The 288,358-nt window shown below is 46.3% G+C and overlaps 4 protein-coding genes and 2 long non-coding RNA genes across 12 annotated transcripts; 4 read left to right on the top strand and 2 right to left on the bottom strand.

Moving 5' to 3' along the window:
- The first annotated feature begins 53,800 nt into the window (after positions 1–53,800).
- LOC125536435 (pentatricopeptide repeat-containing protein At1g25360-like) lies at positions 53,801–57,446 on the top strand. The gene has a single exon (XM_048699662.1). The coding sequence runs from the start codon at positions 53,863–53,865 to the stop codon at positions 56,275–56,277; it is 2,415 nt and encodes an 804-aa protein (XP_048555619.1). The 5' UTR covers positions 53,801–53,862; the 3' UTR covers positions 56,278–57,446.
- A 213-nt stretch (positions 57,447–57,659) lies between these two features.
- On the bottom strand, positions 57,660–62,431 carry LOC125536436 (interferon-related developmental regulator 2-like). Of its 2 annotated transcripts, none has more exons than XM_048699663.1 (13): positions 62,012–62,431; positions 61,731–61,908; positions 61,001–61,081; positions 60,674–60,756; positions 60,465–60,580; positions 60,237–60,347; positions 60,028–60,140; positions 59,640–59,946; positions 59,479–59,562; positions 59,348–59,398; positions 59,194–59,265; positions 58,280–58,384; positions 57,660–57,909 (listed from the first exon to the last, which is right to left on the bottom strand). In XM_048699663.1, the coding sequence occupies exons 1-13, from the start codon at positions 62,019–62,021 to the stop codon at positions 57,877–57,879; spliced, it is 1,344 nt and encodes a 447-aa protein (XP_048555620.1). In that variant the 5' UTR covers positions 62,022–62,431; the 3' UTR covers positions 57,660–57,876. The 2 variants fall into 2 exon arrangements, with proteins under 2 accessions (XP_048555620.1, XP_048555621.1); XM_048699664.1 differs by having other exon boundaries at positions 58,280–58,348; positions 62,012–62,430.
- A 28,921-nt stretch (positions 62,432–91,352) lies between these two features.
- On the top strand, positions 91,353–94,709 carry LOC125536434 (transmembrane protein 45A-like). 3 transcript variants are annotated; one of them, XM_048699661.1, is made up of 4 exons: positions 91,353–91,523; positions 91,652–92,119; positions 92,822–93,096; positions 94,374–94,709. In XM_048699661.1, the coding sequence occupies exons 2-4, from the start codon at positions 91,767–91,769 to the stop codon at positions 94,619–94,621; spliced, it is 876 nt and encodes a 291-aa protein (XP_048555618.1). In that variant the 5' UTR covers positions 91,353–91,523; positions 91,652–91,766; the 3' UTR covers positions 94,622–94,709. The 3 variants fall into 3 exon arrangements, with proteins under 3 accessions (XP_048555618.1, XP_048555616.1, XP_048555615.1); XM_048699659.1 differs by having other exon boundaries at positions 91,353–91,567; XM_048699658.1 differs by having other exon boundaries at positions 91,353–92,119.
- Positions 94,710–95,016: 307 nt separating this feature from the next.
- On the top strand, positions 95,017–218,335 carry LOC125535468. Its single transcript, XM_048698522.1, has 6 exons — positions 95,017–95,257; positions 215,503–215,640; positions 215,741–215,772; positions 215,825–215,972; positions 216,079–216,269; positions 217,775–218,335. Exons 1-6 carry the CDS (start codon positions 95,017–95,019, stop codon positions 218,333–218,335), a joined length of 1,311 nt encoding a protein of 436 aa, XP_048554479.1.
- Positions 218,336–239,963: 21,628 nt separating this feature from the next.
- LOC125536433 lies at positions 239,964–243,907 on the top strand. 4 transcript variants are annotated; one of them, XR_007295041.1, is made up of 5 exons: positions 239,964–240,342; positions 240,565–240,831; positions 241,272–241,533; positions 242,124–242,397; positions 243,226–243,907. It is a non-coding gene; the product is annotated as an uncharacterized LOC125536433 (long non-coding RNA). The 4 variants fall into 4 exon arrangements; XR_007295040.1 differs by having other exon boundaries at positions 242,124–243,907; XR_007295043.1 differs by having other exon boundaries at positions 239,965–240,342; positions 241,406–241,533; positions 242,124–243,907.
- A 41,427-nt stretch (positions 243,908–285,334) lies between these two features.
- LOC125541294 lies at positions 285,335–285,722 on the bottom strand. The gene is made up of 3 exons (XR_007297485.1): positions 285,670–285,722; positions 285,518–285,590; positions 285,335–285,418 (listed from the first exon to the last, which is right to left on the bottom strand). It is a non-coding gene; the product is annotated as an uncharacterized LOC125541294 (long non-coding RNA).
- Positions 285,723–288,358: the final 2,636 nt, after the last annotated feature.

The raw sequence follows: 288,358 nt of genomic DNA, 5'->3' as shown, positions 1-288,358 counted from the left end.
AATCCACCGAATGTCGTAGTCTTCAAATGTTATTGGTTTCAGCCGAAGGAGACTAGAAGGACTCATGAACATGTAGGGCTAGTTGAAATCAACCAAAGCACTCATTTAGATGTTCCTGATGTCTATATTATGGCTCAACAGGCGACCCAAGTATTCTATCTACCGTGGGCCTGCCAAACTAATCCAAATCTGAAAGGTTGGGATGTCGTTTATGAAGTGCCGCCATGTGCTAGACTTTCTGCCCCAAAGGAAGAGGATTATGAACCTCACATTAACCCAGACACATATGAAGGAGAATTCTTCCAAGAGACACGTCTTTCCAAAAAGCGTTTCAAGAACCGCTATACTTCACCCCAAAACATTGAAGTAGACAGCGACAATGAATCCGACATCACCCCAGAGGAGGAGCAAGAAGAGCCGGAACAAGAAGAGGTTACTGCTACGGATGACCTGTCAATGCTTGACCGATTACGTCAAGGTGGCCTTGCACATGTTGATGCCAATGAACCCTATGAGCCCGTCATTGATTATAGTGATGATGATGATTATGCATTTATTGATGATACTGATCGACATTATTAGTAGTGTCAGGTATTACATTTTTTTTATGTTGTACTTGATGATGATACACTTAAGTGATACACATATTATTATTCATGTCGGTCTTTTTTATGTTGTACTAGTTTCATTTACTGTTTGTCATGGCAGGTGTTGAAAGATGGTGGGCGCTGGTCGGGAGCGTGGTCTGAGGTCTTCCATTCCAGACGCACCTCTCCGCCGAGCGTTGCTGGACAGTATGGCCACACCGCCGGGCCCTTCTTCGTCGACCACGGTGCCCAGCAGGGGACGAGCTCGAGGTAGGAAGAGAGGAGGTGGGGCACGTGGTCGTGGGAGAGGAGGTAGGGCTACGGCGCCTTCCTCGCCGCCACCCCCGGCTGTTTCACCCGAGCACGTGACTGCTAGGGTGGACTCGTCCGAGGAGGAGGCTACACGGACTCCGGTCCACGAGCCTCCGGTCCACGGGTCTTAGGCCCACGAGCCTCGGGTCAACTGGCCTTCGGCCCACGAGAGTTCGGCCCACGTGACCCCGGAGGAGCACACGTCCGGATGGGGTACCTGGCCGGATCAGCCCGAGGAGCCGAGTGGCCATGCTGATGATGGTGGGGAGCCGACTGATCTTGAGGAGGAGGGGGGCACCGTCTACCAGCGTGGTGCTACACGGCTCCCGTCTGTGCCGGTGACCCGCGAGCAGAGGTGGTTGATTTTCCCTGATGGGGAGAGGTACGTAAGTGCATTTAATATTTTTTTACCTTGTGCATTCACATTTTTTCAAATAACTAATGCGTTGGCCTTGTCATGCTGCAGGGGTTGGGACCACCATCATAGTGTCCGCCGGCCCAACTCCGTCCTTGGAGTTCTTTGCCGGCAAAACTTCCCGGGGTTTGTCACGTTGCCTGGTGAGGGTTGGCTTCCAGAGCTTGGATTGAGCTGGGAGCACTACGTGGCTGCCCCGGCCCCGCCGGATGAGATTATCGACGGTGTCGTGTGCGACACGAGGGCAGACATGGTGATCAGAAAGTTTTGGGTAATTTCTCCTTTACACATTTAAAAATCTTCAACTAGCTAGTTATTAATTATACTAATCAATATTGTCTCATTTGATTGCAGACATTGTACAGGTGTGAGGAGGGATACGAGGAGGACGCGGCACATGTTATCGAGAACGTCTGCAAGCGCCTACTCCAGAACTTACGGCACGAGGCTCGGGTGCAGGCTGTTCGAGACTACTACGCCTTGCATGGTATCAAGAAGACCAAGCCGGCGTGCCGCGATAAGTTCCTGAGTAAGGAGCAGTACATGAAGGTAATTCTTAAGGCCTTCTCTACTTAAGTTCCTTCATTTAGTAATTCGTAGCCGTAGCGCTCAAGTTTCTATTTGCTAACTTAGGCACCTCCGAGATGGTGTGCGGATCGGATGGATTGTTGGGAGGTGTTGGTCGATGAGTGGTGCTCTCCACAATGGCTAGCCCTCCACAACGAGGCCAAGGACAAACGTGCCCAAATGGAAGGTGTGCCACACCATCAAGGCAGCTCCAACTTATATCAGTTCGGGCGCAACTGGGTATGTGGTTTGCTTCATGATTCATGCAATTCATTCATCATGCTAGCTTGAGCCCTTTAATTACTAATTTTCATTGTTTCTCTCTTTCAGGCACGCTACAATAAGGCGGATAAGGTGCCAGAGGTGTACGACCTGTATGCCATGGCCCACACTGCCTCTTTCAAGAAAGTCAAGGCTTTCTCTCAGTCTGACCTCGATGATGCAAACAACTTCACCAACATCTCCTCCCACAACAAGCTCGTGAGATATAGAGATGAGGGGAAGGCGAGGAAAGGGGAGGACTTTAACCCGAGCCAGGGTCCCATTGATCCAGAGCTGTTGATGATATCTGGTGGCGGGAGGTCCCATGGCTCCATAGCCATTGGAGATGGACTTATCCGTTGTCCTAGCACTCTCCCGGAGATCAAGGCGCGCCAGTCGAGCTCCGCTCCTGAGATAAGGCCTCGTGAACGGCCAGTGCAACTCGCCATCAAGGTTAGTGATACGTACTCAGTTATCTTTCTCCATTACATTCTGTGCGCTTCCATCAATGATTACAAATGGTCATGTGAGTGGTGTTGCAGCTGCTATACAGAGTGAGAGAGATAGAACGGAGAAACTTCTGGCGGAGGCGGCGGAGAGGCAGCCGGAGTTGGAGGAGAGGACGACAAAGATGATGAAGGAGGAGAGGGCACAGAATGACATGCAGGCAAGGGCCATGTACGAGCTCCTTGTGGTAAGTTTCTTCTGCAGATTAGCCAAAACATTCATGTAGTGTTTGTCTCATTACTAACTAGTATGACTGAGTCGTCAAAACCAAATGTGCAGTCTGTGTGCGAGAAGACAGGTCAGACCGCTCCGCCGATGCCAGTGATTGCTCCTGGGACCACAGTGAGTTTTATTGAATGGACATTACTTGCCAGTCTTAACATTTGAGTGTCATCATGCTAACAAGACATTGGAAATGATCTTTGGTGCAGCGTAACTCCAGACAAGCATCGCACGATCCTTCTCCAGCTACCGACACGAGCCACCCCGCTCCTACACCTCCTACATCTTGGTAAGTTTATCTAGTGTTTTGCTTAACACATGCATAAAGACCTAGACTTAGCTTTATTTCCTCCAATGCTTACCATAATGACCTAGACTTAGCTTCTTCACCTCCAAAATGACTTAATAAGCTTACTGACCTCCAAAACCATCCATTTTACCTAAGTTAGCTCTAAAACGATCTGTACTTAGCTTACTTATGTCAAAAATTGCATAATTAGCTTAGTTAGCTTATAGACGATCCATTTTACCTAAGTTAGCTCTAAAATGACCCATTTTACCTAGGTTAGCTTATAAATGATCCAGTTCATCCAAGTTAGCTCAAAAATGACCCATTTTACCTAGATTAGCTCCTAAATGATCCATTTTACGTACGTTAGCTTTAAAATGACCCATTTCACCTAGGTTAACTCCAAAATGACCAATCTTACCTAGGTTATCTCATAAACGATCCATTTCAACTAATTTAGCTCATAAACGATCCATTTCACCTAGGTTACCTAAAAAACGATCCATTTCACCTAAATTAGCTCTTAAATGATCCATTTCACCTAAGTTAGCTCAAAAAGATCCATTTCAACTAAATTAGCTCATAAATGATCCATTTCACCTAAGTTAGCTCAAAAACGATCCATTTCAACTAAGTTAGCTCATAAATGATCCATTTCACCTAAGTTAGCTAAAAAACGATCCATTTCAACTTAGTTACCTAAAAAATGATCCATTTCACCTTAGCTAGCTCATAAACGACCCATTTCAACTAAGTTAGCTCATAAATGATCCATTTCACCTTAGCTAGCTCATAAACGACCCATTTAAACTTAGTTAGCTCATATATGATCCATTTCACGTAAGTTAGCTCATAAATGACATACTCTTCTTGTTCTAGTCTTCTTCTTGTTCTACTCTTCTTGTTCTAGTCTTCTTCTTGTTCTACTCTTCTTGTTCTAACTTTCTTATTTTTCATTTTGCAGAGTTCATTCACTTGACGAAAGCTTGCATAGATGGAGTGCTCCTTATCCCTTTCTCTGTTTCTTTTTGTATCGTTGAACTATGCATGTATCGTTGGATGAAACTATTGTAATATATATGGTTGGATGCCTCTATGTTGAACTTGTTATGTATGATGGAACTATGATGAAGTTATGTGTTGGATGCATGTAATATATATGGTTGGATATCTTATATGTTTGCTCTGTAATGGCCTTTTGAAATATATCTATATATGTCATCTATATTTGTGATGAAAATTGTTGGATTTAATAAAAAACAGATAAAAGAGCCAATATGCAGGCTCTTTGCCGTCTGCCACCGACGGCAACGAGCTCTTTGCCGTCTGCCGCGGACGGCAAAGAAGACACGTGGCATCCAGCTGTGCTTCCTGGGAGCTGACCCATTTGGCCAGTTTGCCTACAGTGGCAGACGACAAAGACTTTGCCATCAGTGGCAGACGGCAAAGAACATGCCATGTAGTGACGTGTAGATGACATCACACGGCGGACGGCAAAGACACTAGAAAGTTTGCCGTCAGCGGCGGACGACAAAGGCCTGCCGTTAGCCACTTAACGGACTGATAGCGCAATTATTGCCGTCCGCCTTCTTTTCCGTCTGCCGAGCTCTCTTTGCCGTCTGCGGCGGACGACAAAGACTTTGCCATCAGTAGCAGACGGCAAAGTAGCTGTTTACCGAAGCGTACATTGCCGGAGCCTTTTGCCGTCCGCCGTTCATGCCTTTGCCGTCCGCCGTGGCGGACGGCAAAGTAGCTGATTCCTGTAGTGTAACAAGCACACAAACATAGCAAAAACATAATCAGTTTCAGACAGAGAAAAACTGGGACATGCTGAAACATAACTCACGAAGGCATGTTTACGAGCTCGATGCACTCACCACGGTGCAAGTCATGGCAAGACAAGCATACACCCATAAAGAAGGCACAAAATACAAGCTAGACATGGCAAGAACAATGGCATAGCATGCACGGATCAACTACAATAACATCGGCAAAATCGCAAACAAGTTGACGATCTGCCCAGATTCGCAACGAAGCAAAAGTAGAGCTCGATTGACTCAAGCTACGGTGCTCCATAATTGCAAACAAAGCCATGGATGGATAGAGCACTACAAGATTAACAAAACTCCCTTACTGATCATCCTCAAAAGAGGCACGGATCACTAGGAAACAACAAGAACATATGGCATCATGAGATAAACAATCCCAGGACTTGGTGAAATCACTAAGTCCCTGAAAACAGAATTAGCAAGTGCACCACTTTGCAAGCTTGCACAAGTCACCACACACATCCTAAAAATACATGGGTTGCACCTCTGGATAGATGACAAAACCCTTAACAAAACATATGAAGAACTCACGGGCATAGCATGCACACTTTAATCATGGCAAAAATGACAAAAGTGCTAAACGGAGTAACAGATCTGACAATTAACTCAAGTAGCCCTCTCCTAACAGCATTTCGGGCATCAGGATGAACTCTAATGAAAATGATGCAATGGGATGAAATGATGTACTCTCTGATGTGAACATTTTTATATGCTATATGCATGAATCGGAGCTACGGATGCAAAGTTACGGGGCCTCGAACAGAGCAACTTGGATCAGGAATTCTGGGACTTAGACGAAATTTATACCCTGTGCAGAAAGTCAATGGGACGAGGATATCCCGGGACGGAGGGATCCGGGCGGCGCGGGGCTGCGTTTGGATGAGATCCCGGTGGATCTCGTCCCGATCCACCGGACCTCACCGGAGAGGACGACGGCGGCCGGAGGGAGGTCGCCGGCGAGCTCGGCGGGCGTCGGATCCGGCGGGGCTCGGGCCTCCCGCGGCCGGATCTCGCGTGGCGGCGGAGGGCGCGGCGAGGGAGGCGGTTGGCGGCGCCGGAGCGAGGCGGGCGGCAGGAGGCGGCGCGGGGAGCGTGGCGGGGTTGCCAGCGAGGTGGCGGCCGCCGGCGAGGTGGCTCGAGGCGGCGGGAGGAAGGAGACGGCGGCGCGTGCGGGCGAGCGCCTCGGCCCGGGAGGGAGCGGTGGAGGGCCCGACCTGGGCCTCCGCGGGCTGGCGGCGGGGACGGCAGGCGCAGCCAACGGGGCAGGGACACGTGGCGGCGGCTGGCGGTGGCGGACACGTCCGGCCCGAATCGGACGTGTCTGTCGGCAGGAGGTGCAGTTTTAGGGTTTCGGGGAGGAAGAAGATCCGAAAACGGAGGGGTCTATTTATAGGCATAGAGGGAGCTAGGAGAGTCCAAATGAGGTGCGGTTTTCGGCCACGCGATCATGATCGAACGCTCTAGGACATGGAGCAGAGTTAGGTGGGTTTTGGGCCAAATTGGAGGGGTGTTGGGCTGCAACACACATGAGGCCTTTTTGGTCCCTCGGTTAACCGTTGGAGTATCAAACGAAGTACAAATGGTACAAAACTTGACAGGCGGTCTACCGGTAGTAAACCAAGGCCGCTTGGCAAGTCCCGGTCCAATCCGGAAATGTTTAATCCCCACACACGAAAGAAAGCTAGAAATGGCCACCGGAGGAGAACGAAGCACCGGAATGCAAAACGGACAACGGGGAAAATGCTCGAATGCATGAGATGAACACGTATGCAAATGCAATGCACATGATGACATGATATGAGATGCATGACAATGAAAACAACACACAGAGACAAGGACCCGAACCCGAGGAAATAAATATAACTTAATGCCGGAAACGACAAGAGTTGGAGTACAAATAGGGAAAGTTACATCCGGGGTGTTACAGCTCCTACTGGATTGATACCTTGGTTCTCAAAAACTGAGGGAAATACTTACGCTACTATGATGCATCATCCCTTCCTGTTCGGGGAAAACCAACGCAAGCTCAAGACGTAGCAGCCACTAGTGAAACCTATGGCCCCCGGGTCTCTTTCTCATCATATCAATCTCCAGCACTTTATTATTGCTTTGGTTTTATTTTGCTTTTACTTTATTTACTTTGCATCTCTATACCAAAAATACCAAAAATATTATTTATCATCTCTATCAGATCTCACTTTCGTAAGTGACCATGAAGGGATTGACAACTCCTAAGCGCGTTGGTTGCGTTGAGCTATTGTTTTTGTGTAGGTACGAGGGACTCGAGCGTAGCCCCCTACTGGATTGATACCTTGGTTCTCAAAAACTAAGGGAAATACTTACGCTACTTTGCTGCATCATCCCTTCCTCTTCGGGGAAATCCAACGCAGTGCTCAAGAGGTAGCACCTAGGGTGCCCCGTGCCCCCGTATATAAAGGAGCAAGGGGGAGGCCGGCCGGCCCTCATGGGGCGCGCCCGCAAGTAGGATTCCGACTAGGAATAGGAATCCTATTCCTAGTAGGTTTTCAACAAGGGAAGAGAGGGGGAAGGAAGGAGAGGGAGAGAGGGAGAAGGAAAGGGAGGGGGGCGCTGTCGTGGATCTAAGACTGACGGTAGAATGGGGGGGTAAGTATGAGGAGGCAAGATCCTAGCTATGGAGGAGTTGTACGCATGAGTTTACGAGTTCAGGCCCTTCTCAGAGGAAGTAACAGCCCTACGTCTCGGTGCCCTGAGGCGGTCGACTGGATTATATGTGTGTGTGTGAGTTTACAAAAAGATGTGAACCCTTGTCCCAGAGGAGGGGGGTGGCTTATATAGAGTGCGCCAGGACCCCAGCCCCCTCCGTTACACAGGGTTCAATGCTCATAAAGGAAAGGCGTTACTGGTAACGTCTATAGTAAAGTGTCATAAATGCTCATAATGCTATGGTTTAAGTCCTGACCGTTGCAGAGTGGAGGGTTCCTCATCTTCTGGTGGTCGAGTGTCTTCAAGGTGGTCGAGTGAGCGCATCTCCACGGTCGAGTGGATGATGGTTTCTCTTCGAATGCTTCTGATTCTTTGTAGAGATGTCCTTGGGGAGAGTATGTTGGACTGGTCCATGACCCTACCCTAGGTACATAGCTTCATCATTAGCCCCCGAATGGATCAGGGTTTGAGTGAGGAAGGGGTTGAGAACACTTCCGACCCACTCTTTGTGCTATGAATATGGCTTGTCCTGGAACAATGAGTTGAGGTGACGACGTCGACTCCTTTCTCAATCGCCTTGGTCCATTCTTTGTTGTTGTCGAGTGAAATTTCATGGTAAAATTCCGAATGATGATGTAGAGGTTGTTTGTCTTCAGTCTGACAGGTTATTCTGCTCTTCGCGGATCTCGCGGGATTCGAATTTTGGGAAGTGCGCCAGACGGGGGGAACCGAAGTTATCGGGACGGATTAGGCAAGTCTCCTCAATCCCCGCGCCACCTTTTTCGCCACGTACTGCGCGCGCGACTGTTGCGGGATTTGTTTAGATCGCTTGGGTCCACCAGTCAGCCACTCGGTGAAAGGCCTTATAAAAGGTCCCGGGCCAGGCCTCTGCTCCGCGTGCTCCCATTCTCTCTTCTCTTTCCCCCGATCTCTCCACCACTCTCGCTTTTGCTTCGTCGCCGGACCTCTATTCGAGCTCGAACCGTCACCATGGGGAAGGAGAAGACGGCGGCGCTGGAACGCACGAAGAAAGCGACCGGAAGGCGAAGGGCAAGCGGACCAGCCGGGGCGGATCCTCGTCGAGGTCCGGCCTGCCGGCGGGTTGGATCCAGGGCGACTGGATTCGCTCGGCGATCACGCAGGGCGACCTCGACGACCTGGTGGAGGGGGGATTGATCCCTCACAAGTCGGCTCGGCTCCCGGGGGACGAAACCGAGCCGCAGCCTAGAGAGGGTGAGTGTGTCCTCCTCGCAACCCACATAGATCGCGGATTCTCACTGCCTCCCCACCCTTTCTTCTGGGGTTTTTTGAACTTCTTTGGGGCTCAGCTCCACCATTTCACTCCGAACACCATAGTCTATCTGACTGCTTTCGTGTCCATGTGCGAAAACTTCTTGGACTGTCGACCGCACTGGGGGCTTTTCAAACACATCTTCACTTGCCGTTCCCAGTCGGTCAAAAAGGCCAAGTCGAGTGACGAGAGGACGCGGGTGATCCAGATGTGCGGTGGTCTGGGGATCCAGATGAGGAGCAAGAGTACTTTCCCGGCCATGATCCTTCCTGACTCGGTCCGGGGCTGGCAGTCGACTTGGTTCTAGTGCAAGGATCAGCCAACCCCTGGCCAGTCGACTGGACTTCCTCCTTTCTCCTTGGCTCGAGTGGAGAAGCCTGCTCCCCTGAAGGTAGTTCCAGAAGAGAAGGCGCAGGTCAAGGTGCTGGTTGAACGGGTCATCTAGCTTGTCCGCGACGGAGTGACCGGGATGGATCTGCTGGAGGTCTTTCTCGGTCAACGCATCCAACCTCTTCAGGCGCGCGATCATCCGATGTGGATGTACTCTGGGCTCGAGGATACCACTCGGATCCACCCGGAGGAGGTCAACGAGGATATCTTGGAGAACTGGTTGAGGGGAATCACTGGCAACAAAGACAACCCTCGGGGGTCCAGGAGGGTGATTCCATTCGACAACTCGCACCAGCCGGAGCAGGTATATTTCTGTTTTATCAAGTATCTTTCCGATTCACCATGTGATGTCCCGTTTGTGGTCGACTGAATTTCCTTTGATTGTTATCCTTTCAGGCCCTCATTGAAATGTACTTGATGCCCAACGGAGTGCAGGACCGAGGCGCTGAGGAAGAAGGGAGCGGGGGCGAGAGCGGCGAGGAGCATTCGGAAGCCAAGGAGGACGAGGAGAACGAGGAATCGACTGATGAGGAAGAAGTCGACTCGCCTCCTCGCAGGGAGAGGAGGTCCAAGCACACTCATGACCCGGCAAGCGCTTCGGACTTGGTGGCTGCCCCAATCGGGCAGTCCTCGAAGCGCCCCAGGACGTCTTCCCCGACGCCGACTGAGAAGGCTCCAAAGCAATCTAAGGTCGCGCCGCCCCCAGCGCCGAAAGTGCCGAAAGCCATCTCCTCCAAACTGCCAAAAGCTTTGCCCAGGATCAAAGTGACCATTCCTACTATCTCCGGGTAACCATCTGACTTGTCCTTCATGTGGATTCGATTAACTGGGTGTAACCGATTGAATGCGGGCCTTTGCAGTGCTGCTACGTCAGGGACCTCTTCATACCAGTACCGGGAGGAGGAAATGAAGGATGCGGTAACCTCTAACCCAGGTATGAACTCTTGTGATTTCGATTCTTGATCCTTTTAGGGTCGAGTGGTTCACTTGGGGTCGAATGTTTTGTCTTGCAGCTCCACCCAACATCATTGATCTTCTGCAAGACGACGAAGATGTGGCTCCTAAGCCTAGGAAGAGCAAGAAGGTAACAGCTGGCAGGGTGGCTCGGTAAGAACCAACTGCAACGCCTCCCGTCCGTCAAGCTGAAGACGTGGGCAGGGCCACTGTGACGTTCGCTGCACCCTTGCCGAGTGGGCATCCCACGCGGTCGACCGCGCCTGTGGTTCCTTCAACTATCCAACTCCACACCATGGAGCTTCAAGCAACCGCACCTAGGTCATCTGCACACTTTTTCACCAGCTACCCCATCCCAGACAACCAGTCGGAAGCGGCTACGGAAGCCATCCGACAGGCTGATATGATGATGGAGCGGGTGAAGATAGTGCACGAGAGCAGTCAGGCTGCCTACGACGCTAGTGCCTCCCTTCGGGCCAATGTCTAGGTGAGTAGACTTTCTGACTGTTTTTGTTCTCGAAAAATCTTCTTCTGCACAATCTCCTGTTGTTCGCGTTGAATTAGAGCACCTACTGGGTGTCACTGTCGTTTTTGGTAGTTTCGCTCTTCCACTCGGTCTAGGCGAGTGGGACCAGAACTGGTGGGGGCACGCTAAGTGCACCCACTGGGTGTAGTCCCCGAGACCGCGGTCGACTGCTAGCAGTTGACTGTGATCTGAGTTCTTCTTTCTTGACGGCGCAATTGTTCAATTGTTCTTTTTTTTGCACTCGACTCCGGCGGGCCGGTCAAGTCGGATCAGAACCGGTGGGGGCACGCCAAGTGCACCCACTAGGTGTAGTCCCCGAGACTGCGGTCGACTGCTGGCAGTCGACTGGGGTCTGAACAGCTTGTTGCCCACTTCTTTAGGTTTTATTCACTCGGAAATGAACTGCCTTCAAACCTATCGATTGATCTGTCTCTTGCCTCCTGCAGAAGTCTTGTACTCTTATCTCCAAGTTTGTCGAACTCGAAGAGAAGAAGAGGCAACTCAACTTAGACTTGGAATTGGCTCAGCAAAATCTGAAAAAAGCTCAAGACGAGGCCGCTGGTATGGAAGGTAACTGATTGCCGACTGAATTTCAATATATCTCTTTGATCTCTTCTTTGATTCGATTACTTCTTTTGCAGAGAAAATGAAGTTGGCTCTGGACAAGAAGGACTTGGACCTCGCCGCCGCGCAAAAGGCAGCCCAAGACAAAACCGCCCTCGCAGACAAGAAGCTTGCTTCAATCGGAACGCTTGAAGGAGAGGTGAATAAACTGAAATCTTGTCTTAATGAAGCTAACTGCGAAGTGACCAGCCTGAAGAAGGACAAGGTCGTCCTGAACGAAAAGTTGGAGTCTGCGATCCGCAAGAGGAATGACACAGAAGCTTATCTAAGGACCCTCGCCAAGAAGCTTTATCTCGCGCTGGAAGGTATTTCTTTTAATCCGACTGTGTTGATGCTTGCAATCGGATTTTGCTCGTTTGATGAATTGACTTTTGGCTGCAGAACTCTGCCAAGACTTCGACAAAGAAACTGGAAGGGTCGAGATGGGTCTGGACCCTATCGCTTCCCCAGTCTGCGACGAAACTGCGATGAACGTGCTCCGACTGGAGTCCCGTATCACCAGCGCCACAAGCTACCTCGCACGCCTGAAGGAGGTTGTCTCTCGAATCGACTCGACGCTTTGGCCAGGGGCGACGCTTCAGAATGATCTGGAATCTCTGATGACTCGACTGAACGAGATCCCTGACCGAGTGCAAGAATGGAAGAAATCCTCCGCCCGGTGTGGTGCTGATATGGCGCTGTCCCTGGTGCGAGTCCATTGCAAGGAGGCTCGTGAAGACAAGCTGGCTGTGATCAAAGTCGCTAACACCAAAAAGCACGACTTCCAGTCCTTCATGGAGACTTTCATTGCTGCCGCCACTCAGATCGCTGATGGGATCGATCTGGACTCATTCGTGGAGCCTGCTAGCCCTCCTCTGGCTGAGTGAACAATCTTATGAAACTTGGATACACTTTAAATTTGCCTCGGAATGCCGAGTGGTTTCTATAACCGTTAAACTCCTTCGGGCTTGGTGCCCGAGTACTTTCGATTTGCTGCTTGGAACTTTTTTAGGATTTATCTGAATTTGGTTTATCTCCGAATGTGCTTGTGTTTGCCTTCGGATGGACTTTGCTTGCTGCACCTCGTCGTCCTTGCGGATAGGGATGGAGCGAACGTTGTATTTGTGCCGCAGCTCCGAAGGAGAAGGTTGCAGTCGACCTGCACCTCATCGTCCTTGCGGATAAGGATGGAGCGGATGTTGTATTTGTGTCGCAGCTCCGAAGGAGAAGGTTGCGTCGACCTGCACCTCATCGTCCGTGCGGATAGGGATGGAGCACGTGAGTGAAGCCGCTTTTGCCGGTTCTCAGCGGTCCAACCATATCCAGTCCCCAAACAGCGAAGGGCCAGACGAGGGGGATGGTCTTCAGGGCTGATGCTGGCTTGTGAGACATATCGGAGTAAAATTGACAGCCTTCACATCTATCGACTATATCTTTCGCCATCTCATTTGCTCGTGGCCAATAGAAACCAGCTCGGTATGCTTTAGCCACGATGGCCCGAGAGGACGCATGGTGACCACAGGTCCCCGAGTGGATGTCATTGAGGATCATTCGACCTTCTTCTCGTGTTATGCACTTCTGACCGACTCCAGTCACACTTTCTCTGAACAGCTGCCCTCTTATCACAGTAAAAGCTTTGGATCGACGGACGATCTGTCGAGCTTCTTCTTCATCCTCTGGGAGCTCTTTCCTGAGGATGTACGCAATGTAGGGCACCGTCCAGTCGGGGGTAATGGCTAGAACCTCCATGATTAGGTCGACCACAGCTGGGACCTCGACTTCAGTCGGATCCGTGGCGCTCTTAGGTTGCGGAGGCTCTTCAGCTTCCTGAACTGTCGGTGTGTGAATATGCTCCAAGAACACATTGTTGTGAATGGCTTCTCTCTTGGAACCTATCTTTGCCAATTCATCAGCTGCTTGATTTTTCAATCGGGGGATGTGGTGGAATTCTAACCCCTCGAACTACTCCAGCACCAGAACCGTTCAACATCTTAGATCCGTCAAAGAACATGCTCCAGTGCTCAGAGTGAACTTGAGTCGGCAGTTGCTGTTCGATCCACTCGGCGAGGAAATCTGCTATTGCTTGGGACTTGATAGCTTTCTTTGCCTCAAACTTGATATCCAAGGGAAGGAGTTCAATCGCCCACTTTGCCACTCGGCCAGTTGCATCCCTGTTGTGCAGAATCTCTGACAATGGAGCGTCGCTGACGACTATAACAGAGTGATCTGAGAAGTAGTGTGCAACCTTCTTCGTGGTCATGTAAATTCCATAGGCAAGCTTTTGATAGTGAGGATATCTCTGCTTTGATGGGGTCAGGACTTCAGAAATATAATAAACTGGGCATTGAACTTTGTACGCTTTTCCTTCTTCTTCCCGCTCGACCGTAAGTATTGTACCGACGACTTGTCCAGTGGCTGCTATATAAAGCAAAAGAGGCTCTTTGCTGATTGGAGCAGCAAGCACCGGTTGGGTGGAAAGAAGGGCTTTTAGCTCTGCAAATGCTGTATCAGCTTCTGGAGTCCACTCGAACTTATCTGATTTCTTCATCAGTCGGTAAAGAGGCAGTGCCTTTTCACTGAGGCGAGAAATGAATCGACTTAGGGCGGCCAAGCAACCAGTAAGCTTCTGGACATCATGCACACGCACAGGGCGTTTCATTCGGAGTATAGCGCCTACTTTCTCTGGGTTAGCATCGATTCCTTGTTCGGAAACAAGAAAACCGAGTAACTTTCCGCCTGGAACTCCAAACGTGCACTTTGATGGATTGAGCTTGATATCATACCTTCGGAGGTTGGCAAAGGTTTCAGCGAGGTCGGTCAGCAGGTCGGAACCTTTACGTGACTTGACCACAATGTCATCCATGTATGCTTCCATATTCTGACTGATCTGAGTGAGCAGGCACTTCTGAATCATCCGCATAAATGTGGCTCCGGCGTTCTTCAAGCCGAATGGCATTGTGACATAACAGAAGCACCCGAACGGGGTGATAAAAGCTGTCTTTATTTCGTTGGGTCCGTACAGACGGATCTGGTGGTACCCGGAGTAGGCGTCCAAAAAGGACAAACGCTCGCACCCAGCAGTCGAATCGACTATCTGATCGATGCGAGGGAGAGGGAGGTGATCTTTCGGGCAGGCCCGATTGATATGCTTGAAATCGATGCACATGCGGAGTGAGTCATCTTTCTTTGGGACCATGACAACATTGGCTAACCACTCGGAGTGGTAAATCTCTCGGATAAACTCAGCTGCCAAAAGCCGAGCCACCTCTTCGCCGATTGCTTTTCTTTTCTGGACGGCGGACCGTCGAAGATGCTCTTTGACTGGTTTCACTTTCGGGTCGACTCGCAAACGATGCTCAGCCAGTCCCCTGGGAACACCTGGCATGTCAGAAGGCTTCCATGCAAAGATGTCCCAGTTCTCACGGAGGAACTAGATGAGCGCTTCTTCCTATTTGGAGTCGAGTGTGGTCGAAATGTGGGTCGGAGCTGCATTGGGGTCCGTCGGGTGAATGTGAACAGACTTCGTCTCGCCAAACGACTGGAATGCTGAATCCCTAGCTGGCTTCTTGGCTCGCAACAAGTCACTCGGGTCTGCATTTTTCTGGTATTCTTGCAATTCTACCACGGCCATCTGGGCATCGGCGATCTTCGAGCCCTTCTGGAAACACTCTTCCGCCTTTTTCCGATTACCAGAGATAGTGATCACTCCTCTGGGACCAAGCATCTTCAGTTTGAGGTACACGTAACAAGGTCGAGCCATGAATCATGCATAAGCTGGCCTGCCCAGAATTGCATGATACGCACTCTGAAAATCCACGACTTCAAACGTCAACTTTTCTTTGCGGTAATTTTTGGCATCACCGAAAACCACGTCGAGTGCAATCTGACCGAGGGACGCAGCCTTCTTGCCTGGGATGACCCCATGGAAACTCATATGGCTTTCACTGAGTCTGGACATCGGAATGCCCATTCCTTTCAACGTTTCTGCATACAGAATGTTCAGGCCACTGCCACCGTCCATCAAGACCTTTGTCAGTCGAGTGCCTTCGACCACCAGTTCGACCACCAGCGCTTGCCTCCCAGGGGTGGCGATGTGCACTGGATGATCAGACTGGTCGAATGTAATGGCAGTCTGCGACCATTTCAAGTAACTGGGTGTCGCCGGAGCGACCATGTTCACTTCTCTGTTGATGACTTTCAATCGACTCTTGTTTTCAACATCAGCAAAAATCATCAGAGTGGAATTCATGTGAGGATAACCATCATCATCTTCCCCTTCACTCTCAGCCTTGTCTGCCTCCTTCTCCTTTTCCTTGGGTTGTTTCTCTCGGAACTGCTGGATCAGGAGCCGACACTATCGAGTGGTATGCTTTTGGTAAATGAAATTACCTTCTTCATATTTTTTGTTGTGGGTATGGCACGGCAGATCCAACACGTCATTTCCATCTTGATCTTTTACTTTCTTGGGGTTCCACGGCCCTTTGGGCTTCCCCTTGAACTTTCCTTGAACCACAGCCAAGGCCTCACCCGGAGCAGCTGGTTCGGCCTTGCGTTTTTGTTTCCGACTGGAGTTTCCTCCTCCGGCTTCATGGGCGACTGCTTTGTGCTTGCCGCTCCGCAGTCGCTCTTCCTCTTCACCATTGGCATACTTGGTGGCAATTTCCATCATCCGAGTCAGAGTCATGTTTCCTGTCCGACCGAATTTCAGGTTCAACTCCCGGTATCTGACGCCTTCCTTGAAAGCACAAATTGCCTGATGATCAGACACATCTTCCACCGTGTGGTGCAGGGTGATCCACCTCTAGATATAATCTCTCAAAGTTTCATTCGGTTTCTGGATGCAACAACGTAATTCTGTTAAACCTGCTGGCCATTTGCAAGTACCCTCAAACGTTCTGACAAACACTCGGGCGAGATCATCCCAAGTATAGATGCTGCCAGGTGCCAACTAATTCAGCCACGCTCTAGCCGAGCCCTCCAACATTAGAGGAAGGTGTTTCATGGCCACCTCATCATTGCCGCCGCCAATCTGGATAGCCACTCGGTAGTCTTTGAGCCAGGTGTCAGGCTTGGACTCTCCGGTGAACTTACTGACTCCAGTCGCCAACCTGAAGTTGGGGGGAATCACTGCAGCTCTGATAGCTCTGCTGAAGCACTCTGGGCCAGATACATGCACCCTATTGCTGGTTTGCGGGCCTCTGTCATGGCCATCTCAGTGAGCTCTGTTTCTGTCGACCAAGCCCTGCACGAGAATAGATCTCGCATCAAAGCCTGGCTCCCTGGGGTCGACTGGAATACTTCTTCCGACGTTGTTAGGGCGCCTGTCTTCATGTGGCCGCGGCACGTATGACCCACTCCTTGGAGGAGGCGTGGGCACTCAATGGTGACCATCGCGATCGGCTCGACGATCATACTGCTCCTGGTCCCCACGTCCCTCACGCCTCGGGGGCGATCTCGGGCTATGGGCTAACTGAACTGTATCTGCGACCACGGATCTTCTATGGATCCTATCCCGCGACTGAGACACGACCGTATTCTGCTCTCCCGCTGTCCGGAGCAAGGCCCTGATCTGCGCCAGACCTCGGCCAGCTTCTGACTGGGAAGGTTGAATCGACTCTGCTATCCGGGCAGCAGCTGCTAGGTTTTGGATCGGTGTTCGGTATACCTGAGTCGGAGGTGGAAAAAGTTGGCGTCGACTGGACTCAGGAGCACGTTGACGAGCGTGATCGTCGAGTGCGCGCTGGAGGTTCTCCAACCGAGTGCGCTCAGCCAGATTGGCCAAGCGAGCCTGCTCCAAGGCCTGGGCCTCGGGTGTTTCTCCAACTATAGGAGTATGCAGGGCATTCATGTTTCGGCGACGAAGTTCTTCTCTCTGCTGCGAGGAGAGAGGCTCGGGGCGGTACTCCTCGTGAACGCGCGACGGATCGCCGTTCCCGTCACCTCCGTCTTCACGATTGAAGCCAGGAGGACCGCGTGGTCCATTGACCATCAGGACTTCCGCTGCCGAGTCATTGCTACCGCACTCGGATGCAGTCTCTACGGAGCCAGTCGACAGATCGAACAGGCCGTAGAGAGACTCGTCGGGATCGATCGCCGCGACTTGAGGGGTGGCCGACTGGCGGGCCACCGCATGCTTCACCCACCGTTGAATCCTCGACCGGATGGTGCACTTGCTCCGACGGGTCGCAGGAAGGGGGAAAGCCGTTGGAGTCGAATGGTACTGGGTCGACGGTTGCCGCAGGAGGACGCCGCGGACGCACATGTGAAAGTGCGTCGCCCCGCGAGCGGGGAGCGCGTCGACATCGAGTAGTGCCTCCTGAAGCCAAGCGGAGTCGTCGGCAACAAACACAAGAACGCCGAGATGGATCTCGCGACCCTCAACCAAACCTCCGCCTGGAACCATGATGATGGGGATCGGAAAAATTGCAACTTCTCCAATAAGTCGCTAAGACACCTGCCCCACGGTTGGCGCCAACTGTCGTGGATCTAAGACTGACAGTAGAATGGGGGGTAAGTATGAGGAGGCAAGATCCTAGCTATGGAGGAGTTGTACGCACGAGTTTACGAGTTCAGGCCCTTCTCAGAGGAAGTAACAGCCCTACGTCTCGGTGCCCTGAGGCGGTCGACTGGATTATATGTGTGTGTGAGTTTACAAAAAGATGTGAACCCTTGTCCCAGAGGAGGGGGTGGCTTATATAGAGTGCGCCAGGACCCCGGCTCCCCTCCGTTACATAGGGTTCAATGCTCATAAAGGAAAGGTGTTACTGGTAACGTCTACAGTAAAGTGTCACCTCATAATGCTATGGTTTAAGTCCTGACCGTTGCAGAGTGGAGGGTTCCTCATCTTCTGGTGGTCGAGTGTATTCAAGGTGGTCGAGTGAGCGCGTCTCCACGGTCGAGTGGATGATGGTTTCTCTTCGACTGCTTCTGATTCTTTGTAGAGATATCCTTGGGAGGGTATGTTGGACTGGTCCATGACCCTACCCTAGGTACATAGCTTCATCATGCGCCGCCCCCTCCTTGTCCAATTCGGACTCCTCAAGGGGGGGGGGTGCGGCCTGCCCTAGGGCCCTCTCCTCTCTCTCACAAGGCCCATTTTGGCCCATTAGTTTGTTGGGGAACGTAGTAATTTCAAAAATTTCCTACGCACACACAAGATCATGGTGATGCATAGCAACGAGAGGGGAGAGTGTTATCCACGTACCCTCGTAGACCGAAAGCGGAAGCGTTATCACAACGCAGTTGATGTAGTCGTACGTCTTCACGATCCGACCGATCAAGTACCGAACGTACGGCACCTCCGAGTTCAGCACACGTTCAGCCCGATGACGTCCCTCGAACTCCAATCCAGCCGAGTGTTGAGGGAGAGTTTCGTCAGCACGATGGCGTGGTGACGATGTTGATGTTCTACCGACGCAGGGCTTCGCCTAAGCACCGCTACAGTATTATCGAGGTGGACTATGGTGGAGGGGGGCACCGCACACGGCTAAGAGATCAATGATCAATTGTTGTGTCTCTGGGGTGCCCCCTGCCCCCGTATATAAAGGAGCAAGGGGGTGCGGCCGGCCATAGGAGGTGGTGTGCAGGAGGAGTCCTACTCCCACCGGGAGTAGGACTCCCCTCCTTTTTCCTAGTTGGACTAGGACTTGGGGGGAAGGAGAAGAGAGGGGAAAGGAAAGGGGGGGCGCCGCCCCCCTCCTTGTCCAATTCGGACTTGGGGGGAGGGGCGCGCGGCTGCCCCTTGGCCGTCTATCCTCTTCCTCCACTTGGGACCATAAGGCCCAATAGCCTCTGGGGGGTTCCGGTAACCCCTCCGGTACTCCGGTAAAATCACTATTTCACCCGGAACACTTCTGATATCCAAACATAGGCTTCCAATATATCAATCTTCATGTCTCGACCATTTCGAGACTCCTCGTCATGTCCGTGATCACATCCGGGACTCCGAACAACCTTCGGTACATCAAAACACAAACTGATAATAAAACTGTCATCATAACGTTAAGCGTGCGGACCCTACGGGTTCGAGAACTATGTAGACATGACCGAGACACGTCTCCGGTCAATAAACAATAGCGGAACCTGGATGCTCATATTGGCTCCTACATATTCTACGAAGATCTTTACCGGTTAGACCGCATAACAACATACGTTGTTCCCTTCGTCATCGGTATGTTACTTGCCCGAGATTCGATCGTCGGTATCTCAATACCTAGTTCAATCTCGTTACCGGCAAGTCTCTTTACTCGTTCCGTAATACATCATCCCCCAACTAACTCATTAGTTGCAATGCTTGCAAGGCTTAAGTGATGTGCATTACCGAGAGGGCCCAGAGATACCTCTCCGAAAATCAAAGTGACAAATCCTAATTTCAAAATACGCCAATTGTAAGTGCATCTAGTGCCCCTTAGTGATTTTGGTGTATTGAAGACTTATAGGTTAAGGGACTAATGCATTTGTGAGTGTACTTAGGTCTATAAGTCTATGAGGAGTTTGATATTTACAGAGAAAGTCGACCCCTAAAAATGAAGTTCTTCGACTGAAGACTTTGGATTTCTGAAGACTTTCTGAAGACTTTGAAAGTGAAGAAATTGGTGTGACCTTGAAGACTTGGTATTCATTCGAGGAACATGAAGCGTGAAGACTTTTGTTTACGTAGTTTCATTTTCTCTTTCTTGAGTCATAGGAAACACCGTACTGTTAAAGGGGGTCGAGTAAATACTAAGGAAAAATTTCCATGTGATGCTCAACTCAAAATCCTACACCTACCAATCCCTTCGAGTGAAGCCATTGGAAATCTCATACAGTCCAGTCATATTCTTCAGCGACAGAGACGAAGTTCTTCTGGTCTCTGATGAATTTGTTCTGACTAAGGAGTTAGGAATTCGCCAGTGCGGATTTTCTACACAATGAGGAACATGATAGCCCTGAGGATTTTGCTACTCAAAATTCCGACCGTTGCTGTGCTATGCGCCAGCTGTCCCAAAATATCTATCCACCTAACGGTCATATCATTCAAGGGCATTTATGTCTTATCATGTCGGGCTGCTCCCTAGGCTATAAATAGCATCCCCCTACAACCACTAGTTGGTTGGCTGCTCTGAGAGAAACTGAAACTTGTCATTTGAGAGCAACCCATCCTCTGAGGACTTTGAGCGAAAATCATCGAGTGAGGAAAAACCCAAAACCCAAACACCTACAAACCCCAAGTGATTGAGCATAACTGAAGAGATTGATCCTGCGTGGATCCGACGCTTGTTACCTTTGAAGAATGTGCTTCTTCCAGACGGTTAGGCGTCATGGTCTAGAGCATCCAAGAGGAATTGTGGATCGCCGAGTGACCAAGTTTGTGAAGGTTTGGAAGTCGCCTGAAGACTTACCATGAGTGATTGGGCGAGGTCTGTGTGACCTTAGCTCAAGGAGAATACAGTGAGGACTGGGTGTCCTGAACTGCGTGTTCAGGACTGGGTGTCCGGGACTGTGTGTCCTCGAGTTTAAATACTCATCCGCTCCAACCAGACGTACAACTGAGACAGCAGTTGGAACTGGTCTACCAAATCATTGTCTTCACCAAGCTTACTGGTTCTATTTCCTCAACTCTTTCATTTCCTCATAACTGTGTTGTGTGCCTGTTCATATTTGTGTTTGAAGACTTTGACTGAAGACTTTCTCAATTTCCTCAGTTCAATTTCTTCAGTCTGTTTGTCTTCATCCTGTGTTATCTTGTGCTTACGCTTCCGGTACTCTGTGCATGTCTTCATTTCATCATGATGACTATGCTTGTATTCTGTTATGTTTATGTTTGAGTACTTATTCCACTGCTAGTAGTTCTTCACTAAGGAATTTCCTCACCGGCAAATTCCTCGGTGAAGAATTTCATAAAAATTGCCTATTCACCCCCCTCTAGTCGATATAACGCACTTTCAATTGGTATCAGAGCAAGGTACTCCCTTATTCTGTGTGATTTTGGTTTAACCGCCTGAAGTTTTAGTTATGTCGACCGCAGGTATGATCAAGGTCTCTGCTGGGTGTCCTACCTTCGATGGGATGGACTACCCCTACTGGAAGAATAAGATGTGAATGCATCTTGAGGCAATTGATAACGATCTCTGGTATGTTGTGGAAAATGGTGTTCCCTCAGTCACACCTTCTCTGAATGCTGCTGATGTGAAGAGATTCAAGCAACTCGACTCTCAAGCGAAGAATATCATATGCGGCCATCTGAGCAAAGGACAGTATGGCAGAGTGAGTGCTTTGGAGACAGTGAAGCTTATCTGGGACAGGTTGTCCAAAGTGAATGAAGGAGTCTCAACACAGCATGACTCTCGAGTTGATGTTCTTCGCAATCTCTTCAACCGCTTCAAAAGACTCGACAATGAAACTGTTCAACAAACCTTCGATCGGCTCACTGACATCTCAAATGAGCTTCAAGCACTTGGTGCCACTAACATCACCGACCATGAGGTGGTGAAGAAATTGCTGAGATCGCTTGATTCCTCATTTGACACTCTGGCATTGATGATACAAGAACGTGTTGATTACAAGTCACTTGATCCCGCTGATATTCTCGAGAGGCTAAATACTCATGAGTTCCAACTTGCTGAGAAAAGAGATCTCTATGGTTCGAGCTATGGTAGATCACGCGCACTGAAGGCCAAGGCGGTATCTGAGTCCGAAGATGAAGACTCTGATAGCAGCCTTGGTGATCCTGAAGAACTAAGCCATGATCTGGCTCTGCTCGTGAAGAAGTTCCAAAAGTTCTCAAGACGTGGTCGCCTTGGAAGACCCTCAAGGAGCAATGATTCCTCATCCAGTGACTACAAGAGGAGGCTCTGTCACAAATGCAAGAAACCTGGACATTACATTCAAGATTGTCCTCTATGGGAAAAGGAATCAAAGAAGAAGAAATACAAAGATTACAGTTCTGATGATGCGAAGAAAAAGAAGAAATCCACAAAATCTTCATCATCAAAATCCTCAAAGTCTTCATATCACAAGAAGAGCAGCTCCAAGAAGGCTAGGGCATTCATTGGCAAGGAAATGGACTCTGAGGCTGAATCTGAAGAAAATAAGAAAGAGGAGTCATCTGAGGAGTCCGAATCCAGAGTGGCGAGCCTAGCTCTCGCTACTGCATTCGTCAGCAAGTCTATCTTCAACACTGAAGAAAATGACCTCACCAACAAGGCGATGATGACTACGCTCCCACCTATTGCTTTATGGCAAAGGGTTCCAAGGTACTCAAATATACCTCCTCTGAATCAAGTGAGAATGAATGTGATGAAAACCTTAAGCCCAACTATTCTAAACTTGCTAAGATTGCTGTAAAACAACAAAGGGCTCTTGAAAAGGTTCAAAACATGCTAGACAAAAGTGATGATATGCTGGGTGAAGAAATGGATCGCACTAAAGCCTTGACTGAAAATATTCAGAGACTTCAGACTAGGTTTGACAATCTTCAAGGAGAAGCTTTCTTATGAATTTCTTCAAAGAAAGCAAGACCTTGAGAAGCTAAGAGTGAGTTATGAAGATCTTCAGATGGAGCGCGATTCATTACTTGCTCAACAAATCAGCGCATCTCAGGAAGAATTTGTTCCTCCTTGTTTGAAATGCATTGAACGTGAATCTGCTAATTCTTCACCTGAATGTTCAAATGCTGCTAATGTTTCAAATTCTTCACATGCCTCTGCTATCACTAATTCCTCATCTGAGGACATTGCTAGTATCACTGACGATGCAGGGCTGAAGGAATTGTACATGACAGGCATGTACAAAAGCCTCAAAGGGCATCAGACTCTTTGTGATGTGCTTAAAAAGCAGATCCTCAACAGGAACCCTAGGAAAGAGGGTATTGCCTTTGAGAGGAAACTCAACGCTGATGGTACATATTGGAAGCCTGAGCAGTACCCCAAAACTACATGGGTTGCTGCAAAGGGACCTCCAGTTGACCCATCTAACCTATCTGGATATGCATGTGAATCTCCTCATTCTGATGATGAGTCATTTGACTCCAACTACAAACTGTTCAAAACTCAGAATGGTGAAGTATTTTCTAGATATGTTGGCACTAACTGCAGGAACGGTCCCCCTATGAAGAAAATCTGGGTTCCCAAAAGATGCCTTGAAAATCTTCAGGTGAATGTCATCATGACGCCACCTGTGAAGAATGGGAACCCCAGATCAAATTCTTCATATGGACCAAATTCTTCATATGGATCCAAGTCCTCATACGGACCAAACTCCTCACATGGATCAAATTCCTCAAAAGGATCAAAGTCCTCAAATGAACATCATCGTGCTAACACGTCTGTTTCGCAGGGAAGATCTAAGGATTATGGATATGTGCATTATTCTTCAAATTATTATGTCCATAAGTCCTCGAAGAATTTCTCTCCTTACTCTTATGCTTATTCTAACCCCTCTTATGTGAAACGAAATGGACTGGCTTCTATGCCATCCTTCTCGTATGGAGCTCGCAGAATGATGAACTCTTTGCCACCCCTTCAGATATGGGTGGTGAAGAAAAAGAACTAATATCTTCTGCAGGGTCAGGTCTCTAGACGTACGTAATCGTCTGAAGAATTTGCTGGAGATCTGAGCATGCCTGATAGGACGCAGGCTAATCATGAAGAAAGGAACTTTCATTTCTCACGTCCTCATATTGCCTTATCTGTTCTCTTGCTTGATGAAATTGATCTGATGAATTGATGTCATATTCTTCACTGATGAAGTATATGAGTTTGTAAGCTGCACTAATTCATCTGCAGGATGATCAACCCAAAGCCACTGAGTGGGTCCTCGATAGTGGATGTACAAATCACATGACTGGTGACAAGAATCTATTGATGGATGCTCCATTATCTCCGTCGCATCTGAAGCATATCATCTTTGCTGACAAAGGCAAAAGTCAGGTATTGGGTCTAGGTAAGGTTGCAATCACAAAGGATCGACACATGGACAAAGTCATGCTTGTTGAGTCCCTAGGATACAACCTTATGTCTCGTCTCAATGCTTTGTGATCTTGATATGGTTGTTGTCTTTGGCAAGTACCGTTGTGTTGTAGTTATGGAAGCTGACAATTCCAAAGTCTTCGAAGGCTTTAGGAGAGGAGACCTGTATATTGTTGATTTCTCTACAGGACCACAACCAGCCGTGTGTCTACTTGCAAAAGCTTCAGAAGGCTGGCTCTGGCATCGACGACTTGGTCATGCAGGCATGAGGAATTTGCACACGCTTGCGAACAAGAAGCATGTCATTGGCATCGAGAATGTCAAATTCCTCAAGGATCACCTATGCGGAGCCTGTGAAGCTGGGAAGATGACGAAGGCCAAGCATCCAGCGAAGACTATCATGACCACCACTCGCCCATTTGAATTGCTTCACATGGATCTCTTTGGTCCTAATCATTATTCTGCTATTTCAAATGAAGCATCTCAATATGGCTTTGTTATTGTTGATGATTACTCTCGTTACACATGGGTACACCTTGTTACTTACAAACATGAAGTGCAGGAAGTCTTCAAACGATTTTCCTCGAGGGCTTCAAACAACTTTGGTGTGAAGATCAAGCACATCAGAAGTGACAATGGCACTGAGTTCAAGAATTCTGGTCTCGATGACTATCTTGATGAACTTGGTATTATTCATGAGTTATCTGCTCCTTATACTCCTTAATAGAACGGCGTCGTGGAGCGCAAGAACAGGACTCTTGCTGAGATGGCTCGCACTATGCTTGATGAATACAAAACGCCTCGTCGTTTCTGGACTGAGGCAATTGATACTGAGTGCCATATCATCAACAGAGTATATCTTCACAAATTCTTCAAGAAGACTGCCTATGAACTCCTCACTGATAAGAAACCCAATGTAAGTTATTTCAAAGTCTTCGGTGCTAAATGTTGGATTAGAGATCATCATCACAACTCAAAATTTGCACCGAAAGCACATGAAGGTTTTATGCTTGGTTACGGAAAGGACTCGCACACCTACAGAGTCTTCAACAACGTTCTTCACAAGGTTGTTGAAATTGTAGATGTGCGGTTCGATGAAACTAATGGCTCACAAAGAGAGCACCTACCTACTGTGATAGATGAACCAGCACCTGAGGAAACTATCAAGTTCAAGGCTACTGAGGATGTCATTCCTACTGAAGAATCTGCTGAAGAATTCATTCCAGAACATGAAGAACGTCGAGCTAATGCACCTGAAGAAAATACTGAAGAAAATGGTGCTGAAGAAAATGTTGATCAAATTCTTCAACGACAACCAGCTCATCCTCGCATTGCAAAAGAAGTGCAAGTTGAAAAGATCATCAATGACATCAAAGCGCCAGGTCCTCTCACACGCTCAAAAGCTTCACATTTATCTAACTTTTGCGGGCACTATGCTTTTGTCTCTATTACAGAGCCCACTAAGGTAGATGAAGCATTTCTGGAGCCTGAGTGGATTCAGGCCATGCAAGAAGAATTACATCAGTTCGAGCTCAACAATGTCTAGGAACTGGTCAAACGCCCAGATCCTCGCAAGCACAATATCATTGGCACAAAGTGGATCTACCGCAACAAGCAAGATGAAAATGGCCTTGTGGTGAGGGATAAGGCACGGCTTGTAGCTCAAGGCTACACACAGGTTGAAGGAATTGATTTCGATGAAACTTTTGCACCTGTTGCTAGACTTGAGGCTATTTGCATATTACTTGCTTATGCTAACCATCATGATATCACTTTATATCAAATGGATGTGAAAAGTGCATTCCTCAATGGTAAGCTTGAGGAAGAAGTATATGTTGCTCAACCCCCAGGTTTTGAAGATCCAAAGAATCCTGACAAAGTCTTCAGACTCAACAAGGCCCTCTATGGGCCTCAAGCAGGCCCCACGGGCGTGGTATGATACCTTGAAGGAATTCCTCATGAAGAAAGGCTTCAAACCTGGTTCACTCGACCCTACTCTTTTCACTAAATCCTATGATGGTGAATTGTTTGTGTGCCAAATATATGTTGATGATATTATCTTTGGCTGTACTGACGAACGTTATAGTGATGAATTTGCCTATATGATGAGTGAAGAATATCAAATGTCTATGATGGGAGAGTTGAAATTATTCTTAGGTCTTCAAATTCGTCAACAACGAAATGGCATATTCATATCTCACGAGAAATACCTCAAGGATGTACTGAGGAAATTCGGCATGCAAGATTGCAAAGGCGTCAAAATGCCTATGCCCACAAATGGCCATCTGTGCACTGATGAAAATGGTATTAACTTCGATCATAAGATATACCGCTCCATGATTGGCTCTTTATTGTACTTATGTGCATCTAGGCCAGATATAATGCTTAGTGTTTGCATGTGTGCCCGATTTCAAGCTACACCGAAGGAATCACACCATAAGGCTGTGAAGCATATTCTTCGATATCTAGCTCACACACCAACACTTGGATTATGGTACCTCAGGGAGTCCTGGATTAGGGGGTCTCCGGACAGCCGGACTATCTCCATTGGCCAGAATGTTAGACTATGAAGATACAAGATTGAAGACTTCGTCTCGTGTCCGGATGGGACTCTACTTGGCGTGGAAGGCAAGCTAGGCAATACGTATATGGATATTTCCTCCTTTGTAACCGACCTTGTGTAACCCTAACCCTCTTCGGTGTCTATATAAACCAAATGGTTTTAGTCCGTAGGACAAGAATCACAACATACAATCATACCATAGGCTAGCTTCTAGGGTTTAGCCTCTCTGATCTCGTGGTAGATCTACTCTTGTAACACTCATATCTTCAATATTAATCAAGCAAGACATAGGGTTTTACCTCCATCAAGAGGGCCCGAACCTGGGTAAAACTTCGTGTCCCTTGCCTCCTGTTACCATCCGGCCTAGACGCACAGTTCGGGACCCCCTACCCGAGATCCGCCGGTTTTGACACCGACATTGGTGCTTTCATTGAGAGTTCCTCTGTGTCGTCGCCGTTAGGCTTGATGGCTCCTACTATCATCGATAGCAATGCTGTCCAGGGTGAGACTTTTCTCCCCGGACAGATCTTCGTATTCGGCGGCTTTGCACTGCGGGCTAATTCGCTTGGCCACCTGGAGCAGATTGAAATCTATGCCCCTGGCCATCAGGTCAGATTTGGAAGTTTGAATTACACGGCCAACATCCGTGGGGACTTGATCTTCGATGGATTTGAGCCACAGTCGGGCGCGCCGCACTGTCGCGATGGGTATGACCTAGCTCTGCCATCGGACGGTACCCCAGAGGCCGCGCCCGCATCAGCTCCGACCCCTAGCTCGGAGCCAGCTGCGCCAATCGAGGACGGGTGGCTAGACACCGCCTCAGGGGCTGCAGTCTCGACGGCGATCGAGCCAAACACCAGCATAATCCTCTACGCAGCCCGTGACTCCAAGGTTCCGGACTCTCCTCCGGACCCCGAACCATCCGCGCCCCTGCCAATCGAATCCGATTGGGCGCCGATCATGGAATTCACCGCTGCGGATATCTTTCAGCAGTCGCCCTTCGGCGACATTCTGAATTCACTAAGGTCTCTCTCTTTGTCAGGAGAGCCCTGGCCGGATTATGGCCAACAGGACTGGGATGCGGACGACGAAGAAATTCAACGCCCACCCACCACCCACTTTGTAGCCACTGTCGATGATTTAACCGACATGCTCGACTTCGAATCCGAAGACATCGACGATATGGACGACGATGTAGGAGACGAACATGAACTAGCACCTATGGGGCACTGGAAAGCCACCTCGTCGTATGACATATACATGGTGGATACACCCAATGAAGGCAACGGCGACGAGATAGCGGAGGATGACCCCTCCAAGAAGCAACCCAAGCGCCGACGTCGGCGGCGCCGCTCTAAGTCCCGCCAAAGCAAAAGTGGTGATACGGCATAGGAGATAATAACACTCCGGATAGCGCTGAAGACAACAAAAATCCCCTCCAGCAAGAGTTAGATCAGGAGGATGAAGGAGCCAGCTCTCCTGAGAGAGCGGCTGGCGGAGAGGAGGAGGATGACAATTACATGCCCCCCTCCGAAGACGAGGCAAGCCTCGGCGACGATGAATTCGCCATACCAAAGGATCCCATCGAACAAGAGCGCTTCAAGCGCAGGCTTATGGCCACGGCAAATAGCCTGAAGAAAAAGCAGCAGCAGCTTCAAGCTGATCAAGACCTGCTAGCTGACAAATGGACTGAAGTCCTCGCGACCGAGGAATATAAACTCGATCGTCCCTCCAAGAGTTACCCAAGGCGCAGGTTACTACCCCGACTGGAGGAAGAAGCGTATGATACGGCTGATCGGCCACCTCGTGGCCGCGATAGAGAGGCATTCCAGCCAAAAGATCAGCCTCCGCCCCAACGCCATCCAAATAAAAAGGCATGGGGAGATACGCCAGACCTGCGAGACATATTGGAGGACAAAGCAAAGCATTCAAGATCGATCTACGGATCACGAGGGCGCACCACTCTACGAGATGGTAAATGTCACGCCGGATACAGTAAAAGCAAATCTGGCCAGGCCGAACATAGCGGGCAGGACCCATACGAGCTGCGTCGCGATATAGCCCAATACAGAGGCGCCGCACACCCCTTATGCTTCACAGATGAAGTAATGGAACATCAATTCCCAGAAGGTTTCAAACCTGTAAACATTGAATCATACGACGGCACAACAGATCCCGCAGTATGGATTGAGGACTTCCTCCTCCATATCCACATGGCCCGCGGTGATGACTTACATGCCATCAAATACCTCCCACTAAAACTCAAAGGACCAGCGCAGCATTGGCTTAATAGCTTGCCAGCGGACTCCATTAGCTGTTGGGAAGATCTGGAAGCCGCATTCCTCGACAACTTTCAGGGCACTTATGTGCGACCACCAGACGCCGATGACTTGAGCCACATAATTCAACAGCCAGAAGAGTCGGCCAGGCAATTCTGGACTTGGTTCCTTACAAAGAAAAATCAAATCGTCGACTGTCCGGATGCGGAGGCCTTAGCGGCTTTCAAGCACAACATCCAAGACGAGTGGCTAGCCCGGCACCTTGGTCAGGAAAAGCCAAAATCTATGGCAGCCCTTACGACGCTCATGACCCGCTTTTGTGCGGGAGAAGACAGTTGGTTGGCTCGCAGTAACAACATATCAAAGAACCATGGTACCTCAGATACCAAGGACGGTAACAACAGGTCACGTCGCAACAAGCATAAGCGCCACATTAACGGCGAAAGTACTGAGGATACGGCAGTCAATGCCGAATTCAAAGGCTCTAAACCCGGTCAGCGGAAAAATCCATTCAAACAAAGTACGCCGGGTCCGTCCAGCTTGGACCGTATACTCGATCGCTCGTGTCAAATACACGGCACCCCAGACAAGCCAGCCAATCACACCAACAGGGATTGTTGGGTGTTCAAGCAGGCCGGCAAGTTAATTGCCGAAAACAAGGACAAGGGGCCGCATAGCGATGACGAGGAAGAACCCCGGCAGCCGCACACTGGAGGACAGAAGAGGTTTCCCCCGCAAGTGCGGACGGTGAACATGATATACGCAACCCACATCCCCAAGAGGGAGCGGAAGCGTGCGCTCAGGGATGTATATGCGTTGGAGCCAGTCGCCCCAAAGTTCAACCCTTGGTCCTCCTGTCCGATCACCTTCGATCGCAGGGACCACCCCACCAGTATCCGTCAGGGCGGATTCGCCGCACTGGTCCTAGACCCAATCATCAACGGATTTCACCTCACTCGAGTCCTTATGGACGGCGGCAGCAGCCTGAACCTGCTTTATCAGGACACAGTGCGCAAAATGGGTATAGACCCCTCAAGGATCAAACCCACAAAGACGACCTTTAAAGGCGTCATTCCAGCCGTAGAGGCCCACTGCACAGGCTCAATTACACTGGAAGTGGTCTTCGGATCCCCGGATAACTTTCGAAGCGAAGAGTTAATCTTCGATATAGTCCCGTTCCGCAGTGGTTATCACGCGCTGCTTGGACGAACCGCATTCGCTAGATTCAATGCGGTGCCACATTATGCATACCTCAAGCTCAAGATGCCAGGACCTCGCGGAGTTATTACAGTCAACGGAAACACAGAGCGCTCTCTCCGAACAGAGGAGCACACCGCGGCCCTTGTAGCAGAAGCGCAAAGCAGCCTCTCAAGGCAATCTACCAATTCGGCGTTTCAAAGCCCGGACACCTTCAAGCGCGCTCGGGGCAATCAGCGAACAGACCGCCTGGCGCGATCTGAGCTCGTGTAGCAATAGGGCGGCCCCCAATCCCAGCCCAACGGCGTTGTTCGTGCCGCGCGTACATAATTACGCATTAAAAATACCATGGGCACAGGTGGGGAAGGGGGCACAACTACGGCACGCCCCAAAACGCGGCCTAAACCGCACCAGGGGCTTCCCGTTTGGTTATTTTTCTTTTTCTTTCAGGACTTCAATCTCTGGAAACACTGTCCGGCAGCTCTATTGCCGAACACATGATACAGCAACCAAGGAGGCCGACAACTACGGAATTCCCAGGTGGATTACAGATTTCATATAATTCCTCAGCTCGCCCTTGGAAGGGACATAGTCCTACTCTTTTGCTTATTACACTATCTGTATCACTCTGCTTTAATGCAATTTTTTAATATACAATGCATGACATTATGACTATTATCGCATTTTTGTTATATGTATACATATCTATGTGTTCATTAATGACGCCTAGCAACCGTACACTCTGGTACGACCAACGCACCAGGGGCTTACGTACCCACAATATGGTGTGAAAAGTCTGAACACTTTCACAAGTGCGGCACCCCGAACTTATAGCATTATATGCATCAGCTCCGAATCATGTCTTTGGTCAAATGTTGGGTTTGCACGGCTCCTATGTTTTGGTACCTTACGTTCCGCTCTATCGGCTAAGGTAGCGCTAGGAGAACTACTGCGATTGTGCCCCGGTTCTGCCGGGCCGAGCACCTCAGTAGAGAAAGCTAAAACTAACTGTCATGATAAGGCGAGAGACTGGTCGCTGTTCGGCGAGGTTTTTCGTGTCCCTAAAGACTTATGCCGCTTAGGGCGAGGGGCCGGCTCCGTCTGGCTTACAGGCGTGTATCGCGCCCCGAATTTGGCCTTCCGAATACCAGGGGCTTCGCCGAAATTTAAAATTATAGAATTCTATGGCTAAGTGAGAGTGATAAAGCATTATTAGTCCGGTTGCCTTGTTCGTTGTGCTGAGCACCTCCCTCGAAGGACCCAAACATGGGAACAAGAGTGCTCAGGTTTATCCCGAACACCCCAGCACTCGTGGCATGGGGGCAGAAGCCGAGGACTAGCCATCTCTCAGATTGGATAAACAGCCAAACAGAAGGTAATATTTTAAATTCATACAAGCGTTGCATAGCGAATACGATTCAAGTTTTCATACATACAGGACAAAACGAGCAAGTCTCATTCAAATATTACATTTTGTGAACACTCATCCGCGATAAGACGGGCGCCCGGCAGAACACCCTCGTAGTACATCTCGGGGTGGCGGTGCTCCTTGCCCTCCGGCGGCCCCTCCTTGATCAGCTTCACGGCGTCTAGCTTGACCCACTGCGTTTTTACACGGGCAAAGGCCCGGCGTGCACCTTCAATGCAGACGGATCGCTTGACGACCTCCAGCCGTGGGCAGGCATCCACAAGCCACCTCACCAGGCCGAAGAAGCTGTTCAGAAGGGCATCGCCAGGCCACAACCGGACTATGAATCCCTTCATGGCTGGATCGGCCGCCTTATGTAGCTCGGCCATCTGCTTCAGTTGGTCGCTCAATGGCACCGGATGTTCGGCCTCAGCATACTGAGACCAGAACAGATTCTCCGTCGAGCTTCCGTCCCTGGCCTAGTAGAATTGTGCGGCATCGGACACACTGCGGGGGAAATCTGTGAATGCTCCTGAAGAGCTCCGGATTCGGGTAAGTAATCAGTAATTCACCTTTGCATGCTTGCTTTGCATATAGAAAGCCTTACCCGCCGCTATCTTCTTTATCGCGTCGATCTCCTGAAGGGCCTTCTGGGCCTCGACCTTGGCACTCTTCGCGCTCTCACGGGCCGCGGCAAGCTCAGACTCTCGCGTCTTCAAGTCAAGCTCCAACGCCTCGTGCTTTGTCACGAGAGCCTGGAGCTCTTGTTGCACCTCGCCCACCCGAGCCTCGTGCCTCTCTCGCTCGGTGCGCTCCTGGGCCACCTTCTCTTTGGCCTGGGACAGCGCTTGCTTCAGGGTCGCCACCTCGGTCGTGGCCCCTGGCAAACATACAATGATCCTGTCATTTAGCAATCGCGTCCTTTTTCTCATCTATAGACGGGGTATTACTTACCCTTGTTCTCCTCGAGCTGCCTCTTATCAAGGCCGACCTCTTTCTGGGACCCCTCGAGGGCCTCCTTCAGTACGGCGACCTTCGCAGTTAGTGCGGCGGACGCCAGCAGCGAAGCCTGCATATGCATATTGACATACGTATATTAGACTCCTTTGATATTATTTGATCCTCTGTTCAGCTTTTCTTTGTGAACACCAAACAAAGCATTAGGGGCTACTGTCTATGCGGTAATATTTCTACTACATTTTAAAACACTTACCTCGAAGCCTGTTAGAAGGCTAGTACAGGCTTCAGTCAATCCGCTCTTGGCGGACTGAACCTTCTGGATCACCGCACTCATGATAGTGCGGTGCTCCTCCTCGATGGAAGCGCTGCGAAGCGCTTCCAACATAGTGTCCGGCGCCTCTGGATGGACAGAGGTCACTGGCACAGGCGTCTCACCCCCCTTAGAAGGGGACCGCCTGCCCGAGCTCGGAGCTGTTGGAGGGTCCGGCGCGGTGTTCGGCTGAGGGCCGAACTCGGAGCTCTCGGGGACCCCGTCCCCTCGGCTCCCGGAATCCAGAAGGTTGCCTTGAGGCGCCTCCGGGACTGTCCCCCCTCGATCCGGTGCCTCTTGAGACAGCACCTTGGCGTCGTCGGCTGGATGAGGGGGGTGGCGGTCGGGACTGGATCGCTAACCATGTCCGACGAGCCCAGGGAGCCGTCCGAGGATACCTCGATATTGGCTCGGGGCGGCCCACACAATTGAGTTCGGCGTTAGGGAAAGCAATGCGACAAAGGAATCCTATGGGTTACTTTGGTATCCAAATACTTACGATCTCCCCTGGGGCTTGGCCCTGGGCAACCACTTGTCTTCACTTTCATCGGCGGCGGTAGAGCTGTCCGGAAGGAGCGTCCTTCCCTTCTTGGACCCTCCGGCCTCCCTAGTTGGGGCGGCCTTCCTTTTCTTGTCTCCCCCAGTCGGTGGGGGAGCCTCTTCTTCCTCTTCCTCGTCTTCGAGGGAAGAGTGCGCCGCAGACGCATCGGACGGTGAGTCCGACGACGCCTGGCGTCGGGAACTCTTTCGAGCTCCCTTGGCCTTCTAGGTCTTCTCCAGCACCTTATAATTGGCCAGAGTCAACATCTTCGCCAGAAGGGCGTCTGCAGGGCCTTCGGGTAAGGGAGCCGGACAGTCGATTTGTCCGGCCATCTTCTGCCAGTCCTATTAATGGCACGGGAGTTTAGATCCCGCATAGAATCAATCTATAGAGAAAACAAGTATCCTGTGAAAGGTAAAACAACTTACCGCACTGGCGTGGCGCTTCGCGCTGAATCCGCGATCCTCAGTAATGAGGGGAGGGACCGTGGCGCCCTTGAACAACACCCTCCAGGCATCTTCATGAGTCGTGTCGAAGAGCCTGTTCAGAGTTCGGTGCTGCGCCGGATTGAACTCCCACAAGGTAAACTCCCGTTGTTGGCACGGGAGTATCCGGCGGACGAGCATAACCTGGACTATGTTGACAAGCTTGAGCTTCTTATCCACCATGTTCTGAATACATGACTGGAGTCCGGTCAGCTCTTTTGAATTACCCCAGGACAGGCCCTTCTCTTTCCAGGAGGTGAGCCGCATGGGGATGCCAGATCAGAACTCGGGGGCCGCTACCCATGCGGGATCGCGCGGCTCGGTGATATAGAACCACCCCAATTACCACCCCTTTATGGTGTCCACGAAGGTACCCTCGAGCCATGTGATGTTGGGCATCTTGCCCACCATGGCGCCTCCGCACTCCGCCTGGCGGCCGCTCACTACCTTCAGCTTGACATTGAAGGTCTTTAGCCATAAGCCAAAGTGGGGCTTGATGCGGAGGAAGGCCTCGCACACGACGGTGAATGCCAAGATGTTGAGGACGAAGTTCGGGGCCAGATCGTGGAAATTCAGGCCGTGATAAAACATGAGCCCCCAGACGAAGGGATGGAGAGGGAATCCCAGTCCGCGGAGGAAATGGGTGAGGAATACCACCCTCTCATGGGGCTCGGGGGTGGGAATGAGTTGTCCCCCATCTGGGAGCCGGTGCGCGATATCGTCGGGCAGGTATCCGGCTCTCCTCAGTTTCTTGACGTCTCCCTCCATGACGGAGGAGACCATCCACTTGCCTCCCACTCCGAACATGGTTGGAGAAGGTTGAGATGGAAGTGAGGACTTGGGCGCTAGAACTCGAGTGTGCGGGAGCGGATGAGCAGAGGAGGAAGAAGGCGTAGATAGAAAGGTGAATCCTTATCCCTTTACATGGGCGAACAAAATTAAACGTCCCCACTTGCCTGGTAAAACTCGCTTATCCCCCAAGCGCCGCAATTGATGGCACGGTTGGGTTACCAACGCTCGTATTGATGAGAATCCCGTAATAAGGGGACACGATCTCTGCTTTAACAAGACGTGTCGAAAAACTGCCTCGCGTTATGTGCGGGGCTGGTTAAAAGAAACGGTTCGAATAATCACCGGGCCATGACGTAACGACATGTTGCCAAAACAAGCTAGCGGATTAGATCTGCGAAAACATTATTCTCTCTACGGTGAAATGTGGGACTTATTTTGCAGGGTCGGACACTATCCTCGTATTCAAATTCTTCTGTGATGTATTCGGAGAAGGAACCCGCCTTGCAATGCCGAAGACAACTGTGCGCCGGACTCATCGTCATTGAAGCCTGGTTCAGGTGCTACTGAGGGAGTCCTGGATTAGGGGGTCTCCGGATAGCCGGACTATCTCCATTGGCTGGATTGTTAGACTATGAAGATACAAGATTGAAGACTTTGTCTCGTGTCCGAATGGGACTCTACTTGGCGTGGAAGGAAAGCTAGGCAATACATATATGGATATCTCCTCCTTTGTAACCGACCTTGTGTAACCCTAATCCTCTTCGGTGTCTATATAAACCGAAGGGTTTTAGTCCGTAGGACAAGAATCACAACATACAATCATACCATAGGCTAGCTTCTAGGGTTTAGCCTCTCTGATCTCGTGGTAGATCTACTCTTGTAACATCATATCTTCAATATTAATCAAGCAGGACGTAGGGTTTTACCTCCATCAAGAGGGCCCGAACCTGGGTAAAACTTCGTGTCCCTTGCCTCCTGTTACCATCCGGCCTAGACGCACAGTTCGGGACCGCCTACCCGAGATCCACCGGTTTTGACACCGAACAGCGACCTTGCCGATTTCTGCCAAATCGCAGCAACAAACTCTTAGAACGACACGGCCATAACTTTCAATGCCGAGGACGAACCAAAATTCAGGACAATATGGGCACCAGCCGCCTTGGTCCTCAGTTCGATCGTGGACAGCATCCGACTCACCTAGGTTCTCATGGACGGTGGCAGCGGGCTAAATCTCATCTACGAGGATACACTCGGTAAAATGGAAATAGATAGGAGTCGCATCAAGCAAAGTAGCATGACCTTCCGGGGAATTATTCCCAGTTGGGAGGCGCGATGCGCAGGGAAAATCACACTCGACGTGGTGTTCGGCACACCGGAGAACTATCATACCGAAGAACTAACCTTCCAAGTGGCCCCTTTCAACAGCGTATATCACGCCCTATTGGGGCGGGATGCATTTACACGCTTCCAGGCTATACCGCACTATGGGTATATGAAGCTCAATATGCCATGGCCCAATGGCATAATCACTCTCGCTAGTGATCCAGACATAGCACTCTGAGCCGAAAACAAAACCGCATCGCTGGCCCTCGAGGCATTATCTGAAGCCCTCGTGGCCGAAGAATTAACCGCATTACGCTCCATGGTGGATAAGGACGATGTAATCTTGGACAAACGACCCAAATCCACCTCCTTCAAACCAGCAGTAGAAATAGTCAAATTCCAAGTCTAGCCAACGGACCCAAGAAGATAGCATCTATTGGGGCACAACTGGACCCAACGGTTGACACCGCGCTATGAGAATTTCTACGCGAAAATTGGGATATATTTGCCTGGCACCCTTCTGATATGCCAGGAATCCCACGCAGATTGGCCGAACACAGCCTCAACATATTGAAGGGATTTAAATCGGTCAAACAAACACTGTAGCATTTTTTCGAACCCAAACGTCAAGCGATGTGGGAGGAGCTAGCCAAGCTAATCGAGGCCGGATTCATTAGAGAAATAAAACACCCGGACTGGCGAGCAAACTTGGTGATGGTGCCAAAGAAGGATAAATCCTGGTGCCTGTGCGTCGATTTCAAAGACCTCAATAAGGTCTGCCCTAAGGATCCCTTCCCCCTCCCCCGCATCGACCAGATTATTGATGCCACTGCAGAACACGATTCATTATGCTTCCTCGACGCATATTCCGGATACCATCAAATCAAAATGAAGGAGTCCGATCAAGCCGCAACGGCATTCATTACCCCATACGGGCCACTCTGCTTCAACACCATGCCCTTTGGGCTCAAGAACGCAGGGGCCACCTACCAACGCATGATTCAAACATGCCTGGAGAAACAGATCGGCATGATAGTTGAAGCATATGTGGCCGACGTCGTCATTAAAACTAGGCATGTCGACTCACTAATAGATGATCTACGTCTTACATTCGACAACCTCCATGCATATGACATAAAGCTCAATCCGGAAAAGTGTGTTTTCGGCGTCCCTACTGGAAAGTTGCTGGGCTTCATCATTTCCAATCGAGGAATCACTACAAAAAAAAGACACATCCGTGACATTTTGGGCCGAACGAATTTTTTTCTGTCATACATATGACACTTCTATGACGATAATTGTGACAAAACCCGGTATCATCATAGATGTGGTGGGCTCCTACTTCTATGACAAAAAATCATGACAGAAAATGGGCTTTTCGTCCTGGGCGGGCCGGAGACGCAGCTGCATGACATTCATTGGGCCGTCCATGACGGAAAAAACCATGGTAGAAGCGAGGGGGAGGAAAATTTCAGGGAGTTCCCGGTTACGGTGGGAGGTCGGGGGCCAAGCGATGCGCGTTTCTCTCGTACACGTATGTGCGTGTGTGCGAGGTGTTGGCTCTAACTGAACCCAAGCGAGGCATTGGGCTCTAACTGAACCCGAGTGATTGCACTGCAGGCTACGCGTTACTGAACCCGAGCGATCGATCGATGGCTGTTAACTGAACCCGATCGAGCGATTCCTTGGCTACTGCAGCTAACTGAAGCTGATCGATGGGATGAACAGTGAGCGTTGCGGGGGCCGGGGCGGTTGGATGAATAGTGAGCGATGGCGTTGCCTCTGGATGAACAGGACCCCGTGGTGTGGTGGAGGGCTGGATGAACAGTAGACGGTGGAGGGGTGCCCATGGAGGGGTGGATGAACAGGACCCCGTGGTGTGGAGGGAAGGATGAACAGTAGACGGTGGAGGGGTGCCCGTGGAGGGGTGGTTGAACAGGACCCCGTGGTGTGGAGGGCTGGATGAACAGTAGACGATGGAGGGGTGCCCGTGGAGGGGTGGATGAACATGACCCCGTGGTGTGGAGGGCAGGATGAACAGTAGACGATGGAGGGGTGCCCGTGGAGGGGTGGTTGAACAGGACCCTGTGCTGTGGAGGGGTGGTTGAATAGTAGCCGATGGAGTAGCGCGCGGTGGAGGCTGGATGAACAGGAGCCCGTGGAGGCTGGAGGAGGTCGACGGTGGATGAACAGTAGCTCGTGGAGGCTGGAGGGGGTCGACGGTGGAGATGAATTGTATCCCGTGGAGTCATGTTTTGCGGTACGCCACACCCCTCCCCATGAACAGGACCCCCGTTTCGACCGTAGCGCTCCAACACAAGTCCGTTTCCTCCGTTTTGCGGTACGCCACACCCCTCCCGATTAACAGGACCCCCGTTTCGACTGTAGGAGGTCCATTTCCTCCATTTTGCGGTACGCCACACCCCTCCTGATCAACAGGACCCCCGTTTCGACCGTAGGAGGTCCGTTTCCTCCGTTTTGCGGTACGCCACACCCCTCCCGATCAACAGGACCCCCGTTTATGTTGGAAATATGCCCTAGAGGCAATAATAAATTAGTTATTATTATATTTCCTTGTTCATGATAATCGTTTATTATCCATGCTATAATTGTATTGATAGGAAACTCAGATACATGTGTGGATACATAGACAACACCATGTCCCTAGTAAGCCTCTAGTTGACTAGCTCGTTGATCAATAGATGGTTACGGTTTCCTGACCATGGACATTGGATGTCGTTGATAACGGGATCACATCATTAGGAGAATGATGTGATGGACAAGACCCAATCCTAAGCCTAGCACAAAGATCGTGTAGTTCGTATGCTAAAGCTTTTCTAATGTCAAGTATCATTTCCTTAGACCATGAGATTGTGCAACTCCCGGATACCGTAGGAGTGCTTTGGGTGTGCCAAACGTCACAACGTAACTGGGTGGCTATAAAGGTACATTACAGGTATCTCCGAAAGTGTCTGTTGGGTTGGCACGAATCGAGACTGGGATTTGTCACTCCGTGTAAGCGGAGAGGTATCTCTGGGCCCACTCGGTAGGACATCATCATATGCGCAATGTGACCAAAGAGTTGATCACGGGATGATGTGTTACGGAACGAGTAAAGAGACTTGCCGGTAACGAGATTGAACAAGGTATAGGGATACCGACGATTGAATCTCGGGCAAGTACAATACCGCTAGACAAAGGGAATTGTATACGGGATTGATTGAGTCCTTGACATCGTGGTTCATCCGATGAGATCATCGTGGAACATGTGGGAGCCATCATGGGTATCCAGATCCCGCTGTTGGTTATTGACCGGAGAACGTCTCAGTCATGTCTGCATGTCTCCCGAACCCGTAGGGTCTACACACTTAAGGTTCGATGACGCTAGGGTTATAAAGGAAGCTTGTATGTGGTTACCGAATGTTGTTCGGAGTCCCGGATGAGATCCCGGACGTCACGAGGAGTTCCGGAATGGTCCGGAGGTAAAGATTTATATATAGGAAGTCCTGTTTCGGCCATCGGGACAAGTTTCGGGGTCATCGGTATTGTACCGGGACCACCGGAAGGGTCCCGGGGGCCCACCGGGTGGGACCACCTACCCCGGGGGCCACATGGGCTGTAGGGGGTGCGCCTTGGCCTACATGGGCCAAGGGCACCAGCCCCAAGAGGCCCATGCGCCTGGGGAAACCCTAAAGGAAGAGTCCCGGCAGGGGAAGGCACCTCCTAGGTGCCTTGGGGGGGAGGACTCCTCCCCTGGCCGCCGCCCCCTTGGAGATTGGATCTCCTAGGGGCTGGCGCACCCCCCTTGGGATCCCTATATATAGTGGGGTAGGAGGGCCTCTCAAACATACCTTTTGCCTTTGGTGCAGCCCCTCCCTCTCTCCCAAGTTCTTCTCCTCTTCTGCGGTGCTTGGCGAAGCCCTGCAGGATTGCCACGCTCCTCCATCACCACCACGCCGTTGTGCTGCTGCTGGATGGAGTCTTCCTCAACCTCTCCCTCTCTCCTTTCTGGATCAAGGCATGGGAGACATCACCGGGCTGTACGTGTGTTGAACGCGGAGGTGATGTCCGTTCGGCACTAGGATCATCGGTGATTTGAATCACGACGAGTACGACTCCATCAACCCCGTTCACTTGAAAGCTTCCGCTTAGCAATCTACAAGGGTATGTAGATGCACTCTCCTTCCTCTCGTTGCTAGTCTCTCCATAGATAGATCTTGGTGACACGTAGGAAAATTTTGAATTTCTGCTACGTTCCCCAACAGTGGCATCATGAGCTAGGTCTATGCGTAGTTTCTATGCACGAGTAGAACACAAAGTAGTTGTGGGCATTGATTTTGTTCAATATGCTTGCCGTTACTAGTCTTATCTTGATTCGGCGGCATCGTGGGATGAAGCGGCCCGGACTGACCTTACACGTACTCTTACGTGAGACTGGTTCCACCGACTGACATGCACTAGTTGCATAAGGTGGCTAGCGGGTGTCTGTCTCTCCTACTTTAGTCGGATCGGATTCGATGAAAAGGGTCCTTATGAAGGGTAAATAGCAATTGGCATATCACGTTGTGGTCTTTGCGTAGGTAAGGAACGTTCTTGCTAGAAACCCATAGCAGCCACGTAAAACATGCAAACAACAATTAGAGGACGTCTAACTTGTTTTTGCAGGGTATGCTATGTGATGTGATATGGCCAAAAGGATGTGATGAATGATATATGTGATGTATGAGATGATCGTGTTCTTGTAATAGGAATCACGACTTGCATGTCGATGAGTATGACAACCGGCAGGAGCCATAGGAGTTGTCTTAATTTATTTATGACCTGCGTGTCAACATAAACGTCATGTAATTACTTTACTTTATTGCTAACCGTTAGCTGTAGTAGTAGAAGTAATAGATGACGTGACAACTTCAAGAAGACACGATGATGGAGATCATGGTGTCATGCCGGTGACGATGATGATCATGGAGCCCCGAAGATGGAGATCAAAAGGAGCAAAGTGATATTGGCCATATCATGTCATTATTTGATTGCATGTGATGTTTATCATGTTTATACATCTTATTTGCTTAGAACGACGGTAGTAAATAAGATGATCCCTTACAACAATTTCAAGAAGTGTTCTCCCCTAACTGTGCACCGTTGCTACAGTTCGTCGTTTCGAAGCACGCCGTGATGATCGGGTGTGATAGATCCTTACGTTCACATACAACGGGTGTAAGACAGTTTTACACAGCAAAACACTTAGGGTTAACTTGACGAGCCTAGCATGTACAGACATGGCCTCGGAACACAGAAGACCGAAAGGTCGAGCATGAGTTGTATAGAAGATATGATCAACATGAAGATGTTCACCGACGTTAACTAGTCCGTCTCACGTGATGAGCGGACACGGGCTAGTTGACTCGGATCATGTAATCACTTAGATGACTAGAGGGATGTCTATCTGAGTGGGAGTTCATAAGATGAACTTAATTATCCTGACCATAGTCAAAAAGGATTTTGCAAATTATGTCGCAGCTCGCGTTTCAGTTCTACTGTTTAGATATGTTCCTAGAGAAAAATTAGTTGAAAGTTGATAGTAGCAATTATGTGGACTAGGTCCGTAAACCGAGGATTGTCCTCGTTGCTTCGTAGAAGGCTTATGTCCTTAATGCACCGCTCAGTGTGCTGAACCTCGAACGTCGTCTGTGGATGTTGCGAACATCTGACATACACGTTTTGATGACTACGTGATAGTTCAGTTAAACGGTTTAGAGTTGAGGCACCGAAGACGTTTTTGAAACGTCGCGAAACATATGAGATGCTTCGAGGGCTGAAATTGGGATTTCAGGCTCGTGCCCACGTCAAGAGGTATAAGACCTCCGACGATTTTCTTAGCCTACAAACTAAGGAGAAAAGCTCAATTGTTGTGCTTGTGCTCAGATTGTCTGAGTACAACAATCGCTTGAATCGAGTGGGATTTGATCTTCCAGATGAAATAGTGATGGTTCTCCGAAGTCATTACCACCAAGCTGCTAGAGCTTCGTGATGAACTATAATATATCAGGGACATATATGATAATCCTTGAGATATTCGCGATGTTTGACACCGCAAAAGTAGAAATCAAGAAGGAGCATCAATTGTTGATGGTTGGTAAAACCACTAGTTTCAAGAAGGGTAAGGGCAAGAAGGGATACTTCATGAAACGGTAATTCAGCTGCTGCTCTAGTGAAGAAACCCAAGGTTGAACCCAAACCTGAGACTAAATGCTTCTGTAATAAGCGGAACAGCCACTGGAGCAGAATTACCCTAGATACTTGGTAGATTAGAAGGCTGGCAAGGTCGATAGAAGTATATTGGATATACGTTGTGTTGATATGTACTTTACTAGTACTCCTAGTAGCACCAGGGTATTAGATACCGGTTCGGTTGCTAAGTGTTAGTAACTCGAAATAAAAGCTACGGAATAAACGGAGACTAGCTAAAGGTGAGCTGACGATATGTGTTGGAAGTGTTTCCAATGTTGATATGATCAAGCATCGCACGCTCCCTCTACCATCGAGATTGGTGTTTGCGTTGAGCATAGACATGATTGGATTATGTCTATCGCAATACGGTTATTCATTTAAGGAGAATAATGGTTACTCTGTTTATTTGAATAATACCTTTAATGGTCTTACGCCTAAAATGAATGGTTTATTGAATCTCGATCGTAGTGATACACATGTTCATGCCAAAAGATAGTAATGATAGTACCACCTACTTGTGGCACTGCCACGTAAGTCATATCGGTATAAAACGCATGAAGAAGCTCCATGTTGATGGATCTTTGGGCTCACTCGTTTTTGAAAATTTTGAGACATGCGAACCATGTCTATTGGTATGTATGCAAATGGACCGTTTGAACTCACTTGATTTTGAATCACTTGAGACATGCAAATCATACCACATGGGCAAGATGACTGAAAGCCCCGGTTTCAGTAAAATGTAACTGGAAAGCAACTTGTTGGAAGTAATACATTTTGATGTGTGCAGTCCAATCAGTGCTGAGGCATGTAGTGGATATCGTTATGTTCTTACTTCACAGATGATTTGAGTAGATGTTGAGTATATTTACTTGATGAATCACGAGTCTGAATTATTGAAAGGTTCAAGTAATTTCAGGGTGAAGTTGAAAGATCGTCGTGGCAAGAGGATAAAAGATCTATGATATGATCATAGAGATGAATATCTGAGTTACAAGTTTGGCACAGAATTAAGACATTGTGGAAATTGTTTCACAACTAATACAGCCTGGAACACCATAGTGTGATGGTGTGTCCGAACATCATAACTGCACCCTATTGGATATGATGCATACCATGATGTCTCTTATCGAATTACCACGATAGTTTATGGGTTAGGCATTAGAGACAACCACATTCACTTTAAAAGGGGCACCACGTAATTCCGATGAGATGACACCGTATGAACTATGGTTTAGAGAAACCTAAGCTGTCATTTCTTAAAAGTTTGGGACTGCGACGCTTATGTGAAAAAGTTTCAGGCTGATAAGCTCGAACCTAAAGCGGATAAATGCATCTTCATAGGACACCCGAAACAGTTGGGTATACCTCCTGTCTCAGATTCGAAAGCAATAAGGGATTGTTTCTAGAATCAGGTCCTTTCTCGAGGAAAAGTTTCTCTCGAAAGAATTGAGTGGGAGGATGGTGGAGACTTGATGAGGTTATTGAACCGTTACTTCAACTAGTGTATAGCAGGGCACAAAGAGTTGTTCCTGTGGCACCTACACCAATTGAAGTGGAAGCTTATGATATTGATCATGAGACTTCAGATCAAGTCACTACCAAACATCGTAGGATGACAAGGATGCGTACTACTTCAGAGTGGTACGTAACCCTGTCTTGGAAGTCATGTTGCTGGACAACAATGAACCTACGAGCTATGGAGAAGCGATGGTGGGCCTGGATTCCGATAAATGGCTTGAGGCCATATAATCCGAGAGAGGATCCATGTATGAAAACAAAGTGTAGACTTTGGAAGAACTACTTGATGGTCGTAAGGCTGTTAGGTACATATGGATTTTAAAAGGAAGACGGACAATGATGGTATATGTCACCATTAAGAAAGCTCGACTTGTCGTTAAGTTCTTTCCGACAAGTTCAAGGAATTGACTATGATGAGACTTTTCTCACTCGTAGCGATGCTAGGAGTCTGTTGGAATTATATTAGCGATTACTGCATTATTTATGAAATCTTGCAGAAAGGATGTCAAAAAAAAACATTGTTTCCTCGACGATTTTCTTGAGGAAAGGTTGTATGTGATACAGCCGGAAGGTTTTGTCAATCCTGAAAGATGCTAATAAGTATGCAAAGATCCAGCCATCCTTCTGAGGACTGGAGTAAGCATCTCGGAGTTGGAATGTATGCTTTGATGGGATGATCAAAGATTTTGGGTGTATACAAAGTTTATGAGAAACTGGTATTTCCAAAGAAGTGAGTGGGAGCACTATAGAATTTCTGATGAATATATGTTGTTGACATATTGTTGATCAGAAATGATGTAGAATTTCTGGAAAGCATATAGGGTTATTTGGAGAGTGTTTTTCAATGGAAAGCCTGGATTAAGCTGCTTGAACATCGAGCATCAAGATCTATAAGGATAGATCAAAATGCTTAATGGTACTTTCAAATGAGCACATGCCTTGACGTGATCTTGAAGGTGTTCAAGATGGATCAGTCAAAGAAGGAGTTCTTGCCTGAGTTGTAAGGTATGAAGTTAAGACTTAAAGCTCGACCGCGGCAGAATAGAGAGAAAGGACGAAGGTCGTCCCCTATGCTTAAGACATAGGCTCTACAGTATGCTATGCTGTGTACCGCACCTGAAGTGTGCCTTGCCATGAGTCAGTCAAGTGGTACCAGAGTAATCCAAGAATGGATCACAGGACAGCGGTCAAAGTTATCCTTAGTAACTAGTGGACTAAGGAATTTTCTCGATTATGGAGGTGGTAAAAGAGTTCGTCGTAGAGGGTTACGCCGATGCAAACTTTGACACTAATCCAGATTATTCTGAGTAGTAAACTGGATTCGTATAGTAGAACAGTTATTTGGAATAAGCTCCAAATAGAACGTGGTAGCTACATCTAGGAGATGACATAGAGATCTGTAAAGCACACACGGATCTGAAAGGTTCAGACCCGTTGACTAAAACCTCTCTCACAAGCAACATGATCAAACCCAGAACTCATTGAGTCTTAATCACATGATGATGTGAACTAGTTTAGTGACACTAGTAAACTCTTTGGATGTTTGTCACATGGCGATGTGACCTGTGAGTGTTAATCACATGGCGATGTGAACTAGATTATTGACTCTAGTGCAAGTGGGAGACTGTTGGAAATATGCCCTAGAGGCAATAATAAATTAGTTATTATTATATTTCCTTGTTCATGATAATCGTTTATTATCCATGCTATAATTGTATTGATAGGAAACTCAGATACATGTGTGGATACATAGACAACACCATGTCCCTAGTAAGCCTCTAGTTGACTAGCTCGTTGATCAATAGATGGTTTACGGTTTCCTGACCATGGACATTGGATGTCGTTGATAACGGGATCACATCATTAGGAGAATGATGTGATGGACAAGACCCAATCCTAAGCCTAGCACAAAGATCGTGTAGTTCGTATGCTAAAGCTTTTCTAATGTCAAGTATCATTTCCTTAGACCATGAGATTGTGCAACTCCCGGATACCGTAGGAGTGCTTTGGGTGTGCCAAACGTCACAACGTAACTGGGTGGCTATAAAGGTACATTACAGGTATCTCCGAAAGTGTCTGTTGGGTTGGCACGAATCGAGACTAGGATTTGTCACTCCGTGTAAGCAGAGAGGTATCTCTGGGCCCACTCGGTAGGACATCATCATATGTGCAATGTGACCAAAGAGTTGATCACGGGATGATGTGTTACAGAACGAGTAAAGAGACTTGCCGGTAACGAGATTGAACAAGGTATACGGATACCGACGATAATATCTATCCACCTAACGGTCATATCATTGAAGGGCATTTATGTCTTATCATGTCGGACTGCTCCCTAGGCTATAAATAGCCGCCCCCTACAACCACTAGCTGGTTGGCTACTCCGAGAGAAACTGACACTTGTCATTTGAGAGCAACCCATCCCCTGAGGACTTTGAGTGAAAATCATCGAGTGAGGAAAAACCCAAAACCCAAACACCTACAAACCCCAAGTGATTGAGCATCACTGAAGAGATTGATCATGCGTGGATCCGACGCATGTTACCTTTGAAGACTGTGCTTCTTCCAAACGGTTAGGCGTCATGGTCTAGAGTATCCAAGAGGAATTGTGGATCGCCGAGTGACAAGTTTGTGAAGGTTTGGAAGTCGCTGAAGACTTACCACGAGTGATTGGGCGAGGTCTGTGTGACCTTAGTCTCAAGGAGAATACGGTGAGGACTTGTCCTGAGCTGCGTGTTCAGGACTGGGTGTCCGGGACTGTGTGTCCTCGAGTTTAAATACTCAGCCGCTCCAACCAGACGTACAACTGAGACAGCAGTTGGAACTGGTCTACCAAATCATTGTCTTCACCAAGCTTACTGGTTCTATTTCCTCAACTCTTTCATTTCCTCATAACTGTGTTGTGTGCTTGTTCATATCTGTGTTTGAAGACTTTGACTGAAGACTTTCTCAATTTCCTCAGTTCAATTTCTTCAGTCTGTTTGTCTTCATCCTGTGTTATCCTGTGCTTACGCTTCTGTACTCTGTGCCTGTCTTCATTTCATCATGATGACTATGCTTGTATTCTGTTATGTTTACTTTTGAGTACTTATTCCGCTGCTAGTAGTTCTTCGCTAAGGAATTTCCTCACCGGCAAATTCCTCAGTGAAGAATTTCATAAAAATCGCCTATTCACCCTCTAGTCGATATAACGCACTTTCATAACAAGTACATCGGAGACACCTGTAGAGCACCTTTATAATCACCAGTTACGTTGTGACGTTTGGTAGCACAAAGTGTTCCTCCGGTATTCGGGAGTTGCATAATCTCATAGTCATAGGAACATGTATAAGTCATGAAGAAAGCAATAGCAATACTAAACGATCGGTGCTAAGCTAACGGAATGGGTCATGTCAATCACATCATTCTCCTAATGATGTGATCCCGTTAATCAAATGACAACTCATGTCTATGGTTAGGAAACATAACCATCTTTGATCAACGAGCTAGTCAAGTAGAGGCATACTAGTGACACTCTGTTTGTTTATGTATTCACACATGTATTATGTTTCCGGTTAATACAATTCTAGCATGAATAATAAACATTTATCATGATATAAGGAAATAAATAATAACTTTATTATTGCCTCTAGGGCATATTTCCTTTCCTTACAACGACATATGGACCATCGTTCCAATATATCAATCTTTATGTCTCGACCATTTCGAGACTCCTCGTCATGTCCGTGATCACATCCGGGACTCGAACCTTCGGTCAAAACACATAACTCATAAATACGATCGTCATCGAACGTTAAGCGTGCGGACCCTACGGGTTCGAGAACTATGTAGACATGACCGAGACTCATTCCGTCAATAACCAATAGCGGAACCTAGATGCTCATATTGGTTCCTACATATTCTACGAAGATCTTTATCGGTCAAACCGCATAACAACATACGTTGTTCCCTTTGTCATCGGTATGTTACTTGCCCGAGATTCGATCGTCGGTATCTCAATACCTAGTTCAATCTCGTTACCGGCAAGTCTCTTTACTCGTTCGTAATGCAACATCCCGTAACTAACTCATTAGTCACATTGCTTGCAAGGCTTATAGTGATGTGCATTACCGAGAGGGCCCAGAGATACCTCTTCAATACACGGAGTGACAAATCCTAATCTCGATCTATGCCAACTCAACAAACACCATCGGAGACACCTGTAGAGCATCTTTATAGTCACCCAGTTACGTTGTGATGTTTGATAGCACACTAAGTGTTCCTCCGGTATTCGGGAGTTGCATAATCTCATAGTCATAGGAACATGTATAAGTTATGGAGAAAGCAATAAATAAACTAAATTCATAGTGCTAAGCTAACAGATGGGTCAGTAATGTTGAATATGCCCTAGAGGCAATAATAAATTATTATTATTATATTTCCTTGTTCATGATAATCGTTTATTATTCATGCTAGAATTGTATTGATAGGAAACTCAGATACATGTGTGGATACATAGACAACACCATGTCCCTAGTAAGCCTCTAGTTGACTAGCTCGTTGATCAATAGATGGTTACGGTTTCCTGACCATGGACATTGGATGTCGTTGATAACGGGATCACATCATTAGGAGAATGATGTGATGGACAAGACCCAATCCTAAGCCTAGCACAAGATCGTGTAGTTCGTATGCTAAAGCTTTTCTAATGTCAAGTATAATTTCCTTAGACCATGAGATTGTGCAACTCCCGGATACCGTAGGAGTGCTTTGGGTGTGCCAAACGTCACAACGTAACTGGGTGGCTATAAAGGTACACTACAGGTATCTCCGAAAGTGTCTGTTGGGTTGGCACGAATCGAGACTGGGATTTGTCACTCCGTGTAAACGGAGAGGTATCTCTGGGCCCACTCGGTAGGACATCATCATCATGCGCAATGTGACCAAGGAGTTGATCACGGGATGATGTGTTACGGAACGAGTAAAGAGACTTGCCGGTAACGAGATTGAACAAGGTATAGGGATACCGACGATTGAATCTCGGGCAAGTAATACCGCTAGACAAAGGGAATTGTATACGGGATTGATTAAGTCCTTGACATCGTGGTTCATCCGATGAGATCATCGTGGAACATGTGGGAGCCAACATGGGTATCCAGATCCCGCTGTTGGTTATTGACCGGAGAACGTCTCAGTCATGTCTGCATGTCTCCCGAACCCGTAGGGTCTACACACTTAAGGTTCGATGACGCTAGGGTTATAAAGGAAGTTGTATGTGGTTACCGAATGTTGTTCGGAGTCCCGGATGAGATCCCGGACGTCACGAGGAGTTCGAATGGTCCGGAGGTAAAGATTTATATATAGGAAGTCCTGTTTCGGCCATCGGGACAAGTTTCGGGGTCATCGGTATTGTACCGGGACCACCGGAAGGGTCCCGGGGGCCCACCGGGTGGGGCCACCTACCCCGGGGGGCCACATGGGCTGTAGGGGGTGCGCCTTGGCCTACATGGGCCAAGGGCACCAGCCCCAAGAGGCCCATGCGCCTGGGGAAACCCTAAAGGAAGAGTCCCGGCAGGGGAAGGCACCTCCTAGGTGCCTTGGGGGGGAGGACTCCTCCCCTGGCCGCCGCCCCCTTGGAGATTGGATCTCCTAGGGGCTGGCGCACCCCCCTTGGGATCCCTATATATAGTGGGGTAGGAGGGCCTCTCAAACATACATTTTGCCTTTGGTGCAGCCCCTCCCTCTCTCCCAAGTTCTTCTCCTCTTCTGCGGTGCTTGGCGAAGCCCTGCAGGATTGCCACGCTCCTCCATCACCACCACGCCGTTGTGCTGCTACTGGATGGAGTCTTCCTCAACCTCTCCCTCTCTCCTTGCTGGATCAAGGCATGGGAGACGTCACCGGGCTGTACGTGTGTTGAACGCGGAGGTGCTGTCCGTTCGGCACTAGGATCATTGGTGATTTGAATCACGACGAGTACGACTCCATCAACCCCGTTCACTTGAACGCTTCCGCTTAGCAATCTACAAGGGTATGTACATGCACTCTCCTTCCCCTCGTTGCTAGTCTCTCGATAGATAGATCTTGGTGACACGTAGGAAAATTTTGAATTTCTGCTACGTTCCCCAACAATAACATCATTCTCTAATGATGTGATCCCGTTCATCAAATGACAACTCATGTCTATGGTTAGGAAACTTAACCATCTTTGATTAACGAGCTAGTCAAGTAGAGGCATACTAGTGACACTCTGTTTGTCTATGTATTCACACATGTACTAAGTTTCCTGTTAATACAATTCTAGCATGAATAATAAACATTTATCATGATATAAGGAAATATAAATAACAACTTTATTATTGCCTCAAGGGCATATTTCCTTCAGTCTCCCACTTGCACTAGAGTCAATAATCTAGATTACATAGTAATGATTCCAACACTCATGGAGTCTTGGTGCTGATCATGTTTTGCTCGTGAGAGAGGCTTAGTCAACGGGTCTGCCAAGGCAATTGCACCAGTATTGTCACAACAGATTTTCATTGGACCTGATGCACTAGATATGACACCTACATCGGATATGAACTCCTTCATCCAGACTCCTTCATTTGCTACTTCCGAAGCAGCTATGTATTTCACTTCGCACGTAGATACCGCCACGACGCTCTGCTTGGAACTGCACCAACTGACAGCTCCACCATTCAATAAAAATACGTATCCGGTTTGTGACTTGGAGTCATCCGGATCAGTGTCAAAGCTTGCATCGACGTAACCGTTTACGACGAGCTCTTTGTCACCTCCATAAACGAGAAACATATCCTTAGTACTTTTCGGGTATTTCAGGATGTTCTTGACCGTTGTCTAGTGATCCATTCCTGGATTACTTTGGTACCTACCTGCTAAACTAATAGCAAGACACACCTCAGGTCTGGTACACAGCATTGCATACATGATATAACCTATGGCTGAAGCATAGGGAATGACTTTCATTTTCTCTCTATCTTCTACAGTGGTCGGGCATTGAGTCTGACTCAACTTCACGCCTTGTAACACAGGCAAGAACCCTTTCTTTGCTTGATCCATTTTGAATTTCTTCAAAACTTTATCAAGGTTTGTGCTTTGTGAAAGTCCAATTAAGCGTCTTGATTTATCTCTATAGATGCTGATGCCCAATATATAAGCAGCTTCACCGAGGTCTTTCATTGGAAAAATCTTATTCAAGTATCCTTTTATGCTATTCAGAAATTCGGTATCATTTCCGATTAACAATATGTCATCCACATATAATATCAGAAATGCTACAGAGCTCCCACTCACTTTCTTGTAAATACAGGCTTCTCCAAAAGTCTGTATAAAACCATATGCTTTGATCACACTATCAAAGCATATATTCCAACTCCGAGATGCTTGCACCAGTCCATAAATGGATCGCTGGAGCTTACACACTTTGTTAGCACTTTTTGTATCGACAAAACCTTCTGGTTGCATTATATACAACTCTTATTTAAGATATCCATCAAGGAATGCAGTTTTGACATCAATTTGCCAAATTTCATACTCATAAAATGCGGCAATTGCTAACATGATTCGGACGGACTTAAGCATCGCTACGGGCGAGAAGGTCCCATCGTAGTCAACTCCTTGAACTTGTCGAAAACCTTTCGCAACAAGTCGAGCTTTGTAGACAGTAAAATTACCGTCACCGCCAGTCTTCTTCTTGAAGATCCATTTATGGCACTAAAGATGTTGGTATATTCATCATGCATAGAAATCTAAAAAAGGTGTCCAAGCAGATTGCAATTCAGATGTCCTTTGAAGCAAAGATAAAGGAAATCTCCCTATTTTTTTTATTTGTTCTATTTCTTTTAAGAAAATTGGTGAGTAGTGGCCCCAAGTAAAATTTCATATTCTTATATTTTTCTCTACTTTTCCATGAACCAAAGAGGCCTAGTACCACAAGACCTCTGATAGGAGAAGGAGAATGTGTCGTTGCCACACAAAAGAAGAGATGGATTTGTCAAGTGAAACTTCTAGATTTCAAACAATTGTTGGTTCTAGCACGACATCTTCTCTCTATGATTCACACGATTCTCAAAGCATAAGAACATGTAAAACATAGGATTGCAGTGGCATGTCATCTTTAATTCTATAGGATTTGAAGGGTGTTTGTTGCTCATAATGTTGGAATTTTTTTCAAAGAGGTTGGATTCCATTGAATTTTTTCTACTAAATATAGTACAAATGGATCCATAGGAATATATTTTATGGTTGCAATCCTACAAATCAAACAACTTTCAGAGCAAAAATTCCTAAGGACTACAATCCTCAGAATATCATGGATTTTATTCCCTTAATTAATTAAACATCGCCTCAAATCTGAAATCTAAATCCAACTTGTGTTGCATTGAGTAAAAATAAAAATAAATGAAATAACAAAAGTAATATGTCACAAAAGAAGCCCCCTGCTTGTTTTGTATGAATATCTAATAAACACGCAATACCATTCGCAATAGTAAACACAGGACATATAGCATAGACTTTTTTGCAGGAAAAACTTCAATCTATTCATCAAATATCATGGCAGCATAAAGAACACGGAAATAACAAAAGATACATCCATCTCCGTAGATCACTTAACGACGACTACAAGCACAAGAGCAAGCCAAAAGTGCTCATCCATCATCACCCCTTGCTTACACGAGCGAAGCAAACCCTGCTGTAGTAAATACTTGGGAAGTCATCGTGCTAAGGCCACAAAGAACCAGCGCACCACGTCGATGAAAAGAAGCGTAGATCAGAAGGATCCAATCCATAGACACACGAGCGCAGACGAACGAAGACTGGATCCACGCGAGTCCACCGAAGACAAACACCAATCAAATGCTGCGACGACGCGAGACACAACGCCGGTACATGGGTTAGGTGACGAGAACCTTATTCCATATTTAGGGAGCCACCTTCACCTTGTCTTTTTGAGCATGACACAAACCATAAGCAGACTCTGAAAACACCTAAAAACGATGCATGAGCACTCCCATTGGCAAGGACTAGGATCCACCGCGCTTACATGGCTCTAAGGCCCCAAGAGACGAGGCAGATAGGAAGCATCACCAGCCGGAGGAGAAAAGTCCTAGGCACGAAGTCACTCGTGGGTGGGAGAAAAGTGTTTCATTGGACGTGACGCATTGCAGAGACTGAACACGTGAAACTAGAAGACATGTTTTGTCCGTTTGTATTGGTTTTCGTCCCGTTTTTCGTAAATTAGCTGGGCAATTCTCTTCTTCTTAATTAATCAATTAATCGATGAGGCAAACTTTTTGCCTCCGTTTTGAAAAAAAATAGTTTCCTTTCTAAAACTTCTTGCTGGCAACCCGAATTGATTTTACCCAAAGTACATTCATTTAAACCATAACATGGCATCTTCGAATTGTCTTCATAGTGGAACTTAACATATCCCTACAAAATGGGACATGGAAAACCAAACTACAATGATGTAGTGAAAACTTAACGCCAACTTAGTTTGCTGCCAAATTTTTGTCAAGCTAGAGTAATTTTGCTTCCACTCAGTTGTTTCGTCGTCGTATTTTTCAGCGCTCGTTTATTTGCTCAAATTTGGTCTACACAAATTTTGGGCATTCCCAAGTTTCTGTTTGCAAAAATGGGTACCTCTCTTATACCACAATGGACATTTTATTTTTAGGAAACCACATGAACAAATTTTATTTTATTTTGAGGCAGAACCACCACAACGAACATTCTTCAGAGTTCAGAACGCCTAAACCCCAAACAAGATTCTCCAAAAAAAAAAAACAAGACCCCGTGGGCCGTGGCACATCGCCATTCGAACCATGGGCTGCTGCGCGCGCCCCAAAACCGCCTAACAACGCCGACGAGCGATGCCGCCGCCGCCGCCGCTGCACGCCGTCGCCTCCCTCCCCTACCAATGCTCCGTCCTCCTCCGCCAGCTTGCCGCGCGCCACTCCCCTGTCCCGGCCTCCCCCCGCTCCTTCCTCCGCGCCCTGCGCCGCCTCCACGCGCGCCTCCTCACCGCCGCGCTCCTCCACGACCCGTCCCACCCCCACCTCACGCTCCGCCTCCTCCACCTCTACACCCTCTCGCCCGACCTCGCCGCCCCGGCGATCCTCTTCCGCTCGGACCCCGGCCCCATCGCCGCCACGTCCCTCGTCTCCGCCTACGCCGTCGCCGGCCGCCTCCCCGATGCCGCCTCCTTCTTCGACTCCGTCCCGCTCCCCCGCCGGGACACCGTGCTCCACAACGCCATGATATCCGCGTTCGCCCGCGCCTCCCTCGCCGCGCCCGCGCTCTCCGTGTTCCGCTCCCTGCTTTGCTCTGACTCCCTTCGCCCCGATGACTACTCCTTCACCGCGCTCCTCAGCGCCGTCGGCCACATGCACAACCTCGCGGCGTCGCACTGCACGCAGCTGCACGGAGCCGTCCTCAAACTGGGCGCCGGGGCTGTCTTGTCGGTGTCCAACGCGCTCATTGCGCTGTACATGAAATGTGATGCACCTGAGGTGTCCCGGGACGCACGGAAGGTGCTTGACGAAATGCCGGTTAAGGATGAGCTCTCGTGGACTACTATAGTCGTGGGCTATGTCAGGAAAGGCGATGTCCATGCTGCTAGATCAGCCTTTGAAGAGGTTGATGCAGAGTTTGATGTCGTGTGGAATGCGATGATTTCTGGGTATGTGCAATCGGGAATGTGTGCAGAGGCGTTTGAGCTGTTCAGGAGGATGGTGTCGAAAAGGATACCACCTGACGAATTCACATTTACTAGCGTCCTGAGTGCATGTGCAAATGCTGGTTTCTTTCTTCATGGGAAGTCTGTCCATGGGCAGTTCATTCGGTTGCAGCCAAATTTTGTTCCTGAGGCAGCTTTACCTGTTAACAATGCGCTGGTGACCTTATACTCCAAGTCCGGGAAGATTTCTGTTGCTGCAAGGATATTTGACAGTATGACTTTGAAGGATGTCGTTTCTTGGAACACCATTTTGTCAGGGTATATCGAGAGCGGTTGCTTGGACAATGCAGCTAGGGTATTTAAGGAGATGCCATATAAAAGTGAGTTATCATGGATGGTGATGGTATCGGGGTATGTTCACGGAGGTCTCTCAGAAGATGCTCTGAAGCTGTTTAACCAGATGAGGTCTGAGGATGTCAAGCCATGTGATTACACCTATGCTGGTGCAGTAGCTGCATGTGGTGAACTTGGAGCGTTGAAGCATGGAAAGCAGCTCCACGCACATATTGTGCAGTGTGGTTTCGAGGCAAGCAATTCTGCGGGAAATGCACTACTAACCATGTATGGTAAATGTGGTGCTGTGAAAGATGCTCGTCTTGTGTTCCTTGTGATGCCCAATGTTGACTCTGTCTCATGGAATGCCATGATTGCAGCCCTTGGGCAGCATGGACACGGTAGAGAGGCACTTGACCTCTTTGACCAGATGGTTGCTAAAGGCATATATCCTGATCGGATTTCATTCCTCACAATTTTAACAGCCTGCAATCATGCTGGCTTAGTAGACGAAGGATTTCAATATTTTGAGTCCATGAAAAGGGACTTTGGCATTAGCCCTGGAGAAGATCACTATGCCCGGCTGATAGATTTGCTTGGCCGGGCTGGAAGAATCGGAGAAGCAATGGATTTGATCAAGACGATGCCTTTTGAGCCTACCCCTGCCATTTGGGAGGCAATTCTCTCTGGCTGTCGGATTAATGGAGATACGGAACTTGGTGCTTATGCGGCGGATCAGCTCTTTGAGATGATACCGCAGCATGATGGCACATACATACTACTGTCCAACACATATTCAGCTGCTGGACGCTGGGTTGATGCTGCACGAGTAAGGAAGCTAATGCGTGATCGTGGGGTGAAGAAGGAACCCGGATGCAGCTGGATAGAAGTTGGAAACAAGGTTCACGTGTTTGTTGTTGGTGACACGAAACATCCGGAAGCGCATGAAGTCTACAAGTTCCTTGAAATGGTTGGTGCTAAGATGAGAAAGCTGGGATATGTTCCTGATACAAAGTTTGTCCTGCAAGATATGGCACCCCATCAAAAGGAATACGTATTATTTGCGCACAGTGAGAAACTGGCAGTTAGTTTTGGACTTCTAAACTTGCCTCTTGGAGCTACAGTTACAGTTCTTAAAAACTTGAGAATATGCGGCGATTGTCATACTGCGATGATGTTCATGTCACTGGCAGTTGGACGGGAGATTGTCGTTAGGGATGTTAAGCGGTTTCATCATTTCAAGGATGGAGAATGTTCATGTGGTAATTATTGGTGAATGTACGTTTGCTTGCTGTCATGGCAGTGGACCTTCCAACAGATGCCCCTTAAGTCAAGGATTCAAAAGCCAATTACATAAACTGTATAGGATCATGTCTGGTACCGGTTACTGACAATAGCCAGTTATCTCACGGGGTCCCAGTGGACAATTTTTGAATGAGAGAAGTCCACTTTACAACCCTGAACTCTTCGGTTCGTCTAAGATTCAACCCCCGGCTCTCTTTTTGAATCCGCATCCAAACTTGGCTGGTTTTCAGTCAGTTACTAGCAGTTGAAACAGTTAGTGAATTACCATTCATCAGATCCAAAAATTGCACCTCGATTTTCAGAGGAATATTGGACTGATCTTTTGTTTACTGTCCTACCCGACCAGTAACCACGAACCGCCGGTTTCGTATGCCTCCCTCCAGTCCGTATCTCAGCTTTACATTACCAGCTATGTTGGTTGTAAATAAACAAGTGATACCATTCTAATCCAGGGGCACGGACCAATTCAGATTTGCTGGCCGAAGAATTCCCCTTATCGTGAGAGATCTGTTAACTATACAGTCTATGTTTTATCTGTGCCTCGTAAACAAGTGACAGATGGGTGTGCTAATTCTGCCACAGATATTGGGGTCACAGTGCTGCCGATGTGATTTTCTTTGGTATCCCATGGCCTATTTGGACCAATCCAGTTTGTTCAGGCACAGTAGCTTTCTTCTCTTTGGTTAAGTTCAGGTGCCGTGGCACGTTCCATTCATAGTGCCTAAATGAGACAATGGATAAGGAGATGAATTATGAACCAACAGGGGAGACAGACAACAACAAGTAGGCAAGGAACTGGTGGCGCGTTACAGCAGATGAATCGTGAATGGGTTTCCCAGTCATTTTCACAATGCTGGCATGAGGCTGGAAAGATACTGCGTTGAGCTCCCCGGACAATGGAAGGTACAACTGATTGTGTATACTTCATCAGCGGCGAATACATAATTTAGTGCCTGATCTGGCATCTGTTTTATTTCTATTCGCCTTTCCTTAGAAACTACCGGTGCCCTTTTGACGTACTCCTACCAGCACGCAGATAAATAGAGAAGCCACGCTGTACCTTTGCTCGTTCTGTATAGATCGATGCCCTCCTTTGGATGGTAAACTTCGAAACCCAAGGAATATATGCCGTTTTAAGCACGTCTGGTCATGTGGCCCTGGTTAAGCTCATCCTGAGATGTAGCGCTCTCTCAAAAAATATGGATGTCCCGCGATGGCTTTCCAGATCGAATACACCGGACGCTCAGGCCGCAAATGGCAAAGTGGGCGCCATGGTTTAGTTTTTTAACACGCTTTGGGTGTCTTTTTTAACACAACAGGACACTCGTTGAACTAAACTAGAGGAGAACTTAGTTCACAAGTAAACGCACATGGGACATTATAATAACAGCAGTAATCATTTCGGCCAAGTATTTCTCAAGTACAGCAAGCCATCATAATCATAATTAGACGACAGTCAAGGAGAGCAAACTCTAGGACATTCTGCATGTAGTTGTTCACACAGATATAAATAAATTCCAGCTCAAAAGGAGTACAATGACGGTCCGATGAGGTTTTGTTTCCTTTCTTGTTACTCGTCAAACATGCCAGCGTTCTTCCTCTCCTGAAATGAACAAGAAATATCCAAGATTAGTCAATGCACTGGGAGAAATGATGTGGGGACGGGTAGCAATGCACCCATAATAACAAGGATAATGACAGCAAACAATTTGTCAAGAAAATGCCCAGAGCTATACATATGATTTTCGAGTTCCAAACATACACATGATTATCAAGTCCCAAACATACATATTTAAGATTTGACAGCCAACGTTTATAAGTTTCACTTAGCGATGTGAAAAGCATCATTTATCTGTCAACTTGAGGATTTGTAGACTGGAGGGATAAATGATCAAGGAATGGCCCCCCACTGAGTTATAGTCCTTAAGCACCAGAAGAAACAAAATACGAAGTAAAGGAAACAAGTTATCCACCTGTGCTAAACGACGATCCTTGTTCAGCTTCAGAGCTCTTCCTTTCTCTTCTCCAGATCTAAAGATCTTCTGCAGGTGTTTTTGCAATTTCTCAAGTTCAGGAATCTATCAGTTGACAAGAGATACAAAAATAAAGAAACTGTGTCCATTTACAACCAAGCAAAAAGCATTAGACGGTTCTGAAAAGGAGTCTTTAGTTTGAAAACACATGCTCGAAAAACGCATTAGGCCCTATATATATGGATAGATGGAGTAAGAAGAGAACACGGAAGAACAGAGATTGCTTTTACTCATTCTGGGGAGTGAGGATCATGAGATGATTGAAACCATAAAAGCATATGTGCATTCCTAAGCAAGTGAAGCTTAACTGTAAGCCTTTCTTCTATCTGAGCACCAGACACCCCTTAGCGTTGGTGCTAGGTAATTTCTCCCACTTCCAGCATCAGCGACCACAGGGAAGCAGATGCGCTAAAGCAGGCTCTAGTGGTACAGCTTGAATCATAACTATGAGCAAAGCCTCTAACGGTACAGCTTGAATCATAACGATGAGCAATCTCTTTCTTGTCCTCAGCAGAGCAAGTTTGACACAAGATATTCAAGGATAATAGTTCCTGTCTCATTCATACTCTAACTAGGAATCCACAAGCATATATATATACCCCAAGACACATCGACCATCAATCATACCTTAACTGTTTAATCTAGCCTAATCCCTTGCTAAGCGTGTTTTGTGTCTTTGCTGTTGGCATTTTATGGAATCAATCATATAACAGGTCAGAAGTCTAAGACTGCTGGGGTAGGCATAATTCATTCACATTTCGTAAATAACTCCATAGACCAAATCAATTATCTTTATTAAAGCTCTTCAAAGCAACCATCATTGCAAATTAAGGGCTTCAATGTCTCAGTTTTACCTTGTCATTCGATGACAGCGTTTCAGCCTTGTCAGCCTTGATGTTGAAGATATCTTGAAGAAGTCCATTGTCCTGTATAGAAAACAAATCTAGCATTTGCCACATGCACAAGTAAATTAGCACAGTGGAAAACAGACCACTCCAAAAAAGTTACCTGCACATGCTTCAGGAAGCCTCTCCCAAGGAATCGTTTGAAGAAGTTTAACTGATGATCAAGGGGAAATTAGCCAAGACATGTGAAAATGCAGAGCAATTCAGGAACCACTGAAAGAAAGAAGCAAGCACCTGAATCAATTCAGACCATGATGCAACCCTTAAAACATCACGTTTTCCAGCAATCTTCATTGATTCTTCAGGGCACTTGCCATACTGGAAACAGTTTGCTATTAAGAATTTGGAAGAGAGACCAAAACTGAAAATTAAGTAAGAATGGAAATGAAACAGACCTTGACAAAATCCAAAATCCGTTGAAACAGATCTCTTTGGTCAGAAAGATTTTTCTTGTCTGCACCTTTGCCCCCTGCCTCTGCAGAGAGATTTGAGGCAAGACCGGCTATCTTGGCTTTCAATGCTTGCATGTCCAGGAAAAGTTTGCCCTTAGAGCTACCAGGTACTCCAGTGTCATCATCAGCATCTTCAGAAGGGGAGATATCAAGTAGATTTAACTCAAAGCACAAAGCTAATGCTTCACCAGCAGCCATCCGAACAGCACGATCCTCTGCTCCTAGAAGAGTAGAGAGAAACGCAATTGGCCTGGCAAATAGTAAAACATAAAATAAGTAAATAATGAAATGGATGATATAATTTAGAGGGGAGAGAGATAGAGTTACTGACTCCTTCCAGCTATCAGTGTTTATCCGCCATGAACCAATAGTTGTTAGCAGAAAAGTCCATGCAGATAGAGCAGCTGCTAACACAGGTGGCCTTGGTTTCCGGACAGTACCGACCTGCAGGTAAGTCGGGAGTCACAAAAATATCAAATAGAGTTCTTTGTAGAACCAGTTCACAAAATATGATAATAAATCAACGGCACCTATACATACATTTGAACCTGATTTTGGATGAATCACATCCCACATGGCTTTCAAAGATACCTCTGTTTCAGCCAGATCAGTTGCACCAACAAATGTGACGACGGCCAAGCAGTCAAGAGCCTACAACATGTCAACATAGATCACATCACTATTCCGGAAAAAGAAAACATAGGTCACATCACTGAAAATGTAAATGAAATCTGGAAGCTTAGAAGAACAGAAAAACTTTTCACTTACAGAGATCATCTTTGAAGCATCCGACCAGGTTTGAAGGACCTTAGAAAGCTGTGGATGTGATTCTACCATTGTTTCATGTGAGCTACTGCCAGCACCAAGTGTAATAGACAGTAGCCCTGCAAATCAAGAACACAACAGCCAAAAACGGTGTAAGCAAACTCCAAAGAGGTGGAACTGGGGAAAAGAACATTAATGGATAGGAGAGGAACCAATGGCGCGAGATGCCAGGCAAGCCTCCTTGGTAGATCCCTTCTTGATCGAAGTATTGAATAGACTCAGTAGAGTGGCATATCTTCAGAAGAGAAAATAAATTTGGTAACAGTATTAAACAGTGGATTCGGACAAAAATACATCTGTAGTTAAGAGTGAGCCATGATGTAAAAGGACAGGGGTTAGCGATAAAATTTTGAGCTTGAGATGTGAAGTGTTTTGTGCATATGAAATACGCAAATGTCTAGTATGTCTACTAACAGTTCAAGTAACTACCGACTTCACATGCAATAATAAAGATTGGTCAGTAGAATGTACTAACTTACTTGTTCTCAACAAGACCACCAAGCATAAAACTTTCGAAAGCATCAACCAACGAAGCCAACGCTGCCTCTCTTGTAGACCCCCTGCTCAAATATAAATAATACTATATTGAGTGCACTAAACAAAACCAACATGACTACTTCTACATTTTACATGATGGGGCTGATGCAACGGGTGGAATGTCCGGTTAATCAAAACATGAAGTTAAATTTGCCGACTATGAAAGGCATACTCGCTAGTTATTACTTATCAGAAGTCAAATTTCACAAATGAGCTACCTATGAAAGGCTTCCTGAGTAGAACTTGACATAACTTCATAATATAACAACAATCGATGACCCAGCAAGTAATAAAAACATGAGCTACAGGATAATGCAGTTTTTTCAATCAATCATCATGGCCTAAATTCAATCAGATATAGACTGAACCAAACACTGGAGGCCCAGTCCAAGCTACTAAGTTCTTGTAAAACTCAACAGGTAAAGGAGAGGGTCTAGTCCAACATGAAGCCGTGTAGCATTATATATCAAATGTCAGGTTAACAACATCATCCTAATCTATCCACAGAATCAACATTTGCCAGCCGACTAGGACCAGCTGCCAAACCATCATTCCTCTCTATTGTGATGCTACCACACTACACCAGTAACGACCTATCTATTTGCATAGCACACGTTGGGCATAGACTGCTGCAGGTGATAGCACAAATAAAGAAATGCTATAGAGCTCAACCTCTTCTCGTAGAGAGCGTCGATGTACTTGTCGAGAACAAACTCGTGCGAGTTGACGTTCTCGGTGGCGTACGAGATGGAGAGATCTGAGAGCGCGGTGGACGACGAGCCCACGCTGTCGGCGTCGCTGCTGTCCAGAAGGTCGTCCCCTCCGGCGCCGCGGGCCTTGCTCTTCTTGCCTGAGGAAGACGCGCCACCCCAAAACCAATCAGAATCAGAACCCCACAGCCGAATCAGCTGGAAAGAGAGGAGCAACAAGCAGCCGGCGAAACAAAGACTTACTCCTCCCCATGGCGAGGCCGCGCGGCAGCAAGAAACCGGAATCAAGAAACGGACGGCGTCCTAGGAAGAATCGCAGCAAGAAACCACCGGCACCGCGCAAGAACCCGCGCAGCGACAGTCGGTCAGGAGTCAGGACGCGGCGCACGCGAGGGCCCAATCAGGAGCGGGCGCGGGCGGGGGCAGCGGCGGCGGCGGAATCGAGATGCGCGGCGCGCGGCTGAGGACAGGGGCAGGAGAAGCAGAAGCAGAAGCAGGGGTTGTTCTTGAGGGTCTCGGAGTCGGATTGGCCGTGGAGACGCGGAGCTGCCATGTAGTAGCGAGGAGGGCGCGGGGTCGGGGAGGAGCTGGCCGGGCCGTGGTCTCCGATTCTCTCTTGGGCTCGGCGGGGGAGGGCGGGGGGTGGCGGCTTCGGGCGTGCGGGGTGGGGAACGGGGCAAATATAAACGAGCGGTGGAGGGGGGAAGAGGGAGGGAGGCGGGGTCCGAGTTGGGAACTAGGGCACGGTACGAGTGCCGTCGATCGGTCGATGGCTTCTTTTCCTCGGCTCCGTTTGCCTTTTCTGATGAGAAACTCGAACGTGATGAACTCAGACGGATCATCATCATTTTTTTCAAACTCATACAATACACCGCCTTGCGTTTCACAAGGAGTCAAGGACGTGCGTTTCACCTCATGGAGCGAAACATGGCATGCATAGCTTGTGGGCAACAAGAAGGGTATACTGCAAAGCAAAATTCACCGGAAAAAGCGTTGGTGTGAAGTTACAAAACTTTGATACTGATTCGCAACACAAGCCACCCTGCCGTGTTACCACGACCTAAATCAAGTGGGAGAGCGTGTTTAAATAGACGCCCAAAAATAGAGCGTTGAATCACGCCCCTTCTGTGTTAATAATGATGGAGTGACTCACTGGCTAGGCGTGATGTTTGGCCGTCAAACTTACGCCGGATCGGCCACGAACCCTTGCACGTCCCTGCATGGCATCTTTTTCCTTGTGATGAGAATTTTCAGGGGTGCGATAAGCAAGATGCCGCTGGTCCGGAATTGCTCGCCGGATATTCTCTCCCCGACTCCCCCGTACGGTTCAGCAGACCCAGGCGCTGCTGTGTGGCGAGCGAGCGCGCGGGCAACGGGCCTCGGGCGCCCACGTCGACGGCCTCAGAGTCTCAAACCGTGTCGACACCATACCGCTCGGCTCGATTGCGCGCGGCGCCGTGGCAAGCGGCAAGTGGCGCCGAGCCCCCACCGCGGCGCGTCGGCTATCCTATCCGAGGACATGTGTTTGCGGTGACACGCGGGTTGCTCTGAGGTATAGGCCGCTCGCTGCGCCGTGCCGACCTGCCTTTCGCTGGCACCTGGCAGGAAAGCCCGCAGGACCGCTCAAGGTGGGATCCCGCCACGTTTATTAGCAGCCGACGCGCTCCACAGCAAGAGTGTCCGAGCCTGGTGTCGGAGCCGGACGATGCTTCCCTTTGGCCCACACGTCCATATGTCAGTGACTCAAAGACAGGTGCTTTTAAGGTACCGAAGCTGCGTTCGTCGGAGCCACGGATTCCACCGCTGACGAAGGGCGGCTCCATGCTTAGGCTCTTTTTTTTTGCGGGGGAGCTCCATGCTTAGGCTTCTTCCAATACATAAAAGCAACTCCAACGATCCGCGTTTTGTTCATTTTAAACGCGTTTGGTTGCTCGCATTAGGTCCAGCCAGGTTCGGGCGGAATGATTTTGTGTTGTTTGGTTATCTGGGTCGCGTTCAAATTTCGGTCCGGACGAAACTTAAAGCAATGCTCAGCCGGCCCTGCCAGCGAGCGATGCATGGGAGGGAAACGTCGCGCCGTGCAGCTGCAGGCAGGGAGATGGCGGGAGCGATGGCGCATCTCCGAAAATGTGGCGGGACGAATTCGAGTCACCGTCCGCCGATTCGGTATCCAGGGCGACCACCGCGGCAAAACTCCCGCCACCATTTCCCCCATCTCGAGCTTTCTCTCCGGCGTGAATCCACTTCGACGACGAGGTAAGCGGCGTAACTACTCCAGTGACCGGTTGACTGCGACGGCGGATCGACTCCTCACCTCCTCCGCGGCTCTTCCGATGGCGTCTCTAAGTTCAATCACCATCTCCTCTCTACTAGTTCTAACTAGATTTGTCGATGTGATAGGGTTAGATCTTCCAATCTGTTTGACTATGATGTTGTAGTAGCTACTTGTGATGGATTTGGAGCATGCTAGGGGTTGTTTCCATGTGAGCCAGCATTGGTAGCTAGTGGTCATGGATGGATGGATAGTATGCTTAGATGTGTGGTATGCTACTGTGCAAATGTTGAACAACATGTGTCCGTGATTACTGCTTTGTTATGCTGTGTTGAACTGTGGTATGCTATGATGGATTTGGTAGTGCTATCTTCAACTAGATCATCCATGTGTGCATGTGTTACTGCTAGTTCGATATGTCCATGTTGTACTGCTAGCTCCTACTGTCTATGTAGTGTGTTGTGTTGTTGATGACGCTTACGTTTGTAGGACATGACCACGCAAGAGTTTAGTCAGGCCCTCATGCTGCCCGAGAGCCAGTTCCCGCTGTCATACGTCGAGGACTACCACACTCCTATGGACCAGATGCCTTCTGATTCAGACGTTTTCGAAGTGCCGCCTACGGTCCCTCCATTTGCGTTGGCTCAGCCCAATGTTGTTACTCAAAAGGCAACCACAAAGGAGAAGAAGGATAGTAGGGGAACAGTATGAAATGGCAGTCATTACTCTCCACTTTTGTGCTTAACAAGATGTGTGAGTCATAGCTAGTGGGGTGAGGACTAACAAGGGTTTGGAGGTGCATTTGAACCTTGTTGCAAAGCATATGTTCGACTTCTGTGGACAGAAGGTCACCTCGATCCAGGGTGTACAACCACATAAGGAAGTGGAGAGCGAGGTGGATCACCGCGTCCAAGTTCAGAGACCTCGGCGATGCTTCATGGGATGAGAACACCCGCTCGATCCTTTTGGAGCCAGAGCACTACCAAGGCCACATCACGATTAGCTCACAAACCATGTCATTCTAACAAACCAGCAGTTTAAGCCTATGAACCATTGCCATATTTAACTAACCTCTCTGCCTTGTTTCTTCTTAGGCTCACCCCAAGGATGCAGAGTTTCTCAACACACATATCAAGAACTACCACCATATATAGCGGATCTTCTTCATCGAGCTGGCAACCGGCAAGCATGCCATGGGCTCTGGTCAGCCACTGGGCTCGTCGATGGCCGAGTATCCAGACACCTAGGAGTCAGACACCATCAACGTTGATGCTCCTAAGAAGGATGGTGAGCACGTTCTTGTGCTTGATAGGAAGAGGAAGCTAGGAGGCTTCATGGAGGAGGAGCTGAGCGTCTTCAGTGACATAACTGAGACAATGAAGGAGGTGGCCACCGCCATCAAGGAGAGCGAGAGTGCGGACGCCCACCCTGAGCCCTACGACGTCGTCATGGAGCAGATTGGCTTCATCCCAGAGGCTCTCATGATGGCTCTCAGCTACCTGCTGGATAACAAAGCCCAGAGTGTTGTATTTGTTGCCATGGGAGCTACCCACAGGGTGCTCTGGTTGAGGACTTGGCTGGGCAAGCACTACTACGATGGCGTGCATGGAAGCACTTGCTTCTGCTGGTGGCGATGGCGTGCATGACCCCCGACGACGATGGCGACAAGGACGACGATGGCGACAAGGACGACGATGACAACGTATATTTTGTGTAGTTAGGGCTTGAAAACAATCTTATAGTCTGTATATTTTGGTGAGGTGGTATATACTAACCCCTCACGGTGATCCTCGCGGTGGTAGGATTACACCCTCTTTTGGATGTAGTGGTAGGATGACACCAAATTAGTGATAGGTTGAACTTGCTATGATCATGCATGTTTACTAATGCTCTTCTGCTCCATTGCTTGCTCCTAGAGTTCATCATTGCTTGATGTTTGTGTGTTTCAATGCTTGTTGCTTCAACTTGTTGCTCACTTGCACTGCTAGGGCAAGTGGTATGTGATGCTCGAAGGTAGGGTTCCAGGGATTTATAGTTCATGGGAAGCTTGCAACAAACAAGTTTCAGGGTACAGCGACAGCAGCCGCAGAGGGTTTAAGACTAGGCAGGCGGCAGAAGATGCTTACTCCAAGTATGTGCGAGAGCATTCATGCAGCAAGGTTGAGGTTGGCAAGGTGGATCGTCCGTAGGGCTGAAGAACTTCATCATCTTCGTCCAGTGCATTGTCATAGCAATGTTTGTGGCGTTGGTGTGCTCGGTGTGATCGTGTGTAAGGTGTAGTAGTATTCATAAGCTCACCAAGTAGGATACAAGGTGAGCACAACTCTATGCTTGTATGTAACCAAAGAACATGCACTCATCTTACCACATATCATGCGAGCAACCAAACACGGTGCGCAGAGGCGTCACTACCATGCAGGGAGAGGATATGCAGGCAACCAATCAACATGTAGATGCTGATTTTTTGCCTGCATATGCTCAACTAGGCCCAACTAGGACAAGTATGCAAATGGGTAGGAAACAATGCGAGCAACCAAACGCATCATTTTTGTCCGTTTGGGTCGGTCGCCCGCCCGCTCATCGTCCATCCTCTTTTTCATTTAGGTCGGCAGTGCGCCCAATGCACACACCTATTTTAGCCTTCGCGCCCAACTTGTTGTGGTTTTTCAAACATAATTCAAACAAAATACAAACATTTTACATAGTTTCACAAGCAAATAAATATAGCATGTTCACAAACCAAATAAATCTATCATAGTTTACAGGCCAAATAAAAATTAAACTGTCTCAAATACAATTTAAAAAATATATCTATTGGTTGCCAACATGAGCTCGTATATACTCAATGCTACCTCTTTTAGCACTGCATTGGTTTTCCCCGAAGAGGAAGGGATGATGCAGCAAAGTAGTGTAAGTATTTCCCTCAATTTTTGAGAACCAAGGTATCAATCCAGTAGGAGGCTACGCGCGAGTCCCTCGCATCTGCACAAAACAAATAAATCCTCGCAACCAACGCAAATAGGGGTTGTCAATCCTTATAGGGTCACTTACGAGAGTGAGATCTGATAGATATGATAAGAATATTTTTGGTATTTTTATGATAAAGATGCAAAGTAAAATAAAGGCAAAGTAAATAACTAAGTAGTAGGAGATTGATATGATAAAGATAGACCCGAGGGCCATAGGTTTCACTAATGGCTTCTCTCGAGAGTATAAGTATTCTACGATGGGTGAACAAATTACTGTTGAGCAATTGACAGAATTGAGCATAGTTATGAGAATATCTAGGTATGATCATGTATATAGGCATCACGTCCGAGAGAAGTAGACCGACTCCTGCCTGCATCTACCACTATTACTCCACTCATCGACCGCTATCCTGCATGCATCTAGAGTATTAAATTAAAAACAGAGTAACGCCTTAAGCAAGATGACATGATGTAGAGGGATAGACTCATGCAATATGAAGAAAACCCCATCTTGTTATCCTCGATGGCAACAATACAATACGTGCCTTGCTGCCCTTACTATCACCGGGAAAGGACACCGCAAGATTGAACCCAAAGCTAAGCACTTCTCCCATTGCAAGAAAGATCAATCTAGTAGGCCAAACCAAAATGATAATTCGAAGAGACTTGCAAAGATAACCAATCATACATAAAAGAATTCAGAGAAGATTCAAATATTATTCATAGATAGACTTGATCATAAACCCACAATTCATCGGTCTCAACAAACACACTGAAAAAGAAGATTACATCGAATAGATCTCAACACGAGAGGGGGAGAACATTGTATTGAGATCCAAAAAGAGAGAAGAAGCCATCTAGCTACTAACTATGGACCCGTAGTTCTGAGGTAAACTACTCACACTTCATCGGAGGGGCTATGGTGTTGATGAAAAAGCCCTCCGTGATCGATGCCCCCTCCGGCGGAGCTCCGGAACAGGCCCCAAGATGGGATCTCGTGGATACAGAAAGTTGCGGCAGTGGAATTAGGGTTTTGGCTTTGTATCTGATCGTTTGGGGGTACGTGGGTATATATAGGAGGAAGAAGTACGTCGGTGGAGCAACACGGGGCCCACGAGGGTGGAGGGCGCGCCTGGGGGGTAGGCGCGCCCCCCTTCCTCGTGGCCTCCTGTTACGTGTCTTGACGTAGGGTCCAAGTCTCCTGAGTTGTATTCGATGAGAAAATCACGTTCCCGAAGGTTTCATTCCATTTGGACTCCGTTTGATATTCCCTTTCTTCGAAACCCTAAAACAGGCAAAAAACAGCAATTCTGGGCCGGGCCTCCGATTAATAGGTTAGTCCCCAAAATAATATAAAAGTGGATAATAAAGCCCAATAATGTCCAAAACAGTAGATAATATAGCATGGAGCAATCAAAAATTATAGATACGTTGGAGACGTATCAAGCATCCCCAAGCTTAATTCCTACTCGTCCTCGAGTAGGTAAATGATAAAAACAGAATTTGTGATGCAGAGTGCTACTTGGCATAATTTTAATGTAGTTCTTATTAATTGTGGTATGAATATTCAGATCCGAAAGATTTAAGACAAAAGTTCATATTGGCATAAAAATGATAATACTTCAAGCATACTAACAAAGTAATTATGTCTTCTCAAAATGACATGGCTAAAGAAAGTTATCCGTACAAAATCATATAGTCTGGCTATGCTCTATCTTCACCACATAAAATATTTAAATCATGCACAACCCCGATGACAAGCCAAGCAATTGTTTCATACTTTTGACATTCTCAAAACTTTTTCAATCTTCATGCAATACATGAGCGTGAGCCATGGATATAACACTATAGGTGGAATAGAATGGTGGTTGTGGAGGAGACAAAAAGGAGAAGATAGTCTCACATCAACTAGGCATATCAACAGGCTATGGAGATGCCCACCAATAGATATCAATGTGAGTGAGTAGGGATTGCCATGCAACGGATGCACTAGAGCTATAAGTATATGAAAGCTCAAAAAGAAACTAAGTGGGTGTGCATCCAACTTTCTTGCTCATGAAGACCTAGGGCAATTTGAGGAAGCCCATCATTGGAATATACAAGCCAAGTTCTATAATGGAAAATTCCCACTAGTATATGAAAGTGATAACATGAGAGACTCTCTACTATGAAGATCATGGTACTACTTTGAAGCACAAGTGTGGTAAAAGGATAGTAGTGTTGGAAATATGCCCTAGAGGCAATAATAAATTAGTTATTATCATATTTCCTTGTTCATGATAATCGTTTATTATCCATGCTAGAATTGTATTGATAGGAAACTCAGATACATGTGTGGATACATAGACAACACCATGTCCCTAGTAAGCCTCTAGTTGACTAGCTCGTTGATCAATAGATGGTTACAGTTTCCTGACCATGGACATTGGATGTCGTTGATAACGGGATCACATCATTAGGAGAATGATGTGATGGACAATACCCAATCCTAAGCCTAGCACAAAGATCGTGTAGTTCGTATGCTAAAGCTTTTCTAATGTCAAGTATCATTTCCTTAGACCATGAGATTGTGCAACTCCCGAATACCGTAGGAATGCTTTGGGTGTGCCAAACGTCACAACGTAACTGGGTGGCTATAAAGGTACACTACGGGTATCTCCGAAAGTGTCGGTTGGGTTGGCACGAATCGAGACTGGGATTTGTCACTCCGTGTGACGGAGAGGTATCTCTGGGCCCACTCGGTAGGACATCATCATATGCGCAATGTGACCAAGGAGTTGATCATGGGATGATGTGTTACGGAATGAGTAAAGAGACTTGCCGGTAACGAGATTGAACAAGGTATCGGATACCGATGATCGAATCTCGGGCAAGTACAATACCGCTAGACAAAGGGAATTGAATACGGGATTGATTGAATCCTCGACATCGTGGTTCATCCGATGAGATCATCGTGGAACATGTGGGAGCCAACATGGGTATCCAGATCCCGCTGTTGGTTATTGGCCGGAGAGGCGTCTCGGTCATGTCTGCATGGTTCCCGAACCTGTAGGGTCTACACACTTAAGGTTCGATGACGCTAGGGTTATAGGGAATAGATATACGTGGTTACCGAATGTTGTTCGGAGTCCCAGATGAGATCCCGGACATCACGAGGAGTTCCGGAATGGTCCAGAGGTAAAGATTTATATATGGGAAGTCCTGTTTTGGTCACCGGAAAAGTTTCGGGTGCTATCGGTAACGTACCGGGACCACCGGAAGGGTCCCGGGGGTCCACCAGGTGGGGCTACCTGCCCCAGATGGCTGCATGGGCCAAGTGTGAGAGGGGACCAGCCCCAGGTGGGCTGGTGCGCCCCCCACCAGGGCCCAAGGCGAAGAGAGAAGGGAAAAGGGGGAAACCCTAGGCTCAGATGGGCCTAAGGCCCACCTAGTGGTGCGCCCCCCTCTCTCCCCCCTTGGCCGCCCCCCTAGATGGGATCTAGGGCTGGCCGCCACCCCTAGGGGTGGAAACCTAGGTGGGGGCACAGCCCCTCCCTTTCCCCTATGTATAGCGGGGTTTTGGGCTGCCATACACACGAGAACATCTCCTTCTTGGCGCAGCCCTACCCCTCTCCCTCCTCGTCTCTTGCGGTGCTTGGCGAAGCCCTGCTGGAGTACCACGGTCCTCCACCACCACCACGCCGCCGTGCTGCTGCTGCATGGGGTCTTCCCCAACCTCTCCCTCTCTCCTTGCTGGATCAAGGCATGGGAGACGTCACCGGGCTGCATGTGTGTTGAACACGGAGGTGCCGTCCGTTCGGCACTAGGATCATCGGTGATTTGGATCACGGCGAGTACGACTCCATCAACCCCGTTCACTTGAACGCTTCCGCTTAGCGATCTACAAGGGTATGTAGATGCACTCTCCTTCCCTCGTTGCTAGATTACTCCATAGATTGATCTTGGTGTTGCGTAGAAAATTTTGAATTTCTGCTACGTTCCCCAACAGTGGCATCATGAGCTAGGTCTATGCGTAGTTTCTATGCACGAGTAGAACACAAAGTAGTTGTGGGCGTCGATTTTGTCAATTTACTTGCCGTTACTAGTCTTATCTTGATTCAGCGGCATTGTGGGATGAAGCAGCCCGGACCAACCTTACACGTACGCTTACGTGAGACCGGTTCCACCGACTAACATGCACTAGTTGCATAAGGTGGCTGGCGGGTGTCTATCTCTCCCACTTTAGTCAAATCGGATTCGATGAACAGGGTCCTTATGAAGGGTAAATAGAAATTGGCAATTCACGTTGTGGTTTTGGCGTAGGTAAGAAACGTTCTTGCTAGCAACCTATAGCAGCCACGTAAAAAACTTGCAACAACAATTAGAGGACGTCTAACTTGTTTTTGCAGCAAGTGTTTTGTGATGTGATGTGGCTAAAGGATGTGATGAATGATATATGTAATGTATGAGATGATCATGTTCTTGTAATAGGAATCACAACTTGCATGTCGATGAGTATGACAACCGACAGGAGCCATAGGAGTTGTCTTAATTTATTTATGACCTGCGTGTCAACATAAACGTCATGTAATTACTTTACTTTATTGCTTACCGTTAGCTATAGTAGTAGAAGTAATAGTTGGCGAGACAACTTCATGAAGACACGATGATGGAGATCATGATGATGGAGATCATGGTGTCATGCCGGTGACGATGATGATCATGGAGCCCCGAAGATGGAGATCAAAAGGAGCAAAGTGATGATGGCCATATCATGTCACTATTTGATTGCATGTGATGTTTATCATGTTTTTACATCTTATTTGCTTAGAACGACGGTAGCTTAAATAAGATGATCCCTCACTAAAATTTCAAGAAAAGTGTTCTCCCTAACTGTGCACCGTTGCGAAGGTTCGTCGTTTCGAAGCACCACGTGATGATCGGGTGTGATAGATTCTTACGTTCGAATACAACGGGTGTTGACGAGCCTAGCATGTACAGACATGGCCTCGGAACACATGCGAAACACTTAGGTTAACTTGACGAGCCTAGCATGTACAGACATGGCCTCAGAACACGAAGGACTGAAAGGTCGAACATGAGTCGTATAGAAGATGCGATCAACATGAGATGTTCACCGATGATGACTAGTCCGTCTCACGTGATGATCGGACACGGCCTAGTCGATTCGGATCATGTATCACTTAGATGACTAGAGGGATGTCTATCTGAGTGGGAGTTCATGAAATAATCAGATGAACTCAATTATCATGAACATAGTAAAAAGGACTTTGCAAATTATGTCGTAGCTCACGCTTTAGTTCTACTGTTTTTGATATGTTCCTAGAGAAAATTTAGTTGAAAGTTGATAGTAGCAATTATGCGGACTGGATCCGTAAACAGAGGATTGTCCTCATTGCTACGCAGAAGGATTATGTCCTTAATGCACCGCTCAGTGAGCTGACCCGCGAATGTCGGTTGTGGATGTTGCGAACATCTGACATACACGTTTTGATGACTACATGATAGTTCAGTGCGTAATGCTAAATGGTTTAGAATTGAGGCACCAAAGATGTTTTTGAAACATCGCAAAACATATGAGATGTTCCAAGGACTGAAATTGGGATTTCAGGCTAGTGCCCACGTCAAGAGGTATGAGACCTTTGACAAGTTTCTTAAGCCTGCAAACTAAGGAGAAAAGCTCAACCGTTGAGCATGTGCTCAGATTGTATGAGTACAACAATCGCTTGAATCGAGTGGGAGTTAATCTTCTAGATGAGATAGTGATGGTTCTCCAAAGTCACTATCACCAAGCTACTGGAGCTTCGTGATGAACTATAACATATCAGGGATAGATATGATCCTTGAGCTATTCGCGACACCGCGAAAGTAGAAATCAAAAGGGAGCATCAATTGTTGATGGTTAGTAAAACCACTAGTTTCGAGAAGGGCAAGGGAAAGAAAGGGATACTTCATGAAACAACAAATCAGTTGCTGCTCTAGTGAAGAAACCCAAAGATGAACCCAAGCCCGAGACTAAGTGCTTCTGTAATAAGGGGAAAGGTCACTGAAGCAGAACCACCCTAGATACTTGGTAGATGAGAAGGCTGACAAGGTTGACAGAAGTATGTATTGGACATATATTAAATGTGTACTTTATTAGTACTCCTAGTAGCAGCAGGGTATTAGATACCGGTTCGGTTGCTAAGTGTTAGTAACTCGAAATAAAAGGCTACAGAATAAACGGAGACTAGCCAAAGGTGAGATGACGATAGGTGTTGGAAGAGTTTCCAAGGTTGATGTGATCAAACATCGCACGCTCCGTCTACCATCGGGGTTGGTGTTAAACCTAAATAATTGTTATTTGGTGTTTGCGTTGAGCATGGACATGATTAGATTATGTTCATCGCAATGCGGTTATTCATTTAAGGAGAATAATGGTTACTCTATTTATTTGAATAATACCTTCAATGGTCTTACACCTAAGATGAATGGTTTATTGAATCCCGATCGTAGTGATACACATGTTCATGCCAAAAGATATAAGATAGTAATGATAGTAACACATACTTGTGGCACTATAATTTTAGTCACAATGGTATAAAACGCATGAAGAAGCTCCATGTTGATGGATCTTTGGACTCGCTTGATTTTGAATCGCTTGAGACATGCAAATCATACCACATGAGCAAGATGACTGAAAGGCCTCGTTTTCAGTAAGATGGAACAAGAAAGCAACTTGTTGGAAGTAATACATCTTGATGTGTGCAGTCCAATGAGTGCTGAGGCATGTAGTGGATATCGTTACATTCTTACTTCACAGATGATTTGAGCAGATGCTGAGTATATTTACTTGATGAATCACGAGTCTGAATTATTGAAAGGTTCAAGTAATTTCAGGGTGAAGTTGAAGATCGTCGTGACAAGAGGATAAAATATCTATGATATGATCATAGAGATGAATATCTGAATTACGAGTTTGGCACAGAATTAAGACATTGTGGAAATTGTTTCACAACTAATACAGCCTGGAACACCATAGTGTGATGGTGTGTCCGAACATCATAACTGCACCCTATTGGATATGATGCATACCATGATGTCTCTTATCGAATTACCACGATAGTTTATGGGTTAGGCATTAGAGACAACCACATTCACTTTAAATAGGGCACCACGTAATTCCGATGAGATGACACCGTATGAACTATGGTTTAGAGAAACCTAAGCTGTCATTTCTTAAAAGTTTGGGGCTGCGACGCTTATGTGAAAAAGTTTTAGGCTGATAAGCTCGAACCCAAAGCAGATAAATGCATCTTCATAGGACTCCCAAAACAGTTGGGTATACCTCCTGTCTCAGATCCGAAAGCAATAGGGATTGTTTCTCGAATCGGGTCCTTTCTCGAGGAAAAGTTTCTCTCGAAAGAATTGAGTGGGAGGAAGATAGAACTTGATAAGGTTGTTGAACCTTTACTTCAACCAGAGAGTAGTGCGGCACAGGAAAAATGTTTCTGTGGCACCTGCCTCAGTTGAAGAGAAAGCTAATGATGATGATCATGGAGCTTCAGATCAAGTTACTATCGAACCTCATGGGTTGACAAGGGTGTGTACAACTTCTAAGTGGTAACCCTGTCTTAAAGGTCACGTTGTTGGACAACGATGAACCTATGAGCTATGGAGAAGCGATGGTGGGCCCGGATTCCGAAAATTGGCTCGAGGCCATAAAATCCGAGAGAGGATCCATGTATGAAAACAAAGTGTAGACTTTGGAAGAACTACTTGATGGTCGTAAGGCTGTTAGGTACATGTGGATTTTAAGAAGAAGACGGACGTGGACGATAATGTCATCATCTATGAAGCTCGACTTGTGGCGAAGAGTTTTTCACAAGTTCGAGCAGTTGACTACGATGAGATTTTCTCACCTGTAGCGATGCTTAAGTCCGTCGGAATCATGTTAGCATAAGCTGCATTTATGAAATCTGGCAGATGGATGTCAAAACAAGTTTCCTTACCAGTTTCCGTAAGGAAAGGTTGTATGTGATACAATCAGAAAGGTTTTGTCGATCCTAAGGATGCTAAAAGGTATGCTAGCTCCAGCGATCCTTCCATGGACTAGAGCAAGCATCTTGGAGTCGGAATATATACTTTGATGGAGTAATCAAAGTTTATGGGTTTATACAAAGTTTGTTAGAAACTTGTATTTACAATAAAGTGAGTGGGAGCACTACAACATTTCTGATAAGTATATGTGGATGACATATTGTTGATCCAAAATGATGTAGAATTTCTGGAAAGCATATAGGGTTATTTGAAAGGTGTTTTTCAATGGAAAACCTGGATTAAGCTACTTGAACATTGAGCATCAAGATCTATAAGGATAGATAAAAAACGCTTAATGGTACTTTCAAATGAGCACATACCTTGACATGATCTTGAAGGTGTTCAAGATGGATCAACCAAAGAAGGAGTTCTTGCCTGAGTAGTAAGGTATGAAGTTAAGACTTAAAGCTCGACCACGGCAGAAGAAAGAGGAAGGACGAAGGTCGTCCCCTATGCTTTTGTCATAGGCTCTATACGGTATGCCATGCTGAGTACCGCACCTGATGTGTGCCTTGCCACATGTCTGGCAAGAGGGTACAAAGGTGATCTAGGAGTAGATCACCAGATAGCGGTCAAAATTATCCTTAGAGGAATAAGGATATGTTTCTCGGTTATGGAGGTGATAAAGAGTTCGACGTAAAGAGTTACGTCAATGCAAGCTTAACACCTATCTGGATAGCTCTGAGTAGAGATACCGGATACGTATAATGGAGCAACAATTTAGAATAGCTCCAAGTAGAACAGTTATTTGAAATGGCTCCAAATATAGCGTAGTAGCTGCATCTACAAGATGACATAGAGATTTGCGAAGTACATACGGATCTGAATGTTGTAGACCCGTTGACTAAAACCTCTCTCACAAGCATAACATGATCAAACCCAGAACTCTTTGGGTGTTAGTCACATGGGGATGTGACCTTGAGTGTTAATCACATAACGATGTGAACTGGATTATTGACTCTAGTGCAAGTGGGAGACTGTTGGAAATATGCCCTAGAGGCAATAATAAATTAGTTATTATCATATTTCCTTCTTCATGATAATCGTTTATTATCCATTCTAGAATTGTATTGATAGGAAACTCAGATACATGTGTGGATACATAGACAACACCATGTCCCTAGTAAGCCTCTAGTTCACTAGCTCGTTGATCAATAGATGGTTACGGTTTCCTGACCATGGACATTGGATGTCGTTGATAACGGGATCACATCATTAGGAGAATGATGTGATGGACAAGACCCAATCCTAAGCCTAGCACAAAGATCGTGTAGTTCGTATGCTAAAGCTTTTCTAATGTCAAGTATCATTTCCTTAGACCATGAGATTGTGCAACTCCCGGATACTGTAGGAATGCTTTGGGTGTGCCAAATGTCACAACGTAACTGGGTGGCTATAAAGGTATACTACGGGTATCTTCGAAAGTGTCTGTTGGGTTGGCACGAATCGAGACTGGGATTTGTCACTCCATGTGACGGAGAGGTATCTCTGGGCCCACTCGGTAGGACATCATCATATGCGCAATGTGACCAAGGAGTTGATCACGGGATGATGTGTTACGGAACGAGTAAAGAGACTTGCCGGTAACGAGATTGAACAAGGTATCGGATACCGACGATCGAATCTCGGGCAAGTACAATACCGCTAGACAAAGGGAATTGAATACGGGATTGATTGAATCCTCGACATCGTGGTTCATCCGATGAGATCATCGTGGAACATGTGGGAGCCAACATGGGTATCCAGATCCCGCTATTGGTTATTGGCCGGAGAGGTGTCTCGGTCATGTCTGCATGGTTCCCGAACCCGTAGGGTCTACACACTTAAGGTTCGATGACGCTAGGGTTATAGGGAATAGATATACGTGGTTACCGAATGTTGTTCGGAGTCCCGGATGAGATCCCGGACATCACGAGGAGTTCCGGAATGGTCCAGAGGTAAAGATTTATATATGGGAAGTCCTGTTTTGGTCACCAGAAAAGTTTCGGATGCTATCGGTAACGTACTGGGACCACCGGGAGGGTCCCGGGGGTCCACCAGGTGGGGCTACCTGCCCCAGAGGGCTGCGTGGGCCAAGTGTGAGAGGGGACCAGCCCCAGGTGGGCTGGTGCTGAAGGAAATATGCCCTAGAGGCAATAATAAAGTTATTATTTATTTCCTTATAATCATGATAAATGTTTATTATTCATGCTAGAATTGTATTAACCGGAAACATAATACATGTGTGAATACATAGACAAACAAAGTGTCACTAGTATGCCTCTACTTGACTAGCTCGTTAATCAAAGATGGTTATGTTTCCTAACCATGAACAATAAGTTGTTATTTGATTAACGAGGTCACATCATTAGTTGAATGATCTGATTGACATGACCCATTCCATTAGCTTAGCACCCGATCGTTTAGTATGTTGCTATTGCTTTCTTCATGACTTATACATGTTCCTATGACTATGAGATTATGCAACTCCCGTTTGCCGGAGGAACACTTTGGGTGCTACCAAACGTCACAACGTAACTGGGTGATTATAAAGGGAGCATACAGGTGTCTCCAAAGGTAGATGTTGGGTTGGCGTATATCGAGATTAGGATTTGTCACTCCGATTGTCGGAGAGGTATCTCTGGGCCCTCTCGGTAATACACATCACATAAGCCTTGCAAGCATTACAACTAATATGTTAGTTGTGAGATGATGTATTACGGAACGAGTAAAGAGACTTGCTGGTAACGAGATTGAACTAGGTATTGGATACCGACGATCGAATCTCGGGCAAGTAACATACCGATGACAAAGGGAACAACGTATGTTGTTATGCGGTCTGACCGATAAAGATCTTCGTAGAATATGTAGGAGCCAATATGGGCATCCAGGTCCCGCTATTGGTTATTGACTGGAGACGTGTCTCGGTCATGTCTACATTGTTCTCGAACCCGTAGGGTCCGCATGCTTAAGGTTACGATGACAGTTATATTATGAGTTTATGCATTTTGATGTACCGAAGGTTGTTCGGAGTCCCGGATGTGATCACGGACATGATGAGGAGTCTTGAAATGGTCGAGACGTAAGATTGATATATTGGAAGCCTATGTTTGGATATCGGAAGTGTTCCGGATGAAATCGGGATTTTACCGGGTTACCGGGAGGTTACCGGAAGCCCCCGGGAGCCATATGGGCCTTCATGGGCCTTAGTGGAAAGGAGAAAGGGGCAGCCCAAGGTGGCTGCGCCACTTCCCCCTCCCCTAGTCCTATTAGGACTAGGAGAAGGTGGCCGGCCCCCCTCTCCCTCGTTCCCCCTTTGGGGAATCCTAGTTGGAATAGGATTGGAGGGGAGTCCTACTCCCGGAAGGAGTAGGACTCCTCCTGCGCCCTCCTCCTTGGCCGGCGCCCCCTCCCCCCTTGGCTCCTTTATATACTGAGGCAGAGGCACCCCAGAAACACACAAGTTGATCCACGTGATCTATTCCTTAGCCGTGTGCGGTGCACCCTGCCACCATATTCCTCGATAATACTGTAGCGGAGTTTAGGCGAAGCCCTGCTGCTGTAGTTCATCAAGATTGTCACCACGCCATCATGCTGATGGAACTCTTCCCCGACAATTTGCTGGATCAGAGTCCGGGGATCATCATCGAGCTGAACGTGTGCTCGAACTCGGAGGTGCCGTAGTTTCGGTGCTTGATCGGTTGGATCGTGAAGACGTACGACTACTTCCTCTACGTTGTGTGATCGCTTCCGCAGTCGGTCTGCGTTGGTACGTAGACAACACTCTCCCCTCTCGTTGCTATGCATCACATGATCTTGCGTGTGCGTAGGAAAATTTTAAAATTACTACGAAACCCAACAGGTGCGCCCCCCACCAGGGCCCAAGGCGAAGAGAGAAGGGAAAAGGGGGAAACCCTAGGCTCAGATGGGCCTAAGGCCCACCTAGTGGTGCGCCCCCCTCTCTCCCCCTTGGGTGCCCCCTAGATGGGATCTAGGGCTGGCCGCCACCCCTAGGGGTGGAAACCTGTGTGGGGGCGCAGCCCCTCCCTTTCCCCTATATATAGTGGGGTTTTGGGATGCCATACACACGAGAACATCTCCCTCTTGGCGCAGCCCTACCCCTCTCCCTCCTCGTCTCTTGCGGTGCTTGGCGAAGCCCTGCTGGAGTACCACGCTCCTCCACCACCACCACGCCGCTGTGCTGCTGCTGGACGGGGTCTTTCCCAACCTCTCCCTCTCTCCTTGCTGGATCAAGGCATGGGAGACGTCACCGGGCTGCATGTGTGTTGAACGCGGAGGTGCCGTCCGTTCGGCACTAGGATCATCGGTGATTTGAATCACGACGAGTACGACTCCATCAACCCCGTTCACTTGAACGCTTCCGCTTAGCGATCTACAAGGGTATGAAGATGCACTCTCCTTCCCTCGTTGCTAGATTACTCTATAGATTAATCTTGGTGTTGCGCAGAAAATTTTGAATTTCTGCTACGTTCCCCAACAAGTAGCATTGTTCCTGCTCTCTTTTTCTCTTATTTTTTCCTTTTTTATTTGGGCCTTTTTTCTCTTTTTTATGGCCTCTTTTCTTTCTCTTTTTTTTATTTTTCTTCTGGAGTCTCATCCCGACTTGTGGGGGAATCATAGTCTCCATTATCCTTTCCTCACTGGGACAATGCTCTAATAATGATGATCATCACACTTTTATTTTTCTTACAACTCAACAATTACAACTCGATACTTAGAACAAAATATGACTCTATGTGAATGCCTCCGGCGGTCTACCGGGATATGCAATGATGCATGAGTGACAAGTATGAAAGAATTATGAATGGTGGCTTTGCCACAAATATTATGTCAACTATATGATCATGCTAAGCAATATGACAATGATGGAGTGTGTCATAAACGGAACGGTGGAAAGTTGCATGGCAATATATCTCGGAATGACTATGGAAATGCCATAGTAGGTAGGTATGGTGGCTGTTTTGAGAAAGGTATATGGTGGGTGTATGATACCGGCGAAATGTGCGTGGTATTAGAGAGGCTAGCAAAGGTGGAAAGGTGAGAGTGCGTATAATCCATGGACTCAACATTAGTCATAAAGAACTCATATACTTATTGCAAAAATCTACAAATTATCAAAGCAAAGTATTGCGCGCATGCTCCCAGGGGGATAGATTGGTAGGAAAAGACCATCGCTCGTCCCCGACCGCCACTCATAAGGAAGACAATCAATAAATAAATCATGCTCTGACTTCATCACATAACGGTTCACAATATGTGCATGCTACGGGAATCACAAGCTTCAACACAAGTATTTCTCAAATTCACAACTACTCAACTAGCACAACTTTAACATTACCATCTCCATATCTCAAAACAATTATCAAGTATCAAACTTATCATAGTATTCAACACACTCATAAGAAAGTTTTATTATTAACGAAATATGTATATGGCAACCGTGTGCCAGATTGCAAAACTGTCACACGCCTCCCGATCTCCTTCCTTTTCCGCACGTCCTCCCCGACCTCCCTCCCGATTTCTTTCCTTTCCTGCACGCCTCCCGATCTCCTTCCGTTCCCGCGGGCACACCCGCTCGTGACTTCCTAATTTTTGTAATCGTTAATTATGGCCTCACGCGACTTCCTAATTTTCGGGCGAAAATAATGCTTGGACTAGGATTTGATCTCTGGTCTGCAGGTAATCAACAAAGGGAACTAACCACCTCACCTATGACACTGATTGTTGAACAAGCTAAGGGGAATACTGTTTTTGACATGTTGTTGCCTTTAATATGTTAGCACTGAATTTTTTTGTTTCAAGCATCGTGGTAACTTTGATCATTGGGAATAAATTTGTTGAACCCGCCCCCCGGTAATTTCTGTAAATGGCACGATAACATTCACGCTATAGACCTGATAATTTAGATACAAACATCATGGTAACTTTAACCATTGGGGAAGATAAATGTGAAAAGATACCCGATAATTTATGTGTAAATAGATGGTAATATACACAGCGCATATCTGATAACTGAGGTAGAAACACCATGGTAACTTTGACCGGAGGGATTTTTTTTTGAAAAGATACTCCGATATCTTCTGTGTAAATAGCACGATAGTATACCTCCCTCCCCTGGCATTTTTATGTGTAAATAGCATGAAAATATATGAACTGCGATAACTAAACACCATGATAAGTTTCTGACCCGTGGGGGAGAATTTGCTGAAACATACCCCTGATAAATTTTATGTAAATAACATGATATTTTAAGCACTACGTGCTTGATAAGTTACCTAGAATCACCATGATAACTTTTTCTCCCAGGAAAAAGTTGTTCAAAACATCCCCAATAATTTTCGTGTAAATAACATGATAATATAAGCACCGCATAACCGATAAGTTGCAATATAAACATGATGGTAACTTTTTTACCAAAGGAAAATAAGTTGTTAAAGACATACACTCGCCTCGCGCGTGGGCCTCTTGGATGAACACAACACATGGCGTGCCACGAGAAAGTGACATAATGTTTAGTGTCATGAGGGGCACACGTGCTATAGGCGTGATAAGTTACGCAAAAACATCGTGGTAATTTTTGACCTATGGAAAATGCTACCGAAACACACCCAGGTTTTTAGGTGCAAGTATCATGATAATATACGAACTGTAGACCCGGTAACTCATGCACAATCCCCCATGGTAACTTTGACCAGGGGGAGGTTGATGTACATATACCCTGATAACTTATGTGTAAGTACCACGGTATTTTACACATCGAAAACCTTCTAACTTGTGTATAAAATACATTGGTGACTTTGAAGGGGTGTAGTTGTTGAAGCATAGTACCTGGTACGTTCTATGTAAATAGTATGGTAAGTTACGCAACACAGGCCTGATAACTTGCATATGAATATCATGGTAACTTTGTCCTGAGGAGAAATCATGTGGTAGACGTGAAGAAGTGACAGTTTTCTCTGGGGTGAGCGCGCGAGATGTGCGGGAGAAACATGTTTCTCGGGCGAGCCTCCGGGGTCATTTGGGAGGAGGCGAGGTCAAAGGACGGGGGATCGTGTGGTACTTTAAAATGAAAGAAGTAGAGGTGTGGCAGTTTTGCTTATATGGCACACGTGTGCCAAATATCACAGTCCTATTATTAATCTTGTATACCAAGCATATTAGGATTTTAAGCAAATTACCATGCTATTTAAGACTCTCAAAATAATCTAAGTGAAGCATGAGAGATCAATAGTTTCTATAAAACAAATCCACCACCGTGCTCTAAAAGATATAAGTGAAGCACTAGAGCAAAATTATATATAACTCAAAAGATATAAGCGAAGTACATAGAGTATTCTAACAAATTTCAAATCATGTATGGCTCTCTCAAAAGGTGTGTACAGCAAGGATGACTGTGGTAAACTAACAAATAAAGACTCAAATAATACAAGACGCTCCAAGCAAAACACATATCATGTGGTAAATAAAAATATAGCTCCAAGTAAAGTTACCGATAGAAGTAGACGGAAGAGGGGATGCCTTCCGGGGCATCCCCACGCTTTGGCTTTTAGGTGTCCTTACATTATCTTGGGGGTGCCATGGGAATCCCCAAGCTTAGGCTCTTGCCACTCCTTGTTCCATAATCCATCAAATCTTTACCCAAAACTTGAAAACTTCACAACACAAAACTTAAAGTAGAAAATCTCGTGAGCTCCGTTAGTGAAAGAAAACAAAAGACCACTTAAAGATACTGTAATGAACTCATTATTTATTTATATGGGTGTTATACCTACTGTATTCCAACTTCTTTATGGTTTATAAACTATTTTACTAGCCATAGATTCATCAAAATAAGCAAACAACACACGAAAAACAGAATCTGTCAAAAACAGAACAGTCTGTAGTAATCTGTAGCTAGCGCAATATCTGGAACCCCAAAAATTCTAAAATAGATTGCTGGACGTGAGGAATTTATCTATTAATCATCTGCAAAAAGAATTAACTAAATAGCACTTTCCAAATAAAAATTGCAGTAGTTCTCGTGAGCGTTAAAGTTTCTGTTTTTTTACAGCAAGTTCAACAAGACTTTCCCCAAGTCTTCCCAACAGTTCTACTTGGCACAAACTCTAATTAAACACAAAAAACACAACCAAAACAGAGGCTAGATAATTTATTTATTACTAAACAGGAGCAAAAATCAAGGAATAAAAATAAAATTGGGTTGCCTCCCAACAAGCGCTATCGTTTAACGCCTCTAACTAGGCATAACAAGCAAGGATAGATCTAGGTATTGCCATAATAGTACGATAGAGTATTAAAACTCATTTCATATGCTCTAAGTTCGGCAGCAAGTTTTCTTTGAGGCAAGCAAAATTAATCAAAAGGGCTAAATTTAATGGGACAAAAGTCCCCAAGATCAACCTTGAGAGGTATAGGTTCCTCCTTTGGTCCTTCATATTGCACAACCAATTCATCATTATAAGCATTCTTTTGACAGAATTTTGTGAGCCTATATTCAAGTGAATATCGTAGTTCATTATTTCGAATAGCCAGATCATCATTAAGTTCAGAAATTCTGTCAACTAAAACATTGCTAGGAACCCTTTTTCTAAGATTTTCATTGAAAACAACATAATCTAGAGATTGAAAGCGCATTATTTCTTCTTGGTCAAAGAGGATAGCCTCCATGGGAGGACGGCAAGCGTCCATCCTATAATGTGCAAAGATTTCTTTGGTCTCTTTTATTATGAATCTAAACTCATGAGCCAAAAAGATAGTAGCGGCACGCTTAACAGAAGAATGCTCAATATTAGAAAATTCTAGAAAAATCCTTTGTATAGAAGGATGCATGTGCATAAATTGTCTTTCAGGTTCAACTACAAGCATGGCAATAGCGTCCGCAAGACTACTAGTTCTATGAAGGATAGAACTACCCATAGAAGGTAAAGCACCGACACAAGTAAAGAGATCTTGAATAACTCCTTTTCCAATAATATTACCACTACCAACACGGAATCTTTTTATATGTGAGATAGTGGGTTCTTTAGTAGGAGCATCAGAATTATTATCGACAATAGTTTCCCCAATTTCAGACATAGAGGCAGAAGATAAATGACTAGCCATAACGACAAGCAAACAAACTAACACACAGGCAAATAAAAAGCAAGCGGGCAAAAAGAGGCAAATAGAGGGAGGATAGAGAGAGAGGGCAAATAAAACGGCAAGGATAAAGTGGGGGAGAGGAAAACGAGAGGCAAATGGAAAATAATGTAATGCGGGAGATAAGGGTATGTGATGGGTACTTGGTATGTTGACTTTTGCGTAGACCTCCCCGGCAACGGCGCCAGAAATCCTTCTTGCTACCTCTTTTAGCACTTCGTTGGTTTTCCCCGAAGAGGAAGGGGTGATGCAGCAAAGTAGCGTAAGTATTTCCCTCAGTTTTTGAGAACCAAGGTATCAATCCAGTAGGAGGCTACGCGCGAGTCCCTCGCACCTACACAAAACAAATAAATCCTCGCAACCAACGCAAATAGGGGTTGTCAATCCCTATAGGGCCACTTACGAGAGTGAGATCTGATAGCTATGATAAGATAATATTTTTGGTATTTTTATGATAAAGATGCAAAGTAAAATAAAGGCAAAGTAAATAACTAAGTAGTAGGAGATTGATATGATAAAGATAGACTCGGGGGCCATAGGTTTCACTAGTGGCTTCTCTCGAGAGCATAAGTATTCTACGGTGGGTGAACAAATTACTGTTGAGCAATTGACATAATTGAGCATAGTTATGAGAATATCTAGGTATGATCATGTATATAGGCATCACGTCCGAGACAAGTAGACCGACTCCTGCCCGCATCTACTACTATTACTCCACTCATTGACCGCTATCCAGCATGCATCTAGAGTATTAAGTTAAAAACAGAGTAACGCCTTAAGCAAGATGACATGATGTAGAGGGATAGACTCATGCAATATGAAGAAAACCCCATCTTGTTATCCTCGATGGCAACAATACAATACGTGCCTTGCTTCCCTTACTGTCACCGGGAAAGGACACCGCAAGATTGAACCCAAAGCTAAGCACTTCTCCCATTGCAAGAAAGATCAATCTAGTAGGCCAAACCAAACTGATAATTCAAAGAGACTTGCAAAGATAACCAATCATACATAAAAGAATTCAGAGAAGATTCAAATATTATTCATAGATGGACTTGATCATAAACCCACAATTCATCGGTCTCAACAAACACACCGCAAAAAGAAGATTACATCGAATAGATCTCCACAAGAGAGGGGGAGAACATTGTATTGAGATCCAAAAAGAGAGAAGAAGCCATCTAGCTACTAACTATGGACCCGTAGGTCTGAGGTAAACTACTCACACTTCATCGGAGGGGCTATGGTATTGATGAAGAAGCCCTCCGTGATCGATGCCCCCTCCGGTGGAGCTCCGGAACTGGCCCCAAGATGGGATCTCGTGGATATAGAAATTTGTGGCGGTGGAATTAGGGTTTTGGCTCTGTATCTGATTGTTTGGGGGTACGTGGGTATATATAGGAGGAAGAAGTACGTCGGTGGAGCAACAGGGGGCCCACGAGGGTGGAGGGCGCGCCTGGGGGCTAGGCGCGCCCCCTACCTCGTGGCCTCCTGTTACGTGTCTTGACGTAGGGTCCAAGTCTCCTGAGTTGTATTCAATGAGAAAATCACGTTCCCGAAGGTTTCATTCCGTTTGGACTCCGTTTGATATTCCTTTTCTTTGAAACCCTAAAACAGGCAAAAACAACATCAATTCTGGGCTGGGCCTCCGGTTAATAGGTTAGTCCCAAAAATAATATAAAAGTGGATAATAAAGCCCAATAATGTCCAAAACAATAGATAATATAGCATGGAGCAATCAAAAATTATAGATACGTTGGAGACGTATCACTCAACCAAATCATTTTGCAGTTGAATGTGAGTTCCCAAATCACGCGTTTGATGATGAAATTGGATGAACTGTGCAAAAGTTGCCGCTCCTCCATGCTCAAGCACAACATTGTCACCCTGAAACTGAAACCCTTGGTTTTAGATACATTCCGGGGGCTCATCCTCTATGATCATATCGTGCATGATCACACAAACAGTCATCACCTCCCACAACTTCTTCGTGCTCCAAGTTCTAGCGGGATACCGAACGATGCTCCATTGAGATTGCAGAACTCCAAAGGCACGCTCACATCCTTCCTAGCACTCTCTTGCTCTTGTGCAAATCTCCTCCTCTTCTCTCCTACAGGGTTGAAGATTGTCTTCACAATAGTAGTCCATTGAGAATAGATACCGTCAGCTAGGTAGTATCATTTGTTGCAGTTGTGGCCGTTGACGTTAACATTCACCAACGGGCAGTTGCCTTCGGCAAGCCTTGGAAACACTGAAGAGTATTGCAAGATGTTGATATCATTGTGAGATCTGGCCATGCCGAAGAAAGAGTGCCAAATCCATAGATCTTGTGAAGCCGCGGCCTTGAGTATGATGGTGCAAGCTTTGACATGGCCCCTATATTTCCCCTGCCAAGAAGAAGGGCAGTTCTTCCACTTCCAGTGCATACAGTCTTTACTACCAAGCATCCCCGGGAAGCCCCTGCTGGCATTCATCGCCAACAAGCGGGTTGTATCTTCAACATTTGGCTCTCCCAAGTACTCAGGGCAAAACACTATAATCACAACCTTGCAGAACTTGTACATGGAGTCTAGGCACGTAGACTTGCTCATATGGACGTACTCATCAATGAGATCACCGGGAACTCCATATGCAAGCATCCGGATTGCTACAGTGCATTTGTGATAAGAGGAGAAGCCAATCTTTCCAATGACATCCTCCTTGCACTCGAAATAGTTATCATACCCGACCACCCCCTCCCGAATACGGTTGAAAACATGCATAGCCATATGGAAACAGCGCCGGTATTGGTGATGTTTAAAGAGCGGGTTGGGTGTCTCAAAGTATTCCTTACAAAGAAGTAAATGGCAGCTCTCTTAGTTGCGATTCAACGTCGGAGTGTGCCCCGGGATCGAGCCCCGGAACAACCGCCGCTACCTACTAAGGTGGTCATGGACAACCAACACAGCAGCCACCATCTCCTCATCATCGGATGAAGAATCATCTGAGTCGCAAAAGGAAATTATAAAAAAAGAACTCGTCGGCGGAGTCCATTTGTTCCTTGCGAGCAAATCATCGAACAACTTGCGGGCATCTCCAGATATGTTTAAATTTTCAAAAAATGTTCATAATTTCAAATTTTGTTTAAATTTTCAAAACACATCCAGAATTCAAATTTTTAAAATTTTCAAAAAAGTTCAGAATTTCAAAATCTTTAAATTTTCAAAAATGTTCACAATTTCAAAATCGTTTAAGTTTTCAAAATTTGTTTAAAATTTTCAAAAATGTTTAGAATTTCAAATTTCGTTTAAATTTTCAAAATTTATTTTGTTTAAATTTAAAAAAGTTTAGAATTTCAAATTGGTTTAATTTTTTTGAATTTTTTATTAACATTTTCAAAAAAGTTCAAAATTTTAAAATATTTTTAAATTTTCAAAAAATATTCGGTATTTTAAATTTATTTAAATTTCCAAAAATGTTTAGAATTTCAAATTTTGTTTAAATTTTCAATAAAAGTTAAGAATTTCAAAATCTGTTTAAATTTTTGTTGACTTTTTTTTCAATTTTGTTCACCATTCAAAAACTTTATTCGGAATTCGGAATTGTTCAGCATGTCTAAAGTCTAAACACATGCAGACTGCCAAACAAAGTCTCAGCTCAATATGACTCAGCGCATACACCGCTGCCAAACAACAGCAAATGCATGTACTTAGCATGTCTACACTCAACATGTATGAGAGGAGAATAACTAGGCTAGATCCATACATGTACCAAACACACCCTATATACATGCTGAAAGCTAGGGTTTTACAAGAGAGAGATGCAATATGTGCCACCGCCAAGGTGGACTTGGAGGCCAAGATGGTCTCGGGGGTGCGTGTGGACCACTTGGCATCTCCTTAATGGGCTCCATGGGCCCCATGTCAGGTCGGTTGTCAAGCTCCCCTGGGGAGGCCACCCCCGGTGTGTGGCATCGCCAATGTACCCCATTATAAAATTCAACTTGATATGCATCTTCTTTAGTAGACTTATGTCCCTACCAACATCATATCTTGCTAATAATTCAACTTGATCACTCAGATCCATTCAATTTAGCGCAATCAATATTTCTTTCGCAACCTCCTCATAACTAGGAACTGTAAGAAATGTCAACACTTCTTCATCTTTGTCAACAATCTCGACATTCAAAAAAATGCTGCCTTGTCAACATAATGTACATTCACGATTCTCATCATATAAAAAACAATGACAACGTAAGTATTTGCAAGTATGAATGACAATTTTACTATATGGCATAGAAAATAAGTTGGAACAATTTCTAATACTAATTGTGACCCAAACCCTAAACCTTGTTCATCCACATGACAAATCACCACTATTTTACTCGCTACTACACATCATAAAAAACATCATATTAGTCACAAGTTTACCAATTCAAGAATGGATTTGGGGAGAAATCTTCAAAACAAGGGTTAGATATCCCTATGAACAATGCCATACAAATACACAGCTCCTATGAGCATTGAGTGGACGATAGATACGAGAAGAGGGCGGTAGCTCGGATGGTGAGTGAGGAGGAAGTAAGGGGAGGAGGATAAATGGTGGGTAGGAGCCCCATCAGTTGCCCTGCAGCCACTTACCTATTCAGGCCAGAAACATACTTCCAGCAATGTATACGTGTTTTGCGTTTTGGCCCTGCCACGTAATTAGTCACGGCGACACATGTAGGTGGTGAGCCAGGCCAGAAACACCAAATGTGAGAAACACCACGGGGCTGGGCGTTTGATGAGGACATCAACATCATTGTTACACCCACAGCCCCTGCTGCTATACACACTGGACCAATTACTAGAGCTCGTGCACGTCAATTAAATTACCAGGTACTTTCGTTTCTTGGTAACGATTCTAATGTTCATGAGAATATGATGCTGCCTAAATTGGATACATTTGTTTTGCTTACAAATGAAGGGCCTAGCTTGAACAAGAAAGATGAACCTTGGAGCAAGTTCAAGCATGGAGATGATGGCGTGCGTAAGGGGAACAAGAACGGAGTTACAAGTGATGATTTCAGGACTTTGAAGCCACCATAATGAGTGCATGAAGTCTTGGATGAAATATACAAGACGCCACTTCATAAATTTCGTCCAGAGGCTATCCTATGTGCCGCGTCACCTTATTTTTGGGTCAGGCCCATGTAATTTTGAAATACTTGATTATAGGCTGTTTTTAGAGTCCGTATGTGTGGGGAAATAAGAGTTAGGGTTGGTTTCGGACCCCTCCTCCAAGGGCCACGAAATTCCCCCCTCTCTCCTCCATATATACAGCCCTTAGGGCATCGTTTAGACTTTGGGTTTTGTTTAGATTAAAGTTCGCCATAGCCGCAACTTCGCGTATATCGTTTGTGTTCAACGACCAGACAAAGGCGTCATAAGACCCCACCTTTGATCAATAAAGTTTTCCTCTTATATTCGCAATATCCAGATTGCAATATTAGTTTCTTACTTGTTCTTCGTTTGTCTACAGGAAATAGACCTTCGTGGTCAGGTTGATCGTGCTCTAGCATGGTCAATAACCTCTCGGAGTTGGTTTAGCGATTGCTAAGGCGCGATGTCCTCGCACGTTCGTAGTTGGATCGTCAAAGTTGACTTCCTCCAAAATGATAGCCACCATATCATCGAAAGACGTGACACATTTGCCTCTATCAAGTGGTATCAGATTTCTGGGTTGCTCGGTGAGATTTTACAGTATTTTCATATTTTAGATCGGGTCTGCTCTTCATACTTACAGTCCACGAAAAAAGCCAAAAAAGATTAGGGCTAGTTCATCATATCCGAACCAGTCTAAGCCTTTGCATAGTCTTTTCAGTATTTTGCTTTGTTAAATTTACGGTTGCATCGTCGTGTCTAGTTGTTGGTCTTAGAGTCTCGTCTTTTAGAGTTTCGAGTTCTGGTCATAAGTTGTCACGCCGCCGCTGCACCATCATCATTGCTCCTGCCATCTACCACCACCGCTTATCCGTCCACCAATCAATATCCATATAACACCACTAATCTGTATCTATATACCACCACCGCTGCCATATCCTATCACCATATATCCACCACCAATCCGAGTTCCTTTCATATTAGGTTTGTTTTCGAGATCCGTCTAATTTCCGATTCGTGCTTCCTTGCCTGAGTAGGTTTCAAAAAAAAAGTCTGGAAACCGTCGCGCAATTTTTAGGCCAAAATTTTCATAGGCAAAAATATATTTTCCCTATCCTATTTTTAGGCTTTTCTGAGTCTTTTAAGCCATGTGCCATCATAGTGATTTTTTGTCGCACTTTTTCGTCATCGCTGCCCTGATTTCCGAAAAAATAAAAAAAATTCATGCCCATCCTGTCAGTTTGACGAGGGAAGAGTTTTGAGACACTCGCCATTATAGTGATTTTTCGAAAAAAGAGGAGCGCAAAAAAAAGAGGTGCGCAAAAAAAACAGAGCAAAGAAATAGTTCCAGGGTATGCTTTTCCCTTGTTTACGTGCAGCGCCGTGATTTTGTTAGTGTTCTAGCCTCGCGTCTCTAGCACGGTCTAGCCTAGGATCAGCACAGTACCGTCGTTGAACGTTTATTCAACTTTGCATCTCTGAATTGATTATTGCTGACCCTTTTTGCTATCATATTATAAGCCTTCCCAGCTTCACATACATCTACATCGTGCGTTTGACTCTTCATGGTAATCACTCTTTCCAAGCTCAAAAGGACATAATAAAAAAATCTGGAAGAGGTCTAAAGTTCTATTGGGTGCGGCCACACATTAGTCGACTGAATTTTTCAATTAGGGCCAGTCGATCGTTGTGGACCGTTGCATGAAGATCATGTGGCGCCTGGACCTTTTTCTTCCTCACCTCTTCTTCTTCTTCCGGGACCGCCAAATGTGCAGCTAGCCGAACCGCCAGCTACCGCCGCCCTGCCCTCCCCGAACCCCCCCACCCCACCCCCATCGCCCCCCGCCATCCCTCTAGCCCCGCATGTGATTGGGTTTTTTCTCCGGCGAAGTGCGCCACCGCCCCCCACCACGTCGTCCACCACCATCTGCATCCTAAACCCTAAGATAAATAATGAGGCACCCCTCCGACGAGTCCCTTCTTTTCCTGTGGCGAACTCTTAAAAATCGACTGACCCGGTTCGAAAATCAGTCGCTAAACTAAGTTCTATTACAAGGTCAAATCGGTGAACTTAGCCCTTTGGTGATTTTAGGCTTCTCCTCCGCGAGATTTTGATTCCGTTCCTTGCCCCCCAGGCACTACGTGTAGTCGCGCACCTCGTTCCTCATCTCGAGGTTTCGTCGGTCGTCTTCTCGTTCGTCGGCCTCGTCGAGATTTGGTTTTGGTTTTACTTTCGTCAGCGAGACGCGTGCATGTTGCCAGCGGACGACGCTAACCGATGGTCGCTGATCCGTTCTTTCAGGAAGCGTGCTAGTACCACGAGCGAGGACGTGGGCTAAAGGGCGCCGGGGATAGAAGTCAACGCCGGAGGCGAGCCGCGCGCAGATCCGAAGCAGGGCAGGTGAACAGCGGCGCTGATGGGGTCGTTCAAGGGGCACCTTCTGCCGGGAACGCTGTTCCTGGCCGTGGGCGCCTGGAACGTGTGGGCGGCCGTGGCGCGCTTCGCCTTCGACCCGGCCGGGTTCCGCCTCCTCGTCTGGAACCCCGTGGGCGGCGGCAGCAGCGGGGCGCTGCGGCACCTCGAGCTCTACGTGATCGCCGGAGGCGCCTTCCTGGATATGTGCGTGGAGGTGCTTTACTCTACTCATCTCCACATATTTGCACCCGGCGGCGGAGTCAACCCGGCACACCTCAACGACCTCGAGCATGGCGGCATGCTGCTCATGTTCTTCCTCTTCGGTGCCCTCGCTCTCCTCTCTGAAAAGACGAGGTCAGCATCCATCCATCTATCATCTCTTTGCACTATACCGCCATAGATGACATGATCCAGGATTCATCCATTTTTCCTCAGAATTGTATTCATTTCATTCTCTTTTCACTCAATCGTTTGTAGCAAGAGGTATTTTTCTCTCTCTTTAAAATACGCATAAGCATGCATATCATATTTTCATAAAAGGAAGGGTGATTGGGTGAATATACCCGTCCACCAAAGCAAGAGGTATTCAGATGAACTTATAGCTTACAGAAAGAAGAAATAACGCGGAAGTTTCGTTTCTATACTTCTAATTTCTTAGGAGTGGGAGATGGGGGCCAGAGGCCATCTCTGCCATTTTGTGAGCAGATATGCAACGTCACTTGGTTTCACATTCCATGATACTTGAGGGTTCTACCTTGGTCCCAGTGGAGTTTCTGTGTAACCTATTTGCCCTGCAATCCTATTGCCGTTGTTTTTGATCTTGTCCATTCAGCCATTGTTATCACAAAATATGTATATCTCATTGTAAAAGTACACATAGTCATCACCGAAATCGTGTCACCATTTTGTTTTCTCGCAAACCATTTTGGAATATTGACTGCAAGGAACTTAACTGAACATTGTTTCTGTCCAAATGCGAATGAAATTGCAGTAATTCCAATCTGTAAGCACCCCGGTGAGCTAACTTGGGCTTTCACTGGCGATCACCGCACGCAGGTACCTGCCCCTAACGGAGGGCGCGTTGTGTGTGGTGCTGGCAACGGCCTTCACTGCAGAGCTGCTGCTCTTCTACTTCCACTCAACCACCCACCAGGGGCTGGAGGGATACTACCACTACCTCCTAGTTCTGCTGATTGGGCTCTGCGTCGCCTCCACCGTCCTCGGTGCGCTCCTCCCGGTGAGCTTCCCTGTCGACCTTGCTAGTGGCGTGCTGATGACCCTGCAGGGCATGTGGTTCTACCAGATGGCGTTCACGCTCTATGGGCCGATGCGCCCCGCGGCAGTGGCGGAGACAAAGGGGGGCGAGCCCCCCCCCCCCCCCCCCCCCCCCCCGACACCACCAATGATCGAGCGATACTGTCTAATTAGCGATACGAAAGCATGTAATCCCACGTATATCTATACTTGGCCCCCTCTATCTCAGCGTTAAGTTTAGAAAAGGGAATAAGGCCCATGTGAAGCCCACTAGCAATCAGGTTGGGCTATTGGCTCAAGTCTCCTCCTGAAAGTTGTGTTCTCCTGTGATTAGTACGCAGAAAATTATCCGCAGCCGTTCCGTGCCCTAGGCCTCCCGGCCGCCTCTGCTCTCCCAGCCTGCTGCTGCTCTCGATCCTATTCTTATGGCATGGCGCGACGCAACCTTCTTCAGTTGCCAAATCTTCCGGATCCAACCAACGGGAACTAGCCAAGGACACATGGTTTAACACATCACTACATCACACCATCTAGTAATCTCAATTCCCGTCTTGTATCGTTGTTCAAATTATACATCAGCTTTTTGTTGTTTACTTGTTTCGGTTGTGTGATTTGTGATGGTACGATCCTATCTTGTATTATCCTTGAAATAATGGTGATCATGATGCGAATTATCTTATATGAGTTCCTATTTGTGATGCAAATTTTTCCTATGTCGAACAGCTAATTGTGAGACTGCAATTCGACAGATACGAAGATAAAAGCGCCACGAAATGCCTCTATGATTAATTCTTTTTAAGCCGGATTCTTCAAGTTCTCAACCTACTGAATTGTTAATGATGCTGATGCGCAAGTTACAAATCCCAGTCGAATTGACACTCATAATAAGAATATGCCGGACATGGTAAAAGTTGTAGAATAAGAAAACAACATAACCCCAAGTTATCTGCAAGACCTGATAAACATTGTCAAATTGGAGCTACCACCGGACAAGCAAGATGAAGCTCCAATTTCTATATACACCTGAGGGACCATATCAGCGACAAAGTGCCCCTAAACACTCTAACTATTTATTTATCAGTTAAGCGCCGCCATATGGGAGACGAGTTACTTTGATATTGAATGATCTTACATGTTGAAAAAGAGTTAGCAGGTAATTTCTCTTGCAGTGAAATTATTAAACTTTTTTATCTTATTGGCAATTGTAGAGGTGAATTTAAACTCATACAATCATATGCATGTCTTTTAGTGTGCAACACATCAATATATAGTATGATTATAGTCATTTACTTTTGCTCCAGAAAAAAATGAACTTGACTTGGCCCCTCTATACTAAAATCTTGGCTCCGCCCCTGCCCCGCGGGGTGCCACCACGATGCTGGCAGGAACATCGAGTGCCATGGGCAAGCGGCCGGGGAGCGCGCGGAGCAGCTCGCCAACTTCCAGCTCTTCGTGTGCGTCTTCCTTGTGTTCACCTACACCCTAGGCTGCTACGCCGTCGCCGCGGCCAAGTACGGCCACCCAGACCTCAGGACGAAGCACTCCGTCGAGATGGAGCACCGAGAAAATAGCGCCGATAGGGGTGGATTGGTTGGCATATGACACCTTTTTTTATCAAGATTTGGTTCCAACCAACGTGTGCCATGTGGTTTTATTTTTGTTGACAGAAAGGTGCGGTGCTCCTGCGACTTTATAAAGAAGAATGGAGTTTATCCAGTTTATATGGAAAACGAGGCTAAGAGTATCTATAATCGGATTTGGCAAATCCGACCTCTCACGTCTCATATTTCTTTCTCCACATACAACTCTCTCATATTCATCCCCTAAATCCATACAAAAACATGCCGAATATATAGCTACGTACTACATTCTATACTACTCAAATTTCGTCGTTGTCGGAGATGGCTTGAGCCGCCAGCGCCGGAGCCAGGGCTGCCTGCGCCGTCTCCATCTGTTACCGACGGCGACGCCTGGCCTCCGCAGCCGACTTCGAGCGGATGGAGTTCAGGATGGCGTGCTGCTCCGACCACACGCCCATGTCGTCCTCCATCGCCGGTGCCTCCTTCTCCCCCACATCCAGCGGTGGCGCCTCCTCCGCCGGCTCCTACTCCTCCTCCTCTTCCTCGTCCGCCGGCTCCTGCTCCTTCTCCTCCTTCTCTTCCTCCTCCGCCGGCTCCTGCTCCTCCTCCCCTTCCTGCTCCGCCGAGACCTCCTCGAAATCCTCCTCTGGTTCCAGAGGTAGCCCCGCTTCCCTACAGATCCGGACCTGCTCAAGGAGGAAGAGATGGTGCTGGATCGTGTAGTAGCGGCGGCGTGGGGGCATGGCTAACGGGCTCGAGTGGCGGCGAAGGGAGGGAAGAGGCGGATATGCTAGGGCTGGGGGCGCCGACCGGATTAAATAGCCAGCTACGGCCTCGGGCGGTGAGCCGGAGCGGCGCCACGCGACGTTCACACCGCGGTGACGGTCTAGGTACCCGTCGGACCGTTGGGTTTCCCGACGAGTCCGTGTGGGGCCACGCCGTCAGGCCGACATGGCGGGCGTGCCCGGGCGCCCCCATATCCGCCCCATATTTGGGCTAGATATGGGGGGTGCCGGACAACCCGGGCGTTTGAGGGCCGTTTGAGAGGCCCGTCTGGGTCAAAAAATCGTGACCGCGCAGTGACCGGTCGGCCCGCCCGGGCGTATGAGGCGGGTTTGAGAGGTCCGGTTGTAGACGCTCTAAAAACCACACAATTGCTTAATTGATTAATGGGCAATCAGGCAAAACCCCGACCAAGCCACAACCGGCCAACGCAATTCCACCGCCTACTCATCCGCTACCCGGAGAGAAATGAGCGAGCTCTTCTAATACGCCTTCAACAAGGGAAAACGATGCACGCAAGCGCCGTCATCACCGGCATCGACCCCCTCGATCAGTAAAGCTTTCTCCCAGGAACCACCCAAGACTCGCCATCGAACCCTGAGAAAGTGTCTCACCACACCAACAATCACCATGACAACCCAACAACCATAGCCCGGTAGAGAGGAGGAACCCCTCAGTGACGACTCCAAAGGACAAACGCGCCATCGTGCCATCGTTGCGGGTAACAGATCCCCATCGGAAGCTGATACATCTCCAACGTATCTATAATTTTTTATTGTTCCATGATATTATATTATCCATTTTGGGTGTTTTATATGCATTAATATGCTATTTTATATTATTTTTGGGACTAACCTATTAACCTAAAGCCCAGTGCCAGTTCCTGTTTTTTCCCTGTTTTTGAGTTTCACAGAAAAGAAATACCAAATGGAATAAAACCTTCGCGATGATTTTTCTTGAACCAGAAGACAACCATGAGACTTGGAGATGAAGTAGGAGGAGCCACGAGGTGGCCACAAGGACGTAGGGCGCACCCTCACCCTTGTGGGCCCCTCGTGCACTCCCTGTCCTAATTCTTGCACCTATATATTCCCATATATCCCCAAACCAACAGAGGCATCCACGAAAACACTTTTCCATCGCCGCAACTTTCTGTACCTGTGAGATCCCATCTAGGGACCTTTTCCGGCACCCTGCCGGAGGGGGATTCGATCACGGAGGGCTTCTAGATGAACCCTATTGCCCTTCTGATGAAGCGTGAGTAGTTTACCACAGACCTATGGGTCTATAGCTAGTAGCTAGATGGCTTATTCTCTCTCTTTGATTCTCAATACCATGTTCTCCTCGACGTTCTTGGAGACCTATTCGATGTAATACTCTTTTGCGGTGTGTTTGCCGAGATCCGATGAATTGTGGATTTATGATCAACTTATCTATGAATATTATTTGAATCTCCTTTGAATTCTTTTATGCGTGATTTGATATCTTTGTAATTCTCTTCGAACTATAGGTTTGGTTTGGCCAACTAGATTGGTTTTTCTTGCAATGGGAGAAGTGCTTAGCTTTGGGTTTAATCTTGCGGTGTCCTTTCCCGGTGACAGTAGGGGCAGCAAGGCACGTATTGTATTGTTGCCATCGAGGATAAAAAGATGGGGTTTTCATCATATTGCTTGAGTTAATTCCTCTACATCATGTCATCTTGCTTAATGCGTTACTCCATTCTTTATGAACTTAATACTATAGATGCATGTTGGATAGTGGTCGATGTGTGGAGTAATAGTAGTAGATGCAGAATCGTTTCGGTCTACTTGACATGGATGTGCTGCCTATATTCATGATCATTGCCTTAGATATCGTCATAACTTTCTGCTTTTCTATCAATTGCTTGGCAGTAATTTGTTCACCCATCGTATTATTTTCTATCTTGAGAGAAGCCTCTAGTGAAACCTATGGCCCCCGGGTCTATTTTCCATCATATAAGTTTTTGATCTACTATTTTGCAATCTTTTACTTTCCAATCTATAAACCAAAAATACCAAAAATATTTACTTTACCGTTTATCTATCTCTATCAGATCTTACTTTTGCAAGTAACCATGAAGGGATTGACAACCCCTTTATCGTGTTGGGTGCAAGTTGTTTGATTGTTTGTGCAGGTATTCGGTGACTTATGCGTTGTCTCCTACTGGATTGATACCTTGGTTCTCAAACCGAGGGGAATACTTATCTCTACTTTGCTGCATCACCCTTTCCTCTTCAAGGGAAAAACCAACGCAAGCTCAAGAAGTAGCAGGAAGAATTTCTGGCGCCGTTGCCGGGAAGATCTACGCCAAGTCAAGCCATACCAAGTACCCATCATAAACTCTCATCTCTTGCATTACATTATTCATCATTCGCCTCTCGTTTTCCTCTCCCCCACTTCTAAAATGATTTTCGAAAAGATTTGCCTTTTCTTCGCCCCTCTTCAGTTTGTCTTCTTCGTTTGCCTTTTGGTTGTCTGTTTGCTAGATTTGTTTGCTGCCACCATGTTTGAAATTGGGGAGGTTATCACTGGAAAAGATAGTACTAACGATGAGGAGAACTTTGATGCTTTTGTCAATACTAATCCTAATGAAGAAACTACTATTCTACACACTAAAAAGCTTCGCATAGGTAGCGGCAATATTATTGGAAAAGGGGTTATTCAATATTTCTTCACTTGTGCTGGTGCGCTCCCCACTTTGGGTGGGTCTATTCTCCATAAAACTAGTAGTCTCGCGGATGCTATATGTTTGCCTGTAGTTGAACTTGAAACACAATTTGTTCATATGCATCCATCCATTCAAAGGATTTTTCTAGAGTTTTCTAATATTGACCCTTCTTTTGTTAAGCATGCCGCCACTATATTCCTAGCACATGAGTTTGGATTTATTATGAAAGAAGCTAGTGAAATTTTCGCGTGTTATAAAGTAGATGGTGGTCATCCTCCCATAGAGGGAATTCTTTTTAATCAAGAGAACATAATGCGTTTACGATCTCTAGATCATGTTGCTTATGATGAAAATTTAAGAAAGAGAGTCCGTACCAATGTTTTAGTTGATAAGATTTCTGAGCTTAATGATAATTTTGCTATACAAAACAACGGATTGGATTTCTCTCTTGGACACAATCTCGTGACTTTTTTTCAAAAGAATGCTTATAATGATGAGTTGGTCATACAATACAAAAGGCCGAAGGAGGAACCAATTCCTCCCGAGATCGATCTTGGGGATTCTTATCCTATTAAATTTAGCCCTTTTGATTACTTTTGCTTGCCACAAAGAAAAATTTCTACTGAACGAAGGGAGTATTTGATGAGTTTTCGCGATTTGCCTTATCATTATTACGATAATACCTAGATCTATTCGTGTTTTATGCCTAACTAAGGGCGTTAAACAATTGCGCTTGTTGGGAGGCAACCCAATTTTATTTTTATTTTTACTTTTTAGGTTCTGTTTTGCAATAAATAATTCATCTAGCCTCTAGTTAGATGTGTTTTGTGTTTTAATTAGTGTTTGTGCCAAGTAAGACCTTTGGGATAGCTTATGGTGATAGTCGATTTGATCTTGCTGAAAAACAAAAACTTTTGCGCTCAGGGAAACAATTCTAATTTTTAACAGAAGTGTGATAAAATAGTGAATATTTTTGCAGAAGATTAATAAACAAATTTCTTAGGCCGTCCTAATTTTTCAGAATTTTTGGAGTTACATAAGTATTCGAAATATCCAGATTGCTACCGATTGTTCTGTTTTTGACAGATTATGTTTTCTATGTGTTGTTTGCTTATTTTGATGAATATATGGGTAGTATCGGGGGGTATGAACCATGGAAAAGTTGGAACACTAATATAAATAAAGAATGATTCCACAACAGTACCAAAAAGTGGTGATTTATTTTCTTATACTAACGGAGCTTATGAGATTTTCTGTTGAGTTTTGTGATGTGAAGTTTTCAAGTTTTGGGTAAGGATTTGATGGACTATGGAATAAGGAGTGGCAAGAACCTAAGCTTGGGGATGACCAAGGCACCTGTCGTGGGTTTGTCACGGCAGATGTCCTTATGAAAGGACTTAGTCGTGGAGCCATCGCAACGGGTTAGCTTAAAGGGGTTAAACCGGACAAGGGGACACGGGGAGTTTATACTAGTTCGGCCCCTTCTATGAAGGTAAAAGCCTACGTCTAGTTGTGATTGGTATTTCTAGGGTTTCGAAGGCCAGGGAGCGAATCCGCTTTGTCTGGCCCTCGAGTTGTTGTCTGTTCCTGAACCGCCGCTGGGTCGTCCCTTTATATACACAGGTTGACACCCGCCGGTTTACAGAGTCCCGAAGCCGGATCATAAACGTGTCCGGTTCGGTCTCCACACTTCCTATCTTACAAAGCAAGTCACACAATTAAGTCGGTTTACATCTACAGGCCTTAACTCGCCTCTGGGCCTTGGGCCTTCGCAAAGCGTCATCATTCTTAGTTCTTCATGGACTTCTAATCTTCATAAAGATAATCCGGCTATTCCTGGCCGGTTTACGTCCAGTAGTAATATCCCTAACATTAGGCCCCAGATTGGTTTGAACTAGTTCATGTCAATCTTCATCACTTAGAAAAATTCCTCCTTTGCATTTTCACTTTGATCTTGTAAACCGCCGTGACGTCATGTTCCAGGACCATAACAAACCGCCCTGACGTCATCTATTCGTTGAAGCTGAGGATTACCTTCGTTAATGCATATCCAGTCATCGAGGTGACACCATTATTAATTATCCATTTTTGAGCTCCTCGATTCCCGCACTTGCCGTTTTATGGCTTCGCCTTATAAATAGGGGCAGAGGACCCGTTTCTTTTCTTTCCGTTACCCCTTCATCCCTTCTTCTTCCTCGCGACGTCCCCACACCTGAGCGTCGCCGCCATCGTCAAGCCTCGCCTCTGCATCACCGTTGGCCGCTGCATCAACCTGTTCGTACCAGAGCTCCACAGCACACCTCCGCTGCTTCCGCGGCCGCAGTAAGTCCTTTCCTCCTTCCTTTCTAGATCCATTAGGGTTTCCTTGTTCTTCGCAGTTCTTTGAAGTTCATCGGGGCTTCGGTGTTGTTCTTCCCTGTTCCTCCTTAGTCTATAGATGGACACTTCACACTTGACGTATCCCATGCCATGGCTAACCTTCTGTTACCACCACAAACCCTTATGCGCAAAAAACTGATCTAGTCCTTTATGAACTGTTTCGGGACCAACCTTTTTTCCTTTTAGGTCTAAATCCTTTTCTTTTCCTGACTTGTGGTAGATCCGAAATGCCCCTGTGATCCTGTTTTTGCCTTACTTAACCCTCTTCACCTTATATCTGTATCCTATTTACCATCTAGGCGGTTTAGCTTTGTAAAAACAATCTATCTCATACCATTAGTCCCCTAGTAAACCGGCAAACCTTCTGCACGTTGATGGCAATAGTCCGGTTTAACAACACATGTATGCCCTTTATACGACCTTGTCATTTACTATTTATATTAGTCCTCGGTTTACGCAATTTCCCATACCGGTATATGTTTATTCCATTACATCTTGCGCTCCTCCATGAATGACTCGTAAACCGGCATTTCCTTTTCAGCTTTTCGTTTCACAATGGCCAAACAGTTTGCCGCTTGCAACTGGGCTCCCTCCCAGATCACCGAAGATCAATTGAACGAAATGGTTAGTATCGGCACCTTGCCAAAGAAGACAGAGATCCGGTGGTGAGTTCCAGGAACAGAGAATCCTCCTCCCCCGAGGCAGGGTGAGGTAGTGATCTTTGTCGACCACATAGGCCGTGGCTTCAAACCGCCAGGGTCAAAGTTTTTCCGGGATGTTCTTGCCAGTTTCCAACTCCATCCTCAAGATATTGGACCCAACTCGGTGTCCAATATATGCAACTTCCAAGTTTTCTGTGAAGCGTACTTGCAAGAAGAGCCCACTGCTGAGCTGTTCTGGGACTTTTTTCATCTGAACCGATGTACAGAGTTTGTAAATGGCCCCAATACTGAACTTGGTGGTGTCTCAGTTCAAAAGCGGAAGGAAGTTGAATTCCCTCATGCCAAACTGCACAGCCATCCTAAGGAATGGAACCAGACTTGATTTTACTGCAGAGATACTTCTCCTGAAGATGAGAATCCCCTTCCAGGCTATCGTGATCACTGGCTTTCCAACACCCATCCAATGCCGCAGCGCTTAAGTTCTGCAGAACGGGCCAAATATGTCCCTCAAATCGCCAAGCTCCGGGCCTTTATGGCCAAAGGTTTAACATGTGTTGATTTCGTGCGCTGTTGGATATCTTGGAGCGTCTTGCCGCTAAGCCGCCGCCCCGGTTTAATGTGTGAGTACACCGGTGATGTTAAAGACCCTCAATGCCATATCAACATTCAGGTGACTGATGAAGAGGTCACTGAAGGCGTAAAGAAAATTTTGAATGAATCGGAATCAGTCTGTCGTCAAACCGGCTTGAACCCCTTCTATACTCAGAACAAACCGCCTGCTGTAAGCACTATACTTCATTTTCATCTTTGATATCTTTAACTTGTTCAACTTGTAATCCTTCTTCTGTTTATGTATGAATAGGGTGATGATCCCTTCTGGAAACGGAAATCCATAGATAAAGCGGTAAAGCCAACCGGGGATAAAGCGGTCAAACCATCCCGTCCCAAAACCATAGCCGTCAAGCGGACCTCAAAGCGGAAAACGGCTGACCGGATCAACATGGAACTTGATGAAGATGCTGATGATCCGGAAGTTGAGGTAGAACTTGACTCACTTGGCTCCCTTTTCATGCACCTCATTAACAACGATCTTTATCAGGAGGACGTAGAAGGCAGCCAAGCTGATGATGTAGAGGTAATTACCTTTTCCTCCGGTTCAGACTCTATGCCAACACAAAAAACCGTCAAGCAGTCAGGAAAGTAAGCTCTTCTCATCCTCTTGCTTACTTGGATCCAACATTTATTTTGAAGACGCAGCAGCATGAAGCTCGCTGGACAACCCGGCATAGTGGCCAACAGGTCACTTCAGCCAGTTTACCTGATACCCCGGTTCGGAAGCGCCGGTGTGAGGTCCCTTCCACTTCTGACAATTCTTATCCCAAGGCAGGTTATTTCAGATAACCTCTTAATCCGTCCGATTCAAATTATCAGGTGACACCTCCCTCATCCTCTGGCGAGTCGACAGCAACCCAACTCCCTCCTCTAAAAACTATGGCTGGGTAAGTTTTCAAACCCTTTCTTCCAATGCGTTACAAATCTTGAATAAGATGCTGACCCTCTTTTAATTTATTTGCAGAGCCAAAGCCAGACCCAGCAAGAAAGCTCGGGTCAACAATCCGTCAGAAGACCAGGAAGTTTTTGAAGAAGAGCAAAGAGGTGAACTGGACCAAACTCGTGAATCGGAGGGTCCTCATCCTGAAGCCGCCTCTGATGAACCGCCCCTTCAAGATCAGAATACTGATGAACCACTAGAAGCTGATCCTGCCGTGCCTGACACTGAACCGACAGCTCCAAACCGGGCTAGTCCGATGAGAGATACTGAAACTCCGTCATCACTCGCAAAAACCACTGAAGGCCAAGGAGATGATGTTATCATTACTGGCATGGGCCACAGCTCTCCTGGCCATCCTGTCATCTTGGCCCAACATAGTGCCAAAGAAGAGAGTGCTGCTAGGGAAAAGGGAAAATGTAGTGCTGACTTATCAAGTTATGCCCATCTCAACGCTGAAGAGCTTCACTCCGGTTTCTTAAACTGCCTGCACTCAAACCGTGACTATGAAGCCGGTTTGGTGAATTTGATGAAGGAACGCTATGAGGTATTTTCATCTCCCTTTACTTCTTGATTCCAAAGTTGAAATGCTAGCCCAAGTAGCCCCCAAGGGCCATTTTATGATGTTAATCGTAAACCGGGTCTTTGTAACACTTTAAGTCTCTCCCACTGACCCTCAAAATGTTAGGTCCTTGGTGAAAACCAAGGCTGATACTTTACCAATGTAATGATATAGCTTTCCTCAGCGTAGCCCCCAAAGGCCGGTTTAGCTTTGCAAGGTAATCCGGGTTTTAATCCATGCGTCCATTTTGAACAGATGTACATTAGCCCCCAAGTGTCAGGGATAATGCTTGCATTGTTCTGGAGACTTTGTAAAAGATGTAGTGAATCAGAGCAAATAGGCATTAGCCCCCAAGTACAAAGTGTATAACTTGTTATACGCTTTGTACTTAGAAAATATATATCCTGTTGTTTGACATTTCTTCACTGTTGTAGGCCGAACTAAGCAATAGAGATGCCCGGACCGCTGATTTGCAAGAGAACATGAAGTCCCAACAAGCAGAAGCTGCGAAACCCAAAGAGGAGCTGACCAAAGCCCTAGCAGCGATGGAAAAGCTGAAAGAGTCTTTTAACAAAGACCGTGCTGACTGGGAAACCGAGAAAACCGGTTTAACCAAAAGAGTTGAGGATGCCGAAGCAGCCCTGAAACCAGTTGTAGATGAACTAGCTGGTTTGAAACGGCAAATCAACGCCATGACTTCCGCTATCTTTGGTAAGTATCTCCTTGTGCAGTTTGTCCAATTCATGGAACCTTATCATTGACCAGAACGCTGATTTTAAACTGTAACAGGCACTCGTATTTCTCATCTGGGCATAGATATGCGGATGAAGCTTAAAGCGGCGTATACCTTGATTGAACAGTTGTACTCTGGGTCCCAGCGGGCTATTTGCAATGCGGCTTACAATAAACCGGCATCATCACTGATAAAGGAAACTCTTGAGAAGCTGGGCATGTTACCAGCCCGGATTACCAAACTGAAGAAGGCAACTGCAAGAGCAGGTGCATTAACCGCACTAATCCGAGCCAAGGCATGGATTCCAGATCTTGAAGTGGAGGACATCATTAAAGGATATCCAAGTGTAAAGGAGGACGGTTCAAACTTCGACAATGATGACCTTCGAAGGCTGACCAAAGAAATGCGGCCAATAGCCAGCAAACTGGCAGAGGACACAGACTTGTCTCATTTCCAACCGGCTTATGACGCTGAAGGGAAGAGATAGCCTGCCGAAATCCATGAAGTCGAAGAACTTGTGCCTCCAATCCGTAAGCATACCTTTGCTCCTGATATTAACCCCTCCAGCCTTATCCATGAAGAGGCCGTGTTTCAAGCTTTAACTGGAGTCGATTGGTCGACGGTTGATTTCCAGCGTCTGGGGAGGGATGAAGAAGAAGTGATCGCACCAACTGACCCTCAACCGTCAAACCGTCCAGACGAAGCGTCTTAAACCGGCAGCCGGTTAGCAGATATTGTATGCCAATGCCAAAAAACAATTATGCACTTGTAGCCGCTTTGAAGCTTCTTGTAATAGGATAGCAAAAACTCCTTTATCTGTCATGCCATCGAGCATGTTTTGTGGCACTTCGTGAAAATTTGTTCCACTTTTTGGGATCTATTTATGCATAGCCCATGATGAGTTGTGTTCCTGGATACAAGAACTTGAAAGTATCCTCGTTGGTTGACCAACTGCTTGTATGGTAAAGGTGTCAACACTAATCAGGAGTGTTGATAACTCCGTCCTTATTTTGCCGGATTATGATAATAAACCGTACCGGGATATAATAACCACCGGGTTTTCTTTATAGCACTGGCGATTTAGTCAAACCAGACCGGGGTAAGGAACGTCGGCTTGTAACTGATCATGTACTGACAACGTGTAGTTGAAAGTCAAGTCGGGCCAAGGACACCGGTTTATCAAAACATATTATGAACCTCAATAAAGGCAGAAAACTTAGCAAATAGGACTAAAAAAAATAAATATGCGAGGCTTTTTACGAGCTGCCAGGCTCCAAATCGAGGCTTTTCATGGGCTGCCAGGCCTCTGAGTTAAACCGTTTAACAAAGCCTTTTAAGATGGGCCTCCAATTAACCAATCGTCGTTTTAACTTTGACAAGTTCAGGGTCTGTAGAAGATTGACTTGTCAAACGTTCGGCGGGTCATACCAGGATTACCTGGACAGGAGTGGCTTACTTGATGAAGGCAGGTTAACCCGGGGTTTTAGGTGAATACACCAGGCTTCCAAGCCGTGGCTTGATAGCCAATTACAAGGGTCCTTTCAAACTCTTTGTTGCTTTGCACAAAGAGCCCCCAAGTAACTTTGTGAGCTGTGCTCAGTGGGTGCCCATGTTTGAGTTTGTACTTTGTGCAACACTCTCTTTGGCCCCACATAATTTCCTTTGTGGCTTAACGCCTATCAAGAGGTGTAGCTATGGTGTGATAACAACCAAGCCCCCTAGTGAAATCCCTTTGTATCCGTGCGGCTGCAGAGACCGGTTTAACAAAATTTTGCTTTGTTAGCAGAAACCCTTATAGGCACACACATGATGTAAAAAGAACAGAGACCCCGCTTTATTCGAGGCTCCGGTTTATTATATAATATATACATTGTCATAAATATGTACATATGAAGAGCCTGTGGCTCAAGTATAGTAAGGACGAAGAAGAGCTATATTCCACGACCGCTTGGTCTCCTCCTCCGATTTACGTGAGTCTTTGTGATCTCGAACATCAATGAGGTAGTATGACCCGTTGTGCAGATTCTTGCTGACCACAAATGGTCCTTCCCAAGGTGGGGATAACTTGTGCATATCAGTATGATCCTGGATGAGTCGGAGCACCAAATCGCCCTCTTGAAAGGTTCTAGTCTTAACCCGGCGGCTGTGATAACGTCGGAGATCTTGTTGATAAATCGCCGAACGAGCTGCTGCAAGATCACGCTCTTCATCTAACAGGTCCAGGGAATCCTGACGTGCCTTCTCATTGTCAGTTTCAACGTAAGCTATCACACGGGGCGATTCGTGACGGATGTCACTAGGAAGAACTGCCTCTGCTCCATAAACCATGAAAAAAGGTGTGTAACCCGTAGACCTGTTGGGTGTGCTGTTGATGCTCCATAACACAGAAGGTAACTCCTCAACCTAACAACCCGGTGTCTGTTTCAAAGGAACCATAAGCCGAGGTTTGATACCTCGTAAAATTTCTTGATTTGCCCTCTCCGCTTGACCATTAGAATGGGTGTAACACCCTCGATGCGACTATAGCTCCCACGTGTCGAGGCACGACTTAGAGACATAATCGCATTGAAGGCATATGTCGCAAGTTAGGCAATCTTCACAACATCCCATGTAATATAAATAATAAAGGGGAGATAACATAGTTGGCTTACACTCGCCACGTCAATCAAGTACACAAATAACATTACATCAACCAAACACTCATGGCCCGACTACGGTGCCAAAATAAAAGAGAACCCAACATGCGACACGGTCCCGATCACCCCCAACTGGGCACCACTACTGATCATCAGGAAAAGAAACACAGTATCGTTGAGAGTCCTCGTCGAACTCCCACTTGAGATCAAGTGCGTCACCTAGAGCAGAATCATCAGGCCCTGCATCTGGTGTAATAGTAATCTGTGAGCCACAGGGACTCAACAATCTCGCACCCTCGCGCTCAAGTCTATTTAAGCTTATAGGTAAGGCAAGGTAAAATATATGTGGAGCTGCAGCAAGCGACTAGCAAATATGGTGGCTAACTTATTCGCAAAAGAGAGCGAGAAGAGGAGGCAAAGCGCGAGCGAGAAACTAGAGAACAACCTGCGCAAACATTACTCCAACACCGTGTCCACTTCCCGGACTCTGCCGAGAAGAGGCCATCATGGTAACACACTCAGTTGATTCATTTTAATTAAGTTACGGTTCAAGTTATCTACAACCGGACATTAACAAATTCCCATCTGCCCATAACCGCGGGCACGGCTTTCGAAAGTTCAAATCCCTGCAGGGGAGTCCCAACTTAGCCCATGACAAGCTCTCACGGTCAACGAAGGAATAGACCTCCTCCCAAGACGTTCCGATCAGACTCGGTATCTCGGTTCTTCAAGACATTTCGACAGGTTAAAACAAGACCAGCAACACCGCCCGAATGTGCCGACAAATCCCGATAGGAGCTGCACATATCTCGTTCTCAGGGCACACTCAGATGAGACATCCTACGAGTAAAACCAACCCTCAAGTTGCCCCGAGGTGGCCCCGCAGTCTACTCAGTCGGACCAACACTCAGAGGAGCACTGGCCCCGGGGGGGGGGGGGGGTAAATAAGATGACCCTCGGGCTCCGGAAACCCAAGGGAAAAAGGGGCTAGGTGGCAAATGGTAAAACCAAGGTTGGGCATTGCTGGAAAAGCTTTAATCAAGGCAAACTATCAAGGGGTTCCCATTATAACCCAACCGCGTAAGGAACGTAAAAATCCGGGAACATAACACCGATATGACGGAAACTAGGGCGGCAAGAGTGGAACAAAACACTAGGCGAGAGGCCGAGCCTTCCACCATTTACCAAGTATATAGATGCATTAAGATAACATAGCAATATAATGATATCCCAACAAATAAATAAAGGTTCCAACAAGGAACGGCCTCCAATCTTCACCTGCAACTAGCAACGCTATAAGAGGGGCTGAGCAAAGCGGTAACATAGCCAAACAACGGTTTGCTAGGAACATGGTGGGTTAGAGGTTTGACATGGCAATTTGGGAGGCTTGAAAGCAAATGGTAGGCATCGTAGCATTGGCATAGCAAAAGAGCGAGCAATCTAGCATAGCAAAGATAGTAGTGATTTCGAGGGTATGATCATCTTGCCTGCACAGTTGTCAGAGTTGACTGGATCCTCGAAAGCAAACTCAACGGGCTCCTCGTTAGCGAACTCATCTCCCGGCTCTACCCAAACAAGACAAACAAGCAACAAGGACACAATCAACCACGTGCAAGGATCAAACAATATGATGCAAAGATGGTATGCTATGCGGGATGCGATGCGGGATGCATATGCAAGATGTGACAAGAAATGCATGAACCTGGCCTCAACTTGGGAATCCAAGTGTGCCACTGGAAAGATGAGATGAAATTGCTTGAAAACGATATAAAGAACGCCGGAATCGGAGCTACGGTTTGGAAATGGCAAGCAATTCAAATATGACACCGGTCTGCGATTTACAGCAAGTAGCCATCTAAATGCAACGAAATGAACATGCTACAGCACCCAAACATGACAACAAAATACATGGTAGGGATGCATACAAGATGCTTAACAAAAATCTAGCACTGAGCTACGGCCAATTTATCCACTAACAGGTTCAAACAAGCATGGCAAAAATGCATATGGCAAACAAATCTCAGACTTAGTGAAATTAACACTTGTCTGGAATTTCAGATCAGGTAGCCCTCTTCGGAGCAACAAAACTATATGCTACAGGACCTGAACATGGCAAAGTAAAGCATGGAATGGAGCTACTCAAAGAGCTTAACAAAAGTCTCTTAGTGACCTTGAGCCAAAAGGGATCATAAAATACAATTGCAAGCATGCGAACATGGCAAAAACATAATCAGTTTTCAGACTTAGTGAAAACTGGCACATTCTGAAACATAACTCAAGTAGGCATGTTTACGAGCTCGGTGCACTCACTACGGAGCAAGTCATGACAAGCTAAGCATACATCTATCAAGAACACACAAAATTCAAGCTAGACATGGCAAGAACAATAACATAGAATGCACGGATCAACTACAACATCATCGGCAAAATTGCAAACAAGTTGACAATCTGCCCAGATTCACAAAGTAGCAAAAGTAGAGCTCGATTGACTCAATCTAGGGTGCTCCATAATTGCAAACAAAGACATTTATGGATAGAGCACTACAAGATTAACAAAAGATCCTTACTGATCATCCTCAAAAGAGGCACGGATCACTAGGAAACAACATGAACATATGGCCATATGAGATAAACAGCTCAAGGACTTAGTAGAATTGCTAAGTCCCTGAAATCAGAATTACCAAGTGCACCACTTTGCAAGCTTGTGCTAGTCACCACACACATCACAAAAATACATGGGTTGCACCTCTGGAAAGATGACAAAACCCTTAACAAAACATATGTAGAGCATCAAGGCATATCATGCACACATTAATCATGGCAAAAATGACAAAAAGCTAAATGGAGTAGCAGATCTGACAATAATCTCAAGTAGTCCTCTTATAACAGCATTTCGGGCATCAAGATGAACTCAAATGAAAATGATGCAGTGGGATGAAATGATGTACTCTCTGAGATGAACATTTTGATATGCTATATGCCAAAAACGGAGTTACGGATGCGGAGATACGATGCCATGAACATGAGCATATGGACTAGGAAAACGGGGACTTAGTAGAATTCGACCTCCGGATCTAGGGTTTGATGGCACGCGGACCGAGGCGGCGGCGGACTCGCCGGAAAAGGGCAGGGCGGCGACGGGAGCTCACCGGCGACCCGGATCCGGCCGCGGGACGGCGGGGAGCGGCGCGGCAGGCGCGGTGGGGAGGCGCGGGCGCGGCGGGGCCGCAACGGTGGTCGTCGTCGGCGGGGCAGAGCTGGCCGCGATGGCCGGAGCGGGCAGAGGGAGCTCCGGCCGCCGGCGTTGGCGAGGGAGGCGGCGATGCAGCGGCGGGGAGCGGGTGGCGCGGCGGCGGATGGGCCTCGGGGGCCCGATCTGGGCCTCCCGGGCCGGCGGCGGCGGCGAAGTTGGGCGGCGGCGCGGGCCAATGGCGGAGCGCCACGTGGCGGTGGCGGGGCAGGCCGGACGTGTCCGTCGGCGGGGCAAGTGTCCGGCGGCGCGCGATGAAGGTGGATCTAGGGTTTCGTCTGTGATTTCGAGTGGGGGTCTTTAAATAGAGGTAGAGGGAGCTAGGAGAGTCCAAATGAGGTGCGGTTTTCGGTCACGCGATCGTGATCGAACGCTCTAGATGATGGAGAAGGTTTTGGTGGGTTTTGGGCCAAATTGGAAGGGTGTTGGGCTGCAACACACACGAGGCCTTTTTGGTCCCTCGGTTAACCGTTGGAGTATCGAACGAAGTCCAAATGATACGAAACTTGACAGGCGGTCTACCGGTAGTAAACCAAGGCCGCTTGGCAAGTCTCGGTCCAATCCGGAAATGTTTAATCCCCACACACGAAAGAAAGCTAGAAATGACCACCGGAGGAGAATGAAGCGCCGGAATGCAAAACGGACAACGGGGAAAATACTCGAATGCATGAGACGAACACGTATGCAAATGCAATGCACATGATGACATGATATGAGATGCATGGCAACGATAACAGCACACGGAGACAAAAACCCGAACCCAAGAAAATAAAATAACTTAACGTCGGAAACTGCAAGAGTTGGAGTACAAATTGGGAAAGATACATCCGGGGTGTTACACTGGGGGTGAGCCACCGATGCTATATCAAGCCGAATGTGCTCAAGTTGGCAAAATTCCTCCATCTATCCCTTTGACAGATTAGTACCATTATCAGTTATAATGCTGTGTGGAAAAACAAACCGGAATATCACCTTTTTGATGAATTGAACCGCCGTGGCCGCATCACACTTACTGACTGGCTCTGCTTCCACCCATTTGGTGAATTTATCAACTGCCACTAACAAGTGGGTCTTTTTGTCCTTGGATCGCTTGAAGGGTCCAACCATATCAAGCCCCCAAGTCGCAAACGGCCAAGTTATTGGAATCATCCTCAACTCCTGAGCCGGAATGTGAGCACGGCGTGCAAATTTTTAACAACCGTCACATCTCTTGACTAAATCCTCCGCATCAGCATGAGCTGTTAACCAGTAAAAACTGTGGTGAAAAGCTTTAGCAACCAAAGACTTTGAACCGGCGTGGTGACCACAATCCCCTTCCTGGATTTCTCACAAAATCTCACAACCCTCTTGAGGAGAGACACAACGCTGAATTGCTCCTGAGACGCTGTAACGATGTAACTCCCCGTTGATTATGGTCATGGACTTGGAACACCGGATTACCTGTCGAGCCAAGGTTTCATCGTCCGGTAACTCGCCCCGGTTCATGTAAGCCAGATATGGGATTGTCCAATCCGGTATGACATGCAAAGCCGCCACCAATTGAGCCTCCGGATCAGGAATAGCCAACTCTTCCTCTGTTGGTACCTTGACTGACGGATTATGCAACACGTCAAGAAAGACATTTTGTGGAACCAGTTTATGCTAAGAACCAAGGCGACTTAAAGCGTCCGCTGTTTCGTTCTTTCGCCGGTCTATATGGTCCACCTAATAAACCTTGAAGTGACCAGCCACTATGTCCACCTCTCGCCGATATGCAGCCATGAGTGGGTCTTTAGAATCCCAAGTGCCAGACACCTGTTGAGCCACCAAATCTGAATCCCCAAAGCACTTGACCCGGCTTAAGTTCATTTCCTTAGCCATCCGAAGACCGTGGAGCAAAGCCTCATACTCAGATGCATTGTTAGTACAAGGGAACATTAAACGGAAGACATAACAAAACTTGTCACCTCTTGGGGAAGTTAGTATGACTCCAGCCCCCGAGCCCTCCAACTGTCTGGATCCATCAAAGTGAATAGTCCAATACGTATTATCTGGCTTCTCCTCTGGTGCCTGCAACTCCATCCAATCATTGATGAAGTCCACGAGTGCTTGGGATTTGATCGCTGTGCGAGGTATATATTTGAGCCCGTGAGGTCCAAACTCAATAGCCCACTTGGCAATCCGGCCAGTTGCTTCTCTGTTTTGAATGATATCTCCCAGAGGTGTTGAACTAACCACTGTGATATGATGGCCCTGGAAATAATGTTTAAGCTTCCTTCTTGCCATAAACACTCCATATACCAGCTTTTGCCAATGTGGATACCTCTGCTTTGATTCAATGAGCACTTCACTAATATAATAAACCGGTCATTGAACCGGATACTCCTTTCCAACTTCCTTGCGCTCCACCACAATAGCCATGCTAACAGCTCGGGCATTAGCAGCCACATATAGCAATAACGGCTCTTTATCGATCGGGGCTGCAAGCATAGGCGGTTCAACTAGCTGCCTCTTCAGATCCTCAAACGCTTTATCAGCCGCCTGGCTCCAGACAAAATCATATGTTTTCTTCAGCATCTGATATAAAGGAATAGCCTTCTCCCCAAGACGACTGATAAACCGGCTCAAAGCCGCAATCCGGCCGGCCAAACATTGAACGTCATTGATACACGTCGGTTTAGCCAAAGATGTGATTTCTGAGATTTTTTCATTAGCCTCAATGCATCTGTTCGATACCAGAAATCCCAAGAGTTTGCCTGCCGGGACACCAAAGACACACTTTTCCGGATTGAGCATCATCTTGTAAACCCGGAGGTTGTCAAAGGTTTCTCTCAAATCATCTATAAATGTTTCCTCCTTTCTGGATTTTATCACAATATCATCCACATATGCATGAACATTACGCCCAATTTGCTTATGAAGACAATTCTGAACACAACGTTGATAAGTCACCTGGGCACTCTTAAGCCCGAAGGACATGGAGACATAACAAAAGGCTCCAAAGGGAGTGATGAAAGTTGTCTTCTCCTGGTCCTTAACTGCCATTTTGATCTGATGATAACCAGAGTAAGCATACAGAAATCACAAACGGTCACAACCCGCCGTAGCATCAATGATCTGATCAATACGAGGGAGGGCAAAGGGGTCTGCAGGACAAGCTTTGTTCAAGTCTGTGTAATCTACACACATACACCAAGTGCCGTTTTTCTTAAGAACCAGCACCGGATTAGCCAACCACTCTGGGTGAAAGACCTCCACGATAAACCCTGTGGCCAACAACCGAGCTACCTCTTCACTGATAGCCTTATGCCTTTCTTCATTGAAGCGGCGGAGAAACTGCCGGACCGGTTTAAACTTAGGATCAATGTTTAGTGTGTGCTCAGCGAGTTCCCTCGGTACACCTGGCATGTCAGAAGGTTTCCATGCAAAGATGTCCCGGTTCTCACAGATGAACTCGATGAGCGCGCTTTCCTATTTGGGATCTAGGTTAGCGCTGATACTGAACTGTTTGGATGAATCGCCAGGAACAAAGTCAACCATCTTAGTATCCATGGCCGATTTAAACTTCAACGCTGGATTGTGTTCCGTAGTTGGCTTTTTCAAAGAAGTCATGTCTGCCGGATCAACTTGGTTTTTATAAAGGGACAATTCCATTTCTCCCCCTAACTTGAACCCACACCTGGCATTTACCCCTAAATTTTGAGTATGCTCAAATCTGCCCCTGTGCCGTTAGGTGGTGTTATAGAAATACCCCTGAGCGTCGTTTCTATTAGGTCAAAGGGGTTTGACCGGCTTCAAGACTTTTCTTGGACAATTATACCCCTTCTTACAAGTGGGGCCAATGGTAGGAAAAAAACAAAAAGATTGAGGCCCACTGTACCGGTTCACCTATTCCTCCTTCTTCAACCTCCCAACGCACGTGAAACAGAAGGGAGGAGCTCGGGCTCCGGTCATTGCCGGCGACTCCCTACGCGGGAGCGCTCACAGAGTACCGTGGCAGTCCGCAACGTCCTGCCGCATCCGAGATACAGAAGCCCGGCACCCGGAGGCCACGGGGGCCTGACCCTGCTCAACAGAGGTGCGGCCATGGCAGGGCACTGTCGGGGTCCACCCTAGGGTCAACCACACAACCATTTGTAGATGGAGAAATCTTCATCATGATGAGAGAGGCGCTCTGGAGGAAGGAATCGGAGAGGGGAAGCCTCAGGGCTCGGCATCGACGGCGCACTTCTTGTCTTCTTCAACACCGGCGGCATCGTCTCTCGTGCGCGTGTGGTTAATGGACTTCGAGAGTTCAAAAATCACCTCCATGAGCTTTGCCACTGTCTACTTTGTCTCCCCGCGGAAGGAATTGGCCTGGGATTGCCCCAATCGCCGGCGCCCCTCTCCTTCTTCCTCAGCTCCGGTCCACCGCCGCCGCGGCCGATCTCCGGCCATGGTGAGCCCCCGGCCTCTACGCCATCTTCCTCGCGTTCCTTATTGCTTCTTGAAGCCATTCACGTCATCCGCTTGGAGCCGCACGACCCCATGTATATCCCCCCGCGAGCTCCGAGCTCCACTGTCCCACTGCCCGCGTCGTCGTACCTCGAGCTCACTGTTCCCCATCCTCCTGGCCACCTCGGTCCACTTCGGATTTGCGCCCATAGCCTTGTAGGACATCTCTGCAGCACATAGACCGCCGACATCTTCCTGTACATCGCCGCCGTGCCTTAGTGCATGCGCTGGTGTTTACCTTTTTTTAGATCCGCTGGTGTTTAGCTGCTATCGTTAAAAACTTGTCTAGCCTAACCGTCATCGTTAGGTATTCCATGGACCCATGCGCCCTCTACTAGAGTAAAACAAAAATGCATTAAAGAGACAATGACATGTGGGTCTCCAATATCTAATGACCAGTCCTTGTTGACTGGTCTAACTTTGACTTTTTTTCTTTTTATAGTTTACTTAAATGTGGACTGGTACCATCAGGGGCATTTTGGACAAATTGCACGGTCAAACCCCTTTGACCTAACAGAAATGACGCTCATGGGTATTTCTATAACACCACCTAACGGCACAGGGGCAGATTTGAGCATACTCGAAATTTAGGGGTAAATGCCAGGTGTGGGCTCAAGTTAGGGGGAGAAATGGAATTGTCCCTTTTATAAAACTTCAGCTCCTCCGTGGCACAAACCGACTCAGCATAAGCCGCATCACCTTCCTCACATTCCAAAGCGATCTTCCTGCTCCCATGTACTGTGATGGTCCCCTTATGACCTGGCATTTTAAGCTGCAGATAAACATAACACGGCCTTGCCATGAACTTAGCGTAAGCCGGCCGCCCAAACAAAGCGTGATACGGAATTTTGATTTTCACCACCTCAAAGGTCAATGTTTCTGATCTTGAATCATGATCATCTCCAAAAGCCACCTCTAAGGCTATCTTGCCCACTGGATATGCAGACTTACCAGGCGTGCAAAACGGTATTTGATGGTTTAAGATTCTTATCTGCCAACCCCATACGGCGGAAGGTATCATAATATAGAATATTGATACTACTTCCCCTGTCCATGAGTAGCTTAGTGAACTTGTATCCCCCAACTTGAGGGGCCACCACTAAAGCCAGATGACCCGGATTGTCAACGCGGGGGGGTGATCCTCTCTACTCCACAAAATGGGTTGCTCGGACTAGCGCAAATACTGAGGCACCGCCGGTTCAACAGAGTTTACTGTCCTCTTGTGAAGCTTCTGATCACGCTTACACAAGCTAGTGGTGAAGACATGATACTGCCCACTATTTAACTGCTTAGGATTGCTCTGATAACCCGATTGTTGCTGCTGCTGGCTCCCCTGATGGTTGTAACCTCCCTGGTTGCCCTGATTCCCTTGATTGTTGTATCTGGTTTGATTGCCCTGAAATCCTGAACCGGAACTACCACCTCCGTAACCCGGCCCGTGGAAACCACCTCCTGAACCGCCGGGCGGGCCATTGTCATACTGAAACATATTGGAGTTCTTAAAATCTTGCATGATGTAGCAATCCTTCCAAAGATGCGATGCTGGCTTCTCCTTGGATCCATGCTTTGGACAGGGTTGATTTAACAGGCGCTCCAAATTGGGGCCTGAACCGCCGCCTCTCTGGGGCTGCCTACCCTTACGGCGCTGACCATTCTCCTGACCCTTGGTGTTAGCCACAAAGTCCAAACTGTTGTCGACCTTGCGCTTACAATTGTTGCCATGGCTGGCCGGATTATGCTGCTGCCCCTTGGTGTTGCCGTTCTTTTTCCCTTTCCCCGGTTTGTCCTCCTTTGAGTCAGGGTCTTTGGTAGTATCCGAATCGGCGTATTTAACCAAAGCGGCCATAAGCATCGACATATCATTGCAGTGACGTTTGAGCCTTCCTAATTTCTGTTTGAGCGGCAAAAAACAGCAATTGCCCTCCAATGTTAGTACTGCGGTATCTGCATTGATACGATCCGATGAATGCAAAATTGCTGAGACCCGCTTTACCCAATGGGTCGTGGATTCCCCCTCCTCTTGGACACAAGCGGCCAGATCCACAATTGACATGGGCTGCTTACAAGTATCTTTGAAGTTCTGGATAAATCGGTGCTTCAATTCGGCCCATGATCCGACAGAGTTAGTTGGTAAGCTCTTCAACCAAGTACGAGTTGTTCCATCCAACATCATGGTGAAGTATTTAGCACATACTGCTTCATCCACATCCAACATCTCCATTGCCATCTCGTAGCTTTCAACCCACGCCTCTGGTTGCAGATCAGCGGTATAATTGGGTACCTTACGAGGTCCTTTGAAATCCTTGCGCACTCTCACATTACGCAAAGCGGGGGTAAGGCACGGCACCCCTAAGGAACTGAATACTACCCCTGGTTCGACTGAAGCAGTGGGGCGAACCGGAGTAGGTTGATGGGCCCCGTGCAGAGCCGCTAACTTGGCCTCCCGACGTGCGCGACCATGATCCACCACATCCTGCGTATTGGCACCGCCCCCTGCCGGGTTGTGTCCTCACGGTGAGTTACGGCGACGTGCACTGCTTGACACGGTCGGTTCATCCTCAACATACCTGCTGTAGCTCCGGCTTGGATGTGGGGTGGAATGAATCCTCTCACGACTGTGCGAATATGCTTGCTGCTGATTTAGAGCTGTTTGAAGGAGATCTCTGGCCGTCGTGCTTCAACCACAACTGGTGACTCGCCGTCGGTTGGGAGGGCTGCTAACCGTGAAGTGGCGGCCACAATGTTGTCCAACGGGTTGCAGTAATGCCCGGGAGGTGTTGGAACATATTGTGGCATAATGTTATTCTGACGAGGCGGGTCCATCGTGCGCGGCTGAATCGGCGCTCCTGTTCCTGGTGCCTCCGTCCGGTTTAATATTGGCTGGTTACTAGTTCCTGCTCCTGGCGTATTGAAGAGATTTCGTGGCTCATAACCCGATGGGAGATGCGATCGGTACCTTCTTCTCATGAATTCTTCGGAAGCGTTCTGATCCAGCCTAATCCGGTAGGCCTGAGCTTCCAACTCGGCCCGTTCTGTAGCCATCCGAGCGTTCTCTGCCGCTAGGTCCGCTTTAGCCTGAGCTATCTGATCCTTCACCTTTGCAATCTTCGCGTTGTGCTGATCCCGGGCTGCTGCATCCACCTCTGCGGCCATCAATGTTGCCAAAGCATCGAACAAGTCAGACATGACTTGAGCAGGAGGCGGCGCAGAGCTTCCTGCCCCTGCCGGCGTGGCCGTTGTTGAACCAAAGAGTATTGCTGCGGCAGCTGATGAATGAGGCATCGACTGTGTACCGGCCATGAAGATAGCGGCCCGGTTTGGCAGATCAGGGGAGTCTGGAATACTGTTGCCCTTGGATCCTCCACTAATTCGGCCATCCTGCAACTGATAGAGCGATTCGGTCTCTCCAGAAGACTCGTCATCGGAACAGACAACGGTTTCTCCATCGGACACCGGTCCGTCCTCGTATCCTGCTCCATGGATGACGCCTACGAAAACATGCTTCGCCACGGGCTGAACCGGCGAAGGTCTTGCACGCTGAGCCGTCTCGATGATGTCGGTGCAGATGTCCGGCTCAGGGGCCGGTTTGCCAATCTTGCCGATGAAGACGTGAATCCCACCAAAGGGGACCTGGTACCCGTATTCGATTGAATCGGCCTCGGGACCCCATCATGTGTTGTCGATGTAGAGCTTGCCGCGAGGACTCTTCGTCGTCCGGCCTACAGCGTATCCCTTGAGTCCATCAAAGCTGCCCTTCAAGAAATCGAAACCATCGTGCGGTAGCCCCACGGTGGGCGCCAACTATCGTGGGTTTGTCATGGCAGATGTCCTTGTGAAGGGACTTAGTCGTGGAGCCATCGCAACGGGTTAGCTTAAAGGGGTTAAACCGGACAAGGGGACACGGGGAGTTTAGACTAGTTCGGCCCCTACGATGAAGGTAAAAGCCTACGTCTAGTTGTGATTGGTACTGCTAGGGTTTCGAAGGCCAGGGAGTGAATCCGCTTTGTCTGGCTCTCGAGTTGTCGTCTGTCCCTCAACCGCCAACGGGTCGTCCCTTTATATACACAGGTTGACGCCCGCTGGTTTACAGAGTCCCGAAGCCGGATCATAAATGTGTCCGGTTCGGTCTCCACACTTACTATTTTACAAAGCAAGTTACACAATTAAGTCGGTTTACATCTACAGGCCTTAACTCGCCTCTGGGCCTTGGGCCTTCGTAAAGCGTCATCATTCTTACATCTTCATGGGCTTCTAATCTTTATAAAGCTAATCCGGCTATTCCTGGTCGGTTTACGTCCAGTAGTAATATCCCTAACAGCAACCCAAGGTAATATTCAAGGACAACCAAGAGCCTAAGCTTGGGGATGCCACAGAAGGCATCCCCTCTTTTGTCTTCATCTATCAGTAACTTTACTTGAGGCTATATTTTTATTCACCACATGATATGTGTTTTGCTTGGAGCGTTTTGTATGATTTGAGTCTTTGATTTTTAGTTTGCCACAATCATCCTTGCTGTACACACCTTTTGAGAGAGACACGCATGAATCATGATTTATTAGAATACTCCCTATGCTTCACTTATATCTTTTTAGAGCACGGCGGTGGTTTTATTTTATAGAATTTGATGAACTATCATGCTTCACTTATATTATTTTGAGAGTCTTTAAACAGCATGATAAATTGCTTTGGTTATACATTTACTCCTAATATGATAGGCATCCAAGAGGGATATAATAAAAACTTTCATATAAAGTTCATTGAATACTATGAGAAGTTTGATTCCTCATGATTGTTTTGAGATATGAAGATGATGATATTAGAGTCATGCTAGCGACTAGTTGTGAATTTGAGAAATACTTGTGTTGAGGTTTGTGAGTCCCGTAGCATGCACGTATGGTGAACCATTATGTAACGAAGTTGGAGCATGAGATATTTTTTGATTATCTTCCTTATGGGTGGCGGTCGGGGACGAGTGATGGTCTTTTCCGACCAATATATCCCCCTAGGAGCATGCGCGTAGTACTTTGTTTTGATGACTAATAGATTTTTGCAATAAGTATGTGAGTTCTTTATGACTATTGTTGAGTCCATGGATTATACGCACTCTCACCCTTCCACCATTGCTAGCCTCTCTAGTACCGCACAACTTTCGCCGGTACCATAAACCCACCATATACCTTCCTCAAAACAGCCACCATACCTACCTATTATGGCATTTCCATAGCCATTCCAAGATATATTGCCATGCAACTTTCCAGCGTTCCGTTTATTATGACACACATCATCATCATTGTCATATTGTTTTGCATGATCATGTAGTTGACATCGTATTTGTGGATAAGCCACCATTCATCATTTTTTATACATGTCGCTCTTGAGTCATTGCACATCCCGGTACACCACCTGAGGCATTCATATAGAGTCATATTTTGTTCTAGTATCGAGTTCTAATTTTTGAGTTGTAAGTAAATAAAAGTGTGATGATCTTCATTATTAGAGCATTGACCCATGTGAGGAAAAAAGAGAAAAGGCCAAAATAAAAAATAGAAGGCCCAAAGAAAAAGGAAAAAAAGAAGAGAAAATAAAAAAAGAAAAAGGGAGAAGGGGCAATGTTACTATCCTTTTACCACACTTGTGCTTCAAAGTAGCACCATGATCTTCATGATAGAGAGTCTCCTATATTGTCACTTTCATATACTAGTGGGAATTTTTCATTATAGAACTAGGCTTGTATATTCCAACGATGGACTTCCTCAAATTACCCTAGGTCTTCATGAGCAAGCAAGTTGGATGCACGCCCACTTAGTTTTTCTTTCTGAGCTTTCATAAACTTATAGCTCTAGTGCATCCGTTGCATGGTAATCCCTACTCACTCACATTGATATCTATTAATGGGCATCTCCATAGCCCATTGATAAGCCTAGTTGATGTGAGACTATCTCCTTTTTGTCTTCTCCACAACCACCTTCTATTCCACCTATAGTGCTATGTCCATGGGCCACGCTCATGTATTGCGTGAAAGTTTAAAAGGTTTGAGAACATCAAAAGTATGAAACAATTGCTTGGCTTGTCATCAAGGTTGTGCATGATTTGAATATTTTGTGTGATGAAGATGGAGAATAGCCAGATTATATGATTTTGTAGGGATAGGCTTTCTTTGGCCATGTTATTTTGAGAAGACATAATTGCCTTGTTAGTATGCTTGAAGTATTTTTTTATGTCAATATTAAACTTTTGTTTTGAATCATACGGATCTGAATATTCATGCCACAATAAAGAAATTACATGGATTAATATGTTAGGTAGCATTCCACATCAAAAATTCTGTTTTTATCATTTACCTACTTGAGGACGAGCAGGAATTAAGCATGGGGATGCTTCATACGTCTCCAACGTATCTATAATTTTTTATTGTTCCATGCTATTATATTATCTGTTGTGGATGTTTTATATGCATTAATATGCTATTTTATATTATTTTTGGGACTAACCTATTAACCTAGAGCCCAGTGCGAGTTCCTCTTTCTTCCATGTTTTTGAGTTTCGCAGAAAAGGAATACCAAACGGAATAAAAATCTTCGTGATTATTTTTCTTGGACCAGAAGACAACCAGGAGACTTGGAGATGAAGTCGGAGGAGCCACAAGGTGGCCACAAGGACGGAGGGCGCGCTAGGGGGGTAGGGCATGCCCCCACCTTGTGGGCCCCATGTGCACTCCCTGACCTAATTCTTGTGCCTATATATTACCATATATCCCCAAACCAACAAAGGCATCCATGAAAACACTTTTCCACCGCCGCAACCTTCTGTACCCGTGAGATCCCATCTAGGGACCTTTTCCTGCACCCTGCCGGAGGGGGGATTCGATCATGGAGGGCTTCTACATCAACCCTATCGCCCTTCCGATGAAGCGTGAGTAGTTTAGCATAGACCTATGGGTCCATAACTAGTAGCTAGATGGCTTCTTCTCTCTCTTTGATTCTCAATACCATATTCTCCTTGATGTTCTTGGCGATCTATTCGATGTAATACTCTTTTCGGTGTGTTTGCCAAGATCCTATGAATTGTGGATTTATGATCAACTTATCTATGAATATTATTTGAATCTCCTTTGAATTCTTTTATGCATGATTTGATATCTTTGTAATTCTCTTTGAACTATCGGTTTAGTTTGGCCAACTAGATTGTTTTTTTTTGCAATGGGAGAAGTGCTTAGCTTTGGGATCAATCTTGCGATGTCCTTTCCCAGTGACAGTAGGGGCAATAAGGCACGTATTGTATTTTTGCCATCGAGGATAAAAAGATGGGGTTTTCATCATATTGCTTGAGTTAATTCCTCTACATCATGTCATCTTGCTTAATGTGTTACTCCTTTCTTTATGAACTTAATACTCTAGATGCATGCTGGATAGCGGTCGATGTGTGGAGTAATGGTAGTAGATGCAGAATCGTTTCAATCTACTTGACACAGAAGTGATGCCTATATTCATGATCATTGCCTTAGATATCGTCATAATTCTGCGCTTTTCTTTCAATTGTTCGGCAGTAATTTGTTCACCCACCGTATTATTTTCTATCTTGAGAGAAGCCTCTAGTGAAACCTATGGCCCCTGGGTCTATTTTTCATCATATAAGTTTTTGATCTACTATTTTGCAATCTTTTACTTTCTGATCTATAAACCAAAAATATTTACTTTACCGTTTATCTATCTCTATCAGATCTCACTTTTGCAAGTAACCATGAAGGGATTGACAACCCCTTTATCGCGTGCAAATTGTTTGGTTGTTTGTGCAGCTATTCAGTGACTTGTGCATTGTCTCCTACTGGATTGATACATTGGTTCTCAAACTGAGGGAAATACTTATCTCTACTTTGCTGCATCACCCTTTCCTCTTCAAGGGAAAAACCAACGCAAGCTCAAGAAGTAGTAGAAGCAAGGCCTTCACATAGAGCCCTTCGCCCCTCCACCTCAACGAGCCCTGAGGAAGGAGCCCAAAAGTTGACGGCGTAGACCACAAGCAACGGCAGACTATGACTATTGAATCAAAGAGTACGTCGGTCAAGCCACCAGAACACCAAGGAGACGACAACACCAAAGTGCAACAAGCACTGCGCCCTCCCGCCGCCACCAACCACCGCCATAGACTGCCGGAGTCAAGCAAAAGCACGACACCACACCACCACCAGTACAACGCCAACGTGTTGCCAACACCACACCTGACCGCGCCACCCACCAAGAAGGCGTCACCCACTGCTTTGCCATGCCCTGGATACGGACGCGCGTCGGCTGCTGATACGTCTCCAATGTATCTATAATTTTTTATTGTTCCATGCTATTATATTATCTATTTTGGATGTTTAATGGGCTTTAGTATGCTCTTTTATACTCCCTCCGTTCCTAAATGTAAGTCTTTTTTGAGATTTCAATATGGACTACATACGAAGCAAAATGAGTTAACCTACACTCTAAAATATGTCTATATACATCCGTATGTAGTTTATACTGAAATCTCTAAAAAGACATATATTTAGGAACGGAGGGAGTATTATTTTTGGGACTAACCTATTAACCGGAGGCCCAGTGCCAGTTTTTGTTTTTTTGCCTATTTCAATGTTTGGCAGAAAAGGAATACCAAACAGATTCCAAACGGAATGAAACCTTCGCGACGATCTTTCTTGGACCAAAAGCAACTAGAAGACTTGGAGTTGAAGTCTGGAACTCCGTGAGGCGGCCACGAGGCAGGAGGGCGCGCCCAGGGGGGTAGGTGCGCCCCCACCCTCGTGGGCCCCACGGAGCTCCACCGACGTACTTCTTTCGCCTATATATACCCTTATGCCCTAGAAACACCAGGGAGAGCCACGAAACCACTTTTCCACCGCCACAACCTTCTGTACCGTGAGATCCCATCTTGGGGCCTTCTCCGGCGATCTGCCGGAGGGGGAATCGATCATGGAGGGCTTCTATATCAACACCATAGCCTCTCCGATGAAGCGTGAGTAGTTTACCACAGACCTTCGGGTCCATAGTTATTAGCTATATGGCTTGTTCTCTCTCTTTGATCTTCAATACAAAGTTCTCCTCGATGTTCTTGGAGATCTATTAGATGTAATACTCTTTTGAGGCATGTTTGCCGAGATCCGATGAATTGTGGGTTTATGAACTTGATTATCTATGAATATTATTTGGTTCTTCTCTGAATTCTTATATGCATGATTTGATATCTTTGCAAGTCTCTTCGAATTATCGGTTTAGTTTGGCCTGCTAGATTAATCTTTCTTGCAATGGGAGAAGTGCTTAGCTTTGGGTTCAATCTTGCGGTGTCATTTCCCAGTGACAGTAGGGGCAGCAAGGCACGTATTGTATTGTTTCCATCGAGGATAAAAATATGGGGTTTATGTCATATTGCTTGAGTTTATCCCTCTACATCATGTCACCTTGCTTAATGCGTTACTCTGTTCTTATGAACTTAATACTCTAGATGCATGCTAGATAGCGGTCGATGTGTGGAGTAATAGTAGTACATGCAGAATTGTTTCGGTCTACTTGACACGGACGTGATGCCTATATTCATGATCATTGCCTTAGATGTCTTCATAACTATGCACTTTTCTATCATTTGCTCGGCAGTAATTTGTTCACCCACCATAATACATGCTATCATGAGAGAAACCACTAGTGAAACCTATGGCCCCCGGGTCTCTTTCTTATTATATTGCATCTCTTTTATTATCACATCTCGTTTACTATTTTGCAATCTTTACTTTCCAATCTATACAAAAAATACCAAAAAATATTTATCTTACTATCTCTATTAGATCTCACTTTCGTAAGTGACCATGAAGGGATTGACAACCCCTTTATCGCGTTGGTTGCGAGGTTCTTGATTGTTTGTGCAGGTACTACGTGACTTGTGCGTTGTCTCCTACTAGATTGATACCTTGGTTCTCAAAAACTGAGGGAAATACTTACACTACTTTGCTGCATCACCCTTTCCTCTTCAAGGGAAAACCAACGCATGCTCAAGAGGTAGCAAGAAGGATTTCTAGCACCGTTGCCGGGGAGATCTACGCCAAGTCAAGACATACCAAGTATCCATCATAAACTCTTCTCCCTCGCATTACATTATTTGCCATTTGCCTCTCGTTTTCCTCTCGCCCACTTCTAAAACGATTTTTGAAAACCTTTGCTTTTCTTTCGCCATGGCCGAACCAAAAGGGGCTAGGGGTTTTCTCTTGGGTTTTAATACTTTGGATAGTCCCTCTATCCTTTCTAAGCTCACAAATAATGATGCTATGGAAAGACCTACCGGGATTATCAATGAGAGCTTGAATAATTTTGATGAAGATGATCCCGGAATGTTTTGTTATTTCCCTGATGAATCTTTGAAAGATGCTTGGGATAGGCTATTAAGGATCCGAGCCAGCTATGTGCCCCAATATCAAATTGAGATCTACTTAAAAAGTTTCTATGTTGGCTTACCTTCTTCTTTCAAGCAAGTTTTAGATTATATTTTTGAATAAGGTTTTCTTGAGGGGGATGCCATCGATACCTATGAAAAGATGAAATCTATATTCGGGCACCCCATGAGTGAAAATGTTGAATCTACCTCTCTTTTGTGTTTCTATCAGAATGAAATTATCAAAGAGATGAAAGCTAGCTTACATGCAAATTTTCATAGTGTGCTTAATCTTTATTCTACCATTAATGGCCACGTACTCTCACAAAATAGAAAGATAAGTGATTTCAATAAGAAATAATCTCTTTATCACCAAAAGGAAGAATATGGCAATACCTAGATCTATTCTTGTTTTTATGCCTAGCTAGGGGCGTTAAACGATAACGCTTGTTGGGAGGCAACCCAATTTTATTTTTGTTCTTTGCTTTTTATTCATGTTTAGTAATAAATAATTTATCTAGCCTCTGTTATGATTGTGTTTTTTATTTTTAATTAGTTTTTGTGCCAAGTAAAGCCTTTAGGATCTTCTGGGGTGATTGTTGTTTGATCTTGCTGATAAAAACAGAAAGTATACACTCACGAAAATAATTTTAATTTTTTACCAGAGAGCTATAAAATAGCAATTCCAACTGAAGTAGATCAACATACAAATTTTCCTGGTTGTCCTAATTTTTCAGAATTTTTGGAGTTCCCAAAGTATTCGAAGTAGTCAGATTGCTACAGACTGTTCTGTTTTTGACGGGTTCTGTTTTTCGTGTGTTGTTTGCTTATTTTGATGCATCTACGGCTAGTATCGGGGGGTATGAACCATAGAGAAGTTGGAATACAGTAGGTTTAACACCAATATAAATAAAGAATAAGTTAATACAGTACCTTAAAGTGGTGGTTTATTTTCTTATACTAACGGAGCTCACGAGATTTTCTATTGAGTTTTGTGTTGTGAAGTTTTCAAGTTTTTGGGTAAATTTTGATGGATTTTGGAACAAGGAGTGGCGAGAGCCTAAGCTTGGGGATGCCCAAGGAACCCCAAGGTAAAATTTAAGGACAACCAAAAGCCTAAGCTTGGGGATGCCCTGGAAGGTATCCCCTCTTTCGTCTTCGTCTATCAGTAACTTTACTTGAGGCTATATTTTTATTCACCACATGATATGTGTTTTGCTTGGAGCGTCTTGTATGATTTGAGTCTTTGCTTTTTTTTGAAAAGGAGGAGGTCCCCCGGCCTCTTCATATGGACGATGCATGAATCCACTTTATTAATTGTTCACACAAGACCGTACAAAGTCATACAACAATAAGACTAAAGCCACCATCTAGGAAACATATGTGCTAATAGTCTGGGCCTAATACCAAACATACCTCGCATCCAAACCTAACATCTAAGACCAGAGGTCCCAACCCGGATGCCGGCCGGGTATGGGGCACCCACCAGTCCGGCGCACTCCTCAACCAGGACGCCTGCCGAGTATGAGGCCGCCGCATCCATCTGCCACCAATCCATCTTCAGTGTTGTACTGCTGCATCAACCTTGCCCGGTCTCGCTGTCGTCGATGCCACCATGGCGCCAGACAGCTCCACCGCCCTGCACTCGTCCATCCAGATGCATCCGTCGTCAATATGCAGCTGCACCATGCCGCCAATAGTCGTCATCATCGACGCGGTAGATACAACGCCGCTCCTCCTGCCATCCTCCACACCGTCGCCACTGTTGGAGCTACGCGGAGTCCACCACCTGTGACACCCGGATAATTAAGCTATAGTAACCCTCTACTAAAGAAGGCACGTCACCATGATTACTGTTGATAAACTCACATTGCTTCAATCCCGTTCGAATTCAAAATTCAAAATCAAGTCAAACGACAATAGTTTTCAAATGTTCAAACTAAAATGTTCACAATATTCTATAAATTCTCCTGACCATTATCAAGTTGATTCCAACTTAAATTGACTCACAAATAAATTCCTAGGAATTCAATAAGTGGTCCAAAGGAATTTAAATTGGTCTTTTCAATTAAGAAAATCTTCTCAACCTTTGCAAATGCCTCAAAAACTTTTGTGCAGCACTAGAATATTGCATAACATTTTTGTGCACAGTTTGAGCTGCGACAAAAATCAATTACTCTCTAAACTAAATAGGAAACACTAATAGTTTTATTAAAAAAAATAAAAAGGCAAAAAGGCTAAAGCAAAAGAAAAGAAAGGCCCCAACCCCTCTCGGGCCTAACCTCCTACGCCGGCCCACCTGATTTAGCCCAGCTCCTCCGCTGTTGTCTTCCCCTTCCCTGTTCAGCCGACCGACGCTTGCGCCGTGCGTTGCCGCCGAGCCACCTCGCCGGCCACGTTGCTACAATGCCACGGGAGGAGATAAGGAGGCCGCCATGGCCCCCCAAAATATCCCACCCTCTCTTTCTCGCTCGTCTGCTCTCCTCTCCTCTCCCCCTGCCCCAGATCCACCGTGATCGCGCCCCGCCGTCATTGTGCACTCAAGATCCCGCGGCCACCGACGTTTTCTCGCCCCACAGCTCGTGTCCACGAGCTCCGCCTCCCTCGTCTCCATTGAGCTAGTTCTCTGATTTGTCTCGGGGAGCAGTGCAACGGCCTCGTCTTCTTCGTCAACGCACGCGGCCGCCTGAACCTCGTCGCTTCGACCCCCTGCTCTGCTGCTACTAATCTGTCGCCGGCCTTTCGTGTGCCCCACTGTGAGCTCTCATCCCCCCGTCCTCTTTTGCTCAAATCACATGCCGTAGATGCCTTTTCCCGCGAACTCCGCACCACCGTGGCTACGCCGTCGCAGCCGCAGCTCACCCGGGCTTGACTGATGACGCGCGTTGCTGCGTGCTGCCTACTGCTTGCTGCTGCCGCAGCCGCCCGCTGCTTCGCACCGCTTGCCACTGCCATGCCTGGGCGTCGTCGCCGCCCCACCTTTGCCTACGCGCCCGCACCGGCGCCCCACCGCGCTCGTCGCGTGCAGCCTCACCCGCAGCCACGCCCGCCCCTCCCCCTAGCTCCTTCTGTTGCACCCCCAAAACCACGTCCGCATGCTCGCTGGCAGTCGCCGCATCTAGGCCGGCCTCGCCCGCTCGTCCCACCCGCAGCAGCCGTCCGCCCCCGTCGGCAGCGCCCGCCTTTGCCCGGTAGCCGCGCGCCGGCCACCCCGGCCCCGTCTCGCGAACCCGTAGCCGCGCCCCGCCCCTGGCCACCGGCACCCTTGCGCCGCCACTGAGCCTCGCCTACTGCAGGCCCGCGTCCGGCCACCACTCGTCGATGCCGCCTCGCAGCGGATTCGCACCCGTGCCGCCCCACAGCGGCTCCGCACCCGCGCAGTCCGCTCGCCGGCTGCGTCCCGGACACCGTTGGTGAGCCCCGCCGTGGCCGCCGGCGCGCTCCAGCGCCCGCACGCCCGTGGCCATACGGGCGGGCGCCCACACCCCCGCCCGCTACCCGCAACCCCCCTGTGGGCCACTTACACGTGGGACCCGGCCCCTGTTAAAAAAGGATTTTTAAAATAAAAATAAAAATGATTAATTAGTTAATTAATTAAGTTAATTAACCTTGCTTAATTAGCCTAATGAACTAGATTAGTTAAGTTTAACATGTTTAATTAGCTAAGTCAATGACAGATGGGCCCCATGTGCCGAGTTTGACTTAGTCAACCTGTTAACCTGCTGACGTCACCCTGACGTCTTGTTGTTGCAATAATTCCTTTTTATACTAATATTAATTTCAGAATATTGTTTAAACTTGGAAAATCATAGAAAATAAATCGTAACTCGGATGAAAATGTTTTCTACATGAAAGTTGCTCAGAACGACGAGACGAATCCGAATACGTGGTCTGTTCGTCTGGTACATGCCCCTAGCATAGCAAACATGCCACCCCCCTTTGGTTCGTCTGTCCGAAATTCCTAACACTGGGGAAAATTTCCTGGATGTTTTCCCCCTTCGTCGGTATCGCCTAGTACTGCGTTATAACACCCCTAGCACCACTTATTGTCATGTCTTGCATCTGCGTGCTTCGTACTTACTGTTTCTTCCCCCTCTTCTATCTGGTAGACCCCGAGACCGTTGCCGCTGTGATCGACTACGCCGATGACGCCCCTCCTTTCTTTTCAGTGGAGCTTCCAGGCAAGCCCCCCCCCCCATTTGATCGTCCCGATATCGCCCATTCCATTCTGTCATGCTTGCATTAGATTTTGCTACTGTTACTGATTGCTCCTATTCTGATGCATAGCCTGCTTTTGTAACCTGCTTATTGTTACCTACCTACTGATCCTAAACTTCTTAGTATAGGTTGGTTAGTGATCCATCAGTGACCCCCACCTTGTCCTCGTTGCCCCTGCTTCATCATCAATGACTCGATCAACATGATCGATGACCAGACCCGACACCTCCCATCACATCACACCCCTTTTGTTGCTCGACTCTGCAGAGTTACCATCGAGTGCCGAGGGTGGAACCTCATACGCACTCATGATGAAAACTCTGTAGTGTAGCTATTCGGTCGTCGTCAATGAGGGTGGTTCCTCCTTCACCACTCCCGATACGTCTCGGTCGTGCAACCCGTCAAGTGTGAACCTCGAGGGTGGTTTCTCTTATGTTCACCTTGATGATTACATCGAGTGGAATTCACCGCGGGTGATTCCTCGAGCTTTCCCCTTGATGTTTGGACACACGGTTACCTTGACTTTACTTGAGACCATTGTTGAAGTCGGGTCGGCCCTGAGGGGTACCCGCGAGTTGATGTGAAAGTCGGGCGGGCCCATTAAGCACCCGTGAGTTCTCTACGTGGCACGGCCGGGCAGTCTGGGCCCTTGCCGTAAGTACATGAGATGGGGCAACGGGGTCACATTATTGTGAGTCTCTACTCGTCTCCGCGAGCCCCCAATGCACTAACAGGTTTGGGCATTTGTTCCGAGTTGGCCTCTCCCCTTTACACACTAACCACCATGCGAGAATAGTTATGGGCCTCGACGTCGCAGTATCAGTCAAAACTTTGTCAGACGTCCAGTTCAGCATGGCGGCACGGTCGGATCACGTCGACCATCTGAGGTGGCGTTGGTATTCACCCTGCACGCAACGACCCGGAGTGCAACGGGCAATGGGCCCAAGACCCCGGGCACTTAGGATGTAGACCGGTGGGGACCTCCCTGCTGAGCCTAGGTAGGGCCGCGACGTGTTGATCTTCCGAGGCTGGGCATTGAACCAGAAAAGTGTGTCCGGCCAGAGTGATCGAGCATGTTGGGTAACGTGGTGCACCCCTGCAGGGAAGATATATATTCGAATACCATGTCCGCGATAATGGACGTTCAGACTTGTATCCTGATCTTATATAACTAGAAATGGATACTTGAGACATGTGATGGATATGTGGCTCCGAGATTGCTTTCTCGCAAGGAGTCGAGGAAGGATCTCTGGGCATTATTACTACAACATGTTTGATAAATATAAATTGCTATTCTTTACTCTTCTACATGTTGCAAGATGCTTGGAGCTGCTTGAAGATGCTAGTCTTCGATAGGCTAGGCATTCCCCTCTATTCTGGCATTCTGCAGTTCAATCCACAGATACAATCCTTCCATTTGATACCAATGCATATTTAGTATAGATCTGATGGTTGCGAGTACTTTGGATGAGTACTCACGGTTGCTTTGCTACCCCCCTTTTCCCCCTTCTATCTTCTTTCCGGTTGTTGCAACCAGATGGTGGATCCCAGGAGCCAGATGCCACCGCCGATGTCTACTACTTCCCGATGGTTCTTGCTTTACGTAGAGATCATCGATGACTAGGAGTAGTTAGGAGGTCCTAGGCAGGAGGCCTTGCCTCTTCGATCGTTTTTGCTTTTGTGCTAGCCTTCTTAAGGCATCCCTTGTTTAACTTATGCCTGTACTCAGATATTGTTGCTTTCGCTGACTTGTGTACCGAGCTATGTATTCGAGCCCTTGAGGCCCCTGGCTTGTAATATAAATCTTGTATTATTTTAATTTGTGTTTAGAGTTGTGTTGTGATATCTTCCCGTGAGTCCCTGATCTTGATCATACACATTTGCATGTATGATTAGTGTACGATTGAATCGGGGGCGTCACAAGTTGGTATCAGAGCCGACTGCCTGTAGGAACCCCCCTTTCCAACTCCTTGGCCGAAGTTGAGTCTAGTCTATGAAAAACTATTTTACTAACATGGCTTTGTGGCTTACGGGCCCACGTCGCCATTGGGTGGTATTAGGATCTTTTATTCCTCGCCTATACTCTGGGAATCTGATTTCTCTTCTATTCGGGTTAAATGATTTAGCTCTAACTCTAGGTTCTCGTAAATACTTTCTCCTGGAGAGACCCTCACTCCAGATGTTTGCTTGGTGCACCAGAAGATTCTGAAGATACTCTCCGATGTTTTTCTGAGACCCTTGTACCCTTTGTTGTTGCGATCCCTACCACCGATAAATCCTTATGGGTAACTACCTACATTGCCGTTCATACCACCATCCCTAGTTGCTCTTGTTGTTACAAGGTGTCCTGAAATACTCTCTGATGTTCTAAGAATCCTTTATGCTTACTACCCTGCAGTTCCTTGCCGCATGAATACCCCTATGAATAATTCCTCACACTTTTCAAGGATTTGTTCATTCCTAGTTGATGAAGTGATTCACAAGATACTTTGAAGTACTATCCGATCTTCCAATAATCCTCTCCAACTATTGCTCTGCTAATACTTATTTGCTTGCATTATGGTTACTTCCATATGTCTAGCAATACTCATTAGCATCCTTTGTCATCGTCATTTTGAACATTTGATTCGATATGTTTGTGAATTCTTGCAATCATCAATCACAACTAGAATTCTCCCTTCTGCTCAGACGTCACCCCGGACATGAGCTAGCGTTCAACAAGTCAAACCTTGATTGATTGTCAATCTATGTCTTCTACATAATTGTCTTTGATCAGAGCCTCTGCTTCTGATCCCCCGTTTTAGATATCATAATTCCCTTTGCATTCGAGCTTTGAATTAGTCAGTTGTTTCTATAATCAGAAATCCTTGCATTCTTTCTTCTTCTGGTTGAGTACCGATGCTCACATCAAATCGCTTGTGAACCACCAGATACTTTGTTGAGTTTTATCCGACAGCTTCCTTCATATTCAGTAAGCTTGTGAGCCTTTCCTCGGATACATAATGCCTTTGGTAAATTGTATCCCCCGCTCTTTTCAATCATACTTTGCTTCCGGGCTTGAGTTTTTACTCATGAAGTTTTGTGGTATATGTTACTAATATGCCCCGATGGGTTGAACCCGTGGCTTCCCTAAGTCCGTGTGAACTCGAAAGTTATGCGGGTTATACTCTACTGGCCTTTCGTCAGGTAAAATTTCAACGCTACAACTTCTTCGGATGCGAGAAGTGAATGGAAAGTTGTGCATTAGAGAAGTGGGAGTCGACCTTGAACCTTTGTGTTCATGCCCATGGACCCGATGTGGAACTTATCATGGAAGCTTCTTGTAATGATAATAGTCCCCTTGTGACAAGTTCATCTTGTATATATGTTTGGTCCTTTGCAACTGTGGTTCTGACCATGATTGCTCTCCTTTGATTCCATTTCTCGGACAAGTTAAAATACTTGTCTTCTACAGATTTTTTCACCTGTCAAACATCTATCCTTTTCTACCTTCGAGTATTACCCTCTGGTATCTCGAGGATATCACGGAACTACGCAACTTCTTATGAGTTCTTCATCAACTATTATTTCTCGCCGATTCTAATTTTCGACGGGTTCTGAGGTCTTAGACACCCGAGAACACCGATAACTGATTCGAGTCTACACTTTCCTTTCCATTGTTTTGTTTAACCTTTCTTGTAACCTAACATATTTGAGCAGTGATAATTCCCTGCTTATGTAAACACCTCGGTGTACAGACTCTGTTAGTAAGACCTTGTTACTATTGTTGTTGACATTCCGGTAGCCACCGATGGACGAGAACTTTGCCTATTGGTCCGCCTCGTCTTAACGAGTAGGAAAATGGTTCTCTTCGTCCCTCGCCCTGGGTACCGACATTGTTGCCGACATAACTGACATGCGATACTCTGACCTGCCTTGCTATCATGCCCGTGCAAATTGATTAGCGCCTTCCTGCTGTTAACCCACATGGTGAGCCCATAACCCACAGTTCCACATGATCGGAACCTGACTCTCATGTACATCCATGTTTTCCAAAATGGTTCCTCATGCTTGGCTTCATATGTAATTCACGAGCCACCTTCCTTGTGATCTGTTCTGGTATCAGACACCGTACTTATTCCCATTGCTCTGAACCCCTTTTCAGCCTCTGTTTTAGGCAACGAACGACTGCCAACCCGGTTGAAGCTTCTTATTGGACCTTCTTACCTTGCTCTCGATGACTTTCTTAGATTTCAACTCGAGAGATGCCTCTATGCGATGTTCACTGAGATACCCCCATGTACCTATCTTGTGTTGAGCTCCGTCCTTCCCGAGTCTTTCCGCCTTACTCCACCCCTTAAATTTCGGGATGAGATTTCTTGTAGTGGAGGAGAATTGTGACGCCCGGATAATTAAGCTACAGTAACCCTCTACTAATGAAGGAACGTCACCACGATTAATGTTGATAAACTCGCTTTGCTTCAATCCCATTCCAATTCAAAATCAAGTCAAACGGCAATAGTTTTCAAACGTTCAAACTAAAATGTTCACAATATTCTATAAATTCTCCTGACCATTGTCAAGTTGATTCCAAATTAAATTGACTCACAAATATATTCCTAGGAATTAAATAAGTGGTCCAAAGGCATTTAAATTAGCCTTTTCAATTAAGCAAATCTTCTCAACCTTTGCAAATGCCTCAAAAACTTATGTGCAGCCCTAGAATATTGAATAACATTTTTGTGCACAGTTTGAGCTCCGACAAAAATCAATTACTATCTAAACTAAATAGGAAACACTAACAATTTTATTAAAAAATAAAAAGGAAAAAGGCTAAAGCAAAAGAAAAGAAAGGCCCCAACCCCTCTCGGGGCTAACCTCCTGCGCCGACCCACCTGATTTGGCCCAGCTCCTCCATTGTCGTCATCCCCTTCCCTGTTCAGCTGACCGTCGCCTGCGCCACGCGTTGCCGCCGAGCCACCTCACCGGCCATGCTGCTACAGCGCCGCAGGAGGATATAAGGAGGCCACCATGGCCCCCAAAATATCCCACCCTTTCTTTCTCGCTCGTCTGCTCTCCTCTCCTCTTCCCCTGCCCCAGATCCAATGCGGCCGCGCCCCGCCGTCATCGTGCACTCAAGATCCCGCGGCCACCGACGTTTTCTCGCCCCACAGCTCATGTCCACGAGCTCCGCCTCCCTGGTCTCCATCGAGCTAGTACTCTGCTTCTTCTCGGGGAGCAGTGCTGTCGGATTTCGGGTTCCGCCAGACCCTTGGGGTTCGAACACTAGGGTGCGCGCGGAGATTTCGCCTCCTACCTACCTGCACCCCTCCGCCATGCTAGGATCTAAAACTAAGGAAAGAACAACACAAGAGACACAGGGTTTATACTGGTTCGGGCCACCGTTGTGGTGTAATACCCTACTCCAGTGTGTGGTGTTGTGGATTGCCTCTTGGGCTGATGATGATGAACAATACAAGGAAGAACAGCCTCGCGAGGGTCTGTTCTTGGCTAGGGCGATGAACTGCTCGGAGGAGTTCAGTCACCTTTCTCTCTCTCTCTCTCTCTGCTTCTTCTAACCGACCGAACCCCCTTGCCATGTGGGTGGCTGGTCCTATTTATAGAGGCCCTGGTCCTCTTCCCAAATATTGAGCGGGAAGGGAGCCAACAACGGCGGGCTAATTTGAAGGGGGACAACAAGTATCAGCTATCCTGACAAAAGTAGTCTTCGCCTGCGCAAAGCTCTGGTGGTGACGCTGTCTTGGGCTCCACGGTGACCTCCGTCTCGTAGTCCTCCTGGTCTTGGTCTCGTTGCACTGAAATGGCAACCTTTGCCTGATGCCTCGGTACTCCGCGGCTGTGCTTTCCCCCTTTGCACCAAAGAGGAAAGGAGGACGCTACGCGGGCTGGCACCCGCCTGGCGCCCTGAGTCGTCATGGCTTGCGTCACGGGCACCTCGTGAGGTACCCCGCCTTGATCTCTCCGCCCCCTTGTGAGCCAGCCTGACGAGGCCGTGCCTGAGGAAGCTCCGCGTCGTCCGCCCCGCGAGGCTTGGCCCCTCGCGAGGGTCTTGGGTTTGTGTTGGTGAAGATGGGCTGTGCTGGGCCCCCCTTTGAGCCACGCCGCAGGCCGCAGGCAGGCAAGTCTGGGGACCCCCGTTCCCAGAACGCCGACAGTAGCCCCCGGGCCCAAGGCGTGCCCGGACTTGGCCGTGCAGGGAGGCGGAAGGGCAAGAGCGAAGCGTCGCGGGCCCTAACAGCATGCGGCCTTGGGTGCCGCGTGGCGGTTGACTGGGCGTGGGCGCCTTAGCAACCGCGCGAGTTGATAAAGGAGTGGCATCCGCCTAGGCCCTGCTTCTTGCTTTCCCCGGTTGCTTCTCAGATCCCCTTTCTTGCGCCTCTCCTTCCTTCCTCCGAAATTTCCAGATCTGCTCTGACCGTGCGACCTAGGGAGCCATGGCACCTCATCAGCCCCCGGCCGCAGCTTGGTACTCGTCTGCCCTGGACTCGCCGAACGTGTCGGAAGCGAGCCTTGCCCGGTTGCGCCGGATGGCGACGGCATGGGGCATTGACGGGGCGAAGTTGTTCAAGGCCGGCTCCGCCACCCCTGAGGGTCAAAGGAGCACCTTCTATCCGCTCTTCGTAAGTGCCATTGTTGCTAGCCTGGTGCCTCCCTTCTCCGAGTTCTTCTTCTCTGTCCTCCGCCATTACAAGCTACAGGACCTGCATCTCCATCCCAACTCCGTCCTTCTCCTGGCAATCTTTGCTTATTATTGCGAGGCCCACGTTGGGGTGCAGCCCTCAGTGGCCTTGTTGCGCCACTACTTCTACCTCCGCACCTCTCGCAGTCCTGCTTCCGCGTGCGCGAGCTTCATCGCGTACGGTGGCGCCATTGCCATCTTGAATCCTAGGAAAAGGATTGAGGGCTTCAGGAGCAAGTGGATCTTGGTGGATGCTGGGCGCATCCACCCTCGGCTGATCTTGCCCACGGAGCAGCCCACGAGCTCCAGCGACTGGGGTCGAGCGGAGCTCGCGGATCCCCACGCGAAGATGGTGTTGGAGAAGATGGACACGGAACTGAGGCCGACCGACATGGCGGCGGCGAAGCTGACCGGCGCGTCGCTGCTGAGGGAGTTCCTGGAGCACCAGCTGGCTCCGCTTCGGCAGTACTCACTTCCAATGTGGAGGCCCTGTCCGAGCCCCGCGGCCTTGGCCGACGGAGACCTGGCTGCGGTTCTCCAATCTCTGGTCGGGGGCAATGTGGCGAGGTTGGAGGGCGCTCCTACGCCCTTGTTTCTCCGCGACGACTGGGAGCGGGTGGTGAAGTCCATGCCCGTCTTCAACGGGGAGGGGCCCGTGCCCCTGGAAGCTCCCGAGGGACCGGTGGATGTGCCCTATGGCGACTCCAGCGAAGAGGAGGAAGGAGGGGAGTGGGGAAAAGGGCCTGACTCCGAGGCGACTGATGGAGAGTCGAGGGCTCCCCTCCCCCGGCGCAGGTCCCGTGTTCTCCGCCTCTCTCCGAGCGATGACGATGAGGATGACGACGAGGACAACGACGAGGACAACGACGAGCAGGACGGCGAGGAAACCCCCGATCCCGAAGAAGGACAGGACCGGGCTGATCTCCCGCGGGTCTCCCCCGGCCCCGGGGCGAACCGTAGACGCAGCTTCCGCCTCCAAGCTTCCCGAGGTTGACCCTTGCAGCCGGCTTTCAGGCTTCAAATTTGGCCGGAGGCCGCTCGAGCTCGCTGGCGACGACCCGTAAGTGTTCGATTCTTGTCTTTATCTCTTGCTCTGCTTCTGCGGCTTGACGTCCGCATTCTTTTGGATAGGCTGGCGCCTGTAGCAAAGAAGCCGAAGGGGGCTCCCGAGGTTCCATCCGTGGCGGCGCTTCTGCCCGCGAAGGAGGGTGACCGCGACGCACAGGCTTCTCCTTCCCGGTCGTCCTCGCGAGTCCTGGCTGAGCCGGCTGGGGCGAGCTCAGCCCCCACGGCCCAAGTAGCTCCCGAGGTGCTCTTGCCTGCCGCCGCCACTACAGCTGTCGGGGCGCGGCAGACTCCGCCTCAGGATGTCGCGGCTGCGCTGCCGCCTTCTCCTCCTACTCCACCGGCCGCTGTCTCTCCGACTCTTTCTGCCATTCTGGATCGTGTTGTTGCTGAGCTGGACCGACCGCATCAGGATCTTCTTGGCGCCGACCCCCGCTTGGTGGCCGGGCGCTTGGAGCTGGCTTCAGGATGGGTTCGCTCCGACGCCTCGATTCGGGCGGTGCTGGTCCAGGCCTCGACGGCATGCGACGAGGAGAAGCAGGCCGTCCTGGAGGCGAAGGCTGCTCGTGATGCAGCCCTGGGGGAGGTGGTCGACGTCCGTGGTCACTGCAAGGCGCTGGAGGACGAGCTGCAAGGCCTGCGGGATCAGCTCGCGAAAGAGGTCCGCCTTCGCCAAGAGCAGGAAGAAGGCGTGAAGGCTCGCGAGGCAGCCGTCGAGGCCCGGGAGGCCAAGCTCAGGAAGTGCCGCGATCGCCTAGGCGTGCTAGAGTAGGAGTTGGGGGCGAGGAAGGCCAAGCTGGACGACGAGGCCCTGGTTCTTGCCGAGGACCGCGTGGCCTTCACGGAGATGGAGGCGAGGGCTCGCTCCTCACTAAGGACGCTTTACGACAGCGGCCTGGAGAGCCCACTGGCTGGCCCCGAGGATGGCCCCGCCAAGCTGCTTCCCTTCCTGGTTCACGCTCTTGAAGATGTCGCCCTTGGCCTTGGCCCCACGGCCGAGGCCGAGGCGCATGTCCTGTCTTCTGCAGCACTGACGCGGGTCCTCACCCACATCTACCTTCGCGATCCCGGTGTCAACCTCGACGGCCTGCTGGAGCCAGTGAGTGGTGAGCGTGCCGCTGCCGCTGCCGAGGCCGTGAAGGGTCACGCGGAGGCTCTGCTGGGGAAGTTCCGGGCCTTCAGCACCAAGCCGGAGCAAGGCGCTGCCGACCCTGCTGCTCCGTGAGGCGAACCCGATCCGCGCTGCTCCACCGCCGATAAGTGACTCCGTCGCGGCTCCTGTCCTGCTCTTAGTTCCTGCACATGTATCATGCCTCGGGGAGGCGTTTAAACTTGCGTTGGGCATCGAGATAACAGTGTGGACTCTAATATTTGCTTTTGAATTCCTTGAAATTTGCGCTTTTCCTTCCTACTTGCTTATGTTCTACGCTGGCAGAGCCCGGCCCCGCGCGTACCTCACCCAGCAATAGTCCCGACCGGAAACCAAGACGGGACCAAGGAGTGAGGGGCTACGTGAAAAGTTAGGCTCCTGAGTCGCGATGCTCAGGAGTCCCCCTTGGCGCACGAACAACAAGTAGGGAGGTGTGATGTGGGTGGATCTACCGTTCTACGTCTGCAGAGCCCGGCCGCGTGCGTGCCTCACCCAGCGATGGTCCCGACCGGAAACCAGGATGGGGCCACGGAGTGAGGGGCTACGTGAATAGTTAGGCTCCTGAGTCGCAATGCTCAGGAGTCCCCCTTGACGCTCAAACGGCCTTCGTACCTTGGCTCCGCTCGGGGAGAGACGCGCGACGAACCAGGCCCGAGGGGACCTGGCTGGGCGGCGTGCGTCTGGGTGTGACCCAGGCGCAGCCCCCGTGCCCAACCCCCTCGTGCGGCACTCCCGAGGGGAGGCGTTACGATGAGGCTAGACACTGAGCTCTGGGCTCCCTGAGGTTGATGCGGCCCGGGGGCCACCCTCAGTTGTTTATCACCAGCGCGGAGCATAGTGCTACCGTATGTGTACGGGCATAGCCGCTCCTCGGCAGTGTCGTCAGCCAGCACGGAGCATGGTGCTTCCACTGGTACGTGGGAGGGGGCCCCCCTCCGGGAGGAGCCCCCGGGGCGTGTACAGCCCCGCCCTGACACGTGGCTGGCACGGTAGGGCCTGGCGAGGTGTATCTGGGCACCCGTGAGCCAGCGCGGGACTCACGGGGCCCTACCTCTAGGCGGGTTGCGCCTGGCACTGGGCCTTATCTTGTGATGTGTCCCTGCAAGTTTGGTTACATGTCGGCACTCTACGTCCTTGGGTCCCGGCCCTCGAGCTGGTCTCAGCCGTCGCTGGTATGCCAGGTCGCGATGCCATGGACAAGGCCAGAGGGTGAGGGTTGGAGAGCCAGTAAGAGCCCTGAGTCGCGATGCTCAGGTACCCCCCCTTTAACGTGCAAGTGGTCGGCATGGAGAAGAAGAGGTGCCGTGGACCGACATCGAATAATCATGCATGGTGGGTTTAACGCATAACCGGAAATAAATGCAAATGGGATACATGCCACTGGGCCTGGCCCGAGCGGCTTGGGGATCATGCGGCCCGAGGGGCGCCCCAACAAGGTAAGCTGACAACATAGAATAAGAAGGGATACACGCCGCAGGGACGGACCCCCGCGGCCTGGGAATAATGCAGCCCTGGGGGGCGCTCCCAGTTGGAAGTGAAACTAGAGAGATGTCACCTGATGATGTTGAGGATGAAGGAGTGTTGGTGTGGCAGACTCGGTGGGCTGCGGAAGCCGATCCTCACAAGCCCCCAGGCCCAGGGGCCTCGGGAGGCTCCGGAGGCGCTGGCGGCTCCTCGCGGGCCATCTCCATCTCTGCCAGGGCTGCGGAACACCTGGCCTCTCGTGCCTCCGCGATGCCCCTCATGAGGCGCTGGTACATGTCAGCCGCGCTCGGCAAGCCGTAAGGCATGCGAACGTAGCAGTGGGGTGGACCTCCGCAGCGCCCCACTCGCGAGGGCCAGAGGCGCTCCAGGGAGGCGACTTGGTTGAGCCCTGGTACATCGATGCACACGCGCAGCCCGCCATCCTCGCCTGGATGGGGGGCCACTACTGGTAGGCGACGACCGCCTCTCATGACTCTTGACTCCTGTAGCTCCTGAATGGCCTTGCTAACAAACTCCTGAGGGTCTAGATCTCCTTGCCTTGCTCCTTCTCGAGGGAAACGTGCTTCAAAACACGCCTCCAGGTGGTGCCCAAGCGCCTCCCTCGTGACCCTAGCTAGGTCGGTGGCCCTCCAGGGGAGAGCCCCTGAGCCCTGCCTGAGGAGGGCGCCAGGCGCGCTTTCCTATGCGATGGAGGGAGGTTCCCCCTGGGCAGGCGCGGGCCCAGAGGGGCCTGCCTCCTGAGTGGTCGGGCCGAACGATGTCTTCTTCTTCTTGGGGGCGGTCTCGGGAGGCCTCCTGCTTCCACGATCCGGGTCTTCCAGTGACGCGGCCTGAAAGGCTCGTTCCAGGGAACACACCGCGTCCTTCTCTTCACAGGGCACCGTGATGACTCCGCCGCTTCCTGGCATTTTGAGGATGTTGTAGCCGTGGTGAGTTACGGCCATGAACTTGGCCAGCGCTGCGTACCCGAGGATGGCGTTGTACGGTAGGCGAATGTGGGCGACGTTGAAGTCGATGAGCTCGGTGCGGTAGTTGTCGTGTGCCCCGAAGGTGACAGGGAGGCGGACCTGCCCAATCGGGACCGTGGAGCCGTCGGTGATACCGGAGAAAGGCTTGGTTGGCTGAAGCTGGTTGTAGGGCACTTGGAGGTTGTTGAATGTCTCCACGGACAAAGCATTGAGCCCTGCCCCGCCATCGATGAGAGTCTTGGTGACCACCACGTTACTGATGATTGGGGAGCAAAGCATCGGGAGGACTCCGGCTATAGCCGCACACTTGAGCTGATCTGCTGAGCTGAACGTGATGGCGCACGCCGACCACCTGAGAGGGCGCGTGGCTTCGAGCCTGGGGAGGACTGCGTTCACTTCGCGGGCGAACTGCTTGAAGATGCGTTGAGAGGCTGGGGCTTGAGCCCCGCCCAAGATGCAGGCGATCGCGCGCGGCTCCTGGAAGCCCCCAGCCTCCTCGTCCTGGTGGCGGTCCTCGTTTCTCCTTGGCTGCGGCGGCAGCGGTGGGAGGCCTGCGTTGCCTTGCGGGCGATCCTCGCGAGGCTGATCCCTCTAGTCTCCCTCGCGAGGCTGATCCCTCCATCCTCTCTCACGAGGCAGGTCTTGCCAACGATCCTCGCGAGGTTGGTCGCGCCACCCTTGGCGCGGGCCACGGTCTTCCCAGCGTCCTGCGTTCCTTCCTCCTCCTCGACCGTAGCCCCGGTCACCGCGGTCGGGGCGACGGCCGATCCTTCCTTCTCGCACGGCTCGGAGTTCTTGACATTCGTTGGTGTTGTGGGTGTGGAGGTCGTGGTACACACAGTACCAGCTGCCCTTGGAAGGTTCGGGCTGATCTCTGCCCCGCTTGGTGTCTGGTTCTGCCGCGAGCATGGCAGCCCCCTTGCGCTTCACATCCTTGGCCTTGAGCTTCTTCTCTTCTGGGTCTGCGGCAGGCAGCTCGAGGAGGGAGAGACGCCCTTCCTCAGCCCTGGCAAACTTGTTTGCCAAGTTGAACAGCTCCAAGTAAGTGCACAGGTCTTCATGCATCGCCAGCTCCTCCTTCATCTTGACGTCGCGCACGCAGTCGGAGAATGCCGAGATGATGGCCTCCTCAGTCACCTTGGGAATCTTGAGGCGTGCGTTGTTGGAGCGCTGGATGTACTTCTGCAGGGTCTCCCCGGGCTGTTGCTTGATGCGGCGCATGTCGCTTACGGCGGGTGGCCGGTCGCGAGTGCCTTGGAAGTTGGTGATGAAGCGGGTGCGCATCTCCTGCCGGGAGGAGATTTTGCCTGGAGCCAGGTTCAGGAGCCAGGTGCGGGCCCCGTCCTTGAGCGCCATGGGAAACCAGTTCGCCATGACCTTCTTGTCTCCGTTGGCAGCTTCGACGCCTAGCTCGTAGAGCTGGAGGAACTCTGCAGGGTCGGCCTTGCCATCGTAGCGAGGAGGCAGGTCTGGCTTGAACTTGCCGGGCCACGCGACGCTGCATAGTTTGGTGGTGTCGGCGCGGTAGCCTGTTGTGGCCACGGGAGGCCTTGGGTGACGGAGAGCCTGGTCTTGCATGTCCCCATGCGCAGCAGCTGGGAGCAGCGCGGGGTCTTGACGCGCGGGAGCAGGAGCGTGGTCGCGACGTGCTGGAGCAGGGAGCGCCCGGGCAGCTTCTTGCGGGCGAGGGACTTCCTGGCAGCTCTGCTCTTGCCGCGCTGGCGCCTGGCAGAGCGGGTTCCTCCCAGGGGCCACGCACCTTGGAGCCATGGCGTCTTCTTGAGGAGGAGGCGGCCGGGGCGCCGTCGGAGCCTCGTCGCCCGCGCGGGGCAGGGTGCGGTGCAGCGGAACGGACGGCGCAGAAGATCCCCCTGCGGCGTGGATGAGCTCGGTGACGCGGTCGAGCCATTCGTCGTAGATGTCGTCGACGGGATGGTAGCGCAGGAGCTCGTTTGCTGCGATGAGCGCGGCCCGAGCCTCCATGGGCGCGCGAAGCGCGCGGGACGAAGATCTAGCCGGGGCGAGCGAGGGAGTTGCGGTGCGGCCGTCTTGCCGCACGGATGGATGCTGGGACGATGCTTGCTGCTCATCCCCCGCCGGGCCGGTGGCGGCATTGACGGCAGGTGACGGGGAACGACGAGGACGCCCGCCGACAGGGGCCGTCTGGGCGACGCGGGAAGCGAGGGCGGCCCGGCGCTCGGCGCGGGCCCGACGAGCGTCAGACATGGGCGTGATGGTCGGAAGAGAACGGGGCGGTGGAAGACGAATTCCGGTGCACCCCTACCTGGCACGCCAAATGTCGGATTTCGGGTTCCGGCAGACCCTTGGGGTTCGAACACTGGGGTGCGCGCGGAGATTCCGCCTCCTACCTACCTGCACCCCTCCGCCATGCTAGGATCTAAAACTAAGGAAAGAACAACACAAGAGACACAGGGTTTATACTGGTTCGGGCCACCGTTGTGGTGTAATACCCTACTCCAGTGTGTGGTGTGGTGGATTGCCTCTTGGGCTGATGATGATGAACAATACAAGGAAGAACAGCCTCGCGAGGGTCTGTTCTTGGCTAGGGCGATGAACTGCTTGGAGGAGTTCAGTCACCTTTCTCTCTCTCTCTCTCTCTCTCTCTCTCTCTCTCTGCTTCGTCCAACCGACCGAACCCCCTTGCCATGTGGGTGGCTGGTCCTATTTATAGAGGCCCTGGTCCTCTTCCCAAATATCGAGCAGGAACGGAGCCAACAATGGCGGGCTAATTTGAAGGGGGACAACAAGTATCAGCTATCCTGACAAAAGTAGTCTTTGCCTGCGCAAAGCTCTGGTGGTGACGCCGTCTTGGGCTCCACGGTGACCTCCTTCTCGTAGTCCTCCTGGTCTTGGTCTCGTTGCACTGAAATGGCAACCTTTGCCTGATGCCTCGGCACTCCGCGGCTGCGCTTGCCCCCTTTGCACCAAAGAGGAAAGGAGGACGCTGTGCGGGCTGGCACCTACCTGGCGCCCTGAGTCGTCATGGCTTGCGTCATGGGCACTTCGTGAGGTACCCCGCCTTGATCTCTCCGCCCCCTCGTGAGCCAGCCTGACGAGGCCGTGCCTGAGGAAGCTCCGCGTCGTCCGCCCCGCGAGGCTTGGCCCCTCGCGAGGGTCTTGGGTTTGTGTTCGTGAAGATGGGCCGTGCTGGGCCCCCCTTTGAGCCACGCCGCAGGCCGCAGGAAGGCAAGTCTGGGGACCCCCGTTCCCAGAACACCGACAAGTGCAATGACCTCGTCGTCTCCGTCAACGCCCACGGCCGCCTGTACCTCGTCGCTTCGACCCCCTGCTCTGCTGCTACTAATCGTCGCCGGACTTTTGTGTGCCCCACCGTGAGCTCTCATCCCCCCGTCCTCTTTTGCACAAATCTCGTACTGTAGCTGCCTTTTTCCGCGAACTCCGCACCACCGTGGCCACGCCGTCGCAGCTGAAGCTCGCTCGGGCTTGACCCATGCCACGCACGCTGCTGCGTGTTGCCTACTGCTTGCTGCTGCCGCAGCCGCCCGCTGCTTTGCACCTCTTGCCGTCGCTGCACCTGCGCGCTGTCGCCGCCCCACCTTTACATACGCGCCCGCACCGGCGCCCCACCGCGCATGTCGCCTGCAGCCTCGCCCGCAGCCACGCCCACGCCTCCCCTTAGCTCCTAGAGCTGCACCCCCACAACCGCGTCCGCCTACTCGCCGGCAGTCACCGCGTCCAGGCCTGCCTCGCCCGCTTGTCCCACCCACAGCAGCCGTCCGCCCCCGTCGGCAGCGCCAGCCTCTGCCCGGTAGCCGCGCAATGGCCACCCCGGCCCCGTCTCACGACCCCGCAGCCGCACCCCGCCCCTGGCCACCGGGCCCCTTGCGCCGTCGCGGAGCCTCGCCCGCTACGCGCCCGCGTCCGGCCACCACTCGCCGGCGCCGCCTCGCCACGGCTTCACACCCGCGCCGCCACACAGCGTCTCCGCGCCTGCGCAGTTCGCTCGCCAGTTGTGTCCCAGACACCACTGGCCCCAGCCCACGCCCCGCCGCGCCGGCTTCCATCACCAGAAACGGCCGACTGGTGAGCCCCGTCGTGGCCGCCGGCGCGCTCCAGCGCCCGCACGCTACCCGCAATCCCCATGTGGGCCACTTACACGTGGGGCCCGACCCCCTGTTTAAAAAGGATTTTTAAAATAAAAATTATTAATTAGTTAATTAATTAATTAGGTAAATAATTAAGTTAATTAACCTCACTTAATTAGCCTAATGAACTAGATTAGTTAAGTTTAACCTCTTTAATTAGCTAAGTCAATGACAGATGGGCCCCATGTGCCAGGTTTGACTTAGTCAACCTATTGACCCGCTGACATCACCCTCACGTCTTGGTGTTGCAATAAATCCTTTTTAGATTAATATTAATTTCAGAATATTGTTTAAACTTGGAAAAATCATATAAAATAAATTGTAACTCGGATGAAAATGTTTTCTACATGAAAGTTGCTCAGTACGATGAGACGAATCCGAATACGCGGTCTGTTCGTTTGGTACATGACCCTAGCATAGCAAACATGCAACCCTCCCCCTCCGGTTCGTTTGTTTGAAATGCCTAACACTGGGGAAACTTTTCCGGATGTTTTCCCCCTTCGCCGGTATCGCGTAGTACTGCGTTGTAACACCCCTAGCACCGCTTATTGTCATGTCTTGCATCTGTGTGCTTTGTATTTACTGTTTCTTCCCCCTCTTCTCTCTGGTAGACCCCGAGACCGCTGCCGCTGTGATCGACTACGTTGACGACGACCCTCCTTTCTTTTCAGCGGAGCTTCCAGGCAAGCCCCCCCTTTGATCATCCCGAGATCGCCCATTCCATTCTGTCATGCTTGCATTAGATTTTGCTACTGTTACTGATTGCTCCTATTCTGATGCATAGCCTACTTTTGTAACCTGCTTATTGTTACCTACCTACTGATCCTAAACTTCTTAGTATAGGTTGGTTAGTGATCCATCAGTGACCCCCACCTTGTCCTAGTTGCCCCTGCTTCATCATCAATGACTCGATCAACATGATCGATGACCAGACCCGACACCTCCCATCACATCACGCCCCTTTTATTGCTCGACTCTGCAGAGTTACCATCGAGTGCCGAGGGTGGAACCTCATACGCACTCCTGATGACAACTCTGTAGTGTAGCTATTCTGTCATGGTCAACGAGGGTGGTTCCTCCTTCACCACTCCTGATACATCTCTGTCGTGCAACCCCTCAAGTGTGAACCTCGAGGGTGGTTCCTCTTACGTTCACCTTGATGATTACACCGAGTGGAATTCATCGAGGGTGATTCCTTGGGTTTTCCCCTTGATGTTTGGACACACGGTTACCTTGACTTTCTTGAGACCATTGTTAATGTCGGGTCTGCCCTGAGGGGTACCCGCGAGTTGATGTGAAAGTCGGGCGGGCCCGTTGAGCACCTATGAGTTTTCTATGTGGCACGACCGGGCAGTCTAGGCCCTTGCCGTAAGTCCATGAGACAGGGCGACAGGGTCACATTATCGTGAGTCTCTGCTCGTCTCCGCGAGCCCCCAATGCACTAAAAGGTTTGGGTATTTTTTCTGAGTTGGCCTCTAGCTTTTAAGCACTAGCCACTACGCGAGAATAGTTATGGGCCTCGACGTGGCAGTATCAGTCGAAGCTTTGTCAGACGTCTAGTTCAACATGGCGGCATGGTCGGATCGCGTCGACCATCCGAGGTGGTGCTGGTATTCACCCTGCGCGCAACGACCCGGAGTGCAACGGGCGACGGGCCCAAGACCCCGGGTCACTTAGGATGTAGACCGGCGGGGACCTCTCTGATACGTCTCCAACGTATCTATAATTTTTGATTGCTCCATGCTATATTATCTACTATTTTGGACTATATTGGGCTTTATTTTCCACTTTTATATTATTTTTGGGACTAACCTATTAACTGGAGGCCCAGCCCAGAATTGCTGTTTTTTGCCTATTTCAGTGTTTCGGATAAACGGAATATCAAACAGAGTCCAAACGGAATAATATCTTCGGGAACGTGATTTTCTCACCGAACGTGATCCAGGAGACTTGGACCCTGCTCCAAGGAACAAAAGAGGCGGTCTCGAGGGTGGGGGCGCCCCCCCTAGGGCGCGCCCCCCTGCCTCGTGGGCCCCTCGTTGCTCCTCCGGCATACTTCTTCCTCCTATATATACACACGTACCCCCAAATGATCAGAACAGGAGCCAAAAACCTAATTCCACTGCCGCAACTTTCTGTATCCACGAGATCCAATCTTGGGTCCTGTTCCGGAGCTCCACCGGAAGAGGGCCGTCATCACGGAGGGCTTCTACATCATCATAGCCTCTCCGATGAAGTGTGAGTAGTTTACCTCAGACCTTCGGGTCCATAGTTAGTAGCTAGATGGCTTCTTCTCTCTCTTTGAATCTCAATACAAAGTTCTCCCCTCTCTTGTGGAGATCTATTCGATGTAATCTTCTTTTTGCGGTGTATTTGTTGAGACCGATGAATTGTGGGTTTATGATCAAGTCTACCTATGAATAATATTTGAATCTTCTCTGAATTCTTTTATGTATGATTGGTTATCTTTGCAAGTCTCTTCGAATTATCTGTTTGGTTTGGCCAACTAGATTGGTAGTTCTTGCCATGGGAGAAGTGCTTAGCTTTGGGTTCGATCTTGCGGTGTCCTTACCCAATGACAGAAGGGGCAGCAAGGCATGTATTGTATCGTTGCCATCGAGGATAACAAGATGGGGTTTATTTCATATTGCATGAATTTATCTCTCTACATCATGTCATCTTGCTTAAGGCGTTACTCTGTTTTTAACTTAATACTCTAGATGCATGCTGGATAGCGGTCGATGAGTGGAGTAATAGTAGTAGATGCAGAATTGTTTCGATCTACTTGTCACGGACGTGATGCCTATATACATGATCATGCCTAGATATTCTCATAACTATGCTCAATTCGGTCAATTGCTCAACAGTAATTTGTTCACCCACCATAGAATACTTATGCTCTTGAGAGAAGCCACTAGTGAAACCTATGGCCCCGGGGTATATTCTCATCATATCAATCTCCATTACTTTAATCTTGCTTTGCTTTTTTACTTTGCCTTTACTTTTTACTTTGCATCTTTATACCAAAAATACCAAAAATATTATATCTATCAGATCTCACTCTCGTAAGTGACCGTGAAGGGTTTGACAACCCCTAATCGTGTTGGTTGCGAGTAGCTATAGCTTTGTGCAGGTACGAGGGACCTGAGCGTGGGCTCCTACTGGATTGATACCTTGGTTCTCAAAAACTGAGGGAAATACTTACGCTACTCTGCTGCATCATCCCTTCCTTTTCGGGGAAAACCAACACAAGCTCAAGACGTAGCAAGAAGGATTTCTGGCACCGTTGCCGGGGAGTCTACGCAAAAAGTCAACATACCAAGTACCCATCACAATCCCTATCTCTCGCATTACATTATTTTCCATTTGCCTCTCATTTTCCTCTCCCCCCAATTCACCCTTGCCATTTTATTTGCCCTCTCTCTCTATCCTCCCTCTCTATTTGCCTCTTTTTGCCCGTTTGCTTTTGTTTGCTCGTGTGTTAGTTTGCTTTTTTGTCGCGATGGCTTGAAAAATACTACTAAATTGTGTGACTTCACCAATACCAACAATAATGATTTCCTTAGCACTCCGATTGCTCCTCTTACCGATGCTGAATCTTGTGAAATTAATACTGCTTTGTTGAATCTTGTTATGAAAGATCAATTCACCGGCCTTCCTAGTGAAGATGCCGCTACTCATCTGAATAGCTTCGTTGATTTATGTGATATGCAAAAGAAAAAATATGTCAATAATGATGTCGTTAAATTGAAGCTATTTCCTTTTTCGCTTAGAGATCGTGCTAAAGCTTGGTTTTCGTCTTTGCCTAAGAATAGTATTGATTCATGGAACAAGTGCAAAGATGCTTTTATCTCTAAGTATTTTCCTACCACAAAGATCATCTCTCTTAGAAACGATATTATGAACTTTAAACAACTTGATCATGAACATGTTGCACAAGCTTGGGAGAGAATGAAATTAATGATACGTAATTGCCCTACTCATGGTTTGAATTTGTGGATGATTATACAAAAAATTTATGCCGGATTGAATTTTGCTTCTAGAAATCTTTTAGATTTGGCCGCGGGAGGCACTTTTATGGAAATCACTTTAGGAGATGCTACTAAACTCCTAGATAATATTATGGTTAATTATTCTCAATGGCATACTGAAAGATCTTCTAATAAAAAAGTGCATGCGATAGAAGAAATTAATGTGTTGAGTGGAAAGATGGATGAACTTATGAAATTATTTGCTACTAAGAGTGTTTCTTCTAATCCTAATGATATGCCTTTGTCTAGTTTGATTGAGAATAACAATGGATCTATGGATGTGAATTTTGTTGGTAGGAATAATTTTGGTAACAACGCTTATAGAGAGAATTTTAATCCTGGGCCATATCCTAGTAATCCTTCTAATAATTATGGGAATTCATACAATAACTCTTATGGAAATTATAATAAGATACCCTCTGATTTTGAATCTAATATTAAAGAATTTATTTCTTCGCAAAAGAATTTTAATGCTATGATTGAAGAAAAATTGCTTAAGATTGATGATTTGGCTAGGAACGTTGATAGAATTGCTCTTGATGTTGATTCTTTGAAACTTAGATCTATTCCACCTAAGCATGATATCAATGAGTCTCTAAAAGCCATGAGAATTTCAATTGATGAGTGTAAGGAAAGAACTACTAGGATGCGTGCTTCCAAAGATGCCTTTATTAAAGCGTGTTCTTCCAATACCTATGAAAATCAAGATGAAGATCTAAAAGTTATTGATGTGTCTCCTATTAAATCTTTATTTTGCAATATGAATCTTGATGAAACTGAATATGATCTTCCTTTACCTAGAAGGCGTTCTAAAAATTCGGAGTGTTTAGATCTTAATGATGAAATTGATGAAAGCGTGATTGAAATAAATAAAAATCTAGATGTTGCTAAAACCAATATATTGGATTTAAAGGAATTTAATTATGAAAGTTGCTCTTTAATTGATTGTATTTCCTTGTTGCAATCCGTGCTAAATTCTCCACATGCTTATAGTCAAATAAAGCCTTCACCGAACATATTGTTTATGCCTTGATGCAATCTTATGAAGAAAAACTTGAGTTGAAAGTTTCTATCCCTAGAAAACTCTATGATGAGTGGGAACCAACTATTAAAATTAAAATTAAAGATCATGAGTTTTATGCTTTGTGTGATGTGGGTTCTAGTGTCTCTACTATTCCCAAGACTTTGTGTGATTTACTAGATTTCCTTAACTTTGATGATTGCTCTCTAAACTTGCATCTTGCGGATTCCACTATTAAGAAACCTATGGGAAGGATTAATGATGTTCTTATTGTTGCAAATAGGAATTATGTGCCCGTAGGTTTCATTGTTCTTGATATAGATTGCAATCCTTCTTGCCCTATTATTCTTGGTAGACCTTTCCTTAGAACGGTTGGTGCGATTATTGATATGAATGAAGGGAATATTAGATTTCAATTTCCATTAAAAAAGGTCATGGAACACTTTCCAAGAAAGAAAATAAAATTACCATATGAAACTATCATGAGAGCCACTTATGGATTGCCTACCAAAGATGGCAATACCTAGATCTATCCTTGCTTTTATGCCTAGCTAGGGGCGTTAAACGATAGCGCTTGTTGGGAGGCAACCCAATTTTATTTTTATTCCGTGCCTTTTGCTCCTGTTTAGTAATAAATAAATTATTTAGACTCTGTTTTTTTGTGTTTTTTGTGTTTAATTAGTGTTTGTGCCAAGTAGAACCGTTGGGAAGACTTGGGGAAAGTCTTGTTGAACTTGCTGTAAAAAACAGAAACTTTAGCGCTCACGAGAACTGCTGTCATTTTTATTTGAAGAGTGATATTTAGTTAATTCTTTTTTAAGATGATTAATAGATAAATTCCTCACGTCCAGAAATTTATTTTAGAATTTTTGGGGTTCCATATCTTGCGCTAGATACAGATTACTACAGACTGTTCTGTTTTTGACAGATTCTGTTTTTCGTGTGTTGTTTGCTTATTTTGATGAATCTATGGCTAATAAAATAGTTTATAATCCATAGAGAAGTTGGAATACAGTAGGTTTAACACCAATATAAATAAATAATGAGTTCATTACAGTATATTGAAGTGGTCTTTTGTTTTCTTTCGCTAACGGAGCTCACGAGTTTTCTATTTTGAGTTTTGTGTTGTGAAGTTTTCAAGTTTTGGGTGAATTCTTTTGATGGATCATGGAACAAGGAGTGGCAAGAGCCTAAGATTGGGGATGACCATGGCACCCCCAAGATAATCCAAGGACACCAAGAAGTCAAAGCTTGGGGATGCCCCGGAAGGCATCCCCTCTTTCGTCCACTTCCATCGGTAATTTACTTGGAACTATATTTTTATTCACCAACATGATATGTGTTTTGCTTGGAGCGTCTTGTATTATTTGTGTCTTTGTGTCTTAGTATGCCACAATCATCCTTGCTGTACACACCTTTTGAGAGAGCCATACATGAATTAAAATTTGATAGAAAACTCTATGTGCTTCACTTATATCTTTTGAGCTAAGTAGTTTTGCTCTATGTGCTTCACTTATATCTTTTGAGCTAAGTAGTTTTGCTCTATGTGCTTCACTTATATCTTTTGAGCTAGATAGTTTTGCTCTATGTGCTTCACTTATATTTTTTTTAGCGTTATAATTTTGCTCTATGTGCTTCACTTAGATCTTTTAGAGCACGGTGGTGGAATTGTTTTAAAGAAACTATTGATCTCTCATGCTTCACTTAAATTATTTTGAGAGTCTCTTAATAGCATGGTAATTTGCTTAATAATAATATGTTTGGTATTCAAGATTTGTGAAACTTTCTTTTGAGTGTGTTGAATACTAAGAAAAGATTGAAGCATGATAATTGTTTTGAGATACGGAGGTGATAATATTAAAGTCATGCTAGTTGAGTAGTTGTGAATTTAAAGAATACTTGTGTTAAGGTTTGTGATTCCCGTAGCATGCATGTATGGTGAACCGTTATGTGATGAAGTCGGAGCATGATTTATTTATTGATTGCCTTCCTTATGAGTGGCGGTCGGGGACGAGCGATGGTCTTTTCCTACCAATCTATCCCCCTAGGAGCATGTAATACTTTGCTTTGATAACTTCTAGATTTTTGCAGTAAGTATATGAGTTCTTTATGACTAATGTTGAGTCCATGGATTATACGCACTCTCACCCTTCCACCTTTGCTAGCCTCTCTAATATTGTGCACTTTTCGCCGGTATCATACACCTACCATATACCTTCCTCAAAACAGCCACCATACCTACCTATTATGGCATTTCCATAGCCATTCCGAGATATATTGCCATGCAACTTTCCACCGTTCCGTTCATGACACACTCCATCATTGTCATATTGCATATCCCGGTACACCGCCGGATGCATTCACATAGAGTCATACTTTGTTCTAAGTATCGAGTTGTAATTGTTGAGTTATAAGAAAAATAAAAGTGTGATGATCATCATTATTAGAGCATTGTCCCAGTGAGGAAAGAATGATGGAGACTATGATTCCCCCATAAGTCGGGATGAGACTCCGGACGAAAAATAAAAAAAAGAGGCCAAAGAAGCCCAAATAAAAAAAGAAAGAAAAGAGGCCATAAAAAAAGAGAAAAGGCCCAAATAAAAAAATGATGAGAGAAAAAGAGAGAAGGGACAATGTTACTATCCTTTTACCACACTTGTGCTTCAAAGTAGCACCATGATCTTCGTAGTAGAAAATCTCTCATGTTATCACTTTCATATACTAGTGGGAATTTTTCATTATAGAACTTGGCTTGTATATTCCAATGATGGGCTTCCTCAAAAATTGGCCTAGGTCTTCATGAGCAAGCAAGTTGGATGCACACCCACTTAGTTTCTTTTTGAGCTTTCATATACTTATACCTCTAGTGCATCCGTTGCATGCCAATCCCTACTCACTCACATTGATATCTATTGACGGGCATCTCCATAGCCTATTGATACGCCTAGTTGATGTGAGACCATCTTCTCTTTTTTGTCTTCTCCACAACCACCATTCTATTCCACCTATAGTGCTATATCCATGGCTCACGCTCATGTATTGCGTGAAGATTGAAGAAGTTTTGAAAAATTTAGAGTATGAAACAATTGTTTGGCTTGTCATCGGGGTTGTGCATGATTTAAATACTTTGTGTGGTGAAGATGGAGCATAGCCAGACTATATGATTTTGTAGGGATAACTTTCTTTGGCCATGTTATTTTGAGAAGACATAATTGCTTTATTAGTATGCTTGAAGTATTTTTTTTATGTCAATATAAACTTTTGTCTTGAATCTTTCTAATCTGAATATTCATACCACAATTAAGAAGATTTACATTGAAATTATGCCAAGTAGCACTCCGCATCAAAAATTCTCTTTTTATCATTTACCTACTCGAGGATGATCAGGAATTAAGCTTGGGGATGCCTGATACGTCTCCAATGTATCTATAATTTTTGATTGCTCCATGCTATATTATCTACTGTTTTGGACTATATTGGGCTTTATTTTCCACTTTTATATTATTTTTGGTACTAACCTATTAACCGGAGGCCCAACCCAGAATTGCTGTTTTTTTGCCTATTTCAGTGTTTCGGATAAAAGGAATATCAAACGGAGTCCAAACGGAATAAAATCCTCGGGAATGTGATTTTCTCACCGAACGTGATCCAGGAGACTTGGACCCTGCTCCAAGGAACAAAAGAGGCGGTCACGAGGGTGGGGGCGCCCCCCCCCTAGGGCGCGCCCCCTGCCTCGTGGGCCCCTCGTTGCTCCTCCGGCGTGCTTCTTCCTCCTATATATACACACGTACCCCCAAACAATCAGAACAGGAGCCAAAAACCTAATTCCACCGCCGCAACTTTCTGTATCCACGAGATCCCATCTTGGGGCCTGTTCCGGAGCTACGCCGGAAGAGGGCCGTCATCACGGAGGGCTTCTACATCAACATAGCCTCTCCGATGAAGTGTGAGTAGTTTACCTCAGACCTTCGGGTCCATAGTTAGTAGCTAGATGGCTTCTTCTCTCTCTTTGAATCTCAATACAAAGTTCTCCACCTCTCTTGTGGAGATCTATTCGATGTAATATTCTTTTGCGGTGTGTTTGTTGAGACCGATGAATTGTTGGTTTATGATCAAGTCTATCTATGAATAATACTTGAATCTTCTCTGAATTCTTTTATGTATGATTGGTTATCTTTGCAAGTCTCTTCGAATTATCCGTTTGGTTTGGCCAACTAGATTGGTAGTTCTTGCCATGGGAGAAGTGCTTAGCTTTGGGTTCGATCTTGCGGTGTCCTTACCCAGTGACAGAAGGGGCAGCAAGGCACGTATTGTATCGTTGCCATCCAGGATAACAAGATGGGGTTTATTTCATATTGCATGAATTTATCTCTCTACATCATGTCATCTTGCTTAAGGCGTTACTCTGTTTTTAACTTAATACTCTAGATGCATGCTGGATAGCGGTCGATGAGTGGAGTAATAGTAGTAGATGCAGAATCGTTTCGATCTACTTGTCACGGACGTGATGCCTATATACATGATCATGCCTAGATATTCTCATAACTATGCTCAATTCTGTCAATTGCTCAACAGTAATTTGTTCACCCACGTAGAATACTTATGCTCTTGAGAGAAGCCACTAGTGAAACCTATGGCCCTGGGGTCTATTCTCATCATATCAATCTCCATTACTTTAATCTTGCTTTGCCTTTTTACTTTGCCTTTACTTTTTACTTTGCATCTTTATACCAAAAATACCAAAAATATTATATCTATCAGATCTCACTCTCGTAAGTGACCGTGAAGGGCTTGAGAACCCCTAATCGCGTTGGTTGCGAGTAGCTATCGCTTTGTGAAGGTACGAGGGAATTGAGCGTGGGCTCCTACTGGATTGATACCTTGGTTCTCAAAAACTGAGGGAAATACTTATGCTACTCTGCTGCATCATCTCTTACTCTTCGGGGAAAACCAACGCAAGCTCAAGACGTAGCACTCTCTGCTGAGCCTAGGTAGGGATGCGACATGTTGATCTTGCGAGGCCGGGCATTGACCCAGAAAAGTGTGTCCGGCCAAAGTGATCGAGCATGTTGGGTAACATGGTGCACCCCTGCAGGGAAGATATATAATCGAATACCGTGTCCATGCCTCCACGGTAATGGACGTTCAGACTTGTATCATGATCTTATATAACTAGAAATTGATACTTGAGACATGTGATGGATATTTGGCTCTGAGATTGCTTTCTCGCAGGGAGTCGAGGAAGGATCTCTGGGCATTATTACTACAAGTCTACAACATGTTTGATCAATATAAACTGCTATTCTTTACTTTTCTACATGCTGCAAGATGCTTGGAGCTGCTTGAAGATGCTAGTCTTCGATAGGCTAGGCCTTCCCCTCTAGTCTAGTATTATGCAGTTCAGTCCACAGATACAACCCTTCCATTTGATACCAATGCATACTTAGTGTAGATCTGATGCTTGCGAGTACTTTGGATGAGTACTCATGGTTGCTTTGCTACCCCCTTTCCCCCCTTCTATCTTCTTTCCGGTTGTTGCAACCAGATGGTGGATCCCAGGAGCTAGATGCCACCACCGATGTCCACTACTTCCCGATGGTGCTTGCTGCTACATGGAGATCATCGATGACCAACAGTAGTTAGGAGGTCCCAGGCAGGAGGCCTTGCCTCTTCCATCGTTGTTGCTTTTGTGCTAGCCTTCTTCAGGTATCCCTTGTTTAACTTATGTCTGTACTCAGATATTGTTGCTTTCGTTGACTCTTGTGTACCGAGCTATGTATTTGAGCCCTCAAGGCCCCTGGCTTGTAATATAAAGCTTGTATTATTCTAATTTGTGTTTAGAGTTGTGTTGTGATATCTTCCCGTGAGTCCCTAATCTTGATCATACATATTTGCGTGTATGATTAGTGTATGATTGAATCGGGGGCGTCACACCACCTGTAGCACCTCTCCCCGAACAACTAAGCCTCCCATGATGGCGCCTCCATGGAGGTTGCGACGTGTAAGACGCCGTCGCCGCCCAATCCAATCTGAATTTAGTACTTTCGTCTGCGAGGTATTCAGAGGTGGATAGGAGGAACCTCGGCTTCGCCTCCTGGAAGGGTAACGACGCTTGAGGGACGTCGCCGATGCCGGGCCGTTCCAGCCGACCAAAGTTTCCTCCGGTCCCCATCCTATACCACCAATACTTCGTCTGCTCCGGATCCGGCAGCGAGCCAAGAACCGAAACCTACATAGATGAGATTGCCATGGGGTCGAGAAGACATCCGTAGTAGATCTTCAGGCGTCGATGTAACGCCCTCGATGCGGCTATATCTCCCACGTGTCGGAGCAATACTTAGAGGCATAACTGCATCGAAAGCAATGTCGCAAGTGAGGTAATCTTTGCAAACAACCCATGTAATACAATAGGGGAAAAGATACATAGTTGGCTTACAATCGCCACTTCACGCAATTACATGAATAAAGGATTACAACATCCAAATACAATCAAGGTCCGACTACGGAACCAAAATAAAAGAAGAACCCCAAAAGCGACAAGGTCCCCAATCAACCCCAACTGGGCTCCACTACTGATCAACTAGAACAAAACAACACAAAGGGCAAGATCTTCATCGAACTCCTCCTTGAGCTTGGCTGTGTCACCTGCTTGGTTCAACAGCACCTGCCAACTGGTTTTGGAAGTATCTGTGAGTCACGGGGACTCAGCAATCTCACACCCTCGCGATCAAGACTATTTAAGCTTATGGGTAAGGCAAAAGTATGAGGTGGAGCTGCAGCAAGCGACTAGCATATATGGTGGCTAACATACGCAAATGAGAGCGAGAAGAGAAGGCAAAGCACGATCGAGAAACTATGATCAAGAAGTGATCCTAGAGCAACCTACGTCAAGCATAACTCCAACACCGTGTTCACTTCCCGGACTCCGCCGGAAAGAGACCATCACGATTACACACGCGGTTGATGCATTTTAATTAAGGTCAACTTCGGGTTTTCTACAACCGGACATTAACAAATTCCCATCTGCCCATAACCGCGGGCACGGCTTTCGAAAGTTCAAATCCCTGCAGGGGTGTCCCAACTTAGCCCATCACAAGCTCTCACGATCAATGAAGGATATTCCTTCTCGCGGGAAGACCCGATCAGACTCGGAATCCTGGTTACAAGACATTTCGACAATGGTAAAACAAATCCAGCAACACCGCCTGAATGTGCCGACAAATCCCGATAGGAGCTGCACATATCTCGTTCTCAGGGCACACTCAGATGAGCTCTCCATACAACTAAAACCAAACCTCGAGTTTCCCCGAGGGGGCGCTGCACAGGACTCTAGTTTGGACCAACACTCAGAGGAGCACTGCCCCGGGGGGGTTAAAATAATGATGACCCTTGAGTCTGCAGAACCCAAGGGAAAGAAAAAGGCTAGGTGGCGAATGGTAAAACCAATGTTGGGTATTGCCGGAGGAGTTTTATTCAAGGCGAACTGTCAAGGGGTTCCCATTATTACCCAACCACGTAAGGAATGCAAAATCCGGGAACATAACACCGATATGACGGAAACTAGGGTGGCAAGAGTGGAACAAAACACCAGGCATAAGGCCGAGCCTTCCACCCTTTACCAAGTATTTAGATGCATTAATTAAATAAGAGATATTGTGATATCCCAACAAGTAAACATGTTCCAACAAGGAACAACATCTCCATGTTCCAACAAGGAACAAACTTCAATCTTCACCTGCAACTAACAACGCTATAAGAGGGGCTGAGCAAAGCGGTAACATAGCCAAACAACGGTTTGCTAGGACAAGGTGGGTTAGAGGCTTGGTTCAACAATATGGGAGGCATGACAAGCAAGTGGTAGGTATCGTAGCGTAGGCATAGCAAAAGAGCGAGCATCTAGCAAGCAAAGATAGAAGTAATTTCGAGGGTATGGTCATCTTGCCTGAAATCCCGCAAGGAAGAAGAACGAGTCCATGAAGAATACAAACGGACGTAGTCAAACGGTTCCTCACAAACGCGACGTAATCGGAACCAACCCGAAGAAGCAACACCGGAAAGAAGCAAACAATCATAGTAAAACAACCACCACATAAACATGGCATGATGCACAATCGAGTATGATGCATGTCCGGTTTAATGAAACATGGCATGGCAAAATGCACAAAATAATCCTACAAATTAAGTGGAGCTCAATATGCAACGAGTTGCATATTGACGAAACACCACATTCAAGTTATTTAGTTTCGATCTTGTTTATGTACCCAACAATATTAAATGTTGTCAAACATGGCAAGAGGGTGAAGCAAAGAAAAACTACCTATCTAGTCAAGTTTAAATGAGGCCAGAAGCAACGAACAACAATTCCGGAAACTCCTCATATGCATATACTAGGTTTGGTACTGTTCTGCCCTAAACATAATTTTAGAGTTGTTAAACATGCAAAGTGATGCCACCATGTTAAACTAGGCAAAATTCTACCCCATTTACATATAAAGTTTGTTAGGTTTGGAGCTACGGTTAAATAGTTATGAATTAAAGCATTTTAACATGACATAGAGCAAAAATTAATCAAACAACATTTTAAACATTTTGAACGTGGGTGAAAGTGACATATTATTAAACTAGATGAAAATCTAAGCAAGTTTCATATATAATTTATTTAGATCCGATGCACGGTTCTGAAGTTATTAAATGCATGAAGCTTGGGGGATTTTCTGTAAAACTGCAGTCTCCGGATAAATACTAAAACGTTCAGAACTAGAAAAAAACTATGCGAGCCGAAACTAGCCGGGCCAAAGTGCTTAGAGGGGCGGCCGCTCACATTGGGCCATGGGCCTTGCAGGAAGAGTGCAGCCCACGCGAGTGGCGAGGCCGCTCGGTCCAAAACGGAGGGAGTCGATACGGGCACGACTCGCTCGTCTTCAGCGCAGAGGAAGCAGGGGCGCGGCACCTTGGAGCAGAACTCCGGCGAGTGGGGCAAACGGGCGGCGAGGCGAGGGACTGCGGCAGGCGACAACGCATCTTGGCCGGCGGAGCTTGTCGCGAAGGGGCGACACGGCGGCTCGTGGTGGCCAACACGCAGGAGCGGGACGAGGCGCATCCCACATCTCCTGGACGAAGCAGAGGAGGAGGCGCATATGTACGGCGCTAGAACGGGATCCGGGTCAGGAAAGGTCGTGGCTGGAGGAGTCTGGACGGACCTGGAGGAAGTCGTCGAAGAGCTTGGCTCCTGCGGACCTGGCGAGGCGAAGGGAGGCAGACACGGCAGCGGCGGCGTCGAAGCCCTGTCCATGGCGACGGAGAGGGAGCGGAGAGATTAGAGACATAGAGGGAAAAAGAGACGGTCAGGGGAGTGGCTACACTGGCCTGGTTTGGTCGCCGGTGGCACTCGGCGGAAGGAAGGTCCGGTGGAGGAGAAGAAGACGGCAGGGGCGGAGCTCTCCGGTGGCTTGCGTGCTCGGGAACGGGAGGCCTCGGGCGCGAGCTCTTGCTCAATTCAACCGAGAGGAAGACAAGTAGGGACGAGGTGCAAGGGGACAAAGGCGGTTCATGCTCGGCAGCAGAGGAGGCATAGGCAGACGAGACCGTGGCCTTGATCCATCCTAGATCGGGCGCCGGCTGGCTGCGGGAGAGATCGAGCGTGGGGGGGCTGCCAGCGGATCCATTGGACAGGGGAGGATACGGGATGGATCCCGATGTGGATTTAGAGTGGCGGCGGCAGAGAAGGATGGATGGGACATCTCCCTAAAATTTAGGGTTTTGGTCTGATTTGTTAGGGGTTGCCCACTATATATAGTAGGTGGCTAAAAAGAGAGGGGATTAGAGCCTCTAGATTTTGATCGAACGGCTTCGGGTGGTCCAAACAAAGAACGGATGATGTTTAGGATAACTCGGGATTGTTCCGGACCCACTGGTCATGACCGTGCGGATTCTGGTTCGGGGAAGTTTCGGACATGGTTGCGAAGGGTTTTGATGCACTGTGCAAAGAGGGATTCCGACAAAAGGCCACGGAGGCAAGGGGGGTTAGGATGGGTTTCGGAGCCTCTGATCACGACCGATGGATCCGATCGAGAGGGGGGGATAGGTAGGCCTGGGTGGGATGATTGTGACTGTGTAGAAGGCCGAGGGCTGCGGGAGAGAAGAGAGAGAGAGACTCGGCAACAGTTTCCGGAGACCGAAAACGTCCGACGTTAGACCGGCTACTATTGCCGCTATATTTATCCGTTGGGGCGTCAAACGGACTCCGAATGCGATGAAAATTGGCAGGAGGTCTACTGATAGCAAAACAACACTGCATGCCAACTTTCAACCCATTCCGAGAACATTTCCGGCCACTTATAAAATACTATCTCGGACATGCCGCGGGCGAGTGCAAGTGTGGTTGGGCTCAGAACGGATAACGGAGAGAACTCGGAGAACCCGAACGAATGCAAGTTTTGAAAAAGATGATGATGCTATGCACATGATGACATGATGAAATGCAACACGCAAGAAAATGACATGGCAACGCCGACGAATAACTGGAAGACACCTGGCGTAACGGTCTCGGGGCATTACAACACTCCACCACTACAAGAGGATCTCGTCCCGAGATCTAGAATGGCACCGGAGGGAAAAACGGAAGAGAAAGAGAAGAGGTAAAACTAAGTTGCTTCTTTGACAAACGAGTGAAACCAAAGAACCTTAAAAAGTTGAACAACTTGGAAGGAATAATACCACGGAGGTGATGGAAGTTGGAAAACACTCCGTTAGGAACGAGGAACAAGGAAGAACCAATTCGGACAGCACTCCGTTTGAAAAGTGATACAAGACTTGATAAGATGAAAAGAACATGAGCAGCGGGCACACACTCCGGTTAAAAGGATCAGCAAGAAAAGATCATGATCTTCACAATTCGAGATGATGATTGAAAAGAGCAACATCACAAGGCCTCCGGGAGAAAGAAATAGAAGATAGATAATTGAAAGAAAAGAATGGAGAAGAAAATGCCAACTTCTGCCACAAAAGAGCTTGAGAAGGCATCCTTAGGGGAAGGGTCGAACGGAGTTGTTCGAAAACCAACAACAAAACAAATAAGCTTGTAGTGGGCTTATGGAAAACATCCCAAAATTATGAGGTGAAATTCTGCCACTAACTGAAACAATAGATTGGATAGATATGAACAAGGAGACGGGAAACTAATTTATCTGGGAGGATAAATGAAGACTAGGGTCGTTTATCAGCACCATAATTAGCAAAATCCTTAGGGAAAGCTTGAGGTGAAATATAACCCAAGATAAATCCAATGAAGAAGTTAATTGGTTGAAAAGATGTCTTGAGCGAAGAGAAAATGATTGATTTAGATATGTCACTCTTGAAAACCTGTGAATCATGAAACACGAAGGGAAATTATCAACAATGACATAACACCACCTCAAAAGATAAGGTAAAAAGAATTGCACTCCGGATTGCAGGATGAAGAATACATGAGCTCCTCTGAAAAGAATCTCGATGAACGCTTCGAGAAGGAATTTAATCCTTGATGAACCATCATGTAGAACCTCCATGAAGAACTCCGTTAAACAAAAGAATGATCCAACGGAAAGAAAGGGTAGTTGAAAACACAAGGTGGAACCTTATAAAGATTTAGATAGATCTCCGTGATAACATAATTGCGAGAGCTTGGAACTCCGGGAAAGAAAGATGAGCACTTGAAACCAAGAATATGTATGATGAACCACTCCGGAATAATGAATTGAATCAACTCAATGAAACAAGAATAAGAATTACATTATGCTTATCCTTCACCAATTCAAATTGATGACAACCAATGGAATTGGCATACTACTTATTCTCGTAGAAAGGATTAAGATAGATAATGCGCAAACTTGAAGAGGCCTTCGATGATCCACCGGTAGGATTTGAAAGAACGGAAGTATGATAACGTAAGAAGAGGAATCTTGAACAAACCACCGTAAGAATTGAAAATGAACGAAGTAGGGGTGAATCACCGGTAAGAATTAGCAAATGAACGAAGATATATGAGAGAGTTTAGATACATGAGAACGAAGGGATCATGAATTGATTAGAGAATATTTGAATGATGCACCGGTAAGATTTAGAGAAAGAGAGCTGAAAGCTGAGAATGAATAAATTCTGAGACGATGGGCTCCGGAGAATCAAACTGAAAAGACTTCTGAATTACTCCGGATGGGTGAAAAAAATCTCACAACCGAAAACAATTATGAGAGGATGGCAGAGAATGGGGCAATATTTAAAAGAAACTCTTCTTCGGTCTTCCAAAATCTGAGAATGACGGTGAGGAACACCATCCAAATTGTTGAGATACTCCGGAATGAAAAATGGAAAGGTTGAGTCAACGGTGAAAAGAATTTGAAAGATCTTGGAGAAAGGCATTAGACTGATGATAACTCATTCTTACGTCAGACTTCGAAAAGAAATTTGAGGATAGCTCCGGGAAAATAAGAGGAGTCACGTAAGATCCTGGGAAAAGACCTGTGGGTTGGGGCCCACTCAAAAGAAACACCGTTGATGATTTAAAAGAGAGAATGCACCGGTTGAATTAAATGGCTTGAATGAGGTAACATCCTCGAAAGATCTTGAATGAATGTAGAGTGGAAACACGAATCTTCGGGATATCTTGAGCACTCCGGAACAATTGAATAGCGAGAAATGAATGAATATGAGGAGCACCGGCAAGAGAAGGTATTAGAAACGAGGGAAAAGGGATATGATCAACACCAAAGCTGGAATTTGGTTCCACCGGAGAAGAAAATGAGTGAAGAGTGACGAACTTGAAGCTTCGTTAGAATCTTCATGAGAATCACCGGATACGAACATTGAAAGAAAAGGAATGGAGAGACTTCACATGAATAAAATGGCAACTTGATTAAGACATCTGAGTCCTTGAAAAAAAAAAGGGGGGGGGGGGGGGGAAAAAACAAAGGCAACTTGGAGACGGATGAAACAACCACTGTTGAGAAGGAGTGATAATTGATCTTGCGGAAGTTGAAATGATCGGATCCACTTGAAGAGAAACACGTCGGTTGAAAAGAAATTGGCATGACAATCTAGATTATCGAGAAAGATTAGTATTCACATCGGAGTATGAGAACACCATTTGGGGAAGGTATGGAATCAACACTTGACATTGAAGCAACTCGAATACCACAACTCAAAACAAAAACAAAAGGATTGGCTTGCAGAATAAGCCGGAACAAACATATGATAGAGATTTCGTCTGAAGTTTTCGTGGTGGGGCCTACACGGGCTCGATCGTACAGCACCATCATGTACAAGGCAGTGCACATGACATACGAAGCGTCCCCGAGTCGGCATAGCCAAGGACTCTTAAAGACACAACGAGACCACTGTAAAACCAACCGTGGATAGGCGGACCACTAGACGTCGAACCCCAATTTCATATCATACATCTGTCGGAAAGATTTCCTAAGAGCTACTTGAATTCCCACTTATGAAACTCCCGAAATTTTTCCGGTTATGCAATCAGGTGTTGGGGATACAGGGGAAGCATAATATCTCACCCAAAACTAGCAAATCCTACATCCAGCTATATCCATCCTTCAACACATAACCAAGAAACCTTCGGAAATCGTCTACCTCAACCTTCAAAAAACATCCGTTATACGAGTTATGGCAATACTCCCGAACTCCTGCCCCAGTACTGGGTGGCGTCGAGGTTATCTCACCAACAACTACATAAAAGAGATTTTCGATGTCGGCGAAACTAAACCCAGGTATTCCAGAACTGCAACGATAAAATTGTGACGACAACACCTCGGAGCTCAACTCCCCAGGACACTGCCACAACCCCTAAATGACAGGAGGCACCAAGAACAATGTTCTCGTCACAAAACCATCGGAACGATTCCAAGATACCCGCGTGATCCTAAAATTTCTTTTAGTGAAATTTGAGAAGAGAAGAGTCAAAACTCTACGTCAGGATGCCTTACCAGAGCGATGAAGGGACTGGGAGTAAACAGAATTCCTAAACTCTCCGATATATAATTCCTAAATGACTCAAAACATTTTTCTAGACTCAACAACGGCTGCTAAATACGATCAAGCAGGGGGGCTCCTAAGGTCGGGGAAGGCTCTGATTACCAACTTGTAACGCCCTCGATGCGGCTATATCTCCCACGTGTCGAAGCACGACTTAGAGGCATAACCGCATTGAAAGCAATGTCGCAAGTGAGGTAATCTTCACACAACCCATGTAATACAATAGGGGAAAAGATACACAGTTGGCTTACAATCGCCACTTCATGCAATTACATGAATAAAGCATTACAACATCCAAATACAATCAAGGTCGACTACGGAACCAAAATAAAAGAAGAACCCCAAAAGCGACAAGGTCCCCGATCAACCCCAACTGGGCTCCACTACTGATCAACTAGAACGAAACAACACAAAGGGCAAGATCTTCATCGAGCTCCTCCTTGAGCTTGGTTGTGTCACCTGCTCGGTTCAATGGCACCTGCAAACTGGTTTTGGAAGTATCTGTGAGTCACGGGGACTCAGCAATCTCACACCCTCGCGATCAAGACTATTTAAGCTTATGGGTAAGGCAAAAGTATGAGGTGGAGCTGCAGCAAGCGACTAGCATATATGGTGGCTAACATATGCAAATGAGAGCGAGAAGAGAAGGCAAAGCACGATCGAGAAACTATGATCAAGAAGTGATCCTAGAGCAACCTACGTCAAGCATAACTCCAACACCGTGTTCACTTCCCGGACTCCGCCGGAAAGAGACCATCACGATTACACACGCGGTTGATGCATTTTAATTAAGGTCAACTTCAGGTTTTCTACAACCGGACATTAACAAATTCCCATCTGCCCATAACCGCGGGCACGGCTTTCGAAAGTTCAAATCCCTGCAGGGGTGTCCCAACTTAGCCCATCACAAGCTCTCACGGTCAACGAAGGATATTCCTTCTCGCGGGAAGACCCGATCAGACTCGGAATCCTGGTTACAAGACATTTCGACAATGGTAAAACAAATCCAGCAACACCGCCTGAATGTGCCGACAAATCCCGATAGGAGCTGCACATATCTCGTTCTCAGGGCACACTCAGATGAGCTCTCCATACAACTAAAACCAAACCTCGAGTTTCCCCGAGGGGGCGCTGCACATGACTCTAGTTTGGACCAACACTCAGAGGAGCACTGCCCTGGGGGGGTTAAAATAATGATGACCCCTGAGTCTGCAGAACCCAAGGGAAAGAAAAAGGCTAGGTGGCGAATGGTAAAACCAATGTTGGGTATTGCCGGAGGTGTTTTATTCAAGGCGAACTGTCAAGGGGTTCCCATTATTACCCAACCGCTTAAGGAACACAAAATCCGGGAACATAACACCGATATGACGGAAACTAGGGCGGCAAGAGTGGAACAAAACACCAGGCATAAGGCCGAGCCTTCCACCCTTTACCAAGTATATAGATGCATTAATTAAATAAGAGATATTGTGATATCCCAACAAGTAAACATGTTCCAACAAGGAACAACATCTCCATGTTCCAACAAGGAACAAACTTCAATCTTCACCTGCAACTAACAACGCTATAAGAGGGGCTGAGCAAAGCGGTAACATAGCCAAACAACGGTTTGCTAGGACAAGGTGGGTTAGAGGCTTGGTTCAACAATATGGGAGGCATGACAAGCAAGTGGTAGGTATCGTAGCGTAGGCATAGCAAAAGAGCGAGCATCTAGCAAGCAAAGATAGAAGTGATTTCGAGGGTATGGTCATCTTGCCTCAAATCCCGCAAGGAAGAAGAACGAGTCCATGAAGAAGACAAACGGACGTAGTCGAACAGTTCCTCACAAACGCGATGTAATCGGAACCAACCCGAAGAAGCAACACCGGAAAGAAGCAAACAATCATAGTAAAACAACCACCACATAAACATGGCATGATGCACAATCGAGTATGATGCATGTCCGGTTTAATGAAACATGGCATGGCAAAATGCACAAAACAATCCTACAAATTAAGTGGAGCTCAATATGCAACGAGTTGCATATTGACGAAACACCACATTCAAGTTATTTAGTTTCGATCTTGTTTATGTACCCAACAATATTAAATGTTGTCAAACATGGCAAGAGGGTGAAGCAAAGAAAAACTACCTATCTAGTCAAGTTTAAATGAGGCCCGGAAGCAACGAACAACAATTCCGGAAACTCCTCATATGCATATACTAGGTTTGGTACTGTTCTGCCCTAAACATAATTTTAGAGTTGTTAAACATGCAAAGTGATGCCACCATGTTAAACTAGGCAAAATTCTACCCCATTTACATATAAAGTTTGTTAGGTTTGGAGCTACGGTTAAATAGTTATGAATTAAAGCATTTTAACATGACATAGAGCAAAAATTAATCAAACAACATTTTAAACATTTTGAACGTGGGTGAAAGTGACATATTATTAAACTAGATGAAAATCTAAGCAAGTTTCATATATAATTTATTTAGATCCGATGCACGGTTGTGAAGTTATTAAATGCATGAAGCTTGGGGGGTTTTCTGTAAAACTGCAGTCTCCGGATAAATACTAAAACGTTCAGAACTAGAAAAAAAAAACTATGCGAGCCGAAACTAGCCGGGCCAAAGTGCTTAGAGGGGCGGCCGCTCACATTGGGCCATGGGCCTTGCAGGAAGAGTGCAGCCCACGCGAGTGGCGAGGCCGCTCGGTCCAAAATGGAGGGAGTCGATACGGGCACGACTCGCTCGTCTTCAGCGCAGAGGAAGCAGGGGCGCAGCACCTGGGAGCAGAACTCCGGCGAGTGGGGCAAACGGGTGGCGAGGCGAGGGACTGCGGCAGGCGACAGCGCATCTTGGCCGGCGGAGCTTGTCGCGGAGGGGCGACACGGCGGCTCGTGGTGGCCAACACGCAGGAGCGGGACGAGGCACGTCCCTCATCTCCTGGACGAAGCAGAGGAGGAGGCGCATATGGACGGCGCTAGCATGGGATCCGGGTCGGGAAAGGTTGTGGCTGGAGGAGTCCGGCCGGACCTGGAGGAAGTCGTCGAAGAGCTTGGCTCCTGCGGACCTGGCGAGGCGGAGGGAGGCAGACACGGCAGCGGCGGCGTCGAAGCCCTGTCCATGGCGGCAGAGAGGGAGCGGAGAGATTAGAGACAAAGAGGGAAAAAGAGATGGTCAGGGGAGTGGCTACACTGGCCTGGTTTGGTCGCCGGTGGCACTCGGCGGAAGGAAGGTCCGGTGGAGGAGAAGAAGACGGCAGGGGCGGAGCTCTCCGGTGGCTTGCGTGCTCGGGAACGGGAGGCCTCGGGCGCGAGCTCTTGCTCGATTCAATCGACAGGAAGTCGAGCAGGAACGAGGTGCGAGGGGACGAAGGCGGTTCATGCTCGGCAGCAGAGGAGGCATAGGCGGACGAGACCGTGGCCTTGATCCATCCTGGATCGGGCGCCGGCTAGCTGCGGGAGAGATCGAGCGTGGGGGGGCTGCCAGCGGATCCATTGGACAGGGGAGGATACGGGATGGATCCTGATGTGGATTCAGAGTGGCGGCGGCAGAGAAGGATGGATGGGACATCTCCCTAAAATTTAGGGTTTTGGTCTGATTTGTTAGGGGTTGCCCACTATATATAGTAGGTGGCTAAAAAGAGAGGGGATTAGATCCTCTAGATTTTGATCAAACGGCTTCGGGTGGTCCAAACAAAGAATGGATGATGTTTAGGATAACTCGGGATTGTTCCGGACCCACTGGTCATGACCGTGCGGATTCTGGTTCGGGGAAGTTTCGGACATGGTTGCGAAGGGTTTTGATGCACTGTGCAAAGAGGGATTCCGACAAAAGGCCACGGAGGCAAGGGGGGTTAGGATGGTTTTCGGAGCCTCTGATCACGACCGATGGATCCGATCGAGAGGGGGGTAGGTAGGCCTAGGTGGGATGATTGTGACTGTGTAGAAGGCCAAGGGCTGTGGGAGAGAAGAGAGAGAGAGACTCGGCAACAGTTTCCGGAGACCGAAAACGTCCGACGTTAGACCGGCTACTATTGCCGCTATATTTATCCGTTGGGGCGTCAAACAGACTCCGAATGCGATGGAACTTGGTAGGTAGTCTACCGACAGCAAAACAACACTGCATGCCAACTTTCAACCCATTCCGAGAACATTTTCCGGCCACTTATAAAATACTATCTCGGACATGCCGCGGGCGAGTGCAAGTGTGGTTGGGCTCAGAACGGACAACGGAGAGAACTCGGAGAACCCGGACGAATGCAAGTTTTGAAAAAGATGATGATGCTATGCACATGATGACATGATGAAATGCAACACGCAAGCAAATGACATGGCAACGCCAACGAATAACTGGAAGACACCTGGCGCAACGGTCTCGGGGCGTTACAGTCGAATCAGACGATCTGAGCAGCCAGCGGCGAAGACCACCACCCCGTGCCGGCCGATCGTGTCCAGCATCAGATCGAGATCCGGTATGAACCTGGCGGCACCCGCAACCTCCTGCCGTGTAGCCATCACCACACCGCGCGATGGGATCTCGACGCCGTCGCTGCATCATGCGCAGTGTCGACAAGGGAAGTCTAGGCGCCGCGCTGCCGGACCCCACACAAACCTAGCGGCTCCTCGCAATCCAACCGTCCCGCGCCGGTGGAGATGCTTGAAGGGAAGAAGTTGCTCCACTAGACGTGCGCCGCCAACGTCGCTGGTCCCTTCAACCGTAGTAAACTCCAAAACGATGCCTTGAAGAGGGACTATGATGCAAAAGCACCGCCATCGCTCGATCCCAAGGAGATCTAGGGTTTCCCCTGGAGTTGCCCGCGCTGTCAAGGACCAGACAAGGGTAGAATCTCGGCGTATCCGCCCAGCTGCCGACGAGTCGCACCCACCACCGTGCCGATGGCAATCCAGCGACCAAGGCCCACGCCTGGGCCCAGATCTGGCCGTGCTTACGCGACCCCATCTGGTCATGCCGCCGCCATCCCTGGCAACCACAATGTACCAGAACGCGAAGCCGCCTGCCGTGAGGGAAATGGAATCGCCAAAGCGCCGCCACCACCCGTCGTGGCGTCCAGCCCGGCGCCACGCTCCGGCCCGCGCCAGCCCCACACGAGCGGGAGAACCACGAGTCCCCAACGCCGCCGACGACGGCAAGGCTTCGCCTGGCCATGCCCTTGGGCGGCGGCGAGGGAGGAGGAGGAGAGGTGGAGTCTTTGCTTTTTAGTTTACCACAATCATCCTTGTTGTACACACCTTTTTGGGAGAGACACACATGAATCGGAATTTATTAGAATACTATATGTGCTTCACTTATATCTTTTGAGCTATACAATTTTGCTCTAGTGCTTCACTTATATCTTTTTTAAGCACGGTGGTGGTTTTATGTTATAGAAATTACTGATCTCTCATGCTTCACTTATATTATTTTGAGAGTCTTTTAGAACAGCATGGCAATTTGCTTTGGCTATAAAATTAGTCCTAATATGATGGGCATTCAAGATGGGTATAATAAAAACTTTCATATGAAGTGCGTTGAATGCTATGAGAAGTTTGATACTTGATGATTGTTTTGAGACATGAGGATGGTGATATTAGAGTCATGCTAGTGAATTAATTGTGAATTTGAGAAATACTTGTGTTGAGGTTTGCAAGTCCCGTAGCATGCACGTATGGTAACCGTTGTGTAACAAATTTAAAGCATGAGGTATTTCTTTGATTGTCTTCCTTATGAGTGGCAGTCGGGGACGAGCGATGGTCTTTTCCTACCAATCTATCCCCCTAGGAGCATGCACGTAGTGCTTGGTTTTTGATGACTTGTAGATTTTTGCAATAAGTATGTGCTACCTCTTGAGCACTGCGTTGGTTTTCCCTTGAAGAGGAAAGGGTGATGCAGCAGAGCAGCGTAAGTATTTCCCTTAGTTTTTGAGAACCAATGTATCAATCCAGTAGGAGGCCACGCACGAGTCCCTCGCACCTACACAAACAAATAAACTCCTCGCAACCAACGCGATAAAGGGTTGTCAATCCCTTCACGGTCACCTACAAGAGTGAGATCTAATAGATATGATAAGATAATATTTTTGGTATTTTTATGATAAAGATGCAAATCAAATAAATGGCAAAGGAAATAACTAAGTATTGGAAGATTAATATGATGGAAGATAGACCCAGGGGCCATAGGTTTCACTAGAGGCTTCTCTTGAGAGCATAAGTATTACGGTGGGCGAACAAATTACTGTTGAGCAATTGACAGAACTGAGCATAGTTATGAGAATATCTAGGTATGATCATGTATATAGGCATCACGTCCGAGACAAGTAGACCGACTCCTGCCTGCATCTACTACTATTACTCCACACATCGACCGCTATCCAGCATGCATCTAGAGTATTAAGTTCAAGAGAACATAGTAACACTTTAAGCAAGATGACATGATGTAGAGGGATAAACTCATGCAATATGATATAAACCCCATCTTGTTATCCTCGATGGCAACAATACAATACGTGCCTTGCTTCCCCTTCTGTCACTGGGAAAGGACACCGCAAGATTGAACCCAAAGCTAAGCACTTCTCCCAATGCAAGAAAGATCAATCTAGTAGGCCAAACCAAACTGATAATTCGAAGAGACTTGCAAAGATAACCAATCATATATAAAAGAATTCAGAGAAGATTCAAATATTGTTCATAGATAAACTTGATCATAAACCCACAATTCATCGATCTCAACAAACACACCGCAAAAGAAGATTACATTGAATAGATCTCCACAAGAGAGGGGGAGAACTTTGTATTGAGATCCAAAGAGAGAGAAGAAGCCATCTAGCTAATAACTATGGACCCGTAGGTCTGAAGTAAACTACTCACACTTCATCAGAGAGGCTATGGTGTTGATGTAGAAGCCCTCCGTGATCGATGCCCCCTCCGTCGGAGCTCCGGAAAAAGGCCCCAAGATGGGATCTCGTGGATACAGAAATTAATGGTGGTGGGATTAGGGTTTTGGATTTGTGTCTGGTAGTTTGGGGGTACATAGGTATATATAGGAGGAAGAAGTACGTCGGTGGAGCAACATGGGCCCCACGAGGGTGGAGGGCGCGCCTGGGGGTAGGCGCGCCCCCTACCTCATGCCTTCCTCGTTGATTGCTTGATGTAGGGTCCAAGTCCTCTGGATCATGTTCGTTCCAAAAATCACGTTCCCGAAGGTTTCATTCCGTTTGGACTCCGTTTGATATTCTTTTTCTGCGAAACCCTAAAATAGGCAAAAAAAACAGCAATTCTGGGCTGGGCCTCCGGTTAATAGGTTAGTCCCAAAAATAATATAAAAGTGTATAATAAAGCCCAATAATGTCCAAAACAGGATATAATATAGCATGGAACAATCAAAAATTATAGATACGTTGGAGACGTATCAAGCATCCCCAAGCTTAATTGTTGCTCGTCCTCGAGTAGGTAAATGATAAAAACAGAATTTTTGATGTGGAATGCTACTTGGCATAATTTCAATGTAATTCTTCTTAATTGCGGTATGAATATTCAGATCCGAAAGATTGAAGACAAAATTTCAATATTGACATAGAAATAATAATACTTCAAGCATACTAACTAAGCAATTATGTCTCTTCAAAATAACATGGTCAAAGAAAGTTACCCCTACAAAATCATATAGTCTGGCTATGCTCCATCTTCACCACACAAAGTATTTAAATCATGCACAACCCCGATGACAAGCCAAGCAATTGTTTCATACTTTTAATGTTCTCAAGCTTTTTCAATCTTCACGCAATACATGAGTGTGAGCCATGGACATAGCACTATAGGTGGAATAGAATGGTGGTTGTGGACAAGACAAAAAGGGAGAAGATAGTCTCACATCAACTAGGCGTATCAACGGGATATGGAGATGCCCATTAATAGATATCAATGTGAGTGAGTAGGGATTGCCATGCAACAGATGCACTAGAGCTATAAGTATATGAAAGCTCAACAAAAAGAACTAAGTGGGTGTGCATCCAACTTGCTTGCTCACGAAGACCTAGGGCATTTTGAGGAAGCCCATCGTTGGAATATACAAGCCAAGTTCTATAATGAAAAATTCCCACTAGTATATGAAAGTGATAGCATAGGAGACTCTCTATCATGAAGATCATGGTGCTACTTTGAAGCACAAGTGTGGAAAAGGATAGTAGTATTGCCCCTTCTTATTTGGCTTTTCTATTTTTTTGGGGGACAATACTCTATGAATGATGATTATCACACTTCTATTTATTTACAACTCAATGATTACAACTCGATACTAGAACAAAGTATGACTCTATATGAATGCCTCCGGTGGTGTACCGGGATAGCAATGATGCATGAGTGACTTATATGAAAGAATTAAGAACGGTGGCTTTGCCACAACTAAAATGTCAACTACATGATCATGCAAAGCAATATGACAATGATGGAGCGTGTCATAATAAACAAAATGGTGGAAAGTTGCATGGCAATATATCTCGGAATGGCTATGGAAATGCCATGATTGGTAGGTATGGTGGCTGTTTTGAGGAAGGTATATGGTGGGTGAGGGAGTCCTGAATTAGGGGGTGTCCAGATGGCCGGACTATACCTTCAGCCGGACTCCTGGACTATGAAGATACAAGATTGAAGACTTCATCCCGTGTCCAGAAGGGACTTTCCTTGGCGTGGAAGGCAAGCTTGGCGATACAGATATGTAGATCTCCTACCGTTGTAACCGACTCTATGTAACCCTAACCCTCTCCACCGGAGGGTTTTAGTCCGTAGGACAACATAGAGAACAACAATCATACCATAGGCTAGCTTCTAGGGTTTAGCCTCCCCAATCTCGTGGTAGATCTACTCTTGTACTACCCATATCATCAATATTAATCAAGCAGGACGTAGGGTTTTGCCTCCATCAAGAGGGCCCGAACCTGGGTAAAACTTCGTGTCCCTTGCCTCCTGTTACCATCCGGCCTAGACGCATAGTTCGAGACCCCCTACCCGAGATCCGCCGGTTTTGACACCGACAGTGGGTGTATGATACCGGCAAAAGGTGCGCGGTATTAGAGAGGCTAGCAATGGTGGAAGGGTGAGAGTGCGTATAATCCATGACTCAACATTAGTCATAAAGAACTCACATACTTATTGCAAAAATCTATTAGTTATCGAAGCAAAGTACTACGCGCATGCTCCTAGGGGATAGATTGGTAGGAAAATACCATCGCTCGTCCCCGACCGCCACTCATAAGGAGGACAATCAATAAATACATCATGCTCCGACTTCTTAACATAACGGTTCACCATACGTGCATGCTACGGGAATCACAAACTTCAACACAAGCATTTTTCAAATTCACAACTACTCAACTAGCACGACTCTAATATCACCATCTCCATATCTCAAAACAATTATCAAGTTTCAAACTTCTCATAGTATTCAACACGCTCATAAGAAAAAAAAAATCTTGAATGCCTAAAATAATTAAAGCAAATTACCATTCTGTTTTGTAGGAATCTCAAAATAATCTAAGTGAAGCATGAGAGAACAAAAGTTTCTGTAAAACAAATCCACCATTGTGCTCTAAAATATATAAGTGAAGTACTAGAGCAAAAACTATATAACTCAAAAGATATAAGTGAAGCACATACAGTATTCTATCAATTTCCGAATCATGTGTGTCTCTCTCAAAAAGGTGTGTGCAGCAAAGATGATTGTGTAAAACTAACAAATAAAGACTCAAATAATAGAAGACTCTCCAAGCAAAACATATATCATGTGGTAAATAAAAATATAGCTCCAAGTAAAGTTACTGATAGAAGTAGACGAAAGAGGGGATGCCTTCCGGGGCATCCCCAAGCTTTGGCTTTTAGGTGTTCTTTCTTAGATTATCTTGGGGGTGCCATGGGCATCCCCAAGCTTAGGCTCTTGCCACTCCTTGTTCCATAATCCATCAAATCTTTACCCAAAACTTGAAAACTTCACAACACAAAACTTAAAGTATAAAATCTCGTGAGCTCCGTTAGCGAAAGAAAACAAAACACCACTTCAAGGTACTGTAATGAACCCATTCTTTAATTATATTGGTGTTAAACCTACTGTATTCCAACTTCTCTATGGTTTATAAACTATTTTACTAGCCATAGATTCATCAAAATAAGCAAACAACACACGGAAAACAGAATCTGTCAAAAACAGAACAGTCTGTAGTAGTCTGCAGCTAACGCAAGTTATGGAACCCCAAAAATTCTAAAATAAATTGCCGGACGTGAGGAATTTATCTATTAATCATATTCAAAAAGAATTAACTAAATAGCACTTTCCAAATAAAAATGGCAGCAGTTCTCGTGAGCGCTAAAGTTTCTGTTTTTTTACAGCAAGATTAAAAAGACTTTCCCCAAGTCTTCCCAATGGTTCTACTTGGCACAAACACTAATTAAACACAAAAACACAACCAAAATAGAGGCTAGATAATTTATTTATTACTAAACATGAGAAAAAATCAAGGAATAAAAATAAAATTGGATTGCCTCCCAACAAGCGCTATCGTTTAGCACCCCTAGCTAGGCATAAAAGCAAGGATAGATCTAGGTGTTGCCATCTTTGGAAGGCAATCCATAAGTGGCTCTCATAATAGATTCATAAGGTAATTTAATTTTATTTCTAGGGAAGTGTTCCACACTTTTCCTTAACAGAAATTGGAATCTAATATTCCCTTCCTTCATATCAATAATTGCACCAATCGTTCTAAGGAAAGGTCTACCAAGAATAATAGGACATGAAGGATTGAAATCTATGTCAAGAACAATAAAATCTATGAGCACATAATTCCTATTTGCAACAATAAGAACATCATTGATTCTTCCCATAGGTTTCTTAATAGAGGAATCCGCAAGGTGCAAGTTTAAAGAGCAATCATCAAAATCACGAAAACCTAGAAAATCACACAAAGTTTTTGGGATCGTGCAAACACTAGCACCCAAATCACACAATGCATATCACTCATGATCTTTAATCTTAATTTTAATAGTAGGTTCCCACTCATCATAAAGTTTTCTAGGGATAGAAACTTCCAACTCAAGTTTTTCTTCATAAGATTGCATCAAAGCATCAACGATATGTTGGGTAAAGGCTTTAATTTGATTATAAGCATAAGGAGAATTTAGCACAGATTGCAACAAGGAAATACAATCTATCAAAGAGCAATTATCATAATTAAATTCCTTGAAATCCAAAATAGTGGGTTCATCTATATTTAAAGTTGTGACTTCTTCAATCCCACTTTTAACAATTTTAGCATCAAGATCTAAAGACTCCGAAATTTAGGAACGCCTTCTAGGTAAAGGTGGATCATATTCAATCCCATCATTATCAAGATTCATATTGCAAAACAAAGATTTAATAGGGGACACATTAATAACTTTTAGATCTTCATCTTTATTATCATGGAAACTAGAAGAACACGCTTTTATAAAGCAATCTTTCTTAGCACGCATCCTAGCGGTTCTTTCTTTGCACTCATCAATGGAAATTCTCATAGATTTGAGAGACTCATTGATACCATGCTTAGGAGGAATAGATCTAAGTTTCAAAGAATCAACATCAAGAGAAATTCTATCAACGTTCCTAGCCAACTCATCAATCTTAAGCAATTTTTCTTCAATCAAAGCATTGAAATTCTTTTGCGAGGTAATAAATTCTTTAATATTAGATTCAAAATCAGAGGGTATCTTATTAAAATCTCCATAAGAATTGTTCTAGGAATTACCATAATTATTAGAGGAATTACTAGGATACGGCCTAGGATTAAAGTTTCCTCTATACGCATTGTTACCAAAATTCTTCCTACCAACAAAATTTACACCCAAAGATTCATTATTATTCTCAATCAAAGTAGACAAAGGCATATCATTAGGATCAGAAGAAACACTTTTATTAGCAAATAATTTCATAATTTCATCCATCTTTCCACTCAAAACATTAATTTCTTCTATCGCATGCACTTTCTTATTAGTAGATCTTTCAGTGTGCCATTGAGAATAATTAACCATAATATTATCTAGGAGTTTAGTAGCTTCTCCTAAAGTGATTTCCATAAAAGTGCCTCCCACGTTCGAATCTAAAATATTTCTAGAAGCAAAATTCAATCCGGCATAAAAATTTTGTATAATCATCCACAGATTCAAACCATGTGTAGGGCAATTACGTATCATTAATTTCATCCACTCCCAAGCTTGTGCAACATGTTCATGATCAAGTTACTTAAAATTCATGATATCATTTCTAAGAGAGATGATCTTAGCGGGAGGAAAATACTTAGAGATAAAAGCATCTTTGCACTTATTCCATGAATCAATACTATTTTTAGCGAAGACGAAAACCAAGCTTTAGCACGATCTCTAAGCGAAAAAGGGAATAGCTTCAATTTAACAATATCACTATCCACATCTTTCTTCTTTTGCATATCACACAGATCAACAAAGTTGTTTAGATGGGTAGCGGCATCTTCACTAGGAAGGCCGGAAAACAGATCTTTCATGACAAGATTCAGCAAAGCAGCATTAATTTCACAAGATTCAGCATCGGTAAGAGGAGCAATCGGAGTACTAATAAAATCATTGTTGTTGGTATTGGTAAAGTCACACAATTTTGTATTACCTTGAGCCATCGTGACAAGCAAGCAATCCGACACACAAGCAAACAAGAGACGGGCAAAAAGAGGCAAATAGAGAAAGAGAGGGAGGATGGAGAGAGAGCGAGAGAGGGCGAATAAAATGGCAAGGGTGAAGTGGGGAGAGGAAAACGAGAGGCAAATGGCAAATAATGTAATGCGGGAGATAAGGGTTTGTGATGGGTACTTGGTATTTGACTTTTGCGTAGACTCCCCGGCAACGGCGCCAGAAATCCTTCTTGCTACCTCTTGAGCACTACGTTGGTTTTCCCTTGAAGAGGAAAGGGTGATGCAGCAGAGCAGCATAAGTATTTCCCTTAGTTTTTGAGAACCAAGGTATCAATCCAGTAGGAGGCCACGCACGAGTCCCTCGCACCTACACATACAAATAAACTCCTCGCAACCAACGCGATAAAGGGGTTGTCAATCCCTTCATAGTCACCTACGAGAGTGAGATCTGATAGATATGATAAGATAATATTTTTGGTATTTTTATGACAAAGATGCAAGTAAAATAAATGGCAAAGGAAATAACTAAGTATTGAAAGATTAATATGATGGAAGATAGACCCGGGGCCATAGGTTTCACTAGAGGCTTCTCTCGAGAGCATAATTATTACGGTGGGTGAACAAATTACTGTTGAGCAATTGACAGAATTGAGCATAGTTATGAGAATATCTAGGTATGATCATGTATATAGGCATCACGTCCGAGACAAGTAGACCAACTCCTGCCTGCATCTACTACTATTATTCCACACATCGACCGCTATCCAGCATGCATCTAGAGTATTAAGTTCAAGAGAATAGAGTAACGCTTTAAGCAAGATGACATGATGTAGAGGGATAAAATCATGCAATATGATATAAACCCCATCTTGTTATCCTCGATAGAAACAATACAATACGTGCCTTGCTTCCCCTACTGTCACTAGGAAAGGACACCGCAAGATTGAACCCAAAGCTAAGCACTTCTCCCATTGCAAGAAAGATCAATCTAGTAGGTCAAACCAAACTGATAATTCGAAGAGACTTGCAAAGATAACCAATCATACATAAAAGAATTCAGAGAAGATTCAAATATTGTTCATAGATAAACTTGATCATAAACCCACAATTCATCGATCTCAACAAACACACCGCAAAAGAAGATTACATTGAATAGATCTCCACAAGAGAGGGGGAGAACTTTGTATTGAGATCCAAAGAGAGAGAAGAAGCCATCTAGCTAATAACTATGGACCCGTAGGTCTGAAGTAAACTACTCACACTTCATCAGAGAGGCTATGGTGTTGATGTAGAAGCCCTCCGTGATCGATACCCCCTCCGTCGGAGCTCCGGAAAAAGGCCCCAAGATGGGATCTCGTGGATACAGAAATTTATGGTGGTGGAATTAGGGTTTTGGCTTTGTGTCTGTTAGTTTGGGGGTACGTAGGTATATATAGGAGGAAGAAGTACGTCAGTGGGGCAACGTGGGCCCCACTAGGGTGGAGGGCGCGCCTGGGGGGGTAGGCACGCCCCCCTACCTCGTGCCTTCCTTGTTGATTGCTTGACGTAGGGTCCAAGTCCTCTGGATCATGTTCGTTCCGAAAATCATGTTCCCGAACATTTCATTCCGTTTGGAGTCCGTTTGATATTCTTTTTCTGCAAAACCCTAAAATAGGCAAAAAAATTAGCAATTCTGGGTTGGGCCTCCGGTTAATAGGTTAGTCCCAAAAATAATATAAAAGTGTATAATAAAGCCCAATAATGTCCAAAACAGGATATAATATAGCATGGAACAATCAAAAATTATAGATACGTTGGAGACGTATCAGTATGTGAGTACTTTATGGCTAATGTTGAGTCCATGGATTATGCGCACTTTCACCCTTCCACCATTGCTAGCCTCTCTAGTACCACGCAACTTTTGCCGGTACCATAAACCCACCATTTACCTTCCTCAAAACTGTCACCATACCTACCTATTATGGCATTTCCATAGCAATTCTGAGATATATTGTCATGCAACTTTCCACCGTTCCGTTTATTATGACACGATCCATCATTGTCATATTGCCTTGCATGATCATGTAGTTGACATCATATTTGTGGCAAAGCCACCGTTCATAATTTTTCCATACATGTCACTCTTGATTCATTGCACATCCCGGTACACCGTCGAAGGCACGCATATAGAGTCATATTTTTGTTCTAAGTATCGAGTTGTAATCTTTGAGTTGTAAATAAATAGAAGTGTGATGATCATCATTATTAGAGCATTGCCCCATGTGAGGAAAAATAGAGAAAGGCCAAAAAAAGATAAGGCCCAAAAAAGAGGAAAAAACAATGAGAGAAAAAGAGAGAAGGGACAATGCTACTATCCTTTTTCCACACTTGTGCTTCAAAGTAGCACCATGATCTTCATGATAGAGAGTCTCTTATTTTGTCACTTTCATATACTAGTGGGAAATTTTTATTATAGAACTTGGCTTGTATATTCCAATGATGGGATTCCTCAAATGCCATAGGTCTTCGTGAGCAAGCAAGTTAGATGCACACCCACTTAGTTTCTTTTGTTGAGCTTTCATACATTTATAGCTCTAGTGCATCTGTTGCATGGAAATCCCTACTCACTCACATTGACATCTATTGATGGGCATCTCATTAGCCCATTGATACGCCTAGTTGATGTGATACCATCTTCCTCCTTTTTGTCTTCTCCACAACCACCACTTTATTCCACCTATAGTGTTATGTCCATGGCTCGCGCTCATGTATTGCATGAAATTTGAAAAGGTTTGAGAGTACTAAAGTATGAAACAATTGCTTGGCTTATCATCGGGGTTGTGCATGATTTGAGTATTTTTTGTGACGAAGATGGAGCATGACCAAACTATATGATTTTGTAGGCTTGAACTTTCTTTGACCATGTTATTTTGAGAGAACATAATTACCTTGTTAGTATGCTTGAAGTATTATTATTTTTATGCCAATATTAAACTTCCGTGTTGAATCTTTCGGATCTGAACATTCATGCCACAATAAAGAAAATTACATTGGTAAATATGTTAGGTAGCATTCCACATCAAAATTTTTGTTTTTATCATTTACCTACTCGAGGACGAGCAGGAATTAAGCTTGAGGATGCTTGATACGTCTCCAACTTATCTATAATTTTTTTATTGTTCCATGCTATTATATTATCTATTTTGGATGTTTAATGGGCTTTAATATGCTCTTTTATATTATTTTTGGGACTAACCTATTAACCAGGAGAGCGGTTTTTCTAAGGCAGGGTGCACTGCACCTACTATTTGTGCCATGCATTCGCCTCGAGATATGTTCCTAGCACAGGACATTGCAGATGGATTAGAGAGTGACCATAAGCTACGTCTGACATTTCGTAGGGTACTGCTCACCACAAGATTCCTAATCCTGACATAATGTCATGTCTATGTCGCCCGTGACTCTGATCAATGCACGCGGAACCAGCCCTAGTCAAAGACTAGTCAACCTGTTGTAGATGCTTACGGCACGGCTGCTCCTCCAAACACAATCAATTATTCACGTCCACCATCAATTATTTGTTTGGTACTTTACTATTTATCCTGTCCATTTTAAATCATCAATATCATGCTTCACGTTTTTTATGCTGAGCAACATCCAAGATTGCCTTAAATATTGGAAGTTTGGACCTAGCCGAACGAGCTCACTGCCTGGGCCTATGTTATCAGCAAAATTGAATTGTCATACAACACACCATGATAGAAGCAATGATAAAAGAAAAATATAACTAGTAATGAATATTAATGTAGTGCATGCCTGATTCTTCTGGCAAATGGCTGGATGCGAGCCGACAAGCCTACAGGTGCACTGTGCGTGCAACAGGCTACATCTACTACTCTATAGCGCATATTCCCTACTACTACAAGCCTAGGCTGCAATGCCATGCTAAAACGTTGTACGCCCATGCTAATAGGCTGCATGGCTCCGAATAGGACAGCACCAAGCACGAATCTCAGAGCATGTGAACGGTTTGGATATAGGGGTGCAGTGCGCTCGACCTTAGCCACAACTTTCCCATTAACCTGAGGCCCAGTGCCAGTTTATGTTTTTTTGCCTATTTTAGTGTTCCGCGGAAAAGGAATACCAAACGGAATGAAACCTTTGCGATGATCTTTCTTGGACCGAAAGCAAACAGAAGACTTGGAGTTGAAGTCTGGAACTCCGTGAGGCGGCCATGAGGCAGGAGGGCACACCCATGGAGGGTAGGCACGCCCCCCACCCGCGTGGGCCCCACGGAGCTCCACCGACGTACTTCTTTCTCCTATATATATCCTTATACCCTAGAAACACCAGGGAGAGCCACGAAACCACTTTTCCACCGCCGCAACCTTCTGTACCCGTGAGATCCCATCTTGGGGCCTTTTCCGGCGATCTGCCGGAGGGGGAATCGATCACGGAGGGCTTCTACATCAACACCATAGCCTCTTCGATGAAGCGTGAGTAGTTTACCACAGACCTTCGGGTTCATATTTATTAGCAAGATGGCTTCTTCTCTCTCTTTGATCTTCAATACAAAGTTTTTCTCGATGTTCTTGGATATCTATTCGATGTAATACTCTTTTGCGGTGTGTTTACGAGATCTGATGAATTGTGGGTTTATGAACTTGATTATCTATGAATATTATTTGGTTCTTCTGTGAATTCTTATATGCATGATTTGATATCTTTGCAAGTCTCTTTGAATTATTGGTTTAGCTTGGCCTACTAGATTGATCTTTCTTGCAATGGGATAAGTGTTTAGCTTTGGGTTCAATCTTGCGGTGTCCTTTCCCAGTGACAGTAGGGGCAACAAGGCATGTATTGTATTGTTGCCATCGAGGATAAAAAGATGGGGTTTATATCATATTGATTGAGTTTATCCCTCTACATCATGTCATCTTGCCTAATGCGTTACTCTGTTCTTATGAACTTAATACTCTAGATGCATGCTGGATAGCGGTCTATGTGTGGAGTAATGGTAGTAGATGCAGAATCATTTTGGTCTACTTGACACAGACATGATGCCTATATTCGTGATCATTGCCTTAGATGTCTTCATAACTATGCACTTTTCTATCAATTGCTCGGCAGTAAATTGTTCATCCACCGTAATACATGCTATCATGAGAGAAGCCACTAGTGAAACCTATGGCCCACGTGTCTCTTTCTTATTATATTGCATCTCTTTTATTATCGCATCTCATTTACTATTTTGCAATCTTTACTTTCCAGTCTATACAACAAAATACCAGAAAATATTTATCTTACTATCTCTATCAGATCTCACTTTCGTAAGTGACCGTGAAGGAATTGACAACCCCTTTATCGCGTTGGTTGCGAGGTTCTTGATTGTTTGTTCGAGTACTAGGTGACTTGTGCGTTGTCTCCTACTAGATTGATACCTTGGTTCTCAAAAACTGAGGGAAATACTTACGCTACTTTGTTGCATCACCCTTTCCTCTTTAAGGGAAAACCAACGCATGCTCAAGAGGTAGCAACAGCAAGCCTGTTAGGGCCCAGATTGAGCCCAAGCATCCACAGCCATCACCTTGCCAATCGGCCTGAGCCAACCACCATGGGACGTGTTGGGGAACGCAGTAATTTAAAAAAATTCCTACGCACACGCAAGATCATGGTGATGCATAGCAATGAGAGGGAAGAGTGTTGTCCACGTACCCTCGTAGACCGTAAGCGGAAGCACTATGACAACACGGTTGATGTAGTCGTACGTCTTCACGATCGAACGATCCTAGCACCGAAGGTACGGCACCTCCGCGATCTGCACACGTTCGGCTCGGTGACGTCCAACAAACTCACGATCAAGTAGAGTATTGAGGGAGAGCTTTGTCAGCACGACGGCGTGATGACGGTGATGATGATGCTACCGGAACAGGGCTTCGCCTAAGCACCGCTACGATATGACCGAGGTGGATTATGGTGGAGGGGGCACCGCACACGGCTAAGAGATCAATGATCAACTTGTGTGGTCTAGGGTGCCCCCTGCCCCCGTATATAAAGGAGCAAGGGGGGAGGCCGGCCGGCCTAGGGGCGCGCCAAGGAGAGGGGGAGTCCTCCTAGTAGGAGTAGGACTCTCCTTTTCCTAGTCCAACTAGGAAGGGGGAGGGGAAAGGAAGGAGAGGAGAGAGGGAGGAAAGAGGGCCCCCCCCCCTCCTTGTCCAATTCGGACTCCCAAGGGGGGGGCGGGCAGCCCTAGGCCCCCTCTTCTCTCTCTCACAAGGCCCATGTAGGCCCATTAGTTCCCCCGGGGGTTTCGATAACCCCCCGACACTCCGATAAATATCCGGTGACCCCCGGAACTCATCCGGTGTCTGAATATAGTCGTCCAATATATCAATCTTTATGTCTCAACCATTTAGAGACTCCTCATCATGTCTGTGATCACATCCGGAACTCAGAACTATCTTTGGTACATCAAAACACATAAACTCATAATACCGATCATCACCGAACGTTAAGCGTGCGAACCCAACGGGTTCGAGAACTATGTAGACATGACCGAGACACGTCTCCGGTCAATAACCAATAGCAGAACCTGGATGCTCATATTGGTTCCTACATATTCTACGAAGATCTTTATCGGCCAAACCGCATAACGATATACGTTGTTCCCTTTGTCATCGGTATGTTACTTGCCCGAGGTTTGATCGTAGGTATCTCAATACCTAGTTCAATCTCGTTACCGGCAAGTCTCTTTACTCGTTCCGTAATGCTACATCCCATAACTAACTCATTATCTACATTGCTTGCAAGGCTTATAGTGATGTACATTACCGAGAGGGCCCAGAGATACCTCCCCGACAATCGGAGTGACAAATCCTAATCTCGATCTATGCCAACTCAACAAACACCATCGGAGACACCTGTAGAGCACCTTTATAATCACCCAGTTACATTGTGACGTTTGGTAGCACACAAAGTGTTCCTACGGTATTCGGGAGTTGCATGATCTCATAGTCATAGGAACATGTATAAGTTATGGAGAAAGCAATAGCAACAAACTAAACGATCATCGTGCTAAGCTAACGGATGGGTCAAGTCAATCACATCATTCTCTAATTATGTGATCTCGTTAATCAAATGACAACTCATGTCTATGGTTAGTAAACATAACCATCATTGATTCAACGAGCTAGTCAAGTAGAGGCAAACTAGTGACACTTTGTTTGTCTATGTATTCACACATGTACAAAATTTCCGGTTAATAAAATTCTAGCATGAATAATAAACATTTATCATGATGTAAGGAAATATAAATAACAACTTTATTATTGCCTCTAGGGCATATTTCCTTCAGTCTGCCACATGCACTAGAGTCAATAATCTAGGTTACATTGTAACGATTCTAACACCCATGGAGTCTTGGTGCGGATCATGTTTTGCTCGTGAGAGAGGCTTAGTCAATGGGTCTACAACATTCAGATCCGTATGTATCTTGCAAATCTCTATGTCTCCCTCCTTGACTTGATCGCAGATGGAATTGAAGTGTCTCTTGATGTGCTTGGTTCTTTTGCTAAATCTGGATTCCTTTGCCAAGGCAATTGCACCAGTATTGTCACAAAAGATTTTCATTGGACCCGATGCACTGGGTATGACACCTAGATCAGATATGAACTCCTTCATCCAGACTCCTTCATTTGCTGCTTCCAAAGCAGCTATGTATTCCGCTTCACACGTAGATCCAGCCACGACGCTCTGCTTGGAACTGCACCAACTGACAGCTCCACCATTTAATAAAAACATGTATCCGGTTTGTGACTTGGAGTCATCCAGATCAGTGTCAAAGCTTGCATCGACGTAACCGTTTATGACGAGCTCTTTGTCACCTCCATATACGAGAAACATATCCTTAGTACTTTCCAGGTATTTCAGGATATTCTTGACCACTGTCCAGTGATCCACTCCTGGATTACTTTCGTACCTCCCTACTAAACTGGTAGCAAGGCACACATCAGGTCTGGTACACAGCATTGCATACATGATAGAGCCTATGGCTGAAGCATAGTGAACACCTTTCATTTTCTCTCTATATTCTGCAGTGGTCGGGCATTGAGTCTGACTCAACTTCACACCTTGTAATACAGGCAAGAACCCTTTCTTTGCCTGATCCATTTTGAACTTTTCAAAACTTTACCAAGGTATGTGCTTTGTGAAAGTCCAATTAAGCGTCTTGATCTATCTCTATAGATCTTGATGCCCAATATATAAGCAACTTCATCGAGGTCTTTCATTGAATTTTTTTTATTCAAGTATCCTTTTATGCTATTTAGAAATTCAGTATCATTTCCGATCAACAATATGTCATCTACATATAATATCAGAAATGCTATGGAGCTCCCACTCACTTTCTTGTAAATACAGGCTTCTCCAAAAGTCTTTATAAAACCATATGCTTTGATCACACTATCAAAGCGTATATTCCAACTCCGAGAGGCTTGCACCAGTCCATAAATGGATCGCTGGAGCATGCACACTTTGTTAGCACCTTTTGGATCGACAAAACCTTCTGGTGCATCATATATAACTCTTCTTTAAGATATCCATTAAGGAATGCAGTTTTTACATCCATTTGCCAAATTTCATAAAATGCGGCAATTGCTAACATGATTCGGACAGACTTAAGCATCGCTACGGGTGAGGAGGTCTCATCGTCGTCAACTCCTTGAACTTGTCGAAAACCTTTTGCAACAAGTCGAGCTTTGTAGACTGTAATATTACCGTCAGCGTCAGTCTTCTTCTTGAAGATCCATTTATTCTCTATGGCCTGCCGATCATCGGGCAAGTCAACCAAAGTCCATACTTTGTTCTCATACATGGATCCCGTCTCAGATTTCATGGCCTCAAGCCATTTTGCGGAATTTGGGCTCATCATCGCTTCCTCATAGTTCGTAGGTTCATCATGGTCAAGTAACATGACTTCCAGAATAGGATTATCATACCACTCTAGTGCGGATCTTACTCTGGTTGACCTACGATGTTCGGTAGTAACTTGATCAGAAGTTTCATGATCATCATCATTAGCTTCCTCACTTACTGGTGTAGGAATCACTGGAACTGATTTTAGTGATGAACTACTTTCCAATAAGGGAGAAGGTACAATTACCTCGTCAAGTTCTACTTTCCTCCCACTCACTTCTTTCGAGAGAAACTCCTTCTCTAGAAAGGATCCATTCTTAGCAACGAATATCTTGCCTTCGGATCTGTGCTAGAAGGTGTACCCAACAGTCTCCTTTGGGTATCCTATGAAGACACATTTCTCCGATTTGGGTTCGAGCTTATCAGGTTGAAGCTTTTTTCACATAAGCATCGCAGCCCCAAACTTTAAGAAACGACAACTTGGGTTTCTTGCCAAACCACAGTTCATAAGGTGTCGTCTCAACGGATTTAGATGGTGCCCTATTTAACGTGAATGCAGCCGTCTCTAAAGCATAAACCCAAAATGATAGCGGTAAATCGGTGAGAGACATAGATCACACCATATTTAATAAAGTGTGGTTACGACGTTCGGACAACCATTACGTTGTGGTGTTCCAGGTGGCATGAGTTGCGAAACTATTCTGCATTGTTTCAAACGAAGTCCAAACTCATAACTGAAATATTCACCTCCACGAGTTACGATGATTTTCCATTTCACTCTAAAATTCTTTTAACTTTTCAAATGTTTCAGAGTTATGTTTCATTAAGTAGATATACCCATATCTGCTCAAATCATTTGTGAAAGTGAGAAAATAACGATATCCGCCGCGAGCTTCAATGTTCATTGGACCACATACATCAGTATGTATGATTTCTAATAACTCTGTTGCTCGCTCCATTGTTCCGGAGAAGGGAGTTTTAGTCATCTTGCCCATGAGGCATGGTTCGCAAGTACCAAGTGATTCATAATCAAGTGATTCCACAAGTCCATCAGAATGGAGTTTCTTCATGCGCTTTACACCAATATGACCTAAACGACAGTGCCACAAATAAGTTGCACTATCATTATCAACTCTACATCTTTTGGCTTCAATACTATGAACATGTGTATCACTACTATCAAGATTTAGTAAAAATAGACCACTCATCAAGGGTGCATGACCATAAAATATATTACTCATATAAATAGAACAACCATTATTTTCTGATTTAAATGAATAACCGTCTTGCATCAAACAAGATCCAAATATAATGTTCATGCTTAACGCTAGCACCAAATAACAATTATTTAGGTCTAAAACTGATCTCGAAGGTAGATGTAGAGGTAGCGTGTCGACGGCGATCACATCGACTTTGGAACCATTTCCCACGCGCATCATCACCTCATCCTTAGCCAATCTTCGCTTAATCTGTAGCCCCTGTTTCGAGTTGCAAATGTTAGCAACTGAACTAGTATCAAATACCCAGGCACTACTGCGAGCATTAGTAAGGTACACATCAATAACATGCATATCAAATATACCTTTCACTTTGCCATCCTTCTTTGATGCCAAATACTTGGGGCAGTTCCGCTTCCAATGACCAGTTCCTTTGGAGTAGAAGCACTCAGTCTCAGGCTTAGGTCCAGACTTGGGTTTGTTCACTTGAGTAAAGTGGTTGTGGTACCCAGACATTCTGAGTCTATGTTCACTAACAGAACTATTCTCCTCCATCTTACAGCTATAAAACTTATTGGAGACTTCATATCTCTCAATCTGGGCATTTGCATGATTAACTTCAACTCCTGGAACATATCATATGCTCCATGACGTTCAAAACATCGTTGAAGTCCCAGTTCTAAGCCGTAAAGCATGGCACACTGAACTATCGAGTAGTCATATGCTTTGCTCTACCAGGTGTTCACAACATCTGGCGTTGCTCCTGCAGCGGGTTTGTCAGCTAGCGGTGCTTCCAGGACGTAATTCTTCTGTGCAGTAATGAGGATAATCCTCAAGTTACGGACCCATTCCATGTAGTTGCTACCATCATCTTTCAACTTATCTTTCTCTAGGAACGCATTAAAATTCAACGGAACAACAGCATGGGCCATCTATCTACAACAACATAGACATGCAAAATACTATCAGGTACTAAGTTCATGATAAATTAAAGTTCAATTAATCAAATAACTTAAGAACTCTCACTTAGACAGACATCTCCCTAATCAGCTAAGTGATCACATGATCCATATCAACTAAACCATGTCCGATCATCACGTGAGATGGAGTAGTTTTCAATGGTGAACATCACCATGTTGATCATATCTACTATATGATTCACGCTCGACCTTTTGGTCTCAGTGTTCTGAGGCCATATCTGCATATGCTAGGCTCATCAAGTTTAACCCGAGTATTCCGCATGTGCAAAACTAGCTTGCACCCATTGTATGTGAACGTAGAGCTTATCACACCCGATCATCACGTGGTGTCTCGGCACGACGAACTATAGCAATGGTGCATACTCAGGGAGAACACTTATACCTTGAAATTTAGTGAGAGATCATCTTATAATGCTATCGTCGAACTAAGAAAAATAAGATGCATAAAGGATAAACATCACATGCAATCAATATAAGTGATATGATATGGCCATCATCATCTTTTGCCTTTGATCTCCATCTCCAAAGCACCGTCATGATAACCATCGTCACCGGCATGACACCTTGATCTCCATCGAAGCATCGTTGTCGTCTCGCCAACTATTGCTTCTACGACTATCACTACCGCTTAGTGATAAAGTAAAGCAATTACATGGCGATTGCATTTCATACAATAAAGCCAGAACCATATGGCTCCTGCCAGTTGCCGATAACTATGTTACAAAACATGATCATCTCATACAATAAAATTAGCATCATGTCTTGACCATATCACATCACAACATGCCCTACAAAAACAAGTTAGACGTCATTTACTTTGTTGTTGCAAGTTTTACGTGGCTGCTATGGGCTGAGCAAGAACCGTTCTTACCTACGCATCAAAAACCACAACGCGGTATAGTGATTGCTTTTTGATTCAGAAAGAACATTGTTCATTGAATCCGATTCAACTAAAGCTGGAGAAACAGACACCCACTAGCCACTTGTGTGTGAAGCACGTCGGTAGAACTAGTCTCACGTAAGCGTACGCGTAATGTCGGTCTGGGCCACTTCATCCAACAATGCCGCTGAATCTAGAATCAACTACTAACGACAAGCAATATGTATATACCCACGTCCACAACTCCTTTGTGTTCTACTCGTGCATATAACATCTACGCATAAACCTGGCTCTGATACCACTGTTGGGGAATGCAGTAATTTCAAAAAAATTCCTACGCACATGCAAGATCATGGTGATGCATAGCAACGAGAGGGAAGAGTGTTGTCCACGTACCCTCGTAGACCGTAAGCGAAAGCGTTATGACAACACGGTTGATGTAGTCGTATGTCTTCACGATCGACCGATCCTAGCACCGAAGGTACGGCACCTCCACGATCTGCACATGTTTGGCTCGGTGACGTCCCACAAACTCACGATCTATTAGAGTATTGAGGAAGAGCTTCGTCAGCACGACGGCGTGATGATGGTGATGATGATGCTACCGGAACAGGGCTTCGCCTAAGCACTGCTACGATATGACCGAGGTGGATTATGCTGGAGGGGGGCACCGCACACGGCTAAGAGATCAATGATCAACTTGTGTGTTATAGGGTGTCCCCCTGCCCCCATATATAAAGGAGCAAGGGGGGAGGCCAGCCGACCTAGGGGCGGGCCAAGGAGACGGGGAGTCCTCCTCCTAGTAGGAGTAGGACTCCCCTTTTCCTAGTCCAACTAGGAAGGGGGAAGGGGGAAGGAAGGAGATGAGAGAGGGAGGAAAGAGGAGGTGCCACCCCCCCCTCCTTGTCCAATTTGGACTCCCAAGGGGGGCGGCCAGCCCTAGGCCCCCTCTTCTCTCTCACACAAGGCCCATGTAGGCCCATTAGTTCCCCGGGGGGTTCCGATAACCCCCCGACACTCCGATAAATATCCGGTGACCCCCGGAACTCATCCGGTGTCCGAATATAGTTGTCCAATATATCAATCTTTATGTCTCGACCATTTTGAGACTCCTCATCATGTCCGTGATCACATCCGGGACTCCGAACTATCTTCGGTACATCAAAACACATAAAATCATAATATCAATCGTCACAGAATGTTAAGCGTGCGGACCCTATGGGTTCAAGAACTATGTCGACATGACCGAGACACGTCTCCGGCCAATAACCAATACCAGAACCTGGATGCTCATATTCGTTCCTACATATTCTACGAAGATCTTTATCGGTCAAACCACATAACGATATACGTTGTTCCCTTTGTCATTGGTATGTTACTTGCCTGAGGTTTGATCGTGGGTATCTCAATACCTAGTTCAATCTCATTGCCGGCTAGTCTCTTTACTCGTTCCGTAATGCTACATTCCGTAACTAACTCATTAGCTACATTGCTTGCAAGGCTTATAGTGATGTACATTACCGAGAGGGCCCAGAGATACCTCTCCGACAATCAGAGCAACAAATCCTAATCTAGATCTATGCCAACTCAACAAAAATCATCAGAGACACCTATAGAGCACCTTTATAATCACCCAGTTACGTTGTGACGTTTGGTAGCACACAAAGTGTTCCTCCGGTATTCGGGAGTTGCATGATCTCATAGTCATAGGAACATGTATAAGTTATGGAGAAATCAATAGCAACAAACTAAACGATCATTGTGCTAAGCTAACGGATGGGTCAAGTCAATCACATCATTCTCTAATGATGTGATCCCGTTAATCAAATAACAACTCATGTCTATGGTTAGGAAACATAACCATCATTGATTCGACGAGCTAGTCAAGTAGAGGCAAACTAGTGACACTCTGTTTGTCTATGTATTCACACATGTACTAAGTTTCTGGTTAATACAATTCTAGCATGAATAATAAACATTTATCATGATATAAGGAAATATAAATAACAACTTTATTATTGCCTCTAGGGCATATTTCCTTTAGGGCGTACCACGGCACGGCCTCCTCGATCGATCAAGGTCATGTTCATCCAGTGCCAACCACCTACACGGTCGGGGCGAGGGGGTTTGTTCATCTAATCCCCAGCGGCTGGGGTGGGGCATACGTGCGGGCGACAGCAACGAGGACTGTTCATCCACAACAACCCAACCGCCTAGTTAACTCATCATGTCTCGCCCAAGGGGCTCGATCGATGCAACTGACTGTTGGTCTCGACTCAATCTACGTATCGCACGCAGTGGCAACGGGGATTGTTCATCGAGAGGCAACCAACTGGCTAGGTCTACTCACGTCTCCCACGGGGGTTCGATGCAACGCATCGATCGGGCCAGCAAACTACGTACGCGCACAAATCTCACTCACATTGATCGGTTTTAGTAAGCAGAGAAGGAATTGCTCAAGTTCAGTTAGCTGTGAAAGGATTGCTCAGGTTTAGTTAGCAGCGAAGGAATCGCTCGGGTTCAATAGTAGTGCGAGAGAACGATTGCTCGTGTTTAGTAAGCGAGGGATTGCTCAGGTTCAGTTTAGTGCGAGGGATCGATTGCTCAGGTTCAGTAAGCAAACAACTCGATTGGGTTTAGTTCGCGAAGGGCTCACACACACACATGTATGAGAGAAATGCGCAAACCACTGCATCGCTCGGGCCCGACCGCCCACCGATTGCCCGCCATGTATGTGGAAATCTTTAAAAAATTCCTCGTCCTCACTTCTACCATGATTTTTTACGTCATGGACGGCCCAAAGAATATCTTGCAAGTGCACCTCTAACCCGCCCAGGACGAAAAGACAATATTATGTCATAATTTTTTATCGTAGAAGTAGGAGCCCACCACATCTATGGATTCATGCTTTTATCATAATTATCATCATGGAAGTGTCACATCCATGACAGAAAAAGTTTTTGTTCAGGCCATAATATCACATATGTGACTTTTTTGTAGTGAAGAGGTGTAATCATTAAACGCCCAATGCTTTTCTCTGATTATTGCATTCTTAATTATCAAGGCAGCCCCACGCGATGGATAGGGCCTTCGGTTGGACAACTGACTCTTGATGCAGGACGTGTGTCGAACAAGACGTAATTTGAACATGTCCCCTACCTCAATACATAACAAGTACATCTTGATGGGTGACTTCTAGAGCACAGATTAAGTTCATATCTAGTCCTGACACAAATATATCGTTGTAAGCATAAATCCTCCACTGGTACAATGACCTTCTATACAAATTGTTTTGACCCCTTTCCGTGACGGAGTTTTAAACCGTCGCCTTGCCTGTGTGTGAGATAAGGGGGTCCTTCTCACACGACCCATAAACCGTTGGGAATAGGTCCTTCGGTCACACACGCTCGGCAAAATGAGATCATGTGTGATTGGGGAGCCATCACATACAATTATACAGGCCCAATTATTTCCCTTCGTAAGTACATCCCACATGGTGAATCCCAGACAAACGTTTCCGTTCATAAGTAAATCCCACACAAACGTTCTCGTTCGTATGTACATCCCACATAGCGAATCCACAAACGTTTCTGTTCGTCTGCATATCCCACACAATGAATCCTAGACAAACGGTTTCATTCCTATCCACTCCCTCCATAAAGAAATAAGCATTTAGATCACTACTTTAGTGATCTAAATGCTCTTATATTTCTTTACATAGGGAATACATCACACATAGTTTTCTATATAGCCTCGTGTGTGATAGGTGTAACGATCGCACCCTCTCTGCCTCTGTTAACTGTTTGCATTATTCAAGTATATCACACATGATCCAATAAAGAAAACCGTATGACATTCGGCTGTCCATCACACATGCTTTTACTACTAGAACCTTCCGTAAAGTTTCATGACCCATTTAGTAGGTTTATTAGTTTACTATTAATAATTCCAGTATTAGGCAAATTCACATTTCATATCGAACAGTTGTTTGCCAATTTCATATCAAGCACGTAAATATATTTTAACATCACGGTATGATAGCTACGTGAAAACAACACAATGCAACATATAGTTAGTTCACCTTCATAAGCACAATATTAGAACAATATATTCATTTCCCTTATCGACTGATGCATGATCAGCCAAGTTCGTCCTTTTCACCTCTGCTTTTAGTTCAGTAAGAACCTGTTTTGCACCGGCCAACTAGGAAAGTGTCTGCTCCTTCACCACCACCATTTTAGCAAAGTCTAATTTAAAAAATCCGAGTTCATTCTCCATCTTCCTTTTTTCTCATATCTTTAAATATTCTTCAGCGTCGACAACATTTTATCTAAGCCTATCTCCATTCTCTTTCTCAGTAGCAATGAATTCATTTGCACATTGATCTTTTTGAGAAGATATGTCATAATTAACCTATTTCTTCAGTTTTTCAAAATATGTATTTGGTGATTTTCTATGTTGCTAGAAACCCATTTCCCCTACAATTATTATTGATCTAGTTTTAAATATTATAGGATGAACGGAAGTGTTCTTACCTGGATTGGGTTGATCAAGAGTTGCCACAGTCTTTGAAAATGTGCCTAGCAAAGCTCTGAAGCATATATGAGGAAGAGAACAGAGATAGGCTTAGAGAAACTGTTGTCAACGCTGAAGAATATTTCAAGATGCGAGAAAAAAGAGGAAGATGGAGAACGAGCTTAGATTTTTTAAATTAGACTTTGCTAAGATGGTGTTGGCGAAGGAGGAGGCACTTTCCCAGCTGGTCAGTGCAAAATAGGTTCTTACTGAACTGAAAGCAGAGGTGGATAAGATGAGCCTGGCTGATCTCGACTAGGGAAATGAATATATTGTTCTAATATTGTTCTTATGAAGATGAACTAGCTATATGTTGTACTGTGCTTTTTTCAGGTAGCTATCATATTGTGATGTTAAAATATATTTGTGCCTGATATGAAATTGACAAACCGCTATTTGATATTAAATGTGAATTTACGTAATACTAAAATTATTAATTGTAAACTAATAAACCTGCTAAATGGGTCATGAAACTTTGCAAACGGTTCTAGCAGTAAAAGCAGTTGTGATAGATAGCCCAATGCCATACAGTTTTTTTTCATCAAATCATGTGTGATGTAGTTGAATAAAAGCAAACGGTTAACCGAGGCAGAGCGTGTGTGATCGTTACACCTATCACACATGAGGCTATACATAAAACTGTGTGGGATGTATATACGAACGAAAATGTTTTCCCTCGGCTGACTGTATGGGATGTACATACGAACGGAAATGTACTACTTGGATTGACTGTGTGGGATGTACATAAGAACGGAAACGTATTCTTTGGAATGACTGTGTGGAATGTACATACAAAAGGAAGCATTTGTCTGGCACTTACTGTGTGGGATGTACTTACAACCGGAACCGATTGGGCCTGTATAATTGTATTTGATCGCTCGCCCGTCGCACACGATCTCATTTTGCCCAGCGTGTGTGACCGGAGGGCCTATCCTCGACGGTTTTTGGGTAGTGTGGGAAGGACCCCCACTATCGCACACACTCACTTGGCGACGGTCCAGAATGCCGTCGTGAAAAGGGGTTAAAAACCGTTTGTATAGCAGCTCATTGTACCAATGCTGGACGAACTCTTATATAAAGCAAAGCACTCCCGAGGACACATGGGAATTATTGTCAGGCTAGTTTTCATCATGCTCATATGATTCGCGTTCGTTACTTTAATAGTTTGATATGTGGGTGGACCGGTGCTTGGGTGTTGTCCTTACTTGGACAAGCCTCCCACTTATTATTAATACCTCTTACAAGCATCCGCAACTACAAAAAAAGAATTAAGATAAATCTAACCATAACACGAAATATGTGGATCCAAATCAGCCCTTACGAAGCAACGCATAAACTATAGTTTAAGCTTCTGCCACTCTAGCAATCCATCATCTACTTATTACTTCCCAATGCTTTCCCCTAGGCCCAAATCATGGTGAAGTGTCATGTAGTCGACATTCACATAACACCTCTAGAGGAAAGACAACATACATATCATCAAAATATCAATCGAATACCAAATTCACATGGTTATTGATACGTCTCCAACGTATCTAAAATTTTTGATCGCTCCATGCTATATTATCTTCTGTTTTGGATGTTTATGGGCTTTATTATACACTTTTATATTATTTTTGGGACTAACCTATTAACCCAGAGCCCAGTGCCAGTTTCTGTTTTTTTCTTTGTTTTAGAGTATCGCAGAAAAGGAAAATCAAACGGAGTCCAATTGACCTGAAACTTCACGGAACTTATTTTTGGAAGAAAAGCAACCCGAGAGACTTGGAGTCCACATCAAGGAAGCTTCGAGGAAGCCACGAGGTAGGGGGCGCGCCCTCCACCCTTGTGGGCCCCTCATGGCTCCCCTGACGTACTTCTTCCGCCTATATATCTCCATATACCCTAAAACGATCGGGGATCACAATAGATCGGGAGTTCCGCCGCCAGAAGCCTCCGTAGCCACCGAAAACCAATCTAGACCCGTTCCGGCACCCTGTCGGAGGGGGGAATCCCTCTCCGGTGGCCATCTTCATCATCCCGGCGCTCTCCATGACGAGGAGGGAGTAGTTCACCCTCGGGGCTGAGGGTATGTACCAGTAGATATGTGTTTGATCTCTCTCTCTCTCGTGTTCTTGATTTGGCACGATCTTGATGTATCGCGAGCTTTGCTATTATAGTTGGATCTTATGTTTCTCCTCCCTCTCTACTCTCTTGTAATGGATTGATTTTCCCCTTTGAAGTTATCTTGTCGGATTGAGTCTTTAAAGATTTGAGAACACTTGATGTATGTCTTTCCGTGCGTATCTGTGGTGACAATGGGATATCATGTTATTCACTTGATGTATGTTTTGGTGACCAACTTGCGGGTTCCCCCATGAACTTATGCATAGGGGTTGGCACACGTTTTTGTCGTGATTCTCCGGTAGAAACTTTGGGGAACTCTTTGAGGTTCTATGTATTGGTTGAATAGATGAATCTGAGATTGTGTGATGCATATCGTATAATCATACCCACGGATACTTGAGGTGATATTGGAGTATCTAGGTGACATTAGGGTTTTGGTTGATTTGTGTCTTAACGTGTTATTCTAGTACGAACTCTAGGGCTGTTTGTGACACTTATAGGAATAGCCCAACAGATTGATTGGAAAGAGAAACTTTGAGGTGGTTTCGTACCCTACCATAATCTCTTCGTTTGTTCTCCGCTATTAGTGACTTTGGAGTGACTCTTTGTTGCATGTTGAGGGATAGTTATGTGATCCAATTATGTTATTATTGTTGAGAGGACTTGCACTAGTGAAAGTATGAACCCTAGGCCTTGTTTCAACGCATTGCAATACCGTTTACGCTCACTTTTATCATTAGTTACCTTGCTGTTTTTATAATTTCAGATTACAAAAACTATTATCTACTATCCATATACCACGTGTATCACCATCTCTTCGCCGAACTAGTGCACATATACAATTTACCATTGTATTGGGTGTGTTGGGGACACAAGAGACTCTTTGTTATTTGGTTGTAGGGTTGCTTGAGAAAGACCATCTTCATCCTACGCCTCCTACGGATTGATAAACCTTAGGTCATCCACTTGAGGGAAATTTGCTACTGTCCTACAAACCTCTGCACTTGGAGGCCCAACAACGTCTAGAAGAAGAAGGTTGTGTAGTAGACATCAAGCTCTTTTCTGGCGCCGTTGCCGGGGAGGTGAGTGCTTGAAGGTATATCTTTAGATCTTGCAATCAAATCTTTTTGTTTCTTGTTTTAACACTAGTTTAGTTTATAAAAGAAAATTAAAAAATATGGAATTGAGTTTGCCTCATACGCTTCATCTTTTTAATATCTTTCGTGAGTATGATGGAAAGGAAAATTGTGCCAAAGTGTTAGAATAAGAATGCATTAAATTGTTTGGCACTAAATATTTGAATGATGAGCATGATTGCAATGTTGTTAGTATGAATTCCTTGAATATCCATGATGCTAATGATATGCAAAGCCACAAGCTTGGGGAAGCTATGTTTGATGAAGATGATATTTTTTGTCCCCCAAGTTTTGATGAGAAAATTTATTATGATGAAAGAATGCCTCCTATTTATGATAATTATATTGATGAAAGTGGATTTGGAGAGGTCATGACTTTATTTTGTGATGAATCCACTATTTCGGAAGAGGTTCCAATTGATTATGAGAACAAAGTTGCTATCTATGATGATTATTGTGATGACTTGTATGCTATAAAGAATAATGATATCCATGAAACTTGTCATCATGATTTTAATTTTCAATTGGATTATGCCTCACATGATTGTTATTTTGTTGGGTTTGCTCCCACTATTATGAATGAGAAGAATCTTGCTTATGTGGAAGTAGTAAATTTTCTATGCTTGTAGATCATGAAAATAATGCTTTAGGTGCTGGTTATATTGTTGAATTCATTCATGATGCTACTGAAAATTATTATGAGGGAGGAATATATGCTTGTAGGAATTGCAATAATATTAAGTTTCCTCTCTATGTGCTTAAAGTTATGAAGTTATGTTTGCTTTACCTTCCTATGCAAGTTGATTCTTGTTCTCACAAGTTGTTTGCTCACAAAATCCCTATGCATAGGAAGTGGGTTATACTTAAATGTGCTAGTAATATTCTTCATGATGCTCTCTTTATGTTTCAATTCTTATCCTTTATGTGAGCATCATTGAAATCATCATGCCTAGCTAGGGGCGTTAAACGATAGCGCTTGTTGGGAGGCAACCCAATTTTGTTTTTGTTCCTTGCTTTTTGTTCCTGTTTAGTAATAAATAATTCATCTAGACTCTGTTTAGATATGGTTTTATGCTTTTAATTAGTGTTTGTGCCAAGTAGAACATTTGGGAAGACTTGGGGAAAGTCTTGTTGATCATGCTGTAAAAAACAGAAACTTTATCGCTCACGAGAATTGCTGACATTTTTATTTGGAGAGTTCTATTTAGTTAATTCTTTTTTCAGATGGTTAATAGATAAATTCCTCACGTCCAGAAATTTATTTTAGAATTTTTGGGGTTCCAGAAGTTTGCGTTAGTTATAGATTACTACAGTCTGTTCTGTTTTTGACAGATTCTGTTTTTTTCGTGTGTTGTTTGCTTATTTTGATGAATCTATGGCTAGTAAAATAGTTTATAAACCATAGAGAAGTTTGAATACAGTAGTTTTAACACCAATATAAATAAATAATGAGTTCATTACAGTACCTTGAAGTGGTGTTTTGTTTTCTTTTGCTAACGGAGCTCACGAGTTTTTTGTTAAGTTTTGTGTTGTGAAGTTTTCAAGTTCTGGGTAAAGATTCGATGGACTATGGAATAAGGAGTGGAAAGAGTCTAAGATTGGGGATTCCCAAAGCACCCCAAGGTAATATTCAAGGACAACCAAGAGCCTATGCTTGGGGATGCCCCGGAAGGCATCCCCTCTTTCGTCTTCGTTCATCGGTAACTTTACTTGGAGCTATATTTTTATTCGCCACATGATATGTGTTTTGCTTGGAGCGTCATTTTATTTTCTTTTGTTTTACTTGCTGTTTGAATAAAATACCAAGATCTGAAGTTCTTAAATGTTAGAGAGTCTTCACATAGTTGCATAATTATTCAACTACTCATTGATCTTCACTTATATCTTTCGGAGTAGTTTGTTGCTTGCTCTAGTACTTCACTTATATCTTTTAGAGCATGGTGGTAGTTTTATTTTGAAGAAATAGATGAACTCTCATGCTTCACTTAGATTATTTTGAGAGGCTTAAATAGCATGGTAATTTTCTTAAATAATCCTAATATGCTAGGTATTCAAGATTAGTAAAAACTTTCTTATGAGTCTTTTGAATAGTAAGAGAAGTTTGATGCTTGATGATTGTTTTGAGATATGGAGGTAATAATATCAAAGTCGTGCTAGTTGAGTAGTTGTGAATTTGAGAAGTGCTTGTGTTGAAGTTTGCAAGTCCCGTAGCATGCATGTATGGTAAACATTATGTAACAAATTTGAAACATGAGGTGTTATTTGATTGTCTTCCTTATGAGTGGCGGTCGGGGACGAGCGATGGTATTTTCCTACCAATCTATCCCCTTAGGAGCATGCGCGTAGTGTCGAGGTTTTTGATGACTTGTAGATTTTTGCAATAAGTATGTGAGTTCTTTATGACTAATGTTGAGTCCATGGATTATACGCACTCTCACCCTTCCATCATTGCTAGCCTCTTCGGTGCCGTGCATTGCCCTTTCTCACATTGAGAGTTGGTGCAAACTTCGCTGGTGCATCCAAACCCTGTGATATGATATGCTCTTTCACACATAAACCTCCTTATATCTTCCTTAAAACAGCCACCATACCTACCTATTATGGCATTTCCATAGCCATTCCGAGATATATTGTCATGCAACTTTCCATCGTTCCGTTTATTATGACACGCATCATCATTGTCATATTGCTTAGCATGATCATGTAGTTGACATAGTATTTGTGGCAAAGCCACCTTTCATAATTCTTTCATACATGTCACTCGTGGTCCATTGCATATCCCGGTACACCGCCGGAGGCATTCATATAGAGTCATACTTTGTTCTAGTAACAAGTTGTAATCATTAAGTTGTAAAAAAATAGAAGTGTGATGATCATTGTCGGTGTCAAAACCGGCGGATCTCGGGTAGGGGGTCCCGAACTGTGTGTCTAAGGCCGATGGTAACAGGAGGCAGGGGACACGATGTTTTACCCAGGTTCGGGCCCTCTTGATGGAGGTAAAACCCTACACCCTGCTTGATTTATTCTTGATGATATGAGTATTACAAGAGTTGATCTACCACGAGATTGGAGAGGCTAAACCCTAGAAGCTAGCCTATGGTATGAGTGTATGTTGTCCTACGGACTAAAACCCTCCGGTTTATATAGACACCGGAAAGGGCTAGGGTTACACAAGGTCGGTTACAAAGCAGGAGATATACATATCCGTATTGCCTAGCTTGCCTTCCACGCCAAGTAGAGTCCCATCCGGACACAGGACGAAGTCTTCAATCTTGTATCTTCATAGTCTAACAGTCTGGCCAAAGGATATAGTCCAGCTGTCCGGAGACCCCCTAATCCAGGACTCCCTCAGTAGCCCCTGAACCAGGCTTCAATGACGATGAGTCCGACGCGCAGTATTGTCTTCGGCATTGCAAGGTGGGTTCCTCCTCCGAATACACCATGGAAAAATTTGAATACAAGGATAGTGTCTGACCCTGCAAAATAAGTTCCACATACCACCGTAGAGAGAATAATATTTCCACAAATCTAATCTGCTGACACATTTTGGCAACATGACATTATGCCATGGCCCGGTGATTATTCAAACCGTTTCCTTTAACTAGCCCCGCACATAACGTGAGGCAGTTTTTTGACACGTCTTGTCAAAGCAGAGATCGTGTCCCCCTTATTACGGGATTCTCATCAATACGCGCGTGGGTAACCCAACCGCGCCTAGGACTCCTAGATTTTAGGCAAGTCCCAAACGGCCACGAGGAGGACGCCTGATATTCACCCCCTTTATAAAGGGTCAAGGTTTTTACTTTTTTCCTCCCGTGCTCAATCGAATCCTTCCCCCGCCTTGAGTTCTAACACCCAAAGCCCAGGTCAGGTGCTTTGGACATTCAATCATATCCGGATCCAGCCACCAGGGCTGGTGGATGCCCTCCTCCGTCACGGAAGAGGATATCAAGAAGTTGAGGGAGGCAAGATACTTGACCGCCGAAGTCTCGCATCGGCTGCCTGCCCGAGGGCAGGTCGTCCCTACTCCCGAACCCAACGGAGACGTCGTGTTCATCTCCCACTTCCTCCGAGGACTAGGCCTCACTCTGGATCCCTTCGTAAGGGGTTTGATGTTCTATTACGGGCTTGATTTCCACGATCTAGCCCCGGATTCCTTTCTCCACATCTCGGCATTTATTGTCGTATGTGAGGCCTTCCTCCGCATTACCCCTCACTTCGGCCTGTGGCTCAAGACCTTTGATGTGAAGCCGAAGACGGTTGAGGCGCAGTATGCAGCGTGCGGAGGTGCATTAATAAGCAAGATTGCTGGAGCTCTGTGGCCAAAAGGTTCCTTTCCAGAGGTATCCGGATTATGGCAAAGGGAGTGGTTCTACATCACCGCTCCCAGAAGTGCCAAGTGGGTAGCTCCCCCCACCTTTCGCTCGGGCCCTCCACCCCAACTGATGTCATGGATCAGCAGGGGGCTGAGCTGGGGTCCAGCCAATGACGTGCCCATACTGCAGAGCCGCATCCGGGATCTCTTCAAGGGAGATTTTAGTTTGGTTATGGTAGTGCAAGTCATGCTGGTTCGTCAAGTCCATCCTTGCAAACGCCAGCCCCTCCGTTTATGGGAATTCAACCCAGAAGGACCGCGCGCTATTCAGAATTTCCTCGGCCTGGCGCACAAGGAGATGTACAAGTCATTCTTCGGACCCCAAATAGAGTGTCCGGACACCTCCGAGGACGTGGGCCTGAGCAGCAACCGCACCGCGGCCCAAGTAAGTAACCCTCTAGCCGAACACACTGTCTTTCTTTTATCAGGACATCATTCTAAAGGATCGCTCTTTGACCAAGACTGGATAGCAAAGGCGAAGATGATCCGGTGTTCGGCTCCCCTTCCCGAAGGCTTGTACAATACGGTGCTGGAAAAGATGCTTGAGCCAGCACCTTGCCTGGTGCCTGCGAAGGGAGATGAAGGGGGAATAAAGAGGGCCAAAGCGGGCCTCCACCGCTATCTGTTCCAACCGAGGGAACGAGTGCCTCCGTGAGGGAGGATAGCCAAGAGAAGGAGTCTGACATTCCTTCGCCCCGGGGGAGGAAGAGGACTACCTCTGATGATCCGGAAACCAAGGTCTCCAAACAGGAGAAGAAAACCCCACCAGAGGATCCCGTCTCGAAGGGTGCTTTTGCCGCACAAAGTTCGTACGGGGATCAGACCTCTAACGGGTCGTAAGTGATCAAAATTTACTTAATAGTAGAGATATTCTACCTTACTTCCGAGGAAAATAACCGAAGCGTTTATCTTGCAGTTCGGATCTTAGCCCCTCTCAACAAAGCTCGTCTTCAGGGGACCTTCTTCCAGAGATGATGGAAAGCGAAATGCCTTCCCCGGACTCCCCTGCTCAAGAAGCGGGCAACCTTGAAGTATCGTCACGGAGGGCCTCTCCGGATCCGGTGAGGCCAGAAGATAATACCATAGTCACCCGAAGTCCCCAGCATCCGGCTCTTGAAGAGGGCAGACAAAAGAGTCCGGCGCCGTCTGGTATGCGGTCGGACGCACTGAGGGATCGGTTGAAGCGAGCGACCATCTCGGAAGAACACCGTACGTTAATGGGTACAGTGATGGAAAGGATTTCGTCCGCCGAAAGCGGGTTGCATGACGCCTTTATGAGTCTACTAACGGGCTTTGAGGTACGTAAAATGATATACCTTTGTGATGGTACCGCACATTTTTAGGTGTGCCCGGTGTAGATAGTAGCCCCTGAGACTCTGGTTGTCACCGGGAATGGTGGCAAATAGAGGATCGTAATCCTAGGTAATAACCATACCGCCTTTATGTGCAGGTGGTGGAAGCTCCGGTGGCTAGCCGGACTCATGAGTTTGCCGAACTAAAGCGGCAACTGGATGCGACGGATGCCGACATCGAGCTTATTAACAAGCGGCTTGACGAGGCACAGGGTAAGTGATATTTTCTGGTGAATGTCACATAGTAAGAGCAGTGTGATGCCAGTATCTTTAATATGTTGTGACTACAGATGGAGCTGCCACTGTGGAGACCCTTCGGGCGGAACTTGCCCGAGCCAAAGAACAAGCAAGGAGTAGTAATGCGGCTGCTTTGAAGGCGGCCGAAGAGTTAAGAGCCGAGAAGGCCGCGCATTGCGAGAGCAAAGAGAAAATGGCCAAGATCGCAATAGCGTTAAAAGATACTGCCGACCGTTGTCAGGTCCTTGAAGAAGAAAACCGAACGAAGGCGACGGACCTCGAAAAGGCCACGATGGCGACCAAAGACACCCACTCTGCCATGAGAGCGAAGAAGGAGGAGCTTCGTGAAGCCAGTGATATTGTGGCTGGGAAGCCTTTTTTGCTGCGGAGGAAGTTCGGAGATCTGCGGTACACCCCTTTGGATCTGCTGTGGAGTTCGGCAGACGCATATCTGGATTTGACGGCGAATGCTGTTGATGCGGCCGAATACTTCCGAGATCAAACAGATCATGAAGTGGACAAGCTATTCTGGCCGCAGTTTAACGTTCCAGAGCGTCCGCTTCCACTAACTGACCAACTTGCCGGATGGGCCGAACTCAATAGATTGTCCGGACTTGCCATGAGGTCCGTCATAGATCATCTGTGGCCGGAAAAACTGAAGTCAAACAACTATTTCAGCTTAGTGCAGCAGTTCCTTGGTGCGGTGCCGCGCATCAATGCGATGAAGAGGTCGGCATGCATAGAAGGCTCGCGAATGGCCTTTGCCCGTGTCAAAGCATACTGGGCGGAAATGGATGCTACCACTGTTGCGGCGCAAGGTTCGGCCATAGGCCGAGTAGCCGCCGAGCACTATTTTGAAGAAGTTCTTGAGGGTGCTCGTTTGATAGAGGCCCAGTGCTCGAAGAATATTATGTTTGAGTGATATGTATTCCCATTGTAAAAACAATGTTTTATTAGTTTTATCAAGGCTGTATTTATACTTTTGCCCGAAAGTATTGTGATGTCTCATGTGCGGCCGTTTTATGTATACATGTATATAACCTGAAAGATTGCAATCGTCGGCTTCAGCCCCCACGCATATAATGTGGGGGTGTTCGCAGAAGACGTGTATTCACACTTAATCCAACGTCTTGGTCCTACTAAGGAGGTGAGAGCGCAGCGAACTAGGCAACCAGACTATAATGCTTTAACACTTTCACTTAGCCATAGGAGTTTGACAGTGGGGCTACTATATAGCCCCTGGTGGCGCCGCACTCACCCGAGTTCGAGGTGCGTACATGCCCGGCCGGGAAACGGCCCTTCGTTAAGGCGGTGGAATTCTAGGATTCCGATAGGTCATCGAGTGGTTGACCAATCTCGCGCTATATTATGACAGTTAGTTTTCGGCTTTCTCTACTGAGCTGCTCGTCCGGATGAACTAGGGCACAATCGCAGTAGTTCTCCTGGTGCCGCCTTAGCCGATAGAGCGGAACGTAAGGCAGCAAAACACAGGAGCCGGGAAAACCCAACATTTGACCCAAGACATGATTCGGAGCTGATGCATATAAGGCCAAACTTGCGACGCCGAACACTCCCTAAGGTATTCGGTCTTTATGGTGTAAACCGGGCCTAAATAGTGCCCTTTGTAAGAAGCCCCTAGTGTCCAGGTACGTGCATTGTTCTGACGTGGCCACATGCCAAGACGTCAGCATCCTTCTCAATTGTACCGAGAATCCGAGGGATGTGTATCAACAAGAGACATTAAAAAAGGTTGACGCAGGGTCTTAATCTAAAGAGAATCCTTGGAACGGGTCCCCGCTGCACGTCTGCGCCTGTGTCTCCGTTGTGCCGTATCCTGGACGGGTGTAGCATGATTGTCATCTGTAAAAGAGAGGAACTTAGGTGAAAAGTTGTCATGCAAAAAGGTGGGTTTAAAGAAACCATCTACAGTTCAAGATGAGTAAAAATTGCCACTTGTCTGCGTGCGTTGAGCCCCTTGTGTTTGTAATAGGGGTGTGGCCATCAAACCTGTATGAATTTCATATAGCTGTGCCAGACTCGTCTAACCGTGTCCGTGGTCTTGACGACCTATCGAATGCTTTAGTTGGTGAGGCCGTTTTAGTGTGCGGCTGCCAAGGCAACCGCACTCTCTTCGGCGCGCAGGGATCGCTCAATATTTCCATTTACTGTAATGATGCCACATGGACCGGGCATATTAAGTGTGAGGGAAGCGTAATGCGGTATTGCATTAAAGCGAGCGAAAGCTTCGCGTCCAAGTAGTGCTTGATAGCCACTTTGGAACGGAGCAATGTGGAAGGTTAAATTTTCGCTACGTAAGTTATCAGGGAAGCCGAATATAACCTCTAGTAGCAGGGAGCCCGTGCAATGAGCCCCTGGGCCTGGCGTTATTCCTCTAAAGGTAGTATTGTTGTGGCAAATTTTCGTTGGGTCTATCCCCATTTTGCGGATTGTGTCCTGATATATCAGGTTTAAGCTGTTGCCGCCGTCCATCAGGACTCGTGTGAAGTGGTATCCATCAATTATTGGATCTAATACCAAGGTAGCCCACCCTGCGTTCCGGATACTTGCTGAGTAATCCTGATGGTCGAAGGTGATCGGTTGAGACGGCCAGTGGCAGAACTCCGCGGTGATAGGCCCTTGGGCATGTTTGACTGGGAGTGCCGCTTTGGTTCTCCCCTTTATCACGTGTAACACGTTTACTGTTTTGACTTCTGGTGGAAATTTCTTCTGTTCCCTAGTGTTTTGCTTGCGAGGCTCATCCTCGTCTTCGCTTGGTGTATCCTGCCCCTTACGTTCGGCGTTGAGCTTGCCGGACTGCTTGAAGACCCAACATTCTCTTTGGGTATGATTTGCAGGTTTATCGGGGGTGCTATGGGTCTGACATATTTGGTCCAGAATTTTGTTTAAGCTGGACAGTTCATCTCTGGTGCCTTTAGAGGGCGGCTTTTGCTGACCTGGCCGAGAGCTTCTAAACTCGGCGTTTACCGCCGTGCTCTTCGGGTTGTATTCTTTATTCCGGCGCTTATTATTTTTGTTGCGTCGTGATTTCCCGTTTCCATCTCTAACTTCGGATGTACTTGGGTCGCTAGTGCTGCATCGGGCTAGCCAGCTGTCCTCGCCTGCGCAAAAGCGGGTCATGAGGCTTGTTAATGCTGCCATTGTTCTCGGCTTTTCTTGGCCGAGGTGTCTGGCAAGCCATTCGTCTCGGACGCTGTGTTTAAAGGCTGCCAAGGCCTCGGCGTTCGGACAATCAACTATTTGGTTCTTTTTAGTAAGAAACCTGTTCCAAAGCTTTCGGGCTGACTCTCCGGGCTGTTGAGTTATATGACTTAGATCGTCTGCATCCGGTGGTCGGACATATGTCCCTTGAAAATTTGCCCGAAAGGCGTCTTCGAGCTCTTCCCGGCTTCCAATGGAGCTTTCGGGGAGGCTTTTAAGCCAGTGCCGAGATGGCCCTTTGAGCTTGACGGGTAAGTACTTGATGGCGTGGAGATCATCCCCTCGAGCCATATGGATATGGAGGATATAGTCCTCAATCCAGACCCCAGGGTCTGTTGTTCCGTCGTATGCCTCTATGTTTAGCGGTTTGAATCCCTCTGGAAATTCATGGTCCAGCACCTCATCGGTGAAACATAGGGGGTGTGCGGCACCCCTGTATCTGGGTGTACCGTGGTGTTCGAATGTTTGTTGTATTGCATCATATGCTGGAGCGCGCTTGCGTGGTCCATAAATGGATCTGGTTGCACCGTCCTTTTGATGTGAGCCCTCGCGTGGGTCACGCATTGGCATATGTGCGGCGTTGTTCGCCGCTTTATGTTAGCCGTGAGGTCGTCTATCTGGTCGGATGGCCATTTTTAATTTTTGGTTGCGGGGGATCTAAGGCCTCCTCATCGAATTCAGGTAGCAACTTCCGCTTCGGGTAGCTCTTGGTGTGGCGATTACTGCCGTACTTCACTGTTGTGTTGAGTACTTCACTCCACTTTATTTTGAGTGTGTCTTGTGCAGCCTTGAGCCTTTGCTTCTATTTTTTCAGATTCCTCACCGTGGCAACAAGCCTTTGGTGGGCATTATGTTGCTCCTGGCGCCTGTCCGGTGTGATGTCGTCCGGACTGTTATCTTCGACGGGGTTGGGTTGTTCGGCTTGATTTCCCGTGTTACCCTGGTCGGGCAATGGTTCACCCTGCTCTAACGTTGGGTCTGTGTGATCGTTATTTCTGCCAGGGCGGGATTTGGGGCGGCGTTTACGCTGCCGCTTTGACTGCTGCTCGAGGGAACCACCCGTCGCTGCGTCCTTCCGTTCCTCATCGTTATTTTCTTTGGGTGTGTCCACCATGTATATGTCATGTGATGAAGTGGGCGTCCAGTGCCCTGTGGGCAGTGGTTCCTCTTCGACTCCTGCATCGTCGTCCATACTGTCGATGTCTTCAGGGTCGAAGTCGAGCGTGTCGGTTAAGTCATCGACAGTGGCTACTAAGTGGATGGTGGGTGGGCGGCGAATTTCTTCGTCATCCGCATCCCAATCCTGTCGGACGTAGTTTGGTCAGGATCCTCCTGACAAGGAGAGAGACCTTAATGAGTTCAGTATGTCACCGAAGGGCGAGTGCTGAAAGATATCCGTGGAGGTGAACTCCATGATCGGCGCCCAGTCGGATTCAACAGGCACGGGCACAGGCGGTTTGGAGTCCGTGGCCGGAGAAGGATCCGGCAGTTTGGCAACACGGCTCTCATGAAGGGTAAGGTCGATATTCGGCTCGATCGCCGCTGAGGGTACGGCCTCTGTGACGGGGTCCATCCACCCATCCATGGATGGCGCAACTGGCTCCGAATTGAGGCTCGGAGCGGCTGCCGGTGCGATCTCCTGAATACGGTCCGATGATAGAGCTAAATCGTACTCATCGTGACCACGCGGCGCACAAGGCAGGGGCTCAAATCCGTCGAAGATCAAGTCTCCGCAGATGTCGGTCGTGTAGTTTAAGCTTCCAAACCTGACCTGGTGGCCAGGGGCGTAACTTTCGATCTGCTCCAGATGGCCAAGCGAGTTAGCCCGCAGTGCGAAGCCACTGAACACAAAGATCTGTCCGGGGAGAAAAGTCTCACCCTGGACCGCATCGCTATTGATGATCGTAGGAGCCATCAAGCCTAACGGCGAAGACACAGAGGAACTCTCAATGAAAGCACCAATGTCGGTGTCAAAACCGGCGGATCTCGGGTAGGGGGTCCCGAACTGTGCGTCTAAGGCCGATGGTAACAGGAGGCAGGGGACACGATGTTTTACCCAGGTTCAGGCCCTCTTGATGGAGGTAAAACCCTACGTCCTGCTTGATTTATTCTTGATGATATGAGTATTACAAGAGTTGATCTACCACGAGATCGGAGAGGCTAAACCCTAGAAGTTAACCTATGGTATGAGTGTATGTTGTCCTACGGACTAAAACCCTCCGGTTTATATAGACACCGGAAAGGGCTAGGGTTACACAAGGTCGGTTACAAAGGAGGAGATATACATATCCATATTGCCAAGCTTTCCTTCCACGCCAAGTAGAGTCCCATCCGGACACAAGACGAAGTCTTCAATCTTGTATCTTCATAGTCTAACAGTCCAGCCAAAGGATATAGTCGGGCTGTCTGGAGACCCCCTAATCCAGGACTCCCTCAATCATCATTTTCTAGAGCATTGTCCCAAGTGAGGAATAAAAAAAAGAGAGAAAGTCCATAAAAAAGAGAAGGCCCAAAAAATGAGAGAAAAAGAGAGAAGGGACAATGTTACTATCCTTTGCCACACTTGTGCTTCAAAGTAGCACCATAATCTTCATGATAGAGAGTCTCTTGTTTTGTCACTTTCATATACTAGTGGGAATTTTTCATTACAGAACTTGGCTTGTATATTCCAACAATGGGCCTCCTCAAGTGCCCTAGGTCTTCGTGACCAAGCAAGTTGGATGCACACCCACTTAGTTTCTTTTGTTGAGCTTTCATACATTTATAGCTCTAGTGCATCCGTTGCATGGCAATCCCTACTCCTCGCATTAACATCAATCGATGGGCATCTCCATAGCTCATTGATTAGCCTCGTTGATGTGAGACTTTCTCCTTTTTGTCTTCTCCACATAACCCCCATCATCATATTCTGTTCCACCCATAGTGCTATATCCATGGCTCGCGCTCATGTATTGCGTGAAAGTTTATAGGTTTGAGATTACTAAAGTATGAAACAATTGCTTGGCTAGTCATCGGGTTTGTGCATGATGAGAGCATTCTTGTGTGATGAAAATGGAGCATGACTAAACTATATGATTTTGTAGGGATGAACTTTCTTTAGCCATGTTATTTTGAGAAGACATGATTGCTTAGTTAGTATGCTTGAAGTATTATTATTTTTATGTCAATATGAACTTTTATCTTGAATCTTTCAGATCTGAATATTCATGCCACAATTAAGAAGAATTGCATTGAAATTATGCCAAGTAGCACTCTGCATCAAAAATTCTGTTTTTATCATTTACCTACTCGAGGACGAGCAGGAATTAAGCTTGGGGATGCTGATACGTCTCCAACGTATCATAATTTTTGATTGCTCCATGCTATATTATCTTCTGTTTGGATGTTCATGGGCTTTATTATACACTTTTATATTATTTTTGGGACTAACCTATTAACCCAGAGCCCAGTGCCAGTGCGAGTTTCTGTTTTTTCTTTGTTTTAGAGTATCGCAGAAAAGGAAAATCAAACGGAGTCCAATTGACCTGAAACTTCACGGAACTTATTTTTGGAAGGAAAGCAACCCGGGAGACTTGGACTCCACGTCAAGGAAGCTTGCATGCCTGCAGGTCGACTCTAGAGGATCCCCGGGTACCGAGCTCGAATTCGCCCTATAGTGAGTCGTATTACAATTCACTGGCCGTCGTTTTACAACGTCGTGACTGGGGCGGGGAGCACAATAGATCAGGAGTTCTGCCGCCAAAAGCCTTCGTAGCCACCGAAAACCAATCTAGACCCGTTCCGGCACCCTGTCAGAGGGGGGAATCCCTCTCCGGTGGCCATCTTCATCATCTCGGCGCTCTCCATGACGAGGAGGGAGTAGTTCACCCTCAGGGCTGAGGGTATGTACCAGTAGCTATGTGTTTGATCTCTCTCTCTCTCTCGTGTTCTTGATTTGGCACGATCTTGATGTATCGCGAGCTTTGCTATTATAGTTGGATCTTATGTTTCTCCTCCCCCTCTACTCTCTTGTAATGGATTGAGTTTCCCCTTTGAAGTTATCTTATCAGATTGAGTCTTTAAAGATTTGAGAACACTTGATGTATGTCTTGCCGTGCGTATCTGTGGTGACAATGGGATATCACATGATTCACTTGATGTATGTTTTGGTGACCAACTTGCGGGTTCCCCCATGAACTTATGCATAGGGGTTGGCACACGTTTTTGTCGTGATTCTCCGATAGAAACTTTGGGGCACTCTTTGAGGTTCTATGTGTTGGTTGAATAGATGAATCATGATGCATATCGTGTAATCATACCCACGGATACTTGAGGTGACATTGGAGTATCTAGGTGACATTAGGGTTTTGGTTGGTTTGTGTATTAAGGTGTTATTCTAGTACGAACTCTAGGGCTGTTTGTGACACTTATAGGAATAGCCCAACGGATTGGTTGGAAAGAATAACTTTGAGGTGGTTTCGTACCCTACCATAATCTCTTCGTTTGTTCTCCGCTATTAGTGACTTTGGAGTGACTCTTTTTTGCATGTTGAGGGATAGTCATGTGATCCAATTATGTTATTATTGTTGAGAGGACTTGCACTGGTGAAAGTATGAACCCTAGGCCTTGTTTCAACGCATTGCAATACCGTTTACGCTCACTTCTATCATTAGTTACCTTGCTGTTTTTATAATTTCAGATTACAAAAACTATTATCTACTATCCATATACCACTTGTATCACCATCTCTTTCCCAAACTAGTGCATCTATACAATTTACCATTGTATTGGGTGTGTTGGGGACACAAGAGACTCTTTGTTATTTGGTTGCAGGGTTGCTTGAGAGAGACCATCTTCATCCTACGCCTCCTACGGATTGATAAACCTTAGGTCATCCACTTGAGGGAAATTTGCTACTGTCCTACAAACCTCTGCACTTGGAGGCCCAACAACATCTACACAAAGAAGGTTGTGTATTAGACATCAGTTACTTATAACAAGACTTCTCCCATCTCCCCAGGAACAAACATAACTACTCACAAAGCATGTTCATGTTCAAGATCAGAGGGGTAATAAATATTATTAAGGATCTGAACATATGATCTTCCATCAAATAAACCAACTAGCATCAACTACAAGGAGTAATCAACACTACTAGCAACCCACAGGTACCAATCTAAGGTTTTGGGACAAAGATTGAATACAAGGGATGAAGTAGGGTTTGAGAGGAGATTGTGCTGGTGAAGATGTTGATGAAGATTGACCCCCCCCCCCTCGATGAGAGGATCGTTGGTGATGACGATGGCTTCGATTTCGCACCCCGCAGCCGCCTACAGTGGATCCGCCATATACCCCACAGCCCAGCGGTGCGTGCTTCGCTCCTCCTGCCTACGAGTACCACAACAACTATAGCACCCACATTGGGAGCAAATAAACACCATTCTTAAATGGAGATCCCCTGCCATTCATCGTGTCATCACCGCTCATTCAATAGCCAACCTTTGTAATTTGTAATTATGTGGGCGCAGACATGCATGGTATAATGAGCAGGAGGAGTACAATGCTGAACCTGCTAACCAAAGTTGCCACAGTGATCCATGCCCCCATCCCCATGCGCCTACTTCTGTAGCTAGCTGCATGCGCTAGCTCTCAGCTGGAGGCCTACGACAATGGGCCTAGAGCGGCAGAGAAAGAGACCTAGAGGAATGAGAAACAGTAGAATGAGAAATGGGTAGTACAGTATATTTGTGCCATGGAATCTGGCGCATGATTAGGTTGATGTTTTGTTATGTCTGAGGCAGTGCAGTGCAGGAAGGCAGGCTACTCCGTTTTCTGCGGCGCAGTGCAGAACCTACTGGCTACGATTCTGGTGGTAGGTTATAATGTCCTATTGGCGGTAGCATATTTTTTGCGTTACAACGGGGTGGCACGCAGTTAAATGGTACAATCGAAAACTTTGGCGGTAGCATGTTATACCCTACCGCCAAGGACTACGGCGGTAGAGAAAAGGTTAAAGTCCCAAAAAAAATAACATGTGAGGTTAGATCGTGCTGAAGTTTCGAAAAATGATCAAAGCACCAAATTTGTCCCATCCAGGATGTCCGCTCTCGAGTTGCACGTACACGCTTACTTTTTTTAGGGAAGGATAAGAAAGCGAGCTGGGCCCTTGATGGGCCGTTATGTAGAAGAGAAGGAGAACAACCGGGCACAAATATTTTGGATCACCGACCCAACAAACCTATCGTTTCACTCGTCTCTCGGCCATCCATACCGAACCCCAATCCCCAAATTCTAAAAAAAAGAATCCCTCGCCCCCTATAGATCAAAAAAGTATCCTTCGCCCCCCCCCCCCCGCCAAGGTCTGCACCCCGCAGCCGCCTAAAGTGGATCCGCCATATACCCCATGACTCAGGGGTGCGTGCTTCGCTCCTCCTGCCTGCGAGTACCACAACAACTATATCACCCACATTGGAAGCAAAGAAACGCCATTCTTAAATGGAGAGCCCCTGCCGTTTCTCGCATCGTCGCCGCTCATTCAGTAGCCACCCTTTGTATTTTGTAATTTTGTGGCTGCAGACATGCATGGTATAATGAGCAGGAGGAATACAATGCTGAACCTGCTGACCAAAATTGCCACAGTGATCCATGCCCCCATCCCCATGCGCCTACTTCTGCAGCTAGCTGCATGCGCTAGCTCTATCTCTCTGTTCCAGCTAGAGGCCTACGACAATGGGCCTAGAGCGGCAGAGAAAGAGACCTAAAGGAACGAGAAAGACTATAATGAGAAACGGGTAGTACAATATATTTGTGCCATGGAATCTGGCACATGATTAGGTTGATGTTTTGCGATGTCTGAGGCAGTGCAATGCAAGGAGGTAGGCTACTCCGGTTTGAGGTAGGCTACTCCGGTTTATGCGGCGCAGTGAAGAACCTACCGTCTACGATTCTGGCAGTAGGGTATTATGTCCTACCCCCCAAAACCTTGGCGGTAGCATATTTTTCGCGTTACAGCGGCGTGGCGGCGCAGTTAAATGCTACCATCGAAGACTTTGGCGGTAGCATGTTATACACTACCGCCAAGGACTACAGGGGTAGAGAAAAGGTCAAATTCCCAATTTTTTTACATGTGGGGTTAGATCGTGCTGAAGTTTCAAAAATAACAAAGCACCAAATTTGTCCCATCCAGCATCCGGGTTCCTATATGGCGCATAGGGCGCCGCCGAGCGACCTGGCGCGCTGGGCGTTCCTATGGGCCGGTCCATATCCCGTTTATCTTCTTTTCATTTTTTCTTTAGTTCTCCTTTTCTTTTTCTTTTTCTTTTTTTTTCTTTTTTGTTTCCCTTTTTTTTTTTTTTTTTTTTTTTTTTTTTTTTTTTTTTTTTTTTTTTTTTTGAACATTTTTTTGTACCAAATTCAAAAAAGTTTGTCAATGTGTAAAAATGCTCAACGATTCATAAAATTCCTTTTTTGTTCATCGGATTGAAAAAAATTCATCAAAATTCAAAAAAAATTCATCAAATTCCAAAATGTTCATCAAGTTCAAAAATTTGTCCATCAATTTAGAAAATTGTTCACCAAATTCGAAAATTGTTGATCATCATTTTAAAAATTTCTTCACCAAATTCAAAATTTCTTTTTTTTTCTTTCCAAATTCGTGAACATTTTTTTGTATCAAATTCAAAAAATGTTCGTCAGTGTGTAAATATGCCCAAAGGTTCAAAAAATGTTCATAAAATTCCTTTTTTGTTCATCGGATTGAAAAAATGTTCATGAAAATTCTAAATTTGTTCATCTAGTTCAAAAATGTTCATCAAATTCAAAATTTGTTCATCAATTTCAAAATTGTTCACCAAATTCAAAATTTGTTCATCATTAGTTTCAAAAATTGTTCACCAAATTTAAAATTTGTTTGTCGAGGTCAAAATTTATTCATCAAATTCAAATTTTGTTCCTCCGTTTTTTTGAAAAAAGTATTCTTGAATACAAATTTTGTTCATCAAGTTTAAAAATGTTCATCATATTCAAATTTTGTTCATCAAATATAAAAAACTGTTCATCATTATTAAAGAAAATGCGCATATAATTTTGTTCGTCGAAATAAAGAAAATTTCATTAAAATTCAAAAAATGTTCATTATTTTGAAATCACGAACATGTTTTTACAAAATTCACTTTTTGTTGAAATTTTGAACTTTTCTAAATTGTGAATTATGTTTAAAAACGGAAAGGAAAAATAGTAAAAAACGAATTAGAAAAACTGAGGCGTTCAGCCCTGCTCATGGGCCAGCCCACTAGGGGCGCACGGGAGCGGAGGGGTGCGCCGGCCCACAAGGGGCGCACGGGAGTGGGAGGGGGGCGCGCTGGCATGTTCGTTCTCGAGTTGCACGTTACTTTATTTTAGGGAAGGAGAAGCAAGCGAATTGGGTCCTTGATGGGCTGTTATGTTTAGGCCAACTCCACCGCGCGATCCTATCCTATCCGGCCCCGTTCGTTTGGGGTAAAAGAGACAAAAAAGGCGGCCCAGCGCGCGGGAGCAAACGGATTTTTGTCCGCTTTATGTCCGCTTTCGACCCATTCCCGTCCTAAACTTGCGCCGCTTTTGGGGTGAAACGGACATCACGCGGACACGCGGGTCGTCTGCGCGTGTCCTCCCCTGGCCCGCTCGTCGGTGGCACAAGACGGGCCTTTTTCTATCCGTCCCCCTCCCTCCTTCCGGCCGCACCCCCTCCACTCTTCCCCACTCTTCCCGTCGCTGCCGCCGCCGCCGCTGCCATTGCAGCCGTGCAGTTCGGACGCGAGCTCGCCCAACCCCTTCCCCTCGGCGCCGGGTTCGGACGCGACCACGGCCACCTGGTTTGCGCACCCGCCGGCCGGTTTTGAGGCGGATCCGGTCAGTCTTGAGCTCGGCCGGCTGTGGGAGGCCGGGCCGCGGCATGGACTGACCGGGCACCTCGCCGGAAGGCCCTGGCAGGGCCGCAAGGCCACATGCAGGCAGTGGCTCCTTCTCTAGCCGCTCGGATCTGCACCGTCGGTGGTCCGCCGGCAGATACACGAATGGCGGTCGGCCGGGCTCGGTGCTTGCCCAAAAGCTCGCCGGCGCACCGTTGCCACTCATTAAGTGCGACCACTGCCCAAGGATGGTCGTGCGCCGCGTGTCTACAACGCCGGAACATCCCGGATGGGTGTTCATCAAGTGCTTAAACGATGGGGTATGCGCTTTTTTTAGCTTCGGTTTGTGCTCTAGATTTAACTAGTTGTGCTAACTTCAAATTTTGTTGTGTAGAACGGATACAAGTTTTGGTATCGGGAAGAAGAGTACAACGATATATTGATAGAGCGAAATTTAGTGCATGTTCGTGCACTTTTAGCTAGCATAGAAGCTGTAAATGAGACAAGTGCACTTGTTGCTAAATTAGAGGCTAGACACGAGACTAGGTGTGAGGAGGAAGCAACATCGACTTCTGGCTTGAAGAAGAAAGGAGGATGCCAGATCGAGCCTCCTCCTCCACAGATCAACAACGAGTGCATCGAGAAGGCCCTAACCCAACTCAAGGGAGTAGTTATGGAAGTTGGGTGTCTTCTAAAATGTATTCTTGTGGTTCTTGTTTTTTTTGGTCTTACTTTGTTAGTCAAAATGTGATGATGTATTTTTCATGTACCAAAAATGAATGATGAAATAAAGTTAAGGACTTGCAAAGAAATAATACGCGGACAGGATGCGGCCGGGATGCGTCCGCGCGCTAGGCGCACGGCCACCGCATCCCAGGACAGGCCCGGACACGACCCCAAATCCCGGCGCGTCTCCGCCGACGCCGAAGCCGACGAAACCCTAGCGTCGAGATGTTGTCGGCGAAGGAGAGCCCGAGTTCTCGACACGCCCTTCCCGGCGACTGCTATCCCGGCCATCTGCCCATCTCCGAAATCCCCACAGATCTTTTTGGTCCCTTTCCCCGGCATCTCCATGAGACTCGCGAGGAGGCCCCCATCGATGTGTTTAGATTCAAAATCGCCCCAGATCTATTCAGCTCTACCCACCATCGTCTCCTTGATGCGTTCGAGGAGGAGGAAGAGGAGGAGGAGGAGGAGGAGGAGGAGGAGGAGGAGGCGGCGGTGGTGGTGGCGGAGAAGAAAGAGAGAGGGTTCCTCGAGAGCGGTGAGTATTACCGCCTAGCTTCTCTATGTTTTCTACTTTCTCTGTTCCTAAATATTACAAGTCTTTTTAGAGGTTTCGATAAGAACTACATATGATGGATATAGACATATTTTAGAGTGTAGATTCACTCATTTTGCTCCGTATGTAGTCTGTATTGGAATATCTAAAAGGACTTGTATTTAGAAACGGAGGGAGTAACAATCTTTTGCGCCGATTTAGCTAGGCTTCCTATCGATCAAACTTTTGGGTAACCGCGCAGAATCAGAGTCTGAGTCCGAGTTCCTTAACTGGGACGACATTCCCGTGCGTGATCCTGTTGATGGCCTCAACTTGTCCGACTTGATGGATTACGATCCGCTGGCACTGGATGCCGACGACGAGGAGACAAACTGCCCAGGTATATAATTTTTGCAGATTAGATACCACTTTCGTCATGTGTCCAGATAACGAAAAACAGTTAACTGGTCAGTCGATCCTACACTGATTTGTTTTCTCAGGGAAGAAATTTCCGGTGGCAGCAGCAACAAAAGTAGACGACATATGGAGTTGGATTTACACCAAGACGGAACATCGCGTACCAGAAGAAGTGTGAGGAGATTGAAGCAAGTGAAGATGAGAATGCCACATTTCCTTCTTATCCTCTCAAAATACTCCCTGAGGCAACAGGTATATGTGTCATGAGGGGCTTTTGCCACCACCGTGAATATAAAACCCATGATACTTCCACTGGTAAGCTTGTCGATCTCATTCATTCCTAGCTAACCCAGCGATTAATCTGCGACTGTGATCTACCTATGTTTGTTATAACAACTTTTGCTATCACTATATTTTGCAGCTAGATCAACTCTTGGGTTACGTGATCCAAGACTGATGCTACAGATCTTCGCGATGCATTTATCAATCTCCGAATCCTATTCCTACCCCGTTAGCGTCTTTGGAATTGTTGCTGTTCGGGATGCCTTGGAGCCACTACGGAATCTTGTGTTTAACCGTCCCTGCAGAGATAATGCTTTTATGGTTGACCAGGTAATTGATCGAGCTAGGCTTGTTCTGTTTCCATGTAACTTTTCAGTTGCTAAAAACAATACTGGATGCAAACAGTGCATGTGAGATTTTTGTCGTACTGATTCTTCATTACCTGGTTGGATCCACTAAAAGGAAATTGCGTATGCATTTAGTTCTCCATTTTCTGTGTAAATGGTATAATCATACATTTGCGGTAATTCTGTGATTTGTTCTTTTTGTTATCCCTTTCATTATGGTCGACAAAAAGGGCCACTGAATCTTGACTACCTGTACCAATAATTGCACTATGCTGTGCTGTCACCCCTTTCAGTATGTTCTCCGACGTCAACACGCTATCAGTTCCATGCCCATCAGATCCCGCAAACTTTATATGATTGTGCTGCCAAAAGCATGGAAAAGTAGTCATGTTTGATTATCCTAACATAATTATAAAATGTTTACTCTATTTCTTTATTACACAAGTTGTGTTTTGACTCCCTGCAAAGCAACACATATTTCTCTACGCACAGGCATTAACATGTTATGGAGTCCTGGAATTCTGATCTAGTTGTAACTTGTAACATCAATAGCACATGAAACTAGTCATCTTCTGTTTTACAAGGCATATTTTTTTTTACCAACTATGCATAGGGTGCTTAGAAGGTTCTAGATCAGACTATATTGGCTAGGGGGAGATGATTATGATATCCCCAGTCTTCCTGTTTTAGGAATTAGGAATTATAGAGATAGTAATACAGGTGAATGGAGTTTTTTTTTTTTTCACCCGGGCACAGTTGCCCATTGAATCTGAGCCATCCATGTCTGTCACAGGATAGGTGCCCATTCTTTTAGGAATCACAAATACTAATTAAGTACATTCTCATATAGGCCCACCATGTCATAGTACAGGTTAATCAGCCTTCCTCTCTTGCCCATCCCCTTCTCTCTCACCTCTCCCCATACAGTGAGCTTGGCCATAGGAGCCGCTGCTCCACCAGTCCAGGTGAGTATGGCCTGATCCACCCATCGTCGTGGGAAGACTATGTTCTCACGGCTGTTTGTGTCTTTGAGGTTTGCTCCCGTGGCCTCTGCGTGGTCCTGGTCCACTCTGACAGGACGCGCTGCATAGATCGTCCGGAACCCAATGTGTATGTTGGAGAAAACAATAGAATACGGACTTGTGCTAAATTCATTGTAAGCTCCCACTGTTTACCTATCTCAAACCGCAAGTCCGGTGCTGATGTGGTTTGCACCTGCATCTTTGGTGCACAGAAGCATTTTCCAAGTGTATGTTGAAGAGGGGGTGGCGGTATATATGAGTGAGTGGAGAAAGATTGAAAATGCATGCATGTAAAAGAAATGCCAAACAGTGTCTGGCTTGTACTTTCAAACATAACTAGATTTTAGTCCAAATATGATCATGCATGTCTTGCCGAGTTAATTTTGTTGATATATACTGATGTATCCCAAACTGGGTTTATATATCTTGTTGAGTTCTAATGCTTACTAATATTTTTTAATTGCAGGATTCCTTAACCTTGCCTCTTTGTAGTCCTCGTCGAGGAATGTATTTAGTCAGGGACAGAGCATTACTAGAAGTTGATCTTTGGGTAAAGGAGGAAGGAGATGGGTCATCTGACAAGCAGTTGCTTTCTTTGTATGCTGAGTTTGAGGGGATGTACCAGTTAGATGAAATGCTAGATGGAGAGGTTAGTAGTGACCTTGGCAGCTTGGTCATCGACTATCTCTTGCTTGATGAGAGTGTTGAGGCTGTAATACAAGTCTCTGCAAAGATTGACTGCCCTCATCATATGAGATTCACTGCATTCACTAGTGGCTTTGATGGTGAGATTGTGCTGTTTGACGGTAAGTTCTCTGGGAATGGAAAACTGTTCCAGTATGTTGTCGCGGTGAAGGCTGAGGGGAAATTGGACATTTGCTTAAAATTGGAGGAATCATTGTTTTGGTGGACTTTCCAGGAAGGAGCTGTTGGAGCTGTTAGGTTCCCTGATGACTCGGTTTTGAATTACGGGCAGTTTGAGGTGACGGTGCTTTTTGCTCCTAAGAACTTTACAATGGCTGGCTGACCTGAAGCAAACTGAACAAGACATACAGTTCTGTAATATCCGTGTTCTTTATCTTCTATAGTTTCTCTGTAACTTAATATAGTACATGGTCTATGCATGGCTAGGCGGCGCCACTGGAGACGCTCCTCCGCATGAAGCCGGAGCCCGTGTCCCCTCTGCTCTCCCCTTGGCCCTAACGAATTTGAAAAAAAAATCATGAATTCAAATAATCTTCACAAATTCAAAAATGTTCATAATTCATTAAATATGCATGAATTATAAAAATCTTTCAAATATAAAATATGTTCACAAAATACAAAAGAATTCACGAAATTTAAAAATGTACATATATTAAAAATTCATGAATTTTATAAAAATTTCACGGATTGAAAGGACGTTTGTGGAATGAAAACACATTAATGAAATAAAAAAACGCACACCTATTTGAACAAAATTAAGAAATGTTTGCGAATTTGGAAAAAAAACATGGATTTAAAAAATGTTTTTCAATTCAAAAAAACTTCATAAATTTGAAGAAAATTTTAACAAATGCTAAAAAGTTCATCGATTTGAGAGAAGGTCATGAATTGTTTTTTTTAAGTAAAAGTAAAACATAACGAAAAATGAAAATATGAAACAAGAACTGGGTGTAAAATTCGAGCAATGAAACAAACCGGTACAAAAGAAAGAAAGAAATACAGCCGGATGCTTGTGGAAGCTCAGAAAACGTGAAGAGAGGTGTGGAGCTAGATGGGCTGGACTGTTATATTCATGTCGCTAGGTGTCGTGGGCGCCCTGCACGCTATTTGGACCCCTCAAAAGCTGTGGTTGTAGGGTCAAGAGAACAGTGGCATACTAGCTCACCAAATTTCAGTGTCTCAAAAAAAAAGCTCACCAAATTTCAATTCACTAGTGTTCGCAGTTTCCTTTATTTATATCAGGTCTTCCGGTTATGTTTGGGAGCAGATGTTCATGTCGACTACGAAAGCGTTTGTGCCGACTTCGTCAATCTCAAGATAATGTGTCGGCTCAATCTTTTAGAGGTGCTCGTAGGGTAGGATGAGTGTGCGTGGGTTTACAGTGATGAGTGTATGTGTGTATGTGCCTGTATTGTGATAAAAAAATGGTACCAGTTCAGTATTTGATATTTTGGTGCATATTGGTACCAGTTCAGTGTTTTCTGATAAGACAAACAATTCGGTGATTCCTCCAAAAAAAAGAAACAGTACAGTGATGACCTGTTCCTCTCATTCCGCCTTCTTGATGACGAAGCTAGATGAGGCATGGGCCGAGACCTTCGAGCTGCCGTCGCAAACGGGCGCAACGCAACATGGGCGCGAGCCGTGCACTCGAAACTTGGAGAGCGAGGTCTCCCCCCTATCCATCCACCATGTCGCCAATCAGTGCAGCCTCTGTACCGTGCGCATTCGTGGGCACGGCCGATGTGTTCCAACGTTTGTGCAAGATGCGCCGACCCTTGCGTAGTTACCAGACTTCCTTGAGATATCATATATAAGTTCCCTACCTACCTATACTACTCCTGTAGATCGATCCAGCCGTACGAAGGAGCGGAAAAGAGTTGCTGTCTGATACAGTCACGCTATCCGTTGCCGTTGGCGTCTCGGTCTAGCGTGGTACCCGGTGATACTGATGAGATTTGACTTGGGGAAATATACAGTCTATTATTACTACTACAAATCTCAGTAAACTTACATCTAATCAGAAGCATGCATGCATCCGGCCGACAGTAGATGAAAGGGAAGTGGGTAGAACCGCAGTCCATCAGTGATACACAACCTGACAAATCTTGAAACACAGAACCGAAACGACGACGAGACACAAGGCTGACGGGCTGAGCGGCAGCTACTCCGGAGGCACCAGTTGTATATATCGGCCACTTTTTACGCAATTTTTTCGATGCAGATACAAGTAGCATCCATGCTTTACTCGACACGTTTTAACTGGCTCAGATCCTAACAGAGGTGGATGGAGACTGCCACCATCGCCACGAGTTTCGCCTAGGAAAGAAACACCACTAAAGAAGATCGATTAAACATTAAGAAAGCTTCACATTTCCCATGCATGTGGAAACCTTCGACTATCTTCGTTCTGGTTGGAAAAGGAGAAACTTTCCATTTTTTTAAGAAAAGAAAGGAAAAGGAAGACGAAGCAGAGGTGTTCATTCCTTCAACAACAAGCGTACGCCATGAACTCGCACGCCTTTTTCCCTAACAACTACGTATTCGGGTGATATCTGATGATATCTGGCCATCACAATGGATAAGATCTCTAGTTGTTCTCAATTAATCCTGACACCGACAATAGCAAATCCTCCCAAATAATTGAACCGATCTCGGCACCAATGAAAACGGAATTGCACGCACGACTATGACCGAATCCTGCACACGAGCAAGCTCATCTACAAAGACAGGAAGGAACATCGCATTCCAGAACAAGATCGCCATCTCGTTCCAAGAAACATCATGTCAAAGCTGTCACCGCAACCACCGGCGCAGAGACCTATCCGATGCGACCGAAAATGGTTTCGGCTCAGAACGCTGGAGGATCTGGGCGTTCCCATGCAACTTGCTTCTCAGGGACCTCATCCGGAAACGCAATAGTTTAGCAGTGCCGTGTCGCGGCCAGTGCCCAAATTATATGCGCTCCCGAGGATTGCGTACAGACATCCTTTTCTTAAGCTGAAATGACAGCTCCATCTGTAGGTCTACTGAGGGGCATGCCCACATCGACGACAGCTCAGAAATTTTAGCCGGCAAAAACAAGAGAAAACAGGGCTGACACGGTCGGATCCTTCATGGATTTGAATCAAATTTATCTGTGTTTCCCTAGAGGTATCTTCATGTGCTACTATGAACCACCGCGTCAGTACTAGTGGTACGGATTCCCTTTGCTGCCAGTGAATGTAACGCTTGTGGGAGATAAAACAAGCTAAATTTCGTGTTTTGACCCTTTTTTCAAACCTATTCAAAATCTGATCCTAGTTTGGAATTTTTTTTAGAATCTGACCCTTTTGCTACCGTCAGGGACCATGACGGTAGGGTATAACAGCCTACCGCCAAGGACCCTGACGATAGGGTTGCATGCCCTACCGCCAAAACCCGCCTAAGTATTGAACACAATGCGTGCTCGTGCCAAGCACCTTCGGTAGGGTTGTGCAGGCTACCGCCAGCCCGTTTGACGGTAGAGATGTTTCCTACCGCTAAAGTCTCTGACGGTAGGCTGTTAGACCCTACTGCCATGGACTCTGGCGGTAGCAAAAGGGTCAGATCTCGAATTTTTTTCAACTTAGAGTCAGATCTCGAATAGGTTTCGAAAAAAGGTCAAAACATGAAATTTTGCCGAACTGACGAACATATTGTGAGTTGCACTTGCAGTTGCAGGCTGGACGTCTGCTGATTTTATTTTGTTTTTGAAACAAGTGGACGTCTACCAAATGGATTCAAATATCGGCGCGACATGTCAGAAGCTGTCTGGCTCTTCGTAGATACTCCGCCAAAGGTTTGGAACAGTACAGCCCGTGATTTCTGAATTGCGTACAAGTTGGATATTGTACTCGGCCTACACCTACGTAGATGCTTTCAGTTTTGTGCGTAGATTATATATTCACCTTTCTGATCTAAACTTTGCATCGGCTATCAGTTCTTCTTGTTTCAATACAAGAATCAAAAATAATATTTTGGCTTTTTGTATTAGATGGTTTGAGTGGTCTTCTTCTTTGAGTTCAAATTAAAATAGCTAAGATTGCAAGTGAATGAGCGGATCCTGCGTCCTGCAGGGAGTACCGGCTTCACGTGTGATTTCAGTTCAACCTTTTGCACCTACCCAGATAATATTTCTAAAATATTTTATACACTATTTGCACTATATCGGATATATGGAGAGAAAGTTCATATGCTTAACAACAATTCTTATTGTTTGCCACATTTGAGTTTGCGTGTCATTTTAGTGGGTTTAGATTACCATGGGTACGTCTTCTTTACACACATCATTCTTCTTCTTTCATTTGTACAGATTAGAGGAGGGAGGATACGTACTACATTAAATGTTGATTAGGCACCAAGAGTCCTATTTGATTTAAACTAATGCCTTCAAATGTTGTCCATATTTCATCTTCGGTTACTCTCTCTCTCTCTCTCTCTCTCTCTCTCCCCTCAAAATTATTTACAATTTCACATTGAAGTGTATCTATCTTTATATGCTCCTTCATCGGTATTTTTAAATTAATTATGATTCTTGGGTCGATTGATTGCTAAACTTAGAGATGCATTGCTTGCGTGCTTGCTTGGCACTCTTTCTCCAGATCCCCAATTCTTATTTTGCCAATGTGTTGTGTGCAGGTCTATGGCGAGGAGGAGGAGGAGTCTAGGACACCTATATTGCTTTGTTGATCAATCTTTTTGCGGTGCCCTTTATCTGTTAAACTCTAGATCTCGGAGTCTTTTGCTGCACATTGTTTCGCTCAACCCCAAATCATCATTCCTAAAATCATGGATCAATTGATGATAATCATGCCACACACTTAAATAATTCATGTGGATAGGTCATGAAGCCGTGCTTTTGAGCTTTCAATGGTATGTTTGCGGTACAAAGTACACCGATCTATTGTGGAGCTAATTAGCCAATAAGCAAGACAGTTCAAATTTAGATGGTTTTGTGGTTTCCCCTTTTTACATTGTATGCAGTTGCAAGTAGCCCATTTTTTTCCCACATGGTTTACAACGGCCTCTTTTCTAAAATAGTTATCTTTAGGTCAGCTTTATACTTTTTACAAATTATATCTGTTTATCTCTGTCCATATTATCCAATTCTTTCTTAAACATCAACTTCATTGTATATGAAGAAAATCCCATTCCCTCCTTCGCGATTAGTTGCAGTTATCAATTTTCTAATTTTAATTCTTGATGTTTCTGCCATGCAAAAGAAATAGGTATGAAAAGTTGTGCCTTATGTATTACTACAAATACTACAATTTATTTTCTCAGATTTCAAATGTATAGATGAATTGTTTTTCAAGTGGTCGATGATCCAATAACAATTCCAGTTCTTAAGGGTTTACCAACACATTGTTTTGATGCTCCCTGAAAGTTTCTCGATCCCTCCTTCCACGTGTTATCAACAAGCATTTTTACTTCAAAGATGAATCTTCTTGGATTGATCAAGCAAACATATGCTTCAGTTCAAAAGTTCTTTCTGCCATTGTATTATAGTTAGCTAGGCATGCATGTTTGACACTTTCCAACTTTTTTCATATGATGTCTTTGTCATGCATATCCACTGAGAAGAATTGAGTATATTGATTATCATCTACTATACAAAAGAAGCTTGCCTGTTTGTCCATCTGATCATTGTTGTGGCTAGCTGTGATTCATTTACTATTAAACATCATTGTTAGCAACTAAATTAGTAAGTTCCAGGAAAAAAATTCACTTTATGTGGGTTAAAGCAAAAAATGAATTAACATAAGGTTGGTTCTTTGGAAGCTATTTAATTTGGCGGTCAAGCAAATTTAATATTATTATTTTTGCAGAAAGAACTCTTTTCGGTGTTAGATTACCTTGGATAATGAGTTGTTTCAGGTTTACTGAGTTCAATTATTAGTTTGTCTTCTTTATATCTTACTACCTCCGTCCGGGTTTATTGGGCCCCTTTGTATTTTGAGCCAGACTTTGACCGTCTATATGACTAACAAAATATAAATTATATTTTACAAAAAGTACACCATTGGATTTGTATTTGAAAGAGCTTTCCCATCGTATAATTTTTGTGACATATAGTTTACATTTATTAATTAAACTTATAGGTCAAACTTTAGCACAAAATAAGAGGGGGCCTAATAAACCCGGACGGAGGGAGTAGTGGTTAGAAGCGATCAATGACATTTTTAGATGACATAAGTTGGCTTTATCTTGGCACTATGATTGGAGCTAACTCGCATGTTTATTTCGGACTTATGGTTAAGGTAAAAATTTGATGTTTTGGTTCAATAAGTCATAAACAAAACCATGGCTTAATACCTGTTTGCTCAAATATTTAGAGCCATAGGGAACGTTTAAATGATAACCAGAACATATTATTTTTGTATGGCATACGATTATATATGGATCATGTTGTAAGCCCCTGTTAGCTGATTATGGTGTCATTTGTGTGGAAAAAGGTTATCATGTTTGCCCATTAGAGCTCCAAAAAATGCCATGTGAAGGGAACCTAAAGCTGACTTTTTGACGTCGTTACATTGGGTACCTCCAACACTTTTAAGCATGAGAGTAGCTTCTCCAAGGACGGCTTCGTACTTGGGAGTGGCAATTTGAAGATTTCAGCGTAAATGAAAGAAAAAAGAATGTACTATCACAACTGAAGAGTCAAACCATCTGTGTTACTAAATGATCTCACAGTTTTAGCCTGCCAATATTCTGTTTCACATTTGCCTATGATGGCTTAGCAAAAAAAAATGGTATTACACTTCACTGGATTTTCTTTTTACATTAGCAAAATTTGTATCATCTAGCAATGGATTGTACCCTCATAATGTTCAACCAGTTGTACATTTCCTCTCATGCGGCATGTGTACGCTGTTGTTATTATAGTTTTTTTAAACATATGTTATTATAGTTTTTAAGCGCCGCGCCTTCGCCCACTAGTTAGTTATAAAATATACTCCGCCTACAGAGTATCTGCGTAGTGGAACACATTTGTTTCATAGAGCTTGTGTATAGCCTAGCCGCGTCTATTAGGACTACGCGTTCGCGTCATCGGTTCCAAAATGAGAGGAAGCCAAAAAGAACAGTTTATATTTGTGTATGATTTTTCTTTAATAAGAACTGTGCACGAATTGGACCTTACAAATGAATACTAGTGTAAATGCAAGTTGCCCATTGGAGTATATAGTACTGGTGGTAGGAGTAGTTATCTTGTACTAGCATTTTCTTGGCCTAGATAAAGTCGTGTGCATGTCTTCAAAGTTTAAACAACTGCACGCACGAGAATCATTCGTGAAGCAGTTCTGAAGTTGAAATAGTAATGCATGTCGTCAACCGGATTCTACGCGTACCCAGAAAGGGGGAGTTGTACAAGTCCGGCGAAAAGAAGAAGAAAAGTCCAGATGTCAGGGCACCGAAATTCCAACCCCAGCCATTTTGCAAAAACATATGCAAATTTCAGACTCGTGATGATCTTTGACCCCATTTTTAGCTTCAATAATGATAAACATACAAAGAGTTACAGAACTGACGCGTGATGATCAACCCACGCGTACACGGACAGAATTGACGGTGCGTCCGTGCATGCCGATGTAGACAAGGCAAGGGCTAGCTTGTACTGCTATGGAGCTGTTGTTAGATGAAGCGCTGCAACGATGGTGATCTGATGTGCGTACGTCTATGATAGTCTCGACTGATCTGACGCTTTTTCCACGGGCAAATGATGGTCGAATCAGATGTGACTCCAGTTTACCAGCGGTCGTACTCGTCCGCCTAACCTAATCAACTCCGACGAAAACCAACAGCAAGGACATGACATGCTGCGTACATCATTGCATGCACGGGCGACATGGCTGGCCCGCGGCCGCGCCCACTCGCACGTCTGTGCACTGCGGTCGCCGTCGCCGCGCGGGTCGATCGGATTCGGCCGCCGTCGCCGTGCGAGCTGCGTTGGTGCGTTGCCTCATGTCGCTGGCTGCCACGCGTGCGCGCGCGGACCCGCCCAGCTCGGTTGAGTTGCGTGGGCACGTCGCTGCTTGCCGGGCTGCGCATTGCCCGTGCCTGCGCCACTCGGCTCCTGGTCCTGGCCAAAGCGGAAGGAGCTGGTGTGCATGATGAGGTTGGTCGTAATGGTAGTATCATAGTTAGTATTATGCATGACAACTAGGTAATTTTGATGAGGTATCATAACATTAAATGAAGAAAAAGATGATGGAGTATCATATTATGATACCATATCATAATAAATGTTATGTTACTTTGTGTCATGCATGACAATAAATAAAGTACTACATGATACTAATATATGATGCTATGCATTAAGGAGGAGTATTATACACTAGTATCATATGCATGATACTACTATATGATACTCCCCATTAGGGCATTTCCAGCCGTTGGCCCCCCAGGAGGGGCAAAAAATCGCCCCCTGGGGACGCACCGGCGCTAAACCGCGCACTGGGGGCGTGATGCCCCCCAGTCGCGGCGCCCACGTTTTAAAAAAAAAGTCAAATACGGCGCAAACACGACTCAAATTTAATGCAAACATCGACGAGTTCGTTCAAATTTAAACATATTTTACAAAAAAGAGAAAAACTACCGCGGGCTACTCCCGCCGTCTCCCTCGCCGCCCGCCCACGCGGTTCTACATGCCGAGGAGGCGGTAGAACCGCGTGTAGTCACCGCCGTCGTCCCCGCCGACGCCTCCGCCGTCCCTGCTGCATCCCTCCCCCGGTTGGCTCGGTGGGTTGGACGGCCCGGGGGCGTCGTCGTCGTCGTCGCTGTCGAGGACCACGACGCCGTGCTCGTCCTCGCGCCCACGCTTGCGGGCGGCGATCTCCTCCAGGGCCCGGCGCTGCCGGACCATCTCGTCGCGGAGGTAGTCGTCCCGCGCCCACCGCAGGGCGTCCTCGTCGGAGAAGCCACGCCGGGCTACCTCCTCGTACTCCACGGGGAGGCCGGGCTCCGGCTTGGGCTCGACGAGGACGAAGCGGCCGGTGGGGGAGGCGTTGTCACCGATGCGGACGCTGGAGCTGCGGGTGCGCGCGCTGACAGGCGCGCCCTGAGGCTCCGGCTTGACGGATCGGAGGTGGAGGCAGGGGGAGCCGCCGGACGAGGAGGAGGACCCCCCCCCCCGGTCTCCATGCGCCTCGGGGTCCAGAAGCTTCCCCGGCGTCGTGTGAAGGACGGGGGAGCGGGGTACTCGAGGCGCGGCGTGTTGCCGCCCTCGATGTACTCGAGGACGGCCTCCAACGTGCGCTCGGGCACGCCTCACCACCGACGCTGGCCGACGGCGTTGAGCCTGCCGGAGGGCTCGACGCCGTTGGTGGCCTCGAGCTGCTCGGCGTGACGGCGGCGGAAGTAGAGCTCCTAGAGCGGGTTGTCGGGGACGTACCGTGGCCCCTCCCTCGCCGCACGCGGCAGGGACGAGCGGATGCGTGCGATCTCCGCATGTCGCGCCGCGCCGGTGGGTATCGGGGGCACCGGCACGCCGCCGGCGCTGATCCTCCACGCCCCGGGCACCCGCATGTCAGGCGGGACCGGGTACTCGGCCTCGAAAAGGAGGCGACCTCGCTCTCGTGAAGATGGCGGCGGCCGAAGCCGTTCGCCGCCGCGCCATCGCCTGAGAAGCGCTCGGCCATGGGTGCTGGAGACGGCGAGAGAGAGGAGAGGGAGGAACGACGACGGCGAGAGAGAGGAGAGGGAGGAACGACGACGGCAAGAGAGTGCGAGTCGCCGAGTACGCTGGGGCGCGTCTTATATAGGCCGAGGTGCTGCCCGTGCGCGAGCCGTCGTGAGTATGCGTGGCGGGCGAGGGAGGGCGAGGGACGCGCGTCATCCGGCCTTCACTGCGCCGCCCGTGAGATATCAATGGCGCAGGCTGACCGGCGTGGCAGCGCGGTAGCTTTGGCATTGATTCGCCGCGGGAAACGAGGCGATGAGAACGACGAAGAGGCGAGAAGAGGGTAGAGTCGCTGACGCGGTGGGTCCGCGGCTGTTTCACGCCAAAACAGTTCGCCGGCGCTGTTTTCGGCCCGAGCCGGCGAAAATCGGGCTCCTGAGGCGCGACTGGGCCGATTTTTCGGCGCCGGCGCAAAAAAAACGTTTGAGGAGACCTTCCTGAGGATGCGGCTGGAGATGCCCTTACAACCAGCCTGAGATGTGATGCGTCTTGGTTCTTGGTGGGACGTGTCTAGCCTGCCACGTGTGGGCGTCCCACTCTGCTTGCGCCGTGGTCACCGAGCTCTTCCTGATGAGCTCATCAGTTGTCACCCACCCTTGTGACCATGTCCCCCCTCCCATGATTTCACTGGAGTGCTTCTGTGCTATACTGGTAGTACAGTGCAAATCTTCATGGTATGAGTGAAGTATAATACAACGGGACGAATAATATCGCGGGACCTCTCTTCAAAAAATATATATATATATCGCGGGACATGTGGCAGGGCAGGCGGCATGCCCAAAGGAGGAACACGCACGTAGAATAGAATACTTACAACAAGATACATGCACATGTACTCGTAATGTAGAGAAAACGCTCATGTGGCACCACATGTCGCATTATTTGGCCTTGAATTCGCATGCCATGGCAGCTCGCTCAAGAGAAGTGTGTCTGTGTGTGGGCGCCATAATGCGGCCGGCCTACCATCATTGCCGCTAGCTACATCCTTTGCGTCGAGGTCGGCCGCTCGTAACAGAAGCATGTTGGGCTATAGTGGCGGAAAGGCCAGCTGACCCGACCCGGGCACCCACGGGAGGCACTCGAGCGAATCATGGAGCCGTTTCTGCACTGCGGCCCCGAGCCGGCCGGGCATTTTATTCGGATCCGAAACTGGGCGGAGGGAGCGGAGCTAGGTCGCATGTCCGTTTGTGCGGCAGCCACTGTAGTTTCCAAGGTGTGTCAGTAGTACGTGTGTGCTTTCCTGTTACTTTTGATGAAGTTTTTTCTTAAAACTCCGAAAAGCTGAGGGGACGATGACTGAGTGTGGTGGGGTCTCCATTGTCTCCAGGTCACAAATGTTCATAGCGGTGTGCTCATAGTGCATGCAGTGTTTCTTTCCTAGTGCCAATTTCTTTGTATTTGTACTAGGGTCATGCAGCGCATGCAGTTTTTATTTTGAAATGTGGATATTTAAAAAAAATAGAATAGCTTTTAAAATGCGTGTGAACATTAAAAAAACAACATTTTTTACAAAAATTGAGAACATTTTTTTAGTAAGTCTTTTTTTTCAAAAACTTGAACATTTTATAACACACAAAGATTTATTTAAAGTCTTTTTTCTGAAAATAAAAACCTATAGTTCAACAGAAACAATTTTTTTGAAGAAAAATAAAATGATAAAGAAACAACAAAAGAAAGAAAACGAAAAGTATGAATCAGACCTAAAACGAGTATCGGAACTAGGAAACCCAGGAATCAGCAGTCCTAACTTCTACACGAGCAAACAAAGTTAGTCTATAAGTGACAAAATTTTGGCGCCTACTAATGTGAGCGATAGAACCATCCCTTTCACCTAGAAGTAACTTGACTTCATTTATCGACATCGCATGTTGCAATCTGTCATCCGTCCTCGTCCGCATAGCATCCACTACAACCAGACAATCCATCTTGGCATCCACTGGTAGTGCCGACCATTGCATGGCAAAGTTAAGTCTCTCCAAGCAAGCCACAAGTTCAGCTTGCAATGGGCCAGCACAGTTGTGCAGACTTCTACACGCCGAGAAAATAATAGCTCCGTTAGTGTCGCACAAAACCATACATGCACCGGCCTCACCAGATGCTTCACAGTAGGAGCCGTCGACATTCAGTTTAACACGCTCTGGTGCTGGAGCTTGCCACCTGATCAGGGGCGCCATAGGGACCCCACATGCTGTAACGGCACCGGCCAAGCTGCTGGAGCAATCACCATATTTCCTATCACATGGTCACCGGTTGGGTACCTCTTGATTGCAATGAGCGAGGCATCATAGCTAAGCAGGATACGACATGAAGCTTCAACTGGGGGCGGTTGTTTGTCGTGGACGATTTTGTTAAGGACATGCCAGGAACGCCATAGGACCATGAGGACTCGCATGCGATCATCGGCTTTCAAAGTGTGCAACACATCAAACAGCCATTCAACACCCGTCGTACGCACAGTTTTTAGGTCCGATAAATTCCAATGCTTTGCCATGGCATGCCAGAGTTCCACCACTCGGGGACACCTGTAAAATACATGGAACGTATCCTCTTATTCCAACGCTCATGGCGGACAAGTATCAGTAACCTACATCGCTCTCAAATTTTTGTTAGCCCAAGTGGCCAAGGAATTTGATGCAAGCTTCCATGTGAATATGGGCACCTTGGGAGGAGCAGGGCACTTCCATGTAAGTGCCTAGACGGCATGTCGCCCATCCGGTGCCCTGCTTGCTACGACGGAAGACGGAAGGAGACACTCGTTGAGAGCAAGGCGATAGGCGCTCCGTACCGAGAAGGTTCCAGTACTCTCTGTCGCCATGCAATGAAATCATCAGCGTGCCATGAGGATGCTTTGATTTTCAGAATCTCCATAACGCCCACATGCATGAAATATTGTTGGAGAGCTCCACCTTACAGTTCTCGTGGTCGTCAAGCAGTTGGTTTACTCTCCTCAACCGACAGCGACCTTGTGGGGAGATTGGTCCACGAGCCAGCGGGTGAGGGGTCCACTGGTCCTGCCAGATGCGAACCGAAGCATCATCGCCAATACACCAGATTAACCCCTTCTTCAGGAGCTCGAGACTGTGAACAATTGACTGTCACATGGGTGAGGCATTGCCACAGAAGACTATGTCCTCGAGGCGTCCATCAGGGTAGTACGAGCCTTTATCTATTCAGTCCGTTTACTTTTAAAATAGGAGGGATGACCCTAGCATCCTACGTTGACTGATAGATTCAACACCTGATTGCCTAGGCAATCAAGCATAAGTTCAGCAGCCAAATATTTTGCCACCCATTTCGTGACAAAAATGGTTCTTAGCTCGTCTAGTTTATCAAGTATTCTCGGAAACAATGGGAGAAGTATATTTTCTCAGAGTTAACCGGTTCAGTCATGACATGTGTTCAGCTAGTTTGCCTATCCTGTAATTGATAGCCAGAGATCATGGTCGCCTTTGCCTATTTGGCTGTTCCTCTCAACCTGAACCTCCCGCTTGATCATGAAGCTAGATGAGGCATGGGCTGAGACGTTTGAAGTGCCCTGGCAACTGGGCGCAACACAACACTGGCGCTAGCCGTGCACTCAGAAGCTTTGAAAGCGAGGTCTCTCTATCAATGTCGCCAATCCGTGTGGCCTCCGCAGTGTGCGCATTCGTGGCCACAGCCGACGTGTTCAGTAAATGTGCCCCTTGAATTCCATTTTCAGCATTTCACATCTACCATGTGAGAATTACCAAAATTCCTTGCGATATCATAAGTGTTTGGTCAAAGAATTTGGAAGTAACCTAAACTACTCGCTACTCCTGTAGCTCCATCGAGCCATACGAAAGGCATTATTAGGTTCGTTTCAGTTTCAGAGTTGCTGTCTGATACAGTCACACTATCCGCCGCCGTTTTGTCTAAGCATACATCTAAGGCTAGTCATAATGGGTACTAAATTAGACTTGTAATATACATATGTTACAGTCTATGTTACTACCTCTATAGTGGGGAGTAATATATATGCAGTGTCATGCAACACTTTATTTATTAGATTGTAGACTCATCTTGTTTTGATATGTATGATATTACAGTAATTAGATATGTTACCACATGACCCTCTTTTCTCATTAATTACTCGTCATATCATATGTTGTGTCTACAGATGTGTGATGTTACCATCCACTGTAGGTAGTCTAATCAGAAGCATGCATCCAGCCGACAGTAGGATCCTCAGTCATCCACCAATCGTACGTATGCTACGTACCTCGAAATCAAAAGAAAAAGAGAGATGAAAGGGAAATGGGTAGAACTTCAGTCCGCATCAGTGGTACACGACCTGACAAATCTTGAAAGACAGGACCAGACAGATGGGCTGTGTAGCAGCTACTCGTGAAGACAACTTGTGCATATCGGCCACTTTTTACGCAATTTTGTCAATGCAAAATACAAGTAGCATCCACGCTTTGCTCGACACGATTTAACTGGCCCGGATCCCAACAGAGGTGGATGGAGACTGCCACCACTGGAAGATCGAGGATTAAGCATAAGAAAGCATCGCATTTCCCATGCAGGCTCTGCCTCGTGGAAACGTCCCGGTGAGAGAATATCTTCGTTCGGGTTAGAAAAGGAAAACCTTTTTGGTTTCTAACTAGTAAAACAAAAGAATGGAAAAAAGAAAACGCATGGCGCATGCAGGCTGCCGAGAGATGGACCTGTCACTCGTGTTGGGTCGCCGGCGATGAGCTTAATTTCCGCTGTCTTTTTCAAGACACGGGCATCTCCGAGCTACTGACTGTGCAACAGCCGAGAGAGGGAGACGAAGCAGAGGTGTTCCTTCCTTCCCTAACAACAAGCCTACGCCATGAACCCGCTCGCTTTTTGTATGTTTATTTATATTAATATATAGATAGATAAATAAAGATTGTACGCGTTGGTGTGCTAATGCCTGTCCCGCGCACAGTTCACCATCCCTGGTCCAAACTTTGTTGCGACTCCGCGTATTGGAGATTTGATTAATCATTAAGAATGGAAGTGATGCAAATAGAGTAGTACGACACTACTATGTCGCAGCGTGTTTGTCAACTTCTTCCACGTGTTCGTCTTTGGTAGGCAACAAACAGGACATAATTGTCAGGCATCAAAGGCTGGGAATTCAGTTAAGACTGAAGATTCAGAGAAAGCGGTGTAGTTAATCCGACAATACCGTTTCAGAGAGATCAACGGCTACGATGGCTCCTATACAGATCGCCACTGTAGGAGAGAGGGCCTTTACTGTAGCTTTACATTTCTTGTAGTGCACTTTATGAGCTGTCATTGACCAGCCTATAAACAGTCGGGTTGTGGCTGGGAGAGATCATTAGCTACGGCTTGTAACCGCAAACCATATACTTCTTTTCCGAGCAATACAGTCGAGATCTGCCTCACCCATACAATTCCTCCCAAAATTAGCTAGAAATCTATACTCTGAAGTTATCGGGGCCTGACAAATTGGTATCATGAGCCAGCGTTCTTCGGCAGAAACGCGCTGTGGTGATGAATTTTTTTCCCGAGATCCGCAATTCCCACCCTATCTCCCACCCTTTTCTCTTGAGATCCAGCGGCATCACAGAGTAGGCGGAGTTGGCGGCGGGGTTAGAGTGGAGGCGCGGGCGGCGGTGAAATTCGGGCACAGGTCGGTCGAGCAGAAGCGGTTGTTCGAACACTCTGTTCGATCGGTAAAATCCTGCGTTCTACGCTCCGATCCGTGTGTCAGGGCGGCGAGTTCTTCGGCGGCGGCAGGATCTGTTGTATTGGGAAGGGTTGCTGACAATTCAGTGGTAAAATTCCGTACCCATACTTCAGATCGAGGCGATGGGGCGTTCCAAGCCAGTTGACGACACTGATGCTCAAGAAATTTCGGCCATGCGTGAGGAGTTTGGAGTCTTGCAGAAGGATAATGCCCAGGTGCAGTCGCAGGTGTCCAAACTGCAGGCAGAGGTACAGGCAATTGGGTCAAAGCAAGGGGAAATTTTAGTAACAGTGGGCGAAGTTGAGAAAGTGGTGTTGGATCTAGGGAAGTAGCTATCAGTAATCAGTAGCGTGTTGCAAACATTGGTCAAAACAACTCAGCAACAAGAGCAACCTTCTAGTTCTCAAGAAGTACCTAAGTCCCCTACATTGCACCAAGAGCAAACACAGGAACAATAAACAAGAGTGGAACACTTGAGACAACAGTTGGCAACAGAGAAGGAGAAATCTAAACAGTTAGAAGATCTCCAACTTCAGAATTTACCTCCTATTCGCACAAACAGAGCTACTGCACCTCCAGGGTTTGCAAATCAAGGGAGACAGGAGGCACACAATTCAGTGGGAACCCCTATGACAGCCAAAAACAATATCCACACACGTGCATTCAATCACTTCTATCAGAATAACAGAGAGAGACAGATGTGGCAGGGCTACCATAAAACATATGAAATGGATATGCAAGCTCAGTTCATGAGATCTCTGACTAAATGACCTAAACTAGAATTTCCTAGATTTTCTGGTGAAGATCCAGTGGGGTGGATTAGGCAGTGCAACAAATATTTTCAAATGTCAGCAGCACCTGATGAGTACAAAGTTTCCCTTGCCCAAATGTATATTATTGGAGAAGCTGATACTTGGCTAAGAAGGTCTGGATTGCTAAAGAAGCAACTCTCATGGACACAATTTGGAAAAGAGGTCATAAAGAGATTTGCAGAGCATGGTTCTTATGACCTAACTGAGAAATTTAACTCTCTGAAACAAGGCAACAGCTCAGTTTCTGATTACACAAAGAACTTTGAAGACCTTATGGCAGATGTTTTAGAAGAAACACCTGAATTAGGGGAACAGTGGTTTATGAGATGTTATGTCAATGGCTTAAGGGAAGGGATTAAATTTCAAATCAGGCCTCTTCGACCACAATCTCTGACAGATGCTTACTGTTTAGCTAAGGAGGTGGAACCACACCACCCACCAGCAAATGCAATGCAGAAGAAACAACAGAGTTCCTTTGTGAATTTTGACCAAAAGAACAGTGGAAATTTCCAAAACAAGAGCAGTACTACAACAGCCATACCCCAACAGAGTGGACAAAATAAGCAGGCTGAGGGCACCAACAGCAATCCTCAAAAACTTAGAAAAGTGGGAGAATGTTGGAGGTGTGGGGACAAATGGATGCATGGTCACAAGTGCAAACTTGTTCCTAATATTCACATGTTACAACAGGAACTAGGAGAGCAAATGGAAGATACTGAGGACAGTCCTCCTCAAGAGCAAGAAGAAATTCTGGAGGCAGAGGAGCAAGCAATGTTTATCACAGCCCATGCACTAGGTCAACAACTGGCAGTGCCTACCCCTACAGTAATTATCCACATAAATGGGAAAAGAGTTGTAGCATTGTTAGACTCAGACAGTTCCTCATCCTTTATTAATCAGGAATTTGCTGTGAAAGCAAACTGTACATTGCTTCCAGTAAAACCCAAAGCAATTACAGCGGCACGAGGAGGCAAACTGGTGTCCAATGCTGTAGTTCCTGATTGTGAGTTTCAAATTGCAAAAACCACATTACAGCACAGTTTCAGAACATTAAATCTTCCTAGTCATGATGTGATACTTGGTTATGACTGTGCCGGGGTACTGATCCACGGGCACCTATGGGACTGGCGGGCCGGGTCCCTTTCGGTTCGGCGGAGGCGGAGATCGTGCAAAGAGCAAATCGAGGCGAAGCACGCGAGCGATTACCCAGGTTCGGGCCGCACGGATGCGTAAAACCCTACTCCTGCTTTGTGGTTTTGTATTGATTTCTACCTCGGGAGCGCGGAGTGCTACAGTACACACCAGCGGCTAGCAAGACCGAGCGTGAGTGTCTGAACTGGCTAACCCCCCCTCTACGTTGCACACGGGCCTCCTTTTATATGCTCAAGGGGCTACCGACAGGTGGCAACGGAGGTAAAGGGCAAAAATGGAAAGGTGTTGTGGTAGGCACAGGTACCTGCTACAGTGTATCATACCTAACCCTGACGGCAGGGGACAAGGGTCTTAAATGCCCGTCTGTGTCGCCTAAACAGTGCGAAAAGGGACCGCCAGGGACGCCACCGTTCGCCACGATGGCGATCTTGTCAGCGCCGCTTGCCACCGCACGCCCCTAGCTGCACAGCCTTCCGCCACGTACGCCTGGAAGGACCCCAGAGCGACACGTTGGCGGATGTGCTGGAGCGCGGGCGCGGAGAGGTGGCTTGCCGCGGCAAGCGCCTTGCCGCGGTCGTTGTCTTGTCGCGTCCGGGAGCTTGTTGCTCACCGGGTCTTGCCGGAACGCGTGGTGCGCCGCGGCAAGTTCCTTGAAATGCCTTGAGTGGCCTTCCCGGCAAGCTCCTCTTGCCAGGGGCTTGTCTTCTTGACTTGGACACTTTGTTCTTGAATGGCTCCAAAGGAACCACGGAGGATCTTGGCGGTCACCCGGCAAGCCTTGCCGCGGGATGCTGCGACTGCCCGTGCACAAGTTCGGGATACTAGGGTACCCCTACTCTAGTACACCGACAGACTGGTTCACATTAATGAGCCCTGTCTCTTTCAACATACCTGGCAATACTTTCAGTTTCACTATGAAAGGCAAGAAGACAGTAACTGCGGCTATTTTCAATACTCCTGAAAAAGTGAAGGAAATTCCAGCTGAGAAGGTGAGCAAGTTGCTGGAGAAAGGAGCAGAGGGCTTTTTATTACAGATGCATAATATTGTTATGGAAGCTCCGGCTGGTTTTCAAACCCCTCCACAATTGCAGAAATTACTTATGGAGTATGCAGACCTTTTTGAGGAACCTCACACTCTTCCACCTCATAGGTATTGTGATCACACCATTCCTCTGCAACCTGGAGTTGAACCTCCCCACTCTAGACCTTATAGAGTTCCACAGCACCAGAAGAAAGAAATGGAAGAGCAAATCAAGAAAATGTTGGCTGCTCATTTTATCAGACACAGCCAGAGTCCATATGCTGCTCCTGTCATTTTGGTAAAGAAAAAGGATAATTCAATGAGATTGTGCACTGATTTCAGGAAACTCAACTCAGTCACAGTTAAAAACAAATTTCCTATACCAGTTATTGAAGATCTACTGGATGAATTACATGGAGCTAAATATTTCTCCAAATTAGACTTGAGGGCAGGATATCACCAGATTAGGATGCATCCGGATGACATCCACAAAACTGCTTTCAGAACATTCTTGGGACACTTTGAATATCTGGTCATGCCTTTTGGATTGTCTAATGCACCAGGCACCTTTCAAGCTTTAATGAATAGCATTTTTGGCCCTTATTTGAGGAAGTTTGTGCTAGTCTTCTTTGATGACATATTAATTTACAACAAATCACTCAAGGAACATATGGAACATATTGAACTAGTACTGAAAGTTCTGAAGGAAAACCAGCTCTGTGCAAAAAGGTCTAAATGTGTTTTTGCAGTCCAACAAGTTGAATACTTAGGGCATGTGATTTCTTCTGAAGGAGTAGCAACTGACCCACAGAAAATCAAAGCAATTGCTGATTGGCCAGTGCCAGAGAATGTGACAAAGTTGAGAAGTTTCCTGGGGCTAGCAGGTTACTACAGAAGATTTATAAAAAAATATGGAGTTATATGCAGACCCTTACATGATCTATTAAAGAAGGGCCAGTTTCAGTGGAAACAGGAACATGACAAAGCATTTGGGCAACTACAACAAGCCCTAATCACAGCCCCAGTGTTAGCTCTACCTGATTTCTCCAAACCCTTTGTGCTTGAAACTGATGCATCTGGAAAAGGGATAGGAGCAGTACTGATGCAACAGGGCAGACCTCTAGCTTATTATAGCTCATCTCTCTGCCCTAGAAACACTGCTCTGTCCACTTATGAAAAAGAAGCTCTGGCCATCTTAGAAGCATTTAGAAAATTGAGACATTACCTGATAGGTAATGAATTGATCATTAAAACTGATCAACAATCTTTGAAATTCATTACTGATCAGAAGATCACTGAGGGAGTTCAGCACAAGCTAATGATGAAACTATTGGAATTCAATTTCAAAATTCAATACAAAAAAGGTGTTCAAAACAAGGTAGCAGATGCTCTTTCCAGGTTGCTACCATCTTGCATGGCCATATCTGTAGCTACTCCAGTGTGGGAGAATTAGTGGACAGTTATCCTCAAGATCTAGCTACAAAAACCATTCTGGAAAAACTACTGTTACAACCCAACAACACCATGCCTGACTACAGCTTGACAACAGGTATTATCAGATATAAAGGAAAGATCATGGTGGGGAATGTAGCTGAGTTAAGAGCAAGATTGATCACTGCTTTGCACAGTTCTCCTGTGGGTGGACATTTAGGGACTAGAGCTACATATCAATGAGTGAAAAACATATTCTACTGGCCTGGTCTGAAAGCAGAAGTGGAGAAGTTCATTGCATCCTGTCCTATCTGTCAGAGAGCTAAACATGAGCATTGTCTGCAACCAGGTTTATTGGAGCCCTTGCCTATGGCTGACATGGCTTGGCAGCATATTTCTATGGACTTCATAGAAGGACTTCCTAATTCCCAAGGCAAGGAGGTCATACTAGTGGTGGTGGACAGATTCACTCGCTATGCTCATTTCATTCCTCTCTCTCATCCCTACACAGTGCTCAGTGTAGCCCAAGCGTTTGTGGACAACATAATCAGACTACATGGGCCACCTAAGCTAATCATATCTGACATGGATCGAATTTTCACTAGCAAGTTGTGGAAGGATATCTTTGCTGCTCTTAACAGTGAACTATGGTACAGTACTGCTTACCATCCGCAAACAGATGGCCAGACCGAACGAGTCAACTAATGTCTAGAAACGTACTTGAGATGCATGACTACTGATCAACCCACAAAGTGGTATTCCTGGTTATCCTTGGCTGAATTCTGGTATAACACCACTTATCACACAGCTCTGAAGATGTCCCCCTTCCAAGGCTTGTATGGTTTTCCTCCCCCACTAATATCTGAGGTAGCAATTCCTGGTCCTGAAGAGGAAGAAGTTCATACATTTCTAACAGAAAAACAGAACATGTTGGACCAACTGAAAATCAACCTGCAACAAGCTCAGAACAAGATAAAAAAGTATGCAGATTTAAAAAGGAGTGAAAAGGTGTTCAATGTGGGAGATTTAGTATATCTAAAAATGGCTCCCTATAGGCTTGCTGCATTTGGGTTTCGAGGAGCTTTGAAATTACAGAACAAGTTTTATGGCCCTTTTGTGATAACTCAGAGAATGGGCAAAGTAGCTTACAGACTACAATTTCCTGATCATGTCAAAATTCATCCTGTCTTCCATGTGAGCCAGTTGAAAAAGCACATAGGATCTAAGTCCATTCCCAGTAAAAACCTTCCAATGGTTACAGCAGACGGCACAGTAAAGACTGGGCCGGCAGAAGTTCTTCAAATCAGACAAGTGCCTCGACACAATATGCCAGTTGTACAGTGGTACATTCAGTGGCAAAACCTACCGCCAGAAGATGCAACATGGGAAGATGCAGATTTCATAAAGTATACATTCCCTGAGTTCTTTAAAGCTACGACACAAGCATGGCGAGAGCAACAACAAGCGCCATGAGGACATGGCGCATCTCAAGGGAGGGGCAATGTCAGGCATCAAAGGCTGGGAATTCAGTTAAGACTGAAGATTCAGAGAAAGCGGTGTAGTTAATCCGACAATACCATTTCAGAGAGATCAACGACTACGATGGCTCCTATACAGATCGCCACCGTAGGAGAGAGGGCCTTTACTGTAGCTTTACATTTCTTGTAGTGCACTTTATGAGCTGTCATTAGCTAGCCTATAAACAGCCGGGTTGTGGTGGGGAGAGATCATTATCTACTTTTCCTGAATTGCTTGCTAACTACGGCTTGTAACCGCAAACCATATACTTCTTCTCCGAGCAATACAGTCGAGATCTGCCTCACCCATACAATTTCTCCCAAAATTAGCTAGAAATCTATACTCTGAAGTTATCGGGGCCTTGACAACAATCCTGCTTTTTGTCGTACATATTTTCCCCGCCATGCCACGTTATCTGACACTCCTCCGATCCTTGTTTGGAGTACAGAAAACATTCAGTTGTTTACTTGTTTTAGCGAGGAAATACAGGAATATTTGGTGTAATCTTTCCCTAATAATAAACCAGCGATTGCTTCTGGTGGCTTTTTGCAAAAAAGTCCCCCTGTTTCTGATAAATTGACCCGCAGTCCTACTTAAAGTGTGGATAACGTTCCATTTTTTGCAAAAAAAAAACCCTGCCATCACAACCCATACGAGAACATGAGGGTTACCTCCGCCGTCGCGCCCCATCCCTCCGCCGCCGCGCGCCCCGTCACTCTGCTAGCCGCCGCGACCCATCCCTCCGCCGCCGCGCCGCCGTCCATCCTCTCCTCGGTGCCCGTCCTCGCTCCGTCATCGCCGAATCTGGACGAGATCGGGAGAATCCGCCGCATCTCGCGCAGCTGCTCGTCGGCCATGCGGGGAGGACGAACGAGCTGCTCGTCGGACATGCAGGGAGCACAGACGAGCTGCTCATCGGCGTCCGTCCCACAGCCCCGCTGAAGACGGCGCCCAGACCCCTTGACAGCGCACTCCTCCTACTTGCCGCCCGGTATACCTCCCCTACTCGCCGGCCCCTGGATCCCACTCCCCCTACCATAATATTCTGATTTCGAGGCAAACATAGTGTTTGATGAAATTTGACTATAGAATTGTTGCTACATCGTCAATTCAGGGTGTGTAGAAGATGTTATCCTGGGTTTGTAGAGGATGTGGTGCGTGGCTGCTTGTGTGTATACATATATGTTAATTGGTGGCTGGTGTGTGTGTGCAGGGTGCAAATAGCGACAGCGAGTAGGCGACAACTATACTACGTCGAGAAGTGATACAGGGGCATGAAGCAAGCGAGCAGGTGCGCAGCGACCTGCTACTGCACTAATACGAGCCTTGACGGAGCACCGGGGCCGGCTCGACAGGGCATGCCGCCCGCCGGTAGACGCCTGGTTGTGTGAGACGGAGATGAACCTCGCGTCGTCGCCTCTGCAGCCTGGACAAAGCTCCGCCGGTGCTGGGGATGAACCCTGCGTCTCAATTTTGCAAGGTAAGAACAATGTCAGTTTACTTTATGTTGGTTTTCTAATTTCTACATATTCCCTCAAGCAAATCTAATTATCTAGGTAGTACGGAAAGCAGGCAAATTACGTAACTATTTGGGTGTACTCATGCTCTGCTATGTCAGATTGAGGAGAAAGAATTATTTTATTCACCATCCTATTTTTTATCTATAATGATGATCACTGTTTCCATCTTGTGATCTTCTTTGCTCCAGTTGTGCGAATACTTTGTTTGCACTTTAGTGGTACTGAAATTTTCCTGCTACCACGAGTCATGGTAGTAGGCTGCTGCGGCAAAAAGCTGGTAACCCCCCTAAGGGAAGAAAACTGAAAAAACTCTCATCGTGCTTACCATGTTTCATCTTAAAATTTTGGCTTGATTTTTTTTTCTGTATGACCTATATCTCTATGTGGTTACTTTCTCCAGACATGCTTTAGTTGCACCATTGGTCAAGTGGCTTGAACACAACTCACATGAGTCATCGTCAAATGGCCCTTTTCTGAAATTCATTCTCTTATGCACTGAGAGGAGTTACTCCATGACAGTCTATATACATACAGATGCAAGCAATTAAGAAACTCATGCAGATGATGACTGGAGAATTTTTCACGAATTTTCCAACCTAAATTTGCTACAGAGGTTGGGAAAAGAGGAGTCCAGGCTCTGATGAACACATGTTCTTTCGCAGGTGACTAACAGTTGGCACCTCTATCTTTACATTACATCAGGCCAGCGCTACAAAGCCCATGCATGCCTCTGCCTGCCTGCTCAATGGACGATCCGGTCACAAAAAAGTGGATAAAAATACTCATCTGTTTGTCAAAATACATGTTTGTTATCTTAGGAACGAGTATAGCTATCACCAGAGTACAAGCAAATATTTCATTTTTTCCATGAAGCAAACTTATGTTATGATTATCACATTTTGATCTTGGAGTAATGATTGACAAAAGTAGATGGTTACTGTAGTCTGTACCAGTCCAGTATTTCTAATTACAAGTTTGAGCTCCATAGGGATAATCTGATTAGTGTGTCAGAAGCTTGCTGTTTCTAATTGTGCAAATTCTGTGGTTATTTTAGTGTTTTGCAGAATGCATAGATTTTCCATAATAGAAAGAAGTGGATGTATAACCTGATTTTGCTTTATTATTTGGTGCCAGTTGACTTTGGAAATCCCCAGTTTCTCCAGTATTGTAACTCTCTGTCAAATCGTCAAATTAAACTGATCTTTCTATTTGGACAACTTGTAATTTTTAATATTATGATTTTCCTTTTCAGAAACCAATTCAACTAGACCAGGACTTTGTTTATTAGTCCTCCAGTGTTTGTTGGAATGAGATGACACATGGTATGCCAGCTAACAAGCAACTGAAGTAAGAAGATTTTTGTAATTTCTTGGAAAGAAAGAGCCCTGAACCCAAGATGGCGAAGGATCCAATATGTCAGGACCAATGAAGGAATTGCAGAGCTTCATATTCAGTTTATTTTAGGTGCTTGCCTACTTCAAGTGTCTAGATTACAGGAAACATGTTTCTTCAAGTGTCTACTTCAAGTAAGTTTCTTATAGAAGTAGTCAGTTTGATTCCTTCAAAATAGTTGTTGCCTGATAATTTGTGTATGACTAAATAGCAGTACCTCAAATTTTGCTTCAGCTTCTTAAAACAGAGTAATTTTGTAAATCCTAACAGAACTCTATCAGTCTGAACCAATTTCTTGTAAATCTACAATACATCATAGCCTCATCTGATCGAATCATTGGTTTCAGATCAATACATCCTTGTGCATTCCCATAAGATCAATAATATTCAGTTTGATTGTGTCAAAAACTTGCTGCTTGACAATCTGTATGACTAGATAGCAATACCTTAAAATTGCTTTTGGTTTTAAACTGAACTGAACTTGGTTGGGGCTGAACTGAACTCAGTTTGGTTCTACAAAAAGATAGGGTTATATTCTACATCGTTTTTAAGGCGATAAGGTGACCTAAGGCGAGCACCACCCGCTCTAGCGCCTAGGCGACGCCTAAGCGCCTAAGGCGGGCATATTTGTAAGGCGCTGCCAGGGCGCCTTATCGCCTAAGCGTCCAAGGGAGGACGCCTTAAAAACAATGATTCTTTGAATTTTTCTTGTTAACTCTAAACTGGACTCAACTCAGTTTGATTCTGTAAAAAAGATTGTGACAGACTTGTATATATATGCAACAGTCTTTCACCAACACTCAAATTAGATGGGCGTGATATTTAAAAGAAATCGACATACTGTAGTTTATGAGAATTTGGCAAGAAACTCGGAACCGATGGACTTGACTTGTGAAAAAATGTAATCAATGGACGACTACAGTTTATATCAAACACAGAATCGATGGACTTTCGCAATGCAGGCTTGCCCTTACCATTTACCAGGTGGTGACTTACCGGAGGAGCCAGTGGTGCTGCTGCGACCTTCTCCGGGCGATGGTCAATGATGCAAGCTAAAATCGGGGATGGGATAGCGGCTCCGGGCGACAATCAGAGGCGAGGCAGCGCTGCAGACCAAGGACAAAGTGATGCACTGGGGCGACGACGCGGGGCGAGGAAGAAGCGGTGGATGGGGCTGTGCATGAGGGAGTTGGGGCGACCATTCGGTTCAGCGCACGGGATCGTATTAACTCTGTTTTCTCCTAGGTACCTGCGCTGGTATAGTTTCTCCATGGGGTTACCAAACGATTCTCTCTACTCCTTGATTAAGATGTCACATCAATTTTCTACTTACATGTCAGGCTTAGCACTGGGAGCAGCCTTATAGAAGTAATGCAATATATTCTCTCTTATGCCTACTTGAAATACTGTTGTAGGTCTGTACTTTGCCTCTCATATTGCAAGGATAACACATTGTATGTCTATTCTCTTAAGTTTAGTAAGGATGAAGCAGGAAAGTGTGCTGGACCTTCTAACATGGATATTGTACATGTACGAGCTACGGGCCACTATTGTTTATCACATATGGATTGTAAATGTAGTGACATTGAAGTTTGTAACATATCCTTAAATTTCTTTATTGTAACATTATGTTAACTAAAAATCTGATAGCCGTGACCTTGATATTCCCTGTAGAGCCAGCAAAAAATAGAATAAAAAGTTTCATTACAATTGGTGATTGAATGTGAAATGGCAGTGATTTTATATCAATGTGTGGGAGGTTGATGAAAGATTGCGTGCAGATATACTATATTTCTAGCTGAAGTTAACAATGCTAAAATATTTCATTGGGCGGCAACTTGAGGGAAAGAAACATACATATAAGCCTATTTTGAAATGTCTAGAAATATTGAAGCTTCAGCACGGCGCTCCAGCATCCGTGGAGGAGATGCACCGTTTTGGACATGTTGGTCATCTTCTGTTGCTTGAGGGGTTGATCACGAGCGTAGTATAGGCCGACGGCGGGGAGGTGGTTTGTGTCAGGGAAGAGGGCGACGCTGGGGAGGAGGCCAATGATGTGGAAGAGGGTGATGAAGGGAGGAGGACGGCGGTAGGAGAGGGATGCAAGGAGTGGTGGCGAGCTAAATAGAGTGAGGTGGAGGGTTGGCGGTTTGGCGGTGGCGAGCTTGTGAGAAGGGAACAACGGCGGCGTCATGAATAGCGCTTCGACTGGGTTCTTCAGAAGAGGGATTCAGAACTAAGTTATGCCACTTGGCGATGACATTGTCGTCGTAAACATATTAAGCTATGTGATTCGACTTCACAAAGCTAAGCTTCGGCAACTTCATCAAATTATACTATGAGAGGCCTCCGATCCGCGTAGTTGGTTAAGCATGGAGTTGAAGCAGATCCGAGCAATCCCTGAACTAAAATTCTGCTCTTGGACATCAACATATCAAACTGAAACAGGACTGATTGATGCGCCTACCCTACCGGTGGTTGAATAAAATTTCGTAGGTCATAGTGTCACCTCATGATACTATCCATGCTTTTCATCCTAAAAAAATCATTCGTTTAACTGCACTGTCACCCGTAGCAACGCACGGACACACTTACTAGTACTGATAGTAACAGCATCTATCAGGACTGACGATAGATAGTAACAAGAAGGATTCATATGATTGCCCAGAGTTATGAACAGTGGTTCAGACATGATGCATGGTCGCAAGCCGACCACTCACACTCATACTCCGATACTCGCACGTGCCATCTGATATCTGACCATCACGAGGATAAGATCTCTACTCGTTCTCAATTAATCCTGACACCGACAACAGCAAATCCTTGCAAATAATTGAGCCTGATCACGACACCAATGGAAACGGCATTGCACGCACGACCATGACCGAATCCTGCACACGAGCGAGCTCGTCGACACAGAAGGCACGAAGGAAGGGACATCGCGTTCCAGAACCAGATCGCCGTCTCATCCCAAGAAAACATCATGTCGCCGTGACCACCGCGGAGACCTATCCGATGCGACCAAAAATGGTTTCGGCTCAGAGCGCCGGAGGATCACGGCGTTCTCATGCAACTGCTTCTTAAGACACTTTTTTTTTTCAGTACAACCCCCTAACACATCAACGATCCAGATTAAAAGATACCTTTTCATGAAAATAAATGAGTAAGGGTAGGATAAAAATTTAAGGTGGGGGAGACGTACCGCGGCGTAGCGAGGCGCGTGTCTGTACAGCCCGCTGTACGTCGCGTGAGGAGGAGGGCGGGCCCACGCGTACTAAACCTAATCCATTAATTCGGCGTGGATTAGGCGAAACATTAACGCCGGCGCAGTGAGCCGTCCCGTCGCCGGCGTCGGTCCGCGGGCGGCGCGGATTCACACGCCACAGCCTGCCGCGCGCCTGCGCACGCCACCGCTTGACCGCCCGCGCACGCCGCCCTCGCGTACCAGGCATTAATCGCCGGCGCCGATTCACACGCCGCCGCCTGCCCTTCTGCGCCCTTGACCGCTCGGCTGCCCACCGGCATTGATCGCCGGCACCCCCGCCCCACCCACCACTACGCCCTATAAAAAGCGCCTCGCGCCCTCCGTCGGCTCGCACACCACCGTCGCCTCGGCTCTCCTTCTTCCCTTCTCACCGGCGTCGTCCTCTTGCGCCCTTCACCACCTCGCGCGTCGTGCCTCTCCCCTCGCCAACGATGGCCCGCCCCAACTTGACGATCGAGGAGGCGGAGGAGCTCGCCCACTTCGGCATCCCCGCCGCGCCCGACGTGCGCCTGCCGGCGAGGTGGCGCCTGAGCGTCGACGGTGTTCCCGTTGCGCCGGTGCCCGAGGTCGGCACCCACCTCTTCGCCCGCGCCGTCGGCCTGTACAGGGCTCGTCTGTCGCCGGAGGAGCTCGCCGACCCCCAGTACGCCCCCAACAACCCCGACTGGGCAGACCGTCTCGCCGACGATCACCTGCGGCGCCTCCACGCCTACGCCGGCCCGCGCCCGCCCACGAAGCACAACCGCGCGCGGCGGCATCAGCTCTGGGACGGCCGCACCTTCGAGGAGGTGGTCGCGCCGTACCGCGCGCAGGCGGTCGCTGGCGTCGTGCCAGCTCCGACGGGGTACGGCTTTGAGCTGTACCGCCGCGGCGAGGCGCGCTCGACCCGCGCCCGCCACGCCATGCACCCGCCCGCGCCCCGCGGAGGCCCAGGTGGTGACCGCGGCGCTGTCCGCCTCGGCCCCGGCGATCGCCGTACGGCGGGCAGGAACGGCGCCGGGTCCAGCCGTACCGCGGGCAGGAACGGCGCAGGGTCCAGCCGCGCCCCTCCGGCCGAGCCGTAGCAGCCGCCAGAGCCAGCATTGGTGGCGGAGTACAGGCGGCTGGCGGCGGAGGCCGGCGACCCGGACGACATGCCGGGCTACCTGACGGCGCTCCGGGAGTCGAAGAACATGCCGCAGCCGCCGCCGCTCGTTCAGGAGTACCTTCAGGTCGCCTCGGGCGCCGTCCACCCGGAGGACCCGGAGGACTTTCCCGGGTATCACGCCGCGCTCGAGGACTCGATGGCTACGCCGGCCGTGCCCGTGGTGCCCCTCGATGACAGCAGCAGCAGCAGCGACGACAGCGACCACGGCGACGGCCTCTATGACGAGGCAGACTTCGGCGGCATGGAGGACGAGTAGTTTAGGGTTTATTTGAAAATGTCGTTTAGTAATGTTTAATTATTTTCGTAATGTTCTTTAGTTAAGTTTTATTTCTAGTACTATGTAAAATATCTATGAAAACTATAATGAAATATCGAGTGTTTGAATGGATGGTTTTTAAATGTTGTTGAACAATCAAGTGTTTAAATCGATACTGTTATTTTTAGTTTTAAAAAGAGTTGTATTGTAAAAAAAATAAGATAAAAATTAAACTTGAATTGAAAAAAACCTATGAAAACTAGAAAAGTAAATATAAAACCAAACAATAAAAAATTGACATAATATTCGCAAAACAAGTTAAGAGATTTTTTTTTAAAGAACGCCGCCACGGAGCCGAGCGAGGCTTAGTAAGTCGCTCCCGATCAAGCCAATCGGCGAAAGGGAACGCTTTTCGGCCCCGCAAGGCCCACGGGCCCAACCATGCGGCATTGTGAAAGTAGGCGGTGTATTACTTCGGATCACGTTGGTGTAGGGCGGGGCGCGCTATTTAAACTGGTGCGGGCGAGCTCCGGCAGGCGAGGTGGGACTAAAGATAGCGCTCGCCTGTCATGGTGCTGCGCGTGGACCGCCTAGGTGGGCCGATTTCTGTGGGCCGCTATAAGGCGCGCGTGCGAGCGGCCTGTCGCGGCGCTGCGCGCTGCCTAGTGGGCCGCTGGAGGCGCGCCTGTGAGCGGTCGAGGGCGCAGGGGCGGGGTGGATGGTTTCGTTTAGTCCCACCTCGCCCGCCGAAGGACGCCCAGACCGATTTATATAGGCAGATTCATGCACCCTAGCAGATAAGATAGATAGTAAGAATGTGATTTGATTTTGCATTGCCCGGGCAGCTCTGCCGCAGCTGCCCGGACAGAACACTGTCCGGGCAACTGCGGTAGTGCTGCTAGTGCATTGTAAATTCAGATCACATCATTATTACGTATCTTATTTTTGATAATTTAACATTTTATGCAAAGTTTGTTTATTAATACATAAAGTTTTGTAATATTTTTGTCCAGTCAGCATTTTAGTTGTTTCAAATTCATGCATCATATTAAGAAGGTCAATTTTTTGACATCTTCAGAATGACCTGAAATTTTACATGTGAGTTAGCATGCCCACTCCCACACATAATCCTAAAATTTATGGTATTTCGATACGAAGAGCACGTTGTGTCACGTCCGGTCAGCATTTAAAGTGTTTCGACCGAAAAAATTATAGAAAATTCATAAAATGTCAAAAAGCCACGAAACTTGTCATGCATCCTATTCATGATGGTACAAGACTGTGGAAAAAAATTGGGTTCATTTGAAGGATGTCGAAAAATAACTCGTTTTCGGACAGGGCCTTTGCTCCTACCCGAACGGTCTACGGAGAAGAAGGTCAATTTTTTGACATCTTTAGAATGACCTGAAATTTTGCATGTGAGTTAATATACCCACTCCCACACATAATCCTAAAATTTATGGTATTTCGATACGAAGAGCATGTTGCGTCACGTCCGGTCAGCATTTAAAGTGTTTCGATACGAAGAGCACGTTGCGTCACGTCCGATCAGCATTTAAAGTGTTTCGATACGAAGAGCACGTTGCGTCACGTCCGGACACCTCAGGTTTGTACTGTGAGTACATGTCAACATGGATGGAACGCACCCAACTTTTGCATGCGCGTGTGAGTGACCCCCCACGATCTCGCACGTTAGATTACGACGGAATCGGAGTACGAACAGAAGTCGTGTCACGTCGGGAGACGTTTTTTGGGTATTTTCACGGAGAAAATCGTAGTAAATGCATCGAGTGTCGAAACACACCCAAATTTTGCAGGCGTGCTTGTGTGCCACACTGTAGCGTGTGAAAAAAAATCCCAACGTTTCATGGCTTTGCGAAAGGAACACATGCTGAATGCATGTCACATCCCAGATTGACACCTCAGATTTGTACTGTGAGTGCATGTCAACATGGACGGAATGCACCCAACTTTTGCATTCGCGTGTGAGTGACCCCCACGATCTCGCACGTCAGATTACGACGGAATTAGAGTACGAACGGAAGTCGCGTCACGTGGGGAGACGTTTTCTGGGTATTTTCACGGAGAAAATCGTAGTAAATGCATTGAGTGTAGAAACACACCTAAATTTTGCAGGCGTGCTTGTGTGCCACACTGTAGCGTGTGAAAAAATCCCGACGTTTCATGGCTTTGCGAAAGGGAACACGTATTGAATGCATGTCACACCCCAGACCGACACCTCAGGTTTGTACTGTGAGTACATGTCAACATGGACGGAACACACCCAACTTTTGCATGCGCGTGTGAGTGACCCCCATGATTTTGCACGTCAGATTACGACGGAATCGGAGTACGAACGGAAGTCACGTCACGTCGGGAGACGTTTTCTGGGTATTTTCACGGAGAAAATCGTAGTAAATGCATCGAGTGTCGAAACACATCCAAATTTTGCAGGCGTGTCAAAAAAACATGGCGGCGTTTAATGAAAAAAATAATACAAAATAAACAAAAATATAAAAAGTCCCATATTGCGGACAGACTCATTTAAGAAGATTAAAGTGAATTATTGCTGTGACACTCCATGATTATGGAGTGCCAGAGCATAATTTACGTTAACCTCCTTAAGTGATACCGCCACACTAGAGGACTTGGCATTGCAAGCAGATTACGGTATTTAAACAGGTGAATTAGCACGACGAGAAGCAATGTGGGACTAAACATTAGCATGTTCGGTGGTGCCCACCGTCGCTATAGGTTGGGCGCTATAGGTTCGGCAGTATCGGGCCTGGGCCCAGACGGCGAACGAATAATTGTTTTTTTCTTTTCCATCGCCGTATACCGCCACGCACGGCGGAACCCTATCCACACCATTCGCCCCCCATACGCCGCCCCGTGCCCCCAGTCGCCCTACCACGATCGCCCTCAGGCGCGCAACGACCTCGCCGCACGTGCAGTGCCGTCCATCGCCGTCCACAGTCAACGGCGCTCGTTGGCACAGACTGCCCCACGCCCGGCGCAGATCACCGACGCTGGGCAGCCTGCTTTCGGCTCCGCCACAGCCGTTGTTCGGCGGCTGTCGCCCGGATTAAGGTCACGTTTCCCACCTCAAACTATTTCTGTCGATGCTATTGCATAATCATATGTACTAGTAGGAAAAAATTAACATGCAGTATGGACATCGATGGTGTGATTCCATGTTCCATAGAGAAGTGGATAAGTCTCGTTGAAAAATTTACCACCGCTCAGCGATTTAGGTTCTACGAAACAGGCTTGGAAGAGATGTTGATCATTCCGTCAGTACAAATGAGAGATTTTTTGCTGCATTTTATTTTGTTAGGTTATAACCCAAACAGCAAAAAATTCATGATACAAGAACACAGTGGCAGTAAAGGCCTTATTTCACTTACACCGGACGATGTGTTTTCAATATTTGGGTTTAAGAATGAAGGTGAGGATGTTTTTCGCATTCTTGCGACGGAAGGAAAAGAGTTAATAAAGGAAATTCCTATTCAGTATGTTCACAAAAAATGGTCACATAATGATAGATGACTTGATTCAAAAAATTGTGAGGAATAAATCCGCCGACGATGAATTTCTTCGGATGGCTGTTCTTGTTTTGGTGGGGACCATTATTGCACCCATGTCGGCTGTCTCCATACCAAAGGAGTACTACGTGTTGGTGCATGACGTGAAGCGGATAAGCACGTTGAATTTTAACGTGTTAACTTTGCGAACTTGTTTGACGGAGATTGGTAAACTAAAGCAGGACGGCCGTGTGAGGCAATGGCCATGTGGCAACCTAGCCCTACTCCAGGTATGCTATTAATTAATGCTATTTCATATTCCTTTAATTTATGTGTTCGTAACTTAATTTGTCATTTGTTTTGTAGTACTTATATTGGGAGAAGGTGCAGCCAACCACCGGCCCGAAAAATGACCCGTTGTCATTGCAAGTTCCCCTAATGAAAAATTGGACTGAATCTAAAGCGAAGAAACGAGAAAAGTACGACCTGGAAAATGGTCGTGGCAATGGATTGGTAATATTATAATGTTTATTTAGTTGTACATTGATTATGCATTGAGAATGTTATGTACTCATGTTGTCATTGTATACTCACTTTGCAGATTGATGACTGCATTACGAAGGAGTATAGAATGAAAAAACTTGCAGATGAACAAGCTGAAAGTAGTAAGAAACATAGTAGCCGAAAGTCATCCGTTACGGGAAAGAAAAAAGTGGACAACGTGTCCGAGGTCGCTGCTAATCTAACGCCTTTTATGGACCGGGTTATGAATGATATGAAGGAAATTCATAAGGAATTGTTTCGTATGCCGGAGTTATGCGCACAGATAAAAATGTAACAACTCTGGTATGCACTTTATTAAACTCGATAAATTAATAAAAAGATACAACATGTGACTGAGCTTACTTTTGCAGAGAGTGTTAGAGAAAATGAATAAAACAGTTGTACGATACAAACCGGGCACAATGGCAGAGGAGGAAGAAAATCTGTATGGACAGAATAGTGAGTCCAGGTATGAAAACAAGTATTCTCAAAAAGAATTTCAGTATGATGACAAACACACACCTAATGGCCGAAATGGCAGTGGGGCATTATGATTTGGATTCTGAAGAAGGGGATTAGTTCAAATTCAGTATTGGTCACTTGAGTAGCTTTAAATATGAGAAGGAGGATCCTATAGATGTCCCAGAGCAGTCAGAAAAAAAGAAGCATCATCTCTAAAAACCGATGAAATATAAGCTACAACATGGCAAGTCCCTCAAAATGAGCAAGTGTCACAGGCCTTGTCAGATGGTAATAGCGAGGTAGAAGAGAAGAAGGTGGTGATTCCAGTGAAGCGAAAGCGGTGTGCGTCAAAGTACAGTAAATCTCCTTATGTTAAAAAGACTCCGAGAAAACGTGCAAATCGTTCTGCGAAAACGAGTAAGTTAAACATGCTATGAATATATTATTGGAAATTATGTAGTATAAATTTGTACTTTAACTTTATTGACTTGTATTGTAGAACTGTTTAATGAAACAACCCCTAATTTGATCATTCTGTGGATGATATGGTGCGTGCCGCTGTGCAGTACGTGAAAGCGTACGAGCACTCACCAAAACATAAGAACCATGAAATATTCAACAACGGTAAAGATGAAGGACTTTCTGCGGACCGAGTTTGCCAGATACTTAACCATGCATGGATATCCGGTGATGTATGTATTTTTATTATCATGCTTATGTCATGCGTTAAGTATGTTGCATCCATCTTAAATTTACTCATTTATTTCAGGTAATTGATGCTTATGCGATGTATATATCGAATTCAAGTATCGTCAAAGACAGGTATATTGTACCCACATATAGATCTTACTGGTTATTGAACACTCGGTCAAAGTCAGTAAGACGAGAGAAGTCGGTAGACGATCCAGAAGGCTTAGCACATGCAAATGAACCTCTCAACAGATGCATGACAAAATATTTTGCAAAACCGAAGGTACCGTTTCTATTACAGAATTGTATTTTCATTACTATCTTATGTGAAAGCCGAGCTTACTAACAATATTTAAGTTATGGAATAGGCTTATTTTGCGTTAAATAAGGATAAAAACCATTGGATTACATGTGTTTTGCACACTAGAAAGAAAGAGTTTCAAATTTTTTATTCTTTGAGGGGGGAAGTAAATATCTCTGAAGCTACCAGGAAATTCGTTGAAAATTTTGTAAGTTTCGTATTCATGTGTGTACAATTAACCATATAATTTGTTTACCGTATGTAGTCAATATTTTCATATTTTTTTGTCAGAGAGAGCAACTTGCAGGATATATTCAAGATGCAAATTACAGTGCTATTATATCATTCCCGGATGTGTCTGCATGACCTATAGTCCCCTACGACATGCCTCAACAAGAAGATGGGTGAGTTACATGTACCACGTGCTTTTGAAATACATTAATTGGTCAAATGCTATCTTACTTAACGTGCTTTCAAAATTGCACTTATGTTTTTTTAACATAGGAACTCATGTGGACTGTTCGTCCTTCGCTGTTTTCAATACTGGGGCGGAGAAAAATTTATTACTCCTATTTCTCAGGTGGGTACATTTTAAGTATAAAAAATGTGTACATTATATCATATATAAGTGATGAAAATAATATTATTTTTATTACTTTTCAGGAATCTATTGATAGTTCGAGAGAAAGAATGATAGCTGGAATTATTATGTCCCCCGAAAATAAGCTTACAGAAGTGAAGAACAAAGTAATTCGACTTGCGAAGAGGAAACAAAAATAAAAATATCATACGACAATTCTACGTGATTGTCGAAATATTATTTGTTCATGAATGAGAATTGTGTGTGGATGCTTTATTTTTTATGTGAGTTTCAAATATTTTTAGCATGTCAAGTTTATGTACCCTGGCAAATTTATTAAAAATATAATTTGTCATCTCTTATTTTACTATTTAATTTATAATTTATGTTCAGTGAGTGTTCTCGCGAATATATGATTTGGGGTTTTAAAATACTCTGATGATATATGATGACGATATATCAGAGGCGAGCGCCGCCCGCGCCGCACGTTCGCCGCTACATGGTGCACGTGGGCCGCGTCGTCTGGCCAGCGGGCCCGCGCCGCGCGTCGCCCCAGGGTTGGCCGTTGCCGGCACCGAGGCTGATCCTGCATCGTCCCGCGTGCGCCCCTCTGCGCCCGAGGCGGGGTCAACCTCGGGATCGCCCTCCGCGGCGCCTACTGGCGGCTGTGCAGCGCCTCGGAATCGCCGTCCGTGGCGCCTACTGGCGTCTGTTAACGTTATTTTTTTTAAATTAAAGCAACCGGCGGCTGTGCAGCGCCTCTGATCGCCCAACATGCATGATTTATATACAAAACTATATATATATATACGAAAAAATATATATAATATATATCATGTTAAATTTGTATAACGCATATCATATTATAACGTAAAATTTGTATGTCGCATATCATATTAAGAACAACGAGTATAGCGCCAACAAATATGACATAAGTAAACACCGATTACAAGTCTCCCGTATCAATGTAACGAAACAAATATGTAAGTACTATTGTTTAAGACAACCAAATAAATCGTCAACTGTAATCAAAAGTTGTTCTTTTTATTCAAATATTTCTTTGCTATGATCATCCTGCCATGTCCCTGCATAGAAAGATTGCAATATACGTCAAAAATTTGTAAAGTGTTAACTAAACAAGAAAAGAACGTTAATGAAAAAATGTGCACATACTTTGGATTCTGAAGACAATTGTTTTTGAAATGACCATTTCCTCTGCATAAACCGCATAGACGTATAGGTTTCTCATCAAAACCTTTGGGTCTATCATTTGTAGTCACGTCAGGTTCCTTACCACGGCCTTTGTTATTCTGCCCTTTCGGTGCTCCTTTTGTATTAATTTTTTCTGGATCACCAACAAAAACATGATTTTGATTCGGCACAAAAGCATCATCATGTGCAACTGTATGCTGTCTCACATAATCTTCCTCCTCAACATCCTTATTTGCTATCACATCCTCCAGAGCAGCCTTCAGTTTATCAAATAGAAATGGTTTATTACATGCCGCATGATTTGCTTCCGCAGACAAAATAGTCAACTGACTGTACTTAGTTCTCTCCTGAGTACCTGCCCATCCCCATGCAAAGAGATCGCTAGTGCGTTTCACGGGCAGTCCACCTCTAGCATTCTTGCTGAATTTTCGCAGCACTAAGCACCTAGGTAAGTCCTGCACGTTCAACCTGGCTAAAACATAAAGAACATGCTTGCATGGAAGACCTTTACGTTTCATACTATCACAACTGCACTTCATTGTTTCTTCTGAATTACTAGGTGTATAGTCCACTTTGAATCTCAGTTGCCTGTTATTTTTCCATGCCACTATGAATCTCCTACTGACGGCTCCACTCAGTCTATCTATGATCTCAAGATCCGCTGCCTTCTTCATTTCTTTCTGCAAGAGGTAAAAGTTCACCGCAGTGAAGTCATGGGCAGCGGCTTTTTCAATGCATTTGAAGTCGTTGAGTACTGCTACAGGGAGTGTCTGTGTGGACAGGCAGTCGTCGTGTGACTCGTTCTCACGGAGCCGAACAATTCAGTTCTCATAATGCACAACCATATCAACAATTGTCATGCCAGAGTCAAGATGCATATGAAGGCAAGAGTTCAGACTCTCGCTCCTCTGGTTACTCCGCATACCAAGGAAGAACCCACCGGTGAGATGTGACGCAGCCCAAAGCCTTTTCTTCCGGTACATCCTACGCAACCATATTTCAGTTTTCTCCGACTCCCATTTAGCTCTAAAAGCTGCCATCTCGCCTCAAACTCATCATGTGTAGTGGCATAATAAATAAGAGACCTGAACTCCTTAAGGGACTTGTGGTGGAGGTGTTTCTGCATGTTTTTCTCAATATGCCACGAACATAGTCGGTGCCACACGTCAGTAAGGACCTTCCTGACGGCCCTTATCATGGCTGCGTCTCCGTCAGTAATTATAGACCTCGGCTTCTTTTGACAATGAGCTCGTAAGAAGGTATGCAACACCCAAACGTATGTATCCTCCGTCTCATCTGACACAACTACACAACCGAGCACAGTGGTGCAACGATGATTGTTTAGACCAACAAAAGGTATGAATGGCATTCCGTACCTATTCATCTTGTAAGTGCTGTCGAAGACGATTACATCACCAAAGTCAAGGTAATCCCGACATGACTGAGAATCACACCAGAACATGTTCTTCAGCTTTCCTTCTGCGTCGATAGTGTGCTCAAAGAAAAGTCTGGATCCCTTGTCTTTCTCGTCATCGTGATACCAATTGCAGTGTCCGCATCACCCTTTGCTAGCAACTTCATTTTCTTCCTATAACACATGTTATAAAGCTTCCTCCTCCCGAAACCAGCCAGTGCATATGATCCATACCTACTAACGAAGTTGTCATAAATCCAATGTTTTTTGAGCCCAGCACCTGCCATTGCTAAGATCTCGAGCTTTTGGTATTCCTTTATCTGATTATGAGATCGAAGATATATAACTTCATCTGGTCTAGCAAGAGTGTGACTATGATCATCGCTGAAACTGCTGACATACCAAATGGAGCGCTCTCTGTCAACCTTCACAGTTAGATGGGCCTCGCAATAGCACCGAGTCTCGGCTCTCAGCCTGTGCTTCTTCCCTTCCATGGTACAAAACTTGGCCTGTCGTTTCCCAGACCTTGAACAGAGAAACCTCCTCAACCGCCTACGTGCGTCGATACCCTTACTATATTTCAAGTTGTCCCTCCTAATGCTGAAGCCATGCTTTTTCGTATAGTCGTTATAGAAATCATATGCCTCCTCGTCTGTCCTGAACACCGTGGACATCATCGTCCAATGCCTGTCCAGTGATTCTTGCTGGTATTCATCGTACCCAGTATCAAAATTGCACTCATCACCATCGGCATCATCATCGTTTTCGCACACGTCACCATCCTCTTCCTGAAAAAAATACAAACAACGGTATATGTCAGTAAGTAGTTGTATAAGGACTATCATATGTATTCACTTTCCACTACTTACTTTGCTCGAGCTGTCATTATAAGATGCATCGATATCGTTTTCATCATTGGCATCATCGAAAAAATTCCACTGATAGTACCCTTCCACTTCCATTTGCGCAAATTGTAAATATGATATGTAAGACTTGATGCGTATTTAATTTCACTTTAAAATAACGTACATAATTCTAAACCTACATGGCTTCCGCTTTCAGCATATGAATCATCTACATCCATACCCTCATTGTCATCATCCCCTCCTATCTGTTCACAGTCAAACATGTTATTGTCATCGCAGATGCTTGTATTTAATATGGTTGAGAACATGTAGACCACTTACATTGCCACTGTAAGACTCATCCAAACTCATATAATTTTCGCCGTCATGTTCGTCTTCATCCAATGACAATGATCCGTCCTCGCTACCGCCATCATCACCGTCATATCCTATTTCAGCCACAATCTATGCACGTTCATATATAATCAAATATCCATTCAAACATCACGTAACATCTTGTCAATGAAAATCCGTTCTTAAATTACTATGCCAGCGCCTCGCGTACCTCGTTGCCTTCGTCAGACATGAGGCGGTTGTCACCGGATACGAGCTGCCGGCGGCGGAGGCGTCTGCCCGACCGAGGCGGTTGTCGGCGTAGTGCACAACGCGTACGTTTTTTTCGTCGGCCAGGTACTGCGGGAGATGGCAGCGGCGGCGGCGCGAGAGGAGGCGGGTGAGGCGTCTTGAAGATAGGGTTCGCCGATAGTTTTTTTAATCACTCAGGCGTACGCAGCGGGCGCGGGCGGGCGTGCATGCGGGACGTGAGCGCCTACGGGCGGCCGTGCATGCGGACGTGGGCGCATACGGGCGGCCGTACGCGACAGCGCCGTACGGGGACGCGGGCGCGCCTACGGCGGACGGGTATTATTATACGACGTGTGAAAATGACCGCCCCTGCCCTTTATACGTTTGGGGGGGGGGGGGTTGTACCGAAGACCACCTCTTCTCAAGAACCTCCCCCGAAACACAATAGTTTAGCGGTGCCGTGTTGCGGCCAAAGCCCAAATGATATGCACAGACATCTTTTCCCCCGGCTAGTTTCTTAAGCTGGCATGATAGCTCCATCTGTAGGTCTACCGAGGGGCACACACACATCGACAACAGCTCGGAAATCTTGGCCGGCAAAAACAAAAGAAGGTGAGATCGGGGGCGTGACACGGTCGGATCCTTCGTGGGTTTGCCTCATTCAAATTTGCCTGTGTTTTCCTAGAAGCATTCCGATATAAGACTAGCCATAATGGAGAGTAACATACACTAGTAACATACACATATCCCTAGACTATGTTACTATCTTCATAGTGGATAATAATTTAAGTGTGGTAAAATGCAAAGAATCATTTATTAGGTTATAGACTCATATTGCATTGGGACATGTGATGTTATAGTAACTAGCTAAGTTAATACAACTACCTCTCTCCTCATTAACTCATTGCCACATAAGCAAATTTGTTGAGTTGGACTCGATGTTATTGCTGAAGTTACTCCCGTTGTGGCTAGTCTAAATCACCGCGACAGTACTAGTGGCGGTACGGATTCCCTTGGGTGCCAGTGAATGTAACTACTAGTACTGTGGAAGATAAAACAACAGAACCGAGGAAAACAAATGTTGAGTTGCAGGCTGGATGTCTGCTGAATAGATTCAGATACCGGCGCGACGTGTCAGAGTCTGTCTGGCTCTTCGTGGATATGACAAAGGTTGGGAGCAGTAGACTGCAGGAACAGTCTTGGCCTGTGATTTTCTGAATTGCGTACAAGTGCCATTCGAAAATTGTACTCGGCCTACAGTATCAGATGCTATTATAGTACTGGTGCTATAGATGCTTTCGGTTTTGTGCTCTAACTATTACTTATAAAATACACCCGGCCTACAGCATCTGCATGGTGGAACACATTTGTTTCAGATATATAGTATAATTAAAAGGATGGCCGCGTTCTTTTAGGACTAACTGTTTGCATCATCGGTTCCAAAAGAGGAAGAAACAAACAAGAAAAGTGTATGTTTTTATTTAATTTCAAATGAGAACGGTGCACGAATTGGTCCATGAATTAATTAATATAAATATACAAATGCAAGTTGCCGATTATATAATACTGGTATAGTTATCTTGTACAGCAGTAGCGTTTTCTTGGCCTAGATAAAGTCATCTGCATGTCTTCAAAGTTTAATCAACTACTAGTACTACGGACGCTGCTTTGGTGCCGTAACTGCATCTGTAATTGGGTCACTGACATGTGAACCAGCTGAAGCTCCGTCCTAGTACTATGTACACGAAAGAGAAGTGTTGGTGGAGCAGTTCTCAAGTCGAAATCGAAAATTGCAATGCATGCCGTCAACCTTGTTGTACGCGTACCCTAGAAGGAGAAAGGGGAACTTGTTCAAATGAAGCGAAAAGAAGAGAAGAAGTCAAATACGGGCCACCGAAATAGAAATTCCAAACCCAACCGTTCCGCAAAAAAGGAAATTGCAGAATCCGGACCCGAGGGTTTTCCCAGTCACGACGTTGTAAAACGACGGCCAGTGAATTGTAATACGACTCACTATAGGGCGAATTCGAGCTCGGTACCCGGGGATCCTCTAGAGTCGACCTGCAGGCATGCAAGCTTGTACTGCTCTGTTGTTAGATGATGAAGCGCCGCAACGATGGTGATCTGACGTGCGTACGCCTATGGTCGTCTCAACTGATCTGACGCTTTTTCCACGGGCAAATGATGGTCTGTTTGTGACTCCGGTTTACCGGCGGTCGTACTTGTACGCCTAACCTAATCAACTCCCAAGAAAACGAACGCCAAGGACATCGAGTTCCCGGAGAAAGATCAGCGCTTAACTCGTGTCCGGAATTACGGTTCTGGAAGAACCAAGGCGAGCGGCTTCATCGATTGGACCAGGTAGGTACGTAGACTGGCACATTGACGGCGGTTAGTTGCATCGTCGCTTATTTGGTGGCACTTCCTTCCCTTCGATCAAATGCGGCAGGCCGGGCGATGTGGGGAAATATTCGATGGGCTCGCCGGTGCATGCACGGGCGACATGGCTGGCCGCCGGCCGCGCCCACTCGTACGTCTCTACATTGCGGCTGGTCTGAGTGGTGTGGGTGCATCCCACCTTGCCGCCGCCGCCGCGCGTTGCCTCATGCCGCTTGCCGGATTCCTGCGCCGGGCTCCGCATTTGCCTGCCCGTGCCACCGGGCTCCCGGCCGAAGATGCCCGACTTGGTTTGGACTGCATGTGGATTGACAGTGCGTCGCGTGCGTCAGGCGTGGCGCATCTTCGACCATTTTTGCTGAAAAAAAATATCTACGCACATGTATTCATAACTGTTTTTATTTTGCGGGTGATGTATTCATAACAGTCTCTCAAAAAAAAATTGTATTCATAACGTGTGACTAAAAAAAATGTATTCGTAATGTAGCTAACAAAAGAGAGAAAACGCTCATGTGCCACCACATGTTGCATTATTTAGCCTTGAATTCATATGTGTTAGAGCATTTTTTTTTGCGAAAAGTAGGTGTCAGAGCATCTAAAGCCGGATTTGGCAAAACCGACCCTCTATACATTTGCAGATGCGTCCGGGCACGCCCGCAGATGCATCCGGACGACCCTTCATACTCGTGCCCGGCATTTGTACATATGAAATCCGGATTGTCAAATACATGCAAATCCATGCCCGCCCATCATACACGCCAATGTTGAACGTAAATAATAAATGTTGGTAACGAAAATACATAGTTCTTACATAAAATTTATTTTAAGCCCACAGCCAAACCATTAGCTCTTTGGTTTTCATTGTGGGTACACATATACTCAGATCATTGAGTAGGTACGTGTATACTTGATGATCTCAAAGATTCTGATGCATCTGCAGAAAGTTCATAAACTGATTTGCATCTTGATCTTACAGGGTTTGACTTGTTCTCCATGCGCTTGAAAATTATTGGTTTGGGCAACACCATCATCCTCATCTTCAACAATCATATTGTGAAAAATAATACACTAGGTCATCAGCTGCCACAGACTTTTCGATTTCCACATCATTGCAACTCCACGAACAGTTCCCCAATGAGCTTGAAGTACTTCGAATGCCTTCTTCACATCCTTCCTAACTGCTTCCTGCATTGTTCAAAGTGGATTCGATTGTTGTCGTTTGGATCGGATATGGTACAAACGCCGCCCACTGAGGATAGATGCCAACGGCAAGATAGTATCTTGCGTTGTAGTCATAACCATTGACATTGTCTTTGCACGACGGCGATTTCCCATTGCAAAGCCTACTGAACGTTGAAGATCGTCGAAGCACGTTGATGTCGTCGTGAGAATCCGGCATTCCAAAGAAAGCATGCCAAATCCATAAGTCTTGTGATGCCATTGCTTCCAGTATGATGATGGCCTCTTTTGTGTGACCTTGATACATTCCCCGCAAATCTTTGGGACAGTTCTTTTGTTGCCAATGCATGCAATCAATTGATCCGAAACCATCTGACCTCTTCAATAACCAATACCTTTTATGTGTCTTGCACATTTGGTTCTCTCAGATACTCTGCTCCAAACACCTGCACCAAGGCGTGGGCAAACTTTACAATAGTCTCCAGACATGTGCTCTCCCCTCATCCGAACCATCTCACAAACGACATATGCGACAGTACCAAGTGCAAGCATCCTCAGAGCAGCCGTGCATTTTTGTTAGCACAAAAGGAAAGTTGGCCGCAACAATCCCTTTTGAGTTTGAAGTAGTCATTGTGTGCCTCCACTCCCTTCACACTGCTCAAAAACAATGGTTTCCGCATGAGAAAATATCAACCATGGGTCATCCGAGAAAGTTGGTTTGGAGCAAAGTAGTTCATGTGCAGTAGCCGTGCGCCAGAGATTCTATCCCGATTGATCACTCTTCTTCCTTTGATTAAGCCCTTGAACTTGAGAATATGCTCCAGCTGCCGGCCCATCTCCTCTTGCATGCTCATGAGTGTGATCATGTCCACTTCTTTGTCCGATTTCAACGAATCGAAGAACTCATCTTGAATGATTTGATCAAACTCCATCGGCCTATACTCCTTGTCCGACAAAGCATCAGAATTTATTGTTTCCCTACAAATATATCACAAAAATCCGGGTCAGATAATTAGTCGAACACATAGAGGGGCATCCCAAGAGTTGTCGGACGTACCGCGGTGGCGTCTAGGCTGGCGGCAACGTCCTAGGCGGCGAACAAGGGAGAGACGACTGTTGTGCCGGTGCTAGCGGCGCAAGGGTGGCGGCGGAGCTGCGAGGCGTCCGTTGTAGAGAAGGAAGAAGAGACGAGAAAGCAGATGGATCTGGTAGATTAAGTGGGTCGATTTAGGGCAGTTTATGGTGGGGTAGGGTTGTCAGGTCTGACGTGGCGGACGCGCCCGGGTGTCCCTATACCAGCTCCATATATGCGCTGGATATGAGGGATGCCGGTCAGCCCATGCGTTTGAGGCACGTTTGACGCGCCCATCTAGAACGGGTTTTTCTGACCGGTCTTTGACCAGACCGTCTGCTCAGGCGTTTGAGGCGGGTTTGGGACGCCTGGTTATAGATGCTCTTAGCGACTCTAAAGAAGGGCGTGAGTGCCATAATACAGGCGGCCTCCCATCATTGCCACTACTACTTCCTTTGCATCGAGATCGGCCGCTCTCAACAGCAGCATGTTCGGCTATATGGCGGAAAGGCCAGCCGAGCGGAAGCAGCTCCTCTGTCGTGCGCTATGTGTCGTTGCGCCACTGACATGTGGGCAACTTCCAAACAGACCCACATGTTAGTGGTAGAACGGTAGGGCGTCGAACGTTAGAGGATCCTCCTCCCGCCGACCCATAGGACGCACTAGAGCAAATGAGGGTCATGTAGTTTTTATTTTGAAAAGTGGTTATTTTTAAATTTTTAGAATAGTTTTTAAAAATGGTGGATGTTTTCAGAAACATTTTTTAGAAAAATTGTGAACATTTTTTAAAAAGCCAATTTTTCAAAAAGCCAATTTTTTAGAAACTTGAACATTTTATAACTCACAAACATTTATTTGAAAATGTTGATTTTTTCTGAAAATAAAAACCTTTATAGTTAAAAAGAAAAGGAAATAAATAAATAAAATAAAATGATTAAGAAACAACAAAAGAAAGAAAAAGGAAAGCCATCAGTCAGACCTAAAACCAGTATAGGTACTAGGAAACCCAGGAATCATAACCTACCTAAATGGCACAACTCAATTCAGTCGCTCGCTCACTTGCTACGTGTGTTTGCTCGAACATAGGGAAAGTCCAAAATTATCAATTCAGGTTGTTTACTTTAAAAAAGAATTAGGAGGGATGACCCTAACATCCTACACTGACTCATAAATTCAGGTTTGTTTTCAGGGATTTTTTTGTGTAGGGACTAGAAAAAGTCCCTTTTAGAGACTTTTTTATCAAACGGAAGGGACTTTTTAGGGATTAAACTAGGCATTTGGGACTAAATGAAGAAGACTCTCAAGGAGAGTCTTTTTGGGACTTTTTGAGACTTTTCCAACAATGCCCCTCCATGCACTCATTGGTCCGCCACCCCATGGTGTTGTTTCATTGTTATTTTTCTATATACTAGGGGCAACATGATTATTTAATAATCTCTAGAAAGGGACTAGGAGCTCTGTGCCCCGCCTTTTGATTCTCCTTCTAACCTTAATTCTTTCCCGATTTATTTCTTGCATGCAGGGGATAAATGTCCATGGGAAAGGGAAACTTCCCTTGCATGCATGGACGGCCTTAACTCCTGCCTAATTGTCGCTAATTAACGCTTCTTGCATGCATGTATAGGTTTGGATGTGGGCAACCTCATCAAGCATCGTAACGGCAGACGTTGACGAATCCGTGTGGACTAATGGCCTCCGGCACGACGCCCTGGCGGTTCCTCGGTCCGACGTACGGCAAGAGCTCGCTGATAACCTGTACGATAGAGTCAACAGCACACTGAAGCATCCGATGACGGCAACACCGTCTCAACCGTAAGCTGGCTCCGCCCTCACACACGACAGCGTCTCCCGCGCTGGAGGTACAAACCCGACGCGGCGTGGGAACCAGGAGTTGGCCATGCCGCCATGCTCAGCAGCTTCTCCCTCCAACCGTCCGACGTCGATGGTTCAGCGTCAGCCTCTGCGGGCGTTCGGCAGCTTGTCCTTTATGTATCGTCTGCCTCCCTCCGGCATCATCCAGTGGGCTGCAACTCTCTCCAGTCGGCATGGTCGCTCGGATGGGACTAGCTCACTCAGACCAAACCGGATCACTGGCGCCCGGCCGCCCGTGTGTCCTCGCTCGGCTGGACATGTCCGCATCGCTCGGCTGCCCTGCACGCGGTGATAAAGCTGCTCGCGTCATCATCAACTTGACCGACTCGGACGTCTCGCACGTCGCCACTCCACGGGACACTTCTACTTCACTCGGACGCCCCACGCGTCACCACTTCGTTGGATACTTCATCATTAACTTGGCCGACTAGACCGTCCTGCGCGTCGCCATCGATTGGTCACTTCATAACCACTCGGCCGCTCCGTGCTTCGCCAATCGGTTGGTCACCTCATAACCACTCAGCCGCTCCACACGTCGCCAATCGGTTGGTCACCTCATAACCACTCGGCCGCCCCGCGCGTCGCCAATCGGTTGGTCACCTCATCACCACTCGGCCGCTCCGCGCGTCGCCAATCGGTTGGTCACCTCATAACCACTCGGCCGCCCCGCACGTCGCCCTCGGTTGGTCACCTCATAACCACTCAGCCGCCCCGCGCGTCGCCCTCGATTGGTCACCTCATAACCACTCGGCCACCCTGCGCGTCGCCATCGGTTGGTCACCTCATCACCACTCGGTCGCCCTGCGCGTCGCCATCGCCAAAATCCCCCAGTGGGTGACTTAGCTGCGAATCTGTTTCGCCTAAGTTCAAGAAATCCTACCGAGTGGAGAGCAAACCTCTCACTTGGGGGCTTAGCTGCAGTCCAAGGACTTGCCTAAGTTTGAAAAAATCCTACCGAGTGGAGAGCAAACCTCCCACTCGGGGGCTTAGCTGCAGTCCGGTACTCGCCTAAGTTTGAAAAAAATCCTACCGAGTGGAGAGCAAACCTCCCACTCGGGGGCTTAACTGCAGTCCAGTACTCGCCTAAGTTTGAAAAAAATCCTACCGAGTGGAGAGCAAACCTCCCACTCGGGGGCTTAGCTGCAGTCCAGTACTCGCCTAAGTTTGAAAAAAAATCCTACCGAATGGAGAGCAAACCTCCCACTCGGGGGCTTAGCTGCAGTCCAGTACTAGCCTAAGTGTTTGAAATCCTATCGAGTGGAGAGCAAGCCTCCCACTCGGAGGCTTAGCTGCAGTCTAAGGACTCGCCTAAGTAGCCAAAATCCGACTGAGACAAGAGCAAACCTCTAATTCAAGGAGCTGCATCACAAGTATAATGTGCGCTCCATCCCTATCCGTAAGGACACCGAGACGAAGGTCGACTGTCACCATCGCCTCATCTCACCACTCGACCAATCGCTTGCCTTCAAACAGCTAAGTCATTTTACATTCTGTTATTTCTGTCTTTCCGAGTGTCCCATAATTCACACATCACGTTCACTTGGAGGCCACGCCACCGAGTGTACCTCTACGCTCGGCTGCTTATTTTCACATACTTGCTTAGTACTGGTTATGAGACTCACGAGTCCATCTTTCATTTTTTCGCATACATCATTCACGAACACCATGTGTCGTTCTTCATTTCGAATTTGCATCGGTCCTCTGGGGCTGCAACTCAGTCGAAACACTACACTTCCACTTTATTTGAGCCAGTATTCCAATGAGTTCCGTCGGATCCATCGCTTCGACAAGTTCAAACGGATACTTCGCTCTTTCAGACTCTTGCTGGTTAACCAGCAAGCCCCTTGCACTCCCAGCGGGTGTCTATGGGTGTTATAAACACAAATTATTTCAGCATTCTGACCTCGGGTGTCTATGGGTGTTATAAACACAAATCATTTCAGCACACATCAAATTTCTTCGAGAAATTATTCCGTTGGCTTGCGCCATTTTTTTACACAAGTTACACGATCACTCGACGACCTTATGCGCCAACTTCATGCTGCTCGGACTCGGTCACCGTACCGATCCTAGCGCACCACAACACTGACCTTGTCGCTCTGTTGACTTCAAACACATCCAGCCAACCCCTCAGTGGAATCCTCTTCATCGTATCAATGATATAGACCTCGTCAGGCATGAGACAGATAAGTCCCTTTTATAATTAAACTTCACACACTTCACTCTTTTGCGAGTTTGCCTCTTTCGAGCATCACTCGGAAGCTTCTCCTCATCTTTACCCGAGTCCGACTCGATGAATTGCAAATCATCCATTCAAAACTATATTTCTCGTATTCCGACATGTCCGTTTGTCGAAGCCTGTAGTACGCTCGGGGGCTACGCCGCACTCGGGGGCTGCATCTCATTTGGAATGACACTCTCCTGAGTAGTCGAGTACTTCATCACCACTCAGATCCTTCACTTCAACAAGTACATTTGATCCGCCACTTTGACAAGTTTTATAACCACCCAGACGCTCTGCACGCTATCTTCATTCCTACTCAGACTCAGTTGTCCCGCCGGTCTTGTTGTGTCGCAACTGCACTACGCCGACCTCATCGCTACATTAGCTTCAAAAGCATCCGGCCAAGTCCTTCGAAGACCATTTCAGCCACTTGGCTAGACACTTAGTCCTTCACTCTGCCACCTCGCGCATCCTCACTCGACCGCCCCGCGCGTCGCCACTCGGTTGTGCACGTCTTCACCACTCGGCCGCCCCGCGTGTTGCCACTCAGTTGTGCACGTCTTCATCATTCGACCACCTCGCACATCATGACTCGGCCGCTCCGCGCGTCGCCACTCAGTTGTGCACATCTTCATCATTCAACCACCTCACACATCATGACTCGACCGCTCCGCGCGTCGTCACTCGGTTGTGCACGTCTTCATCATTCGACCACCTCACACATCATGACTCGACCGCTCCGCGCGTCGTCACTCGGTTGTGCACGTCTTCATCACTCGACCGCCCCGCGTGTCGTCACTCGGTTGTACACATCATCGCCCCTCGGCCACCTCGCGCGTCACCACTCGGTTGGTCAGCTCATTATCACTCGGTCGCCCCGCGTGTCACCTATCGATTGGTCACCTCATCACCACTCGGCCGCCCCGCGCGTCGCTACTCGGTTGGTCACCTCATCACCACTCGACCGCCCCGTGCGTCGCCATCGGTTGGTCACCTCATCACCACTCGGCCGCTTCGCGCGTCACCTCTCGGTTGATCACCTCATCACCACTCGGCCGCTCCGCGCGTCGCCTCTCGGTTGGTCACCTCATCACGACTCGGCCGTCTCGCACGTCGCCTATCGGTTGGTCACATCCTCGCCACTCGGCTGCCCCGTGCGTCACCACTCGGTTGAACACATCTTCACCACTCGGCCACTCGCGCGCCTTCAGACAGCTAAGTTGTTTTATAGCTAAGTCGTTTACACCCCCAGCACAGGAACGACTAAGTTACTCATATGATCAACTTCATATCACACTATGTAGCAAGCTTACCTCTTTCGAGCATCACTCAGGGCTACGCACAGCCGTTGGCCATGTTGCCCTCACGGGTTATGCCCATTCGGTCAACCCATTGATCGCATCAGGAATATCTTTCTGACCATACATGCTCGTTCCGCCGAAAATCTATAATGGTAGTACTGTCCACTCGGACGATCGCCCAAATCATTTCTTGAAGTCATCTTCAGACTGCAAAAGGGTGAAAACGACGCTCCTCTACGGATACACTTGGCCCTTATCCTAGGCCCCAAGGCATCAGTTTCACAAACTTGGACTCAGAGATGGCATGTGCTGGTGTTCCCCCGGGATAATGAGTGGCATCTCTCCGGAGAGTCAGCCCACACACTAGCCTCGCCACTCGGGTTTCATGGCACGTCCATGTCAGACCACTAGTCTATCTCCTCCAGGAGACATACGAGTGCCACCAAGTTTTTCCTTGCAGTCAACATACCCCGATCAGTTGGGAAGCACGTCCACTCGGACAAATACCCCTTTCACGCAAAATTTAACGGTCAATATAAGAAGTACTACTGGAATGATTACTCCATGGAGTGTCCAGCTTTTTTCTACAGTCGTCAGTTTCAAAGCCGTTTTCATTCACCGTGTTGAGAGCACGAAGATTCAGCTGCTTGACCGAGTTCCAAGCTGAATTTATTCCATACCGAGTGCACGAAGATCAGTCCGACTGACTCAGCTTCAGGCTGAGCTTACTTACCATGTCAAGCGCCTGAAGATGCATCGATTGACTCAATTTCAGACTAAAAAGATATTTACCGTGTCGACTGCGTGGAGGTTTACCAGGACACTTAAACCCTCTGCCAGGCTCATCTAGTCCGACAGAGGCTCGGAGACTACACCCAGTGGGTGCACTCAGCGTGCCCCCATTGGAAGAGAACTCGGAAAGAAACACTTTGCTTGATGCAAAACCAGCTCCAGAATTACTCGACCTCCGAGTCAGAGAAGAACAAGTTTGATCAGTACCAGCTAAGAAGATTTTTAGTTCTCTCAGACCCCCGCCGACTGCCCGCAGTCGACGGTGGTCTCAGGGACTACACCCAGTGGGTGCACTCAGCATGCCCCCACTGGAGTAATCTCTACTCGGTACGGCCTGACCAGTCCGAGTGATGAACAACAACAAAAAGGACAGGCTCTAAGACTCCCGCCGACTGCCCGCAGTCGACGGCAGTCTCGGGGACTACACCCAGTGGGTGCACTCAGCGTGCCCCCATTGGAATGGTATCCACTCGGAACGGTCCGCCCGGTCCGAGTGACGGCCAAACAACAAAAAAATACATGTTCCAAGCATGAAGAAATTCTGAGTAATCAGTTACTCAATGCAGGACCAGCTCCAAATCACTCCAAAAAAATTGCTATAAGGTGAGTTTAACGCTCCTCCGCGGACCCATTTGAGCTCATTTCACTCGGACACCATACAGTCTGGAATCCGTCAAGGCAACATGCAGAGATAAGATCGCCGGGTGACCAGAGGGAGTTCATAAGTGCCTCCATAGCACTCGACTCATCTGGGAATTCACCTCGACTCGACCCGCTCAACCTCGACCGATTTGGGGGCTAATGACGAGGACATGTATTGGGGGTAGGGTAACAGGCCTGACCTAAAGGCCCTACCCATGGACACCGTATACTCTGTACTGGGCCCCTGGGCCAGATCGCCGTCCAGATGTACCACAACTTGAAAATCACTCGGACGGCGACAACCACTCGGAGCACGACACTTCACTCGACGAGCTCATTCCACTTGACCGTGTAACTCACTCGGATATGCAAAGATCAATAGTCAGCATGACGGTTTGTAGCTAGTGGGCAGGCATTATGGCATTGATGCTCCACCGTGTAACATAAGGGGTGAGGGGGTGGCGCACTCTATATAAGACACCCCCACCACTAGACTAGGGGGCTCTTTTCTTCCATCTCTCTCTCTCTTTTTCACCATTAGTCTCAGGACTACGGGGATCTGTTCCCCTTTCATTGTAATCTCCGGATACATACTAAGATAAAACAAAGCCTCTCCGGAGCACGAGACGTAGGGTTGTTATCTCCACCGTGAGAGGCCCGAACTCGCTAAAACCACCGTGTCACCCATATGCATCTCAATAGATCATGCTTCTTTATCCTACCCCTCTTTTATTGTCGGAATCATTACCACGACAGACACAAAAGGTGACCCAACGCGTCAACCCAAACAAACGAACGCACATTCGCATGGGTCCGCATACTGATCCATTTCCAGCTAATTTTTGAGCCGGATTTGCGTTGACGCGGATACGAGACGGACACGCCGCGCGCGTGCTTACTACTTCCCCCGAGCCCGGTGGTCGGTGACAGCCTTCACCATTTCCCGCCATTTTCTCTAAAACCCTCCCGCCCGCGCGCGCTCCCGCCCACCCTCGCCATGGACAACGACCTCGACGCCGCCGCCGGCCTTGCCTCCCTCGCCTCGTCCGACATAACGACCGCCCCTCCGGCAAAGGCAAGCCTCGCGTCCCGCGCAAGACCGCTGCCGCGCCCAAGCCAAAGAAGGTGCTGACCCCCGAACAACGGGCAAGGAAGTCGGTCAAGAGGAAGGGCAGGAGGCACGCCACGGACGCGAGGGATGAAGCCGTCGCGGCTGCCGCCGTCGCTGCCGCCGCGCAGTAGGAGGTCACCAACGCCCGCATCACGGTGGCAACGAGGGAGGCGCTCTATATGCTAGGGTTAAACCCTAGCCAACACGGCCACGTCAACGTCGTCGTGGCCGCGGCCAGCACCGGCTCATCCGTGTTCCCTCGGATGGTGCTGCCCCACTCGCCCCGTGTGTCGACTTGCACCCCGATGCCCGGCTTCCACGTGTACCCGTAAGCCTCCCGCCTCTCCGGGGAGTGCTCGCCCGACGTGAGCATGGTGGCACCGTCCACGCCCGCGCCCGCGCCCATCGACCTCAACGCCACACCGGTGGCCGGTGGCTCGTCATCCGGAGGCGTGAGGAAACGCGCGCGGCAAATGCCGGCCGACATGTTGTCGGACGCCCGCAACCTGTTCGATGGAATGTCGGCCGACGACGACAAGGGCTACAAGCAGAACCTCATCTTCGAGGGCGATGCGCTGGCCGCTGGCTACGTTCCCGACGAGACACAAAGCCAGGACGGCCGCAGGGCGTTCACATCGGCCGCTGGCTATGATCCCAATCAGGCGGCCTTCATGCGTGATTAGGTCGGCATGGATCTGGACGGTTTCCCACTTGACCACGAGTTTTCGGATGACTACGGTCAAGAGGAAGAGGACGAGTGCGACATCGAAGTGGAGCCTTTGTTCGAGGACGAGCTCGCCAACCAAGCTGTCGGGCCGAAGCCGAAGCGCAAGAGCAAGCGGACGAAGGCATACACGGCGGCCGAGAACAAGCTTCTTTGCGAGTGTTTGTGAGACATTGGACAAGACCCCAAGACGGGCGCCGAACAAAAGCATTCAACTTTTTAAATTTCTGTCCACCGGGAGTTTCATGAATGCAAGAAGTTTTTGCCTTACCAAATAGTGAGCACGCGCGGGTGGGTGTCCATTTCGAAGCGATGAAGGGTATGATGAACAACTCCAAGAAGGAGGACAAGCGGGATGCGGCATCGAACGCCTTGATCGCAAGCGTGGAGGGCATGATGAACAAGAAGGACTCAAGGGAGGAGGAGCGCCCGCGTTTCAAAGAAGAGCAAATGAATGCCTTCATGGAGATCCAAAGGAGGAGGCTTGAGATGGACGCGGAGAAGCAAGCCAAGATGCTTGAGATGGAGGCACAGAAGCAAGCCAAGATGCTAGAGATCGAGGTCGCCAACGCCAAGACCAAGGCGAAAGAAGTGGCTCTCGCGAGCATGATGACTGGGGTGGAGATCATGAATGTGGATCTCAACACCGTATCGCCGAGGAAGAGGCCGTGGTTCCAGAAGATGCAGGTCGACATGCTCAAGTTCACCGACGAGTGATCTCATGGCGGCGAGCGCCTTCCTTTTTGTATGCCGGCTTGTGTGCTGGTGATACGTGTCCAACATATCTATAATTTTTGATTGTTCCATACTATTATATTATCTGTTTTGGATGTTAATGGGCATTATTTTACACTTTTATATTATTTTTGGGACAAACCTATTAACCGGAGGCCCAGCCCAAATTGCTGTTTTTTGTCTATTTCAGTGTTCGTAGAAAAGTTATATCAAACCGAGTCCAAACGGAATGAAACCTTCCGGAACGTGATTTTTGGAACAAACGTGATCCAGAGGATTTGGAGTGAAAGTCAAGCAATCAACGAGGCAACCACGAGGCAGGGGGCGCGCCCTCCTCCCTCATGGGCCCCTCGTTGCTCCACCGACCTACTTCTTCCTCCTATATATGTTCACATACCCCGCAAACATCCAGGAGCACCACGAAACCCTATTTCCACCGCTGCAACCTTCTGTACCCAAGAGATCCCATCTTGGGGCCTTTTACGGAGCTTCGCCGGAGGGGGCATTGATCACGAAGGGCCTCTACATCAACTCCATGGCCTCTCCGGTGATGTGTGAGTAGTTTACCTCAGACCTACGGGTCCATAGCTAGTAGCTAGATGGCTTCTTCTCTCTCTTTGGATCTCAATACAAAGTTCTCCTCGATTCTCTTGGAGATCTATTCGATGTAACTCTTTTTGTGGTGTGTTTGTCGAGATCCGATGAATTGTGGGTTTATGATCAAGTCTATCTATGAACAATATTTGAATCTTCTCTGAATTCTTTTATGCATGATTGGTTTATCTTTGCAAGTCTCTTCGAATTATCAGTTTGGTTTGGCTTACTAGATTGATCTTTCTTACAATGGGAGAAGTGCTTAGCTTTGGGTTCAATCTTGCGGTGCTCGATCCCAGTGACAGAAAGGGAAATGACACGTATTGTATTGTTGCCATCAAGGATAACAATATGGGGTTTATATCATATTGCATGAGTTTATCCCTCTACATCATGTCATCTTGCTTAAGGTGTTACTCTGTTCTTATGAACTTAATACTCTAGATGCATGCTGGATAGCGGTTGATGTGTGGAGTAATAGTAGTAGATGCAGAATCGTTTCGGTCTACTTGTCTTGGACGTGATGCCTATATACATGATCATGCCTAGATATTCTCATAATTATTCGCTTTTCTATCAATTGCTCGACAGTAATTTGTTCACCCACCGTAATACTTATGCTATCTTGAGAGAAGCCATTAGTGAAACCTATGATCCCCGGGTCTATTCTCCATCATATAAGTTTTCAATCTACTTTATTTTTCTATCGTTTACTTTCGATCTATATCATAAAAATACCAAAAATATTTATCTTATTATTATCATCTCTATCAGATCTCACTCTTGCAAGTGGCCGTGAAGGGATTGACAACCCCTTTATCGTGTTGGTTGCGAGGTTCTTATTTGTTTGTGTATGTACGAGGTGACTTGCACGTGGTCTCCTACTATATTTATACCTTGGTTCTCAAAAACTGAGGGAAATACTTACGCTGCTTTACTGCACCACCCTTTCCTCTTTAAGGGAAAACCAACGCAGTGCTCAAGAGGTAGCAAGAAGGATTTATGGCGCTGTTGCCGGGGAGATCTACGCCAAGTCAAGACATACCAAGTACCCATCACAAACTCTTATCCCTCGCAATAAATTATTTGCCATTTGCCTCTCCTTTTCCTCTCCCCCACTTCACCTTTGCCGCTTTATTCGCCCTTTTTCCGTTCGCCTTCTTCACGTATGTATCTTTGTTTGTGTTTCCATGTGCCTTCTATTTGCTTGCATCTTTGCTTTCTAAAAATCTATTGATATGGATCCACTTAAAGTGTTCTACTTGGATCATCTTCGATCTTTATGCGCTCGTGCTGAAACCCTAACTAGCCTAGTTGATGGGAAATCTTTAGATGAGCATGTTCATTTTGTGTGTCACCGTTTGTCTGAAAAAGGGAGACTCTTATGGGATCAAATAAACAGATTGTTGTGTTATGCTTGGAATCTTTGTGAAATTTGTGATTTTACTTGTTGCTCTAAGAACCCTAAAAAACACCTTCCCTACCTATGTGAGTTTAATGAAAATGAAATCTTATCTTCTTATGCAAAGGGTGTTTATAGTTACTACAATATCGAACAAATTGAAGAATTTGTTGCTTTTAAGGGTGCTTATGAAGTTGTTTCTTTGATTGAAAAGTATGATATTACTCTCTACGAATCTGAAAATATTGACATACTTAAATATTGCTATGAAAACTATGCTCATAATGTCTATGTCAAAGAATTTATTGAAAGAATGACTGTTGCTTTGGAAGAAAATAATGATATGCATGAATCTATAGATAATTATGATTCTGATGATTTGATTGAAATATCTCTTGATGAACATGATGCTTTATATTCTTGTGGCCATGATGCCAATATTTATGAAGATGAATTTGCTATAGTTCCTTATGTTAAACATGAGATTGTTGCTATTGCACCCATACTTGATAGTTCCTTCGATGAAAAGCATGATTGCAATGATGTTATTATAAATTCTATTAATGTCAATTGTGCTAATAATATGCAAAACCCTAAGCTTGGGGATGCTAGTTTTGCTATGTCCTCTACTTGTTGCAATGATCATGATTGTGGTGATTCTTCTTATGATCTTAAAAATTTATTCAAGCCCCATGATGAATATGAGATTGATAATAGTGTTTGCAATATTATTGAAAGTGGGTTTGGAAGAGTGTCAACTTTAGATCCCACATATTTGGAGAATGTTCAATCTTATGAATTTTTTGATAGAAGTGGGTTTCGAGAGGTCATGACTTTAGTTAATATTAATCCCACTATTTTGGAAGAGTGTCAACTTTGCATGCATGTGGATCGTGTTGAAAATATTTTTGTGATAGCTATTTTGTTGAATTTGCTTATGATCCCACATGTAGTTATTATGAGAGAGGAAAATATGATTGCAGAAATTTCCATGTTACTAAATTACCTCTCGTTATGTTAAGATTGCTATTGTTTCTTTCTGCTTCCTTGCATATGCTAGTTTTTGCTTGCTATGATAATTTTTTTGCCTATAAGATGCCTATGCATAGGAAGTATGTTAGACTTAGATGTGTTTGTCACGTGTTTTATGATGCCCTCTTTTGTGCTTCAATTCTTGTCTTTCATGTGAGCATCATTGAAATTATCAATGCCTAGCTAGGGGCGTTAAACGATAGCGCTTGTTGGAAGGCAACCCAATTTTATTTTTATTCCTTGCTTTTTGTTCCTATTTAGTAATAAATAATTTATCTAGTATCTGTTTCGGTTGTGTTTTTTGTGTTTAATTAGTGTTTGTGCCAAGTAGAACCGTTGGGAAGACTTGGGGAAAGTCTTTTTGATCTTGTTGTAAAAAACAGAAACTTTAGTGCTCACGAGAATTGCTGCCATTTTTTGTTGGAGAGTGCTATTTAGTTAATTATTTTTGCAGATGATTAATAGATAAATTCCTCGTGTCCAGTAATTTATTTTAGAACTTTTGGGGTTCCAGAAGCATTCGAAACCTACAGATTACTACAGACTATTCTGTTTTTGACAGATTCTGTTTTTCGTGTGTTGTTTATTTATTTTGATTGAATCTATGGCTAGTAAAAGAGTTTATAAACCATAGAGAAGTTGGAATACAGTAGGTTTAACACCAATATAAATCAAGAATGAGTTCATTAGAGTACCTCGAAGTGGTGGTTTGTTTTCTTTTACTAACGGAGCTCACGAAGATTTTCTTTCAAGTTTTGTGTTGTGAAGTTTTCAAGTTTTGGGTAAGGATTTGATGGATTATGAAACAAGGAGTGGAAAGAACCTAAGCTTAGGGATTACCAAGGCACCCCAAGGTAAAATACAAGGACACCAAAAAGCCTAAGCTTGGGTATGCCCCGGAAGGCATCCCCTCTTTCGTCTTCGTTCATCGGTAACTTTACTTGGAGCTATATTTTTATTCGCCACATGATATGTGTTTTGCTTGGAGCGTCTTGTATGATTTGAGTCTTTGCTTTTTAGTTTTCCACAATCATCCTTGCCGCACACACCTTTTAGGAGAGACACACATGAATTGGAATTTGTTAGAATACTCTATGTGCTTCACTTATATCTTTTGAGCTATATAGTTTTTGCTCTAGTGCTTCGCTTATATCTTTCAGAGCACGACGATGGTTTTATTTTATAGAAATAATTGATCTCTTATGCTTCACTGATATCATTTTGAGAGTCCTTTATAACAGCATGGTAATTCATTTTGGCTATAAATTTTAAATGCTAAGAGAAGTTGGATGCTTGATATATGGTTTTGAGATATAAAGGTGGTAATATTAGAAGTGTGCTAGTTGAGTAAATGTGAAATTGATGAATACTTGTGTTGAAGTTGGCAAGTCCCGTAGCATGGACGTATGGTGAACTCTATGTGAAAAATTTGAAGCATGGGGTGTTCTTTGATTGCTTTCCTTATGAGTGGCGGTCGGGAACGAGCGATGGTCTTTTCCTACCAATCTATCCCCTAGGAGCATGCGCGTAGTGCTTGGTTTTGATGACTTGTAGATTTTTGCAATAAGTATGTGAGTTCTTTATGACTAATGTTGAGTCCATGGATTATACACACTCTCACCCTTCCACCATTGCTAGCCTTTTCGGTACTGTGCATTGCCCTTTCTCACCTTTAGAATTGGTGCAAACTTCGCCGGTGCATCCAAACCCCGTGATATGATACGTCTATCACACATAAGCCTCCTTATATCTTCCTCAAAACAGCCACCATACCTACCTATTATGGCATTTTCATATCCATTCCAAGATATATTGTCATGCAACTTTCCACCGTTCCATTTATTATGACACACATCATCATTGTCATATTGCTTTGCATGATCGTGTAGTTGACATCATATTTGTGGCAAAGTCACCGTTCATAATTTGTTCATACATGTCACTCTTGATTCATCGCAATCCCGGTACATCGCCGGAGGCATCCACATAGAGTCATATTTTGTTCTAAGTATTGATACGTCCATTTTGCATCATGCTTTTATATCAATATTTATTGCATTATGGGCTGTTATTACACATTATGTTACAATACTTATGCCTATTCTCTCTTATTTTACAAGGTTTACATAAAGAGGGAGAATGCCGGTAGCAGGGATTCTGGGCTCGAAAAGGAGCAAATATTAGAGACCTATTCTGCACAGCTCCAAAAGTCCTGAAACTTCACGGAAGATGTTTTCCAAATATATAAAAAATACTGAGAGCAAGAACTTCACCAGGGGGGCACACCCTGCCCACGAGGGTGGGGGCGCGCCCTACCCCCTGGGCGCGCCCCCTACCTCGTGGGCCCCCTGGTGGCCCTCCGGTGGCCATCTTCTGCTGTATGGAGTCTTTCGATGGGAAAAAAAATCATAAGCCATCTTCTCGGGCGAAACTCCGCCGCCACGAGGCGGAACCTTGGCGGAACCAATTTAGGGCTCTGGCGGAGCTGTTCTGCCGGGGAAACTTCCCTCTCGGAGGGGGAAATCATCGCCATCGTCATCACCAACGCTCCTCTCATCGGGAGAGGGCAATCTCCATCAACATCTTCATCAGCACCATCTCATCTCAAAACCCTAGTTCATCTCTTGTATCCAATTCTTGTCTCCAAGTCCGGGATTGGTGCTAGTAGGTTGCTAGTAGTGTTAATTACTCCTTGTAGTTCATGCTAGTTGGTTTAATTGGTGGAAGATCATATGTTCAGATCCTATATGCATATTAATACCCCTCTGATTATGAACATGCTTATGCTTTGTGAGTAGTTACTTTTGTTCCTGAGGACATGGGAGAAGTCTTGCTATTAGTAGTCATGTGAATTTGGTATTCGTTTGATATTTTGATGAGATGTATGTTGTCTCTCCTCTAGTGGTGTTATGTGAACGTCGACTACATGACACTTCACCATAGTTTGGGCCTAGAGGAAGGCATTGGGGAGTAATAAGTAGATGATGGGTTGCTAGAGTGATAGAAGCTTAAACCCTAGTTTATGCGTTGCTTCGTAAGGGGCTGATTTGGATCCATATGTTTCATGCTATGGTTAGGTTTATCTTAATACTTTTGTTGTAGTTGCAGATGCTTGCAATAGAGGTTAATCATAAGTGGGATGCTTTTCCAAGTAAGGGCAGCACCCAAGCACCGGTCAACCCACATACCAAATTATCAAAGTACCAAACGCGAATCATATGAACGTGATGAAAACTAGCTTGAGATATTCCCATGTGTCCTCGGGAGCGCTTTACATCATATAAGAGTTTGTCCAGGCTTGTCCTTTGCTACAAAAGGATTGGGCCACCTTGCTGCACTTTATTTACTTTTGTTACTTGTTGTTCGTTACAAATTATCCTATCACAAAACTATCTGTTACCACTTATTTCAGTACTTGCAGAGAATACCTTGCTGGAAACCGCTTATCATTTCCTTCTGCTCCTCGTTGGGTTCGACACTCTTACTTATCGAAAGGACTACGATAGATCCACTATACTTGTGGGTCATCAAGACTCTTTTCTGGCGCCGTTGTCGGGGAGTGAAGCGCCTTTGGTAGGTGGAATTTGGTGTACCTGGAGATGTTTTTAAGAAGAAGGTCTTCCCTTTATCTTTGAGGGGAGATGCATCGACATGGTATAGGCTATGTGATGATATGAGGTCTTCAAATTACAAACTATTGAAATTGGAATTTCATCAGAAGTTTTACCCTATGCATCTTGTTCATCGTGATCGCAATTGCATATATAATTTTTGGCCTCATGAAGGAGAAAGCATCGCTCAAGCTCGGGGGAGGCTTAAATCAATGTTATATTCATGCCCCAATCATGAGCTCTCAAGAGAAATGATTATTCCAAATTTTTATGCTCGGGTTTCTGGTAACAATCGCACCATGCTTGATACTTCTTGTGTTAGCTCTTTTATGATGAAGCCTATTGAATTCAAATGGGATTTATTGGAAAGAATTAAATGCAACTCTGAAGATTGGGACCTCGACAATGGTAAGGAGTCAGATATGACACCTAGTTTTGATTGTGTTAAATCTTTTATGGATACCGATATTTTTCGTAAATTTAGCACCAAATATGGACTTGACTCTGAGATAGTAGCTTCTTTCTGTGAATCTTTTGCTGCCTATGTTGATCTCCCCAAGGAGAAGTGGTTTAAATATCATCCTCCCATAGAAGTAAAAGTAGCTGCACCTATTAAAGTTGAAGAAAAGATTGTCACTTATAATGATTCTATTGTTCCTACTTCTTATGTTGAGAAACCACCTTTCCCTGTTAGGATAAAGGATCATGCTAAAGCTTCAACTGTAGTTTGTAAAAGCAATATTAAAACATATACACCTCCTGAGCAAGTTATAGTGGAACCTAATATTGCTATTGTTAAAGATCTCTTGTCTGATAATATTAATGGGCATGTTATTTATTTCTGTGATGAAACTGCTAGAATTGCTAAACCCCGTGATAAAGATAAACCTGGACCTGTGGTAGGCATGCCTGTTATTTCTGTTAAAATAGGAGATCATTGTTATCATGGCTTATGTGATATGGGTGCTAGTGCTAGTGCAATACCATATTCCTTATACCAAGAAGTTATGCATGATATTGCACCTGCTGAGATGGAAGATATTGATGCCACAATTAAACTTGCCAATAGAGATACTATTTCACCAATGGGAATTGTTAGAGATGTTGAAGTCTTGTGTAGGAAAGCTAAATATCCTGCTGATTTTCTTGTTCTTAATTCCCCACAAGATAGCTTTTGCCCCATTATATTTGGTAGACCCTTCTTAAACACTGGTAATGCTACCATAGATTGCAAAAGAGATGTTGTTACTGTCGGTTTAGATGATATGACTCATGAATTTAATTTCTCTAAATTCAGTAGACAACACCGTGAAGAAGAATTACCTAGTAAGGATGAAATTATTGGTCTTGCTTCTATTGTCGTACCTCCTAGTGATCCTTTAGAACAATATTTGCTAGACCATGAAAATGACGTGTTTATGAATGAAAGAAGAGAATTAGATGAAGTATTCTTTAAACAGGAACCTATTCTGAAAAATAATTTACATGTTGAAATCCTAGGGGATCCTCCTCCATCCAAGGGTGATCCCGTGTTTGAGCTTAAACCGTTACCTGATACTCTTAAATATGCTTATCTTGATGAGAAAAAGATATATCCTGTTATTATTAGTGCTAACCTTTCAGAACATGAAGAAGAGAGATTATTGAAAACTCTGAAGAAGCACCGTGCTGCTATTGGGTATACTCTTGATGATCTTAAGGGCATTAGTCCCACTCTATGTCAACATAAAATTAATTTGGAAGAAGATGCTAAACCAGTTCGTGATCATCAATGCCGGCTGAATCCTAAAATGAAAGAAGTGGTAAGAAAGGAGATACTAAAGCTCCTTGAGGTAGGTATAATTTATCCTGTTGCTGATATTCAGTTGGTAAGCCCTGTCCATTGTGTCCCTAAGAAGGGAGGTATTACTGTTGTTCCTAATGATAAAGATGAATTGATTCCTCAAAGAATTATTACAGGTTATAGGATGATAATTGATTTCTGCAAATTAAATAAGGCTACTAAAAAAGATCATTACCCCTTACCTTTTATCGATGAAATGCTCGAAAGATTGTCCAAACATACACATTTTTTGCTTTCTAGATGGTTATTCTGGTTTCTCTCAAATACCTGTGTCAGCCAAAGATAAATCAAAGACTACTTTTACATGCCCTTTTGGTACTTTTGCTTATAGACCTATGCCTTTTGGTTTATGTAATGCACCTGCTACCTTTCAAAGATGCATGATGGCTATATTCTCTGACTTCTGTGAAAAGATTTGTGAGGTTTTCATGGACGACTTTTCCGTCTATGGATCTTCTTTTGATGATTGCTTGAGAAACCTTGATCGAGTTTTGCAGAGATGTGAAGAAACTAATCTTGTCTTGAATTGGGAAAAGTGCCACTTTATGGTTAATGAAGATATTGTCTTGGGTCATAAAGTTTCTGAAAGAGGCATTGAAGTTGATAAAGCCAAGGTTGATGCTATTGAAAAGATGCCTTGTCCCAAGGACATCAAAGGTATAAGAAGTTTCCTTGGTCATGCCGATTTTTATAGGAGGTTCATTAAGGACTTCTCAAAAATCTCCCAGCCTCTGACTAATTTATTACAAAAAGATATACCATTTGTTTTTGATGATGATTGTGTAGAAGCATTTGAAATACTTAAGAAAGCATTGATTTCTGCACCTATTGTTCAGCCACCTGATTGGAATTTACCCTTTGAAATTATGTGTGATGCTAGTGATTATGTTGTAGGTGCTATTCTAGGACAAAGAGTTGATAATAAACTAAATGTTATTCAATATGCTAGTAAAACCCTTGGCAATGCTCAAAGAAATTATGCTACCACTGAAAAAGAATTCTAAGCAGTTGTATTTGCTTGTGATAAGTTCAGACCTTATATTGTTGATTCTAAAGTAACTATTCACACTAATCACGCTCCTATTAAATATCTCATGGAAAAGAAAGATGCTAAACCTAGACTTATGAGATGGGTTCTCTTAGTACAAGAATTTGACTTACATATTGTTGATAGAAAGGGAGCTGAGAACCCCGTTGCAGACAACTTGTCTAGGTTAGAAAATGTGCTTGATGACCCACTTCCTATTGATGATAGCTTTCCGGATGAACAATTAAATGTCCTAAATGCTTCTCATACTGCTTCATGGTATGCTGATTATGCTAATTACATTGTTGCTAAGTTTATACCACCTAGTTTCACATACCAAGAAAAGAAAAGGTTCTTCTATGATTTGAGGCATTACTTTTGGGATGACCCACATCTTTATAAAGAAGGAGTGGATGGTGTTATTAGACGTTGTGTACCTGACCATGAACAGGAACAGATCCAACGCAAGTGTCACTCCGAAGCTTATGGAGGACACCATGCTGGCGATAGAACTGCACACAAGGTACTACAATCTGGTTTTTATTGGCCTACTCTCTTCAAGGATGTCCGTAAGTTTGTCTTATCTTGTGATGAATGTCAAAGAATTGGTAATTGTTGGAAATATGCCCTAGAGGCAATAATAAATTGGTTATTATTATATTTCCTTGTTCATAATAATCGTTTATTATCCATGCTAGAATTGTATTAATAGGAAACTCAGATACATGTGTGGATACATAGACAACACCATGTCCCTAGTAAGACTCTAGTTGACTGGCTCGTTGATCAATAGATGGTTACGGTTTCCTGACCATGGACATTGGATGTCGTTGATAACGGGATCACATCATTAGGAGAATGATGTGATGGACAAGACCCAATCCTAAGCCTAGCACAAAGATCGTGTAGTTCGTATGCTAAAGCTTTTCTAATGTCAAGTATCATTTCCTTAGACCATGAGATTGTGCAACTCCCGGATACCGTAGGAATACTTTGGGTGTGCCAAACGTCACAACGTAACTGGGTGGCTATAAAGGCACACTGCAGGTATCTCCGAAAGTGTCTGTTGGGTTGGCACGAATCGAGACTGGGATTTGTCACTCCGTGTAAACGGAGAGGTATCTCTGGGCCCACTCGGTAGGACATCATCATAATGTGCACAATGTGACCAAGGAGTTGATCACAGGATGATGTGTTACGGAACGAGTAAAGAGACTTGCCGGTAACGAGATTGAACAAGGTATCGGGATACCGAGGATCGAATCTCGGGCAAGTATCGTACCACTAGACAAAGGGAATTGTATACGGGATTGATTGAATCCTCGACATCGTGGTTCATCCGATGAGATCATCGTGGAACATGTGGGAGCCAACATGGGTATCCAGATCCCGCTGTTGGTTATTGGCCGGAGAGTTATCTCGGCCATGTCTGCATGACTCCCGAACCCGTAGGGTCTACACACTTAAGGTTCGATGACGCTAGGGTTATAGGGAATAGATATACGTGGTTACCGAATGTTGTTCGGAGTCCCAGATGAGATCCCGGACGTCACGAGGAGTTCCGAAATGGTCCGGAGGTAAAGATTAATATATAGGAAGTATGGTTTTGGCCACCGGAAGTGTTCCGGGCATCACCGGTAGTGTACTGGGACCACCGGAGGGGTCCGGGGTCCACCAAGTGGGGCCACCAGCCCCGGAGGCCTACATGGGCCAATAGTGGGAAGGGACCAGCCCCTAAGTGGGCTGGGGCGCCTCCCCACCAAGGCCCATGCGCCTAAGGGGAAAAGGGGGCAAACCCTAAGGGCAGATGGGCCTTAAGGCCCATGCCTGGTGCGCCTCCCTCTCCCCCTCCACTTGGCCGCCACCCTAGATGGGATTGGGGCTGGCCACCGCCCCTAGGGTGGAAACCTAGGTGGGGCGCACCCCTCCCTCTCCCCTATATATACTTGAGGACTTGGGGCTGCCAACAGATGAGTTCCTCTCCTTCTTGGCGCAGCCCTACCCCTCTCCCTCCTCGTCTCTTGCGGTGCTTGGCGAAGCCCTGCTGGAGTACCATGCTCCTCCACCATCACCACGCCATCGTGCTGCTGCTGGATGGAGTCTTCCCCAACCTCTCCTTCTCCCCTTGCTGTATCAAGGCGTAGGAGACGTCACCGGGCTGTACGTGTGTTGAACATGAAGGCGCCGTCCGTTCGGCACTAGGATCATCGGTGATTTGGATCACGACGAGTACGACTCCATCAACCCCGTTCTCTTGAATGCTTCCGTGTAGCGATCTACAAGGGTATGTAGATGCACTCTCCTTCCCTCGTTGGTAGACTTCTCCATAGATTGATCTTGGTGATGCGTAGAAAATTTTGAATTTCTACTACGTTCCCCAACAGTAATATTAGTAGACGTCAAGAAATACCTATGAATTATTCACTTGTTATTGAACCATTTGATGTTTGGGGCTTTGACTATATGGGACCCTTCCCTTCCTCTAATGGATATACACATATTTTAGTTGCTGTTGATTACGTTACTAAATGGGTAGAAGCTATTCCAACTAGTAGTGCTGATCATAACACTTCTATTAAAATGCTTAAAGAAGTTATTTTTTCAAGATTTGGAGTCCCTAGATATTTAATGACTGATGGTGGTTCACATTTTATTCATGGTGCTTTCCGTAAAATGCTTGCTAAATATGATGTTAATCATAGAATTGCATCTCCTTATCACCCTCAGTCTAGTGGTCAAGTAGAATTGAGTAATAGAGAACTCAAATTAATTTTGCAAAAGACTGTTAATAGGTCTAGAAAGAATTGGTCCAAGAAACTTGATGATGCATTATGGGCCTATAGAATTGCATATAAAAATCCTATGGGTATGTCTCCGTATAAAATGATCTATGGAAAAGCATGTCACTTACCTCTCGAACTAGAACACAAGGCTTATTGGGCTATTAAAGAACTTAATTATGATTTTAAACTTGCCGGTGAGAAGAGGTTATTTGATATTAGCTCCCTTGATGAATGGAGAACCCAAGCCTACAAAAATGCCAAGTTGTTTAAAAAAAGTTAAAAGATGGCATGACAAAAGGATACAAAAGCGTGAGTTTAATGTAGGTAATTATGTATTGCTATACAACTCTCGTTTAAGATTTTGTGCAGGAAAACTTCTCTCTAAGGCCTTGTTTGGTTGTAGCAGAATTAATCCTCTAGTGTATTTAATCCTCTAGAGGATTGGGTGATCCCCGCTTGACACCAAAACCACTTGGGGACCAAATCCCTGCCAGTATGCAATCCACGCCACTCTCATGCATTCGGTTAGTCCCCAAGGGCACTGGACCACAGGGACAACAGTATTGACATAGATGAAGTGGTACATATAGATAACAACAATTCTCATGCAGTAATGACACAGATGCAGACTGAAGTGACAATAACACTGACAGTTTAAAACACTTATTATCCCAACAATAACAACAATTCTAAGATTTGAACAGGGCACAAATACTAACAAAAATAATAGCAATTTGGAGCATACATAATATATAATATGTTGAATAGACCACAAGAGCTTAATTATCAGTTCCTCCCAAATTCTTCCATGCTATAGTCAGTCGTTTCAGAAATAGTGTTTAGTTTCTCTACAAATATCACATGGACAAAACCCACCGAATAGATATGAAGCCTTCCACTGAAAAGCACACACAAATAGATCCAAGTCGCGGCACCTTCGCTCTTCTTCTGGAGCGTTCTTATGTATAACTCCTGCTTTTTGAAACCATTCAAACCCAAAATTAGTTTGAGAGTGAAATACTTGGAAGTTTTATTTCCAGGAATGGAAACAATGAGAAAAACATACATAAACAGTAGGTAAATTAATCTCTATCCTCTGATCTATGTTAAAAGCATCCCTTTTTATTTTCTAGGGACAAGGCATCATAGCAGTTTAGAAATAGACAATTACTACAACCACAAGAAAATCAGCCTAGCCTAGCTACAACACAAGCACTTGTCAACCTGTGTCGATACATCAAGCAATCATTTGAAAAAAGGTTGTATTATTCAAGCAAAGTATTCCTATAACCAGTCAGTCTAATAGTTTGCAAAAGAACTTCATAAATATATTTAAAACAACTATCCATTTCAGAAGAAAATAATGTCTTTACAGCAGCAGCAACAACAACATGGACTAAATGGCTAGCAAGGAGTTTAGTAACATGCACTAATTGAAAAGAGGAGTACCTGAGTTATTCCATTTCAGCTCTCAGCCACATAAGAGCAGTCTCCGGTCTGGCACTCATGAAAATCTCTCGGTTCTCGGGGATCTTGAAGACTCGGAAAGCCTTGACTTCTTCTTCAAGTGTTATCTCCATTGTTTTCAGCAGATCAATGCAGTTTTTGATAGAGTACTCATCCACGACCCTTGGCTTATTCCTCTCATCCTCCACCTGCTTCGTCCTTATTTCCAAGTACTTCTCCATCATTGCAACCACATCACCATTCGCCCCCCTCCTTCTCTTTGGTTCTTTCTCTTCTCCATTTCTTGAGGGTGCAGTAGCCAAATTTGGTTGAGTTTGCTCGGGCTCCACAGCAATGTTTTCTTGCACGTAAACCTCCTCAACATCTTCATCGATCTGCACCCTTTCTCCTGCAAGATTCTCACCATCAGCTGATGTTTCTCCTTGATTCTTGCCAGGTCCTCCAAGATTCTCGAGATCTGATTGGGTTGAGCAATGTGATGACTCGATAGAGGTGAAGTTATATGTCCCTTCTGCAGTTTGGCCTACAAGTTAAAGTGACAATCAAATATAAGATTTCAAACTAGAAGAGTAAACAAACATAAAACAATGACATGAGTATATGAATGAAGTTGATAACTAACCATCATGCAATTCTCCCAAAGCTTCAAAAAGAGGGAAGCCTTTTGTCTTGAACTTTCCAGCTTTAGGGTGTGACTACATAGTTGACAAGAAAATGATATTAGAGCATGCAACAAGTAATGAAACTTTTAGGGAATAACAATGACATTCTTACTATGATGATGTTTTTCCAAAGTGGTGGATCCGCTAGAATCCTGCACTGCCGGTTATCCCATGAAACACCGCTTTGCTTCCTTATCTCTTTGATCATCTTGTATTCTCTTTTCAACTCTTTTTCCTTTTCTTGGATTTTCTTCTTCTCGTACCTAGAATAAGGATTCTTTTGGTGGAATTTCTTCACTATCGTATTCCATGACAGGTATATTGTTTGGTTGGTTATCTAACCAACGCTCATCTCCTTTTTCAGATCGGATGATGTTATGTAAGATTGCCGCCTCTGCTGGTAGCTTGACTTGGTTCTCTATTCGATGATGCGTGCCCACTTTTAGGATTGGGAACCGCTTCTTCAAGATTCCTAATCCCCGTTCGACGTGATTTCATAACATGGCATGCCGGAGATTGAATAGCTCCCTGTGATTTTGGGGTCGACGGCGACCGCGTGCAAACTCCTTCAGATGGTACCGAACACCACGATACGGTGCCAAGAAGTAAGGTGTGTTGGCATAACCACCATCAACCAGATAAAACTTGCCCGGAGGTACATGAAACCCACTATTAAGTGCTGACCGGAGAACTTTAGCATCGGTAGCAGATCCCTCCCAGCCACAAGAAATGAAGGTGAAGTTCAGGTCGAAGTCGCACACGACCATAACATTATGGCTTAGGGTCCCTTTCCTATTTTTGAATGGTGCGGCTTTTTATCCTGAAATTGTTATGGGAACATGTGTCCCATCAATTGCCCCAATGCAGTTCTGCAACGAAATACTATAACTTAGCACCTATAACATGAAGAGTAAGTTATCGATGTGGATCAAAGTTGGCGAAGCAAAAACCTGAAAATAAGGAAAGAATCTCATGTCCGACTGAATCTTCGGATGCACTTGACTGGGATTTGGAGGCTTCAAAAAATGCTTGGAGAGAATAGGGATGATGTCAAAGAAATTCTTCATTTGTCAATGGAAAGTATCCCCGCTGTGACCAAACCGAACTTGAAGGTCTTCAAATGAAGAATTATGGGATAACATCCATAGAAATGATGATAGTTTCTCTTTGACTTTAATTCTGGTATCTTTCACCAACTTCTCCCTTCGAAGATAATTAGCCAAAGATTTGAAGATACGCGGCTCCTTCCTAAATGCTACCCGACAGTTTTTGACGTGCCCTTCGAGTAACTCCTTAACAAACATCTCGCCTGTTAGCGATGATGTATGACGCGGAATCCTCCGCTTCCTAAGAGCAACTCCATCGGTCTCTATCAAATGTAGTGCAGGGAAAACAAATAACATCATTTCGTCATCCTCCTCCTCCCTCTTCCTAACACGATCCCTCATTTTAGGATCCATTCCAAGTCTAAAGAAGAAAAATGTGGCTAGTTATTACTACTACACCAAAACAGTAAGAGTGCAAGTTGTACAAACAAACAGTTTACCAAAAAAACAACTGCAGTAAGAGCTAAAATTATTCAACAACTACAATGTCTAGTAATGTAAGATATTAACATAGCTCTCAGCTTACCAAAAAAACACTTTGTAACACAGATCTATCGACCAAGCAATAATAACCAACAATACATGAATAAGGAGAAGATTAAAACAAGAGGATTAATCTACCTTGTCCTTCACGATGCTGCCCAATTCAGGGTCTTGCTGCAGCTGTGAGGCGGCGAAGCTAGCTTATATCTGGCATCATCAAAATATCTGGCATTGGAACATCATCTAACAAAAAGGACAACACTAGAAAAAAGGACAACTGCAATGTGTACCAATGAAGAACAGATGATGATCACACACCATGAAGAGAACAATTATATAATCTACCAATGATCATACCCGAAGTATCTTTTGTTCGGACATAAAAAATCTTTGGAAGTATGTGCTCTGCTGCTAACAGAGATTAGGTTCACATACTACATTTTGGGACGAACATCATACTGTACTATCAGCAGCCAGCAACAAAAACAACATGCATTGTTGTTCCTCCAGATTAGATAGTCCTTCTTTATACCAAGAGATAGACTAACAATTATACTACTACTACAATAATTATGTCGAGAAAAATAAAACAAATCCAAATTACTAACACCAAATCATACTGCTGACTCCATTTACTAACACAAAATTGTACTGCTGACTCCAGTACAAATTACTAACAACGGGAAGACAGATCTTGACGACCACATTCGGGAAGACAAATCATGAAATAACAATTGATGCTAGTTCCTAGGAAACCCCAAGAAAAGTCTCGACCTTGACGACCACATTCGGGAAGACAGATCAATATTTGTCTAGGTTTTCATGGAGGGGGCAAATCAGTGCTGCTAGAGAGAAAGGCGGTGGGAGGGAGGGGGAGGAGGGAGAGAGAGAACTAACCAGTGATCTCCTCGCCTGCAGCAACCACTTCTCTGGAGCTAGGGTTCCGGCCGCGGGCTCGCGGCAAGGGGGCGGTGGGGGAGATGGGACAATCAGAGGCTAGGGTTCCGGCGGGCTTCGTGGCAGGTCGTCGAAGCAGGAGGGCACCCTCCTCCTCCGGGTAGGTTGCGCCGCCGCCGTCCACTCGTCCCCGCTGCCTCCTTGCCGCCGCTTCTGTCGCTCGGGAGAGATGAGACGAGCGCCTCGCTCGGGGATTCCTTCCACGGGGTGCTAGTGGATGATTTTTTCCGCGTGGGTTTGGAGAGGTTTGGGCCG

This window comes from Triticum urartu, chromosome 2, assembly GCF_003073215.2.
Source record: "Triticum urartu cultivar G1812 chromosome 2, Tu2.1, whole genome shotgun sequence".
NCBI classification, from domain to species: Eukaryota; Viridiplantae; Streptophyta; class Magnoliopsida; order Poales; family Poaceae; genus Triticum; species Triticum urartu.
Note: the sequence above shows the minus strand (reverse complement) of the source record. Positions and strands in the feature narration are given on the sequence as shown.

What these genes read in the sequence shown, in the direction of transcription:
- LOC125536435 (XM_048699662.1), top strand. Translation starts at nt 53,863, where the DNA reads ATGCCGCCGCCGCCGCCGCTGCACGCCGTCGCCTCCCTCCCCTACCAA.
- LOC125536436 (XM_048699663.1), bottom strand. An exon ending in ATGCTTCAAAGATGATCTCT is followed by an intron (nt 60,348 to 60,464) that starts GTAAGTGAAAAG and finishes GACATGTTGTAG; the next exon opens with GCTCTTGACTGCTTGGCCGT. An exon ending in GCTTCCTGAAGCATGTGCAG is followed by an intron (nt 59,266 to 59,347) that starts GTAACTTTTTTG and finishes TTTTCTATACAG; the next exon opens with GACAATGGACTTCTTCAAGA.
- LOC125536434 (XM_048699661.1), top strand. Translation starts at nt 91,767, where the DNA reads ATGGGGTCGTTCAAGGGGCACCTTCTGCCGGGAACGCTGTTCCTGGCC. An exon ending in CTCCTCTCTGAAAAGACGAG is followed by an intron (nt 92,120 to 92,821) that starts GTCAGCATCCAT and finishes CACCGCACGCAG; the next exon opens with GTACCTGCCCCTAACGGAGG. An exon ending in CACGCTCTATGGGCCGATGC is followed by an intron (nt 93,097 to 94,373) that starts GCCCCGCGGCAG and finishes GGCTCCGCCCCT; the next exon opens with GCCCCGCGGGGTGCCACCAC.
- LOC125535468 (XM_048698522.1), top strand. Translation starts at nt 95,017, where the DNA reads ATGGAGTTCAGGATGGCGTGCTGCTCCGACCACACGCCCATGTCGTCC. An exon ending in CGAGGAGACAAACTGCCCAG is followed by an intron (nt 215,641 to 215,740) that starts GTATATAATTTT and finishes TTGTTTTCTCAG; the next exon opens with GGAAGAAATTTCCGGTGGCA. An exon ending in AACCCATGATACTTCCACTG is followed by an intron (nt 215,973 to 216,078) that starts GTAAGCTTGTCG and finishes TATATTTTGCAG; the next exon opens with CTAGATCAACTCTTGGGTTA.